The 288,358-nt window shown below is 46.4% G+C and overlaps 2 protein-coding genes across 4 annotated transcripts; one reads left to right on the top strand and one right to left on the bottom strand.

The window, feature by feature from the left end:
• Positions 1 to 10,703: 10,703 nt before the first annotated feature.
• On the top strand, positions 10,704 to 40,496 carry LOC138299252 (E3 ubiquitin-protein ligase TRIM39-like). 3 transcript variants are annotated; one of them, XM_069237383.1, is made up of 6 exons: positions 10,704 to 11,940; positions 13,201 to 13,536; positions 19,028 to 19,111; positions 25,907 to 26,101; positions 29,248 to 29,273; positions 39,160 to 40,496. In XM_069237383.1, exons 1-6 carry the CDS (start codon positions 11,539 to 11,541, stop codon positions 39,431 to 39,433), a joined length of 1,317 nt encoding a protein of 438 aa, XP_069093484.1. In that variant the 5' UTR covers positions 10,704 to 11,538; the 3' UTR covers positions 39,434 to 40,496. The 3 variants fall into 3 exon arrangements, with proteins under 3 accessions (XP_069093484.1, XP_069093486.1, XP_069093485.1); XM_069237385.1 differs by having other exon boundaries at positions 10,796 to 11,126; XM_069237384.1 differs by having other exon boundaries at positions 10,990 to 11,940; positions 29,251 to 29,273.
• Positions 40,497 to 94,319: 53,823 nt separating this feature from the next.
• Positions 94,320 to 251,295, bottom strand: LOC138299251 (butyrophilin subfamily 1 member A1-like). The gene is made up of 8 exons (XM_069237382.1): positions 251,100 to 251,295; positions 242,898 to 242,978; positions 238,497 to 238,844; positions 172,539 to 172,823; positions 115,001 to 115,117; positions 101,449 to 101,469; positions 101,300 to 101,326; positions 94,320 to 96,744 (listed from the first exon to the last, which is right to left on the bottom strand). Exons 1-8 carry the CDS (start codon positions 251,104 to 251,106, stop codon positions 96,233 to 96,235), a joined length of 1,398 nt encoding a protein of 465 aa, XP_069093483.1. The 5' UTR covers positions 251,107 to 251,295; the 3' UTR covers positions 94,320 to 96,232.
• Positions 251,296 to 288,358: the final 37,063 nt, after the last annotated feature.

Raw genomic sequence — 288,358 nt, 5'->3', positions numbered from 1 at the left:
CCAAACATGCCAATTTGTGCAATACATATATGTAGGCCACACATATGGCCATCTAGTGCATCAGCCAAGCGTGAGAATCCTGTTAAGGAAGTAGCGGATCATGGTGCACAGCAGTATGATGTCTCACATGTGACCATACACCGTCAACACCAAAGTGGGTGCAATCAGCCTATCTCAGTTGTGTCACAAATGTAACATTACATTAAAATGGCAAAATTACCCAAACCCAGTTACTGCCCTGAAATGTTGACACATACGTGTCAAAAAATGATGCACAAGCGTAAAAAAATGACACTCATGCCCGAAAAACGACGCATAATGCCCTTAAAATTGGTTAAGTATTAGACTATTTTCCAATATGAGGATGTAGCCTAATTTTTACTCCTGTGCGTCGAAAAAAATTACCCACATACTGTATGTGTCAAAAATTATGACGCATAACGATAAAAACGGTGGCCATTTCATGCAGGAAGTGATGTAATAGGATTTCCTGTTTACAGATTATGTACAGTGGGGGTACTTTCACTTTCACTTTGCAGTCTGTGATTCTTCTAGACTGTGTGGCTGTGTTCTGAGTTTTGTCCATTGAAATTGTGCTTTGGTCTCCTGTGTGGCCCATTACTTGTTAGTTTGTTATCTAAAATTGTTGTTGTATACTGTCTGAGTGTTTTTTGTGTACTATTGACCTGTATTGTATTGTCTTTGTTGTGGTGGGAGTCTGTTGTGGGTAGTGTTTGTTTGGGGATAGTTGGGCTCTTTTAGTTGTTAAGTTTACTTTATTCGTATTCTACTTTCCCCCTTTTCTCCTTTGTTCTTCTTTATCCCCTATTCCCCTTTTTCGGTGCTAAGATGTTGGGTAGGCCACGTCTTGGCAAGATGGGTGAGGAGGAGCTTGGGGGGTTTATATGGCTGGTGTGCCATTTCCTCCCACTTCCGATTGAGGCAGGGGGGCAGGTGATACAGAGGTATCACACCGAGGCACGTCGAATCCGGTGGGGAAAGGTCCTGCATCACTTGCAGCGCGTATATCGGAGCCAGAGGAACGACCACCAGCTGAAGCACCGTTGGGCTGACCTCATCTCCAGGGAGCAAGATCTGCTGGACCACCTGGGAATAGTGATTGGTGGCCCTGCTGGTGAGTACAAATCATGTAAATGCTCTGTAGTGACATCAGATGATTTGTACAACATCTGCCGGCTATGTTGTTGAGTGTGTGGAATGCTTTGGAAACATACAGGGTCATTGATGGACTATGTGAAGGACCACAATTGCTAGCTGTCAGGAAGCAAATGCTCTGCAAACTTACTGAATACTTTTGCTTAATGTAAGTTGGTGCCCCCCCTTGTGTCAGACAGCAACACAAATTAGGAGCCAATCATGTCTATATAGGTCTCATTTGCCAGTGAGGTATACATTTTCCAAAATATTACCGACCTTTGTTGACGCAATAGCTAGACTGACTTTAGAAACACTACATGATGCAGAAAATGAGTGCAGGCTTCAAGTAAATTGATGATAGCAATGTAGCCTAGACATATGTCTCATGTGTGTCTGGTGAGTGTGCAAGTAAAGCGTTCACGGAAGTTCTATGAATGTTAGGGATTATTGTGGTCCTAGATCATTTTGGATACATGTCAGATCTGGATTTGGAAACATAGTGAAAAAGTGCAGGGTGCCCTCAGCTAACATCTTACACTGGTATTTGGTGTTTGGTGTTCCACCTTTCATTTAGGGATGGCAGGCCAAAGGTATGCACATGGGTTCATATCTCTATGGTTGGTGCAACTCATCATAGCTGGGCCACTTCAAATGAAGAAACTGTAACAACATGAGGGAATACAAATGTCCTTGCCCCTCTGTACATTGTACCTATATGTCATACATTTGTCATGGCCACAATGGCTGTTGACTGGTAATGCACTCCTCAAGGAAAGTGGCTTTGGATGTCTCTCTTGGATGCACATGATGAGACGAATACACTCCATTATTATTTCTGCTTACTAATGAAGCAGCATGTTTGCCACCACATGATAGTTAGGGCCAGTGCATGTGTGCAGCTATGTGTGTTAATGTCAAAGGAGACCCATGCTATGTACATGTTAGCCGTGCTATATTGGATGAAGTATCATCATGTCTGAGTGGCTTTACTTACTTATGTAATCTTACACATAGTTTTTGTCTTTGGAATTGTTGGTCAGTGCACAGATTTTGAGCAGATTTCTTCCTTTCATGCCTTACAGGTGGACCCGCACCCTACACTGTGGGCGAGGTGGCTTCATTCGAGGACCCCGACAACTCCAGTAAGTGTTGATATGTCTGTTATGTGTTGTGCTTGCTGGTGATGTGTGTGGACTCCTGTGTGTTGAACAAATAGCAAGGTGTGATGCGCTGGCCCATCATTTGTCTTGTTCCTTGAGTGGGATTTCATTAACTCTGCATTATGGAGTTTGCCAATGCTTTTCCTATTATCTTATCTAGGGATTCTAGGTCCTTCCTGTAGGCCCTGCAATGTGAATTGGGTTGAGTTATGTGGATAACACTTGTATCAACAAGAGTCGCACTGGACCTAATCTCAGATTTAGTCTGCCTGTCAGACCCACATTCTCCCAGAATGGGGCTGCAAAATGCTTACCCACAGACTTCTGCTTCCCTATTCACTAATGTACTTATGAAACTGTAGGTTGAACTTCCTAGCAGCATGTAGCTCCACATGTAGTGCAACAAGTATGTGGCACTTGAGTGCAATGGCCTAGGTGTGCATGCAAATCATGGCCAGGGGTGTTCTTGCAACTCTGTATTAGTTGTAAGTCATGGCTTACTGGAATTATATGATGTGGACAAAGGTCTGCATTGCCAGACATGTGTGGCGCTGGGATTGGTCAAGGGTTTGCTGTCTCCTATTTGTAGATACACCTTATCTGTGGTGTGTGTGTTGAGCCAAACACATGTCCAGCTTTCGTAAGCTTCCTGGGTGTCCATATTGTTGGAAATTGTTAGTTGTTTCTCCACCCTCCACCCTTAAACACAGGCATGGGTTTGTGAATAGTGTACCTAGGACTGATGATACAAGTATGTTACACAGACATGTAAATCAGTGAATCTTTGGTCGAAACCTAGTATACACACTCAGATATAGCACATGAGTACTATACTACTATACTAGCAAGTCCATTTACAACCTGCAGATCATGTGGCCCTAGATTTCCATCCCGTACACTGACGTTTGTAGCCCTGGCATTGGCGGAGGATGTGCAGCATGATTGTTACCTGACAACTGGCAGAACATAGATGCCAAAATCATGCCAATTGTTACCCATCTTGTAGGGTTTGGATGTGCTATGTGTGATACGACCTTTGTAGGCTGGCCTGCCATGTACTTCCTCAGGGACATTCAATGATCTGCATGATGATAGGAGCTGTTACAAGTACAGTAGATGTCCTGTCTGATTTACTTCTTGTGCCATTTCACACAATGCAGTTCCTAATGTAATATTTTTTCCTTTGTCGTCACAGCTGCTAATATGACACCCATCCAGGTCCGTGATTTCCAGAGGGGAGCAATGCATTACCAGCATATCCTGCTGGTAGAGTCGGGTGCAGTAGGATGGCCCGAAAATACAGGACCGAACGTGCCTTCGGAGCCTGGAGGGCTTTCCCACAGGGTGACCCTACTTTGCCCACCACAGCCACCACCAGCACGACCACCACTACCACCCAGGTGGCACCACCCACAGCTGGGACCGTTGTCCCAACAACATCTGCAAGTGCTCCAGGCCCTAGCAGTGGACCACCTTCAGGGAAGCCCACAGGCATTGACAATACACGACCACACACGTCCTCAGCTGTACCCAGACCGCCCCAGCTGCAACAATTGACCCTGCTGCTTTTGCGGACATGCAGCGCAAAAGAGACTGTGTCCTCTGGAAAATGAATCACCTGCGGCGGGATGTTCGTCATATCAACAGGCGTGTGCCATCCATTAAGCGGACCCTCTGGAGGGCCAACCTCTAGACATTGTTGATGGACATGATTCCCTACCCTCCCTCCTCTTTCCTTATTCTTATACTTAGTGGGCTTAGGGGGCTTAGTGTTAGGTTAGTATAGCCTGTTAGTTTAGTTAGTGTTAGTGGGTGGGGGGTCCTGAATATTTCAATTTTTTCTTTTTGGGTGTGTAGGTGGGTGGGGGGCTATGTTGGGGTTCTTGTGTGTTTAGAAAAAAAAAAGAATACAAAAAAATATATATTTGTTTAGTATAGGATAGTATGTGTTTAGGTTAGTATCTGTTGTCCTCCATGTGTCCCGTCTCATAAGGGGGTTAGGGGGGTGATGTTTAAAACGTTTTGTTACATGTGATAAGTAAGTTTAGCTTAGGGTAGTTAGGGACAGTTGTGGGTAATGAGTAGTTAGGGTAGATTAGGGTAGGTAAGACTTTTCCCCGAGTTTCCTCTTCTGTTATTTCTTCTGTTATTACTGTTTAATAAATATGTAGTGAACCCTTTACAGTATGTGTAAAATGCTTGTTGATCAGGGCCTTGGCATAAGTGTACATCAATTCTGTTCTATTACATTTGTGTCCTATGCTACGAACAAATCCCAACTGAGCTGTAAGATTGGCAACTACCCCAAAGCTACCTTGCAAAGATTTGACCACTCATTGCAACCACCAATAACAGTTACTATGGATCCCAACGTCTTTTTTTCATTACATTTGTTTTCAAAGTCACAAACAGTGCTTCCAGATTTGGTATTGGGGACACTGTGTTATGTCTGACTGCAGTGTGATGTTCAAGGAAACCCTTATTAGCTGAGTGGTAGTAAGCACTCTTGTAGTATCATGTTCATGACTCACAGACATCATTTGTGACACTGTTCAGCATGATTACTTATTTGGATGTAAACTCAGACACCTTCATTCATGCAGTTTGTTGACTGTTTGCTTAGAATTGTGGGCACTGTTATATGTGTTAGTATTGCATGGTGGCAACATTTTGCTGCCACTATTTGATGGCTTAGATATCCCTTGAGGAAGCATTATTCTTTCCAACACAGCATGATGGTGTACGGTTTCTCTTTTCATCAGATATTACCCTCAGGAAGGGCAGAGTATGGTGCAATCCAGGCCACTGTTCATAGTTATCAGACTACATAATTTCAGGACAGTTGTATTGACAAGCTATGTAATTTGAAAGGAGGCAAATTTCAGTGATCTACTGCACGGTTGAGGTGTCACATTACACAGAGACAAAGTGGTCGTGGAAGTACTATTTATTAAAAAAGTGCTGTAGTGCTATATGTACATTGTCCATGATTGTGAGTCCATTATAGTGACATCTTCCATTGTGATCCTACAGAAGTGCTAAAGGAAAATGCATTTGACATGCTGAGGTGATGTGTCAGACAGTGCAGAGGGACAGGATTTGCCAATGAGTAAGTGAGAGACAATCACTGGGCAGGCTGACAAGATAAACAGTGGTTTGCAGAACAGCCATTGAGTACAGTTGTTGTAAGACTGGCAAGTTACAAAGCGCTGGACCTTGGTAATAGTTGGCCATGTGGCAGGGACTAGTGCTTCCAGGTACTTTTCCGTGTGAAGGTGATCTGTTCCACGTCTTCATCTTCTGATGTGTGTGTTGCCTCCTCTGTCCTTGGTGGTGGTGGTTGTGAAGGGGCAACACACACCTCAGTGTTAGAAGACGTGGAGTCAGACATCCCGGTCGCTGCTACCTGTGAAGATCTTAAGGGCAGTACTACTGCAAGAAGGATCTGCTGGTTCTTAAGAATAGCAGCCACATCACGATGGTAGGCAGCCAGGTCGGCCCTGAGGGGGTCATGATTGCATTCGTGCATGCAGTGGAAGGTTTGGGGTGCGAGGTGTTGTGGCAACTCCCTTACTGCAGTGGTGAATTCCTTTACAGTTTGTTGTAGTCCTTGCCGGATAAATGTTAGTGCTTGCATGGCTGCTGCCTGATCTGCAGATGACATCATGCACGAACGCACCCCCTCTAGGCTGGCTGCCATAGTTTGCATCCCCACCCGCACCTCCGTGGCCAGCTCCCGGGGTTGTGGGTGGGTCCTCTGTGATGGCTGCTTGTTCTGAGCTCCTCCTTGTGACAGAAGGTGGGGTCTGGAGGGTTCCAAGGACATCTTGGAGGGTCTGGTGGCTGATGTTTATCAGCTTGTCATCCATGTTATCAGGGTAGTCCTGGACAGGCATATCTACAGGAGATCCATCGTCCTCTGCAATGAAATAGGGTACAATTAGTGTGTCTGTTTTGTGGCATTAGTGATGTGACATGCCTGCCTTCTGATGAATTCACATTGTGATCTTGTTTCCTGTTCATTGCTCCCGTCTTTCAGATGGGAATTCTACCAGGCCTGTGGCCCACCAGCATGTCACATGTATTGTGGTAAGTTCTTTGACTTGTTGGCATCATCTCCTCTAGGTGCTGGTTTAGGCCAAATATTGATTTGCCACCTTCTTGTCCTACTCAACCCTCTGTCTACTTCCATTCTAATGGTGAGGCCTTTCACTGGCTGTGGGTGCTCTGATGGCACTAGCAGCACACTTAACAATCTGGACCTGCCCCAGTCTCTGATCTTTCACATCCACTTTTATGTAGTTGAAATGTAGCGTATCCTATGCATAGCGATGTAATGGCACGATATGGATGTTAGCATTGGTAATGTGTACTGCTGATGTTGGGGAATGTGTGGAGATTGGATTGCCCTGATAGTCATAGCAGTGTCCTATTTCCTCCTCTGACTGTGCAGATGAATGTAGGTGACCAGTTACATGTCCCCCCCCCCCAATGCTGTTGCCTGAGCAGTATGACATTTGGGATGTTGCATTGCGACCCAGGCACAGGATGGACCATGGCATATGCTGCATGGGTGTGACCTTAGTGCTGTGCAGCTCCTAATGTTGATGACATTGGTTGATGTTTGCAGCAACTATGGGCATTCACAATTGACAGGACTGGAACATTTGTCTTGTTTCAGGGGATTGTTAAAGTTGTCATCCTCAACACACTAATTTAGGTGTGTATGATCCATGGGGACGGTACTGCCATTGGCTACTTGAGCTGCACACAGAGCGGAGGTGGTAGTGGCAACTGTTGTCACTGTTACATTCCAGTTGTCGGTATGGCTAGAGGTTGTTAATTGGGCCCTAGTTAATGTAGGGGGTATAGTGGCTGACGTGTGACGGGATGTCAGTTGGACATTGAGCCCTTCCCTCCTGGCGTGGCTTTACCTTTGCTACATCATTGGCATGGCAGCATACCCCCATGGGACTGTTGTTGGTGTTGTGTTATGGTGTGCCCCAGCTTCTCTCTGTACGGTTCATGCCCCCATGCCATACCCCTTTCCCCATGCCACTCCATGTATATCATGGCTTCCATGCATTTTGTGGTCAGTATCCCCCCCTGCTTACAGTTGACATTAGTGCATTTTAATTCACCATGCGACTTACCCTGCATGTGCGTTGTCTCCTGGTAGTCTGCGCTGTCCTGTCCTTGAATCCCTGTGACGATCTCCTCAGGGATGATGGCTGCGACCATCTCCTCCATGTGGTCCAGGGCCTCCTGGTGTGCTGGACTCCCACCTCCAGTCCGCAGTGCTGCCTTCCTGTTCCTGGCCATCTTTTCCTTGGTCCTGCGCTTGCAGTCATGCCAGCGTTTCTTGCACTCGATGACTGTTCTGCGTACTTCTGCCACACTGTTAATCTTGTCAACAATTTGTTGCCATATTGCCTCTCTCCTAATGATTGGAAACTTTGAGGTGACAAACAGTTGGTGCTGGTGTTCCGTCACCTCTTTAACCAGAATTTCCTGTTCCTCTGCACTGAAGCAACACTTTCTTTTCTTCTTCAAACTGTCCTGGTTCTTGTGTGGGTCCTCCTGGCTGGTTCCTGGTCTGTTGTCATCTTCCTGGGGTCTGTACAGGCATCTGGGATCCATTTTGGCTCTCCTCTGCTAAAATGGCTGTGTTTGCGGGGAATTGTGACGCTATTGCGTCAAAAAATGCCACATATCCGGTGTGCGGGGTCGTAAGTCGACCCACAGTTTCAGCCGCGTTAACGTCGTTTTGCTTTATGACTTGACGCTGCGGTGTGCGTAATAAAAATGACTCACACCTGTGGTTTGTGCCGCCGTGCGTCAAAGAATAAATTTGACGCCCGCACGGTACACCGAAATGGCGTTAGCCGGCGGTAATATTTTTGACGCAAAACTGTGGCGGCGCAGTTTTGCGTCAAAAAGTATAAATATGGGCCGGGGTGACCTGATCTGCTGAACACAAAGGAGGTTTCAGGTCTTGAGGTCTTGGGGTTGGAGACACACTGTTGGCCTATGGCAGCTTGAGCTGGGGGCATGTGCAGTGGTGCTTTGTCCACAGGGGTCATGTTGTGAAGATTCCTCCATGTTCTTGGTTCATGCGTAAAAGAGGCTGCATGTGGCATATGAAGGGTCTCAGACCTTGATGGCGACATTGGCCGACTTTGATTCAGGCTGGGGGGGCTCGGACGGAATGCTGCTTTTTGATGTTGGGTTTTGCACTGTTTGGGGCTCTCACAGTTGTTCTTGGATGCCTGCAGGGCGCAGAGGAGTAGCTCTGCTACTCCACAGGAGATGCTGGTGGTTCCAAGAAGTGCTGACAGTCCTCCCAAGCTTTTGAGGCAAAGCAACTGCAGAGCGAGTCGACTTTGGCACAATTGTCGAGGACAGCAGGCAGGCCAGCAGGTTTGGGCCAAGTCAGTTGCTGCGCCTCAGTGTTTGGCTTTTCATGGCTCTTTGCTGTCCTTCTTCGTCTTTGGTCAAACAAATCTTAGTGTGAGGGCGGCACCTAAGTACTAAATTTCGGGGCATTAAGGGGATTGAAGGGTAGTAGCCAGTGGGCTACTTACCCTTAGAGGTCAATAAACACCCTATATGACCACTTTCTGTGGGAAGTGGGCATAACCCTGTCCCAGAGTGCCTAATTCCACCATACACAAAATGGTGGAATTCTTATTTTTGTGTTCACTTCAGGTAGCCCACCCTAGCTGCCAAGTATATTGGATAGGAGTAGGGGGGGTGAGGGGAAAATGGCTGATAATGACTAGCCTGGAAGTGCAACATGCCTCCTAATTAGTTAATTTCCTGCCTGTCCTGGTGTCAAATGGGCCTAGGGGGGTGCCTCTCCCAGGTCTAGGGAGGCTGGGATCTCATATCAAAGGTGGCAGGGACTTTGAAGTCCCTAGCCTTGGTAAGCAGATTTACTAGCCATCCTGCTGGGGGAGGTGATAGCACGTCCTGCCAGAGCAGGCATTGTTTCTGGCCTCTGAGAGTGGGGCACCCACTTCCAGGGGGTCAGAATATCGTCTGTGGTGGCAGGCTGGTCATTACCAGTTAGCCAACATACTAGAGGACTAGTAGGTCCCAGGGGGCACCTCCAAGGTGCCATCTGGTTGCCTGTCCTAATAAATGCAATACTGGCATCAGTATTGATTTATTAAGGCAAGGTGTTTGATACTAAACACCATTATTTTTCGTAGAGCCATCATGTAGTTCGGTCACTCATGATGACTAGTGTCCAGTACATGCTCTAAGATGGCTGCCCGGTCATTTGTAATAACTAGTAGTAGAACTAGACATCACAGCCGCATATCTGCTCATGCGGGTATGCCTTCTCATGTATAATAATGCACCCTGCCTTACGGCTCTTAAGGCCTGCTACAGTGGTGACATATATAGTACATGCAGTGAGTGACTTTGGCATGGCACACAATGAGCATGCCATGTCATGTTTTCACTCAGGCTTTGCACCCTGACACGCAGTCTGCAATGGCAGACTGTGTGCAATTTGTGTGTGGATCCCTTAGGACGGCATGATAGGCTGCAGCCCTTAGGGACACCCTTTTGTACCCATGCCAAGGTACCAGGGTTACCATTTACTAGGGACTTACAAGGGAGTTAAAATCTGGTGCCAATTGTAAAACTATTAGACATTCCTTGTTTTGAAATAAAGAGCATTGGCACTGAGGTCTGATTAGCAGGCCTCAGCACAATGTCAGAGTTGAAAACCAGCATCTAGTAGTTCTGAAAGGGGCAAAAAGTGGGTGGACATCTGCAAAGAAGCCCCTTTTCCTTCACTGGGATCCAATGGAATTCCCCTCATTACCTGCATGTTATTGACGCTAGAAACGTCAGCGATAGTATTTATAAGTAGATCCTGCCTTGGCTTGGGCAGTTTGTTTCTACTACTGGTGTAGGGGTCTCCTTGTCAGTTAGCTCTGTGAGTCACAGACCAATAATATTCACAATACACAGACTCTGTCTATTTATTTCTCACTGTGGGTCTGACACTCGGGGTCTGTTTATATTTGAGGTCACCTCTTCTCAATCGAAACTACCCCCCTCCCAAAAGAAAAACAAAATGCCTTCATGAACATCCACATGGTCACCCTGTTTTCAAACTTTTGTCATCCTGCTAAAAGGTCCATTCACTTCAATGAGAGCAGCTTCTGAAATAGACGATTTATTCCTTATTGGTAGGTACTTTTGTGTCTGCCTGTCTGTTTTCGGTTTGCCTGTGCCTGTTTGCTTCTCTCAGACTTAGTGGTCAGACTTTTGGGCTGGAATCCACCACCGCCAGCCCTGTTACCCTGACACCAGCAGAATATTATTTCTTTCTCGCGCCTGCAGTCTGGAATCGAAACTTAGGTGATGAAACTTAAAGGCTCTGTAAATAGAGCCACGGGTTCGGGCACCGGTGCCAGGAGGCGCTGCCTGTACAACCTGTATGCACACATTCTCTCCTCCCAGCTCCCTCCCCCAGCCACTTCGGTTTCCACCACCCTCCCAGGCTATGAGTTTGCACCCTGGAGAGCCAGCATGTCTCCCTCCTCCTCTGCACCCGGCACTGCCAGGAAACGCCTCGTCGCACAACAGAGGGAACAGGAACTGCGATCAGCGTTGCATAAAGGGAGTCGGAGAGACACACCAGGAGCTGGTGTCCGAAGGCTGTTCCGGGCCCCAGGACTGTCCTTTGCTCGGCCCTCACCTCAGCAAGGTCGGCCAGCGGCAGTTGAGTGTCAGCGGATCTGGAGGCTCTGTGGTGACCCCCCGAAGCTGCCCCTCCCTCCTCAGGTAAGCAGAGGGCACTGCCGTGATCTGCCACTTCCTGCCCAGGCCAGCAGAGGGCTCTTCCAGAATCGTCCACTTCCTGCTCAGGCCAGCAGAGGGCACTACCAGAATCGTCCACTTCCTGCCCAGGCCAGCAGGGGGCGCTACCAGAATCTGCCACTTCCAGAATCGTCCACTTCCTGCCCAGGCCAGCAGAGGGCGTTACCAGATTCTGACACTGCCTGCCTAGACCAGCAGAGGGCTCTTCCATAATCTGCCACTTCCTGCCCAAGCCAGCAGAGGGCGCTCCCAGAATCTGCCACTTCCTGCCCAGGTCAGCAGAGGGCTCTTCCAGAATCGTCCACTTCCTGCCCAGGCTAGCAGAGGGCCTACCAGATTCTGACACTCCCTGCCTAGGCCGGCAGAGGGCGCTACCATGGACCCAGCAGACCAGCTGAAGAAGGAGGTCAGCTGCCCCATCTGCTTGGATTACTTCCGGGACCCAGTATTGATTGGTTGCGGACATAACTTCTGTCGCCAGTGTATCTCTCGGACCTGGGGAAATCTAGGCATGGGTCCCTGCCCACAGTGTCGGGCTGTAAGCCAGAGCACTCCTATGCGGCCTAACTGCTTGCTCCAGACAATTGTTGGCCTGGTCAGGCAACTACACCAGAACCGGGAGAAGCGGGCTGCTCCGGGCAAGTGCCCGGCCCACGAGGAGCAGCTGAGCCTCTTCTGCATGGAGGACCAGAGGGCACTGTGCGTCCTGTGCACCATGAACTTTGATCACCTGAACCACTGCATACAGCCCCTGGAGGCGGCCAGGAGTGAAACATGGGTAAGAACTTCTCCCAGGGCATACCTAGAACTGCCTTCTGGAGACAGGTACGAAAAACCTAGAGCCACCTACTTCCAACCTACACCAACCTGTGACTCCTAGCCCTGTCACTGGTATGGAAGTTGACACAGATAAGGACTCCAATCTAGGTATATCTGCCACTGCCTTCTGGAGACACACAGATAAGTCTCAAACACTCTTGGAGTACATATGAATAGAGGCACAGATAAGGCTCAAACTTAGGGACACCTATCACTGTCCTCTAACCCTGCAGTAGGCATGGATAGAGATACAGGTAAGGCTCAGAAACCTAGGGACACCTATCACTGCCCCCAAACCCTGAAGTAGGCATGGATAGAGGTAAAGGTTAGGCTCATACCTAGGGACACCTATCACTGCCCCCAAACCCTGTAGTAGGCATGGATAGAGGTAAAGGTTAGGCTCAAACCTAGGGACACCTATCACTGCCCCCAAACCCTGGAGTAGGTATGTAGAGATACACAGGTAAGACTGAAACCTGTGGACACCTACCACTGCCTCCTGCCCCTGGAGTCGGTATGAAAAGAAACATATATAAGTCTCAAACCTATGGACACCTACCACTGCCTCCTGCCCCTGGAATAGGTATGTGTTGGATATTTGTCCTTTCTGCAAGGTTACCCCAGTTGTTCCCCCCTTTTTGCAGAACCCTATTTTTGCTGGCTTTAGAACTCTGTGCACCTTAACCCTGTTACCCATGGTAAAGGGTTTATGCTCCTCCTTACAATACAGTAAAACTGGTATACTCCTGACTGGCATATTTAACTTACCTATAAATCCCTACTTTATGGCACCGATAGTGTGTACAGTATACATATGTATAGATCTATCTATACAGATCTATATAGCATTCACACATGTATAATCCCCTTTTTAAAAACTCGTATTATTTTAAAAATATATATATTTTTTAAAATGTAATTTTATTATATGTATAACTTTATTTTTTAAATACCTGTACTCTATTATATTATATACATTTGTAATCATTGTAAAGTTTTAAAGTAACTTTTTTAAATTGTATCATAATTTGAATGTACCTAACTGTTGACTTTTCTGCATATAAATTACTTACCTGCAAAGTAGAAGACTTTTGATATAGGAGTAGCAGAACCTATCCAATAGTGTGTCTTTTCTTACCTCTTCATGAACCCCTAGCCTCGAATTAAAATGCTTTTTTTGTCCTTCGGGGTGGGATCTACAATCCATGCCACCTTACAGGTATCAGAATGCTCACTGTTCAGTGGAAGTTCTTCACAGACCCTTAAGGAGGTGAGCTGCGAGAGCTGTCTCTGCCCAGTGGCTGACCCCATCACTCCTGCCTGTAACCACTCCTTCTGTCGGGTCTGTGTGGCCCGCTCCTGGTCTTGCCCCACCTGCAAACCCGTGCCCAAGGCCACACTGTGGTCACCAGCTGTGGTTTTTGGTGAACTGCGAGAGCTCTGTGACATCACTAAAGCCGAACCCGATCCTGAGGAGCTGGAACCTCATTGTACAATACATGGATCCGCAAGTCCTGACAGTTGTCATGACGAGGCCAGATGTACATGTATCCACGTAAGTTTGTTGAAGCTAATCCATGTTTTGAGTTTGTGAGCATCCATGACCTAGGCCACTGGTTCTTAACGTGTGGTCCGGGGACCACTGAGGGTTCACAAAGCCTTCTCATGGGGTCCGCGACTGCTTAAAAAAATATATATTAACAGATGAATAAAGTACATATATAATTAAAGAAGCAAAATGTACAGTTGCCATTTTTAAAAGTTCTGTAAATGTTAAGGAATGTTAAGGAATTTGATATTGGAGGATAAAAAATAAGTTAATATTCTCAGATTGACTTGTGGGTGCAGTGCAAGAGCAGGATGAGCTGCCTCAATACAATTTGGAAAAGCTCTAATCTCCCGATTACTTTTAGATTTTTTAGTATTTGTTTCCAAATTAATGTGTGTTTGTTTGAAGAACTCTTGTTTCTGTATTTTTTGGTGCATTTTTTTGTCGTTCAAATAATTACAATTCCTTAGGCTGGGGCCCTCTGCTTCCAGTAGTGACTCAGTACGGGTCCCCGCTTTCCAAACATGATTCAGTGGGGGGTCCACGATTCCATTAATGATTAAGTGGGGGTTCACAGATGTCAAAATGTTAAGAACCACTGGCCTATGCTAAGGTGACATCGATATACTTAATCTAATGACTAGTGCTACAAGAAGCTGATCTGTGCTGCTTTGAGTTTCAAAGTGTTTCAGACCCTGTGGGATGAGTAGTGGCTGGAAATGTTTATGCTGTTTTCAATTTTTTTTCTTGTAATTGAAGAAAAATCTGCCCTAGCTTATGCTGCTGCCGGATTTTCTGCACTGTGGTAATTGTTTTAGGGCTCCAGTGTACAGACCATGTTGTTTTCGAACCTTTCATATGTGGCCTCGCGACAACAACACATATTTCTCAGATAGGATGGTTGTGGTTTCGTCTCAGCCAATAGTGGCCAGAGCTGGTAACTTGTTAACTTGAGCACAGACGTGTAGGGGTGTGTGAAGATAAATTCTCTGACTTCCCTACCTGCTATGCTGGGAGGGGCCGACACGGGATGAGGTATGAACAGCTTATTAAAGGCATCTTTGGTTGTTATCGTTAGTACTTGGGTTTTATTATTTTTCAGGAAAATTAAGTTTGCATGGTCTGTAAACTGCTAGGCTACAGGGAGAGCACACCACCCGCCTGCCTCACGTGGCCTGTCAGAGACGAGCCTGTATCAGACAAACAGCTGGCATGTCATAGGCGCAGGGCTGTAGGACCCCGGCTGCAACCCACCATGCACTTTACACTACACGTTCACACCTTAGGTCGGATGAAGGCAAGACCCATCCCTTTATGCAGCGCCTCCCTAAGATAAACACTGCCCCCTCCAAACCACACACCCACATCAAAAGTAGCTTTGGAATTCATTCTCCCCATGGAAAATATTAGTGGATTTATCACAACCGCAGAAAGCGCCCAGAAGCTAAGTAGTTGGTGAACTGTGCACTATACAAAGCCCCATAATATATCGAATGGGCTATTTCATCTTCTCCACAAGTAGAACATTTTACTCAATAAACTGCCGAAGTAGAGGAGGCGATTTCAATAAGAAAGTCGATTCTATGCACGCTCATGTGCTGGAGGACTAAGCACGGGGTCCTTGGGACAGGTGGCCTCGGAGACAGAACTGTGCACTTGTTGCGGCTGGAATTTGGTGTTCAGCAGATGCTCCATTTCAAAACTGTCGAGCATATGTACAGGATATATTAACTTGACAGCATCAGTACTTGTGTCTCTTGTAACATTTACAGTCCCTTGCTGTGGCTCAAGTAGCGCAAGAGCAGGTCAAAATAAGATTGCAAAGGCTTTCCGGGTTAAACTGTGTGTGTGACTCAATTTGCATTCCAAAGAAATACAATTGTCATGTGCAAAAAAGGCCTACTCACAGCACAAACGTGAACTAGCAAAAGAAGAGCAAACTATTTAAAGACGAACTTATGACTCAGTCATGACAATTTCACCACGTGCCCTCTGAGTCTTCACACAAGCTGAACCTCTTTAAGGAACTTGTTCAGTTGTGGCCACTCATACATGTGTGCAAGTCCAGCATCTCCAGGACGTATCTTCATCTATCTGGTTCCTTCGATGCTTCTGAGACTGGACCTGTTGTAATACTCCTGAGCGAGCTTGGTACATCCAAGCAGTTTGTATTAAAAACCAGTCCAGGACCCTGCTACCACACCCATGCGGATGGTTAAAGGTAGAACAATTGCCTACTGGCCGACTGTATCAAAGGTCATAGAGAGAGGGAGGACCAGCAAACAAGCATCCTGGCCATCCATCACACATGGTATCGTTCACGATTTGCCAAGTTATCTGTCTTGATGCTACAACAAGCATGGAACTAGACTCATAGGACAATAGGAAACTTTGCTCAGTGATCTCTGAGCAAAGTGCAGTACAACATGCAAGGACCACCATTGGGATCAAAGGAAGCCTTTTTCATCAGTGGCCATCCTTGGCCTGGGTTTAGGGACTCCAGAAACATTCTCTGTCCAAAGGAAGTATTTAAGATGGTGAGCAACGAATCTGTAGCGATTGTTAAGAATGTTCCTAGAACAACACAATCAGAAGAGGCTGTGGCCATACCAGATCATGAGTTTGTATGTATTATGTAATTTTAATGGCAGGAACTTAGCAGCAGAGGAACAGAGTGCTGCAAAGTGAGAATTTATAGAATAAGTGGAAAAAAGGAGCACAGTTTCACAGGGGAGGGAAGCCGAGGCATTATCTTTTTGCAAAGGTTGAGAGTACAGGTAAGAGGATATTGGGCATACCAGGGAAAGGCATAAGGAGTGGGGATTACAATAGCAGAGTGGAACACGTTATAGGAGGACGGCATCTCTTCTGGTGAACCTGTCAGTTGAATGAATATGCTGTGAAAATGTGCTGCTTGAAGAGGTGAGTCTTCAGCTCTTTCTAGAAATGAAAACATGATGGATCTTTACTGGACGGATTCCACACTTCAGGAAAAAAACAGGAGAAAGCCTTGCATCTTGTCTTATTCTTCCTGCATTTCTTGGTTTCCGGACTGGCAATGCCACTGCTGCACATTTTCATTACAGATTGTTTTCTTTGTAGCGAGTATTCATGGGGATCCATAGTTGACTTCATTGTAAACATGGCAGCTGGTGTTGAATGGGGTGGGCGGAACTTGCGGACTTTCACTCAGTGAATTTTGCAGAGTTACATTAAAACTCTGCAGGATTCCACAGACTTCGGCCAGCGGGTGGAAAATATGCACGTCGTGTTGCTCGCGCTGCAATTTAGAACAAGTAGAGCGTGCACTGATGCAAAATCAGCATAAACGGCACCATGCAGTGCGCAAGAACACACAGCCATTAAAGTTGATTTTGCTGCCGCTCAAGTAGAAATTCTACTCAAGCAACAACAAATCTACTCTAGAAATAGTCATCTGACCACAGCTGTCCACATTAGAAAATCATCTGGGGGTCACCAAATCTCGCTCGTACTTCCCTGCATCCCGCATGAGGCAATTGGCAGAATTTGGCTGGAATGCGGCGTTACTCAATTCCGCCAATTCCGCCGGTGGAATGAAACATTCCACCCACCCCTGATGTTGAATGTGATGCAAGCAGGCCATGAGAGTCATTGGAGATTCCTGAGAGTTAGTGTGATTCTATGGTATGTTTGAACATCTTTGATGAGGTAGGCTGCTGCATGTAGAATACTGTTCAGGGGTGCCCGATGGGTCTTGGGCGTACCTCCCAACACGGTACTGCCTCATGAATGATGGTAAAAGGCCAGCGCCTGGATTGTGATATTGAAGTCCACTTCTTTCAGAAAGGTTTCCACTTTGTAGATAAGGTTACATTGCACGGGGAAGTCTTGTTTTGTGTGCAATATGGGTCCTGAGGTTATGGTAAGTTAGGGTTTATGTCTATGTAGAAGCCCAAGCCCATGTTGCTTTTGACGAGTTGTGGCGTGGTTGACAGTTTTTCTGGAGAACTGAAAAGTATCATTGACCTTTTTGATGATATTGGTCAAGCGCTGGTTTACTGGTACCCCTGCTAGACTGCTAGATAGTGTTGTTTTTGATGCTTCTTTAGATCTGATTAGCTGTAATTTTCTCTGTAACCGGCCCCAAGAATTGGCAGGTCAGTGATCATCTGATAGTTTACATAGCCATCAGGGACCAGATTTTCAGATATTCTCTGTACTCTAAGCACTCTAAAGAATTGTATTAAATTAGCTGATCTGTTTAGGTACTCCCCTAACACAGTGAGTCTGAAAGTCCTTATATGAGTTTTAGTAACCAAACATGGCATTGGTGAAAAAGCAAGTAACCTCCCATACAGGCACTTTACCTCCGTACTAATTTTCTGAGCCCTGTGCAAATCTCACGAGAAGTCTATCTAGCCATAAAGGTGACAGGTTCTTCTTTCCCACACGAACCCAACTGAGTCATAGAGCCTTAAAAGCCATCCAGTCCTAGAAGTGAAAAGCTATATGGTCCAGTGACAATACTAGTGAACCATCCGCTCCTAGAAGTGGGAATGCTGTACACCTGAGACAGCTAACCTAAAGGCATTGGCAGGGCATGTAGGTATTTATCAATTCTCAGAGCTATCCTATGTTAGAGGCTAGAATATTTGAGTTACAGTGTTATTTCCCCTGTGCCATCTAGCCCTAGTAATTGCTGATTCTATATACATGTGCCAATCTGAAGTGTCAGCCATCCCTTGGTTCCAATGCTAATACACATCAGCCCACGCAAAGCGATTTCAGACTCATATTCCCTGTGCCAGTTCCCCAGAGTGATCTATCTCTGTAGGCAGAAGGTTCTATGCTCTTCTGCCTATTCCCCTAACCATCTAGTATGGAAAGTAGCAGGCTCTCTATGCAACTTCCCTCTGCCGTTCTCACAGAATCATCCCTCTCTAGAGGGATCAGGCTCTCTGAGATGTGTAAATCTCCAAGAATCATCCATTCCTAGATGTACTAGGCTGTGGTCCTTGTGGCAATCTCCCTGAGCCATCTGGCCCTAGATATACCGAGTTATTTGTCTCTGTGTCACTCCCAGGGATTCATCTGATCCCGAACATGACAGGCTGTATGTTTCTCAGCCATCCCACTGTCATCCAGTCCTGAAGGTGACTGGCTCTGTGTCCTTGTGTTCATCTTAGAGAGTCACAGAGGTGACAGGCTCTGTGTCCCTAAGCCAATCCTTCAAGTGTCATCTGATTCCGAAGGTAACAGGCTCAGTGTCCCTTATCCAAACCCACACCATCATCCATTTCTAGAGGTGAAAGCTATGTGTGTCTGTGCCATACAGTTGATCCCTCATTTTCTAGATCTGAGAAACATTTGTCCTGAGAGTGGTTTCCTATCTTGATAGTGAACTATTGGGAAGATGCCCTCACATGACCTTGACAGCTACCTCTTTATTTAAATTTGCTCTGTGCAGTGTTCTAAACCTTCGCCTATTAACCAAACTCTTGATTTGTTTCTGAAGGTGACCCATGCAGAAGAACTCTGGGATCCCATATGGGGCTTCAGTTACAGGACTAAACCCCCAACATCCTTCCAGAAAGTGAAGGTAGGTGATTTAATTATGTTATGTCAATAGGTGAGTGAGCTACCAAAGATTAATGCCTCGCTCTGGCTCAGCCCAAGGCCCTCTTGGACCTCATAGCCTTCATGTGGTCTCATTGTTTGAACTCCTATTGGCCAGCTGCTGGACTGTCATAACGGAAACATGGTGTCAACCGCGTCGGCAGGACAACAGCCTCTAATAAATGCTGGACCTCTTTACGTAAGGGGAACCCTCACAAGGAGGGACAGACCGAGAACTCAGAATTTGTTGGCATTGGCCTGCCTTTTATGCATCTACACCATATTTTCAGGGTTGATCATAGAGGGAAAAGAACAGCTTAGGAACCTATGAAAACTCTACACTTAGGACTTGATTTAGAGTTTGTCGGAGGGGGATACTCCATCACAAACGTGACAGATATCCCGTCCACCGTATTAGGATCCCGTTACTTCCTACGGAAATCGTAATATGGTAGATGGAATATCCGTCACGTTTGTGATAGAGTAACCTGTCCACCAAACTCTAAATCAGGCCTGTAGTTGTCAAAGGACTTGCCCATGACCTTTAGGGGGTACAGAAAGACAGGATGGTTACACATTGAAATGAGGCTTTGAACTGTAAGATCTTAGGGACACCACTCAATTTAATGCCCAAAGGTCAGTTTCAGTTGTCCTATGCCCAGCCACTTTTTCCTCATTAAAGTACAACCAAAGTCAACCCACTGCTTGTCCTGCAAGTCCTCCAGATGTGATAATTCTGCATAGAAATCTAGTTTGGTCCATTGTGCTGAAGGCGGTGGGCAGGCCTAGTTGTGTCAACAATGTAGCTCACTATTGCCTGTCTCCAAGATATTGGTGGTCATTTTGACCCTGGCAGTCTTTGGACCGCCAGGGTAAATGTGGCAAGCCCACCACCAACAGGCTGGTGATGCAGACCGCCACATTATGAGTGTGGCTGGTTGGTCTCTGCCAACCCACCACATCCCCGCTCAGACCGCCATGGCGGTCGGAACCGCCAGGCCGGAGATGATCATCTCTGACCCAGCAGTCCACGAAGACCGCCAGCAGTATTAGGAGACGGTTTTCCACCATAGTTTCCGCAGCGGTAGCACCACCACCTAAATCATGAGGGAAAGGCAACCGGTGACAGGGAATTTTTTCCCTGTCACCGGTAGACGGCTCCCCCGCCCCCCAGCAAGCACTAGACCCCCCTTCAGCCACATCACCCCCACACCCTTCAGCCACATCACCCCCGTCCCCTCACAACCCATCCTCCTTCAGCCACAGCACCCCCACCCCCGCATACATGCAGACAGACACGCACGCACCCATTCACCCACACTTACATACACGCATTCACTCACAGGCATATAAACATGCATTCACAACAACATTTATACATGCATTCAAGCATGCATACTCAAACGCATACACACATACATGCATACACGCACTCACTTCTACATTCAGACACACATATAAACACATATAACACACATTCATGCACACACTCCCCTGTTGGACGATCACCTTACCTGGTCCAGGGAGGAGATCTTCTGGCAGAGAAGGGGCGCGTCCACCGCCGGCAGCACCCCGCCATCAGGACAACGACAGGCCGTATTATGGGCGATAATATGGCAGGCGGTGTCCTACTACTTCCAAAGCTCAAAGTGTGGCGGAAATCCGGCAGTACCCGTGATATGGTGGGCGAAAGACCGCCATCACTGGCGCTCTCCTGCCACCTGCGGCATTGGCGGTCTTCCTGGAAGACCGCCAAAGTCGTAATGAGGGCCATAGCACTTTTTTTTCTGTGAAGCTATCATTGAGCCAGCCTCCCATAATCCGTTCTGTAGTTTCAGAGCTAGGACTGTAGTGTGAGAATTATTTCTCAGCATCAATTTCCTGAACATGCATTCACTGCTGCCAAGACACATTGCCATGCTTGGCCAGCCAGCTACCTAATTACTCACCATTCAGACCAAAAGATTATTTACAGTTTAGCATATCAAGCTTCTGCTCCCAAAGTTTTCCATATTTTTATTGATTGTTGAATATATATGATGTCGAGTTCTCAGTTAAAAACATTTATAACCAGTAAAACACCATGAAGTAATATTTGCTTTTCAGTAGAAACCAAGAAACTGTGGATTTTGCTGTATTTTTACTACTTTGAAGTCCTCTGCTATCAAAGTAGTATAAGTGTAGGCTCTACTTCTTAGTGCCACTTCCGCTATGATCCACTGGTAAGCCACTTGATATGCCCCTTGATCAAGGTTGAACCCCTAGACATTCAACTTCTGTTTTGGAAGCATGACTCACCTCATAAGGATTCTGCTCTCAGTACATTGCTGTGTAGTGCAGGTCCGCATCTGGACTATGAGCCTGATCTGAGACCAGGGCAAGAGGCGCCACGATGACGACCTCCTTCTTCACACAGGATAGAATGTTACTTAGATATGAAGAGTGTGCTAACAAACACTGATATGGTTACTGACAATTCTAGAATCAGTGTCCTCCCATAAAGCGCTGAACCTAATGCTCCTGTTTCTAAATTTACACTGGAATAGTCTGGAAAGTATGTGTGTAGGAGTTGCATCCCCTAATAGAGAAGTCCAAAGACTATATCATGAACATCTTCAGCACCACACAGGACCAGAAGGTGCTTGTGCATTGGATTTGCTAATAATGAACTGGGTATAGTGTAGACATCAACTGAGAAATCGTATAAGCTATTTTATGAACTGCAGACCCTGCAGCTCAGAAGCATAAAGCGGCTTGTTAGGTATTACCTAGTGTTTTACAATGTGAGCAAAAACAAGTGTATGGACTCATTCTTTGCTGCATAACAAAGTAGAATGTGTTCATGAAACAGCCCAAGAATCAACAAGTTGTACTTTAATTCCTACTTGCAGGACAGATGATCATGTTCTAGAGGTGAGCACCTGCCGAGCTTTATCCCCTGGGTCCTTCATATGTGCAAACGGTGCTGTTAACTGAAGGAAACAACAGAGGACCTCCATGGGCATCCTGGCGAGAATAACAGAAGAGTCGGGCCACGGAGGCTGAGTCGGTAGGACCACCCTGCACCGACAACTACTAACGAAAAAAGCAAGAGGGCATCTTGGACCTGCCCGCCTAGCTAGAGCAGCAAGGAGCACCAGCTTTGCGTGTAGACTCTACTCACTGTGGTGAGACGAGAGTTTGGTCGCGTGTGCATTGGACATCGGACCACGCCTATTGCACCCTAGACAAAAGAAGCATGATTGGCAAGGTTTCATCTGCCATCAGCCAAAGGTGGGTGAAGAAAAAGAACGTTCCATCACTAAACTAACACTTGAACTAACTAGGGAAAAGCCAGACCTAAAGAGAGTGAAACTGTATTGCTCCAGAGAGTCCCAGCTACATCATTTCCCAAGAAAGAGGGAATCCAGATTATTTTTCGGAGCATTGACAAAGAGCTCCTTGTGAAGACTTACCTCAATAGTACGTGCAAAAGCCACAAAGCGACAGAGCTCTTGATGGCAGCTCCTGGATGAGATCAAGAAGATTGGACTCTAAACCCCTGCACAGTGTGTTTGCTTCAGAGTGCTTGTGTCACATAGCAGATACAAATATACCCAAGCAAACAAAAACATGGAAACAAAACACTCCATGAGGAAACTAGATATTGAAAACTAAAGTGAACTGAGCCCTTGCTGGGAGGCAGGCACTGCACGGAAAAATACGAGAGAGGGCTAGCAAATTGAAAGAGAATCACAAGCTGATCACACAGTGGCAGCGAAGAAAGGTAAACAAGCACCCTTGACAAACTAACTTATATTAACGTGCCAGTCAGATGCTCAGGAGAAACTGAGCAGTATTATCACTGGCTCGCCACATTAGGAATGGAAATGACATCTAAAATGGCAGACATCTCCTGAGATATCCAAAGCAATGGAGAGCGAGTGGGTGCAAACAAAGACTCCCATACGGCAATGAGCTAAACCCTAGTAATAACATTGTTGAAAATGGAACATCTCCAGGCAAGGTAAGAGACCTCAGAGATAAATGTGACAACCTGGAAGACAAACCTCAATGAAATACCATGAGGTAAGGAACATGGAGGAGTTCTTTCAGTCACTGTCCCAACACATTCTGGAAGAGAAAGAGGACTACCTGATCCTCCTGGTGAGATGCCTCAGAGCAAGATGCACCAAGGGCGGCACCTGGAGCCAGCCCAAGAGACATACTATTAAATATGGTCCCATCAACAATCAAAGATCCTGAGAAAGGATCACCCAGCTGGAGAAGTGACATTGAAGGACTGCACTTACTATTTCAGGACCGGTCCCTGAGCAAGCTGAACAAAAGAACTCTACAGGAAATCACAGGCGAATTGAGGAACTGACAGATCAAATGTACATAGGCCTACCCTTTTGCACTATTTCAATATGATTCTAAAACGCTCATGATTAAAGCACTGGAGGAGAGAAGAGAGATTCCCCAGTAGTTTCATATGCTCCTCATCACAACCAAGATAAGTTTCTCCTAACGCTCTAACAGGTCATCAGGGAAAAATGATGAAAGAAAAGTCCTGATAACAATATTCCAAGGCGGTATGTTTGCCTCAACCGAATGTATGATGTTTGGACATCAGTCCATGCCTGTGATAAGGGTTACTCCTTTTTCTCAACTGCCCATAGAATAGAATATGTTTTGGGCACTGGGAACTTGCTGGGCTCCATGGTGAAGATAAATATTGGCATTATTGCAATTTCTAACTATCCTTAGTGCGGGAATCCCCGCAACCTGTCCTGGTAGCTGCTGGGATAGACTAAAAATAGATATTGAACTTGATGAAAATGAAACTAGAAGCCGACTTAAAATCAGCGGAATAAAATATTTTAACATTGGGCTCCATCAACTCTCTGAGCAAAATAACAACAGTGAAGGGCCAATTATACATTGTTGGCAGAGAGGTCGGAAAGTGCTGTCCAGAGACTTAAACAACGCTTCATTAAAAAAAAAACTAAAGGTTGACAAAATATCAGCAACTTGATTGTGAATGACCAGAGAGAACACTATAATACCTAATGTTGTGAACTTCAATGGTATCATAATGAATTTGTAAGTAAAAAAGAAAAGATAATTTGTAAATTGTTTTGAAAAATTGTGCATAGAAGAAACTTGAGATTCAAGAAGCAACAGAGTCCCTTTTAGAAGATTTGGAGCTATTGGTATTGGGGACACAGGAGAGGGAAAACTTGGAGTCACCCATAACAGAAGTAGGGGGAGTCATCAGATGGGTACCAGTGAACCAAGCACTAGGTCCTGATGGGTTTACTGTACATTTTTATAAAAAGGTTCCCCCCTACTAGATACCCCATCTACTTAATCTGTACAACTCTTTTACAGAAACAGGATCAATCACCCCCTGCATGAGAGAAGACAACATCTCATCAATACCTAAAGAGGGTAAACTTAAAGACCTTTGCACAGCCTATAGACCAGTTGCACTTTTCAATTTAGATCGTAAGGTATTTACTAAGAGTTTAGCTAATAGACTAGAAAACATAATGTAATTTTGGGAAGAGCACAACTAATCCATCTTTATGCATTAATCACAGACTTTCAACAACTTAAGCCAAGTCTTGCATCAGAAAAATCCAATAAATGTAAGATACACATGCCATACCTGCCATGGATGCAGAAAAATAATTTAATCATGTAGCCTGGGCCTTTTTGTGGTTCATCCTGAGGAGACTTGTAATAGGACCCATGATGCAAAGCTACATATGGGGTTGCTCACAAATCCAGCCATCAAAGCGTTGCTAAATGGTGATAAGACACCACCATGGAACTTACATGGAGGTCCAAAGCAAGGTTTGCACCTCTCCCCACTCTTGAGTGCTTTGTCTATAGAGCCCTAGCGCAAAAGCTCAGAAAGACTGCTGGGGAGAAGGGGATGTCATTCAAAGAATGCATAAAATCCCCTTATTTCTAGATGACATCCTTCTAACGCTTGACAATCCAGTGCCAACCTCCAATACACCAGTGAAGTTTTCGTGATTGAGCAATATGATGGACTTGGTGCTACTCCATGTTCAAGCATGAAATTGAATGGTAGCTACCAAGACCTTGATGAGAAGGCTTGTACACCCTTGCTTTGGGCCATTACAGTACTCGGAAAACAAACTACTAGCCACTGAGAAAAGGGTAGAAAGGAAAACAGTTGTTCCGTCACAGGGAATCAAGTTGTGCACACGGTCGAGAAAACAGAACTATGTACACCAGAAAAATGTAAATTATTAGAAAGGCAAACAGGTACCAAGCTATCCCACCAACTCCCATATATAGGATGACTAAAATATGCCTTAAAAAAAAGAGCCTGCAAAGCAAGCCAGCAGTTGTCCAGGTGCTGTTGTTACAGTCTGTGGGATCAGTACAGAAGGCCCCACCAACATAAGCAATAACAACATAACAAACACAAACAACAAGAAATTGTGGGAAGACCAAAGTTTGAAGCATGTCACTATACCAAAGGCTCTTCTCAATCTACAGGACCATTGAAAAGCAATCAGCAGTATAAGGTAGTTATTAGTCCATGCTCTGAAGCTGGGCAAGATGGACAACAATAGTTGCTGGTCACCAAGCTCTTACTGTATAGAATCAGCTGTAAAACATATGGCTTTAATTCTGCAAGTAGTGTGCATGTGGACACAGGTTGTGAAGGCATCTTTGGAAGTGGGTGCAATTGATGCAGAGCAGGTACACAGCAGTGCTTACATCACCTTTCATGTGTTTTCCTTCTATGCTACAGGAAATAGTACGGACCGAGCGGGCAAAGATGCTGTCAGAATACCGCTCTCTTCGGATGCTTGTGCAGGAGCGTAAGTCCTTAAACATAAGTCGGTTGGATTCAATGCTCCACAGTATTGTCAGAAAGGAGAGAAAGGCCCTCCGTGATCAACATGATTCTTTTACCTCCATCTTCAGCTCCATCCGACTGAGCAAGGTGAGCACCAGAGGATATGTAACCTGCCAGAGATTTACACCAGTGACACAATATATATTGTGCAGCCCCTTAGGTCTTTTACCCACCTTTACACAAGCATTCACTTAAGTGCAAGTGCCAACGGCTGCTCACTCACAGTAACAAAACAACTTATAGTCACAACTAAAGTCCTCAACAAACCGATCCACTGACTCTATTAAGATGATTCGTCCAGAACCACTCGCTCCACCACTCATCCAAAGCCTATTAGCACAGGCCTTCTCAACACAGTGCACCCAAAAACACTTACACAACATTAGACCCTCTTGCTGAGCTAATTCACAGCCAAACAATGCAGTTACTGAACCTCACACCACAGTGAGCTTACATCCGTCCACCTCACATACTTCCTCCAAAAGTGTGGCACTTGAAAGCACCAACATCAAAACCTTCAAACATACAGCTGGCATCATCTTGAGGGTAAAGACATCATACATAGAAGCCCTGGTAGAAGAACATACCACTGAGCTCTAAATCAGACTCACACTCAATCGTCAAGGACCATACAGGCATCTTTCTGAAAACCAGATTAGTGGTGAGTAACAAAGGCAAAATCCACAACATTGTCACCAACCAGAATCCTCATGCACTTTCCTCAAGGAAAGAGAACTGCTGCACCTTGTAAAAGTATAGAACTCTTTGAGGAAGAGGAATACGGAGCTTAATCTACAGTTCACTCATGAACCTCCACAAGTTTGTCCTCCGCACAACACTGACCTTCATTTGCAGGCAACTAGCCATGACTGCAACCTCCAGCTCTTTAACAACCTCTTTTGGATTTAAACTCCATTTATATTGTGAACGACAATAGGATCCTCATATCCTGGTTTTAACAACCCATGGACCAGTATCTCCCAAGTCCATTGAAGTCTCCTCCTGCATCAAAAGCTAAGAGGCCTTTTGAGTTCACCAATGAGACAATGATCCTACACAAATCACTGGCCACATCCTATTTCTTGTTTCCAACACAACAAACTAACCCACTATCCACAGTAGCTCTTCGCTTAATCAACCACAGAGCCATGCCATTCAAAATGAGCTTAGCCACTCATTTGAGTACCATCACCTCTCATAATGATATATTGAACCAAATTACAAATGTCACTCACCACACTGCTACAAGAATCATAACCATCTCCTTTTCACACCACACCTCAGCTGAAGACCTGAATTTAAGTGCAGGATACTAGGAAACTCTGAATGGCATGAAGCATGATCCCTCGCTTACCCCATGGGACAGGTTTATACGCCACAGTCCTTTCGACGCCTGAAGGAATGTCAGCAAAATAAGTATTTAGGTGCAGAAGTATTTTTAGTGCACAAAGGACGTTAAGGGCCTCATTACGAGGCTGGCAGTCTTGAGACCGCCAGCCTCACGGTGGCGGTTAGGACCGCCGATGCCATGGTGGTCTGACTGCCACATTAAGACCCTGATGGATAGACGGCCAGGGTACCATCATCACCGCTGGGATCCATGATCCCGACAGGATGGCAGTGGCAGAGATCGCAGTCACCCAGGGCGGCACTGCATGCAGCGCTGCCCCGCTGAATATGACCTCGTTCTCCGCCAGCCTTTTCATGGTGGTTTTACCACCATGAAAAGGCTGGCAGAGAACAGGTGCAGGGGGCCACAGGGAGCTCCTGCACTGCCCATGCCCTTGGCCAGCACCATCGCAATGTTCACTATCTGCTCAGTGAGCATTGCGAAGGTGCTGGTGCACCCCGCGGCAGCAACATGCTGCCGCCTGTTTCCTGCTAGGCTGGTGGGCGGAAACCTTTGTTTACACCTTCCAGCCCAGCAGGAAACTCTTAATGGGTCTGGCGGAGAGTTAGCCAGTGTGGTGACAACTTCCCCATCTGAAGTTCGGCGGACGATTCAACCCATCCGCAGGACTCCTAATCAGGCCCTAAGAGTGTGAAGTCGAGGGTTAAAGACTCCTGCCATTATCCAGCAACAATGCAATAGTTCTATAATATAGCACTTGCAAGAACAGGCCTAAATTGCAAATTGAGATTTACACAAAATTCTGACACTGTATTATACGAAATGTCAATAATCTCAGAACAGCTGATTGTCCAACGCAGATAATCCACTTAAACCACATGAGATGAATATCTGTAAAGTATTACAAAGCAGACTTGAAACAAAAGTACTTGTCTGGCGGGAAAGACCGGCAGTGGCCTGAATTGTGCCCGACTGGGAAAAACGTTTAGTATTTGACCTTCCTTCCCCATGGATAAAGCCCGGACAAAAGCATCCCAGAGAACCGTGTCTAGGTTGAGCACGTCACCAGTGCAACCTGCAAGTCATGAGCATGTTCAGTCAAAACACACTCCCTCAGTGAGCGTGCTACTAAATACGGGAAACAATTGCAACAGCCTTGTTAATGGGGAGACCCTGCCAATGTTTGAGCTTTCTAAACTGTAACCTTCAAGCCACAGGTGAAGCAAAGCACGACCAGTCTGGTGAAAGTGCACAGCTGCAATCTTACAAAATAGTTTGCACACTCAGGGCCACTAACCAGAACCAGGGAAAGTTTTGGACAATGCTTTGGTATGTTCTTACGGAAATATCCTTCTGGGCAGAATGGTAATATGTTACTGAATCTTCTTGTAACAGAGCTCACCCTCCTTTTCCTTTTTGATAGTATTTCTTCAGGTGGAGAGCTGTTTATATAGCTGTTGGCTACTGCCACCTGCATCCGCCTTGACCATGCAATGAAAACTTCCCTCCTTCCATTGGCATGCTGCCCTCCGAACTGCAGAAGCCGGAAAAAGTTGCCTTCCCATACTACATGCACTTACCCGCCAAGTACATCTTTCATCGCTGTAGATCATATGACACAACTCCACTACCCCTTAAAAGAAAACGTAGCGTTGAACTACTCCCTCACTTTGAGCACCTCTTTATAACAACTCACAGCAGCATAGACTGGGGCCGTTCTTTTGTATATTCATGTTCTTGGGGAGGTTCGTGGAGAGCAGACTAGACTGTGTTGGCAGACATTGGGCCTACTCTGTCTGCAGATACTTTAAATGTGATGCTCTGCCTGTCACCAGTCTTTTACTTTTCATCTCATACTCATGATATTCTTTTTCATTCACAGCAGATTGAGCGATGCCTACATGGAAGGTGAGTTAGCTTTGAAATTTCTTGGTGCCTATGCAGTGTGAATTCTTGCAGAAGGTTTCTGTGCTTGGGCCTCCTACATCTCTTTGGGTTTGGGTATCTCTGTATGTGAATTTAATTTTCTAATCTTTCATCATGCCCAGAATCATCTTGTGATGATTTTCTGTTGTGTATAAAGTGTTCCCTAGTTCGGACTAGTTTATCAGATGCTTGCCAGGCAAGAGAACCAATATGTTACCCCAGATGAAGGTGTCTGTGACACGTGGAGCTCTCACCTTTGATATGTTTTCTGCCACCATGAACTCTATCCTTACCTATTCCATGGTTCAAGACTTCAGTCACACCCCACTTCCAGTTTAACCTTCAATTAAAACAAATGCAGTAAGCCAACCATAGAGTGGAGTAATGTTGTGGGAAACATAGCTAGCCTAAAGGTGGGACCTGAAGCTCTTCATGACAAGAAAGTATAACAAGCATTTGCAATGCAATGGGTCTTGTGATTGCTCGAGTTAGTGCTATTAGTGTTGTAAATTTCTAACTTGACTTTTCTTGCCACATAAATTGAAAATAAAAAGTAAAACAGTTGACATAAGCGGACTGATTCAAAGCACCACGACAGCCAGGAGAATGAGCACGAAGGAGAGACACAAAAGGAAAAAGAAGTGCGCTCGCAGTCAAACGTATCGGCAGACGTTCAGTTCAATTATCCATATAACAGGGTCGATGGCCAAGGCAGTAACAAAACTGCCCCAAGGAGGGACAAACATAAAGCCTTTACCAATCGTAACAAAGGATTTTGAAAGGCAAGCCCATGCACGAGTGATAGTGATGGGTATGCTATGGGAGTGGTTAAAAGCCCACAGATAGATTACAACACGTCAGAGCGCTTGCGCGCTCCACCTACACATTGCTCTTAAAGAAACACTACTTGGCAATGTTCTCAGCAGCTGAGGGTTGAGCTAGATGTTTTTAGAGTCATAGGTCTTTAAACTGATTACATCAGCCACGTCCCCCAATCAGTGCTAAGTGGGGACTCCCGCTGTATCAACTCTGTAAGGATTATAATGTCCTCGTGCATGTTAAGTTTAATAAGCAAGAGATGGCCACAACTGCCAAATGGCCTCACCCTCTCTTCTCCAAGCTGCTCTTCTAAGGCTCCTTCTCCAGAGGATGTACAACCCTTCCTAAGGTTACTCAAACCCACACTTACTCTCCGATCACAAACTAACATGTCTACTTAAGCTTATCACGTCCAACTTCCATCATCAATCATCCAGATCTCTTTCCATTAGGGGTATGTGATGGACCAGTTAAGAAAGGACTTGTTGAGAAAATATAATCTGGATCCCTCTAACGCGGCCATTTATAGACCCTTGCTAGTCTTATTGAAGATAGTTGTAGGACAGCTACAGAAACTATTGCCTCTCACCTTTACCTATTTGCAGTAGGGCTCTATGCCCAGAAACTGAAAAGAGTTCGCCCTACTTCGATTATACTTATACATTGACTCTCTCTAGTTTACTTAAAATGGTACAAGCTGTTTTTTGGTCAGCGTTCATTTATTTGTAGCATTGGTTTCTGTGGACCACTCCCTCTTGCTAAGAAGATTATCTGATGGGGTCCATGCTGATCAAAGGGTGCTTAGTTTGAGACATCAGTGAGTTTCTTTAGCCCCCTTTAACTCTGGGTAATCTCTGCTGTCATATGGGCTACAATAAGGCTATCCAGTGTCACCAAGGTCTCTGTAACATGTATCTCGCTCTACTGTTGTACATCTACTGGAGGTCAGGATTCAATAATTTGGTACCCAGATGCATATCATTAAAACAGCGCCACTTTGTCTCTCCTTCCAAAACTATCTAAAAAAGTAGACATTACATTCATTTTATTAGCTCGAAAACTGAGCTACTTACCTTTGGCACCAAAGGACACTTCAATCTTAGGTCTGTTTCTAAACCCCAAGCCTTGTGGCTATAATCTGAAGTTGGTGTCTGGGCTTTGAATAGCATGTTGTCATCAGAGGATAATGTGCCTACTGACCTGTTGGAGACAACGTACGCCAACGGTTGCTGTCAGCCAGTAAATTTAGGGGACTTAGAGATAATACTGAGGAAGAACACTGGCCAACAGGATTTGCTCAGAGACTGAGCACTGTTTGACATTTCCCAGAAGAACCTTTAACCAACCATCTGGAAGCAGGAGCATTAAGAGTTGCAACAACACATAACCAATTCCTACATACAACAATTTTTAGGCCTTATCTACAAAATGCATTTTTAGTCGCAAACAACGATTCAGACTGTTTGCGACCGAAGAAATGTTTTTTTAATATGTACAGTCCCTATTCGTTAAATCATTACTGTCTCCTAAAACGGGTTTGCAACTCCATTAGAAATCGCTATTTGGAATTTATGGGGGTCATTCTGACCCTGGCGGCCGGTGGCCGCCAGGGCCACCGACCACGGGAGCACCGCCAACAGGCTGGCGGTGCTCCCACGAGCATTCTGACCGCGGCGGTTCAGCCGCGGTCAGAAGCGGCAAGTCGGCGGGCTCCCGCCGACTTACCGCTGCTCGGGGGAATCCTTCATGGCGGCGGAGCGCGCTCCGCCGCCATGAGGATTCTGACCCCCCCTACCGCCATCCTGTTCATGGCGGGAAAGCCGCCATGAACAGGATGGCGGTAGGGGGGGTCGCGGGGCGGGTAAGAGGGCGGGTAAGAGGGCCCCGCAAAGTATTTCAGTGTCTGCCTTGCAGACACTGAAATACGCGACGGGTGCCACTGCACCCGTCGCACCTTCCCACTCCGCCGGCTCGATTACGAGCCGGCATCCTCGTGGGAAGGGAGTTTTTCCCTGGGCTGGCGGGCGGTCTTTTGGAGACCGCCCGCCAGCCCAGGGAAAAACTCATAATACCCTCTGCGGTCTTCTGACCGCGGAGCGGTATAATGGGGGCTTAATTCTGGCGGAAGGCCTCCGCCGCCCGCCAGAATCAGAATCACCCCCTATGTGCTGTAGGCATCCCTTCAAAATAGCAATTCTTTAGGAGGTGTATCAGTGTTTTGCAGCAACAATCCCGTCGCAAAATATTGAAAATTTATTGACTCCCGAGTTGGGGTCCAATAGGACCTACATAGTTCAGTTCACTAAATTCCACAGTGTTTGCAAAAATACCAGTTGTACTTTGCAACCAGTGTTTTTCACATCAGGCCCTTTGTTCCCAGAACTTCACAATTCACCCTGATGAATGTAGCACGGATGCAGCAATTCATAATATCCTTTTACTGCATCGTGCACCTCCTGGCTACATATGCAAGAACACAATCTTAATGCAGACTTGCACTACCCATCCTGAACCATGCTGGGATCTGTCATAAAAACACTCCATTGCTATCCAGCCATCTAAATAATCTGGCAGTGCTCACTAGAACATCATCTCTGGTATATCTTCAAGAGAGATCTGGCAGGATTGATCTTTTAGAGAAAAGCTAACAAAGGGTAAAAGTATAAATCATTAATAATCAATATAAAGTACCCAAAGTATTTCATATGTCAACTTGCCTAACTCAATGTCCCCTCGGGTTTTCTTTTGTTTCTTTTTTAGGGAAAAAACAAAAACAAAAGATAAGGCAGAGCAGGAATAAAAAGTACAACCCAGAAGCAAACAGATTAGATACAGAGACGTATGATTGCTTTTCTGCAGAAGATAGGTTTATGTGAAATCCAAATTTCTGAAGTCTACTGCTGCAGAGACATTTGATTTATCAGTAAGTGTGAATCCCAAGGGGTCCGGCTATACCCGTAAGTGTGAATCCCAAGGGGCCTGGTGTTATGCTCTGGTTCGGCGCGCGCTTCCGCGTGCCGAACCCATTCTGCCTCGATCGCGTCTTGCGGCTCGAGCGAGGCAGAGTGTCAGTTTAACGGAGACGAAGCGGAAGGAGAGACGCGTTTTCTGCGCTCATCGTGCTTGATTTATTATCGAATAAATAAGACACAAAACACTTACTTTAGTGTCATGCGAGTTGAGTACAACAACTTATTTGTGGCGACGAGCTGGTTTCTTACCACATGCTGATCGTGAGGAGATTAGGAATACATTCCTTGGCACTTTCTTCGTGGGAGGCATCCTACACATCGTTTTGCTGAAGAATACAGGTGAAGTCTGGGCATTTCCATCCGGAGGTTTGTGATTCAGCAAGTTGTGTTGAAGATATAGTACGTGTACTGATTTGTACTGGATATGGCCTTTTTAGGTGCCATATTGGAAGTACTTTTTGCTTAAATCTTTCCTATGATATTTCACCAAGAGAATTTTATTGTTACGTTGTTGAAAGCACATTGTATGTGAGTGTCACGCCTGGTTTTAAGTGATGCAATCAGTCAATCCACCACCACCGTTCTTGGAAACTCCTGGGGCTCCTCCTATTCCATGGAGACAGTGGTTTGATGGCTTTGAAACCTACCTGGGTGCCATAGGAGCATCTCGTTTTTGCCCTGAAAGAAAGAAATGTTTGCTTTTACATTCTTTGGGGTATGAAGGGAGAGAGATTTTTAAACACTTACCTGAGCCACCGCAATTTGATGAAGAGGAACTAGATGAATATTTGATGACTTCAAAAAAATTGTCCACAAGATTTGACATTTTACCTCGTCTAGTAGTTTTGCGGCACAAATTCTTCAAGCGTCAGCAATTTCAAAGTGAGGATGTTGATGCATATGTCAGTGCTCTAAGACAACTGGCTTCCAAGTGTGAATTTCGGGATTTTCAAGACCAACTCATAAGGGACCAGTTCATTGGTCATTGTACAAATAAACATATTCAGCAGAAATTACTCACCATGGGAAATCCAACGTTGGATGAAGCTATCAAAGTAGCCAAGAGTGTTGAACTTGCCCAGATCTCTTTGATGGAACTTTCTTCTAGCTCTACGGTGAAGGGTTCAGATCCTCTTCACGTCAGTGTTGTTACAAAAAGGGGTGCAGCGAAGAATACTGATATGAAGAAGAATGACAATCCTTTTTTTAGATCTGCGAACAATTGTTTTAGATGTGGAAACATGTCTCATTTCAAAGATGGCAGGTCTTGTCCTGCAAGGAACGTTATGTGTAGAAAATGTGGTAAAGTTGGTCACTTTGCTAGAGTCTGTCAATCCACTAGTAATAAGCAAGCTAATGTCACATGCATAGTGGAGGACGAGGAAGAAAACAGAGAAGAATCTTTTGTAAAAGCCTTCCAAGACATGATTGTTGTGGTCACAGATAAAGTATTAGGGGTCAAGGAACATAACCAATGCATAGATCCCATGGTGGATATTTGGGTTGGGGATAAAATGCTGCGTTTATTGGTGGATTCAGGTGCACGCATTACTATGATTTCATCAGACCTGTTCCGTAATACTTGGGGGGACAGAAAGTTGTTCCCTCCTGATAGGTCTCCGGTCTCGTATGAAGGCAGGAAAATAGAGTTAGAAGGTTACATAGAAGACTGTTTAGTGTTCAAGGGTCGGAGGATTTTTGGTAAAATATATGTGGCGTATAAGGGTTTGAATATTTTGGGGTGGTATCATCAGGGTTTGTTTGGCATGGTGCTGAAACCTGGAACTAAAGAGCAAGTACTGGTGGTGGAGTGTGCAGATTCAAAGACACCGTTTGAGGATGAGTTTCCAGGTGTTTTTGCCCAGGGTTTGGGGAAGATCACAGGATTTAAGCATAGAATAAAGGTTAAGGATAGGGCCATTCCTGTAAGACATAAAGGGCCTCATCCTGACCCTGGCGGACGGCCTCTGCCGTCCGCCAGGGTACCGCCGCTGAATGACCGCACCGCGGTCAAAAGACCGCGGCGGCCATTCAGACATTTCCTCTGGGCCGGCGGGTGCTCTCCAAAAGAGCGCCCGCCGGCCCAGAGGAAATGCCCCTGCAACGAGGATGCCGGCTCAGAATTGAGCCGGCGTAGTTGCAGGGGTGCGACGGGTGCAGTTGCACCCGTCGCGTATTTCAGTGTCTGCTAAGCAGACACTGAAATACTTTTCGGGGCCCTCTTACGGGGGCCCCGCGGCACCCCCTACCGCCATCCTGTTCATGGCGGGTTTCCCGCCATGAACAGGATGGCGGTAGGGGGTGTCAGAATCCCCATGGCGGTGGAGCGCGCTCCCCCGCCATGGAGGATTCCCCCGAGCAGCGGAAAGTCGGCGGGAGACCGCCGACTTTCCGCTTCTGACCGCGGCTGAACCGCCGCGGTCAGAATGCTCGTGGGAGCACCGCCAGCCTGTTGGCGGTGCTCCCGTGTGGCCGCCAGGGTCAGAATGACCCCCAAAGTCAGGTCAGTACCATTTAGTTTAAGAGAAGATCTTAAATCTGAATTGGACAAGCTTCAACAGAATGGTGTAATTGAGCCAATTGAGTCCAGTTTGTGGCTTTCTCCTTTGGTTGTAATGGAGATGTGCGTTTATGTGTGGATCTCAGGAGTCTCAATAAGGAAATATGGATAGACTCGTATCCCTTACCCAAGATCAGTGACCTACTTGAAGGGCTCAGGGGCTCAGGATGGTTTTCAAAGATTGATCTGGCGTCTGCTTATCACCAGGTTGAACTGGATGAGGATTCGCGCCATTACACCGCTTTCAATTCACCTTTTGGCACTTTCCAGTTTTGCAGGATGCCATTAGGGTTGGCTTCTGCAGCATCAGCGTTCCAACACATCATGCACAAAATTTTGGGGGAAGTCCAAGGTATTTTAATCTTTCAGGATGATGTGTTGATTCACACATGGGATTTAGAAGATCACAATGAGAAAATTAGATCAGTGTTTAAAAATTTTCAGTCCTTTGGCGTCTGCGTTAAGAAGCGAAAATGTGAATTTTATAAAAAAGAAATGGAATTTTTGGGCCATTGTGTGTCTGGGGAAGGTATTACACCTCGTCCTGGGTTAGTAAAGGTGATTGTAGATTCCCCTAACCCTAAAGATAAAGATGAGTTACGATCTTTTGTTGGCATGTGTGAATACTACTGGTAGACGCCAGACCACTGAAGTCTTACGACCCCAGTCAACTGTGTACTATTACGGTGGATGCTAGTAGGTATGGGCTGGGGGCTGTTTTGTCGCAAGGTCTAGGAAAAGAGGAGAAAGTTATTAGTTATGCTTCTAGAGTCTTACGTGATCCTGAACTCAATTATTCAGTGATTGAAAAAGAGTTGCTCGCATGCTATTGGGCTAGCGAAAAATTTAGGAGTTATGTTTGGGGCAGAAAATATGTAATTCAAACAGATCATAAACCATTGGTTTACATTTTAAATGGTGATAAGATTAACTATACGACTCCTCGTATCGCACGCCTCACCACAAAATTGTTGCAGTATGACTTTCAGGTCAAGTATATTCCGGGGAAAGACAATTTCACAGCAGATTTTCTTTCTCGTCTACCTATAAGTGAAGAAAGTAATCTTGATTTGGAGGATGATGTGGAAGATTGTTTCATAGCTGCAATTGATGCTGATGAATCCAAGGTGTGCACTGAGACTGTGTGGAGGGAGGCTGAAAGCAGTGATGAGGTGTTGTCCATTGTTAAGCAGCATATAATCAATGGTTGGCCAAAGGAAAGAAATGTGAATATTGAAGTTCAGCCATATGTCAAGGTGGGTGAAGAATTGTCAATTGAAAATGGGATCATTTTGAGGAATGATAAATGCGTTCCCCCGTGTGAAATTCGTACAAGGTTGGTGGACCATGCTCATGAGGGTCATCTTGGTGCCACTATGACTAAGAGACGTATTAGAGCACACTATTGGTGGCCTTCTATGGACAAAGATGTAGAAAGAGTGGTTGGTGGGTGTGTGGTGTGTAATGGTGCAGAAAAAGGGTTGAAGACTGCTAAACCACCATTACAACCCATATCGTTACCGGATAAGGCTTGGATCAAAGTTGGGGTCGATATGGTAGGACCTTTCAATTTTCTATCCAGCCAGATGCGTTATGCTTTTGTTTTAATGGATTATTACAGTAAGTGGCCAGAAGTGCGTTTTTTTGCAAAGCCTACTGCGGGTAGTGCGATTCAGTTTCTCAAAGAGATTTTTTGGAGGGAAGGCTTTCCGGAAACCTTGATTTCGGACAATGGTGTACAGTTTGTGGGCTATGACATGGAAATGTTTCTGAGAGAATCTGGTGTGAAACATTTGAAAAGTTCTCTATACCATCCTCAAACGAATGGTTTAGTGGAGAGAATGAAAAGGGTTGTTGTGGAGTGTATCAAATGGGCTAAAGCAAGTAAACTGGATGTGGAAGAGGCCGTGAATTCGATGTTGTGGTTCTATCGCACCACTCCACATTCTGTGACTAAAGTTTCTCCTTTTGAACTGCTTAAAGGAAGGCGAAGCACCTCAAGACTGTTTCCGGCGTGGTTAGCCAGAGTGGTTGTAGGTAAAATTCCTGATTCTGTGAACAAGGACGGGGTGTTGGGTGAAGTGAAAAAAAATCAAGAAAAGGTAAAAGCTAGGTATGACCTGAAGAACTCTACAAAAAAACTCTCATTTCAACCTGGAGATCTGGTGCGCGTCAAGTTTCAGACATTTGTGAGGAAAGGTGAAGCCTGCTATGGTGCTCCGGTGAGGGTAAAGAAAGTATGTGGTAATGCTATCATGGTTGAGGGTGGTCAATGGTGGAATATGGGGAAGGTTGTTAAGGTTAAGGATGTTGGGCACCGTGGAGTGGAAGGAAGTGACTCCTTGGTGTCAGAGGGCATTCATCAGGAACGCAAGGGGTTAGACAATCATTTGGTAGAACCCGACACCTTGAGGAGGTCTGTCCGTGAGAAATGTGTTCCGATCAAACTCAGAGAACATCATAGTATTTAGCAAGAATGTTTTAAGTTGTTTATCTCATGTACACACTGATGTGATTGTTAAATGTTATGTAATGCATAGGTTATCTAATGCTCTTAGGTTATTGTCCAATGCGCTTATGTTTTATGTTCTTATTTATGTAAGTTGTTTTTTTGTTAAAAAAAAAAAAAAGGAGATAATATGTTATGCTCTGGTTCGACGCGCGCTTCCGCGTGCCGAACCCATTCTGCCTCGATCGCGTCTTGCGGCTCGAGCGAGGCAGAGTGTCAGTTTAACGGAGACGAAGCGGAAGGAGAGACGCGTTTTCTGCGCTCATCGTGCTTGATTTATTATCGAATAAATAAGACACAAAACACTTACTTTAGTGTCATGCGAGTTGAGTACAACACCTGGCTTTACCTGCAAGTGTGAATCCCAAGGGGTCCGGCTTTACCTGTAAGTGTGAATCCCAAGGGGTCCGGCTTTACCTGCAAGTGTGAATCCCAAGGGGTCCGACTTTACCCGTAAGTGTGAATCCCAAGGGGTCCAGCTTTACCTGCAAGTGTGAATCCCCAGGGGTCCGGCTTTATCTGTAAGTGTGAATCCCCAGGGGTCCGGCTTTATCTGTAAGTGTGAATCCCAAGGGGTCCGACTTTACCTGTGTGAATCCCCAGGGGTCTGGCTTTATCTGTAAGTGTGAATCCCAAGGGGTCCGGCTTTATCTGTAAGTGTGAATCCCCAGGGGTCCGGCTTTATCTGTAAGTGTGAATCCCAAGGGGTCCGGCCTTACCTGCAAGTGTGAATCTCAAGGGGTCCGGCTTTATCTGTAAGTGTGAATCCAAAGGGGTCCGGCTTTATCTGTAAGTGTGGATCCCAAGGGGTCCGGCTTTACCTGTAAGTGTGAGTCCCAAGGGACCCAGCTCAGTATTTCATCCACCCGGTGTTGATATGCTTACCCAGTTGTATTAGAATGTGCCTTTATGATGTAGTAGAAGACCGTGCACAGTGTTTGAGGGGTATTTCAGACATTTCATGAAGCAGCTTCTTACTTCTAAGTGTCTTGTGTTGTCTCTCTCTAGAGCGGATGCCACTTACCACCAAGCAGACATTGGACCTACATTGTCTGCATCAACAAACAAGAAGGAACGCACATGTTTGAGAGTTGGGAAGAAGAAGATGTCCTCTTCCTCTTCTGACAGTGATCTGGGAGCTGAAGGACCGGTATACTATGGAGGTTCTATGAAAGGATCGACAACCCTTTGGAAAAAATCTACTTTATCAAACACGCCTTGGTTGCCTCATGAACCTGAATGGTCTTACGCCAGCGCCTTTCCTTCTGGGACTTCGATGTAAGGCTGATTTATCGCCTGTATAAGGTTTCTTCCCAGGAGTGGCCATCTGCGTTGCCAGAGGCACAGAACACATGCATGAGTTGGCTATGAGAAGATCTGCTCTAGGAATAAAACAGAAAGGATACAGTGTTGGATACAGAAGCGGGGTCCTAAATGTAGGTAAAATTGTGCAAGAGCTGCTTAGGAATCCACCCACCCTCACAGAACACATGCATGAGCTGGCTATGAGAAGATCTGCTCTAGGAATAAAACAGAAAGGACGGCAAACAAGGTGTTGGATACAGAAGCGGGGTCCTAAATGTAGGTAAAGTTGTGCAAAAGCTGCTTAGGAGTCCACCCACCCTCTCATGAGGGGTTTATCTGGGATAGATTAAGCTCAAAGTTCCCCTGCTGCCTCTGTCTCTGTCAGGTCTGCACTTGAACGAGAGTGGACACTCACTTAAGGCAAAACACGTGATACCCACCAATCACAAGCCAAAGTAGCAGAAAACGAATATAGAGATAAGAGTGGAGGAAATGGCAAACAGGGAAGTGTACAAATACAGACAGGCATTCACCATGGAAAGCTGGGTTCACATTTGGGTACCACACTGCACCACAGCAGCTATGGAGTCCTAGGGGCTACCATAAAACACAATTTTTTGATTTTGTTCTCACTTTGGTTTGGTCAGTGGTTAGGCTTCCTAGACCTTAGCTTTCTGGGATGTTTGGCCTCTGGTGGTTCTCCTCTGCGGGATACATCCTTCTCAGTGTTGCAGTGGTTCTCGAACTCCTTTCGGCTCCAGAGGAGGATCCCGGTACGCAGAGGAACTAATCACACTCCTCACCAGGTATGTTTTATGGAAGCTTTGAGAAGCAGGGGTGCAGTGGGAGCATGGTTCATCCTTACACTGGTCTAGTTTAACTCATATATACACCGCTAAATGGGGATGTAACTGTTTACATGTTTAAATGGGTTTGTAGGACACATGCATTGATATGGATATGTAAATAGGAATACCTCCATCCCAACATGTACATTAGCACATTTCTGAAATAAAATAATTATTATACTTTGGTAACAATTTGGACTTTTAGCTTTAGCATATTCTTTGTTAAAAAAAGGAGCCTTTCTTTTATTATATATTTGATATTTACAGCTTTTTGACTGGGCAAAAATAAAAATCAATCAGGGTGCAGCCATAAACAATCATTGTTAAAGCCAATAGGTCTGGCCTTGGCAAGCGTACAGTGTTTTTATGTATTTTCTTCTTTTGCAAGCACATGAAAGAGAAATTACAACAAAAAAGGAGAAAGGAGGAGGGAGAACGAAAAGGGGAACAAGAAGGATGAAAACGGAAGGAAGGAGAAATGTGGGAGAGGAGGAAGAAGTATGAAAAAAGAAATGGAAGGAGGAAGAAGAAGAAAAAGGAGACAAAAGGAAGAATAACGGAGGAGAAAGAAGTAGAAAATGGGAGGATGGAAGAAAAAGAAGACAAGTAAAAGGAGGAGTAGAGTAAAAAAAAAATCATGTTTTATGTAGTCCTTCATACATCTCTGCTGTTTCTCTGCGCTTTGCATGATGTGAAGTGTTTGATGAATGTCATTTACCCAGCTCGGAAGGATGAGTCGTAGCTTTGCTGGACTTCCAGCTGGGGGCATACGTCTCACCGCATATGTCAGCAGCAAGCACTGAACTCACTGAGCTATCTTATGGAATTGTGAAAAGGCCAAGGATCAGTCCTAAAAGCCACCCCCATCTCTGGTTAAGGATCAGTTTACTCCCCGACTGACACATTTTGTACTTCTGTGATCAAATTTTCCAGTAGGGGATGATGTATATGGAAATAAAATGGAGGGAAAAATAAGTGTTCCTTTGACTCACTACTAACAAGGTTAGTAGAATTAAAGGACATTCCGCCCCCCTCCCCCCCAAGTAACGTGATAACTGATCAGGCTGACCACAGCTTGCATCTGAATGGGGGCGACTTTTGTCTCTGTGGATCAGAGGGAGAAAGCAGAAGAAGCCTTGCGTTTGGGGCTTGGAAGACTTCATCCTCAGCTCATGGATGGACAAAGATACCTTGTTCTATTTGCAGAAAAATGTCACTAGCTCTAGTAATATGCAGTTATCTGGACGAAATAAAGATTAGGCAGCTGAACTTGAAGGTCTAGCTTTCTTTCATCAGCGAATCAGTTCTATTAATATCCTGAGTGCATTAAATGATGAAATAGTGATATTCACGTGTGCCATATTTTTGGAGCCGAGTGCTATAAATAAACATGTTTTATTCATTTTAACCACACCTCAATGACGTCCATAGAACATGCTTTTTTTGCTGGTATAACCAGCTGTTCAAACATCTGCTGAACCAAATATGAGATTACCTTCTTTCAGTTTAAGAAAAATATTCACAGAGGACATGGGTTCTTCTGGTAGTTTGAAAGTAAACCTCTTAAATGGTACCTTGAAGATTCGGACAATGGTACAAAAGGTGTAACAGTGAATCCATCACTCCGCATCCCCTCCAGCGGAGATGCGGATACACTACTACACCGGTAATGGCTACCCAAAATTTTCCATTTATTTAGAGAAGCTCCTCTAGAACAGTGGTTCCCAACTTGTGGTCTGGGGACCCTTGGGGGTCCGCGAAGCCTTCTCAGGTGGTCCATGAAAATTAAATAATATTAACAGCTTAGGTTCCCAGCTTTCGGCAATGACTTAGTGGGGTGTCCCCTGATTCCAATAATGACTCAGTGGGGGTCCCCGAGTTCCAGTAATGATAAAGTGGGGGTCCACAGACGTAAAAAGGTTGGGAACCACTGCTCTAGAAGATTGACTGGGTGTTACGGGTTTACGTCCCTAGGGATCCGGTATTGATCCTGCAGGGGGCTCACGCATAGATCCTTGCAGGGTAGACTACTCTGAAGCATTAATAAGGACTGCACATGCAATCTTGCTCCATTGGGGGAAAGTTAGAGGTATTCACAATCAAGCGGCATACATGTCCTGTGCAGAGGATATGTGGGGAAGTGGGATTATGAGACAGACCTAGGGTACATAACTAGATATGATTTGACACATTGGCCCAAATTTAAGGATGGCCTTGCGCCAATGTAATGCCACATTAGCGTCATTTTTCAGACGCTAATGTGGTGTAGGTTTGCCAAAAACGCAGCTGCATATCTTGCGCCACTTTACGACCTTTTGCACCACATTATGCATGCACCATGCATAATGTATGCAAAGGGGGCGTTCTGGCGCAAGGAGGCCCACAAGTATCTCGCAATGGTATCCACAAGATTTCATTCCCCCAGTTTTGGGGTCATTTTTAACGCCTCCTAAAAGGACGCACCCATTGGAATCAATCGGCCTACTTGCAATTTGCTCCACTAGCGTCAGAAATTTTGAGTGATAGACTAAGTATACATGTCAAGGGCAGAGTGAAGCACACAGAAAGGCACTTGAAAGTTAAGGTTGCTTTTAGTCAAATTTGCATGAGTAGGTTTGAGGAACCCAGAAACATGTTGCTGACATATAGCCGACACTGAGGTTAACCTCTGCAACAATGACTGTGGCATCCAGATCGTACACCTGGAGAGTAATGACCTCCCGGCAAGGGCCACATTCCCTCTGTTGTTCAAAATGAAGTAAAAACAAGCTGATGACTATTCTAAACTGGATCTCTATTTCTATTACTACCCAGAAGGCAGTGAGGCGAGGCACAGTCAAGGTTCAGGGCATGTTTAATTTAGGGAAGGAACTACCTGTTGAGAGCAGGAGTAACAGTTGATAAGTGCCCATGTTAAACTGAACACTGCACACCATGAGGGATGGTGGACTCAAGCTTGGGGGCTTCTGTTGCATTGGTAAGGGAAGTCCTCTCCAGGTAGGTTTGTTCTCCGAGGCAGCTTACATAAGATGTTCAATTAAAGCTTTGGTAATACAACCATACAAGGAGCTGGAGGCTGATAGCCCAGCTTTCAGACCTGCCAACAGTCACTGGCAGAATTCAGAAGCAGGGAACAATTTACACAGTGACACAACACACTCTATTCCACAGCACACTCAGTATTGTGTAGGGACACCTAGGATACCACAGCCTGTAGGGCTTTATCCCACATAGTTGCATTACAGAATCCCCCATTGGGATCATGACATGCTCCTTGCTCATCCCCTTGTCTCCAACTGCTCTTGTTGGCAGCTCAGGAAGCAACACACACAGCTCAGAAAGTGGCATAAAGATAGCAGAACACTAACTACATCACAGACTCCTCCTTCCAGCAGGGAAGCACAAGACGAGAGCATGGGTCATATTATACAACATGCCCTGTCAAAAACAATGAACGCACTTGTTTACACCCGGAGGCAAGAAGCTGAAGATGTTTGTGCAAACCCTTCTGTAATATGGATAACGCCAGAACAATAAGAAAAGTTTGCCGCTTTATATGGGGGTCAGACCCCCCTGCAAATGATGAATCGCTTTGCCTTTGTGTCTGTGCTGTTAGATGGCGCACCAACTGCACAACATATGAGATGGCTGAGGCAGGACGCTAGCCAGGCAGAACTCGCCACCCCCGTCAAGGGTGGGTGATTACACTTACTTTATAACCTGTGCTCACCCTTAGGTAGCTTTGCACAGAGCATTCAGGCTTATTATAGAACCAATGTGTAAAACAAACACAGCGGTCGGTGCTATAGTGGAGGTATTACCGCCATCAGGCTGGCGGTACCTATCTCCACTATTATGACATTGGCGGTTTGGCCAAAGCCAAACTGTCAAGTCAACACACCGACCGCCACAGCAGTAATGACCGCCGGGCTGGAGACTTCAGCACAGCGACCGTCACTAGGCAGCCCATGGCATTTTGACCCCACCCACCGCCATGGTTTCCGTGGTTTCTGTACTGCCACGGAAACCATGGCGGTAGGCACTATCAGTGCCAGGGAATTCCTTCCCTGGCACTAATAGGGGTCTCCCCTGCCCTCCTCCCCCTCCCCCTCCACCACCCTTCCCCTCCCCCTCTTGACCCTCCCCACATATACACACATACACGCACATACATATACACACGCATACACACATTCACCCATGCATGCATACATACATACATACACACTCACTGCAAAACTCTCAAAAATACTTCAAGGCACACACGCAAGCACATGATACAACATGCACGTACACACACACACTCATGCGCACACGCATTACACACGCATGCACGCATTAAAACACAGTCACACACCCCCCCACACACACACACAACACCCCCACCCCCTCTCCTTTCAGAGAACCCGACTGGGTCCTCCAGCAGGAGATTGGACGCAGCGCTGCTGCCAGCAGCAGCATCCACCAGCAAAACACCACCAGGCCGCATCATGGAACATGATACGGTAGGCAGTGTTTTTCTGGTGTGGCACTGGCGGAATTCCGGCTACGGTCATAATCGCATGAACGGTCGGTAGCCAAGGCGATGGTATGTTGGCGGCCGTCGCTGTGGCGGTAGGTGGCATTTGCCGCCAATCTCATAAAGAGGGCCAAGGACACAGCACTTCCCCACAACATGCTGCATGGCACAAAGGAGACTTCACACACAGTGTCTGTATAAAAAGATTGTATTCAACACACACCTGGTCAACACAGTCCAGGTATAATGTAACTTTGGGCCTCTGCCCCGATTTGCAATGGAAGCCACGACATGAGGCCCAGTTGTGTTAAACACTACTACTGTATGTACACATGAGGAAAGCAATACATTCCCTCCCCACACCCACATATGATGCCAAACGTTATCAGCACAAGACCCACCCTAGAATTCCCCACAATCAGTGTAACATATAAATTCAGGGTACACCTTGGTTCCCAATGTTAGCAGCAAAAGGTACATACAAGGTTTACAACACTTTCGCATTGCACTGCGGCTGCAGCCGCACTAGTAAGATGTAATGCCAACTGTACGAATGTCCTGACAGGGTAAACGTGACCAGCAGCACCACGGTACTGCCTTCACATTCACCCGCACTCACTCCCGCACAGCCACTCCGCACCACTGTGCGGTGCCATAGGTATCAGCTAGCTCATGCACTCACTCACAGCACCCTAATGCAGTGCCCTGATACCCAGATAGTGGATGCCACTGTGTTTGCGAGCACCCTGGGTCCCAAACTGCCCCTGACCCACCAACCATCTTCAGCTATACCATCCCTCCACGAACCAAAGACTGCATCAACCATTCCCTGATTACTGGGCCGCTCGCAGCTAGTCACCAGTCACAGGGTTCTAGGGTCAAAGCGGAGGAAAGGAAAGGCAATGGCCGGTAAGCAATTAAGGTAGAGACGTTCAGGCTTCCCACAGGAGGTTCAATCAGAGGACTCCAAAACACAGGTGGAGGGTCACGAAGGCCACCGTTAGACATTGAAGTGCCAAGCCCAGTCAGACAGTTAGCCTCCCATGATCAGACAGAGGGTTGGAGCTGCAGTGTTTGCTCCTGGGAGTTTGGGATAACGCCTCACGTTAGGCCCACCTGCGCCTCCCAGCAAGACCCTCGCATTGTCTTAATAAGCAGGGAACGCTGACGTGAGCCACTTGAAATGTGCCTCATCAACGCACACTCATCGATTAAGCATAGACGACACGTGAGTTCCTGGATTTAATGACGAATCTCGATTGGCACCTTAAGAACACGTCAGCCAAACACCAAGCCGGACACTTACTAGACGGTATATTCGCTCGCTACAACAGTTGCGCTTTTTTGCAAAACGTGGCGTTAGATTGGAGGGATCATCATCTTCTTACCTTTATGATGGTATGTAAAAAGGCTCCTGCCCACATTTTTCTACCCCCCAAGTTAACTAGACAATGGAGCAAAATTGAGCAGCAGCACTTTATCCCGGCCTTAAAGGCAGGCTGGGAGCAGGCCAGGGAACGGTTTAGCTTGGCCACTGAAAGATATGATTACGGGGTAAGGGTTGCCATCGAGCTACTCGCCCCTTTGAAGAAATCTAGACCCATGGCCTGGAAGAAAGTATCCGTTCCTTGGTATACAAAGGAACCCAAGGATCTACAAAGAGTATATAGACGGCAGGAATGCAGATGGAAACTGAATCAGAATTAGGCAGAAAAAGATAAGCTTAGGTCTTTGCTTAGGGACTACAAATTGGCGATTAATAAAGCCAAAACAGACTTACACGGGTAAAATCAAGGAAGCCGATAATGCCCCCAGGGCACTCTATAGCAGTGTTGTCCAACCTTTTTATCGCCGCGGACCGCTAAATGTTTGATAATTTTTCTGTGGCCCGCTTGTCCCATTGTGTGACAAGCGGGCCACGGAAAAATTATCAAACATTTACCGCCCGCCACAGTGGGGCGGCCCGGTGCCGATTGATCCACGGACCGGCACCGGTCCGCGGCCTGGGGGTTGGGGAACACTGCTCTATAGTACCATTAAGACGACAGTCACTCTAGCAGCATTTAAGAGTCGTCTTCATGAAATCAATTCCAAACTTAACAAGACCAAAGAATTCCTGACCCAACAGAAGATCACAAAATTACAGAAGGATATCAAGAAATTTGAGAGAGTGAAGGTCTATCCCTACATTAAAGAGGACTTTGAGACTGATGTCCAATCTCGGTCCTCAGATGACTACCTCCTCATATAAAAAAACTCAGAATTATAGTAGTAGCTCCTCATCTGATGGGTGGAGTACGGATGACAATTTGTCACATACCTATTTCAATCCCCTGCAATATCCTACCAATCAACCACTGTTTTGCAACCTCCATACCCCTTCTTCCAATCACGCCTAATGCTGCCTTATCCACCTTTTTTAGACCGCAGCCGGGGCAGAGGAAGAGGCAGAAGGAGAGGAAGGGGCAGAAGGGTTCACTGGGACAGAGAGGAACCTCAAATGATCACCCAGAGCCAGGGCAAGAATCCCTTGACCACCTAGTGGTCAATCTATCCAGCAGACAACTTACCTATTATGAATCAAAAGCCCTTAATAGAGGATTAGGTTTTGTTCCTACACCAACTGAGGATTTTTTTCAGTTAAACTGTGAGCTTTCCCAGTTCTTTAGGAAAGTCCGCTTACATTTCTTTTTCAGGACAAACCATCGGTCCACCACACCGAGGATTCTGGGTTAAGAAAACCATCCTCATTTGTCCCTCCATCTCAATCCTTACCTTGTGAGGTCCTCGCTTTTGAAAAAGCCGTTCTATCTGACCTCAACAAGATATGTCCAAAACACTCATTCATCAATATATCAACATCTGAAAGGAACGCCCTAAGAAATTTAGTGGCTGATCAATCAATAGTGATCAAACCTGCTGACAAGTGTGGGGCCATAGTCATCATGAACTCCGTTGACTACAAACAGGAATGCATTTGCCTCCTGAGCGATAACACCTACTACGCTCCCCTTTTCCGTGACCCCACTGAAAGTTTACAAACTCAGATTAGGAGCATGATCGAGGAAGCTCATAGTAATGCATGGATCTCACAGAGGGAAGCTGACTTTCTTGATACCACCCAACCTCGGATACCATACTTTTATTGTCTCCCCAAAATACATAAGGGCAAGTTACCCGCCCAGGATGCCCCATAGTGTCCGGCATCGGTTCTATTTTAGAACCTCTCTGTTTTTTGCGACCATTTTCTACAACCTTTTGTAAAAAACTTCAGCCCATTTCTGAGAGACACCAAAGATATCCTCAATTTGATCGAAACAATCAATTCTACAGTAGAGGCCCACGCTCTTATCACCTTGGACATAGAGGCCCTATATACCAATATTCCCCAGGAGGCTACTTTACGAGTAGTGGAGAATGCTCTTCTTCAATGCCCCTGGACCTCACCTACCCCAGTGCATTTTATTATGCAGTGTGCTACCCTAGCCATGACAAAAAATGTTTTTTTCAGTTTGAGGACTCTCTTTATCATCAAATTAGGGGCACTTCTATGGGTAGCACCTTTGCACCCAGTCTAGCCTGTCTTTATATGTACAAGTTTGAGCAAGGGTTCATTCTACCCTCTACTAACCCCTTTTATGAAAAGATTAAATTGTGGCAGAGATATATTGACAATATTCTGATTGTGTGGCAAGGTACCCTTGAAGATGTGGACGCCTTCACTGAATGGGTCAATACCCTTGACCCTTTCCTTAACTTCTCTGCCCATACCTCAGTGACCCAGGTCTCCTTTTTGGACCTTTTGATTAAGATTGACAATGGCAAATTAACCTCGGATACGTACCAGAAGACTACAGATCACAATAGCCTTCTACTTTATGTAAGTCACCACCCCAGGGCCTTGCGCGATAATCTACCATTTGGTCAGTTCCTTAGATTATGTCGCAATTGTAGCTCTATACAGTCTTTCGAAACTCAGGCGAGTGAGCTCAAGGCCAAACTGTACAAGAGACATTACCCTCAACATGTCATCAATTCTGCCTATAAGAGAGCTCGTAACAACCATAGAAACGCACTATTGTTACCTACTGCTAAAGAATCTGACACCCGCTTGACATGTCTCGACATATACTCCCCTGTCTAATACCGTGAAGAAATTGATCACCAAACGATGGACAATTTTACTAAGTGGCGGTACACAGATACAGAAGCCCTTGTTCGCATTCAAAAGAACTACCAACATTAGGGATTTGGTGGTACATACCCGCCCACGTTGAAAACAAGACCTGTCTCAACAGACCACCCTATGGAACCACCCCCAGTCACTGGTCACTACCCTTGTGGTACATGTAACGTCTGCCCTCTTACCAAACATCTAGATAAATTGGATCTTGACCCAATTGGTACATAGCACCTCAATAGGCACACTAATTGTAACACACGAAGCTGCATCTACATGATTACTTGCCCATGTGGTCTTCGGTACGTTGGTATGACCACCAGACCAGTGAAAAATAGGATCAACGAGCATCGAAGTAACATTAGATGTGCCCCCATAACTACCAAATTGAGTGCACATTTTCTTGAAGCACAACCTGGTCCTGATGACTTATGGTGGGTAGTGTTGCAAGCACCTAGGTGTGCAAATCTTGACTCTGGAGTTCTCTTTAGGACTGAACAATGATGGGTTTTAGATTTAAAACACACATTGTTGGTCTAAATGACGACATTCCTTGGTGCAATCTAACGCCTCGATTGCACCATTACATACCACTAGTCCATTACTACCTTACCCTGGGTTTTAAGCTAGTTTTCACCTTCTTTTTCCACACCCAGGACATTACTATCGAATTAGGAGACTCCGTCCTTATATTGATCCGCTTTTGTGGCCATTTCAACATGCCACATTCAACATTTGCTGGTAGCTTTCCCTGGCGCGGACAGTCCTATTTCTTTTTCCCTTGATTCTGGTCACATGATTACGTGTGACCGATTGACACCCTGGAACCATTTCCGGGTTCCGCGCACCCTGACAATTTCATTTCCTTTAAATATGCTGCGGCTGCACTCTACTACTATCTGCAAATCGTGGCCCCCAGGTAGGTGCCAGGCTTATTCCAAGATGTAGAACTCGTGAGTACCCAACTTCCGATATCAGTTCTATTGTGCGGAAGGTGCTGAAAAGCCTTTTTTTCAATACAGGACTTGACTCCGGTTCTTTAATCGTATTCTTACCTTCTCGGTGAGCGGCCACTTTTTCTTTTTGATCTTTGGTGATTTCATTTACTTTGCTTGATTTCATGGGGTTTTATATTGTAAACATTAGCATTAACGCTTTATATTGTGACTTTCTAACATTATCACATTTAATTCCACATGAATTTTGGACAGTTATACTGGACTTCATGATCAGCTGTGGGACTTGATTTACTAATATACTAGGTTTTTCTTTGGTTTTAATGTGTAACCAGAATACATATGATTTTCTTCCTTTGTATTGCTGTGTTTAGTACCACATGCTTGGTTTTTGGGCCTGTGTACTCCTATGAAGCTTGTACCTTAGGATGGGATGGTAAGCCAATTCATTCCTTGATTGCTTCTGCTGGGACCAATCACGAACACTGTAGTTTTCTTAGTGCTTGCCACATTGGTATTATCCTTCTGTGCACAAATTGTTCACAAAATATGTACAATTGTTTTTATACTTCACAGGGCGACTTGCTGACTAGACTGACCATGATGCGCAGCCTACATGAGTAAGTGACCAACCAGTACTTACTTTATTATATCCTATTGGGCTTTAGTATTATCATCAGGAGAAGTGATATTTGTGGCCCTGAAGAAGCGTCACTGGATCCTACGTGACCATCTAGACGCAAAACATGTTGACCTAGTACCATAGGACTTGAGGCATCTCCCATTTTCCTTTATTGATGTGGATTAGGAGTGCAGCTGAGCATTATCTCCATAAGCACTCCCCTTTTTTGTATTTTAATCTTGGCCTAAATCAACTTCTGAATTATTAAATATGATGGTTATGGTTTAGAGCCAAATTTTTATTTTTATTTTTCTTTCTCTCCTACATACACCTATAGTTCACGTTCATCATAGGTCTGACTACTGTTGGCAAAAGATCTTCGGCTAAGAACCACCACCTTTTAAAGGGGTTGCCCGCCGGATATTGCAGCACTGGTCTGGCGAGGAGGGTGCCCAGTGATGAAGCTTGACATCCTATTGGGTGTGTGAGGGCTCTCTAGCTCCTGGTTATTAGTTGCCTTGTGACCCTTTAATATTTTGTCTTTGGAACAGTGTACTTTATAATTATTACATACTCTATAGAGTGGTCTGCTCTCTCACTTCGCCGACGGTCCCCCCGGAATTGGAAAACTCTCAAGCCTTTTGTAATAAGGTTGCAGACCTTTTTAAAAACAAAGTCTTCCAAATCCATGCTAACTTTGTTCAGCATCCCGGGGATCTGGATCTCTACGAGCTGAGAAGTGATTTGGCAATTTATAACGGTCCTACTCTTACCAAGTTCCAGTCTCTGCTGATGAAGAGGATTAAAGAATTGTTGGCAAGAGTTAAGTCTGGATCCCTGAGCGATCCTTGTCCCCACAACATACTAAAGCTTGCTCCTGATTTGGTGTCCGCAGCACTAGAATCAGTCTATCAGGAGATATTGAATACCGATGTTCTTCATCCCTCTTGGAAAGAGGCAATTGTTATTCCACTTCAAAAGAAACCAGGAGGTGCCCCAAATGATCTTAAGAATTTTTGCCCCATAGCCTTGCTGCCTTCACAAGCAAAAATTATTGAAAAGCACCTCAAAATGGAACTGGCCCGCTTCTTACAGGATACGGGATGCTTAGACCCCTCACAGCACGGATCCATGAAAGCACATAGCACGGAGTCCGCCCTCATCACCACCTTGGACTCCATCCGTAGACTGGTTAATCAAGGGAATGGAGCTTTTCCAGTACTACTAGATCTGTCTGCTGCGTTCAATACCATCTCCCTGCAATTGATAGTACAGCGCCTTTACGAAGCAGGAGTTAGAGAGAAAGCCTTGGATTTCCTGAAGTCATTTCTCTGTCGGAGATCCACTCTAGTGAGCTAGGGAGTCTTTAGAGTCGCCCCGTTTCAACTTCCTTGCGGAGTTCCAAAGGGCTCCTCCCTTAGCCCCACCTTGTTTAACCTATATGTGGCATCACTGGCCAGACTGATCCGCTCCTTTGGCTTTATGGTTGCCTCCTATGCTGATGACACCCAGCTCATCATCCCCATCAATAAGAACTGGGAGGAGGTGCCCGACAGGTTTCACAACTGTATGAGTGAGATTATTACATGGATGGGTCATAATTGGCTCAAAATGAATGGAGACAAAACGGAAATCATATTCTTTGGCTCCAACAGCGATCCATGGAGTTCCTGTTGGTGGCCGCAATCCTGCGGTGACCTACCAATCCCTATCGTATCGACAAGAAACCTTGGGATCATGTTTGGCAATGCTTTATCTTTTGATCATCAGGTAAATCTTCCCATTAATACTTGTTATTGGACTTTAAAAACCCTTAAGAACATTTTTCCCTATCTACAGAAGGAATTCAGAATTTCGTGACCCTGGCTCCAGTGATCTCCAAACTGGACTTTTGCAATGTTTGATGTTGAACATCAACAAAGGGTCTCTTCATAAACTGTACTCAATTCAGAACACTGCTGCCCGCTTGGTATGGACTTTCTGCGCTCTGCTTCAGCCAGCGGCAGCTTGAGTCTTTTGCACTGGTTACCGGTTGAGAAGTGCATTATGTTCAAGGCCCTCTGCATTGCTCACAAGGCACTTCATTCCAAAGGCTCCAAATACCTCTGTTACTCTCTACAATGGCACGTGCCGTGCCGACAGCTTAGGTCATCTGGTCGCCATCTGTCTCCCGCACCCAGAAGGCAAAGTGAGGAGACAAAGTATTTACAGTGGCAGTAGCCAAACTCTGGAACACTCTCCCGCTCTCTTTTAGGAAAGATGACACCTATATGTCTTTCAGGGAGCAATTAAAGACTTGACTCTTTCCTAACTGTCTAATTTTCTAGGTAATTTGCTGTTTCTCTAGTTTTCGCCTCACTCATTTTCACTTCTTTCAGCTTGGGGCTTTGATGCCACAGCTGGAATGCGCTGTACAAAATACAAATACAATACAATACAGTTCAATGTTACTGTTAGACATGGCATCCTTGGCGCAGTCTCCCCTATCTTTTTTGCCTCTGCTTCCCATGTTTTGACTGTGTGCTGGACTCTGTGTTTGCTATTTTTGGTACTCTGGGCACTTTACTACTGCCAGCCAGTGTTAAGGTGCAAATGCTCCTGTGTAAATTGTATGTGTAATTGGCTTTTTCATGATTGGCATATTTGATTTACTAGTAAATCCCTAGTAAAGCACACTAGAGGTGCCCAGGGCCTGTAAATCAAATGCTACTAGTGGGCCTGCATCACTTGTTGTGCCACCCACACTAGTAGCCACGTAAACATGGCTTAGACCTGCCACTGCAGTGTCAGTGTGTGCAGTTTTAAACTGCCAGTTCGACCTGGCAAGTGTACCCACTTGCCAGGCTCAAATCTTCCCTTTTTACTCATGTAAGGCACCCCTGAGGTAGGCCCTAGGTAGCCCCATGGGCAGGGTGCAGTGTATGTTAAATGTGGGACAGGTACTGATGCGTTTTACATGTCCTAACAGTGAAATACTGCCAAATTCTGTTTTCACTGTTGCAAGGCCTATTTCTCTCATAGGTTAACATGGGGGCTGCCTTTAAATAATTTTTAAGTGCAGTTTCCCTTTGAGAGCAGATAGGTATGCGGAGTTTGGGGCCCCTGAAGTAAAAATTTAAAAATACACCTTTTGCTAATGTTGGTTTTTAAATTGTTTGTTTGAAAATGCTGCTTTTAGAAAGTGGGAATTTTCTTGCTTAAGCCATTCTGTGATCAGCCTGCTTGTGTATTCCCTGTCTGGGTCAAACTGACAGTTGGGCTGTTTGTAATTCTCCACTAGTCAGTGGCACACGGAGCTAGGATGTAGCCTGCATATCCTGATGGGCCATCTGGGCTAGAGTGGAAGGAGGAGTGGTCACTTACACCTGAATGGGCTGTGCCTGCCCTCACACAATGCAGTCTCCAACCCCCTGGAGTGAGTCTGGAGCCAGGCCTGGCCAAGGCAGGATCTTGTGAGCAACAGAGACCTTCATTTGAATTTGGCCTACTTCAAAGGCAGAAAGGGATATAAGTAATGGATACAAAACCCCAGATTTTCAGATGTACTTATGGAACCAAGAGGAACTTCTGCCAAGGAGAAGAGCTGAGGAGATGTGCTGCCCCTGCCTGTGACTGTGCTTTGTTGGGCTATCCTGCAGTTGCTGCTTCTGCCTGAGGAAGGGGACAAAGACTGGACTCTGTGGTATATCCTTTCTTGTGAAGAATTCCCAAGGGCTTGGACTGAGCTTGCCTACTGTTTTGATCAAAGACTTCCTCTGCCAGCACTGGACTCTCTGCTGAGAGTCAAGCCCTGCCAAGTGGTGCCCTATCCAGTGCCTGGTACCTTGATAGGTGTAGCTGGTAGAACAAGGACTGAAATACACGTACAGGAAGCCGTGCGGGGAAACTTTCAACGCACCACCTGCAATGCGCAACCACCACGTGGCACATTTCAACACATCACCTGCATTGCGACTGGAGAAACAATGCAACACCCACTTGCGGCTGCTAAAAACGGCACATACCCCATGCAGTGTGGTTTTCCATTACCTTGCGTCAGTCATCGTGAACCTGCGCGGATCCGAGGTGCCCTGTCTAGAAATCGATGCATCTTTCTTTCGCGGGGGAGAAAAAACGGCGCAGCGCCTACCCGGCCACAGAAAAAACAACGCACATCCTCACTTGTGAGTAAGGAATCGACGCATCGCTGACTTTTCTGACACACACTCGCTTGTGCGGCTTTATTTGTGACGCAAACCAGGTACTTTGTGTAACAACAAAGTTTTTATTGTTTTAGGTGGAGTAAGATTCTATTATGTTGAAAATTCATATTTTGAATTGTGTATTTTGGATTTTAGTCATTTTGGTCTTGTTTGATTTAGATAAATATCAGCTATTTTTCCAAAATGTTGTGGTGCCCATTTTGTAGTGTTTTTTCACAGTTTTAACGTGTGTTTTGGTGCAAATACTTTACACATAGCTTTTGGGATAAGCCTGACTGCTTGTGCCAAGCTACCAAGTGGGTGAGAAGGGGTTATCCTAAGTGTGTACCTCCCTTACCCTGACTACAGTGAGGGTCACTGCTTGGACAGAGTGCAAACTGACTGCCAACCAGAGACCCTATTTCTAAAACTACCAAATAGTTTATCATTTCAGCACCTCCGGAACGTAGAGGGCAGTCGGGCTTGTTAACATCAGTAACCACAACACATCCAGTTGCACACAATAAGTTACTAGGCCCGCACCTCTTGTACCAGGAGATGCCACATCTGGGGCACGATGACTCCAGCGACCCTAGACAGTTGTGATTCCACATGAAAAGTGCTCAATGCTGTATCCCTGCAAAAAGGAGGCACAACGTCAGGGGTCTGATCACCTGAGTCACACTGACTGTACGTTCACTCACAAGCCAATTCCCAATGTAGTACCTCCTCAGAAAGAGGCACTAACCTGGTGCATGATGACTTGAACCCCATTAAACAATCCCAGGCTCTCCCACGAAGGATGAACATCTCACAACCCTCTGGAAGGAACAATGTTTACCATGCAATAACTTGAGTCACATAAGTCCCTCCGGTCACACTCAAAACTTGGTTTCCATTCTTCTCTGAATGAGGCACACTATCTAGTGCGCAATGACTTTAGATGCACCATGCTCCCCGGTCACACACTTTGACACAAGTTTAACCGTGCCATACGAGGCCAAGTACAGTGCAACTCAGGATGCACCTTCACCTCCGAGGGTCACAGCCAATGAACAAGGCAGCGCACACAATGAGCATGCAGCAGAGGCTCAGACAAGAGAAATGCAACACACTCGACAATAGCCGGCCCCACAGGGTACCGCACAGGGGAATCCTGTTCACAACAACAATACGTTTCAGCGGTCGGTGGTCCCCCCGATGAAAGGCCACTCACCTGAAGAGCGGGCAGACCTTTGTAAGCTCCACACCAGGCAATTCTGGTCTCCAGACACAATACTTAGGCCACGCTAATGCCGCTGCAACCAGGTGAAGTCCGGCATACAATGTATGCACAGTAGAAGGCACCGCTCTCCAGATATAACGTTTTTTTACGTAAGTCCCTCTCATGAGGTCCTTGATGCCCCTGAGACCTCCTTCGAGAACAGGCGGCAAGCCAGCATGCCCTTGGAGAGTTATCCTTCGGGATTCTACACAGCAGCAGGCAATCAGCCCCAGGCCAGTCTCTAGGAAGGAAGGGAAGCACGGATGCCCTCCTTGGACAGTTATCCTCCTGGGCACAACAGATTCCTCTGGCAGTGTGCCCACATGACCCAGCTGCACTGGTCCCATGTTGCCATAAAGGTTACTCTGCCTTGCAGGCGTTGAGTATTCTAGATGTTTCCTTTGAAGTTAGGGGTGGTTCAAAGGATTCTCCTTTGAACCGCAGATGTATTCCCTATCCGCCCTGAGGCTCTGGAATGCAGATCTTTATCTTTAGTGGGGCCATGCCATGACATGTTGGTCAATGCCACCTCCCCTATAGGAAAGATATGCGCACGCACATGTCCCCCTGTGGTCCATGGGCACTGTCCCTACAGGGGGACAGTGCCCATGGACCACGGCCAATAGCAGAGGACCGACCCAGCCTTAGGTAGGTGTGAGAAAGTAGCCTCTTTCTAGCCTTGTTACCCCCACTTTTGGCCTGTTTGTGAGTGTATGTCAGGATGTTTGTCACTGTTTTCACTGTCTCACTGGGGTCCTGATGGCTAGGCTCCAGTGCTCAGAGTGAAAACACTATGTTTTCAGTATGTTTGTTATGTGTCACTGGGACCCTGCTAGTCAGGACCCCAGTGCTCATAAGGTTGTGGCCTATATGTACGTGTCACTGGGACCCTGTCACACAGGGCCCCAGTGCTCATAGGTGTGCATGTATGTGTTCCCTGTGTGGTGCCTAACTGTCTCACTGAGGCTCTGCTAACCAGAACCTCAGTGGTTATGCTCTCTCATTACTTTTAAATTGTCACTAACAGGCTAGTGACCAATTTTACCAATTTACATTGGCTTACTGGAACACCCTTATAATTCCCTAGTATATGGTACTAAGGTACCCAGGGTATTGGGGTTCCAGGAGATCCGTATGGGCTGCAGCATTTCTTTTGCCACCCATAGGGAGCTCTGACAATTCTTACACAGGCCTGCCACTGCAGCCTGAGTGAAATAACGTCCACGTTATTTCACAGCCATTTTACACTGCACTTAAGTAACTTATAAGTCACCTATATGTCTAACCTTTACCTGGTAAAGGTTAGGTGCAAAGTTACTTAGTGTGAGGGCACCCTGGCACTAGCCAAGGTGCCCCCACATTGTTCAGGGCCAATTCCCTGAACTTTGTGAGTGCGGGGACACCATTACACGCGTGCACTACATATAGGTCACTACCCATATGTAGCTTCACAATAGTAACTCCGAATATGGCCATGTAACATGTCTATGATCATGGAATTTCCCCCTCTATGCCACCCTGGCATAGTTGGCACAATCCCATGGTCCCAGTGGTCTGTAGCACAGACCCTGGTACTGCCAAACTGCCCTTCCTGGGGTTTCACTGCAGCTGCTGCTGCTGCCAACCCCTCAGACAGGCATCTGCCCTCCTGGGGTCCAGCCAGGCCTGGCCCAGGATGGCAGAACAAAGGACTTCCTCTGAGAGAGGGTGTGACACCCTCTCCCTTTGGAAAATGGTGTGAAGGCAGGGGAGGAGTAGCCTCCCCCAGCCTCTGGAAATGCTTTCTTGGGCACAGATGTGCCCAATTCTGCATAAGCCAGTCTACACCGGTTCAGGGACCCCTTAGCCCCTGCTCTGGCGCGAAACTGGACAAAGGAAAGGGGAGTGACCACTCCCCTGACCTGCACCTCCCCTGGGAGGTGTCCAGAGCTCCTCCAGTGTGCTCCAGACCTCTGCCATCTTGGAAATAGAGGTGCTGCTGGCACACTGGACTGCTCTGAGTGGCCAGTGCCACCAGGTGACGTCAGAGACTCCTGCTGATAGGCTCCTTCAGGTGTTAGTAGCCTATCCTCTCTCCTAAGTAGCCAAACCCTCTTTTCTGGCTATTTAGGGTCTCTGTCTCTGGGGAAACTTTAGATAACGAATGCAAGAGCTCATCCGAGTTCCTCTGCATCTCCCTCTTCACCTTCTGATAAGGAATCGACTGCTGACCGCGCTGGAAGCCTGCAAACCTGCAACATAGTAGCAAAGACAACTACTGCAACTCTGTAACGCTGATCCTGCCGCTTTCTCGACTGTTTTCCTGCTTGTGCATGCTGTGGGGGTAGCCTGCCTCCTCTCTGCACCAGAAGCTCCGAAGAAATCTCCCGTGGGTCGACGGAATCTTCCCCCTGCAACCGCAGGCACCAAAAAGCTGCATTACCGGTCCCTTGGGTCTCCTCTCAGCACGACGAGCGAGGTCCCTCGAATCCAGCGACTCTGTCCAAGTGACCCCTACAGTCCAGTGACTCTTCAGCCCAAGTTTGGTGGAGGTAAGTCCTTGCCTCACCTCGCTGGGCTGCATTGCTGGGAACCGCAACTTTGCAGCTACTCCGGCCCCTGTGCACTTCCGGCGGAAATCCTTTGTGCACAGCCAAGCCTGGGTCCACGGCACTCTAACCTGCATTGCACGACTTTCTAAGTTGGTCTCCGGCAACGTGGGACTCCTTTGTGCAACTTCGGCGAGCACCGTTTCACGCATCCTCGTAGTGCCTGTTTCTGGCACTTCTCCGGGTGCTACCTGCTTCAGTGAGGGCTCTTTTTCTTGCTCGACGTCCCCTCTCTCTTCAGGTCCAATTTGCGACCTCCTGGTCCCTCCTGGGCCCCAGCAGCGTCCAAAAACGCCAAACGCACGATTTGCGACTAGCAAGGCTTGTTGGCGTCCTTTCAGCGGGAAAACACTTCTGCACGACTCTCCAAGGTGAGAGGGATCCGTCCCCCAAAGGGGAAGTCTCTAGCCCTTTTCGTTCCTGCAGAAACCTCAGCTTCTTCTGTCCAGTCGAAGCTTCTTTGCACTCGCAGCTGGCATTTCCTGGGCATCTGCCCATCTCCGACTTGCTTGTGACTTTTGGACTTGGTCCCCTTGTTCCACAGGTACCCTAGATTGGAAATCCACAGTTGTTGCATTGCTGGTTTGTGTCTTTCCTGCATTATTCCTCTAACACGACTTCTTTGTCCTTAGGGGAACTTTAGTGCACTTTGCACTCACTTTTCAGGGTCTTGGGGAGGGTTATTTTTCTAACTCTCACTATTTTGTAATAGTCCCAGCGACCCTCTACAAGGTCACATAGGTTTGGGGTCCATTCGTGGTTCGCATTCCCCTTTTGGAGTATATGGTTTGTGTTGCCCCTATCCCTATGTTTCCCCATTGCATCCTATTGTAACTATACATTGTTTGCACTGTTTTCTAAGACTATACTGCATATTTTTGCTATTGTGTATATATATCTTGTGTATATTTCCTATCCTCTCACTGAGGGTACACTCTAAGATACTTTGGCATATTGTCATAAAAATAAAGTACCTTTATTTTTAGTATAACTGTGTATTGTGTTTTCTTATGATATTGTGCATATGACACTAAGTGGTACTGTAGTAGCTTCACCCGTCTCCTAGTTCAGCCTAAGCTGCTCTGCTAAGCTACCATTATCTATCAGCCTAAGCTGCTAGACACCCTATACACTAATAAGGGATAACTGGGCCTGGTGCAAGGTGCAAGTACCCCTTGGTACTCACTACAAGCCAGTCCAGCCTCCTACATTGGTTGTGCAGTGGTGGGATAAGTGCTTGAGACTACTTACCACTCTTGTCATTGTACTTTTCATAAGAGAAAAATATACAAAACAAGGTCAGTGTATATACACATAGCCAAAAAGTTTTGCATTTCCTCTTTTCACTCTTTTCTAAAGTGCTGAAAAGTACTTCTAAACTTTCAAAAAGTTCTTAAAAGTTTAAAAAGTTTTTTTCTGTCTTTCCAAAAAGTTCTGAAAACTTTTTTCTCTTTTTCTATCACTTTAATTCTCTCTAAAAAATGTCTGGCACAGGCCAAAGTGTTGATCTGTCCAAACTTGCATATGACAACCTTAGCTGGAAAAGAGCAAGGAGTCTCTTTATAGAGAGAGGTTTGAGTGTAGGGAAGAATCCTTCCTTGGAACTGTTACTTAACATGCTTAGAGAACAGGATAAGGCCATAGGTGCCGCATCTGTTGAAAAAGTACCTAATAGTTCCCAATCTGATTCAGGGACTCCCCCAGGAAAAGATTCAGGAAATAAACTTCCTAGCCTGCCCATTACTAGACAATCTAGCATAGATGGTAATGATGATGAGCCACACCAAATAAATAGTGTTGTCTCACATCATAGCAAAAGCATTTATTCTCACCATACTGGTAGTAATGTTTCTGTTAACCAAGCTGTTAGGGTGGCTTCTGTAAGGGACAGGTCTCCTTCTGTTCATTCCCATCATACCTCTGTATCTAGGAATGTCCCTCCCACCAACCCTGATGACAGAATGTTAGAGAGGGAACTCAATAAGTTGAGGGTGGAACAAACCAGACTGAAGCTTAAAAAGCAACAGCTGGATTTGGATAGACAGTCTTTTGAACTAGAGAAGGAAAGACAGAAGTTGGGTTTAGAAACCCATGGTGGCAGCAGCAGTATTCCCCATAGTCATCCTGCAGAAGAGCATGATTCCAGGAATCTGCACAAGATAGTTCCCCCTTATAAGGAGGGGGATGACATTAACAAGTGGTTTGCTGCACTTGAGAGGGCCTGTGTTGTACAGGATGTCCCTCAAAGGCAGTGGGTGCTATCCTATGGCTATCATTTAGTGGAAAAGGTAGGGATAGGCTCCTTACTGTAAAAGAAAATGATGCTAATAATTTCCAAGTTCTTAAGAATGCACTCCTGGATGGTTATGGCTTAACCACTGAACAGTACAGGATAAAGTTCAGAGAGACCAAAAAGGAGTCTTCACAAGACTGGGTTGATTTCATTGACCATTCAGTGAAGGCCTTGGAGGGGTGGTTACATGGCAGTAAAGTTACTGATTATGAAAGCCTGTATAACACAATCCTGAGAGAGCATATACTTAATAATTGTGTGTCTGATTTGTTGCACCAGTACCTGGTAGACTCTGATCTGACCTCTCCCCAAGAATTGGGAAAGAAGGCAGACAAATGGGTCAGAACAAGGGTGAACAGAAAAGTTCATACAGGGGGTGACAAAGATGGCAATAAGAAGAAAGATGGTGAAAAATCTCAAGATAAGCATGGGGATAAGGGTAAAACCAAAGATCCCACTTCAAATCTTAAACACTCTTCAGAGGGTGGGGATAAAACTAATTCTTCCTCTTCTTCTCAACCTGCACACATTAAAAAGCCTTGGTGCTTTGTGTGTAAAAACAGAGGCCATAGGCCAGGGGATAAGTCCTGTCCAGGTAAACCCCCTGAGCCTACCACCACTAATACATCAAGCTCTACTGCCCCTAGCAGTAGTGGTACTAGTGGTGGGACTGCTGGCAACAGTCAAGTTAAGGGTGTAGTTGGGTTCACTTTTGGGTCCATAGTAGAAACTGGGGTAGTCACTCCCAAGACAGTTTCTGTCACACCTAGTGGCATTGGCCTTGCCACACTGGCTGCTTGTCCCCTTACAATGGATAAGTACAGGCAGACAGTTTCAATAAATGGTGTTGAGGCCTTGGCCTACAGGGACACAGGTGCCAGTTTCACTTTGGTGACTGAAAACCTAGTGCACCCTGATCAACACATCATTGGACAACAGTATAAGATTATTGATGTCCATAACTCCACTAAGTTTCTTCCCTTAGCTATAATTCAGTTTAGTTGGGGTGGAGTTACTGGCCCTAAGCAGGTGGTGGTATCACCTAGCTTACCTGTAGACTGTCTCTTAGGTAATGACCTAGAGGCCTCAGGTTGGGCTGATGTAGAGTTTTATGCCCATGCAGCCATGCTGGGCATCCCTGAGGAATTGTTCCCTCTCATTTCTACTGAAATGAAAAAGCAAAGGAGAGAAGGCCTGAAAACTCAGGATCCCTCTCCATCAACAGGTAAAAAGGGTATCACAGTATCCCCTAACCACCCTACCATTCAGGATACCATTCCTGTGGTGGGAGAAACCTCTCCTGGGGTGGCACCTGTTCTAAGGGAATCATCAGCTGACATAGCTGGACTCCCTGAGGTAGAAGTACCTCTCTGTGGGATAACTAACATTGGTGACAAGAAGAGCACCATTTTAGTTAACATGGAGCATCCCTCCAACCCTCCCAGAGAAACTTTAGTGCAGAAACCCTGCACTGCCTCACAACACTTAGGACAGCATCCCTGCCCTAGTGTGGAGCTCATAGGACAGCATCCCTGCCCTGCTCCAACTCAAGAGAAACAGCATCCCTGTTCTCTCTTCCAGCCAAATGGACAAAGTTTTTGCCCAGCTATGGCTTTACTGAGACAGCATCCCTGTCTGGCATTTACATCATTACAAATAGGTTCAGTGGATAATTCCCACTGCTCTAAACTAAAACTTACTGATAGAAACTCTGAAAATACATCTTAACATTGTTGCTTAGCTAAAAAACTTCAAACAGGGTGGTTTACATCCCCACAGGGAAGTAACCATACAGTGGATGATAAAGGGAGTAACCAGTTTATTGCAGAGCTACTCTCTACTTATCACCACTTAGACAATAAAGTCTCAACTGGCCAAGGTTAGCCTTATTGTCCTTCGTTTGGGGGGGGGGTTGTGTGAGAAAGTAGCCTCTTTCTAGCCTTGTTACCCCCACTTTTGGCCTGTTTGTGAGTGTATGTTAGGATGTTTGTCACTGTTTTCACTGTCTCACTGGGGTCCTGATGGCTAGGCCCCAGTGCTCATAGTGAAAACACTATGTTTTCAGTATGTTTGTTATGTGTCACTGGGACCCTGCTAGTCAGGACCCCAGTGCTCATAAGGTTGTGGCCTATATGTATGTGTCACTGGGACCCTGTCACACAGGGCCCCAGTGCTCATAGGTGTGCATGTATGTGTTCCCTGTGTGGTGCCTAACTGTCTCACTGAGGCTCTGCTAACCAGAACCTCAGTGGTTATGCTCTCTCATTACTTTTAAATTGTCACTAACAGGCTAGTGACCAATTTTACCAATTTACATTGGCTTACTGGAACACCCTTATAATTCCCTAATATATGGTACTAAGGTACCTAGGGTATTGGGGTTCCAGGAGATCCGTATGGGCTGCAGCATTTCTTTTGCCACCCATAGGGAGCTCTGACAATTCTTACACAGGCCTGCCACTGCAGCCTGAGTGAAATAACGTCCACGTTATTTCACAGCCATTTTACACTGCACTTAAGTAACTTATAAGTCACCTATATGTCTAACCTTTACCTGGTAAAGGTTAGGTGCAAAGTTACTTAGTGTGAGGGCACCCTGGCACTAGCCAAGGTGCCCCCACATTGTTCAGGGCCAATTCCCTGAACTTTGTGAGTGCGGGGACACCATTACACGCGTGCACTACATATAGGTCACTACCTATATGTAGCTTCACAATGGTAACTCCGAATATGGCCATGTAACCTGTCTATGATCATGGAATTGCCCCCTCTATGCCACCCTGGCATAGTTGGCACAATCCCATGGTCCCAGTGGTCTGTAGCACAGACCCTGGTACTGCCAAACTGCCCTTCCTGGGGTTTCACTGCAGCTGCTGCTGCTGCCAACCCCTCAGACAGGCAGCTGCCCTCCTGGGGTCCAGCCAGGCCTGGCCCAGGATGGCAGAACAAAGGACTTCCTCTGAGAGAGGGTGTGACACCCTCTCCCTTTGGAAAATGGTGTGAAGGCAGGGGAGGAGTAGCCTCCCCCAGCCTCTGGAAATGCTTTCTTGGGCACAGATGTGCCCAATTCTGCATAAGCCAGTCTACACCGGTTCAGGGACCCCTTAGCCCCTGCTCTGGTGCGAAACTGGACAAAGGAAAGGGGAGTGACCACTCCCCTGACCTGCACCTCCCCTGGGAGGTGTCCAGAGCTCCTCCAGTGTGCTCCAGACCTCTGCCATCTTGGAAACAGAGGTGCTGCTGGCACACTGGACTGCTCTGAGTGGCCAGTGCCACCAGGTGACGTCAGAGACTCCTGCTGATAGGCTCCTTCAGGTGTTAGTAGCCTATCCTCTCTCCTAAGTAGCCAAACCCTCTTTTCTGGCTATTTAGGGTCTCTGGGGAAACTTTAGATAACGAATGCAAGAGCTCATCCGAGTTCCTCTGCATCTCCCTCTTCACCTTCTGATAAGGAATCGACTGCTGACCGCGCTGGAAGCCTGCAAACCTGCAACATAGTAGCAAAGACGACTACTTCAACTCTGTAACGCTGATCCTGCCGCCTTCTCGACTGTTTTCCTGCTTGTGCATGCTGTGGGGGTAGCCTGCCTCCTCTCTGCACCAGAAGCTCCGAAGAAATCTCCCGTGGGTCGACGGAATCTTCCCCCTGCAACCGCAGGCACCAAAAAGCTGCATTACCGGTCCCTTGGGTCTCCTCTCAGCACGACGAGCGAGGTCCCTCGAATCCAGCGTCTCTGTCCAAGTGACCCCCACAGTCCAGTGACTCTTCAGCCCAAGTTTGGTGGAGATAAGTCCTTGCCTCACCTCGCTGGGCTGCATTGCTGGGAACCGCGACTTTGCAGCTACCCCGGCCCCTGTGCACTTCCGGCGGAAATCCTTTGTGCACAGCCAAGCCTGGGTCCACGGCACTCTAACCTGCATTGCACGACTTTCTAAGTTGGTCTCCGGCGACGTGGGACTCCTTTGTGCAACTTCGGCGAGCACTGTTTCACGCATCCTCGTAGTGCCTGTTTCTGGCACTTCTCCGGGTGCTACCTGCTTCAGTGAGGGCTCTTTGTCTTGCTCGACGTCCCCTCTCTCTTCAGGTCCAATTTGCGACCTCCTGGTCCCTCCTGGGCCCCAGCAGCGTCCAAAAACGCCAAACGCACGATTTGCGACTAGCAAGGCTTGTTGGCGTCCTTTCAGCGGGAAAACACTTCTGCACGACTCTCCAAGGTGAGAGGGATCCGTCCACCAAAGGGGAAGTTTCTAGCCCTTTTCGTTCCTGCAGAAACCTCAGCTTCTTCTGTCCAGTCGAAGCTTCTTTGCACCCGCAGCTGGCATTTCCTGGGCATCTGCCCATCTCCGACTTGCTTGTGACTTTTGGACTTGGTCCCCTTGTTCCAGAGGTACCCTAGATTGGAAATCCACAGTTGTTGCATTGCTGGTTTGTGTCTTTCCTGCATTATTCCTCTAACACGACTTCTTTGTCCTTAGGGGAACTTTAGTGCACTTTGCACTCACTTTTCAGGGTCTTGGGGAGGGTTATTTTTCTAACTCTCACTATTTTGTAATAGTCCCAGCGACCCTCTACAAGGTCACATAGGTTTGGGGTCCATTCGTGGTTCGCATTCCACTTTTGGAGTATATGGTTTGTGTTGCCCCTATCCCTATGTTTCCCCATTGCATCCTATTGTAACTATACATTGTTTGCACTGTTTTCTAAGACTATACTGCATATTTTTGCTATTGTGTATATATATCTTGTGTATATTTCCTATCCTCTCACTGAGGGTACACTCTAAGATACTTTGGCATATTGTCATAAAAATAAAGTACCTTTATTTTTAGTATAACTGTGTATTGTGTTTTCTTATGATATTGTGCATATGACACTAAGTGGTACTGTGGTAGCTTCACACGTCTCCTAGTTCAGCCTAAGCTGCTCTGCTAAGCTACCATTATCTATCAGCCTAAGCTGCTAGACACCCTATACACTAATAAGGGATAACTGGGCCTGGTGCAAGGTGCAAGTACCCCTTGGTACTCACTACAAGCCAGTCCAGCCTCCTACATTGGTTGTGCAGTGGTGGGATAAGTGCTTGAGACTACTTACCACTCTTGTCATTGTACTTTTCATAAGAGAAAAATATACAAAACAAGGTCAGTGTATATACACATAGCCAAAAAGTTTTGCATTTCCTCTTTTCACTCTTTTCTAAAGTGCTGAAAAGTACTTCTAAACTTTCAAAAAGTTCTTAAAAGTTTAAAAAGTTTTTTTCTGTCTTTCCAAAAAGTTCTGAAAACTTTTTTCTCTTTTTCTATCACTTTAATTCTCTCTAAAAAATGTCTGGCACAGGCCAAAGTGTTGATCTGTCCAAACTTGCATATGACAACCTTAGCTGGAAAAGAGCAAGGAGTCTCTTTATAGAGAGAGGTTTGAGTGTAGGGAAGAATCCTTCCTTGGAACTGTTACTTAACATGCTTAGAGAACAGGATAAGGCCATAGGTGCCCCATCTGTTGAAAAAGTACCTAATAGTTCCCAATCTGATTCAGGGACTCCCCCAGGAAAAGATTCAGGAAAGAAACTTCCTAGCCTGCCCATTACTAGACAATCTAGCATAGATGGTAATGATGATGAGCCACACCAAATAAATAGTGTTGTCTCACATCATAGCAAAAGCATTTATTCTCACCATACTGGTAGTAATGTTTCTGTTAACCAAGCTGTTAGGGTGGCTTCTGTAAGGGACAGGTCTCCTTCTGTTCATTCCCATCATACCTCTGTATCTAGGAATGTCCCTCCCACCAACCCTGATGACAGAATGTTAGAGAGGGAACTCAATAAGTTGAGGGTGGAACAAACCAGACTGAAGCTTAAAAAGCAACAGCTGGATTTGGATAGACAGTCTTTTGAACTAGAGAAGGAAAGACAGAAGTTGGGTTTAGAAACCCATGGTGGCAGCAGCAGTATTCCCCATAGTCATCCTGCAAAAGAGCATGATTCCAGGAATCTGCACAAGATAGTTCCCCCTTATAAGGAGGGGGATGACATTAACAAGTGGTTTGCTGCACTTGAGAGGGCCTGTGTTGTACAGGATGTCCCTCAAAGGCAGTGGGCTGCTATCCTATGGCTATCATTTAGTGGAAAAGGTAGGGATAGGCTCCTTACTGTAAAAGAAAATGATGCTAATAATTTCCAAGTTCTTAAGAATGCACTCCTGGATGGTTATGGCTTAACCACTGAACAGTACAGGATAAAGTTCAGAGAGACCAAAAAGGAGTCTTCACAAGACTGGGTTGATTTCATTGACCATTCAGTGAAGGCCTTGGAGGGGTGGTTACATGGCAGTAAAGTTACTGATTATGAAAGCCTGTATAACACAATGCTGAGAGAGCATATACTTAATAATTGTGTGTCTGATTTGTTGCACCAGTACCTGGTAGACTCTGATCTGACCTCTCCCCAAGAATTGGGAAAGAAGGCAGACAAATGGGTCAGAACAAGGGTGAACAGAAAAGTTCATACAGGGGGTGACAAAGATGGCAATAAGAAGAAAGATGGTGAAAAATCTCAAGATAAGCATGGGGATAAGGGTAAAACCAAAGATCCCACTTCAAATCTTAAACACTCTTCAGAGGGTGGGGATAAAACTAATTCTTCCTCTTCTTCTCAACCTGCACACATTAAAAAGCCTTGGTGCTTTGTGTGTAAAAACAGAGGCCATAGGCCAGGGGATAAGTCCTGTCCAGGTAAACCCCCTGAGCCTACCACCACTAATACATCAAGCTCTACTGCCCCTAGCAGTAGTGGTACTAGTGGTGGGACTGCTGGCAACAGTCAAGTTAAGGGTGTAGTTGGGTTCACTTTTGGGTCCATAGTAGAAACTGGGGTAGTCACTCCCAAGACAGTTTCTGTCACACCTAGTGGCATTGGCCTTGCCACACTGGCTGCTTGTCCCCTTACAATGGATAAGTACAGGCAGACAGTTTCAATAAATGGTGTTGAGGCCTTGGCCTACAGGGACACAGGTGCCAGTTTCACTTTGGTGACTGAAAACCTAGTGCACCCTGATCAACACATCATTGGACAACAGTATAAGATTATTGATGTCCATAACTCCACTAAGTTTCTTCCCTTAGCTATAATTCAGTTTAGTTGGGGTGGAGTTACTGGCCCTAAGCAGGTGGTGGTATCACCTAGCTTACCTGTAGACTGTCTCTTAGGTAATGACCTAGAGGCCTCAGGTTGGGCTGATGTAGAGTTTTATGCCCATGCAGCCATGCTGGGCATCCCTGAGGAATTGTTCCCTCTCATTTCTACTGAAATGAAAAAGCAAAGGAGAGAAGGCCTGAAAACTCAGGATCCCTCTCCATCAACAGGTAAAAAGGGTATCACAGTATCCCCTAACCACCCTACCATTCAGGATACCATTCCTGTGGTGGGAGAAACCTCTCCTGGGGTGGCACCTGTTCTAAGGGAATCATCAGCTGACATAGCTGGACTCCCTGAGGTAGAAGTACCTCTCTGTGGGATAACTAACATTGGTGACAAGAAGAGCACCATTTTAGTTAACATGGAGCATCCCTCCAACCCTCCCAGAGAAACTTTAGTGCAGAAACCCTGCACTGCCTCACAACACTTAGGACAGCATCCCTGCCCTAGTGTGGAGCTCATAGGACAGCATCCCTGCCCTGCTCCAACTCAAGAGAAACAGCATCCCTGTTCTCTCTTCCAGCCAAATGGACAAAGTTTTTGCCCAGCTATGGCTTTACTGAGACAGCATCCCTGTCTGGCATTTCCATCATTACAAATAGGTTCAGTGGATAATTCCCACTGCTCTAAACTAAAACTTACTGATAGAAACTCTGAAAATACATCTTCACATTGTTGCTTAGCTAAAAAACTTCCAACAGGGTGGTTTACATCCCCACAGGGAAGTAACCATATAGTGGATGATAAAGGGAGTAACCAGTCTATTGCAGAGCTACTCTCTACTTATCACCACTTAGACAATAAAGTCTCAACTGGCCAAGGTTAGCCTTATTGTCCTTCGTTTGGGGGGGGGTTGTGTGAGAAAGTAGCCTCTTTCTAGCCTTGTTACCCCCACTTTTGGCCTGTTTGTGAGTGTATGTCAGGATGTTTGTCACTGTTTTCACTGTCTCACTGGGGTCCTGATGGCTAGGCCCCAGTGCTCATAGTGAAAACACTATGTTTTCAGTATGTTTGTTATGTGTCACTGGGACCCTGCTAGTCAGGACCCCAGTGCTCATAAGGTTGTGGCCTATATGTATGTGTCACTGGGACCCTGTCACACAGGGCCCCAGTGCTCATAGGTGTGCATGTATGTGTTCCCTGTGTGGTGCCTAACTGTCTCACTGAGGCTCTGCTAACCAGAACCTCAGTGGTTATGCTCTCTCATTACTTTTAAATTGTCACTAACAGGCTAGTGACCAATTTTACCAATTTACATTTGCTTACTGGAACACCCTTATAATTCCCTAGTATATGGTACTAAGGTACCCAGGGTATTGGGGTTCCAGGAGATCCGTATGGGCTGCAGCATTTCTTTTGCCACCCATAGGGAGCTCTGACAATTCTTACACAGGCCTGCCACTGCAGCCTGAGTGAAATAACGTCCATGTTATTTCACAGCCATTTTACACTGCACTTAAGTAACTTATAAGTCACCTATATGTCTAACCTTTACCTGGTAAAGGTTAGGTGCAAAGTTACTTAGTGTGAGGGCACCCTGGCACTAGCCAAGGTGCCCCCACATTGTTCAGGGCCAATTCCCTGAACTTTGTGAGTGCGGGGACACCATTACACGCGTGCACTACATATAGGTCACTACCTATATGTAGCTTCACAATGGTAACTCCAAATATGGCCATGTAACATGTCTATGATCATGGAATTGCCCCCTCTATGCCACCCTGGCATAGTTGGCACAATCCCATGGTCCCAGTGGTCTGTAGCACAGACCCTGGTACTGCCAAACTGCCCTTCCTGGGGTTTCACTGCAGCTGCTGCTGCTGCCAACCCCTCAGACAGGCAGCTGCCCTCCTGGGGTCCAGCCAGGCCTGGCCCAGGATGGCAGAACAAAGGACTTCCTCTGAGAGAGGGTGTGACACCCTCTCCCTTTGGAAAATGGTGTGAAGGCAGGGGAGGAGTAGCCTCCCCCAGCCTCTGGAAATGCTTTCTTGGGCACAGATGTGCCCAATTCTGCATAAGCCAGTCTACACCGGTTCAGGGACCCCTTAGCCCCTGCTCTGGTGCGAAACTGGACAAAGGAAAGGGGAGTGACCACTCCCCTGACCTGCACCTCCCCTGGGAGGTGTCCAGAGCTCCTCCAGTGTGCTCCAGACCTCTGCCATCTTGGAAACAGAGGTGCTGCTGGCACACTGGACTGCTCTGAGTGGCCAGTGCCACCAGGTGACGTCAGAGACTCCTGCTGATAGGCTCCTTCAGGTGTTAGTAGCCTATCCTCTCTCCTAAGTAGCCAAACCCTCTTTTCTGGCTATTTAGGGTCTCTGGGGAAACTTTAGATAACGAATGCAAGAGCTCATCCGAGTTCCTCTGCATCTCCCTCTTCACCTTCTGATAAGGAATCGACTGCTGACCGCGCTGGAAGCCTGCAAACCTGCAACATAGTAGCAAAGACGACTACTGCAACTCTGTAACGCTGATCCTGCCGCCTTCTCGACTGTTTTCCTGCTTGTGCATGCTGTGGGGGTAGCCTGCCTCCTCTCTGCACCAGAAGCTCCGACGAAATCTCCCGTGGGTCGACGGAATCTTCCCCCTGCAACCGCAGGCACCAAAAAGCTGCATTACCGGTCCCTTGGGTCTCCTCTCAGCACGACGAGCGAGGTCCCTCGAATCCAGTGACTCTGTCCAAGTGACCCCCACAGTCCAGTGACTCTTCAGCCCAAGTTTGGTGGAGGTAAGTCCTTGCCTCACCTCGCTGGGCTGCATTGCTGGGAACCGCGACTTTGCAGCTACTCCGGCCCCTGTGCACTTCCGGCGGAAATCCTTTGTGCACAGCCAAGCCTGGGTCCACGGCACTCTAACCTGCATTGCACGACTTTCTAAGTTGGTCTCCGGCGACGTGGGACTCCTTTGTGCAACTTCGGCGAGCACCGTTTCACGCATCCTCGTAGTGCCTGTTTCTGGCACTTCTCCGGGTGCTACCTGCTTCAGTTAGGGCTCTTTGTCTTGCTCGACGTCCCCTCTCTCTTCAGGTCCAATTTGCGACCTCCTGGTCCCTCCTGGGCCCCAGCAGCGTCCAAAAACGCCAAACGCACGATTTGCGACTAGCAAGGCTTGTTGGCGTCCTTTCAGCGGGAAAACACTTCTGCACGACTCTCCAAGGTGAGAGGGATCCGTCCACCAAAGGGGAAGTCTCTAGCCCTTTTCGTTCCTGCAGAAACCTCAGCTTCTTCTGTCCACTCGAAGCTTCTTTGCACCCGCAGCTGGCATTTCCTGGGCATCTGCCCATCTCCGACTTGCTTGTGACTTTTGGACTTGGTCCCCTTGTTCCACAGGTACCCTAGATTGGAAATCCACAGTTGTTGCATTGCTGGTTTGTGTCTTTCCTGCATTATTCCTCTAACACGACTTCTTTGTCCTTAGGGGAACTTTAGTGCACTTTGCACTCACTTTTCAGGGTCTTGGGGAGGGTTATTTTTCTAACTCTCACTATTTTGTAATAGTCCCAGCGACCCTCTACAAGGTCACATAGGTTTGGGGTCCATTCGTGGTTCGCATTCCACTTTTGGAGTATATGGTTTGTGTTGCCCCTATCCCTATGTTTCCCCATTGCATCCTATTGTAACTATACATTGTTTGCACTGTTTTCTAAGACTATACTGCATATTTTTGCTATTGTGTATATATATCTTGTGTATATTTCCTATCCTCTCACTGAGGGTACACTCTAAGATACTTTGGCATATTGTCATAAAAATAAAGTACCTTTATTTTTAGTATAACTGTGTATTGTGTTTTCTTATGATATTGTGCATATGACACTAAGTGGTACTGTGGTAGCTTCACACGTCTCCTAGTTCAGCCTAAGCTGCTCTGCTAAGCTACCATTATCTATCAGCCTAAGCTGCTAGACACCCTATACACTAATAAGGGATAACTGGGCCTGGTGCAAGGTGCAAGTACCCCTTGGTACTCACTACAAGCCAGTCCAGCCTCCTACAGTAGGGAACACCCAAATGTCGGTGCTCCCCACACCTAGACAGGGTACATCGTTGTATCCTCGCCCTTCCCTCCACCTACCACCATCCCCACCATTGGGGCCCTCTGGGGAAGGCGTAATGCAGCTCAGAGTTGGCCCCTGCATCAGGACTGCTACCCTGAGTCAAGGCACGCTTCCATTAACCTAGGACATGGCTAACAGGGTCTCCTAGGGGGTGGCACACCCAGTGCACACCCGCTAGTGGCCAGGGCCGTAACCGCGCTGGGTATGTCATTTACCTGTTTCACAGGGCCCTCCTGGGTAGGTACATCACTTCAACCATGTTTCACCCCACATTCCTACCATAGGGAGGAAGGGCATGCTCACTTTCACTCGGCCAGACAATGGGGAAGTGCCAGAGTCCTAAGGTCACACACAGAGAGTCAGCAAAGACTGGGAGAAAAAAGCAAAACGTTTCGAGAAAACTCCCTCAGCAGAACCATGTCCAACAGTGGATCAACCTGCTTCCGGATCCAGTGTTAAACAGATGTGCCTACCACTGTACTTAGGTCCAAATGTATCCTCCTTATCATTGACTTGTCTCTTAATTACTGGATTTGATTTAATCGCACCAAAAAAAAGAATTCCCCCATGTCAATTTTCCTAAATTTACCAGAGGAAAAATCCACTGTTCCACCTGTAATGAAGGCCTAAATGTTTACTATGTCATTGTACAGCAAACGCGGCAAGACTGCACATTTTATTCACCACTCTTCATCTCAGGCTCCTCTTGACTTATCTTAGTATATAGTGCATTAGAATAACAAAAGAAAATCAGCCCAAAATAATGAATTAATAATTTAAATTCCACCATTCTAGGTCCAGTCTTAACTTCTTCCAAAAGCTTTACCTCTGTTAACCACTTTCCCTGTTCCTCACCTTTATGTTTATTATGTTTTGTTAAACATTTAGTTCCACAGGTATCATCAGGTACAAGAGAAAAAAATGGATTGCTGTCATCATGTCCGGAAGGCATTATTAATTACATCTGTTGTTACTATAATAGGGTTCATGACCTCAATAAACAGGAATAAAGTGGGAAAGAAATCACGACGTCACAGTTGCGGATTGCAGAGCAGTACTGTCACAATGCTGCAGGGGTCTGGGGAGAAAATCGCACGTGTGGTGCGGCACTTGCAAGGGTGCATGTGATAGGTCCCAGATAGAGGACATCCCATCTACTCCCAAACGTTGGATGGCAGATGGTCTGCTCTTTAAGTCACCCCTGCAATGTTTACAGATTTTTATAGAGGTACGAAAGGGGGACCATATTTTCTCAAATTTCTGTTCTTTGTCACGTATTAGGGCATTCTGGTTTTCATTTGCTTAAACTGACCAGAACTTGTTCCACCAGATGGGTAGTGCAGATATTACATTTTGCTTCCAAAATTGCAGAAAAGTGAGGAGGTGAGTTACAAGTTTGCCCAGTGAGGTCATCAGCGGGTATCTGAGTGGTCTCTTAGGGTCCCCAGTCAGGGCAGTCTTTAGCACTGATGGCGCCCTGTTCGACAATGTTTGTTGGCGCCTTGTGACCACCTCTGCCATAGATTTCCTCACTACCACCCTTTAACAGTGCCCCTCAAGTCCCCATAACCACTCTCTCTCAGATGCATTTAATTAGTTTTATAGCGCCACTCATACCAGTGTAGGGTGTCCGAGCACTTTACATCATACACACACATTACATACAATCAATCATAAGTGTGTATGTAAATCAGTGTATAAGAAATGTTACATACGACAGAGGACTACAAGGTGTAGGAGTCACGTGTCATTGTAGTATATATGCCCAAGGCCGGCTTTGGGGCGGTGCGAGCGGTGTGGCCGCACCAGGTGCTGACCTCAGACGGGCACTGTGTTTAGCAATAACTTACGAAACTTGCAATTTAAAAGTACCTGCTGAAAAGTTTCTTGTGCATCCCTCCTTCAGGAAGCAATTAAAATGTCAAAATACCTCTTGTGATTAATGATCTTGCTAGAGAAAGCGATCCGAGGTTTGTCTAGCAGGAGTTTTGACTCACCATAGAGGGGTAATATGCCTGCTGCAAAGAACAGAATGATATTTTAAGTGGATAGCTGAGTGGTTTAGTAAAGCAAGCCTTTAAAAGCGCTTTAAAACAAATGAATGGATGTGAAAGGGGGCTATTGAGAGATGAGGGACCCATTTTCAGGTGGTAGTGAGGAAATCCAAGGAGGTGGTCATGGGGTGGCCCTGAATATGCCCATTGGTAATAACGTCCATGGACACGTCACAGACTTCTATTCATAAGGGTTTATTAGTAGAATAATTATATTCAAAGAAGAGCTCATCCCAAAGCATCCTCCCAGCTCCGTGTCTGGCAAGTAACTGTCCACAAGCACCGCAATCGGAACACAGAACATGAAACGACACTCATAAAATGCACACAACATCAGATTAGGAATACAGAATTTAGTATACAGAATACGGACTAACGAATACTACAGTCATCCATACTGGTAGGCTTTATAGTTTAAGAGTGCTTGGTCTCGGGAACCACTAACTCAAAATTTACAAGGTGATACCATAGTTGGGGTTTTTCTTTAATAATAATAATTGATTATAACCCAAATTAACCCTTTTTGGTACATGTTCTTTGAAGCAGGCATATTTACCCTCTCTGCTACCTTAAAACTTCTACTAGAGAAGTCTTCTATCCCTCTCAAGGCAGAACATTAGTCATCAGACATGTCTTGACATTTTTATTGTTTCCTAAAAATTGCTGGAGGCAAGGAACGCCGCAGCAGGTACTTTTTAAACCATAAGATACCTGGACACACGTCCCCCCACTCGAAGTCAGCGCCCGGTGCGATGGCACCGGTCGCACCGCCCTAGAGCCAGCCCTGTCCCCAGTAGGAGAAGAAGCGGAACGACTGGATATTTCACTCTCATTTCTTTCACAATTCGTATTCTCTCTTCCCAGTTGGAGAAAAACGTGGTATAAGTCCACCACGTGTGTGTATCATGTCCTACCTCTCCCAGCAAGCCCTCCAACACAGGTCAGACCCTTGTTCATGACTTTCATGGTGAGATACCATCTAGTGAGGATTTTGTAGGAGTTTTCATTGTGCTGAACACATATAGAGGCTGTAGCTGGCCTAGTCTGTAGGGCTTGCCAAGGGATCTCTCATTCTGTCTCTACCCAAAGCGGTTGTGTAGGAGGAGGCCTGGTCCGCATAGCACTGTTTATTGCTGAGTACTAAGGGACTGAGGGAAACCCCCCTTTTTTGTTCTTGTTTGGCCCAGAAGGAGGATCTCAAATGGTGTTTTCTCTCTGTTTGACTTTGTGTGGTTCTCTCTACTACCCCCTCAGTATAACAGTTGGGTTAGTCTATAGTCGCCCCATAACTGGAAGTGGAAATGGTCCCATATATGCATCTCTGTCCGTTAATGTCCCATCCAGGTATAAGTCAGCTAATCGTAGTGGTATCACATCATTCCCATCCTACATCGCTGGAAGTGGGGATTAGTCATGGCCACTGGAAAGTCAGTGTTGTGGGTGATCGGTGGCATCGGAGAAGCATTATGAGGGTGTCTGCCGGACACTGTGTCCTAGTGGGCCAATTGTAAGACAGTCGAGCGAAGGAAATATTTGTAATTCAGTGTATGTTTGCATGGGAGCCATGATAAGTATGAGAGAGTGTCCTGGGGGTAATGTTTCTGGTGGTGGAAGGGATTTGGTGCCAAACTAGTGCAGGCTGTATTTGGGCCTGTATTTGGGTCTGTGTTTGAGACCCCAGTCTGAGAGGATTTAGCAAGGTGTAACTTAAATCTTCTTGAACTGTTCGATTATCCGGACAAGAGCAAGCAGTGACATTTCTGGGTTTGTTACGAAACAAAGAAATATCATCCGCAAATAAAGCTAGACTATGGCCCTCATTACAACCCTGGCGGTCGGTGTTAAAGAGGCGGTAATACCACCAACAGACCAGCAGTAAAAAAAATGGGATTAGACCATGGCGGAAACCGCCAGCACAGACAGCCACTTTAACACTCCGACCTCCACGGCGGTACAAACAAACACCGCAGCGGTCACCGCCAACAGACAGGCGGAAGACAATGTACCGCCCACTGTATTTCAAGACACCAATCCGCAACATTTGCTAGGGGAGAACCAACGCAATCAAAAGCACGGCGGAAACAGTACACAGAAGGGAAACCACTCACCTCTCGACACCCAACGATAAACCAGGACGCCATGGAGCCCGAACTACAGATCCTGCCGATGCTGGTCTTCCTCCTCTTCTACCAGGAGTATGAACGGCGGTAGCGGCGACGACCACGGTGAGTACTGCACCTACAACACAGGGGAGGGGGGCCCAAAATGCATGGGTGAAGCCCACACATGATACCTGACTGGAAACGGAGAGAACACTCCTGGGGCATCAGATCGAAAATACACAGGCACCTCAGGGGGAGGGGGAGGGAGGGCACCTCAGCCTGATGAATGCACAACGCCACTGCTGCACAAGGGAGCTCCATGCCAACTGCTTTATCCTGGGGAGTGCAAAGCCACAGTCTCTCAAGTGGATAACAGTCTCCACTTTTTTCTGGAGGGGGCCTGGTGCCCAGAGTGCTTCATCCTGCCAAGGACTGAGGTAGTGGGTGTGATACTCCACTGGTTCTGGAGGTCGCCCGGTGCCCAGAGTTCTCCATCCTGCCAAGGGCTGAGGTAGTGGATGTGAAACTCCACTGGCTCTGGAGGGGGCCTGGTGCCCAGAGTGCTTCATCCTGCCAAGGACTGAGGTAGTGGATGTGATACTCCACTGGTTCTGGAGGGGGCCTGGTGCCCAGAGTGCTTCATCCTGCCAAGGACTGAGGTAGTGGATGTGATACTCCACTGGTTCTGGAGGGGGCATGGTGCCCAGAGTGCTCCACGTGCAGTGTGGCCGGTACAATTCCCTCACCTGGGTGTGCGTGCCACGAGATTGGCGAGGTTCAGGTAGCATGATACCCCATGGAGGCAGCACCATACCCCACACTGCTGTGGCTTCGCCTTCCATCTGCAGGTGCAAACAGTGATGGAAATCATGGCTCATGGAAGCTACCCAGGGCCAGGAACTCTCCTCCAGCCTCGGACGACTGACCACTGGGGATGGTAGCCTTGTCAGTGGTGGTGCCACTGTCCGAGGATGCAGCGGGGCCGGTGGCGGTGCTTGCGGCGGGGTCTGTGACGGCGGTGCTTGCGACGGTGTCTGTGGCGGAGGGGCATGGGTCAGCACCTGCTGAGGGACAAAGCAGGACGTCTTCTGCAGCCTCGGATGGCTGCCCACTGGGGAAGAGGCTGGGGACTGTCACTGAGGCTGTAGACGTGCCGGGGGCGCTGCAGGTGGCGGTGCAGGTAGTGGTTGTGGTTGCGGGGCAGCTAGCGGTGTTCGCCGCCATACAGGTTGGCATGGTCGTAGACAGAAGGTGTGACACTGGTCTCTCAGTCGGTGTCACCATGCCCTCTCCTGACCTGCTTTTCTGCTTTTGACCCTTCCCCACCTTCGATGGTGCCGCAGTTGTCTTACCACTATCCCCTTGAGTTTTATCTGAGCCCTTGGTGGCTGGTAGTTTTGGCTTCTCCCTCGGGGATGTGGGCACCTTTTTCACCTTGGCAGGTGGTGGATTGTTCTTGCCCTTGCTACGTGGCACACTGGCATCCCTGATGGGTGGCGCACTCGATGACCCCGTAGTTGCTGGCACCACTGTGCCTGGGGATGTGGTGGCTGAGGTGCTGGGCTGGGACCTAGAAAGCCTGGCCCTAGGGGAAGGACGGGGGGGGGGAGGTGTAGGGAAGAGGTGAAAGTTAGCGAGGAAAAGTTTTTAGCCACACTGGGACGGGAAGATGGAGGGGGTTTGGGAGTGGAGGAAGAGGTAGTGGGTGTAGGAGGTGTACGTCTGCTGAATTTGGGTGAAGGTGCATGGACCGGAGGCTGTTGTGAGGTGGATGGCTGTTGGGTGGGTGTGTGCCTGCGTTTGTGTACTTTGGGAGGAGGGCTCACAGACACACAGGGAGAGGACACTGGGGATGTGTGAATGGTAGTGGGGGTGGTGAGTGCACGTTAGCAGTGTGTGGTGATGGGCGTGCTGGTGATGGAGGTAGTGGCTGAGGATGTAGTGCATGTAGGTGTGAGTGGAGATGAGACAGGGAGGGAGGAGGGAGATGTGGAGGAGGGGGACACAGTGGATGAAGTGGATGTTGGTATGTGTGCATGGGTATGGTGCTTGTGTGAGTGCCTGTGGGATGTGTGGTGCTTATGTTTGCCTGAGTCATTTTTGTCTGTTGATGTGTATGCATGCTGGTCTGATGGTGTGCTTGGGATAGGCTGAGGTACAGGGGATTGGGTCTGGGTGGAGTAAGTTGGAGGGGGAAGGCTGGACCCAGGGACAATGGCTGCCATCAGTGCTGAGGCCAGAGCCTGAAATGCTCTCTGTTGGGCTGCCTGGCCAGAATGAATGCCCTCCAGGTATGCATTTGTTTGTTGCAAATGCCTCTCAACACCCTGGATGGCATTCACAATGGTAGATTGCCCAACAGTGAGGGATCTCAGGAGGTCAATAGCCTCCTCACTGAGGGCAGCAGGGCTGACTGGGGCAGGGCCTGAGGTGCCTGGGGCGAAGGAGATGCCCACCCTACTGGGTGAGCGGGCACGGGATACACGCTGAGGGGCTGCTGAGAGGGCGGTTCTGGTAGGGGGAGTGGCGGCTGTACCTGTTGTTGCGGTGGGCACAGAGGTGCCAGCCACAAGGGAGCTCCCATCAGAGGAGGAGTCGCTTTTACTGCTGTCTGCTCCTGTCCCCGCCGTGGAGCTCCCCTCACCCTCCGTCCCACTGGTGGCTTCAGACTCCGTTGCTTTGCCCTCCAGGGCCAAGTGGGTTGCAGCTCCCTCCTGCTCCGGTGCCAATGCTCCTCCGCCTGATGATACTATTGCACACAAGAACAGGGAGAGCACAAAAAGGGGTGGGGGGAGACAGAAGAAAGACATGTTCAGTGCATGCAACACCACTACCGTTTGCGGACACAACAGACATGGAGCAGCCCTCTGCACTATGCCATGCACTGACAGTTCCTAGAAATTTCAGCTGACCATGGGGTCCGAGGCCTAAGCCCAATTGCTGCACACCTGGAAGTCACAGGAGCCTGACTAGGTGGAGATGGCTCTTACCACTGGTGGGGTTGGGGAGCCACATGACCTGCCTCACAAGGGACCTTGCCTACCAAGTTCGCCCTGGCCTAGGGGAACCCACTGCCCACCTCCCCCACCCAGACACCTCGTAATGCGCTCAGAGTCATCTGAAGGAGTCTGTACTCACCCCCTTGTGGTTGCTGTGATGCCCTCAAGTGCCCTATCCAACTCCGGATAGGCCACCATCAGGATCCGGAACATCAGGGGGGTCATGGTGCAATGGGCACCCCTTCCACGTTGGGAGGCCATCCCCAGTTGGGCCTCCGCCATCTTCTTGCTCCAGCGGCGCATGTCCTCCCATCTTTTACTGCAGTGGGTGCTCCCTCTGTGGTAGACCCCCTGGGTCCGGACGTCCTTGGCGATGGCACGCCAAATTCCCTTCTTCTGGTGGGCGCTGACCTAGAGGAATGGTACAGGGGGAAAGGATATTACTCACCCGTCCGGACCATCATGCTCATTGCCCACCAGTACCCACCCATGCCCTGGCGCACATACACTCAGCATCCGCACATGCAGGCCTCAGCCCCCCGCCCATGTATCTTCCATCCACACCACTCAAAACAAGCATTGCCCATGCATCATGCTCACAGTGTACTCACCTGTTTGTCTGGAGGACCGTACAGTTGCGTGTACTGGGGGAGGACCCCATCCACTAGTTTTTCCAACTCCTTCGAATTGAAGGCAGGGGCCCTTTCCCCAGACACTCAAGCCATCGTCGCTTCCAGACACAGGTCACCGCAGCACTTCCAGTGTAGGTCTTCTCCTGTTGAAGGTCAGGTATCAAGTGAGGGAAGAGACAGAAAATGGCGATCACGTCCATGGCAGTGCATACCGTCACCGCCGGCGTACATCGTCATTGGCTCCTGGGACCCATAGGGCCCAATGTTAACCAATGCAGATTTGCGCAGCAGTCTTCCACCGCCCACCGCGACGGTGTACAACACCAGCGCAGTTACCTCATATCCCCTTGTCCCACCTTACAGGTCAGGCAGCCACCATTTCAGGGGGCCACATGGGATGGATGTTAACTGCGTCACACCTATCTAGGCCGGGAATACAGACAGATACCGGCACATTGCGGATTAATAACGTTTCTGCAAATAACAAATTGTGATACCTTAGTGTTGGCTGACTCTCTGCTCGATATTCTCCTCCATAGGGCATGTCTGCTGGGGCAAGTGATGAGATGGCGGCATGCTCCGGTGTACAGACTCCTGGTGGACCTGTCGACAATGGAAGAGAGACACATCATAGTCACCTACAGACTTGATCGTGCAACAATCTAGGAACTGTATGCCCAGTTGGAGCCAGACCTGATGTCAGCTATCCGCCATCCCACAGGAATCCCCCCTCTAGTGCAGGTACTGTCTGTACTCCATTTCCTGGCCAGTGGGTCTTTTCAAACAACAGTGGCCATGGCATCAGGGATGTCCCAGCCAATGTTCTCTAACGTGTTGTCCAGACTGTTGTCTGCCCTGCTGAAACACATGCGCAGCTACATCGTGTTCCCTCAGGTGGAGGATTTGCCCACAGTGAAAGGTGATTTCTATGCCCTGGGACATATCCCCAACATAATTGGTGCCATTGATGGTACACATGTGGCATTTGTACCACCCGCAGGAGTGAACAGGTGTACAGAAACCAGAAGGGCTACCATTCAATAAATGTGCAGATGGTGAGTTTGACAAACCAGTACATCTCCCATGTGAGTGCCAAGTTTCCTGGATCAGTGCATGACGCTTACATCATGAGGAATAGCAGCATCCCTTATGTGATGGGGCAACTCCAGAGGCACCGTGTGTGGCTAATAGGTGAGGCCAAGGTCCAACACAGTTGAAATAGGTGTCTGGGTATGGGGTTGTCCCTAAGGGTTAGTGTGTGGCTAACAGTTGTCCCTCGACATTTGCAGGTGACTCTGGTTACCCCAACCTGTCATGGCTACTGACTCCAGTGAGGAATCCCTGGACAAGGGCAGAGGAACGCTACAATGAAGCACATGGGCGAACTAGGAGGGTGATCGAACGCACCTTCGGCCTCCTGAAGGCCAGGTTCCGGTGCCTCCATCTGACAGGTGGCTCCTTATACTACTCACCAAAGAAGGTGTGCCAGATCATCGTGGCCTGCTGTATGCTGCACAACCTGGCTTTGCGATGACAGGTGCCTTTTCTGCAGGAGGATGGGCCAGATGGTGGTCTTGTGGCAGCTGTGGAGCCTGTGGACAGTGAAGAAGAGTCATTGGTATGTGAACAAGTAAATTGACATTGCTATATTCCATAGTTATTGCAATTACACATTTGTGAAAGCACAGACCGACTCCAGATTGTTTTGTGATTGAAGTGTGTTTATTCCTGTGCAAATAAGTGGAGGGGGTTGTAAAATGGGCTGGGGTAATGGTGGAGGAATGTCCATGGCAGAGTCCAATCTATTTGTTTCACAGGTGCATTGTCCAAGGGGCATAGGAAGTGGAGCAATGGCAGTTTAAGGATGGACAGGGTGACATAGTGGGACAGAAGGGTGACATTCAGGGGGGTCTCATTTCCTGGCGGGGGTCTTGGCAATGTTCTCTGTCTTGTTCCTGGATCTCAGAGACCGTTTGTGGGGTGGTTCTCCATCTGCAGGGGGTGGGGTGCTGATGTCCTGTTGTTCCTGTGGCAGTGCCACTTATCCACTAGCGCTGGCGGAGGTCTGTTCATCATCCAGGCTAGTGTCAGGGGCCCGTTGGTGTGCCACTGTGTCCCTCTTGGTGTTGAGAATGTCTGTCAGCACCCCTGCAGTGGTGACCAGGGTAGTGTTGATGGACTTCAAGTCCTCCCTGATCCCCAGGTAGTGTTTCTCCTGCAGCTGCTGGGTCTCCTGAAACTTGGCCCGTACCGTTGCCATGGTCTCCTGGGAATGATGGTAAGCTTCCATGATGTTGGAGAGGGCCTCGTGGAGTGTCGGTTCCCTGGGCCTGTCCTCCCCCTTTTGCACATCAGTCCTCCCAGTTTCCCTGTTATCCTGGGCCTCTGTCCCCTGAACCGTGTGCCCACTGCCACTGCCCCCAGGTCCCTGATTTTCTTGGGGTTTTGGGTTTGCCTGGCTTCCCTGTAGTGGTGGACACACTGCTGATTGACGTGTCCTGGAGACAGAGGGATGGGCCTGCTGGGTGGGTGCTGTGCTGGTGTTTCCTGAGGGGGGAGGCTCTGTGGTGGCTTGTGACAGTGGCAGGGGAACCGACTGTCCCGAGGTCCCTGATGGGCCGGGCTGGTCATCTTGATCCAGGTGTGCAGAGCTGCTGTTATCACTGTGGGTCTCTTTTGTGGGGGAATTGGATATGTCTGGCACCTCCTGTCCGGTGATGTTGGGTAGGTGGCCTGTTGAGGTGTAAATGCATATTTATTGTATCTGTGTATGCCATCTTGTGCAATGAGTGAGTGACCCTCTACTCCTGTGCTTGCATTACTGGCTTGGTCCTTGTGTGATTGGTGATTTTGGGGCATGAGTGAGTCTCTGTACTGGACATGCATTGGTGATGGGTGTCCATGCATTGATGTTACATGCAGGGCTTGTTTTTGGGATGTGTGGGTTGTGTTGGTGGGGTATCTGTGGGTTGTTGGGGTGATGGGTGTGAGGGTAGGGGTGGGAGTATGTGATGGCATGCGGGGGATAAGTTAGTAAAGATTTGACTTACCAGAGTCCAGTCCTCCTGCTACTCCTGCGAGGCCCTCAGGATGCAGTATTGCCAAGACTTGCTCCTCCCATGTTGTAAGTTCTGGGGGAGAAGATGGGGGGCCACCGCCATTCCTCTGTACAGCAATCTGGTGTCTGGAGACCACGGAACGCACCTTCCCCCGTAGGTCGCTCCACCTCTTCCTGATGTCATCCCGCGTTCTTCGATGCTGTCCCACTGCGTTAACCCTGTCGACTATTCTGCGCCATAGTTCCATCTTCCTAGCAATGGAGGTGTGCTGCACCTGTGAGGCGAATAGCTGTGGCTCTACACTGACGATTTCCTCCACCATGACCCTGAGCTCCTCGTCAGTGAATCTGGGGTGTCTTTGAGGTGTCATGATGTGGTGTGAGTGATGTGTGAGGTGATGGTTGATATGATGTGTGGGGTGATGTGTTGGGTTGTGGGTAATGTGGGTGTGTGTTTTATATTGGATGGGGTGTGTGGGTGTGGTGTGTGTATGTGTGTCAGGTGTGTGACTTTTTAATTGTCCTATGTGGTTGTGTTTTGTAAGTGTGTGAGTATTTTGAGCGCGGCGGTGTGTACCGCCAATGGTTTACCGCGTTTGAAAGACCGCTGCGTTGATTCATGGGTCGTGATAGTGTGGCGTATATCTGTTGGCGTAACGGTGTGGGTTTTGGTACTGCCAGTTTATCACTGACCTTTGGGCTGGCGGACTTATGTGGGTGTCTGTATAGTGGCGGATTCCGAGCTGTGGGTCGTAATACCTGTAGCAGAATTCCGCTGCCACAGTGGTGTGTTGGCGGTCTTCTGCACGGCGGTAGGCAGGATTTACCGCCAGGGTTGTAATGAGGGCCTATATTCTTTGGGCCAAGTTGGAGTCCTGGGATGTTGGGGTTTGCAGTTATTTTTTGATCTAGGGATTCCACTGTGAGGGAATATAGAAGATGGTATAGGATACAGCCAAAGTTGCCCATATTATATTTGAGTAGGTTAGGGCCAATGCCCCTCTAGTTAAGAAGATTCATGATAAACTCTACCCTATTGAAGACCTTTTCCGCATGTAGCGAGGAAGGACATTCAAGTATTTTGTTTTTCTGATCTTTGATCAGATTATACACCAATCTAGTGTTGTCAATTGAATGCCAGTATTTGACAAAGCCTGAATGTTCAGAGGAAACGATAATGGGCCACACGTCACGGTTGCGACAAACCAGGATAGACACAAAGATCATAGCGTCAAAGTACAATAAGGCGATCAGCCTGTATGAGCCACAGGATGTGGGGTCTTTCCCCGGTTTCAAGATCAAGGTGAGTTCTATCAGTTTGGAGAAAGTGATTATACATGGTTGCAAGGGGGTGGAGACAGAATTCCCAGATATACTTTGTAGAAGGATGTCCATAGCCCAGCTGGGCCTGCCAGTTTGAGGTCTGCAATTGCCATTCTGACTTTGGCAGGTGTTATTGGGCCGTCAAGCAATTGCAAAATCAGGCTTCCCTGTGTTAAAAAAGGCAAAAGGCTCTAAATAATGAGCATGAGCTGCCTCAACAGTACGTAGTTCCTGATATCCTCTCTGGGAGCCGCTTTGCTAATGACGGGATTCCTGGTCTTTGATTAGAGCCTAAAGTTCAGATTTTTTTAGGCAGATAATCGGGTCACAAGTGTTGTATGTGAGATTAGGTCGCCATGGATGACTGCCTTTGGGGCATCCCATATTTATGCCATTCAACTACCACGTTATCTTTCTCCTTACAATAATTCTCCATGGTTTCTCATATGGAATAGAGCAATGCCATGTCGCGGAATGCCATTTCATTAGTCGTCCATTTATTCGGCCCTGGTTGTGGCAGGAGGGATAAGTCCAATTGCATGATCGGACGGGACTTTGATGCCTATGTGTGTGTCTAGTACCTGGGGAGGCAGCCTGTTGTCAAGGAGAAAACAGACCAACCTGGAATATGATCTGTAGACATTAGAGTAAAAAGGTGTAGTCTTGATCGCCTTCGTGCTGTCGGCATCACATGTTAATTAATGAGAAGTCCACAGTACCACTCTGGTGGAAAGTGGGGTTGGATAGAGGGTCACATTCTTATCATGAAACGGTTCACCACGAAACGCCAGCACTCTGGCAAAGAGGTCGTCAAAGCAAGAATGGTTGTGGTAATTTGGACTGTATATTGAAGATACAGTAGGTAGTGTGCTGCCTATAGTACAGATGACGCCTGTGAATCTACCTTCCCTGTCCTCCAGTTTGTCGTGGAGCACGAAGGGCAGACCTCTTTTTAATAGAATGGCCTTTCGTCTTGGTGGAAATAGTGGTGTGAAACTGCATAGGGTACCAGTAGGAGAGTGCTGTCTGGGCAAATCCTGAGCTAAAAGGTGTTAGACCTGTCAGTCTTATGATGATCTTCCCCCAAACTTTTTTCCTGCTTTCCTTCGATTTTGCTGAATTAATTTTTGTTGTCCTTAGGACCCTGTGCACCTTACCACTGTTAAACAGGGCTAAAGGCTTGTGCTCTCTCTAAAACCTGGGGTTAGATTTAATAGAAAATTAAGGTGTACAGCGCTGCACCAAATTTGGCAGCGCCGCACACCATCATTTTCAAAACGCAGGGATGTGCCGTTTTTACTAGATTATGGCACACCCCTGTGTTTCCTCCTGCGCCGGTGCTAAATTTGCCTTTGTGCGTCACTGCAGCAACACTTGCACCATAGTGTACAGCAACACCCATTGCACGCCCCTTCCACGCAAAGTGCTGCAGGTGAAGGGGCCATATTTAGAAGGTGGCGTTGACGCCACCTTGTAAATATGGCGCAGGGCATTGCGCCACCGGAGAGTCACGAAAAGTGACGCTCCGGTGGCGCTAGGGGCTCTTAAATACACTCCATGGCAAATATTTAATTTATTTAGAAGTCCCTAGTAAAGGGCACTACATGTGCACAGGACCTGTAAATTAGATGCTACTACTGGGCCTGCAGCACTGATTGTGCCACCTACTTAGGTAGCTTTAAAACATGTCCCAGGACTGCCATTGCAGCCTGAATGCAGTGCCACACTGCTATGTTGACTTGGCATGTAAAACCCCTTGCCAAACCTTAAACTACCCTTTTATTACATATATTTCACCCCTATGGTAGACCCTAGGTAGCCTATAGGGCAGGGTACTGTGTTATTAAAAGGTAGGATATTGTCAACAATATTTTTGCTTTCTGATATTTAGGTATCACAACATTTGTTTCTGATATTTCTGTATCTCAATATTTAAAACTCAGTATTTTATCCAACTACCACATAATACCTATGGAATTATAATGATAAATCCTCTTTTATGATAAAGCTGACTTACACTTACACCTGAATAGAATTTGCCCTGTCCACAACTTTGCCTGGGCTAGAAGGACTGGACCCACATCACTTAAATTGAGAACCCAAAGTGACTACAAGGGTCACCTGACTGGACTCTGGTTTTCTGAAGTCTCAGGGACATAAAAGACTTCCAGCTTATCTGCTCCTGTACTAGGGCTCTGCCAGTTGTCAGTCTGCCTCACTAAGTGGTGCCCATTTAGTTCTCAATCCTTGGAAGTGGGCCTAAAGTGCATTGCTAGCAGGATCCAGGCATTGCCATCGACACAGAGCCCAGAACCGGTGCATCACTACTGACGCAGAGCCCAATACCAGCGATTCACCTACACTGCAGATGTATTGCCACCTTTGTGAGGCTCAACACTGGCGCATCACTTGTACTGTGTTCATCACCGTCGACGCATCACTGCTGTTGCACAGCTCAAACTCACCCATCGCCCTAGCAGTGTGGACTGCTGATGTCGCAGCACTTCTACACCCCACATCTAGTCTTCGATAATGACGCAACCCAGATACTTTTCAGTGGGCCATGTCTGAGACCTGAAGCCAGCCCATGGTCCACCACGGTCATCCTGAACTCTTGACTAGGCCCCGGTCTAGCGCGACCAGATAACCTCGATTGGCTCTTTTTGCCTCTAAGCACTTTTCTACAGTTTAATCTTTAAAAAAGTGTAACTCAAGTTATACTTATTGGATTTTTGTCATTCTGGTCTTGTTTTAGTTATTAAGTTTTATTTTCATAACTAGGTGTGATATCTTTTTGTGTGGTGCCTTTCACTGTTTTAATGTTTGAAGGATTGCACAAATACTTCATACATTGCCTCTTAAGTTAAGTCTGGATGTTCTAAGTTTAAGTTAGAGTGTGTTTATGACTTACCCTGACTAGGATTGTGGTTCTTGCTTGTACTGGGTGCATACCGCTGCCAAGCAGAAAACTAGATTCTAGCAAAAGATGTGTCTCTTGTAACAGCAGTACATCTGCATCTTTATGTTGCAATCTTTTGTTGAATACCCCTCTTTTCAAGGGTGAGTTTGTGATACGGTTCCTATTCTGGTGATAGGACTGCTTGGTTTAGGGCTGCAGCACCACCGATTGTGGGCGACTGAGTCAGTCCCACACCATCTGGAAGATGTTGGCCTGACTTTTGTCTAGCTCGCAATGCCTCACACACTGCCTGGGGGCCGAACAAGCCTGTAGTCACACTGACTTCAAGGTCTCGCTCAGGCTGATTCACCTATTTAGTTCCACTGGAGTCCGTTCACCCACCAGGCAGATCCATGGGGCAAAACATGCCCATTTTCCATGTTTAATATGCTTCCTACCAATAAGGTAAGGGAACTATTTCTGTGTCACCAATAGGGTGAGATATACTATCACTATACCTTGGTACGATTGTACAGTGGTGATTACTACATGTTTAAGAATGATGGGGTCCCTAGGTCCCGATGACAGCCACAGGGAACAGTGGCCAGAAAACATGTCGACCCATAGAAATGAGGGCCATTGTAACCACTAGTTTCTATCAAAATCTTCCCCCTTTTTTAACCATATCGCCTGGGAGCATAAATAACACAAGAAGGGGGTTATTCTAACTTTGGAGGAGTGTTAATCCGTCCCAAAAGTGACGGTAAAGTGACGGATATACCACCAGCCGTATTACGAGTTCCATAGGATATAATGGACTCGTAATACGGCTGGTGGTAAATCCGTCACTTTTCCGTCACTTTTGGGACGGATTAACACCTCCTCCAAAGTTAGAATAACCCCCGAAGAGTCTTACCAGACAGATATCTATAAACCTTAAAAAACCTCCTCCTGCTTTAGGATTATTCTCAATCTAATTATCATAGTAATAAACAGTGCTCCCTTGCTTTCCGCTGGTAGCAGCACGCCGGTTCTGGAAGGGAAAGTGAAGAAACCCTATGATGAAGCGTGCCACCAAGGGTAAGCCTGGCGGGTGAGGGTTTTATTACAAAAAAAAACAAATAGCTTTTTCACTTGTAGATTTTATATAGTTTGATCATGGACACTGGACAGCAGGGCTCTTTTTGCATGAATAATTTTCAATTAACCCACCTACCATAGGCTGAGATAAGCATACACACCTGCTCAGCATCAGGATACCCTTGCAGGTGATAGTGCGCATTACAAGCACACATAACATAATATAATATAACATAACACAGACGAAACGTGCCTTGATGCTAAAAGGGCATACATATTTTTTTGTTATTGAAATAAATGGTTGGTAACCTGGCCAGTTTTGCCAGGGACCACATTGTACTGAAAAACCTTTGTAATTTAGCAACAGCTGAAATATTTCTAACCCTGGTGGCAGTTTATTCTTTCAACATCTTGGTAGTTATATTTTGCTGGCAATTTTCCTGATGTTGTTGCTGCAACACCAATTAAGGATAGGAAGCTGACCATGCTACGAGACTTTACCCTGTGGGTTAATCATCAAGCCCAACATTTTATTGATATGATGATGATGTTTCAAATGTATCAACCTGTCCCAGAGAAAATTCACCAGTAGATCATGTTTTATACCTAGTTTTAATTTACTAAACTGAACTCCTGATAGACCTAAGTCGTGCTGGCGGTCAGCGATCCAGAGGCAGTTCCACAGCCGTCACCGCCATGCCAAAGGGACTCCGCCCTCCGTATTACGAGCAGTAATACGGCGTGGCGGTGTCCTGATGGCGGGGCTCTGCCGGCGGTGTAAGCGCTGGGTCCCATTCCCTAGTGGACCACCTCCTCGCCAGACAAGGTAAGTCGATCGTCTGGCAGGGGAGCGGGTGGGGGGTGTTGTGTGTGTGAGTGGGTGTATGTCTGCGTGTGTGAATGTAAGTGTGTATGCATGTGTGAATGTAAGTGTGACTGTGTGTTTGATTGTTGAAGTGAGTGTGTTGGTATGTTTGTGTGAATGCGTGTCTGTTGGTGCGAGTGAATGCATGTAGGTATGCGTGTTGGTGAATGCGTGTATGCGGTATGCGTGTCTGTGTATGCGGAGAGTTGGTGCTGTCTTGGGGAGGGGGCTTGGGGAGAGGGGTGCTGTCTTGGAAGGGGGGTGGGGTAAGTCATCTGCTGGTGACAGGAAAGGAATTTCCTATCGCTGGCAGCCTTTCCTCCAAGGTTTTCGTGGAGGTGCTACCGCCGCGAAAACCCTTGTGGCAGGCATCTCCTAATACCACCAGTGGTCTTCAGTGAACAGCCGGCCCGGAGATACTGTCCTCCAGGCCAGCAGTCCTACCGCCCTGACGGTACCAGCAGGTATGTGGTGGTTGGGCAGTGGCCAAACTGCCACACTCGTTATGTGGCGGTCTTTACCGCTGGCCCGTTAGCAGTGAGACTGCCACCGTGGCCCTGGCGGTCTTCGAATTAGTAGGGTCAAAATGAGCAATACCATTAATTAGGCATACTAACATGACATGAATTATTGACAATAAACACTGTGGGCCTAATTTCAACCTTGGTGGTCGTGCCACGGTCTGATCGCCAGCACCATCAGTTTCCCTCCACAGGAGGTCCTAATCTGCCAGGGCAGCGCTGCCCTGGGGTTTACGACCCCCCTCTCCTCCAACTTTCACATGGCAGTAGCATCGCCATGTAAAGGCTGGCGGGGACAGGGTGCAGGCTGCCCCAGGGGGGCCCCTGCACTGCCCATCCACGTGGCATGGGCACTGCAGGGGCCCCCCTGGCCAGCCCCATCGTGATGTTCACTGCTTTTCAGACAGTGAACATCGCGACAGGTGCCAGTGCACCCTGTGCGCTAGAGCACTGCCACCGGCTCTATTATGAGCCAGTGTCAATGTTGTAGGCCATTCCTAGCTAGGCCAGCGGGTGGAAACACCGTTTCGGCGGCTGACCCAGCGGGGAACTCTTAATGGGGCCCGCAGGAAGGGGGCCACACTGGCGGCAATCTGCTGCAGTATTTCGGCGGGCGGTGAAAACCGTCCACCGAAGTCATATGACCCTCTGAATGTCTTAAAGGATTTGTCAGAATAATCCTGAGCAATACAAAGGGGCTATTTCCTTTCACAATGCCTTCAATTTTTTTACCCAAACCTACAGGCTTTAACACAATTGAAACCTTAACATAAGGCCATGCCTAAAGAGATCTTAAATAACATTCATGTAGTTGTAAAGTATTCAAACATTAACATCAAGTCATTTGCCTGAGAGAAACAAAAAAGTGGTGATTGAAACTTTTGTTTGCATTAGTTGTTTTACTTTCTTGACCCCACAAACATATAAGGTCAGACACTCCCTAGGCACCTACATCCTCCCTCCTGGTGACTGACTCCTGCCACATGTACCACCTTCCCGAGGTACTTTGACCCCATGCTTGGTTGAGATCAGTTCTTTGTTCATCCTGCACAGCTATCATGTGTTTCTAGATGGTGTCCTCCTGTGGGGCAAACGCCCAGTATTCTTCTAAGAGTGAGTTGGTCGCTTCCCTCAAGGCAGATGCAGACTCGTAAACAAAGTTAGGATAGGGATGCCTTTCCAATCTACTAGTACACAAACTGTCAAAGGGACCCCTCTGAGGAAGAACGAAGCAGGAGTGGTGGAGGCAGTCTCTACTCTTAAAAGAGACATAAATCCTTTCGCTGGAGCATGGTCCACTTCAAAAGCTCTCAGGAATGTGCCTACAACCCTGTCTGGTAAGTTCTTTGCATTCCCCATCTTGTGCTCCATTCAAACACAGGATACCAATATTGGATCCATGTTCCTATATAGTAAAGCATTACTAACACCCTACAAGCTCAACGTGTACAGTGCACACAAAATCTTCATACTTGTTTCCCGAAGCCTACCGAGAGCCCCTTGCCCTGGCAGTCCAGGGGAAGCTGGCCTTATAATAAAAAACAGTCACTATAGGTTGAAAACATATAGGCCCTCATTCTGACCTTGGCGGGCGGCGGAGGCCGCCCGCCAAAGTCCCGCCGTCAGATTACCGTTCCGGTCATTCTGACTTTCCCGCTGGGCTGGCGGGCGGTCGCCTTCAGACCGCCCGCCAGCCCAGCGGGAAAGAGGCTTCCACGATGAAGCCGGCTCGGAATCGAGCCGGCGGAGTGGAAGCTGTGCGACGGGTGCAGTTGCACCCGTCGCGTATTTCACTGTCTGCGCAGCAGACAGTGAAATACATGTAGGGGCCCTCTTACGGGGGCCCCTGCAATGCCCATGCCAGTGGCATGGGCACTGCAGGGGCCCCCAGGGGCCCCGCGACCCCCCCTACCGCCATCCGGATCCCGGCGGTCCGACCGCCGGGATCTGGATGGCGGTAGGGGGGGTCGGAATCCCCGCGGCGGTGCAGCAAGCTGCGCCGCCGTGGAGGATTCAATGGGGCGGCGGTACACTGGCGGGAGCCCGCCAGTGGTGCCGGTCCGACCGCGGCTTTACCGCCGCGGTCGGAATCCCCATTGGAGCACCGCCGGCCTGTCGGCGGTGCTCCCGCGGTCCTCCGCCCTGGCGGTCAAAGACCGCCAGGGTCAGAATGACCACCATAGTTCAGTTTTCACCAGTGAGTGTGATTCCAGCAGTGTGAATCACACAGCTATAGAGGTTAAAATACCTGAGGTTAAAAGTTAAAAACTGGGAGTTTTGTGTGCTGGAACCCATTTTCCCACCATGTGGTGGTTTCCCAAAGTGCAGCTCTTCAGAACTCTTCATATTAGCCTACCATTACACAAAAGATTCAGGTGCAGATTTAAGAGCCCCTTGTGACACTTTAGCTCCACCTTGGGTCAATTTGTTTACGCTAAGGTGGCCTTTTCCCTGCGCCATCTTTACACAGTGGTGCAATGCATGCATTGCACCACTTTGTAACCCTTTGTGCCATATTATGCATGCACCATGCATACTGTATGCAAAGGGGGCGCTCCTGGCGTTAGGAGGCCTGCAAAAATGGTGCAATTAAATCTACAAGATCTAATTGTGCAATTTTTGGCGTCATTTTTAACGTCTGCTGAAAGCAGGCGTTAAAAGGACGCACCCATTGTAATCAATGAACCTCCTTGCACTTTGCTTCACTAGCGTCAAAATCTTTGACGCTAATGCAGCAAAGCGCCACAATAGCATCCAAAATGTAGACACTATTGTTCCTAATACCGCCATGGTGCGCTGTATCATAAATACAGTGCACGCATGGTGGCGTTAGAGGGGTGCAAGAAAAGTGGCACTGCATTGGATGCAGTGGCACTTTTCTTACGCTGGGCCTTCAGTTTTTTATTATGATCTTACCTCATTCTGTAATAGAGAGTGACAGCTTTATCATAAATTGATCTTTGGATGACAAAAAAACATGTATAGCTTAATCCAGTAAGAGAGGGATTATTATTACAATTATGCAAATCGTGATTTCATGCAGGGTTAGATGGCAGCCAGTGTTTGTGAGACTTCTCTTTGGCAGAGGGATTCCTATTGGATAACCAAGTCATTCCCTTTGTACACTCCACCTTCCCAGGGCAGACAAGGCAGAGTCAAGCAATTCTCTAGGAGTTGGAGGACAGCAGAAGCCCAAATATTGTAAGACACGAGTAATTCATGATTCTATCTTTTAACTCTTCTACGTGCTACCATTCCTTTCTCTGGCAAACTAGTTGCCATGTTTCTTGAGTCCTTCGTAACACAGATCAACTGGTTCCCAACTAACCTGGCCGCTCTTGACCTAGGACGGTTTCTACCCCTGTGTCCTTTATTCCACCCACCCATTTTATCAACTTCTAACCAGCTGTTAACTATCACTCCCATTTTTGTTCACATGTGATTTTTTTTATTTCAACAGAAAAATTAAATGTTTGTCTCCTCACCCCACACTCTCATCTCAGGTGCTGCTGCCCCATGTCCTCTTCCTAAGCATCCACTTCCTGACCACGAGTACAAAAACACTACACCCAACACCCTACCAATGCAGCGGACAGTGCTGAATTACGCCCGCACATACTCTGACCCAGCCTTTGCTACCAAAAACTTCTCCATCAGCTCAACCTCTCAAAACATTCCACAGTGTCCTGATAGGACCCCTGGTTGCATGATCTAAAGCACCAGCATCTAAACCACACCATCCACAAACCTGACAATGCCATGATGCTAATCACTTCAACATCCTAACTCCTAACTTGAGTACAGAACTTTCCCTAATGCCGTTCTTCTACTTCCCATCTACTTGCTCAAGCTTCATACTTTGCTTCCTGCTCCCCCATCATTCCCTTCCACTTGGACCATTCATGCCAGAATGTACATGGGTATCTAGTACACAGTCCTCAATAATGCCCAGCTTACACCTTCGTCAGCCCTCACTATCTTTGTTGATGGTACACAACCCCTTATAGCAGGAGTCCAAAAATATCAGGAAGAATGTTAGCCATGTGTCTGCTGCCAATGGATGCTAGGGTGCCATACACTGTAACCACAATTAATTTTCCACTTACCCCCACATCACAGACATCTCCTTACTCTAGGAGCGTAATACTGGTTCTTGCAGCCCCCTGGCACAGAGGGCCCCCCAACCCTACTGGGGGTCCCTTAGTCACCTCAAGGTCAATGAATATCTGTAAGATATAGAAGACCTCGGGAGTCCTCAATCAATTCTGCAGACGGGGTATCATTTTGCATTATGCCACTGCCTCACCAATTCTGAAAGTGAACTCCTCATCACAGAGCCACTTTCCCCAAGCTGCCATGGTTTTGTTACTTACAAATAATTGAACAGTGAAATGTGCTGCTCACAGTAAACCATGACGTAGTGCTCTTGTTTTCTGCATTTATATTTCGTGAAATACAGCAGGTATTTTCAGGTGTTTTTAGAAATTCTGAAAATCAGTGTTTATCAGTGTTTATAAATTTAGGTGCCACAATTATTTCCTGGAAATACTGTTTTCCAGTTTTAAAAAAATACATTTACAGATAAAACATTATTGTAGCAGGCTCATCTCTAACACATAAATATTTACACATGAGTGTTCACTTTTATTAAGGCATTTGGATATGTAGCAAAATACACAGGTAAATGCAAAGGTTTTCACATTTTAAGGTACTTGAATGGTTGCCGAAAATGGCAAAGCATTGATGCTGGTATGAGGAGGTGACACCCAGGCTAAATATAAAGGTTCACCTTTTAAGCTTCTCTTCTGTTCTTGGGAGGGGAGCAGCTAGACATATATGTGTGTGAAAGAGCTTGCCATATATCTGCTTATAGCTTTCAGATGCCCCTTTTTAGCAAGAGAGTCCTAACCTAGGGTGGTCATCTTTTCACCATTACTTCACAAGCCACTCTACAAACCATTTTGCTTGAAACAAGAACCCTGCATTTCAGTCTTGACTCAACTGCTTCACCAAACTGCTTGATCTTGAGCAGACCAGGTTTTTATATGGCACTGCCCCATTTGCTTTAGTTGCCATTAAATGTGTTCTTCACACCAGACTCAATACAGCAAATGATCACCAAAGACAAATTCCACAGCATGGTGTACATATGACCAATGAACAGGATGTTTCTACCTTCATGAGTATAGCTGAAGAGGAAACAACACAAACCACGATCTCAAAATTAGTCTTTGCTCTTATAATTATAATGGAGATATGAAAAATATCAAACCCCAAAACATACGTGGTAGAAATAGATTCAAGAGTTTACTTAATTGAAAAAGTTTATTATTTTACAAAGATGGAAATGGGTTAATATTGGGCCTCAGGCTATTTCTATCTACAGGATTGCCTGACCAATAACTCAATACTGCTTTAGGGTTGTCCTTCTGGTTCATGTTACTTCACTGTAGATTACATGTTCACATTTGTCCTTGCTAGCCCTATCTATAGATGAAAGGGTTCCTAAAGAGAACACCTTCTATCCTCTCTCCACCTGCCAGTTACCTTGTTAACAAGCACTGGTCCTTCACAAGCACCTCTGCATAGGTCATGTACATGAGTAGGGCAATAAGATGAACATTAAACCTTCCTCAGGGTGGAGATCTCCCTAAGGTAAAATTTGAGGAAAATAAAAAAAAGTTATTATATTTGAAAAAATAGTGTAAATATTTTATGTTAAATCAATATTAATGTAAACCAGTGATATATATTTATTTGAAATGTAGAAGATAGTTATTTGAAATGTAGAAGAAATGCTATAACACTATTAACCTAATTTAGTTTTCAAATATATTATTAAATTAAATTAACAATATTTTAAAATATTTAAAAAAGACCAACTGAGGTAAAATATTTATATGTATTTAATATATATTAAAAATAACAAAAAGGTATGTATAGAATTAATTTAAAATAATTGAATTATTTTGTTGAAAATGAAAGTTACAATAATTTCTAAGTTTACTTATGCTTTCATTTTTTAACATTAAAGTTATCTTTGCGAATAGCCACATTAATGTTATAATCACCTCCAGGATGTTGTCAAGTTTTAGGTTATGTAGTTCTCTGACCCAAGTCAACTAACATAAGGTTAGAGATGCAGACTTACAAAGCGTACGTATGATAGTCAAAGGAACCACAAAACCATCTGACTAATCAACAGCCAGAGTGCCCGAGAGTGAAGGAGTCAGGTTTAGCAATGAGTACGTCAAGAATTAACTTTTGATATGAGTAGGTTTAGAGACAAACTGGCGAAGACTGTGAGTTTCAAGTAAAGACTTAACATGTTCAGTTGCTATATCATTCGAAGAGCCCCTCTGGATGTTGAAATCTCCCAGAAACACATCATCAATTTTTAGTCAAGAACTGACTCCTACCAGCTTGGGTAACGATGCCACTCCCATCTTGAGGTGCTATTGATAAGTCTTCTTATATTACATTTAGGGTGTTTTTTTCCAAGCCTTCCTTAGCTAAAATAGGCTGTAAATATCTGTGCATCAATGACAAATTTTAATTTCAACCCCGGACCCGACCCAGAAGAAGGGCAAGATCGTCTCAGTGAAGTGGACCCGGAATGAATAGATATGGTCCATCCCCTCATCTACGTTGTAGAAGGACAGGCGCCCCCTCTCAAGCTCCAGGTACACGCCCACTTTTTGGGGAGTCTTGTTAAAGAACAGTTCAGGACGGGGGTTGGCAAGTACCTGGTACTGGCCGCCAGTGACGCCAGCAGACCAGATGCCATCGTCAGGGGTCAGAGTAATCAGCCCCTTCCTGGTTACAGATTCCCTGGTGCAGCCCACAGCCCAGTCACCGGCGTCCTCCACCAGAACCTCCCAGTAGTGGTTCCCCGAGGTAAAAGTGTTGGACCCCAAAATGCAGCGGGCAGAGCTAAATCGTTTGGGACCATCAGGAAGATCCTGCCTCACGTCACTGCGGGTGACACTCTTCAGATCAGGAGACACAATCAGCTCAGGGTTTCCTGTTTCTGGATCAAGATTCACAGTCTCTGGAAGGAGAAAGGAAGGAATGAGTGGAATCAGAACTAAAGGCAAAGCGGGAAAAGTGGAGGAAATCTGGGAACGGAACAGGAAATTTAGCAATGTTGAAAGGCAGAGCACAAACAAGAGGGATCACAACATCAACAATTAATGTATTACGTGCTATTAGGTAACACTTTTGCATTTCATAAAATATTAAATAAATCATCTTGATATGTGGGTTTTTCTGGAATGGTAAGCTAACCAACCTCTAAATCGAATACCTTGGAAGTTCACTCAGAGGCAGGGGCATCCACTAAAAGGCTAACACACCACACAACTCTACCTGAAAGTCTCCACCACTCACAACATTAAATACACAAAACCTGTAAAATCAAAGTAATGGCTAGCATATACCTACATCTCAAACCAAGCAAGGCAGAACTCCTCTTGATCGCCAACAGCAGTAAACAGTTTCTAGTCTCTCTGTCTGAAATGAACGTGTAGGAATACTTCCTTATAGGGTTACTTCCTTATAACAACCAACATAAATCACTTGGAACATCCGTAGACAATGACCTCTCATTCGAATAACAGATTGCCAAGAAACTCAAGACAACATGGTACCACTTATCCCTCCTAAAGAAAGTCAAAACCTTTCTCTTAGAAATTGACTTCTGAACATAAGCTCCTCGCTCCTGGGCAGTAGGAACGACTTGGCCTACAGTCTCACTGACACCGAACAATGGCCTCCTTCAAAGCTGCACCACAAACCATCGAAGACATGAAGACATTCGACCAATACAACCCAGTCCTTAAGGAACTATGCTGACTCCTCCTTCCAGTCCGTATCATTTTCAAGACCGGTTGCATTACATATAAGACCTTGAAGATTGGTACCTCTGCGTACCTCACTATGTATTATCCACCTCAGGAAGACAGGGGTAAACCAAAATCCATGACATTGCTACACTGATTTAAAAAACTACAAAAAAAGGTGAATCCAGAAGATGGGCCTTCTCCACCTACAGTCCTGGTACCTGGAATCACATCCCATCAATATCAGAACTGCTCTGACTGTCCTGCAATTCATCAAGTACGACCTACCTCTTCATGGACATTCTGCTTATTGTAATTGAGCACGACTCATATCTCATATCTTATTCAGCAATTCACTGCTCTCTAGCTAAGTTTAAATCCCTACACATTAGCATACATACATACATATGTGACTGTTTTGTTATTTCTAAGGAGCACTATACCTAAGGTTCTTCTACTTGCTTCTGGAGTTCCGCAGGAAGCTGAAGACCTGGTTCTTCAACTAAGTCCTTGCAAACAATCTACACACCTGCCCCAGTGCCTTGATACCCCTTGACGGATTAACATGGGCAATCAGTTTTATTAATACACCCTGTTTTTGTTTTTATGCATTTTTCTTTTATTGAATGTCTGGCTAGAGCTTGTTTTATTTCTTCATATATATTGCTTATTTAACTGTGCCTCCTTTGTCTTATACAGAATTGTTTTATGCTTGGCCTGCTCCCCAAAGGTGAGCATCGAGACAAGAACATTAAAGGGTTGCTAGTGAGAGAAATAATGCAGAACACACAGGAACAGGAAGTAGGTTGGTGGAAGCAGGATACTGATAGAGAATGCAGGGTCAGCAGAGAGTGCAGCAATGATATACAGTTGACTGTCCTACCAGGACTAATTGAGCTAAGAGAAGGGAAACACTAAGGGCTGACAAGGCACAGGACATGTAGGTGTCAATAAAAAGTACGAAAAAAGGAAGGGGGAAAATCTGGGAAATGTATACATACCAGTGCACTGTCTCCTAGGGTTGTACTAATCTGTAAACCAAGGTACACTGTTCTGAAATAAAGGGTTCCTCACTACCAATTAGGGTGGGAGTCTGGGGTCCCCACAAACACTTTATCTTTAGGAACAATAACCCTCACTCCCCATTAGGTGGCATGCTTCATCATTAGGTCATGCTCCTCGTCAGGCCAGGACTGCAGTGCCTGAAGGGCCCTTCAAGAGGGCTCTTTGCCGGAGATCTTTTAGAAATTATTGCCGTGACTGGATGGGTGTGTGAGGAACTGGGAAAATGTGTGTCAAAAAAGAAAAATGTTTCTACAACCTGACACCGATGTGAAGATTAATAACAAGAGCAAGGGAAATCAATTGATTATAATGATCTAGTTTTCTAAAATATGAAACTATGTATATCATCTTGGCTTTAGATATATGTACAGAAAAGACTGTGTGTGAGCACTACCTACACTACAGAGCAAATGTTCAACCTGTTTCTCGCCCGTCTAGTCAGTAAGGATTGTGGGCCTCATTACAACGTTGGCGGGCGGCGTTTAACCGCCGTGCGGCCGCCAATGCAGCTGCACTCATGCGGTGCCCATTTTGACATCCCCGCTGGGCGGAAACCTGTTTTCCGCCCGCTGGCCCAGCGGGGATGTGGGCCGCAACACAGGAGCCGGCTCCAAATGGAGCCAGCGGTGTTGCGGCCGTGCGACGGGTGCAGTTGCACCCGTTGCACGTTTCACTGTCTGCATAGCAGACAGTGAAAATCCGCATGGGGCCTTGTCAGGGGGCCCCTGCACTGCCCATGCCAGTGGCATGGGCAGTGCAGGGGCCCCCAGGGGCCCCACGACTCCCCGTACCGCCAGCCTTTTCCTGGCAGTTCAAACCGCCAGAAAAAGGCTGGCGGTCGGGGACTTGTAATCCCCTGGGCAGCGCTTCCGTTGCGGTCGTAATGAGCCAGGAAGCACCGCCAGCCTGTTGGCGGTGCTTCCGTCATTTTAGCCCTGGCGGTCATGTACCGCCAGGGTCAAAATGACCCCCCTACTGGCTATTCATTAGGACCTGCAATAATGTACCTAGTTCTAACTAGGAGAGTAAGAATATGCCTTGTCAGCTAGATAGATTAAAACAATTATCTCCGAGTAGGATGTCACTCAAGAGTGTGGGGACCTGAATAAAAAGAAACAAGAGAACTGTAAATAATAATATACAAAAAGTTGTGAAAGTTTTCTCCACCATTCAGAAAAGTGAATCATGTGAATGTGAACAGACACTCAGATTAACTCATATTTCCCTATTCTAATCCCCCATAAATAAGTTTGTGTTCCGGAGTAGTGTGCTACCCGCCAAAAGCACTTCATCGCCTCATCAGGCATATTTCAGAACAGTCTACCTTGGTCAATAAAAGGTAGGCCTGGTCTTTGTACCCCTGTCTCGGACCCTGGTTCCACTAATCTAAAGTGTCATGAAGGTAGTGGCAGAAACAGAAAGGACCTTCTTTTCTTTGTGCAGTTTCCACCCTTTGCAATTGTAACTGTAATTGTATTTATATAGTTCTTACTACGCCTGTCAAGGTGTTGAAGTGATTTTCGGCGAGTAGCATACTACAAGAGAAACCCTAGCCCTAGGAACCAGGGGGGGTGCTCTTCAGGTGAGAATTTCCTAGGATACAGACAGGCTCAATCCACTCTTTTCTGGTCCTAGTCAACCATGAAGGTAAGGCCCAAATCTAAAGCCACTACAAATACTGCTTTTCTTGCACTTAAACAAAACACTTTTTCTAGCCAAATATGAGTGCTTCCAAACACAGTTTACACCATAAAGCAAACTAAGCAGTTTCTTACACAGCTTAAACTATAAAGCAGCAGCCTCTGAAATTTAGTTTGCCTTTTTACCTTTTAAAAATGCATACCTAGGCACAGTACAGGGGAAAACTAGAACAGACTTAAACAGTCAGAGGGAGGAAAAACAGCAGTTTTAAAAGTACGAATTGTACAGAAACAAAGAGTTCAATTTAAACAGTCACGGGTAGAGAAAAAAACAGTTTTAAAGTTTCAGAAACACACAGCTCAAGTCTGTTCTTAACACCTTCTTTGTCTTTTTGCTCGCTGGGCTGTTTAGGGCACAGAGAAGCTAGGGCTGCAAGCAGCAAACAGGGGGCCCTTGAGGGAAGGTGCTCTGTTTAATTTGAGCTGGTGGTTTCCAATGGGGGCTACTGGTATTCATTTTTGGGGACTGGAACTTACTTTTCCTCATCAGACATTTCCAGAGAGTGAGAGCATTAAAAATAGGAACGTAGGAGGACGAGAACAATAGCAAAACCTTCAGCAAGCGAGAAAGCAGAGACCATCAAGAGTGAGATAAAGGGGCAGGGATTGACTGACAGTGGATTTAAGAGGCCCGAGGTAGATTCAGGACTATGCATCCTTGGTATTTGGCCATGGCATTTAATAGCGCTGGCCGCTGGCTTTTGAGTATTGGGCACTGGCACTTATTATTTCACAAATTAAGCACTGGGAAGGTGAATCCATCCTGGGAAGTCATCCATGGACAATGGGTCCCTTCCGCTGCCACAAAATGATGGTGAATTGATGTCTATTGTTGGAAAGTATTGGGTTAGCAGTTAGTTGGGGGAGCAAAGGGAGGAGGGAGAGTGCAGGGTAGACAAAGGAAGCAGAGGACAGGTAGACAAGGGTTGCGAGACAGTGATCATTAGCGGGACAGTTGAATATCGACAATGAGGTATTAACTCCTACTTGAGTGGGTTACCTGGCTTCATGACAGCTCTTCTGAAATCTAAATGCAGAGAAAAAGAAGCATAAGTGTTGCAAACAATAATCAGTAAATGCCCATACAATAAAGTAAAATAAAAATATATTGCGTACTACATCCCCTCTGCTCACACACACAAGACTCACCGACTTCTCTGGAGAGGAAAACTAGAAAAAAGAGGAAAAACGGGTTTAGATGGGCATGGGTGCAGTACAGGAGGTAAAACATCCTAGCCACCTCCCACCCCTACCTCCGTACCTTTCTAGGATCCAGGGGGCATCTTATAGATTCCTAAACTCTCCCCCTTTCCCTTTTAATCTCCTTCACTTTTGCATCGTCCTCGACTTCCTCTTGTTCCTTCCACCCCCATCCTCCCTTATCCGCTTCCCCTTTCAGTCCTCTACCGAGGGCAAAGCCTGGAGAACGCTCATTGTGTCAAATTGAAATCTCACCCTGTGATTGGTCAGAATGTTGGGCGAGGTTGGGACTTGGATATGTTTTTGGACAGATGCGCAGGAGGCAGCTTATTCCATCTGCCCGTTCCTGCGCATCACAGGATCTGTCTTGTTCTCTCCCTCACCCTTGGCCCAGTTTCTTATGGCATGGCTTGTAGGTATCTATATAGTGATAGACACTGTAATGTCCTGACTAAAAGGGAAGTTTTGGGCCAATCTGATGGACAGTTTGGGCAAAGTTTTCTGTGTTTTTTGTTTTTTTAGGGTCGAGCCTGTGAGAGCATACACAAGTGCATGCATCTCGATTGCGAGACTCTGTTGTGTTCAGTAAAGGGCTTGGAACCCGCCTGTCACTCACCATTTGTTTGACTGCATGGCACTCTTCTTTACAGCCTCATAATTTGTCAAAGTACACCTGTCATCATTTCCGTTTCTCTGTGTGGAGCAGTGATCAAGTACTAATTGATTCAACAAAATTAGTGCCTGTCCGCTGCTCCCGATGTGATTGAGGTACTATTTTTTCTTTTTAACTTCTAGTGCCCCACAAACAGAAGGCTTGTGTCTGGCGAAAACATGCCAGGCAGGACAAACACAATTGCAAAGTTTTATTTTTTAAATCTAACTTTTTTGTTTTGCCAAGTCACCTTTTCTCAGTTTCCATGCATGTTTTCTATTGTTTTTGCTCGTGGGCACTGTTGTAAAAAGATGACAATTAACTTGTTCTAAATGTGAGAGACCTATTGCATTGCAAATGCTTGATTCCACATATGATAGGTTCGCAGGGGACGATGTTAATTTAGCCCTTAAAGTTGCTGCCAGCTACAAGGGGAGGAAAAGAGAGTGCGATGTGTGGTTGAGAGAATATATCTTGGAGTCGGCTTAAGGGCGGTGCGACCAGTGCCACGTACCAGCCGCTGAGTTCACGGGGTGCTGTATTTTGGAATGTCTTATGGGGTTAAAAGCCACTGCTGCAGAGTTCCTTGCTGCACCCAGAAGTTGTCAGGCAACAATAAAACGACAAGATAACACTGGTGATTAATGTACCCGCTGAAGAGAGGCAACAATAAAACAACAAGATAACGCTGGTGATTAATGTACCTGCTGAAGAGAGGTCGTCTAGTCTAGTCTCAGATTTGACTCTCCAGAAAGTAGTGCAGCGGGTTAATGCTGCACAGCACATATATTGTGCATGTCACTGGGTGGTATTTTATGTGAATAGCTCAGTGGGTTTCTACTTTTATCACAGAGATCATTTTGTTACGTGTGGTTCGTAGGTTACAATCCTAATGTAGCACAGTGAGCTATGAGCTAGCATCAAAGAGATGCATGCAAACTGCATGCATGACAAGTGTCTCCTACACCCTGTAGTATGTACTTTATGCAGGGCATCAGTTAGGGGCACACAGCATCCACCCACTACTTTCACAGGGCGGACATTGTCCACGCTGCAAGAAGTGGGCCCCACTGAAATATGCTGAACTTGTCCCGGTGTAATTTTCAGACACCGGGACACATTCAGCAGCGCCTGCACCTTGTCTGCTTATGTTTTCCAGCAGCAACGTGCAGGCGACGAGGGGAGCTTTCATGTTTCAGACTCTAACTGAGCCCATAACAAAGGTCGAATTTGAGGGACCATCTGGCCTCCTTTTGTTCCACTTATTGTGAATGGGAGCTATCTGAGCCTCACACTTAGATGCAACTACAGGGTAGAGGAAACAAAGGCACACAGCTTGTTTTTATCACTTCACAAATACTTAAGAGAGGCATGTTTTTTACATTGTTCAATCCCTGTTTGTAAGAGATTTTCATGCACTGTAAGAATGTCAGATTTGGTGGTCTGTTCCAGTATTTGCACAACTAACAATTTAAATACCACTAATTTGTTTTATTTCTTTTATAGTGGTACTCAGCCTACTGCAGGGTGTCAGAGCACTTTACATCACACATACACATTATACATTGTAATATGTAAATCAATGTACAAAAAGTGTTAGATACGACAGTGAGGGTTGCAAGGTGTAGGAGTCACATGTCCTTCATAGCTTGATATATTAGAAAAATTACCATTTATGAACTGCAAGTAACAAAAGTATCTCTGTGTTAAAATCAGTAACTCACCTAGAGACATATAATAAAAACCTGTCATTTGCAGTTAGATGATGTGCTTTTAAGCAGGCACATTACCCCTCTATGCTACCTTGATTCAAAACTGGGACTAGAGAAATACAGGTTTCTCTAGCAAATGCATTACCCTCCAAAGTTATCTTACTATTATTATTATTCCCTGAGATTTACGGGGCACACAAATATCTCTGTAGCAGGTGCCCCATAAGATATTTTAAAATATAGACTTTGCAACTAATTAAACAGAACAGATTTATTGCCATGTTTCTCTTTGTTTCCAATTTCTTTGTAGCAGGGTTTTAAAAATAAATAAATGTGTAAGTTGAGGCCCAGATTTTGCATCAAGTTGTGTCACTTTTTTGGCACAAGCCAGACGTAAATTCTAATTTGTTAAATATTGCAATGAGCTCAAATGTAATCATGGTAGACCTGCTAACCCTATGTGAGGTGTTAAGATCTGATGTCATTTCATATGATGTCACTTTTTGTGAGGTGATGGGTTGTGATGCCACTTACTATGATTCTACATGCAATGTCACACACTGTGATGTCACGTGCCATGATGTCACTTGCATACTGCCTAACTTGGTTAGTCCTCCCACTTATTTTTTTAGGACCTGTGCCCTGACTTTATGTAAATGATTTACATACTTATATGATTAATTGTCACTTTTTAGTGTGTCTGTGCGTGTATGAGGGGGGTTAGGGGTGTGTGTGATGTAAAGTGCTCTGAAACCCTACATTGGGATGAGGTGCACTAGCAAAGAAATGAAACAGATGTGCGAGCAGGGCTATGGAGAGAGCACATAGTGAGGGAATACCTGGAGTCAGTGGTCACTTGGGGGGCGCCCACAAAGATGGTCGCGCCGAGCACCACCAGCGCTAAAGCCAGCCCTGATATACTCAGAAGGACAGGTACTTAGACTGTAGTCCTGTCTGTAGGAGTGCACAAACAGGACAGATATTACTTAGTACCAGGAGGAGGTCAACAATGGCTAGATCAACAGCTTCTAGGTAAGCTGAACTTAAGTCTTGAATCCCCCACACCTCACCCACCATGGGATGTGCTATGAGCAAGCAGTCGGAAGTGACCATGAGCCAGAGCCGCGGGCATGTTTATGCCACTGGTGGGAAGGACGGAGGAAGGAGGCTGCTTACAGGAGGGGATGAGGGTTATGCCGGTAGAGTGTGGACAGATGAGCTGTAAGCATAAAGGCTGCAGGAGGTTGTGGCCTTGAAAGCAAGGTGACCAGATTCTGGAAACTAAAACCAGGGACATCTCATAAAAAATAAAAGAGGGACTACAATTTTACACCATCTAAAGGGGAGAGAATGACATGGGTCATCATCAAAGAAACAGACAAACAAGGCATTAAGGGAGTAGATTAATTGCAAGTTTTATATCCAAAATCTTATCTGGTAATTACACTGCTTTCAGATAAACTGCGAGGTAGTCCTTGGGGCCCATAATAAACCTGCCTCATTCTCTTTGCAGTCACCCTCGCTGAAAACTGGGACATGAGTGAAATTTGCCAAAATCCGCCAGGACAGCTGGTGAAAAACCGGGACTGTGCCGGCGAATCCGGGATGCCTGGTCACCCTACTTGAAAGTAAAGAGGGGTCCTGCAGTGGTAAGAGGGCCAGGAGGATGGAACTGTGACGAAGGTTAGAAGTACATGGGGGGCAGGGCAGAAAATGGTAGAATGGCCAGAAGAGCATGAGAAGAAGAGCTGAGAGTGATGTCAGGTGGCCAAGGTGGACAGCAGCAGGAGCCACCACCAGGGGACATGAGTAAGAGAAAATGTGCTTAACAGAGCAGGAGAATTTGGTGTTCTACAGAGGGGAAAGGAGAAACTAGAGCGTGCACGAAGTAGGGAGAATGGTTGAGACATCAGAGAATAGTGACCGAGAGGAAGAACCGCAGGAGGAAAGGGCAGCTCACTGAGGAAAGGAAAATGATGGGGTTCACGGGAGGGTGAAGTGGGGTGCAGTGGTGGGAAGTGGTGTAGACACCGCGTTAGTGTTGGTTGACAGAAGGGTGGGACGCTGTGGAGGGAAGAAGCTCAAGAATGAAGCTGGGGTAGCCGTGGCTGAGGAGGGCATGCGTGAGCTGCTCCCAATGAAGATCAGAATGTGTGATGGGGCTGTACAAGAAGAGGATGCGCATGTGACTCTGCGACCACTCATGTGTCACACAGGTGTTGGAGCAAGCAGAGAAATGAAAGTCAGATAAGAGAGTAGGTTTATACTTGTGAACTCATGTAGAGTGCTGGGGTATAGGTGGGATCCGTGTGGTCATGTAAGGTTCATGCTCACAGAACTGCAGAACAGTAGGGACTGTTTAGAAGAACGTTTGGTGCATTTAGTGCATTGTTGGCTGGCTTTGTTAAAAGAAAGGGAGAGAACGAGAGCATGTGTGTGCTTAGATCGGAGACTGAAAGACGGCAGGAACTGGTCAAGCTTGGCAAAGAGCTAAAAAGGAGATGTAGGGGCAAATTTAAGAGCCCCTTGCGGCATAATATCGCCACATTAGTGTCATTTTTTGATGTGGCAATATTATGGCTAAAACGCTGCGCCGCATTTACAAAGTGGCGCAATGCATGCATTGAACCACTTTGTAACCCCTTGCGCCACATTATGCCTGCACCAGGCATAATGTATGCAAGGGGACGGGCGAAAAAATGTAGCAAAGAAATCTAAAGGTTTCTTCGCGTCATTTTTTTCTGCATTTTTATCGCCTGCTCAGAGCAGGTGTTAAAAGCGGGCACACCATTGGCTACAATGGACCTCTATGTACTGATCAGGGTTAGCTCCAGAATGTTGATGCTAACCCTCAACAGTACATCAATAGCGTCAGAAATTGTGACGCTATTGGACAATACCCTGCCCTGTATTTTAAAAACTGCGCACACATGGTGGTGGTAGTGGGGCACTGAGGGGCGCGAGAAAAGTAGCACTGCACTGGGTGCAGCGCCACTTTTGTTAAATCTGCCCTGTAGGCTTTTGTCAACTTGAAGGGACGGAGAGGAACAATGAAAATGTCACTTACCCAGTGTACATCTGTTCGTGGCATTAGTCGCTGCAGATTCACATGTTTGGCACAGTCCGCTGCCTGGTGTTGGGCTCGGAGTATTACAAGTTGTTTTTCTTCGAAGAAGTCTTTTTTGGTCACGGGACCGAAGGACTCCTCCCTCTTCGGCTCCATTGCGCATGGGCGTCGACTCCATCTTAGATTGTTTTCCCCGCAGAGGGTGAGGATGGAGTTGTTTGCTATAAATAGTGCCCATGCAATGGAGTGAATATGTATGTACGTTAAGAGTTTATAATAATTATTTACAAATGTACAAATGTTTAAGATTTAGGATCTACTTCTAAACGGCTACAGGCTTCCCGGGGAGGCGGGAGGGTACATGTGAATCTGCAGCGACTAATGCCACGAACAGATGTACACTGGGTAAGTGACATTTTCAGTTCGATGGCATATGTTGCTGCAGATACACATGTTTGGCATAGACTATAAAGCAGTTACCTCCCCTAAAAGCGGTGGTTTAGCCTGTAGGAGTTGAAGTAGTTTGGAATAATGTTCTTAGTACAGCTTGGCCCACTGTAGCTTGTTGTGCATTTAGTACGTCTACACAGTAGTGTTTAGTAAACGTATGAGGCGTAGACCAGGTTGCTGCCTTACATATTTCGCTCATAGGAATGTTTCCTAGAAAGGCCATTGTAGCACCTTTCTTTCTGGTTGAGTGTGCCTTTGGTGTAATAGGCAATTCTCTTTTGGCTTTAAGATAGCATGTTTGAATACATCTGACTATCCATCTAGCAATGCCTTGTTTAGAGATTGGATTTCCTATGTGTGGTTTTTGAAAAGCTATGAACAGTTGTTTTGTTTTCCTGATTAGCTTTGTTCTGTCAATGTAGTACATTAGTGCTCTTTTGATGTCTAATGTATGTAGTGCCCTTTCAGCCACGGTATTTGGTTGTGGGAAGAACACTGGCAATTCTACTGTTTGATTTCAATGGAATGGTGAGATTACTTTTGGCAGAAATTTTGGATTTGTTCTTAGAACTATTTTATTTTTGTGTATTTGAATAAATGGTTCTTGTATGGTAAATGCCTGTATTTCACTTACTCTTCTGAGGGATGTGATTGCAATGAGAAATGCGACTTTCCAGGTTAGATATTGCATTTCACAGGAATGCATGGGTTCGAAAGGTGGACCCATGAGTCTTGTTAAGACGATGTTAAGGTTCCATGAAGGAACTGGTGGTGTTCTTGGTGGTATAATTCTTTTTAGCCCTTCCATGAATGCTTTAATAACTGGTATTCTAAATAGAGACGATGAATGAGTAGTTTGTAGGTAAGCAGATATTGCTGCGAGGTGTATTTTTATAGATGAAAAAGCGAGATTCGCTTTTTGCAAATGTAGTAAGTATCCTACTATGTCCTTTGTAGAGGCATGTAATGGTTGTATTTGATTGGTATGGCAGTAGTAAACAAATATTTTCCACTTAGATGCATAGCAGTGTCTAGTGGAAGATTTTCTCGCTTGTTTTATGACCTCCATGCATTCTTGTGTGAGGTCTAAGTGTCCGAATTCTAGGATTTCAGGAGCCAAATTGCCAGATTCAATGATGCTGGGTTTGGATGCCTGATCTGTTGTTTGTGTTGTGTTAACAGATCTGGTCTGTTGGGTAGTTTGACATGCGGTACTAGTGAAAGGTCTAGTAGAGTTGTATACCAAGGTTGTCTTGCCCATGTGGGGGCTATCAGTATGAGTTTGAGTTGGTTTTGACTCAACTTGTTTACTAGATATGGAAGGAGAGGGAGAGGGGGAAAAGCGTATGCAAATATCCCTGACCAACTCATCCATAGAGCATTGCCTTGTGATTCGCGGTGTGGGTACCTGGATGCGAAGTTTTGGCATTTTGAGTTTTCTTTTGTTGCGAACAAATCTATCTGGGGTGTTCCCCAAATTTGAAAGTACTTGTTCAGAACTTGGGGGTGAATTTCCCATTCGTGGACTTGTTGGTGGTCTCGCGAAAGGTTGTCTGCTAGTTGGTTTTGTATTCCTGGAATAAATTGTGCTATTAGGCGAATGTTGTTGTGAATCGCCCACTGCCATATTTTTTGTGTTAGGAGGCACAATTGTGTTGAGTGTGTTCCTCCTTGTTTGTTTAAATAATACATTGTTGTCATGTTGTCTGTTTTGACAAGAATGTATTTGTGTGTTATTATGGGTTGAAAGGCTTTTAACGCTAGAAATACTGCTAACAGTTCTAGGTAATTGATATGAAATTTTGTTTGGTGTATATCCCATTGTCCTTGAATGCTGTGGTGATTGAGGTGTGCTCCCCACCCTGTCATGGAAGCATCTGTTGTTATAACGTATTGAGGCACTGGGTCCTGAAATGTCTGCCCTTTGTTTAAATTTTTGCTGTTCCACCATAGAAGCGAGAGGTATGTTTGGCGGTCTACCAACACCAGATCTTGAAGTTGACCCTGTGCCTGTGACCATTGTGATGCTAGGCACTTTTGTAAGGGTCGCATGTGTAGTCTTGCGTTTGGGACAATGGCTATGCATGATGACATCATGCCTAGAAGTTTTAGCACAAATTTTGCTTGTATCTTTTGGTTTGGAAGCATAGCACTCATTACCTTGTGGAATGCCTGCACTCTTTGTGGACTTGGAGTGGCAATTCCCTTTGATGTGTTGATGGTTGCTCCTAGATATTGTTGTGTCTGACACGGTTCTAGGTGTGATTTTGTATAGTTGATGGAAAACCCCAGTTTGTGAAGGGTTTGTATGACATATGTGGTGTTGTTTGCGCATTTTTTTACTGTGTTGGTCTTGATTAGCCAATCGTCTAGGTAAGGGAACACATGTATCTGTTGTCTCCTGATGTGTGCTGCTACTACTGCTAGACATTTTGTGAACACTCTTGGTGCAGTTGTTATTCCGAATGGCAACACTTTGAATTGGTAATGTATTCCTTTGAATACGAACCTTAGGTACTTTCTGTGAGAAGGGTGTATTGGTATATGAAAGTACGCATCCTTTAGGTCTAATGTGGTCATGTAATCTTGCTGTTTGAGCAGTGGAATGATGTCTTGTAGTGTGACCATGTGAAAATGGTCCGATATGATGTAGGTATTTAGTGTCCTGAGATCTAATATTGGTCTTAATGTTTTGTCTTTTTTTGGAATTAGAAAGTACAGGGAGTAAACTCCTGTGTTTTTTTGTTGTACTGGTACTAACTCTATTGCATCCTTTTGCAGTAGTGCTTGAACTTCTAGTCCTAAAAGTTCTAAATGTTGTGGTGACATTTTGCGTGTTTTGGGAGGGATGTTTGGTGGGAATTTGTGGAATTCTATGCAATAGCCATGTTGGATTATTGCTAATACCCAATTGTCTGTTGTAATGTGTTGCCAAGATTGGTAGAATTGGCTTAGTCTTCCCCCCACTGGTGTTGAGTGAAGGGGTTGCGTGACTTGAAAGTCACTGTTTAGGTGGAGGTGTTTTTGGAGTCTGGAATCTTCCCCTACTCCTTGGGAATTGACCTCCCCTATATCCCCTGAAACCTCCCCTTTGGAATGAACCCTGATATGGTGTGGTTCTTGTTTGTTGGCTGGTTGTGTCTGTGGGTTGGCCACGAAACCCCCCTCTAAATGGAGTTTTTCTAAAAGAGCCTCTGCTCTGCGGGGAGTAGAGTGCGCCTATGGCTTTGGCCGTGTCTGTGTCCTTTTTAAGTTTTTCAATGGCTGTGTCCACTTCAGGGCCAAAAAGTTGTTTTTCGTTGAAGGGCATATTAAGGACAGCCTGCTGGATTTCAGGTTTGAAGCCTGAAGTGCGGAGCCAAGCGTGTCTCCTTATGGTGACAGCAGTGTTGACTGTTCTGGCTGCAGTATCGGATGCGTCCAGTGAAGAGCGGATTTGATTGTTTGAGATCGTTTGTCCCTCTTCAACTATTTGCTGCGCCCTTTTTTGGTATTCTTGGGGAAGATGGTCTACGAGAAGTTGCATCTCATCCCAGTGTTCGCGGTCATATCTGGCCAGCAGCGCTTGAGAATTTGCGATGCGCCACTGGTTGGCTGCCTGTGATGCTACTCTTTTTCCTGCCGCATCAAATTTTCTGCTTTCTTTGTCCGGAGGTGGGGCGTCGCCAGATGTATGGGAATTTGCTCTTTTGCGAGCTGCCCCTACTACTACGGAGTCAGGTGGTAACTGCGAAGTAATAAACACTGGGTCTGTGGGTGGTGGTTTGTATTTTTTATCCACCCTTGGGGTGATGGCTCTTGATTTTACGGGCTCTTCAAAAATTTGTTTTGCGTGCCGTAACATCCCTGGTAGCATTGGGAGACATTGATATTGGCTATGTGTAGCCGAGAGGGTGTTAAATAAAAAATCATCCTCTATAGGATTGGAATGCAGTTGGACATTGTGGAATTCTGCAGCCCTAGCCACCAGTTGCGAGTATGAGGTACTGTCCTCTGGCGGTGACGGCTTTGTGGGGTATGAATCTGGATCATTGTCCGGCACTGGGGTGTCGTATAGGTCCCAAGCGTCTTGATCCTGATTATCTTGACTTATGGTAGTTTGCGCTGGTGAGTGCATTTGTGGCGGTGTTTGTGCCGGCGATGCCTGTTGTGGTGGAGAGGGCGGAGGCGTGACTTTTTTAACCACTTTGGCTTGTGGTTGTGCGTCATCCTTGAGGAGACCGATCCTTCTTTTCCTCATTATTGGGGGAAGGGTTGATATCTTCCCTGTGTCTTGCTGGATGTACAGTCTCTTTTGTGTGTAGTCTGATTCTACACTTTGGAGCTCTTGTCCAAATTTGTGCATCTGGCCACTTATTCCTTGTTCCTCTGTGTAGGATGAAGGTGTGGAAATTTTCGGCGCCGAGAGAGAATCTTTTTTTCGGCTTCGGCACCGACAGAATTTTTGTTCCTTTCGGCATGGAGTCTCGGTGCCGATGTTTTTCGGTGCCGGTATCTTGTTTTTGTCTCTCGGAGCCGCTATCTCGGCTCCGAGGTTGCTCCATGGCGGTCCCTCGACCGGAGTCGGGTGTCTTCGCTATGGGCGTGCCCTTTTTCGGCGCCTTCGACGGGTCGCCTGTTTTATGGGTCGAGCCATGGCCTGTTGGCAGTGGCGTCCCCTGGGCTTTCGTTTTCTCGATGGTTTTACTTTTCGACGTCTTACTCACAGTTTGTTGCTGTTGTTCGACGTCGGAGTCTCCGGATTCTGAGTCCGGAACCGAGAATGTTTCCTCTTCGTCGTCGAAACGTTGTTTTGTCGGCGTGGACGCCATTTGTAGACGCCTGGCTCTTCGGTCCCGGAGTGTTTTTCTGGACCGGAAGGCTCGACAGGCCTCACAGGTATCCTCCTTGTGCTCGGGGGACAAGCACAAGTTACAGACCAAGTGCTGATCTGTATAAGGATACTTACTGTGACATTTTGGGCAGAAACGGAACGGGGTCCGTTCCATCGGCTTCGATGTCGCACGCGGTCGGGCGGACCAGGCCCCGATGGGGGAATCGAAGCTACCCCAAAGTCTTCCGATGATCGGTGTCGATGTACCTAACTATCCCGATACCGAACGGAACAATACCGACGCTTTCTTCCGAGATTCTGACTAACTTTCCCAACCGAAACACGGAGCGAAAAGGAATACGTCCGAACCCGACAGCGGAAAAAAACAATCTAAGATGGAGTCGACGCCCATGCGCAATGGAGCCGAAGAGGGAGGAGTCCTTCGGTCCCGTGACCAAAAAAGACTTCTTCGAAGAAAAACAACTTGTAATACTCCGAGCCCAACACCAGGCAGCGGACTGTGCCAAACATGTGTATCTGCAGCAACATATGCCATCGAACCCATGGTTACATTTGGCTGGAGGACTATGAGTCTTTTAGGATAATGCGGTCCATCTATGGCTTCTGGGTAGTGAGTACTAAACGTGGGAAACAGTGACGAGATTCGAAGGGGGAGAATTGTGAGCAGGGAGAATCATGGGCAAGTGCGTAGATTTTTCAGCAGGATTGGGGGGTGAGCTTCAGATTTCCCAAAAATCATGCTGACATTTAATGTTAAAATACATTATAAGAAAAGTAGGGCGCATGAGGGGGACTTAAGCGGTAGTGGAAAGGGAGCGGAATGGCGATTGTTAGCAGTACCAAGTGAGAGAAACACAATGTTTTCTAGAATAGCCAACATTTTGAGAACTGAGATGGGAGAGTGTGTGTGTGTGTGTGTGTTTTTTATCAGTGTGTGCATGCAAACATCCCAGGTGAAATCCGACAGACACCTCACCATGCCCGACTGAAAGCACATGTACCCAACTATACACCAGAAAACACAATTATTAGAGGGTGAAACACCCCAAACACCGGCCCCCGAAGCTACGACCATGATTGTGGGGTCATGTGTAGGTTGGAAAAAGGGCTATGTTGGCGAAATAGGGAGTATGCTGCAAGGAAGGGGTGTTGTCATCCCTTGGCATAAGAACACAAAATGGCTGCCATGATATGTCACCCGGATTCTGTCAACCACTGCCATTTTACCTCTGGCTTTACCTGCGGGGTTCGGGATGAACTGTTCCATGAGGGGCAGGGCAGTGCTGATTCTCATAAGGCAGGTTTCTCTCTAGAGTGGCACAGTGGGGAAAAATGATGAGTTGCAGTGCTACCCAGACCGACTGCCAGTGGTTTAGTCTAGTTTCAAGCCTGCCTCCCATCACTTTTTGTGTGTTTGATTTAACTGTCATTGCACAAAGGGAACTTGAACTTAGTTACAGTGACATGTCTCCCCGAGTCCAATGTTCAAGAGTAGGCAGAAGTATCTTAAAACGAAGAGATGACAGGCATCGCAACCAGTGAGGCTAAGAGGTATCCCGATGTCAACCCTTACTAAATGCTAGCGCCATCTGCTAGGCTGCAAGTGCGCTGAGAGCACCTAAGTGCAACAGCGCCCTCTGCTGGTGGAATGGTGGAAATCAAAATCTAAACAGAGAGGACGGGAAGGACAAATAGGCGGTCACTCTGACCGCGGCGGGCGGCGGTCGCCGCCCGCCATGCGGTCACCGCCGAATGACCGCACCGCGGTCAAAAGACCGCGGCGGCCATTCTGGCTTTCCCGCTGGGCCGGCGGGCGACCGCCAAAAGGCCGCCCGCCGGCCCAGCGGGAAAGACCCTGCAACGAGGAAGCCGGCTCCGAATGGAACCGGCGGAGTTGCAGGGGTGCGACGGGTGCAGTGGCACCCGTCGCGATTTTCTGTGTCTGCAAAGCAGACACTGAAAATCTTTGTGGGGCCCTGTTAGGGGGCCCCTGCACTGCCCATGCCAGTGGCATGGGCAGTGCAGGGGCCCCCAGGGGCCCCACGACACCCGTTCCCGCCAGCCTCATTCTGGCGGTGAAAACCGCCAGAAACAGGCTGGGGGGAAGGGGGTCGGAATCCCCATGGCGGCGCTGCAAGCAGCGCCGCCATGGAGGATTCCCTGGGCCAGGGGTAAACCGGCGGGAAACCGCCGGTTCCCCTTTTCTGACCGCGGCTTTACCGCCGCGGTCAGAATAGCCCAGGAAGCACCGCCAGCCTGTTGGCGGTGCTTCCGTGGTCGCCGGCCCTGGCGGTCATGGACCGCCAGGGTCGGAATGACCCCCAAAATGTACTCACTAGTTTGACGTTGTTACATTTGGGCATCCTCTCCGCCATCATCCCCTTACTCTTCCACTAACCTCATTCCCTTCCATTTTTTGCTCAACCGTTCCCGCTCTTTCTTCTCACCCTTTCCCATCTCCTCTCTCCTTCTCTTTCCCCGACCTCGTTTCTTTCTCCCACTTCTCTATTCTTTTGTCCGCCCTCTCTCCTCTCATTTCCTTCTCGATCCCTCTTTCCAGTTCTCTCGACTTTCCAACCCCTTTCCTACCCACAATCCCTTCGCCCATTACAACCCTTATCCGTCTTTTCTCCCCCTCTTCTTTGCCTTCTCGTTCTGTCTTTTCTCTCCTGATCTCTCTCTGCCCCGTCATCTCTCCCTTCCCCAACTCTTGTAGCCTCTCTCTCCCTTTCCCATCCCCTATCTTTACCCTAAATGCCCCACGCCCCATCCACGACCCCTCATACCTTTCTCTTTGCGCTCTTTAACCATGAAACACACCAGCAGTGGGGAAAGGACCAATAATGTCGCCACAGTAATTGCGAGTCCCAAGGTCCAGGGGGAGATTTTTCTGAAGAAAGGCTCTGCATAGAAAATAAAACACAAACATAGAGGTGAGTTCTAGCAGCATAACAGTAAAGACATGGAGGTGAATCCTAGAAGTATAAGAGCACAGACATGGAGGTGAACCCCTGCGGTGTAAGAGCACAGGCATGGAGGTGAACCCCTGAGGTGTAAGAGCACAGACATGGAGGTGAACCCCTGCTTTGTAAGAGCACAGGCATGGAGGTGAACCCCTGCGGTGTAAGAGCACAGACATGGAGGCGAACCCCTGCGGTGTAAGAGCACAGACATGGAGGTGAACCCCTGCGGTGTAAGAGCACAGACATGGAGGTGAACCCCTGCACAGACATGGAGGTGAACCCCTGCGGTGTAAGAGCACAGGCATGGAGGTGAACCCCTGCGGTGTAAGAGCAGACAGGAGGTGAACCTGTAAGATGTAAGAGCACAGACAGGAGGTGAACCCCTGTGGTGCAAGAGCACAGACAGGAGGTGAACGCCTGCGGTGTAAGAGCAGACAGGAGGTGAACCCCTGCGGTGTAAGAGCACAGACATGGAGGCGAACCCCTGTGGTGCAAGAGCACAGACAGGAGGTGACGCCCTGCAATGTAAGAGCACAGACATGAGGTGACGCCCTGCGGTTTAAGTGCACAGACATTGGGGTGAACCGCTGTGGGGTAAGAGCACAGACAGGAGGTGACGCCCTGTGGTGTAAGGGCACAGACATGGAGGTGAACCCCTGCGGTGCAAGAGCACAGACAGGAGGTGAACCCCTGCAGTGTAAGAGCACAGACAGGAGGTGAACCCCTGCGGTGTAAGAGCACAGACTGGAGGTGAACCCCTGAGGTGTAAGAGCACAGACAGGAGGTGAACCCCTGCAGTGTAAGAGCACAGACATGGAGGTGAACCCCTGCGGTGTAAGAGCGCAGACAGGAGGTGAACCCCTGCGGTGTAAGAGCACAGAGAGGAGGTGAACCCCTGTGGTGTAAGAGCACAGAGAGGAGGTGAACCCCTCCGGTGTAAGAGCACAGACATTGGGGTGAACCCCTGTGGTGCAAGAGCACAGACAGGAGGTGAACCCCTCCGGTGCAAGAGCACAGACAGGAGGTGAACCCCTGCGGTGTAAGTGTAGTCTAGAACCTGCATTGAGAGCCTGCATTGAGAATAAGTGCACAGAGAGCAAATTAAAGGCCTGCACTCGGCTCTACGGAGAGAATAAGAACACAGACACGGAGGTAAAACCAAAGGCCCATGCAAGATTTTGTGTAGAGAATAGGAGCGCAGTGGGTAAACCTCAGGCTTGCACTAGCCCTTTGTACAGAATAACAGTACTGTGCAAAAACCTTAGGCTTGCACTAGCCCTCTGTAGAGAATAAGAGCACAGTGTGTAAGCTTTAGGCTTGCGCTAGGTGCTGCACAGAGAATAGGAGCACAGACTCTAGGGTGAAACCAAAGGCCTGCTATGGGCTCTGCATAGAGCATAAGAGCGAAGACCAGGAGGTAAAATCAAATACCAATGCTAGACAGTGCCTAGAGTATAAGAGCAGACAGGGAAACGCCAAGCCCCGGGCTAGGCTCTGCATAGAGAATAACAGCAGAAACGTGGAGGAAACCAACAACCAACCCTAGGATCTGAACACAGATTAAAAGCAGTCAGAGGTGAAAACCATGGTTTGCTATGCTCTTCATAGAGAATACCTGCATACCTTACGCTTACATATGGAACAGCTCTAGTCTCTGCAAAGAGAATACAAGCGCAGGTAAGGAGGTGTAACTAAAGGTCCACTCTAGTCAGTGCGCCAGGGAATAAGTGTATAGCCAGGGCAACTGGAATTATGCAGCAGGAGAGGGCCAAATTATGAGGCAGGGTTGAGTAAATTATGCATTAAGAAAAAGCAAATTATGCAGCATAATGCAGCACTTTTTGTAATAGTGTTGCTTCATTATTTTATCAGTTTTAAACTGCGCTAACACTGTATGGGCATTGGTTGCACCTCATCAGTACCAGTGTAACACCCAAATATAGCAATGAGCAACAGCCCTGGAGGGCCTTTGCAAAAGGCCCTCCAGGGCTCGGCAGCACGTGAAGCTGCATATTTAGTAACTTTTGAACCATTTGAGCTACAAACAAACTTTATTTTTGTTAAAATCTTTGGATTATGTAGCAGATGATGGACTATGTGACAAATGCAGCAAATCTATAATTATGCAAAAATCTCTGCACAATCACATAATTCCAGTGGCCCTGGGTATAGCGGTAAAGACCAAAGAACAGTGTTAGGTTTTGCGTAGGGAGTAATGGCGCAGACATGGAGCTGCAATTATACAGCAATGATCTGCAAAGAGAACAGAATAAGATCACAGGCTTGGAGGTAAAATCAAAGGTTGCTCTTGGTCTCCTAAGGGAACAGGAGCACAAAGTGGTAACACGACAGGCTAACTATAGGCTCTGCAAAGAGATTAAGAGCACAGACACGACGGTAACTAAACAGCCTATCCTTCCCTTTCCATGCAGAACAGCAGCACAAGTATTGAAGTGAAACCAGAGCCCTGTGCTAGGGTCAGCAGTAGACCATAGACATTAGAAGAAACCAAGAGCCTGAGCTCATCTCTGCAGCGTGAATAAGGGCACAGACATGGGACAAACCATACACCCTCCTCTAGGCTGTCCATGTAGAACAGGTCCAAAGATGGAGGCGAAACCAATGACCCGCGCTAGGCTCTTCACAAAGAACATTAGCAGAGACCCGGAGATGAAACCAATGGCCTGTACTACCTTCTAAACAGAGAAGAAAATCATACACATAGAAATTAAATCCTAACACCTACACTAGACTCTGCATATAGAACAAATTCACAGACCTGTAGATGAACCCAAATGTCCATGATATTCAATGCACAAAGAACAGATTCCCTGACATGGCGATGAAATATAACACCTATGCTAGGCTCTGCACAAAGAACACATTCAGACACGGAGATGAAAACAAATGCCCATGATAGGCACTGCACAAAGAACAGATTCACAGACATGGAGATTAAACCAAATGCTGATGCTATGCCCTGCATAAACAACAAATTCACAGAAATGGAGATGAAACTGCTGGAGCATTTTCATCCTTTGAAAGGACTCAGTGCTCACGGAGGTCAACAGACCTTTTTGTCCAGCAATGGCGTGTGGCAGAACCAATTACCAAAAAACAAATTTCTTGCAATAATTTTAGACAGTATGACCCATTTGGCCTTACAAGGAAAACTCCAGTCAGAATTAATTTATTACAAACCCAGGATTAAGATCATATAGGTTATTCTTAATATGAATTTATAGATACACATTATCACCAGGGGTTGCCCAAGGCGACAAAAGAAGTTTAGTTGAACTAGCGTTAACAGAACTGAACATTCAATTTCCAAGACAAAAAACGTTAACAGAATCAATTGTAACAAAGATAATAAATGTTGCTCAGTCTGGGCAGACATCAATCAATATTTAACAAAGAGGTCAGTTAATTTTTAAAGGTAAGTGATAAACCTACCAAGGCCAATTCAGGGACTAGCATGTGTGGGGATGAACACATGCGGGCAAAAGCATAATCAAAAAGGGGAAAAAAGAATTTCGAATAAGGAGCAAACTCGGAACAATCAGATTTTAACGAAGGGGAATAAAAATTACAAAAAGGGGAAAAGCGTCAGCATGTCAGGAACTCAATTAAGAGTCACCTGAAGGGGCCTGGGAAAGTTCTAAATCTCAGTGGGACATTTCAAAGGACAAGGGTAAGATAGAGAGGAATACCTCTCCGGCGGTCAACTTACAAAGATTCTTCTTCAGCAAAAGTTCAGGTTGGAAAGGCACCTAGGGTATCTTCTCTCCTTGAGACCCAAATTAATCGGTTTGAGTCCGAATCTGAATCAGAATCTGACCAAAGTCTAAATGATAATGCAATATCAAAGTTTCAGCATGATTTGATTCATCAAGGGAATCAATCCACGTTACGTTAGAGGGACATCAGCCAATAATAATTGATTACACAACTCCAAACTGTAACTTGTGCACTTATTCCCAGGATCATTCCGAGAACATCTTCCATCCGTGTGAATCAATGCAGATTTGAAACAGTTGTATACAATGTACCTCCATGTTCTGCACTAAGGCTAAATTAATACATATTTCCACGTTTAGCAATAGGGTCTATTACCAAAAGGCCAAGCTTCTCATGGGAACAAAATCTGAATGAAGACTTCACATTATAAAAAAACTCAACATTTCTAACACAACTTCAAAATGCATACTCTGTAGACCTAACTTATGCTAACACAAAATCATGACATTACATTCAATACGCTATAGTAAAACACATATAATATACAAAATTAAAACTTCAACATTATTAATATATGAATAAAATGCGTACCATATTTAATTTAAATGGGGTCGAAGTCTGTTGACGCATGTCAATAGATATGGCAGAGAAGTATATTTTCCTATATTTTGCACACATATGTAAATCAACAATCACTTGAAATTCAATATTGTTTCAATATATTATGTTAGTCTAAAGTCTATTTTACATTGTTATACTACTTTAATCCGGTTAACATTCAAATTAATTTAAATACCACCTAAATCGATCTCTACATTATAAAAAGGCACATTTATAAATATGTCAATGCAACTTTTTATGACTTACATTGTTAGTGCTCCGAGCCTAATAAGGCGTATACTGTCACATTCTGATGACTTTTGTGACACAAGGAACACCACTAAATTTCATGCTCTATTTGTCCCTCCTCTGATGTTGAACTGCTCCATCATAAATGGCCAAATTCTCATTTCAATGTGATAGCTCATAATTTTAAAGAATGATTCTGGTAAGGTCTACTGTAATCCTCTAACTTCTTGAGGTTACAATAATAAATACTTCTTTTAGTCTCCATTTCTATCTCTTCCTTCCACTGTCTAGTTTTTTCTCTTCTCTCCGTCCACTTCCTGAATAATTTAGAAAGTTGAATGCAACTAAAGCACACTAAGCCATAATCAACAGGGGTCTTAAGATGGTTCCCGATAGTCCTCTTTGTATGTTTCCAAACCATTTATCATTGGTCAAAAAAACACCACCTATAGCTTCCCATGCACAAGTTGCTGTCAGACTGGTCAGATCATTTCTCAGATTGATTATGTTAGAGATATACTTTCTTATCTCCTTACTATTATCAGGTAGGTATGTGCAACAATGTCATGCATGCAATGTTTTACAGACTCCACCTTCTTTTGCTAGAAGAATATCTAATGCAAGGTGATTTTTGCAAAACCATCGATCTCACAGCAAACATCTCTGTGCCCATTAACAACATGGCACCTGTAGTGTCAGTAGACAACTTATTTAGTTGATAGCTTTCTAACCTTGAGATCATTCAAGATTACACCCACTGATGTAATTATGGCACCAAAAATACATCCCACTATCTCTGAAGCACTTGCTCCTCTTTTAACTCTGTTGTTTAGGTTCTCATCCCAGGCTGGATTAATAAAATTGTCCACAAGATACATTTTCGGAAATACTACTCCCAGATAAAATATACCATACCAGCCTTTCGGCAGCTTGTAATAGTCATTTTTCCTACCCTGGGTATGGCGGGATCCTGTCCATTAAACGTAAAAGTCCAAACACTTTTAAATACAAAAGCATGCTTACAATCACTAGTACCTACAAAATGTGTGTCTGTTTTCGATTCTGGTCTTCATACAACTTCCCTACATTTTGCCAATTCATGGCCAAGAAACCTTGATTTACTTCTACTGTATGTATGGGACCCTTTTCCCAGCTTTGCAAAACTATTCCCTTTTCTATTTTGACTCAATCTCCCTCCTTCTTTCCTCCACTTGTCCAATGAACTCCTTTTCTATGGGACTAAAAATACAGGTCAAATTGTTCTTGTGTGCATATACTGTTCCAAAGCTCAGGGTGGGTTCAAAGAATCCTCCCACTGTGTCAGTGTTTGGCAATGCTACGCAGGTGCTTCATAGCAGGCACAAAGGAAAACACTAGATCATAATTTCAATAGAAATACTGTAAACACTCCTGCTGATCAACAGCGTTAGTAACAGACTACAAGAAATTCCATAGGTGATTCCTTCCTGCACCAATGAAGGGATTTGTATACAGATATAACAATTTCATACCTCCATGGTGTCCACATACTCATAGTGCAGTTCAAAGTACACACTGGACGACAAATCTTTCTCAGAACTATCAGTATGAATGAGTCTTTCATTTTTACACAGGGGGTCCTGATCTATGATAGGGTCTTATGAATTCAGGGCATTTGTGATCGCAATTTTCTCTGACTCATTCTCAATGGGCAAACTCAATCCAATGAATAACATATGTACTTACACTTATTCTTATATCAATTGGGTTTCATGACTTGTCTAGACTCAGACATCATAATTAAAATCCAAGAATAATATAAAAAACATCAAAAATGCAAAGTGGCTTTTAATATTTCACTGTCTCCTTTCAGTCTTTTCCTATTTTGAGCAAAGCAAAAGTCAAAATAGTCACCCAAAAAACAACATTAAATGCAATTATTCACAAAGTTCCTTGATCTTCTAGAAAATTCATCATGAGTTGAGGTGTGGCTTGGAGATTGACGAAGATGGCAGCTCGTCTCTGATCTCCAAAGAGCCTCCAGTGTGTTCTGGGGTAAAATACCTCAATTAAATAATTAAACAACCTCAAACATTCCGGCAATCCATTTCTGACTGAGAGTACACCCGATGATTGTGAGATGATGACTTTCCGACTCTCAATTCACTCATTTCTCGACAATGCAAGGGGCGACACAAAAATGGTGCTCTCAACAGCGAACGGCATCGAGACCTTCTGAGGGTAAGTGGACCCTCTGATGTGCTACCCTGTACTCCGATCACCATGCGCTCCAGCCTATGCTGCTACATGCACCATGGTTACCACCATAGCCTCCTGTGAAACTGATTGCTGAAACCATTCGCTGCAACTGCAAGCTGGAGTGGCACAGAGCTGTGCGCGCTTCCCATAGGCGGTGCGTAGATCGACAGACTTGAGGCATGCAGGAGCTGTAGACCCATGTCAAACGCAGAGTGCGACTCGCTGCCACTCACTCGCACCTCTGATCCCTGATACCAGGCTCCCATAAAAAAAGCCAGCTGCTCCTAAGCGGCTATGAGCTCAACTCCCTGCAGGAAATACTAAACCAAACGACCCAGCTTAGTGAATGATTAATATCTACTCTTGCTATACTGCTCCAGTTGCTTTCTGAGCGCTCTACTTCGCTCAGCCAGGAAAATAATAATCAGAACCAGAAAAGAAGAATAAGACCAAGAAATCACAATGCTGTGAAAGTGAGACATTGACAAAGTGAGTTCCAGGAAATAACAAAGGCCTACTCTTCCTATCCTTTGGAAAGTGAGGTTAATCTGTCGCCAATTGTGAATAGTGTAACACTGAGAAGTTAGACACTGAAAAAGGAATAGCGTAAGACTGAGAAAGTGAGACACTGAAAAAGTGAAGCCATGTGAAATAACCAAGACCTATGCCACTAATCCTTTGGCCTCTGACACTACTTATAACTGTGTCATTGATCCTCTAAACTATCTAGCCTCTACAACCTACACCTAGGCGAGCAGCTGATCTGCTTTAGTGACCCAAAATGCAGCTTAGATAAGCATATTCGGCTCCAAACTACAGCTGAGACAACTAAAATCTGGCGCTATCTGTTGTAGTATACCCGTTGCCCACTGCTATAATACACTGAGCTTAGTGTGCCTGAAAGTGGACCTCCACAAGAATAAAAGCATCTCTTCACACTTACCTAGTTCAAGTCTGCCTACATAGACAAGGTCACCAATGTTGCCTGGCACATCCCAGATACTAGGGCACATCTCAGAGAACACTCAGTGAAGGAATGGGACAACAAATTGGGCCTTACACGCTGGAAACATTCTGCCCCTCCCAGGTGCCTGAGTCTCCTGTGAAACAGAAATCAGACTCTTCCTCCACACTAGAAGCCATAATTCAGAAACTGAATACGGTGCATTATATTGCCCAAAGGACCAAAACCAATATTGACATGCTTCAAGTAGGATTGGCAGGAATTTGTAAAGACTTAAAAGACCTTACAGTAAAAATCTCAAATGCTGAAACAAGAATCCCGTCCATTGAAGATTACAACATGACTCAATCCAAGCAGGTACAATACTTGGCGTGGTCTGTGGCCTCTCTTGAACGTGAAATCACAGAACTTGAAAACAGAAATTGCTGCAGTAACCTGCACGTCTTTGGATTACTGGAAGGAATAAAAAATGCAGATAACTCAACAATGGACTTCTTATCAAATGGATCTCCGAAGTGCTCCAAATCTCATTCATTAAGGACTTGAGATTGAAAGAGCCCACAGGGTTCCCACATTTAAACCCAAGAAGATGTCTGCTCCACGACCCCTGATTTTCAAACCTCTTCGCCATCAATACTCGGAGCGAATATTGGTGCACATGAGGAAAACAAAACTGATTACCTGGCAAGGCCACAGAATTGCCATGTCCCAAGACTACGCGAAAGAAACTGTCAAAAGGCGGAAAGGCTTTTTAGCCTTATGGAAAAAGCAGTTGGAAATGGAGATTCCTTTTGCTTTTGCTAGCCTTCTGTTGGATCTGGGCCTTTTACAGGGTCATTCCCCAGACTTTTTGCCTTTTGCCTCCTTATTTTTCTGACTTTGTTGGCTGACGTTATGACTCTGAGCTCTTTTTCACTGCTAACCAGTGCTAAAGTGCATGTGCTCTCCCTTGTAAAATTGGTATGATGGCCTTCTACCTAATTGGCATATTTAATTTACCTATAAGTCCATTGTAAAGTGGTATCTCTATACCCAGGGCCTGTAAATTAAATGCTACTAGTTGGCCTGCAGCACTACTTGCGCCACCTACTGAAGTAGCCTTTCACACCTGTCTCAGGCCTGCTAGCGCAAGGCCTGTGTGCGCAGTTTTCTGCCACAGGGACCTGGCATCTAAAGTTACTTGCCAGGCCCGGAACTCCCCTTTTACTACATGTAAATCACCCGTAAGATACGCCTTAGTTAGCCCTATGGGCAGGGTGCCATGTATGTAGATGGCAGGACCTGTGCCAGGTTGCGTGGCCTGTCCTGGTAGTGACAAACAGCCTAACTTGGTATCTCACTGCTGTGAGTGCTGCCTTCTCATAGGATTACATTAGAAATGCCCTGCCTTAAGTGTAAGGGGTATTGTCTGATTTAAGAGGGGTAGCGTAGGCATGTTTGGTATGGTTGTGATAGTATAAGAAAAGCTGCTTACTGGTGTATAAGTGCGCATTTATCTGTGCTTATGACTCTGCTGTTTTTTACAGCTTGACTCCAATCCACGTCTGGGCAGACTGACAGTTGGGGATTTGTGCATACTTTTCAGACAGCCTGTACACAGGGAGGGTGGAGGTGTCACGGAGGTGCATCTACATACTGTAAAGCCTTCCTGGGCTGAGAGAAGGGAGAGGCGGGGCACACCTGCATTTGTAAAGGCTGTGCCCTGGTCTCGCACAATAGGTTCGTTTACCCCCCCCACTGATGTTTGGAGCCTGTGCTGGAGGAGAGAAGGGGCACTCCCAGAACCAGTTGTAACTGGTTGGAACCCCCTCTCCTCATTGTAAGAGACACTGCAAACTTTGTATAAGTACAGGGGAAATTTCCCCACAATTGGGACATTCTTTGAACATTCTTGGAACTGGACAGAAGGCTGCTAAGAGGACTCACCAGGGACCGCCCTGGACTGCTGCTGTTGTGCTGACCAGTGACCCACAGGAGGAACTGCCACTGCTTGCATCCACTTTTGTGCTGGACTGTAGCTGGGTTCGCCAGCCCTGTGCTCCTTCTTAATTTCTGTCCCAAGGGGCAGGGTGCCGTGGCCCCTGACCCCTGCCATGAGGAGTGCTGCTGGTAACAGGAAAGCGTCTAGAGGAGCGCTTCCTTGGGCACTCTCGCGCATCCTGCGCACTTGCTGGGGAAAAAAAGGAATCACCGCCGCAGCCCCGGATCCAAGGGTTGCCGCATGCGCTTTTTAAAGTGCTTCTCATGCTGCCTATATCACCGCTGCAGCCCGGGACCCACGTGGTGCCTCTCATGCTTTGTGAAGCTCGTTGTGGTTTTTAAACGATCACCGCTGCAACCTGGGGTTTCCTAGAATGCCCCCACGCCCGTAAGCGATGTACCTCTGTGAATTATCACTGCCGCGACCTGGCTGTTGGGGATTCCAGCACGTTGGAGTCGCACTGTCCTCGGTGCCCCAGTGGCACCCAAAGCAGAAAAACGAGGAGCGAGGGCAATCCAGCCGTGCCCCCGCAGCGAAGCGCACTTACAGGTGCGCCCCCAGGGCACCTGCAGGCACCATCCTTGGTGCCTGCTCACCATAAATTCCGAGGAAGCCGGGAGAGCGGCTCGCGCACCGTCCCGGGTGCAGCCGCCCTCCAGAGCAGAAGGAGAGCCTTATCGGAGGCCCCTGCTTCACCTTACCTTCGTGTTTGACAGCCATCCCAAGGACGCGGGCGGCTGTCTAGCTGACAGGGGGTTGAAAGGGAATTCCTTTCCCCCCGCCACTGCCTTAGGGACGCGATCGCCCCAGTAATTAACATTTGGCATTCTTTGGTGCCCCCCTGGTAGAAGGGCCAGTGGAGGCCCGGGGGAGCCCCCCCAGTGATCGTGGGCCCCAGGAGGGGCCTGTCAGGTGACACAGAGAGGGTGCTGACTGCCCCTCTCCCCCAGGAGCTGAACATGGCCCCTGTTTAGCACACAGGAGCGCCGGGGGCCCTACCTTGCTCTTTCAAGCACTTAGAGTGCCTTTTTCCCAAATATCAGGTACTCTTTTTGCGACATAGATATTTGTTACATGTTCCTCTTATGGGCATTGCAGAGTATTAGTAACTTGTGTTAGAGGCATGACATGCGGTTATGTACTTTATGACTTGCCATATGTTCTCTAATGTTCCTCTTATGGATATTTATGATGTGTTTATGACAAGTACATATATTGCGATTCCTGACTACTACTTACGTTGCAGAATCCTGAGTACTTACGTGTTATAATGCAACAACTGCTTATTCTTGCAGAGTATTAGTAACTTGTGTAACATTCTGACAACTGCTAAGGTTGCAGGGTATTACTGACGTGTAATGTTTGGTCTAATTATGTTTTGTGCAATACAGTTTATTTTCACATAGCTCAATGTTGTGTTTTTTGTGGTGTACATCTTGCATCACATGTGTTGTGTGTGTTGTGCAAACGCTTTACACATTGCCTCCGGGTTAGGCCTGACTGCTCGTGCCAAGCTACCAAGGGGGTGAGCAGGGTGGATGGGTAACTCCCTTGCCCTGACTAGAGTAGGTGGGTTCTGCCTTGCTTATGTGCATACTGTAGCCAACCAGAAACCCCATTTCTAACACCTTCCAAGTTCTGAATTACTTTCAAAGGACAACCCATGGTTTTTACAGAATCAATGGAACTATCAGTCTTCCTGGACAATAAATCTGAAACACTCATGGAGGCCAAGAATAGCCAGGGTAACTGGATAAACCACACACACTGATTGAGCTTTAGAATAGAACTTCACTTTGTCCAACTTTTGAGGTAGTCTCATACACCCGTTTATGTTAACCTATACATATGACCTTAAGATGGTTTCACCCAATTATAGGCTATGTTCACATACCACAAGGAAAGAACGCATGTATGCTGCCGCTCACCAAGACACCTACCTTCTAGAACTAATTGCATCTGATAAAAGGGTACAATTACCTATAAATAAAAGTCTTATAAATTGAAACCACTTATATCTGGCACACACATTTTTATATGTTATGCAATAAATGTTTGACTATCTGCTATAATGTGTATTACTACTCCTTTCTAGTATGTTTTTACAAAACTCACAATGTGGCAAATTGTTTATCTGATACCCACATAGTCATGGTTTGTTTGATACATCGCGTCTCGACACATCCTCTATTGACACACGTTTGCATGTATGATTGACCAACTGGCCCCACATGCTGGACTCTCCATCCCCGGTCGATCTCCAACACGTATTCCACTATGCAAATGGTCTCCGAAAGACAGTCTTTGGTGGGAAGGGATTGAGGAACACCCTTCTGCGATCCTAACTTCCACTAAAGTTCACATAGTTGTTTGTTATTACTCTCGTTGGTTAACCCCTCACACAACCCCCACTCCACAAATCTAGTGAGACTTCACTTTTATCAAGTTCGGCACCAAATTTGACAATGACCTCATTGAGGTCCCCTCTATCTGATCCTTTAACCACTCAACCTAACACTAAATGTCGTAACCCTAAACGTCAGGGAACTTAATCAGCCTGTTAAAAGGACCAAAATACAAGACTACTGTAAGGACTCTCTGGGGATATAATACTCCTACAAGAAACTAAAATCGGCTACAAAGAGGCCTTGTCAATGAGAAAAGGATGAGTTGCAGAGGTAACCTGTGTGGAAGCTCAGAAGAGGAAAAAAAGGGCAGTTACTCTTCTCTCTAAACAATGGGACCTGTCAGTGATGTCCTCTGATGATGACATTAATGGTAGGTGGTTACTCACAAGACTAAACAATGGAGAACACGACTTATATGTAATAAACATCTATGCACCTAATGTCGATGATCCCTTATTCTGGCGCACACTAAACAAGAAACTAGCAGATATACCTCAAAACTCAAAATGATTTTGGGGGGCGATTTCAGTTTACCAATGGACCCTATACTGGATCGACACACCACATTTAAATTTAGGCCATCGAAATCACCCAAACAATATTTTTCAAGGAAACTTAACTATCAGTTACCTCACCGGTAATCCTTTGGGATGTCTTTAAACGCACTATAAGAGGACACCTACTGAAACGCAAGTCAAAAAGAAATAAAGATATTAAGGAAGCATTACAAAAACTAGATGTCGACATTAAAAAGAAGGAAGCTTTGTTCATACATTCTAAGAATGACAACCTATTAAAAGACTTTAACATATTAAAATGTGAAAACTACTCCATTGTGAGTGAAAGGGCATACATGTGGGTTTACGTGTAAAAAAGTAAGAAATTACTATACCTGAACAGAGCTGGGAAAACCTTGGCAGTCGCGCTTAAATATAAGAATCTCAATAACCAAAACACTCACATTAAAGCTCAAGATGGCTCCGCCAAATTTAGAAATTATGTAATTCTAAAGGCCTTTACAGTCTTCTATGCACATTTATGCTGCCCACAAATAACAAGTACTAAAGAAGAATGTCAGACTTTCCTCTGAGCCCTCCCAATCAAACCGATCGCTGAGACAGATCTAAACCGTCTAAACGAACCAACAGACATTGACGAAATTGCTTATGCAATTAAATCAATACAATCTGGGAAGGCACCAGGTCCTGACAGATTCCCGTTATCTTGCATAAAAAAATTCCTGAATTCTGTGATCAAAAACACCATGACCGCTTTGCCCAAGAATATCTGCTGAATCCACAATTGTAGTTATTCCCAAAGAAGGCAAAGATTATTCAGACCCAAATATTTTAGGCCGATCTCGCTTCGAAATATGGAAGCCAGAATCTTTGCTAAAATTGTTGCCAGAAGAGTAGAACTCTGTTTTCCTAAGCTCATCCATAACTCTCAATCTGGTTTTGTTTAAAGGAAACTAGCAACAGACAATATCCGCATCTTTGGCCACATAATAAAAAAGGCTCAACTTTCCAACCGTCCTGCAGCAGCAATTGCCTTTGTCGCAGAAAAAGCCTTTTATAAAGTCCCGCTATCTCCTTTATTGTTCCTTCTATCCATTGACCCCCACTACTCCAAATGATCAACCTTTCCTCTAACATTTCCAGCTTCCAATTCGGCACTAAATCGTTCAAAATGGCTGCCTATGCTGATAAGATACTTATCTTTTCTGACTATATTGGTAAGGCAATCCTGGCAATTACAAACATTGTACAAAAATTCTCCAGGGTATCTGGTTACACCTTAGATAAAGAAAAAACCGAGGTATTACCACTTAACCCACATTGCCTATCTACACACTTGGGTGACTCAGGCCTGAAATGGCAACCCTGCTTAAATACCTAGAGGTTTGGTTCACCATCGGAAACAGTAAAATATACCTAATCACAAACCATCTCTAAAATACAAAATCCACTTGACTCCTGGTCCCCCAAAACATATATGATGGGGCAGACTCCAAACTCTCAAAATGATGATCACTCCAGTTGTAAACTTCATCTCCTCCATGCTCCCAATAAAACTCTCCCAAAACGTTTTCAAATTTTTAGATAAAATAACATCAAATTTCCTCTGGAGTGGCAAGAGGGTGAAACACATGTTGAAAAGCCTCAGATTAAGCTTTGAGAATGGGGCCTGCAACTTACTAAATTGGGATTTATATCAAACAGCTTTCCTAGCAACACAAAGGAGGTCTTTGGCTGCTGCCTGACACATGTAACTAACTTTGCTGGAGAGAAATGGGACTATCACTGCTCTTACCTTACAATACCACATCCATCATGTCCATGCCAAAACTCAAGTAGGCTCACTCTCAACAAATATTCACAGACACCGTTAGGGCATTTAACTCAATAGATAGGAATTTGGCAAACTCAATTCACAAATCTATGCGGACATCTCTATGGCATATCCCCAAGATCAAGTCCAAGACCACTGACCTCCTCAGCTGTTTGTGGGCATCTAACGGCATTACCCAGATTAAAGACCTATATGATACAAACAACAGCCCTCGATTTTGCCAAACTCCATAGCTTCCGGCAGGGGGGGTCTTCCGGCAGGAGACGGGATGGGGCGCTACTACTGCCAGTAGCGCCCGCCAGCAGAACACCACCAGGCCGTATTATTTCTCCTTGAACCACGCGGATTCTATCACACCTGAGACTGTGCAAATTGCATAACCAGCTCTCAGATTTCCATTGTTATCTCTTAAACAGGAGCCATGAATAAATATGACATACTCATTTCCGTCCAAGGCGACATCTTGAATGTCAGGTCTAGGTTTGATGCACAATTCAATCACATCAAACCAGTCCTGCTCAACCTCATCCTCACGGCCATCCACATTTTTAACTGGATTTGGCAAAAGGGTAGCTACATGCAATACATTGCAATGCTTTATATTGATGTTAGGTGTCAGGATACTTCAATTCGATTTCCTCAGAAGCAGAAGATAACTCCTCAGTCCCGACCCGAGCTACTCACAACGAATATTAATCCTTCGTGCTGAGTACCCCGGAGGGGGAAAGGGGAATGGGATGGTAGAGAGACTGCCACAGAGATGATGAACGCCAGTACTCAGTCTGCCTCTTCACATCTAAGATTGGATACAGCACCTGCATGAGTCACAGTCGCAATCACTAGGGACATACAACATCAGTTTTTCACTTTCTACTCTCAACACTTAATTCTCTTTAATTCTATTATTTCTTCACTCACCCTGAGTTCTCTGTAGCCTTGCTTCTCTCTATAAATGATAGCTCTTCTTAAAAACAATGCTTATTACTGATTCTGGAAGAACTTCTCAACCTTTGTTAGAGATTGGTTTTATGTTGCTATATATATATATATATATAGTTGGTGATAATGCGTTCTTCAAATCAGCTGATGTTATTTAATTTCTCCTGTCTTATTGTGACTTCTGTCAATACTTGTATTTGTAAATGCTTGTTTATTAAAGTTCGTTTCTCCTTTCTCACTTCGACATTTGTTGATAACTTGTATTTGTAAATGCTTGTTTATTACAGTTAGTTTCTCCTTCCTTACTTCGACATCTGTTGATAACTTGTAGTTGTAAATGCTTGTTTATTTAAGTTAGTTTCTCTTTTAAACTCTATTTTGGTTTATTACCATTGAATTTGTAAATGCTTATTTGTTAACAGTTCTTTTCTCCTTTAAACTTGGCCTTCGTTTATCACCTTGACATTTGTAAATACTTGCTCTTTTAAAGTTTGTTTTTTCTTTGACTTTAATTTCTTAAACAAGAACCTTGTAAACATAAGGTTAATTCATACATTAACTCTGTAGCCTTGCCGACTCCCACGGGAACGGTCTACTATCAAACTCTTCGAATAAACCTTGACAATATTTATCTGTTTTCTGTAATATAATCTTCAAATGTAATTTTACCTCACAGGAGTTTCTGTTCTGAAACGCGCTCTCTCTCCACACAGCTGATTCCTGTCAGACCTCAGTTGAAGTGCAAGGCTTCCAGCTGGAGAGCTCGTAACCTAGCAACCAACCGATTGCAAGACTAGAACTGTAACTAACCTTCAGGACTCACAGTGGCCATCTTGGATCTTCTCTTCTTGATTCTTCCTTTGAAATAAGCGCAAGATTACTCTGCAAACCTTCTTCCAGTTTGGGCTTTGCTGTCTCCACTGAGGATATCTCTTTGCTTTTCTCATGCACTTCTTTGATTTGACTTGGCAAGTTTGTGTGGTCATGACATTAGGAGAACAAAGAATGACTTGTTCATAGCGGTACAGACGTGCATTTTTCAAGTACTGGGTCTTGATGCGGGTTAAAAATATCTCCACTGAGTGGGGAATAAAAACATTCAGGGGTCAGCCCATAACAATGCCTTCACATTGTTCGATGCTGGCACTGAACGCTGCAACAGCTTTTAAACAACCATGCAGTACAGATGCTACACGATCAAGTGTAGCAGAAAAATAAGCCACAGGCTTGTTTGCATTTCTATGCAACTGTGTCAAAACCGAGAGAGCACAGCCATCCCTTTCATAACAAAACACAGAAAAACATTTGTTATAGTTGAGCATTCCCAGAGCAGGGGTTCGGCACAGGCTTCCTCTCACCTCTGTGAAGGCATGCATGCAGTTGTCGTCAAATGGTACCGGATCAGACACAACCTTGTGTGTCAGCCTCTGTAAAGGCTTGGACAAAAGGGAAAAGTTTGGAATCCATTGGCAGCAGTAGCCGACTATTCCCAAAAGCATTCTGACTTCCTTCTCTATGATGGTGGAGTTCATCTGCATGACTGCTAATATTCTCTCTTGGGGCACCTTCCTTGCACCCTTTTCAATGTGATGACCTAAACACGGAACTTTCTTCTTGCAATATTGTAACAATGCTGTGGAAACCTTATGTCCGTTTTCTCCTAAATGATTCACGAGAGCTATGGCATCTCTCCTACATGCTTCACGGGTATCTGAGACAGTTAAAAGGTCATCAATATATTGGACCAGAACTGAGTGATAGGGCATTTTAAGAGATTCCAGGTTCTTTTTCAAAATCGGATTAAAGATTGATGGTGATTCTGTATGCCCCTGAGGAGTTCGGCACCATACCAAAACACAACTGCCAAATTTAAAAGGAAAAATAAATTGACTATCCTCATGATCGGGAACGGAAAGGAAAGCCTGAAACAAGTCAGCTATAATAAACGACTCCGTCTCACAAGGGATCTGAAACAAAATCATTGCAGCATTCAGTACCACTGGACAACATGGAACGACAATCTTGTTCACTTTTCTCAGCTACTGAACTATGCAGTACTTTCCATTGGGCTTCTGCAATCCTAGAATACGAGAATTACGAGGGCTTCTTAACATTTCCTTCAGAACACCTTGCTTAATGAGGCTACCAAGGGAGTTATTTCTGCAATTGTCTCTGGGATCATATTGTGGGGCGGTATCTTTAGATACACTGCATTTGGCTTCACTATTATTTTAATAGACTCAACTCCTTTTTAAGTCCTATATGCTTTCCTGTAAAATCCCAACCCTTAGGTATAACTGTCTCTAGTAACTCTTCGGGCAGATCACCCCATGTCATCACTGGGTACAGTGAGACATGGGTGCTGTTGTACAATTTTGCAGGATACATCTACCTCATTTGTGTGGATTTCTATTCCTCGTGGTGTGCAGCTAATGGAACAGTTTAGCTTACACAACAGGCCACGTCCTAGCAAGTTTACTGGAATTGAATCTCAAACCACAAATTGGTGATCATCTTCAAATGAGCCTAATTTTACAGGGACATGTTCTGTTACTGGATTTGTTAGCTGCTTATTTGCTACTCCTATATCCTGAATTCTTCTTCCTGATCTGGGCAAGTTTGGCACTGCAGTTCTGACAGTGGAACGTGTAGTTCCAGTGTCAACCAGGAATGACACATCGTGTCCCATAATATTAGCATTTACACAGCGTCCACACTGATCTATTTTTAAGGATGCAGCCAACATGCAATCCTCATCATCAGAGCTAACCTGCTGGAGGAAGTCTGAAAGCTCATCTTCACCTTATATCTGTCAAGGGGAATTGTGATGCTACCTGATTCATGTTTGCGTTTGCGACCTGATTCAACTGTTGCTGAGGAACAATCATCTGCTGTTGCTGTGCCATTGGGGCTTGTGGCACCTGCATGTGCTGTCCTTAGGACAGAACCACATTTTGTACTCAGGGTCTTTGAACTCTCTGCACTTGAACTTGATTACTGCCTTGAGTATGAGCAACAACAACATTCTGTACCAAATTATTCACATTAGTATAGGGACATTCCCTCCGTCAATGTCTACAATTTCTGCATGCAAGACAATGATTCATTTTCTCCAATGCCTGAATGTCAACAATATTTTCACTCTGATCTGTCTGAACTCCATGTCCTCTTCCTCTAGGCTGAACCACATTACTCACCTGCTGCACACCTTGCATTCCACTTGTATTCACCATCATCTGTGGACTCTGATTCACTTTATGTGCAGCCATCAACTGCATCACCATCTCCTTTTCCTTCACCTTTTTCTGTTTCAATTCAATTTCATCACTGCAGTATCTCACATACTGCAGAATCTCGTCAATGGGATTGTTCTTCTAACAGATCAAGTGCTGCTGAATCATTTCACTAATGTCTTGTTTCAATCCTTGCACATTACTTCTTTGTTACAGCTAAAGATGACACACTGATAACTGGATCTCTCCGAGGTTCGCAATCAGGCCAATCAATACTCCTTTGATATTCGGTCCACAAATCAGCTAGAACCACAACATCTATCAAGGTATTCAGATCTTATCACAGGTATTTTGAAAGTTTCATGAATCTTTCTGTCTGCTGGTACCACTCCACTGGCTTCTTTCTGAATCTTGGGTAATCATTTGTAAATTACAATATCTCACCAATACTCCAAGGAACATGTACATAACCTCCACCTGGTATTTCTCTAATAGCATCATTTTCACATTGTTTTCACCTTGAATTGCTCCTGCTGGAGACTGATTCTGCTTAGCTTTTTTCTGATCTCTTTTCTTTGCCCAGCTGCCCTCCCACATACCTGAATATCAGTAATCAATTCTTTAATGTGCAACTTCATTCCTAGTGGTCTCATGTTAATAATGTATGTGGTGATGAACTCTAATCTATAACTTCTCTTTAGGGTTTTTGATTTTTCTAAATCAACGTCATATTTCGCTGTCATTTCAGCTAATTTCTCATAAACCTGTCCGGCACGTTGGGTGATATCTTTACATATGAACCGTAATTCGTCTTCTGTTTAAGTTTCCAATTAAGCTGTGTCCAATATTCCTAAAATCATTTCATTTAACATCCATTTAAATCTGAGCATAGTTACTGTTCTATCTCTCTTTGGCCTCTTTTTCGATCTAGCATTGCCATTTGTCGCACCTGCTGCACCTTGCAGACTCAGATTGTTTAACCAATCCGTCAACTGTTGTGTGGTAAAACCTTGCAAACTGATATTATTTCTCTAGGGCACTTCTGTTTGTGGGGTAATGCAATGTACATTTGTGATCTGATCAGGTCTGGATATGTAAAGAAGAGCGGTTCCCTGTGTAAAGCTCAGGAGAAAATCCTGCTTGATTTAACTTCTGACTAGGTTCTGCAACTCGTGTAGATGTTAATGGTGGAACAAAAGAAGCTGTTCTTTCCATCTCTGAATTATTTGAATAAACTGATCTCTGCATACCAATTGGGGATATCCTAGCGGATGTAACTGGTATTTCAGGAATGGGCATTCATTCCAGTATTACTTGAAGCATATAAAGGAACAACTGGGCCTATAGTCACAAGGACTGCCAACACATAGGTACCCATAAGGTTTGTCTGATTTTGGGGAATTGTCATTCCAGCACTTTGTCCTGTTAAAACAGTACTGAAACTATGTCTTGTTTGACTCACATCTGACCTTGACTGAACTGGCGTAAACACAGGCATAGGCTGATTTTGAGTAAACATTTGCACAGGCGTATTCGCATTATGGGCTGCAGTGTCTGATACACAATAGGACTTGGCACAACTTGTTTCACAAGCGGGCTTGGTACAATTTGATTCACAACTGGACTAAGTTCAGGCTGGACTTTATTCAAGGTTGGGAGTGGTGGGTAAATCACAGACATTTGAGTCACTGAATTTACAGGTGTACCTGGAACTATCTGATTCAGGGTCTGGAGCAGTTGGCACACTTGGGGCTACACTTTGTCAGTGGCGGCCGGCAGCTTTAGGAGGGAGGGGGGCAGGGGGGATACACACACACACACACACACACAAACTCATTCTTGCACACACCACGCACATCCATTAACAACACTCATACCATTCAAACATGCACGCACGCACCAAACATTCATTTCAAAAGATTGCACACACTTTCTTTCACACACGCACGCACATCCATAACAACCCTCATAACACTCAAACATGCACGCGCGCACCAAACATTCAATTTAAAACAACACACACACACACACTTACCTTCAGTCTCCAGTGAAACTGCTGACCGCACCCCACTCTGTGACGAAGTGTCACTGATTGACACTCGCACTGGGCACTTCAGGGCTTAAACCTGAAGCGCCCAGGGAGAGTGTCAATTGGTGACGCTTTCCTTGTCACCCAGGAGAGGGCCTCGAGGCACTTTTGCTGAGCCGAGGATGTCATGCCCAGAGGAGCTGTGACCTCCTCAGCCCAGCAAAGTTCAGCTCAGGCAGCCAGGAGTGTGCGCAAATCGCGCACGTCTGCTCCTGGCTGCCCAAACTGAACATAGAGAGTGTCTGTCAGGCTGACTTTTCTTCAGCCTGACAGACACTCTTCATGAGGGGCAAAAGGTGGGGGGAGTGTGGCCCCTCCGCCCTAAAGGACGGGCCGCCACTGCACTTTGTACTACTTCACTTCTCTTTCCTGTTTCTACTGTATGATGAGGAGGTTGATGATTCATCAAATGTTGACTTATGAACTCATCTTCCGAATTACTCTGATATGTAATTGTCTTTTTGCTCCCATCTTCTGCTGTCTGTTCTGCCTTTGCTATCTGTTTCTTTCTTGTCTTAGGTTTAGTGCTTTCACCTTCTTCATTTGAAATAGCTGAAAACATTCTTACTCCATCTAATATCTCTGTTCTCCACATTTTTTGTTCTTCATCCCATCTAGCTTCCGCTAATTTCTTAATTGCTTTCTGCATTTTATTCTGGAATTTGGTAGTCATTTTATTTCTCACAATAAGTTCCCAAATACTAAGGGCTTTGAATACTGCAGGTCTTGGGAGGCGTTTAGATTCAAACATCACTTTTCTCAATAAATCAATCAATCAATCAGAGTTCTTGTAGAGTGCGGCTAATCACCCGTTCATGTCTCAAGGTGTGGGGGAGTGGGAGGTTCGGCAGCTTAGTCGAAGCACTCAAGGATGGTTCAGTCGAAGAGCCAGGTCTTGAGGTCCTTCCTGAATTGATGTAGAGAGGAAGATTGCAGGAGATGAAGAAGAAGAGAGTTCCAGCTTATAGCGGAGAGGTAGGAAAAGGATGTAGTATTGAGGATCCATAGGAGGGTGGCCAAGGCCAGGTGAGCGGAGCAGAGTTGTCTGGTGGGCGTGTGGAAGGCCAGGCGGTGGTTGAGGTAAGCAGGTCTTGTGGAGGGCACTGTAGGCGTGTGTAAGGTGTTTGAAGGTGATTTGTTTGTTGATTGGGAGGCAATGTAGGTCTCTCAGGGGTTTGGAGATGTGGCTGTGGCGAGGGATGTCCAGGATAAGTCTTGGTGGCGGCGTTCTGGATTCTTTGCATATTCTTTGAGAGCTTATGGGTTGAACTTGCTGCTGACAAGCGCCTGGGTGACTATTCTTCTGGATTCAATGGGGATCCACTTGGAGAACTTTCTAAGCAAGCAGAGCGTGAGGAAGCAGGAGGACGAGATGGTGTTGACTTGGTGGTTCATAGAGAGCGAGGAGTCGAGGATGATGATGAGGTTACATGTGTGGTCGGTCGGTGTGGGGGTGGGGGCACTGAGCGCTTTGGGCCACCAGGAGTCGTCCCAGACAGAGGGGGTGTTGCCCAGGATGAGGACTTCTGCCCTGTTGGAGTTGAGCTTGAGGCAGCTGTCTTTCATCCAGGTGGTGACTGCCTTCAATCCGTTGTGGAAGTTGGTCTTGTAGGTGCGTCAGTAAGGGAGAGGATCAGCTGAGTGCCATCAGCATATGAGACGATGTTGAGTCCGTGGTTTCTGACGATGTCTGCTAGCGGGCCTTGTAGTTGTTGAAGAGGGAGAGGCTCATGGAGGAGCCTTGGGGGATGCCGCATCTGATCTGAATGAAAATGGTGGGAGCCTGACTCTCAGGGTTCTGGCGTGGAGGAAGGAGAGAATCCATTCCAGGGCTTTGCTGCAGAAGCCAGCGTTACAGAGTCTTGAGGAGAGGGTGTGGTGGGAGACGGTGTCGAAGGTGGCTGAGAGGCCCTGGAGTATAAGGGCTGCGGTTTCACCTCAGTCCAGGAGATTGCAGATTCCGTCTGTTGCAGCGACAAAAGCAGTTTCAGTCTGAAGGCTGATTGGGAGGGGTTGAGGATATGATTGGTCTCAATTAATTCGTGATTTGGGCGTTGATGGCTTTCTCAATGACTTTGGCCGGGAAGGGGAGCAGGGAGATGGGACTGTAGTTTTTTAGGTCCGTCGGGTCTGCAGAGGGTTTCTTTAGCAGGGGGTTGTTGATCTCTGCATGTTTCCAGTCTTCAGGGAAGGTGGCGGTCTTGCTGGAGCAGTTGATGGTGCGGCAGAACTCGGGGCGATGGTGTAGTTGGCTCTGCTGAAGATGTGGTGAGGCAGGCGTCAGAAGGGGCTGGAGAGTGGAGGGTCGTCATGATCCGTAGGGTGTCGTCAGTGGTGAGGGTGGTCCTGTTGATCACAGTTGGCTGGGATCCGGAACCTTTGGGTGCGGCGGTTGCAGGTGGGGTTGGTGGGTCATGTGTGAAAAGCTGTCGTAGATGTCATTATCTAAGTTATCTGAAATCTTCAAATTAAAAGTTCCATAATGGGGAAAAGCTAGTGCACCTTCTTTCTCAGTCAATTTACACCACTAGTCTAGCCATACACATGCGGAAACTCCTTTTAACGGCGTCAAATGATAAGCTGGGGTTCCTTCAGGTCGGGCTTCTACACCCTCTCTAAGTGAAATAAATACATCTCCTCTTAGCTCACTTCTAAATGCCTTGAAAACAATATTTTTTTTGCTCAAATTCAGTTGATCACGATAACTTTCTTTTATAAAAAATATTTTATTGGATTTTTAAACAGATAACAATCATTTGCATGAAGTTGACAATCCTCATGAATTACATTTAATCCTATAGTGCAGCCTATTATCCTCTCAGGCAGGTTACTTTCCTCCAAATACATTGTTTCATATCCAGAGATACACTGGGACTTAAAGTAGTCATTCCGGCGTGGACATTTCATTTTTATCAGACACATCTAAATCATAGTATTTATGCCAGTGGCCTCAGATCTTATCATATTTCTTTGAATAACAGCCTTTAGTTATGTAACTTGTTTTGCTGCCATGTATAAATCCATCCCTCTCCTCTATTTGTCCAGGTTTAGTGGCTCAGGTGCACCCCATCTTCAGGCAATATCCCTCTTTGCCACTACTAGATCCAAATTGCATAAAAGCAGCTGCGCTCTCGGGATATCCATTTCTGTGGGGATATCTAGAAGCACATACTTGGGGTCTGCCTGCAGGGGTTCATTGAGGATTTTGCCCTGCTCATTTAATATTTGGTCCCAATATTGGCGGATACTGAAGCAGTCCCTGAGTATGTGCAGGAATGTACATTCATGTTCTCTACATCTCAGGCAATTTGATGAATCAGCTCTCCCACATTTATGTAGTCTAACTCGATCATAATAAATTCTATGTAGAGTTTTGAATCGTATGAGTCTCAGACGCGTTTTAATCACTGCCTCTTTTGGATGCATCAGAGCCTCCTCCCAGTCAGTGTTGTCTAGGTCTCCCAGCTCCCTTTCTCATGTCTCTATTAGATTCTGCAGATTATCTGGTATATTATTACTTATGGTCTTAATACGTATGTGAGACAGCTTTTTCCATTATTTCCCCCTGGAGCAGCCTGCGCTCCAAGGGGGCATAGTCTGGAACGTTGGTCATGTCTATTTCCTCGGCTCGCCATGCGTGGCTCAACTGCAAATACTTATAATACTGCTTTGGATGAAGGTGGTAGTCTCACTGGAGGAAGGTAAAAGGGATTAATTCTCCAAAAGGTCTAATAAGTTAGAAATTCCTATAAGATCCCAGGACTTGAACCCCTTTAGTTTTCCAAGTTCCTTGAATCTCTGTCCTATCCACAATGGGGTCTCCCTGGTATTTCTTGTCGCCCAGCCTAAGTGTTTACTGGTTCTGATCCAGGCTCCAATTGCCACTTGTGTTGCTGGCAATAACTTCTTCCAGCCTCCATACAGGTAGTGTAGATCTGCAATTGAAGATGTTTGACTTGGTAAGTGGGGTGGTCCTCAGGTGCAAATCCCCATCCATTAATGAGTATCAAATTGGCTGCCCAGTAGTATGCCCTGATGTCTGGGAGGGCTAGTACACCAATGTACTGATTTCTTCTTAGGGACTGCAGAGCTATTCTGGGATGTTCCCCAGCATAACAACTGGCAGATTTCCCCATTAATCTTGATGAAATATTCATCTGGGATACGATAGTAGTTATTTTAGAGTATATAGAGGAATTTAGGCAGGGTGATCATCCTGAACATCACCGCTCAACCCGTTAGTGGCAGTTTCCCCCACCCGTTCATGTCTCCTTGGAACTCTGTTATTACTTGACGGAGATTGCAGTCTACATCCTGCTCTCTCACTAAAGTGACAAAGATGCCAAGGTACTTAAACCCATCTCTTGTTATACATAGATGTTGGGTAGATCATTTAGTTCTATTTCCACTCCAGTTGGGTATAAACTTGACTTATTCCAATTTATAGTCTATCAAGAGTCGGCCCTGTATTCATCAAACAATTGTAATATTGCCAGGATGGTCTCTTTGGGATGGGTGAGATAGAGGAGGATATCATCTGCATACACTGAAATCCTCTCATCTCCTTCCAAAGTCTCCTCTACTCAGAAGCCTCTAATTATCAGGTGGGTTTGAACTAGACATGCTAGTGGCTCTAAGACCAGGGCGAACAGGGTGGGGGGGGTAAGAGGGCATTCTTGCCTGGTGCCCCATTCTGTCACAAATTCAGACGACTGGACAATATTTACCTTAACTGCGGCCACGGGGTTCCTATATAGCAGTTTAATCCAGTCTTGTAATTTGGAGTCTAATCCATACTTAGTCAGCACCTGCATTGAGAGGCCAGTGGACAGCAGTGAATGGTTTTTCAGCATTGATCATGGGTAAAACAAGACATGTGAATCTTTTTGATTTGGAACTGTGTCCAGCCAGTTGTGCGATCTACACAGATTAAGTCTGGTCGATCGTTGTAGCATACAAGTCGGATTGGTTTTTGTGAATGAAGGGGCCAATAACCTTTACCAATCTCGTTTAGGAGCGAGATTTGGTGATAGGAACCGCAGTTTGTGGTCAGTTTCCCTGATTTGTGTATAACTTATATTATCGCCTTCTGTAGGTCCAGGGGTAAACTCCCTTCTTGTTTGGCCACTTCATAAAGTTGCAGCAGATGCAGAGCAAGGATTTGAGAGTTACTTTTGAGAACTTTAGTCGGTGTCCCGTTTGGACCAGGGGCCTTTCCTGCCTTTAGTTGGGCAACAGCTGCTTGAAACTCTGAGAGGGAAATGTCTTCCTCTGGGTCTTTGTGGTCGTCTGGCAAGAGACTCAGCATGTGGATTGCTGTCAGGTAGGACTCTATTTGCGAAGCTTCAGGCAGCAATCGCGTTTCATAGAAGGCCCCATAGTAACTAGTGAATGCCTGGGCTATCCCTGCAACTGTGTAGTGAAGAGTACCTACAATGTCTACAATGCTATGAACTATGTACCTATGGTGCTACAATGCATCTCTCAATGTCCCAGCCAGGCTAGTATCCTACCAGCATTATCTCCTGCATCATAAAGTTTGTGTTGTGTCACCAGGATTTGGGTTCTCACTTTCCTGTCAACTAGGGAATGGTACTCTTCCTGTAGGATTGCCGTGGTACGTAGAATCTGTGGTTCCATGTCAGGAACTACACTCTTTTCAAGAGCCAATAGTTGGTTCTCTATATCCTCCATTTCTCGTTTTTTCTTTTTCTCCTTTTGTAAGCAATAATATTTTGCACCCTGTCTCTTAGCGCAGTTTTGTACGCTTCCCACAGCACAACTGCAGAGCTTACTGAGGCCTTTTTTTGTTTAACGTATAGCTCTGTGTCGACTCTCAGTTCTTTCAGGATCTGCGGGTCTTGGAGTTCCCAGGCATTTAACCTCCACTACGTGCCGTGCCGTCAGGGATTGTTTTCTACCCTAATTATGAGTGGTGAGTAATCTAATATCCCTCTAGCCATGTACTCGTCAGAGTCTATTACCGTTTTCTCTCCCGCTGGGTCAAATATATAATCTAGCCTAGAGAAGACTCTATGAGAGCCTGAGAAGTAGGAGTATGTGCGGCTATCAGGATTATGTCTGTGCAAGAGGTCTGATTGTCCCAGTGTATTGGCGAAGCAGGATAACAATATTTCTCGTGTGGGGTGCATTATATCTATCAAGGCTTGGGAGCATGACCGATGAATTCTCCTCCCACTACACTAATAAGAGTCACAACTCTTCTACCCCTACATACCCTGCATTGCCACATATTTCCCATCCTGATGTATCTACTGCTTGTGGATATGGAGGGGGTTTCCTAATTAAGATTGCTACTCCTTGAGAGCCTGGGGTAAAACTGGCCTGCGCTACGGCAGTGTAAGCTCCCATGTTAAGCAAGCGACTACGGGATCCCATCAGGTGTGTCTCTTGCGACAGTACTACCCCTGGCTTTATCTTCCTGATATAGGTGGCAACCAACCCTCTTTTAGCTTTATTACCTAGACTATTTACATACCAAGACAGGACAGAGGTCCCTTCCCATTCTAGCTCCTAACTTCCTGCCACCTCTGTAATTTATGCAAAAAAGAAGAAACCCGATAACCCGAACCTGACCTGGGTTAAATAACAATAAAGAGACATAGGCTTGACCTAAGCGGAATATCAGCCACCCTGCCTGGCGAGATATATTAATTCGGATGCTGTCCGTCAGCTGCACAAGCCACATGAATAAATTAACCCTCCCTGGCTACAAGCGCCGCGCAGGCATACCCGTTTCATATAATTAGTCACGGAGTGGTTCCAGTACCTCTAGTGGCACACACCACAATTAGATAAGACGTGGTGCTTCCTGGCGTAGAATATTGACACTACCGTTTACAGTGGCGACGTTGCCCATCGAAAGTCCTGATGAGGCCCTGATTGAAGAGGCCGAAACGCGTTGACACATATACCGGCGAGATTGTGTTCTCTAATTGGAGTCAGCTTTACAAAAAATCACCTAATACGCACTGCACGATCCCATAAAAACATATAGGTATTTGACAATTGCTTGTCCGTGAACCATCAATCATCGCAACAGAGTGGATTACAATTATAATTTTGAAACTGTGACCACTAGTACTTTATAAAGAAAGGTTGTTGAACACAACCCTCTACTGACGGTATGGCCAGCCTCAAGACTGTGAGAAGCTAGATTCTGGCCTTGGTTGAATCAAGAAGAACATGTGAATTGAATTTTATGTGTGTGATGTTTTGTTTTGTAAATATTTTGTATTCTGTATAATTTACTAATGAGCCATTTTGTGCCTCGCACATAATCAGTTGCAATACATTTTGGAAAGTGATTAATCCATAAAGACAGTATTGAGCACTGTTTTTCTAAAATAATTATTTAATCTATCCCTACCGTTAGACCATTTCTTTGTTTACATACCTCTGTAATTTAGGCACGTCTGCTCCCCCACTTTGGAATCTACATGGGCAATCTACATAGGCACACCATTTGTACGATTTTCACCACTCGTGCAACTGAGTAACAAGGGTCCAAAAAACAATTTGGCGAACTTTGAACACAACTCTTCCCATCCCCATTCCTCCCATGCTTATCCGACAACTATGTCACAGGATCAACCAGTGAGGTCTGTAGCCGTCCCACCCAAACACCCCAACTAAGCATTTAACAACTTACATTTTACCAAGTGGGCACTCTAACTACTCCCTTCCCATCACACGACCCCTCCACCGTTAGAACCAAAAACGTAGCCGTAATGGGTTCTTGCGATACAGATTTAAAAAGACTATGGAAACACCTAGTGCGGTGATAATGCTCTTTTATTGTGATAGGGGTTGAGTGAGTTTTTATACGTGGTTCGGGGTCCTTCATGGCCCGTGTCTCTATTATTGTCTTCTTCTCAGTTAGTCAGGAAGATGAAATTTCTCTTTCTCTTTTTCCTAGGGATTCCAGGTGTTCGTCTTGATCCCACTCTCAAAAAAGGAGGCGATGTTCCCCAAAAGAAAGATGAAAAGAAAAAGCAGGTAAGTGTAGAAGTTTGGGGTTTGAGATATATTTTCTATGTAGGTTAGTAGGAAGGTGAGGATAGGGTGTGGATAGGTGTGGGGGTAGCTGTTTATTTAGTCATCTCGTGGTTCACCTGCCCCATGACTACTTATTCTCTCTCTCTCTCTGTTTCTCCTTTATACTACAGGAGGGTGGTTTACTTCACCCACTCCTGGCGTGCGGTTAGGTTATTTAGAATCCTCTCAATTTAGTTCCTCCTCTGCCCGTCCCCTTCTCGGTTCCTCGTTTTATTTCCCTTCCCCTTTATCTACCCGCATCCAGTCGGGTAGGACTTTTACAACTCGGTACGCTCGTACCTGTGAGAGCCACGCCCCTCCTGGGATGTGGCGGCGTTGCAAGTTCTCCTTGGGGTTCCCGGTGTCTTCCTCTTCGGTCTCCAGTTCTGCCTCCGAATCGCCTCCTCGCTCTCCAGGCTCCGCTCCTCGTCCCGTCACTCCTGTGGGTGCCGTCCTTCGTCTCTCTCCGTCTCCTTTTCCCTCTTGTTCCCGGATATCCGGATCGGACGTCGCTTCCGGGTCAGTGCTCCTCGCAGTCGTACCCCAGGGCTATGTGCTATCAGGTTCAGCGTTCCGATGCGTAACCGTGGTGACAGACACCCGGTTACATGTCCCCTCCCATGCTTGGGGCTTGTTGCCAACGGATAACGGGATAGGTAATCGGCCTGGCCCATTAATTTCCCCGGAAGGTGGCACACCTGAAAGGAGAAAGGTTGGAGTTCCATAAACCATCTAAGTATGCGGTCGTTGGTGTTTTTATGGCGGGAAAGCCATGTCAGAGGAGCGTGATCAGTATATAGCAGAAATTGTCGACCCAACAGATAATACTGGAGACTCTCTATGGCCCATTTGATGGCAAGACATTCCCGTTCTATAATCGGGTAGCGCTGTTCCCGGGGTAGGAGTTTACGACTGATAAATACAATGGGGTGACTGGTGTCGTTCTCACCTTTTTGAAATAAAACCGCCCCTAGGCCTACATCTGAGGCATCTGTTTGTAGATGGAAGGGTTGATTAAAATCGGGACAGCGCAAAATGGGTGTGGTTGTGAGACAGTGTTGCAGGGTTCTACAGCTATGGTGCTGGGCTGGACTCAGTCTGAGAGAGAGAGAGCGTACCTCTTTCTTGGTAGTAGGGCATTTTATATGCGTAATGGCTTCTACCTGGTTTAATTGGGGTTTTATTGTTCCTCCTCCTATGTAATAACCTAAGTACACAATATCTGTGTAAGCTAGGCGACTTTTCTGGGGATTAGCAGTGAGACCTGCTCGCTGTAGAACCGAAAATATGTTGTGGAGATGGTTTAAATGTTCTTCTCAAGTCTCGCTATATATTACAATATCATCCAGATATGCTGCTGCATATCTGCTATATGGTCGCAAGAGGGAGTCTATAAGCCGCTGGAAAGTGGCGGGCGCCATGTAATCCAAAGGGAAGGACATTAAAGTGATACAGCCCCGAGGCTGTGGAGAAGGCTGTTTTTTCTTTGTCTGTGTTCGCTAATGGAATCTGCCAATAGCCCATGGTTAAATCCAGGGTGGACATGTATTTGGCCCTCCCGAGCTTTTCTAGGAGATCATCTACCCTAGGAAGGGGACAAGTGTCAAACTGGGATATCGTGTTCACTTGTCGAAAGTCAATGCAGAATCGTATTGATCCATCAGGTTTGGGGACCAATACGACCGGGGAGCACCAGGGGCTTTTGGAGGGTTCTATAACTCCCATGGAAAGCATTTTCTCTATCTCCTCTTCTACTAAGACTTTTCTGGCTTCGGGTATGCGATAGGGTCGTAGTCGTATTATCTTTCCAGGTAGGGTTCTAATATGGTGTTGTATTAACAAGGCTTTTCCTGGTTGGGTAAAAAATAGTTTATCGTGGCGGGAAAGTAGTAGTGTTAACTAGTCTTGTTGTTTTGGTAAAAGCTCTACATTCTTTTGTGGTTCTTCTGCAGTGATACCTATAGAAGTAGGATACCAGCCAATATCAAGTTCTCGTACTGTATTCACCAAGTAACCGGCTGACGGAGTCCTTAGTGGCTCCGGCGGTTCTTCCCATTTTTTTAACAAGTTTATATGAAATATTTGGGTTCTTTTAGGGTTTTCTGTTATTTCAATGATATAGGTAACAGGGGTTACTGATCCTAGGACCTTATAGGGTCCTTGCCATCTAGCCAGTAGTTTATTGTCTGAACTAGGTAGAAGGATAAGTACTTTGTCTCCCTTACTCAAGGTTCTCATTTGTATGTTACGGTCGTAATAATGTTTCTGTTTATTTTGGGCTTTCTCTAGATTTTCCCTGAAGTCTTCCCATACCGTTTGTATTTGGGATTTCAGGTCATTAGTGTACTCTAAGAGGGATCTCTCACTATCTTCTTCTTCTTCCCACAATTCTGCTGCCATATCTAGTAGTGTGCGAGGTTGCCTCGCAAAGACCAATTCGAATGGGCTATGACCCGTAGACGCTTGTTCATGCGTCCTAATGGCATAGAGAACTAAGGGTAGTTTCCTATCCCAGTCCTTGCCAGACGCGTAAACAGATTTTTTTAATAGGGTTTTTAATGTACGGTTGTATCTTTCTACTAAACCGTCGGTTTGGAGATGATAAACTGCGGTTCTCAGGTGTTTAATCCCTATTAGTTGACATATCTGAGACATTAAGGGGGTCATTCTGACCCTGGCGGTAATTACCGCCATGGCGGAGGTCGGCGGTAGCACCGCCAACAGGCTAGCGGTGCACCGCTGGGCATTCTGACCGCGGCGGTTCAGCCGCGGCCAGAAACGGAAAGTCGGCGGTGTCCCGCCGACTTTCCGCTGCCCTTGAGAATCCTCCATGGCGGCGGAGTGCGCTCCGCCGCCATGGGGATTCTGACACCCCCTACCGCCATCCAGTTCCTGGCGGTTCTCCCGCCGGGAACAGGATGGCGGTAGGGGGTGCCGCGGGGCCCCTGGGGGCCCCTGCAGTGCCCATGCCAATGGCATGGGCACTGCAGGGGCCCCCGTAAGAGGGCCCCAAAAAGAATTTCAGTGTCTGCCTAGCAGACACTGAAATTCGCGACGGGTGCAACTGCACCCGTCGCACCTTCCCACACCGCCGGCTCAATTCTGAGCCGGCGTCCTCGTGGGAAGGGTGTTTCCCGCTGGGCTGGCGGGCGGACTTTCGGCGGTCGCCCGCCAGCCCAGTGGGAAAGCCAGAATGACCGCCGCAGTCTTTTGACCGCGGAGCGGTCTTTCGGCGGGAACCGCGTGGCAGGCGGCGACCGCCGTCCGCCGCGGTCAGAATGACCCCCTAAGTTTGACAGGAACTGTGTTCCTTGGTCGCTCAAAATTTCTTTAGGAAAACCTACACGGGTAAAAAACCCGATCTTGGCATTGGCTACGCTTTTTGTATTAATAATGGACAGGGGAATGGCCTTGGGGTATCTGGTGGCGTAGTCCACTAATATCAGTGCATACCTATACCCTTTTGAGGACGGTATGAGGGGTCCTATAATGTCCATGCCGACTCGGGAAAAGGGTACCTCAATAATGGGTAAGGGTTGTAGGGGAACCTTTCTCTTGGGTCCGGGATCTGCGATTTGACATTTAGGGCATTGTTGGCAAAACCTACTAATCTGGGAAAACACTCCGGGCCAATAAAACCTTCTTAACAGGTATTCTTCAGTTTTCTCTCTTCCGTAGTGACCACCTCCTGGTTGACTATGGGCTAGATGTAATATCTGGAGTCTATAAGGTTCGGGAACAAGCAATTGTTTATTTTCTAGGGTATCAGAGTTTGTGATCCTATATAATACATTTTTAATTATGGCAAAAGAGGGCCCTTTATCTCTCGGATTCTGTGGTCGTACATTTCTCCAGGCGTTAAGGAGGGTGGGATCTTCCCTCTGGCATGAACGGAACGGGGGTAAGTTATTGAAGTTAATGGTTCGAGTAATTACCCCGATAGATTCCCTATCCTTGAGTCCATATAGTCTTTTGGTTTCTCTTTTTTCTCTTCTACTCAGTTTAGGCCGTGTTACTGTGGACTGGATTGGCTCGTTAGAAAAAGGAGCTTCTTTTCACCAGGTATGATCTTCCTCGCTGTTCCTTATACCATCTAAAAGGATCGCAAAGTCAGGGAAGTCGGTCCCGATTATACCTTCCTCCAAAAGACGATCCACTACTCCCATTCTGATTTGGGTTTCTCTTCCTTCCCATCGTAGAGAGACCCAAGCCATGGGATATTCTCGAGAGTCTCCATGAATGCAAAAAATCGTCACTGTGACCCCCGGAGTAAGGGTCCTCCCGGCCATTAAATTTGCTCGGATGACGGACTGGCTAAAGCCCGAGTCGATAAGGGTTATAGTCTTGCGTCCGTTGAGAACCAACTCCTTTTTGTAATGTGAATTTTGAATTCCGGTATAATAGACCCTACCAATGGTGATACCTACTTCCATCGGTTCTCCTTTGTCGGACTTGAGGGGACACACTCGGGCTATATGGCCCTACTCCCCACAACTATAACACTGGGGTTGTTGGGGAAAAGGTCTCTCCATTACACAGGATTTTACTGTATCGTCAAGGGTTCTTCTTCCTGGTATGTTCATCTGTCCCAGGGTTTGACGAGAGGGGGTTGTATTCACTCTGGGCAGTGGGTTTTTAAATTCCAAAGAGCGATGGTAGGCACATGCCAACTCAATGGTGGTATTGGTATCGGGGTTAGGGTGCTGTTTAATCCAGTTACGTGTGGAGCTCGGGAGAGCTTCGAGGTATTGTTCCAGCAGTATGGCCTCGATAACGCCCTCGCGGTTGATTCCTATGGGTCCCAACCATTTGAGACCCAGGTCTTTTATTCGGAAATATAAGGCTCTCGGGTTTTCCGCTGATCCCCATTTAGCCTTCCTGAATCGTAGCCTATAATGTACGGTGTCAAACCCCACTCGTTCCAGTATGCTTTTGTTAATGTCCTGGTAGGGTGTGTTGCCACCAGGGTTCACTGCTTGACAGGCTGCTTGGAGAGTTCCCGTCAAGAGAGGGGCTATGTACTGCCCCCACCTATCTTGGGGCCAGGTAGCGGATGTAGCAACTCTTTCGAAGTTGGTAAAAAAGGCGTCTGGATCCTCGCCTTCCTGATATCTTTGTAACACCGAGCTAGGTACATTGGGGTGGACTCGAGTGACTGCGATGGTATCTGTCACGGATTTTAAGGCGTTCTCATGCACCAACTGGTTGTTGGCCATGATTGTAGCTTGGCTTTTAAGAGCGTTTTGTAGGGCTTCGCGTTCAACTTTAGCCTCCTTCTGCTGCTCCTCCCACACAATCTAGAGATGTTGTTGGCCTTCCGCCAATTGCTGCATCATGTCGGCAATGGTTGGGGTACCATCCATTTTGGTTAATGTCTAGTAACGGTAGGTGTTTCCAAAAATCCCACTTCTGACACCACTGTAATGGGTTCTTGTGATACAGATTCAAAAAGACTATGGAAACACCTAGTACGGTGATAATGCTCTTTTATTGTGATAGGGGTTGAGTGAGTTTTTATACGTGGTTCGGGGTCCTTCGTGACCGTGTCTCTGTTATTTTCTTCTTCTCAGTTAGTCAGGAAGATGAAATTTCTCTTTCTCTTTTTCCTAGGGATTCCAGGTGTTCGTCTTGATCCCACTCTCAAAAAGGGAGGCGATGTTCCCCAAAAGAAAGATGAAAAGAAAAAGCAGGTAAGTGTAGACGTTTGGGGTTTGAGATATATTTTCTATATAGTTTAGTAGGAAGGTGAGGATAGGGTGTGGATAGGTGTGGGGGTAGCTGTTTATTTAGTCATCTCGTGGTTCACCTGCCCCATGACTACTTATTCTCTCTCTCTCTCTCTGTTTCTCCTTTATACTACAGGAGGGTGGTTTACTTCACCCCCTCCTGACGTGCGGTTAGGTTATTTAGAATCCTCTCAATTTAGATCCTCCTCCGCCCGTCCCCTTCCTGGTTCCTCGTTTCTTTTCCCTTCCCCTTTATCTACCCGCATCCAGTCGGGTAGGAATTTTACAACTAGGTACACTCGTACCTGTGAGAGCCACGCCCCTCCTGGGACGTGGCGGCGTTGCAAGTTCTCCGTGGGTTTCCCGGTGTCTTCCTCTTCGGTCTCCAGTTCTGCCTCCAAATCGCCTCCTCGCTCTCCAGGCTCCGCTCCTCGTCCCGTCACTCCTGTGGGTGCCGTCCTTCGTCTCTCTCCGTCTCCTTTTCCCTCTTGTTCCCGGATATCCGGATCGGACGTCGCTTCAGGGTCAGTGCTCCTCGCAGTCGTACCCCCGGGGTATATGCTATCGGGTTCGGCGTTCCGATGCGTAACCGTGGCGACAGACGCCCGGTTACAGTGGCTCTCTAACTTCCTACTCAATACTCGGTCATCTAAATATGAACATGAAATAGGAAAGAATAAACAATGCAGGGGGAGGAAAAAGGAGAAGAAGAAGAAGCAGGAAGTGGGGGGCAAAGAAAAGAAAATGTTCTCCCAGCAACGAGGAGCTTAATGGACACTGTCTGCTCTCAAGCGTCCAATACACAGTCTCCTTGGACTCCACAATGGGGCCCAGGTCTTTCTCCTGATGTCCATCTATCCACATGAAGAGTTTTCTCTTTCTCTCAGCAGACTTCGCTAAGTTCTGGATCTTCTCGGTCTAGGAGTTTCTGGCTGATAGGGCCTGTCATCTCGTCTGAGTCTTGAGTCCTGTGCTCTCTCTCCTCCATGGAAGGAGGGCCCTCTTCTCCACCTGTTCTGGACTTTTGACTAACTGATAGCCAGTGGTCATCGTCTAAGTCTGTTGAGCATCTTTCCTGTTGTCCTGTAAGTGACTGAGAGACTGACCTTTCCCCTTTCTGGGGTCTATTTCTCTTTCTTTGTTGACTAACCAAAGCTTGGGACGGGCTCCCAGACATTTTGGGTCTGTGCGATCTGTTCCTCAACTTTGAGATAGAGATATGCGCAGTCTTTCCTCCAGCAAGTTCCAGGCTTCTTCCTGGAAAAGTAAAGAAGTGGGACTTGCCTTCGTAAATCACTTCCAACTAGGCTGGGAAGAGTAACATATATTGCATGTGCAGCTGTCTGAGTTTAGCTTTGACAGAGTCGAATGTCTCTCTTTGCGTCTGAACTTCTCTAGAATAGTACAGAAATATCATAATTCGCGAGGAGACATATTTAAGGTCACCCATTTGTCTTGCTTCCTGGAGTATCATGTCATGAGCCTGGAGACTGAGGAGACGGACAATTAATTTTTGTAGGGGTGCCCCTTGTGGTGGGCGCACCATCAAAACTCAATGTGCTCACTCAAGGACAAAAAAGTTGGAGAAATGTTCTTCTCTGAAGGTTGTTTTGAGCACTTCCCCACCAAAGCTCACTGCGTCAGTTCCCTCCACTTCTTCCGGGAAGCCAATGATTTGCAGGTTATTGCCTCTTGTGCGGTTTTCAGCATCGTCAACTCTCCATAGGAGATCTTTTGTGACTGCCTGCAGTTCTTTGACGTCTGTTTTCATTTCTTTTCTGTTGTCTTTCAGTTCCATCACTCGCCCCTTCAACCTCTGTCACTTGGTCTTCTACATTTTGGAGGTCTTGTCTGAGGAGCGACACTTCCGAACGTACCTCTCCTATTTTAACTTTCAGGGTCATTCTGGACTACAGAATCGTGGCCAGGAGGTCCGCTTTATCAGGTGGTCTCAAGGAGGTTCCTGATCTGGGTTAGGGTCAATCACTTTAGCATACCTATCGATTTTCCCTTGGCTGGGAGGAGGCTGCTCCTTGTCCTTCCCCATTTTACATACAATGTCTCCGCTTATGATTTGTACAAGGATAATATTGCAGCACTAAGCAGGGAAAGAGGGAGGGGCAGATGTCTCAGTGCACTGTTTTCCTCCACCTCATTCCCTCTGGACCACGAAGGCAGAGAGGACCAAACGGCTCCTTTGTAGTTTGGTCGAGATGTTCGCTACTATTGCTGAAGGTGCGATCGGCAACGTCTGTTTGCGAGGCCCTAGGCAAGGTCAGCTGCTAACTGACCACTTGTTAGGTTTCCTCATGCGACATTTAGATCTCATTTGCTCCTGCCCATCAGGAGCCTCTCGCCGACCTCATCAATGCAGTATCCTTGTCTACCTGCTGTTTCAGAAGTGGGTTATGGCCACCGCCATCTTGTGTACACGGCCCGTTATTTTGCACATCTTTTTCGTGGGATGAAAAGGCAGTGTTGCTTGTTTGGACAACTTAGGTCCATGGGTTGTAGTGTTTGAAGCAGTCAGGCCACTGTAAGCGAGTATGATGGAGTGTCAGGAAACCGGATAATTGCAGCATTCTTTTAGGCCCCAACGGAGCACTGTCTCAGAGCGTCTATTCCTCCATCTTGCTGGCCATGCCCCAATCATAATGACTTTCAACGGAATCAAGAAGTAACTTCAATCCCACAATCCTTTTCAAAAGCTGTTCTCAACCAATCACAAAGCGATACTATCCGCCAATACCAGTGCAGCTTCACACCAACCGACCAATACCAGCACGGCACAAAATGACGTCACACTCACTTCTCTCAGCAGCTGCAGTCACTTCACAATTGTTTTTCACACAACTGCTCACACATATCCTAAATGCAAAAGATTGCAAGCAAAAACCAACAACCTATCTGCGCACTATGAGAAGGACTTCAATCACTTCAAAGCTGTATGGGCTTACACTTTGCTACTGTTGCTTCACAATTACAGATCGAGTGAAACTTGACCAGTAATTCTCATTCCCGTTGATACAGATCCTCCTTAGGCCTTCAGGATTCTCTTAATACCGACCACAACCCACATTCACTCAAGGAAACTATTGGCATTGTCAACAACCTCTCATAACAAGTACCTCAAAGCAGAAAATATTTTAACATGTATCTTCTACACTTGTGTGTTATCCCTTAGGCCACGACGGACCCATCAACAACAACCGCAGACATTTTTTGCAATAAGCGACACAATCTCTTTAAGTATGACGACTCCGCAAAACACTTCATAACATCACACTTCACTGCAATTTTCAAGCCAAAAGCAATGCAAGCGCAAAACCCTGTTTATACTCATGCATCCATCACTTGCAGGCACAACACTGGAACTTCATCAATCTCTGGAACGGACCATGGGGAAAAGTATGGGTGGGCAATATTTGGACTGGGCAATAGCATGGGTCTATCCTAATTCCCTACACTACAAAACAAAATGTTCTCCCCTCTGGGGGGACAAAACCATAAGTCTGCTACCAAATTTGCTGGATCATTTTCATCCTTCACAGGAATCAATGCTCATGGAGGTCGACTGGCCTTCTGACAGAGCAATGAAGTGTGGTAGAACCAATTAACAAAAAACTAATTTAATGCAATAGTTTTAGACAGTATGACACATTTGGTCATACAAAGAAAACTTCAGTCAGAATTAAGGTTAGGCGATTTATTACAAACTCAGGATTAAAGTCATAGACATTATTCTCAATACAGAGTTATAGATATACATGATCACCAGGAGTTGCCCAAGGCGACAAAAGAAGTTTAGTCAAACTAACATTAACAGAACTGAACATTGAATTGCCAAGATACAAAACGTTAACAGAATCAGTTGTAACAAAGATAATAAATGTTGCTCAGTCTGGGCATATTTAACAAACAGCTCAGTTAATTTTCAAAGGTAAGAGACAAACGTACCAAGGCCGAATCAGGGGCCAGCATGTGTGGGGATGAACACATGCGGGCAAAAGCATAATCAAAAAGGATACAAAAGAATTTAGAAAAAGGGGGAAACTCGTGATAATCAGATTCTAATTTAGGAATACAAATTCCAAAAAGGGAAAATGTGTCAGCATGCCAAGAACTCAATTAAGAGTCACCTGATGGGGCCTGGGAAAGTTCTTAATCTCAATGAGATATTTCAAAGGACAAGAGAACAGTAGAGAGCAATACCTCTCCAGGGGTTCAGCTTACAAAGATTCTTCTTCAGCAAAAGTTCAAGTTGGAAAGGCACCTAGAGCATCTTCTCCTCTTGGGACCCAAATGAGTCGGTTTGAGTCATAATCTGAATCAGTAACCGAATCTGACCAAAGTCCAAATTACAATCCAATATCAAAGTTCCAGAATGATTTGATATGTCAGGGGAATCAGTCCACATTATGTTAGAGGGGCATCATCCAATAATAACTGACACACAGCTCCAAACTGCAACTTCTGCATTTATTCCCAGGACCGTTCTGAGAACATCTTCCATCCATGTGGATCCATGCAGATATGAAACAATTGTATACAATGGCAGTCCATATTACGCACTGTTCTAACCACAAGGTTAAAAGAATACATATTTCCACATTAAACAATGGGGTCTATTACCAGAAGCCTAAGCTTCTCATTGGAACGAAATCTGAAAGAAGACTTCACTTTATTAAAAAACAATTCAACATATCTAACATGACTGCAAAATGCAAACTATGCAGGCTTTACTTATGCTAACATAAAATCATGACACTATTACTACATTTTAATACAACACATATAATATACAAAATGATAACTTCAACATTATTAACATATGAATAATATGTGTACCATATTCAATTTAAATGTGCACTAAGTTGGCTAAAGCATGTCAATAGATTTGGCAGAGTGCTACATTTTTCTCTATTTTGCACGTCTTTAAATCAATAATCACTTGAAATGTAATATTCTGTCAGTATATTATGTTAGTCTAGAGTCTACATTACGTTTTTATACCGCTGTAATCCTGTTAACATTCAATTTAATTCAAATACCACCAGTGGTGGCTGCCACTGAACGGGGGTGGCAGGGAGGGACGGTGGAGAGGGGTTAAAATTTTTATTTTTTCTTAAAACACTTACCTTCGAGGGGAGATGCATTCATCTCCCCTCCGTCCTTTTCCTGTTCCTGGGTGCACACAGGCTCCCAGCCAATCAGGATGCAGCTGTCACCAGCATGACAGCAGTGTTGTGACTGGTCTGAGCGGCCTGCTTCACCCCTCAGACTTGGAGTGGGAGCCTGTGCGTGTTCTCCATTTGGCTGTTCAATACAGCCGTGTAGAGAACATGCAAAGTGCACATGTCTGTTTGGCCGGCCCAACACAGCCACCCAAACAGACATGCGCACATTGTGGTGCAAAGCCCTCCTCCAGCTGCCTCTCTCCAGCCCAGCCGCGTCTGCCCCTTACTCCAAGGAAAAATAAAATGATAATAACGTTCTGTACTTTATTATCATTTTATTTTTCCTTTTTACAAAACCCAGTGAGGTGACGCTCCTCCACCTTAACCGAGGAGCCGCCCCTGAATACCACCTAAGTTGAACTCTACATTATGAAAAGGGCACATTTATAAACGTGTCAATGCAACTTTTTATGACTTACAATATTAGTGCTCTGAGCCTAATATGGCATATACTGTCACATTCTGGTGCTTTATATGACACAAAGGACACCACTACATTTCAAGCTCTATCAAAATGAAATGTGTTAGACCTGACATGCCTTAGGGTGGTCACCCCTAACTTTTTTGCATGCCTCCCTCCACTTTTTGGACTCTGTTTTGCTGGCTTTATGACTCTGCACACTTTACCACTGCTAACCAGTGCTAAAGTGCATATGCTGTCTCCCTTTTAAACATGGTAACCTTGGATCATACCTGATTGGACTATTTAAATTACTTATAAGTCCCTAGTAATGTGCACTATATGTGCCTAGGGCCTGTAGATTAAATGCTACTAGTGGGCCTGCAGCACTGGTTGTGCCACTCACTTAAGTAGCCCCTTTACCTTGTCCCAGGCCTGCCATTGCAAGGCCTGTATGTGCAGTTTCACTGTCACCTCGACTTGGCATTTACTTGCCAAACCTAAACCTCCCCTTTCTCCACATGTAAGTCACCTCTAATGTGTGCCCTAGGTAACCCCTAGAGCAGGGTGCTGTGTGGGTAAAAGGCAGGACATGTACCTGTGTAGTTTACATGTCCTGGTAGTGTAAAACTACTAAATTCGTTTTTGCACTACTGTGAGGCCTGCTCCCTTCATAGGCTAACATTGGGGCTGCCCTCATACAGTATTGAAGTGGTAGCTGCTGATCTGAAAGGAGTAGGAAGGTCATATTTAGTATGGCCAGAATGGTAATACCAAGTCCTGCTGACTGGTGAAGTTGGATTTGATATTAGTATTCTAGAAATGCCACTCTTAGAAAGTGAGCATTTCTTTGCACTTAAATCTTTCTGTGCCTTACAATCCAGGTCTGGCTGGGCTTGGTTGACAGCTCCTTGTGCATTCACTCAAACACACTCCAAACATAGGGTACTCAGCCTCACTTGCATACATCTGCATTTTGAATGGGACTTCCTGGGCAGGGAGGGTGGAGGGCCTGCTCTCACACAAAGGACTGCCACACCCACTACTGGGACCCTGGCAGACAGGATTGAACTGAAAGGGGACCTGGTGCACTTCTTAGCCACTCTTTGAAGTCTCCCCCACTTCAAAGGCACATTTGGGTATAAAACAGGGCCTCTGCCCTACCTCATCAGACACTTGCTGGAGAAGAAACCTGAACCAGAAGCTGCATCCTGCCATGAAGAACTGTCTGGCTGCTCAAAGGACTCACCTGACTGCTTTCTACAAAGGACTGCTGCCTTGCAGTTGGCCTGCTGCCTTGCTGAACTCTTGTCTGGCTGCAAAAGTGCTCTCCAAGGGCTTGGATAGAGCTTGCCTCCTGTTCCCTGAAGTCTCAGGACCAAAAAGACTTCTCTTTTTCATTTGGACTCTTCGTGAGCCGACAATTTTGACGCACAGCTTGCTCTGCGGCGAGAAAAACACCGCACACCGACGCTGATCAACCAACGCTTTTGGGACGACCGGAACTTCGACGCACGGCCTCGCAAGGACAACGCCGCCCGACTTCCAGAGGGGAAATTGACGCAACGCCTGCCGTGAGAGCGAAACTTCAACTCACAGCCCCGCGGAACGACGAGCAGCTGGAAAACAAGCAGGAGAATCCACGCACAGACCCTGGGACATCTGGTAATCCTGTGAACCTCAGAAAGAGACTGTCCGCGTGCCGGAAAACGACGCCCGACTTCCCCGCGTGAAAAATAACAACGCGAGTCCGTGTGTGCTGGGGAGAAATCGACGCACACACTATTTTTCCAGGTATCTCTTCTTCTGCGGCCCCTTTGCGGAGACTTTCCACTCCAAACCAGGTACTTTGTGCTCTAGGACAGCTCAATCAGCGGTGTGTCTGCCACTACAGGGCACCCAGGCTAACCCAACACCCCAACAACAACAGGGACCTGGGGGCAGTGGTAGCGGGCACACCGTCCAGGGGACAGAGGCCGGGGGAAACCGGGCAGCTCGGAGGGCTGCTGTGCGACAGGGGGGGGAGGAGAGGCCCAGGGAACCCACTCTCCAAGAGGCCCTCACCACCCTCATGGGGGCCTACCACCACTCCCAAGAAACGATGGCGACGGTACTGGCCAGGTTCACTGAGATCCAGGCACAGCAGGAGGAACGCTACATGGGGTTCAGGGAGGAGCTGAGAATCATCGGGACCGCAATGGGGACCATCGTCCTGGCCCTCAACAGGATAGAGGACGCGTTGCGGGACCATGGTGCACCACACAGGGCCCCTGTCACTAGCCCGGACCAGGAACAGCCTACCACCTCCGCCGGCGCTAGTGGACAGGAGGTCCCAACACCTCGACAGCCCCCCAGAACCCCACCTCCTGCTGAAGAACAACCACCCCGTAAGAGGAGCCTGAGACCAAAAAAAAAGACAGAGTAGGATGTCAAGACCCCCGCCAGCAGGACATACCCCCTCAAGTCTTCCCACTGTCCCACATTGCCACCCTGTCCAACCATGAACTGCCTATGCTCCATCCTTCCACAGGCAAAAGGACAATGCACCTGTGAGACTGAGAACTGGACTCTGCCATGGATATTCCTCCACCCCCACCCATCACCCTTAGAATCACATGTACCGATATCTAGCACTGTAAATAAATCACATTTTGCACACAAATCTGTTTTGAGTCATGCTGTATTATTAACAAATGTATTACATATTACTGTTCAATTTCTGTTCTGTCAATTAGTCATGACAACATACCAATGTCAATACGCTGTATTTCATGGGCGAACCAAGCAGAAGTCAGGTACTGAGTCAGACAGCACTGAGAAGGGAAGGGAAAGGCAAAAATTAATGAAAAACATCTGTGGGGAACTACAGAAAGTACAGATGCAGGAGGCTATAAGCAATTGTGAAATGTCGTGGGTGATTCTTACCTGTGTGTTACTGGAAATACTGTTGTATCACTCTGTCCCTATTGTCTGTGTCGTCCTCAGAGTCTTCCTCCTCTTCACTCTCCACAGGCTCCACGGCTTCTACAACACCACCATCTGGACCATCCTCCTGCAGGAAAGGCACCTGGCGTCGCAAAGCCAGGTTGTGAAGCATACAGCACGCCACGATGATATGGCACACCTTCTTTGGTGAGTACATTAGGGATCCACCTGTCATATGCAGGCACCTAAATCTGGCCTTCAGGAGCCCAAAGGTTCGCTCAATCACCCTCCTAGTACGCCCATGGGCCTCATTGTACCGTTCCTCTGCCCTGGTCCTGGGATTCCTCACTGGGGTCAATAGCCACGGCAGGTTGGGGTAACCAGAGTCACCTATTAGCCACACACGCTGTCTCTGTAGCTGGTCCATCACATAGGGAATGCTGCTATTTCGCATAACATACGCGTCATGCACTGACCCTGGGAACTTGGCATTTACATGGGAGATGTACTGGTCAGCCAAACAGACCACCTGGATATTCATTGAATGGTAATTCTTCCTGTTCCTGTACACCTGTTCATCGTCATTTGGGGGGACTAAAGCCACATGGGTCCCATCAATTGCACCAATGATGTTGGGGATGTGTCCAAGGGCATAGAAATCAGCTTTCACTGTAGGCAAATCACCCTCCTCTGGGAAAATGATGTAGCTCCGCATGAGTTTCATCAGGGCAGACAACACTCTGGATAAGATCTTGGAAAACATAGGCTGAGACATCCCAGATGACATGGCCACTGTTGTCTGGAATGAGCCAGTTGCAAAGAAATGGAGGACAGACAGAACCTGCACTAGAGGGGGAATTCCTGTGGGTTGGCGGATGGGGGACATCAGGGCTGGCTCCAGCTGGGCACACAGTTCATGGATGGAGGCTCGGTCAAGTCGGTATCGTAGTATTATATGGCGTTCTTCCATTGTCGACAGGTCCACCAGCGGCCGGTACACGCGAGGATTCCTCCTTCTCATCGCTAGTCCCAGCAGACGGTGCCTAGGAAGGAGAATATGGAGTACAGAGTCAATCCACTCACAGGTACGTACAACACAGCTTGCACAGTACAGGTAAATGTATGGTTTGATATGTTTGTATGTGTGCCATTGCAAGGCCTAGGCCTGTGTGACGCATTAGAAATTAAGCCATGTGGGCCCTTGAAATGGCCGATGCCTGACCTGTGAAGTGGGACAATGGGATGTGAGGTCACTGCGCTGGCGGGGCACACCGTGGCGGTAGGCGGTCGAAGACCGCTGTGCGAAGACGCATTGGTTAACATTGAAGCCTATGGGTTTCAGGAGCCAATGACGATGTGCGCCGGCGGTCGCGGTACGCACCGCCGCGGTACGCACCGCCGCGGGCGTGACCGCCATTTTCTATCTGCTCAATCATTCGAGACCTGATCATCCACAGGAGAGGACCTATACTGCAAGTGCTGCTGTGAACTCGGTCTGGAAGTGACAATGGCTGCTGCTACTGGTGAAAGGGCCCCCGCCTTCAGTTCAGAAGAGTTGGAGAAGCTCGTGGACGGGGTCCTCCCCCAGTATGCGCTACTCTACGGTCCTCCAGACCAACAGGTGAGTACACTCAGTGCACATTGAATGGGTTATGCCTGTGTGGAGTGGGGGGGATGTAAGTTGGTGGGGTGTGGAGGGAATGAGGAGTGCAACGCACGACAGATGAGAGAATGGGAACCATGGCAAGGTTGGGGAGGGGGGGGGCATGTACTCCAAACATGCAGATATGTGACGGTTTCTCTTTCCCACCCTGTACATGTCAAACAGGTGAGCACCCATCAGAAAATCGATATTTGGCATGCCATCGCCAAGGAAGTCCGGAACTTGGGGGTCTACAACAGACGGGGCACCCACTGCCGCAAGAGGTGGGAGGACATCCGCCGCGGAACGAGGAAGACCGCAGAAACACTGCTGGGGATGGCCTCCCGACCTAGGAGGGGTGCCAGTCGCACCATGACCCCCCTGATGTCCCGGATCCTGGTGGTGGCCTACCCTAATTTGGATGGGCGCTTGAGGACAGCACAGCAGACACAAGGGGGTGAGTATCTGCACATTCTCCTATCTGTATGCGCAGTGGAGGCGTCTGGGTGGGGGAGGAGGGCTGTGGGTGACATTAGGCCAGGGCGCTCTCTGTAGTGTAGTCCTCTCCCTTAGGCATGGCCCTGTGCCCCCGCCCCCCACCTCTGTAGGGTGCCAGGTGCAGCTACCCATGCTCCAGCATCACACATGTGCGCGTCTGTTGTCCCTAGACCTGTTTGCCTAGTCAGAAGTACTGAGTAGTGTACCCCAAGTTCGCGACTTAGTGCACGAGGCACCTGTGTCTGTCCTCTCCGCAAAGGGTATTGCTAAGGCATGCACTCAACTTTGTTTAATTTCTCCCCCCACCCTAAATCTTTGTCTTCTTGTGTTTTAGCATCATCAGGCGGAGGAGATTTGGCGTCGGAGCAGGAGGGAGCTGCAGGTCACCAGGCCCCGGTGGGCACTGACACAGACACCGAGGGCACCAGTGATCCGGAGGGCGAGGGGAGCACCACAACGGGGGCCGGTGGAGACACCAGCGACACGGACACGTCCTCGTTTGGGAGCTCCCTAGCGGTGGCGGCACCATCTGTGCCCCCCGCAACAACAGGTACAGCCGCCACCCAGCGCACCAGCACCGCCCTCCCAGCAGCCCCTCAGTCTTCGCTCCGTGGCCGCTCGGCCAGGAAGGCGCGCATCTCCTTCGCCCCAGGCACCTCAGCCCCTGCCTCTGTTACCCCTGCTGCCCTCAGTGCGGAGCTCATTGACCTGGTGAGGACGGTCATTGTTGGGCAGACTACCCTTCTGAATGCCATCCAGGGGGTGGAAAGGGAGGTGCATCGGAGCAATGCCTACCTGGAGGGCATTCATTCGGGTCAGGCTGCCCATCAACGAGCGTTCACTGCTCTGGCCTCAGCACTGACGGCAGCCATTGTCCCTGTCTCCAGTCTCCCTCTTCTATCTGCCTCCACCCTTTCTCTGTCTCCTGTACCTCAACCTATCCCATCCACACCATCAGACCAGCCTGCACACACCTCAACACCCAAGGCCAGCTCATCCAAACATAAGCACCACAGAAAACACAAGCATTCACCCAAGCAACACACAGATGCAGACATATCAACAGTCACTACCACCTCTGTGTCCCCGTCCTCCTCGTCTCCCTCCTCCCTCCCTGTGACGTCTACACTCACACCTGCATGCACCCCAACATCAGCCAGTTCTTCCACCACCAGCAAACCCTCCACTACAGTCCGCACACCTGCAGTCACCTCCCCCACTGGCATTTACACGTCCCCTGTGTCCTCTCCCACTGTGTCTGTCACCCCCTCTTCCAAGACACATAAACGCAGGCAGACACCCAAACAACAGCCAACCACCTCACCACAGCCTACGTCCCAGTCACCTGCACCCAAGGACAGCACACCTGGCTCTCATACAACCACATCCTCTTCCTCCACTTCTCTCACCACTACTCCTACCCCTTACCTTGGTCCCAAGAAATATTACCTCTCCAATTTTGACCTCTTTCCCTCCCCCGACCCACCCCGTCCAACTGGGAAAAGTCCCAAGGGCACCTCAGCCACCACCAGCCCAACTTCTACAGTGCAAGTGGTGCATGGCATGTGGAGTCCACCCTTTGGCGGCAGTAACACTTCGGTGAGCAGCAAGGGGACAGCCAGCCCCCCCCCAGGCAAGAGGACCCGGAAATTGAAGGGCCGCCGTGAGCGGACAGAGACGGCTGCCCCCAAGGAGGTGACTCCGGCCACTTCACCGGCCACAGCAGCCAGGGGAGGCAAGGGGCCGAGAGCCCCATCTAAGGAGCGGAAGGACAGCAGGGCGGAGAGGACAACCACCAGGAGCGCGGAGCAGGAGGGCCCCACAAGCCCCATCCCGGCTTCAAGGGACGACACCAAAGGGCCCAGGACTCACTCCCCGAAGGGGCCTGACACAGCACGGTCGGAGGGCGAGTGAGCAGGGTGTCCAGGCCAGGTCTGACTCCCTTGACATACTGCAAGAGCACCGCTGAACAGGGCCCCGCCGTGAAGACAGGTACCGCTGAACAGGGCCCCGCCGTGCAAAAGAGCACCGCTGAACAGGGCCCCGCCGTCTCAAGCACCGCTCCGCTGGGCCCTTCCTCTCAAGCACCGCTCCGCTGGGCCCTTCATCTCAAGCACCGCTCCGCTGGGCCCTTCATCTCAAGCACCGCTCCGCTGGGCCCTTCCTCTCAGGCACCGCTCCGCTGGGCCCTTCCTGTCAAGCACCGCTCCGCTGGGCCCTTCCTCTCAAGCACCGCTCCGCTGGGCCCTTCATCTCAAGCACCGCTCCGCTGGGCCCTTCATCTCAAGCACCGCTCCGCTGGGCCCTTCATCTCAAGCACCGCTCCGCTGGGCCCTTCCTGTCAAGCACCGCTCCGCTGGGCCCTTCCTCTCAAGCACCGCTCCGCTGGGCCCTTCATCTCAAGCACCGCTCCGCTGGGCCCTTCATCTCAAGCACCGCTCCGCTGGGCCCTTCCTCTCAGGCACCGCTCCGCTGGGCCCTTCCTGTCAAGCACCGCTCTGCTGGGCCCTTCATCTCAAGCACCGCTCCGCTGGGCCCTTCCTCTCAGGCACCGCTCCGCTGGACATCGCCATGTCATGCACCGCTGCGCTGGGTCCCGCCGTCTCAGGCACTGTTTATGGTTCACTGTGCCCACCATGCCTCCTCCTTGACCAGTGGAGACTGTCATCCACCGGATGGACTGTGGCTTTGCACTCCCCAGGATGGTGCAGTGGGCAGCCCACCCACTGTAGAGACATTGAGAGACTGTGGCTTTGCACTCCCCAGGATGGTGCAGTGGGCAGCCCAACCAATGTAGAGACATTGAGAGACTGTGGCTTTGCACTCCCCAGGATGGTACAGTGGGCAAACAACCCACTGGAGAGACTTAAGAGACTGTGGCTTTGCACTCCCCAGGATGGTGCAGTGGGCAGCCCACCCACTGTAGAGACATTGAGAGACTGTGGCTTTGCACTCCCCAGGATGGTGCAATGGGCAGCCCACCCACTGTAGAGACATTGAGAGACTATGGCTTTGCACTCCCCAGGATGGTGCAGTGGGCATGGTGGCTCCTCGTGGATCTGGCGTCGTGGACTCATGTGGCTGTGGTGGCCCCCCCTTCCCTTCCCCCTGAGGTGCCTGTAGTTTTAACATCAGATGCCCCTGCAGTGTTCTCTCCAAAGGACTCAGGTCTCGTGTGTGGGCTTTGCCCTTGTTTCGCAGAACATTGGCCCACGGACATGTTAGATTCGTAGGATGTGCAGGACTTGTTACTTCAGTGATACACTGATGTGTATATATTTTTGGTTTTTGTAAATATTTTTCACGGTTGCTCAATTATTTCCAGGTGCTTTTTTTGTACATAAATATTTATTCCAAATTTGGTTGTGTCATTGTATTTTTAAAGGGTGTTTGTGTGGTGTCACTGTGACTTCCTGCTCTGCATTGGTGTGTACATATTGGGGGTGTGGGGGGGTCGCATATGTGTATGCCCGTAACCTTTCGTCCTCCCCCCTCCCGTGTGTCGTAGGTGCAGTACTCACCGTTGACCTCTGCGCCGGAGTTCGTACTCGTGGTAGATGAGCAGGTAGACGAGAGCAGGTATGATGTTCAATTCGGGTTCCATGCTGTCCGGATTCGGCGTGGAGTGTCTCGAGGTGAGCGTTTTCCATTGAAAATGTCTGTTTCCGCCGTGTTTTTATCGGCGGGGCTCCCGCCCCGGAAAAGGTGGCGGATTGGTGGGTCGTGATAGGGTGGGCGGTACATTGTCTGCCGCCTGGCTGTTGGCGGTGACCGCCGCGCTGTTTGTTTGTTCCGCCGTGGCGGTCGGAGTGTTAATGCGGCGGGCTGTGTTGGCGGTTCCCGCCAGGGTCAGAATTGCATTTTTTTGACCGCCGGACTGTTGGCGGGTTGGCCGCCGCTTTATCACCGACCGCCAGGGTTAGAATCACCCCCTATATATTTTTCTAAACACTGTGTGGTGTATTTTCGTGGTGCTATATTGTGGTATTGTATGATATATTGCACAAATGCTTTACACATTGCCTTCTAAGTTAAGCCTGACTGCTCGTGCCAAGCTACCAGAGGGTGGCCACAGGCTAATTTTGGATTGTGTGTGACCTACCCTGACAGGAGTGAGGGTTCGTGCTTGGACAGATGGTAACCTGACTGCCAACCAAAAACCCCATTTCTAAAATTGGTGATCAGCGGTGAGGATAGGACTTGTATTTGTGCAGTGACATACAGTAGCTAAGTATTTTACTACCTACCCACAGTTGAAGATCAACTTGATTTTTATCTCTTTTTTTGCAAATTCGTTTTTCCTGGCAATTTTCAAAAACTAAATCCTCATTCAACATGTCTCTGGCGGGGTCTCAAGTAGGAGACTTTGACCTAGTCCTGTTGGATACATATACGGTCAAACAGCTAAGAGGGTTCTGCAGGGCAATGAGGGTACCCACCCAAGGGGCCTCCAAAAAGGAGGACTTTCAAGTGGCGCTGGGGGCATGGGCAGAAGCCCATTTAGAGGAGGATGATGAAGAAGAGGAGCCAGAAAATGGCCCCTCAGAGGTTTTGTTGCTATCAGTGGATGATGTTACCACTGCAATTGTGCCCCCTTCCAGACCAGGGAGCAGTGTCTCTGTGCAAAGCCTGACCGCAGAGGAAAGGAGAGAGGAAATGGAGTTCCAATTGCAAATGGCAAAACTGAAAATTGAGGCTCAACAGGAGGAAAGAAGGGCAGAGAGAGACGCCAAGCAAGCTGAGGCTGAAAGAGCAGCCAAACAGATTGAATCTGAAAGAGCTGAAGCTGCAGCTTATAGAGACTTGGCTGAAAAGAAACTGTTATTGGCTCATGAACTGAGTCTCAAGGAGCTGGAGATCAAGGCGAGACAGTCTGAATCCAGCAATAATGGTGGCAGCATACAGACAGGACCTGCTGGAGAAAAGAAGGTTCGTATACCCAAAAATGTGGTGCCCAGTTTTGTGGTGGGAGATGACATAGATAAATAGTTAGCTGCTTATGAAGTTGCACTAAGGGCTCATGAGGTTCCTGAAGGGCAATGGGGGGTAGCTATGTGGGGTTATGTGCCGCCATTGGGGAGGGACACACTTCTCACATTGGATCAACCTGATCAAAACACATACCCACTTCAGAAAGCCACTTTACTTGCCAAGTTTGGGCTGACCCCTGAGGGATACCGTCAGAGGTTCAGGGACAGCACCAAACAAACCACACAAACATGGGTAGATTTCTTTGACTTTTCCAGTAAGGCACTGAATGGATGGGTGCGGGGCAACAAAGTAGATAATTATAAAGGGTTATATGACTTGATTCTGAGAGAGCATATGCTCAATGTTACCTATACAGAGTTGCGCCAGCACTTGGTAGATAGTAAGCTGACTGATCCCAGGAAGCTTGCTGAGGAGGCGGACCTCTGGGTTAGCACCAGAGTGCCCAAAAAGGTACCTGTGGGGGACACCCACAAAGGTGGTCAGGGTTCCCAACAGAAGAAAGAGGGGGTAGATAAACTTACAGATAAGGAACTCTCAAAAGGCCCCCAAAAGAATTCCCAGGGAGGGGGTGGCAACCATTCCTTTTCCAGATTTGGGAAAAAGCCAGGGACATATGATAAGTGAGGGAAATCCAACCCCAAATGCATAGAGTGTTACCAGTATGGTCACTATAAAGGCGACCCCCAGTGCTCCAAGAGGGCACCGTCCACTACCGGACAGACACCTGGGTTGACTAGTGGAGCGCTCGGGGGAGATGGAACCAGATAGCTTTGGGGAGCAGGTAGAGATTTCCCTAGTGTCCCTGGGAGAAAGAGAAATGGTGCCCAAAGCCCACATGCCCCGAAATACTTCCAATTACAGGCAGTGGGTCACCATTGATGGGCAGAAGGTAGAGGCTCTGCGTGACACAGGAGCCAGTATGACTACTATCAAGAGTCAGCTGGTGTCAACAGAGCAGATAGTCCCTAATACATTCCACCAGGTCATAGTCGCTGACAATCGTGAGAGTCACCTACCGGTGGCTCTGGTTCCCTTTGAGTGGGGGGGGGGGTCTCTGGTACACTGAAAGTAGCTGTGAGTCCTGCCCTTCTCTGTTAGGCAATGATCTTGAGCATACTGCTTGGAAAGAAGTAGAGCTCAGATCTCACCTGGAGATGTCAGGGTTACCTGAGTGGGTCTGCACGACCACACGGTCCATGGCTGCCCAGGAAGGGAGTCAAGGGCGTCTGGAGCCTTGAAAGATGGCCCAGACAGCTGCCAAAAGGGAGGGCAAGAGGCGCGGGAAACCCGCCTCCAATGTTCCCACGGTGGTGGATGAGGCCCCTGAGGAGGAGGAGGCCCCTGAGCCAACTGGGGAGGACATAGCTGACCTGGGTAACCTACCTGAACTTGCTGGCTGGCAAGTAGAGGGGGGGGGCAACCGGGGCAGCATTCTGCAAGGCGCAGAAGGAATGCCCCACCCTTGAGGGTCTGAGGAAACAGGCCACAGCCCACGCAGCAGGTGACGCCTCTGGCGCTCACCATATTTACTGGGAGAATGATCTCCTTTACAGTGAGCGTAGGATTCCAGGTCCTGAGGCACCCCGTGTGCTGGTGGTCCCCCAGTGTTACCGGAAATTCCTACTAGGCCTGGCTCACGACATTCCCCTGGCAGGACACCTGGGCCAAGACAAGACCTTTGACAGGCTTGACAACCACTTTCATTGGCCCAGAATGAGGACAGCCTCAGATAACTTCTGCAGAGCTTGCCACACCTGCCAGGCTAGTGGGAAGACAGGGAAACGGCTTAAAGCTCCCCTAATCCCACTCCCAGTCGTTGGCACCCCCTTTGAAAGGGTGGGCATTGACATTGTTGGTCCCTTGGACCCCAAAACTGCCTTGGGCAACAGGTTTATCCTGGTTTTGGTGGACCATCCCACCCGCAATCTAGAAGCAATCCCTCTGAGAACAGTGACTGCACCGGTGGTGACCAGAGCCCTGTTGGGAATATTTACCCGTGTGGGATTCCCTAAGGAGGTCGTGTCTGACAGGGGCACAAACCTCATGTCTGCATACATGAAGGCTGTGTGGGATGAGTGTGGGGTGACCTACCGGTTTACCACACCTTATCATTCTCAATTCAATGGGCTTGTTGAGAGATTCAACCAGACCCTGAAAGGCATGATTGGTGGCCTGACTGAGGCCATGAGGCGTAAGTGGGATGTCCTCCTACCCTGCCTGTTGTTTGTTTATAGAGAGGTGCCCCAGAAAGGGGTGGGGTTCAGCCCCTTTGAGATTCTTCTCTATGGTCACCCTATCAGGGGACCCCTAAGCATTGTTAAGGAGGGCTGGGAGAAAGCTCCCCAGTCACATCCCCAGGATGTTGTCAGCTACATGCTGGCCCTGCGCAAACAAACCCAACGCTTCTGGAAGCAGGCCCAGAGTAACCTCGAGGCCAGTGAAGAGGTGATGAAGGAGTGGTATGACCAGAAGGCCACTCTAGTTGAGTTCTCACTTGGAGACAAAGTTTGGGTGATGGAGCCAGTAGAGCCCAGGGCTCTCCAGGACCGCTGGACTGGCCCCTTTGAGATCAAGGAGCGTAAAGGGGAGGCCACTTACCTAGTGGACCTCAAGACCCCTAGGCACCCCCTGAGGGTCCTCCATCACAAGCGGCTCAAACCTCACTTTGAGAGGTCTGAGGTCAGTATGCTCCTGGTCACAGATGAGGGCATGGAAGAGGAGAGTGAACCTCTCTCCGACCTCCTCGCTGTCAAAGAAGGGGATGGGTCAGTGGGGGGTGTCATTCTTTCTGACTCCCTGACTCTAATCCAGAGAGGGGACTGCTATGAGCTGTTACAGCAGTTCTCCCCCCTGTTCTCCCTTACTCCTGGACTAACCCACCTCTGTGTGCATGACATTGACACAGGTGACAGTCACCCTGTAAAGAACACAATTTACAGGTTGTCGGATAAGGTGAAGGCCAGCATCAAGGAGGAGGTCTCCAAGATGTTGACTTTGGGGGTTATTGAGAAATCCAGTAGGCCATGGGCCAGCCCTGTGGTATTGGTTCCTAAGGCTACTGCCCCAGGTGCGGAGCCAGAACTCCGGTTCTGTGTGAACTACCGGGGTCTCAATTCAGTCACCCAGACTGATGCTCACCCCATCCCCCGAATTGATGAGCTCGTTGACAGGCTAGGCGCTGTCAAGTTCCTGAGTACGTTCGAGCTTACTTCAGGGTACTGGCAGATTGGCATGACTGAGGGGTCTAAAGAAAGATCAGCTTTTTCCACCCCTGATGGCCATTACCAATTCCGGGTGATGCCATTTAGGCTGAAAAATGCCCCCGCTACCTTCCAACGGTTGGTTAACGGGGTCCTAGCTGGTAAAGATGCCTTCTGTGCAGCTTACCTGGACGACAAGCTGTCTACAGTTCCAGCTGGGAGGAACACCTGCTCCACCTCAAGGAGGTGCTTCAGGCTCTGCAACAGGCAGGCCTGACTATCAAGGCTAGTAAGTGCCAGATTAGGCAGGGTTCCGTGGTGTACTTGGGACACCTAGTAAGTGGTGGCTAGGTGCAGCCACTCCAGGCCAAGATTGAAACTATCAAGGCCTGGCAACCACCTAGAACACAGACTGAGGTGAGAGCCTTTTTGGGCCTCACTGGATACTACTGCAGATTCGTCAGGGGCTATAGTACCATTGTGTCCCCCTTGACAGAACTCACTTCCAAGAAACAACCTAGGTTGGTGAATTGGAAAGAGGCCTATCAGAAAGCCTTTGATTCTCTGAAGGAAGCCATGTGCACGGCCCCTGTGCTCAAGGCCCCTGACTACTCCCAGGAATTTATTGTGCAGACAGACGCTTCAGAGCATGGCATAGGGGCTGTTTTAGCACAGCTAAATGAGGAGGGCTCAGACCAACCAGTAGTCTTCATTAGCAGAAGACTATTACCACAGGAACAAAGGTGGAGTGCTATTGAGAGAGAAGCATTTGCTGTGGTCTGGGCACTGAAGAAGCTGAGACCCTACCTGTTTGGGACTCACTTCCGGGTTCAGACAGACCACAGGCCCCTCAGATGGCTCATGCAGATGAGGGGTGAGAATCCAAAACTCTTGAGGTGGTCCATTTCCCTACAGGGGATGGACTTTACAGTGGAGCATCGCCCAGGGGTTGACCACGCCAATGCTGATGGTCTCTCCAGATACTTCCGCCTTAGCGTTGAGAGCTCCCAGGAGGTCAGGTAGCTCTCCCCACTTTCAGCTGCGGGGGACACATGTTATACCTGGTCACCCCTAACTTTTTGCCTGCCTCCCTCCACTTTTTGGACTCTGTTTTGCTGGCTTTTAGACTCTGTGCACTTTACCACTGCTAACCAGTGCTAAAGTGCATATGCTCTCTCCCTTTTAAACATGGTAACCTTGGATCATACCTGATTGGACTATTTAATTTACTTATAAGTCCCTAGCAATGTGCACTGTATGTGCCTAGGCCTGTAGATTAAATGCTACTAGTGGGCCTGCAGCACTGGTTGTGCCACCCACTTAAGTAGCCCCTTTACCTTGTCCCAGGCCTGCCATTGCAAGGCCTGTATGTGCAGTTTCACTGTCACCTCGACTTGGCATTTAAAAGTACTTGCCAAGCCTAAACCTCCCCTTTCTCCACATGTAAGTCACCTCAAATGTGTGCCCCAGGTAACCCCTAGAGCAGGGTGCTGTGTGGGTAAAAGGAAGGACATGTACCTGTGTAGTTTACATGTCCTGGTAGTGTAAAACTCCTAAATTCGTTTTTACGCTACTGTGAGGCCTGCTTCCTTCATAGGCTAACATTGGGGCTGCCCTCATACAGTATTGAAGTGGTAGCTGCTGATCTGAAAGGAGTAGGAAGGTCATATTTAGTATGGCCAGAATGGTAATACCAAGTCATGCTGACTGGTGAAGTTGGATTTGATATTAGTATTCTAGAAATGCCACTCTTAGAAAGTGAGCATTTCTTTACACTTAAATCTTTCTGTGCCTTACAATCCACGTCTGGCTGGGCTTGGTTGACAGCTCCTTGTGCATTCACTCAGACACACCCCAAACACAGGGTACTCAGCCTCACTTGCATACATCTGCATTTTGAATGGGCCATCCTGGGCTGGGAGAGTGGAGGGCCTGCTCTCACACAAAAGACTGCCACACCCCCTACTGGAACCCTGGCAGACAGGATTGAACTGAAATGGGACCTGGTGCACTTCTTAGCCACTCTTTGAAGTCTCCCCCACTTCAAAGGCACATTTGAGTATAAAACAGGGCCTCTGCCCTACCTCATCAGACACTTGCTGGAGACGAAACCTGAACCAGAAGCTGCATCCTGCCAAGAAGAACTGCCTGGCTGCTCAAAGGACTCACCTGACTGCTTTCTACAAAGGACTGCTGCCTAGCTGTTGGCCTGCTGCCTTGCTGAACTCTTGTATGGCTGCAAAAGTGCTCTCCAAGGCCTTGGATAGAGCTTGCCTCCTGTTCCCTGAAGTCTCAGGACCAAAAAGACTTCTCTTTTTCATTTGGACTCTTCGTGCGTCGAAAATTTCGACTCACAGCTTGCTCCGCAGCGAGAAAAACGCCGCACACCGACGCTGATTGATGCGACGCTTTCGGGACGACCGGAACTTCGACACACGGCCTCGCAAGGACAACGCCGCCGACTTCCAGAGGGGAAATCGACGCGACGCCTGCCGTGAGATCGAAACTTCGACGCACAGCCCCGCGGAACAACGCGCAGCTGGAAAACAAGCAGGAGAATCCACGCACAGACCCCGGGACATCTGGTAATCCCGCGACCCACAGAAAGAGACTGTCCACGCGCCGGAAAATGACGCCCGACTTCCCTGCGTGAAAAATAACGGCGCAAGTCCGTGTGTGCTGGGGAGAAATCGACGCACACACTATTTTTCCACGTATCTCTTCTTCTGCGGCCCCTTTGCGGAGACTTTCCACTCCAAACCAGGTACTTTGTGCTTGAATAATACTTTGTTCGCTTTTTAAATACCTAACACACTTTATATCACTTTCCAGTGAGATCTCTACAATTTCACATTGCTTCTTTATTCGTTTGGACCTACAATTATCCTGATAAATATTATATATTTTTCTAAACACTGTGTGGTGTATTTTTGTGGTGCTATATTGTGGTATTGCATGGTTTATTGCACACATACTTTACACATTGCCTTCTAAGTTAAGCCTGACTGCTCGTGCCAAGCTACCAGAGGGTCGGCACAGGCTAATTTTGAATTGCGTGTGACTTACCCTGACTAGAGTGTGGTTTCTTGCTTGGACAGAGGGTAACCTGACTGCCAACCAAAAACCCCATTTCTAACAAAATGCCTATGCTAGGCTCTGCATAGAGAACAAATTTACAGACATGGAGGTGAAACCAAGTGCCAGTACTAGTCTCTGCATAAAGAACAAATTCACAGACATGGCGATTAAACCAAATGCAGATGCCAAGCTCTGCAAAAGTTCACAGACTTGGCGATGAAGCCAAATGCCCATGATAGGCACTGCATATAGAAAGAAATCACAGACTTGTAGATGAAACCAAAGGCCCACACTAGGCTCTGCATAAAGAACAAATCTGCAGGCATGGATATGAAACCACATGCCCATTCTAAGCTCTGCATAAAGAATACATTCACATAAATAGAAATGAAAACAAAGTCTCATGGTAGTCAATGAAAGCACAGAGATCGAGATGAAATCAAACACTGGTGTGATCCTCTGCATAGGGAATAAAAGTACAGACATGGAAATGCCACATTTATCAGTGAAAAGCTCCAAGTATGGAATATTAGCACTGCTATGGAGATGAAACCAAATATCTGCACTAGACTTTTTATAGGCAATAAATCACAGTGTTGAAGATATAGTCAAATGCCCTCATCAGGCTCTGCATATGGCAGAGAAGCACAGAATGGCAATGGAACAGAATGTCAGGGCCAGGCTCCACATAGAGAATACAAACACAGACATTGATATGAAAACAAACACCTGCACTAGGCTCTGCTCCTAGAGGAGCTGTTGTAGTCAGAGAAACCTGCCCAGAGCATTGTAACCCAGATCTGAACTCACTCACCAGCAATGGATATTACTGCTTCCTTCGATTGGTTTGTGAACCGGTTGCGAACAACACAGGACAGGTCCTTGCTGGATTCTCTAGTTATCAGTAAAGGGCTGTCCACCTGGAAAAGACCATCCTGCAGGGGAGCGTTGAGGTGATCAGCGGTTAGAGGAAAGCTCTCCCCACCATGTCTTTGCCACATTACCTCTGGTTCTGGGTACCAACCCTCTGATTTACATACAAGCCGTATCTCACCAGACTGATAACTCTCCACATGGATGTTTGGATTAGAGCCGATTCCTGGAGAATGGAAGAAAACAGTCAGAACCTATCTCATTCTCAGTTTCTAAAACATAATATCAAGGGTAAAAATACTGTGATATATAAAAAGTACTCCTGCAAAAGAAAATGAGGACAAAAATATCAACTTTATACTCGGTAGGAGTATATAACATTTAAATGCATTTTAGAAATTACATAAAATTCAAAACTACGTTTAAACATACATATATACTACAAAAAAGTAAACATACATTTAGTAACCTAAAAAATAAAAGAAATGTGTAACTTCAAATAAATTGTAAATAAAAATATATACTAAAATTAATAGATAAATAATTTAAATAAATATAGTAACAATTAAAACATAACTCTTACAAGCTTAGAGTGCCCTGTAAATTATCCAAAATAGAGATAAGATCTCGGGGTAGTTCCCAAGATTAGATGGAGAGCCTCTCTTTCTGCGCGTCCACAACATCAGCAACACTCTAAATCTGCCCATCTTAAATGTCTTTTTTTCTCAGTTGCATGGGCTGGGTCTGGTGCATGATGCAAGCTGTGTGTCCTGTGCTGTGTCCACTGCTGACTCTTTGTATTTAGCATTGAAATGCCCTAGTGTTGAGCATTTCCAGTCTGACGTCTGCTATGCGCCCGTTCAGTTGCCGCGGTTAGCACTGCTTGGCTTTATAAAGGATGTTCCCCTTAAAATGCATAAACTCACAATGACCTTGCTGCTGCTGGCAAAGTGTAGGATGGCCATTCACTAGGGCATGCACCCTGTGCCCCGGATGTCCCGTTGGCTCCAGGATGCTACTTACTGCCACAAGCAACTGGATGCTTACTGGGACCTGATTCCGGTCCGCTCCAGTCCAAAGGACATTTGGTCCCCATTTGTGACCTATTAAGCAGCACAGGGGAACACAGCTGGCTGTGTGGATGATGTTGCTTCTCAGGATGTTAGATCCTGATTCTCCTTGATTACGTCTGAGTGGGGGGGGTAACGCTCCCCCCACCTCCACATAGGCTTTTCATTTTACTGAGCAGGTTATGTCCTGACTGGGTACTTTGGATTGGTGCTGAGCACGACCTACAATAGGCACAGGAAGTGTGGGTTTATTCCCCCCCCCTAGATTTCAGAGGTGGGGGACGCAAGGGATAAAGGTGGGGGGGAGACGAGGGGGACAAACGATCCAGGATTAAAAGGAGATTGTGATGCTGTCCCTGTTTAAATTCATTCGTTTTAAACATTAAACACATTAGAAACATGGGGACTGAAAAACAAATGAAGTTTACAGGGGCTGCTGACTTAAATTCAGCATGTCTCTTTCTCAGAAACCAAACGCACAACGCTCATTACACTAAAAGGGCCCCAGCTCCCCTGTCCCAACCTCCTCTTGTGCTATAACCGAGGCTGCTGCAGCTTCAGTGACACAGAGGATTCTAATCTAAGGTATGTTTGGGACTCAAGTACTTCACAGGCCATTTAAAGGCCCTTCAAAAGTAGAGAACGCATTGTGTTTTAATTGTTTCTTGTATCCCCTGTGGTGTCACAATCTCTTCAGCCCACTTGCAAGGTGTCAGTTAAAGACTTCCTGGGTCAGGATAAATAGGGATGAATGGCTCCATTCGCATACCTCTCCCCATTGACAAATACACTGCAATAGTACCTTGTCACACTCTTACTACTACAAAGGAGAGGTTACACAAGTTTCCTCTAAAACATAAATGAACAGGACAGTTACATTGTATTATAATATTGGCACTTCTACAGCACTTTCCTAACCTTTGTGAACCCCAAGGAGCTGTAAAGTGCATGTCACATTTTTCTACTACAGAAGGTACTTTGCAGGTGATTGAGTAAACTTACAGGCCTTTTAACTGCATGATGCACTGGGTTTGTACCTCTGAAGTTTGGTAGCCTTCATCTCATGCCAAAATAGGACACACATAAGCCACAAGGCACCGACACACTCCTCTCCATCCATATATTAGAATCAGTCAAAAGCAAACTATCCTTCTCTCCTTTTCACCTCAAATGTATGCATAAGAGCAGCGAACACACATGGTAAGGGCACAACTCTAATCGCCCCATACAACAAATATGCAACCTTTGGGCATTAAACGGTACTAATCAATCAATCAATCATAGCATTTGTATAGCGCACCACTCACCCGTGAGGGTCTCAAGGCGGTGAAACCTTTGTCCATACAGTGTTAGGACTGTAAAAAAGCCAATGTAATGAACTAATGCCATCACAAAAGGTGTTACACTATGCAGCACAATTTGCGTTTTACTGCTGAGTAATTTAGTCAAGGCTTTCACATATTTTGGTGCTCCCTGATCTGCTGAAAATCCATTCTTCTGAGAGTAAAGCTCAGTTGGTTAAAATAGAGGTGGGTGAGCCAAAAATTAACAGGGCAACCATACTCCGAGCCAAAGGTCTGGCTTTGCTTTTAGAGTCAGTGCACGAGCTGAGCCCTGAAAATGTTTGTCATGAAAATCATACACCAAACATCACTTAAAATATGATAAAGTCTCTTCAAAATTCAAAATTTTGCATTGTGTTAACATGTGGAAGTTTTGAAATTATTATGTCCCATTATAGCACTACATTGAGAGTTATTAAGGTATACTTTTTAAACAGGAACTTAAAACTATTCCTGCCCTAAATGTTATCATGTGAATCCTTTATGACATTCTTACAAAATAGAGCACCATCATAGTCTATTAAATAAAACACAATAGGTTTTGTACAGCGGATACTCTGAACTCCTGAATATGAAGGTGCCTTCATATGCAATAGTGGAGAAAAAGGAAGATAGGTTAAAATCTAAGGTCTAACAATTTGTTTATAATAATCCAGATTTTCTGTTTCACTTTGTACAAATCAGCCACTAAACTGGCATGTATTTTCTTTCCTATTTACTTCAAATGTCAATGTTGTGTTTTTACCTTTTTGTGCATGCAGGGAGAGTGAGGGTGACAGGCAGAAGTCACATGAAAGTTCAGCTTGTTATGTACTCGAAGTTCCAACGTGACTCCGATCTCAACCAGGGACAGTCTTCAGGCTCGATTTTGTTTGAGCTTTCAGTGGCTCACCCACCTCTAGGTTAATATAATTACTTTTGTATATTTGTATCTATAACTGATTAGTGCACTGTGGACTACTGCAGAAAGGCTATTTGTGTAGTGTACCAATGGAGAGGTACACCATGCAGATAGTCCAGACGACCCTTATTGGCTTACAGGGCTTAAATTAATAATCCCAAATGCTCTCTTTGGGGTAGTGTGACGGAGCAGTTTAGGTTTACTAGAGCAGTGTTCCCCAACCCCCGGGCCGTGGACCGGTGCCGGTCCGTGGATCAATCGGCACCGGGCCGCCCCACTGTGGCGGGCGGTAAATGTTTGATCATTTTTCCGTGGCCCGCTTGTCACACAATGGGACAAGCGGGCCACGGAAAAATTATCAAACATTTACCGGTCCGCGGCCATAAAAAGGTTGGACAACACTGTACTAGAGGGTAGTGTTAAGCATTTGTTGAACACACAGAGTCAATAAGTGAGGCACACACTCAAGAAGAAATTTGAGACCAATTTAGAAAAATAACTGATTTTATATTAATTTAGACAGATCTTCGAGATCAGGTAAATACTTTTTGAATTAGTGATATTTAGAAATACAGAAATCACAGTTGTCAGATTTGAGTCATGAGCCTCGAATGCTGTAATGTTATCCTATAAGAGTACTATACACTCCATAGGGTCACTTGCAATCGACTTACAGGACTGTTCCTCTGGACTTAAGAAAAGTAGGGGCCAAGATCCAAGAAAGCACCAACAGATCAAGTTTACCTGCCCTGGTGTGTCTGGGTGCGGAGGTGCTTCCAGTGGTGGCAGCCTCAAACAGTACATGCTAAAGTCAATTGGGAAAAGTACCTGTAAGAAAAGGGCTGCAAGTGCGGTCTGGGGGGCCAGTCTGGCAAAAACCAAAGAAGGGCTCAGGAGTGGAGGGTCAGGACCAGAGACACTGTCACTTTCAATGGACTCAAGCTGGGGGGCTCGGGTGCCTAGGTGTTTTTTTCTGGCAGGTCGGCAAGTTTAAGGCTCTCACAGTTCTTGGGGCACCTGCAGAAGAGGGGAATAGAAACATAGAAAGATAACTTCTGGCATGGAGCTGGCCTCTCTCAAAGTTACTCAATGTGCAGGTAAGTTTTGGTGGCGGTGGTGGTGTTAGGATTGAACAGAAAAAAGCCTTGGTGCTTGCAACTGACTATGATATCTGAGTATTGGTGCAGGGAGGCTTTGGGCAGGCTCAGTGCCTCAAAGACTGGATGGGTCAAGGGGGCTGGCCTACTCAATCAATCAATCAATCAGTGTTTCTTAAGTGCAACTACTCACCCGTGAGGGTCTCTAGGCGCTGAGTTTGGGGGGGGGTCGTGGAGCGTCCATCAGTGCGGCGGTTCTTCAAATAGCCATGTCTTCAGCTCTTTCGTGAAGTTGAGGAGGAGTGTAGTCTGTCTGAGGTGGGGTGGTAGGGCGTTCCAGGTTGTGGTGGCGAGGTAGGAGAATGAGCGTCCCCCTGTTCTTGTTTTTCTGATGGGGAGTACTTCGGAGACAGAGAGCTGGGCTGACCGCAGGATCATGTGGGGTATGTGGAAATTGATTCGCCTGTTGAGGTAGGCTGGTCCGGTGTCGTGGAGGGCTTTGTTTGCGTGGGTGAGGATCTTGAAGCTGATTCTTTTCTCTATGGCGACCCAGTGTAGTTTGCGCAGGTGCTGGGAGATGTGACAGTGTTGAGGTAGGTCAAGGACCAGTCTGGCGGCGGCGTTCTGGATGTTCTGTAGTTTGCTGGTGAGTTTCTTGTTGATTCTGGCGTAGAGCACGTTGCCGTAGTCCAGTCTGTTAGTAACAAGGGTGTGTGTGACAGTCTTTCTGTGGTCGAGGGGGATCCATTTGAATGTCTTGCGTAGGAGGCGGAGGGTGCGGAAGCAGGTGGATGCGACTGAGTTGATTTGGTGGTCCATGTTGAGTTTTGAGTCCAAGATGATTCCGAGGTTGTGGGCTTGGTTCGTGGGGGTGGGCGGGCTTCCGAGGGTGGGGGGCCACCAGGAGTCATTCCACGTGTCGGGTTGAGGGGCTATGATGAGTACTTCAGTTTTGTCTGCGTTGAGTTGTAGGCAGCTGCTTTTCATCCAGTTGGTGACTGCTCCCATGCCTTCGCAGAAGTTGTGTCTGGCTGTTTTGGGTTCGTTGGATAGGGAAAGGATGAGTTGGGTGTCTTCAGCGTAGGAGACGATGTTGAGTCCGTAGTTGTCGACGATGGCAGCCAGCCGGACTACGTAGATGTTAAACAGTGTGAGACTGTGGGAGGATCCCTGGGAAACTCCGCAGGTGGTAGGTGTGGAGTCCGAGAGGAAGGGGGGAAGTCCTACTCGTTGAGTTCTGCCAGAGAGGAAAGATTAGATCCCGTCGGGGGCCTTGTCTTTGATGCAGGCCTCATAAAGTCTGCGTATCAGGGTGTGGTGGGAGAATGTGTCGAAGGCCGACGAGAGGTCTAGCAGGATGAGGGCTGCAGGCTATGCCTTGTCCAGCAGGGAGCGGATGTTGTCTGTTGCGGGTAGGAGGGCTGTTTCGGTGCTGTGTTTTTTTCTGAAGCCAGACTGAGAGGCGTTGAGGATGTTGTGGTCTTCGATGAAAGTGGCGAGTTGACTGTTGATGGCTTTCTGGATGACTGATCTTCAGTGGTGAGGGGGGTCCAGTTGGTGATCGTTGGTTTTTTGGTGTCGGGTTCCGGTGGAGGGGGTTCTGCAAGTAGGTTGTCCTAGCTGAAGTTGTTGTAGATGGTCTTGATTTTGTGGTGGAAGTATGTATTTAATTTGTTGCTGAGATCTTGTGAGGGTGGGATGTCTGTTGCTTCGCTGTTGGGTTGGGCGAACTCCTTGATGATACCGAAGAGTTCCTTGCTGTTGTGTGCGTGTGAGGAGATTCTTTCTTGTATTGCTTTCTTTCTGGTGCTTTTGATGAGATGGTTGTGTACTGTGCCTACTGGACACATGATCCTCTTCCTGGTGAGTTGTTCCCTGAGAGGATCCGATGGTCAGCCAAATGGAGGAACAGGCATTTGCAGTTGGTGCCTGATGGTACAGGAAAATGTCTCCTCCGCTCCAAGGGAGATGCTGACTGGTTGGCAAAGTGCTGGCAGGCATCCAAGACTTTGGGAGGATGCACAGCTGCAGGACAAGTCAGGCCTTTGCAGTTGTCAGGACAGGAGCAGGATAGCAGGGTTTGGCACCAAGGTATATAGTTATTCCACAGTTCTAGCGCTGGTCTGGTCTTCTTTGTCCTTCCTCTTCTTGTAGTCAGGCGAATCTAAGTTCCTGGTGTCAGGGGGCCATCTAAATACTGAATTTAGGGGTGTTCAGGGGAGTGTAGGGTAGTAGCCTACGGGCTACTTACCCCTGGGGTGACTACACCCCCATATGGCCACTTCCTGTGGGAAGTTGGCATAATCCTGTGCCTGAGTTCCTACTTCCACCAAAAACAAGATGGTGGAACCCTTCTTTCGTGGAGCACATCAGGTAACCCACCTTAGGGGTGTGTCTAACCTGGTGGTGCAACATGCCTACTGCATAGCTAATAGCCCACCTGCCCTGGTGCAAAATGTGCACCATTGCAGGGAGAGACAAAACAGTGTCATACCTTGCTAGATATCATGCTGTTCTACTCTCTCCTATTGATGCAGGAAAGCAACTTTGGTTACTTTCCTACTTTGTATCAAAAGCTACAAATTTGCCCCTCAATGTTTAAATGCTTACAGCGCTTTCAAAAATATTTATTGTAGCACAACACATTCGGACTGTACCTAGTGCAAATCTTTCCAGGACTAATAACAACCTTAGAGTGCCTTTCAAAAAAGAATAAATCTGACACCAGGAAAGCTTCAAATGATTCAATTAATTAAAGCTTGTACTGGCTCCAAGAAGACCTTATATTTGCTTATTAACTGTAAGTGTAGGAAAATGGCTCCCTGTTGCAGATACCCCCCACTTTTTGCCTGATTCTGATGCTGAATTGACTGGGAGGTGTGCTGGGACCCTGCTAACCAGGCCCCAGCACCAGTGTTCTTTCACGAAAAATGTACCATTGTTTCCACAATTGGCACACCCCTGGCACACAGATAAGTCCCTTGTAAAAGGTACCAGTGGTACCAAGGGCCCTGTGACCAGGGAAGGTCCCTAAGGGCTGGGCTGCAGCATGTGTTGTACCACCCTAAGGGACCCCTCACGTAAGACATGCACACTGTCATTGCAGATTGTTTGTGTTAGTGGGGAGAAAAAGGCAAAGTCGACATGGCATCCCCCTCAGGATGCCATGCACCCAAATTACTGCCTGTGGCATAGGTAAGTCACCCCTCTAGCAGGCCTTAAAGCCCTAAAGGGAGGGTGCCCTATACCACAGGTGAGGGCATAGCTGCATGAGCAATATGCCCCTACAGTGTCTAAGTCCATTCTTAGACATTGTAAGTACAGTGTGAGCATAGTAAGTATATGGTCTGGGTGCTTGTCAAAACGAACTCCACAGCTCCATAATGGCTACACTGAATACTGGGAAGTGTGGTATCAAACTTCTCATAATAATAAACCCACACTGATGCCAGTGCTGGATTTATTAAAAAACTGCACACAGAGGGCATCTTAGAGATGCCCCTTGTATTTTATCCAATCCTTCAGTGCAGGACTGACTGGTCTGTGCCAGACTGCAACTGAGATGAGTTTCTGACCCCATGGGGTGAGAGCCTTTGTGCTCCCTGAGGCCAGAAACAAAGCCTGCACTGGGTGGAGGTGCTTCACACCTCCCCCTGCAGGAACTGTAACACCTAGCAGGGAGCCTCATAGGCTCAGGCTTCATGTTACAATGCCACAGGGCACTCCAGTTAGTGGAGATGCCCGCCCCCTGGACACATCCCCCACTTTTGGCGGCAAGTCCAGAGGAGATAATGAGAAAAACAAGGAGGAGTCACCTAACAGTCAGGACAGCCCCTAAGGTGTCCTGAGCTGAGGTGACCCCTGCCTTTAGATTTCCTCCATCTTGGTTTTGGAGGATTCCCCCAATAGGAATAGGGATGTGCTCCCCTCCCCTCAGGGAGGAGGCACAAGGAGGGTGTAGCCACCCTCAAGGAAAGTAGCCATTGGCTACTGTCCTCCAGACCTAAACACACCCCTAAATTCAGTATTTAGGGGCGACCCTGAACCCGGGAAATCAGATTCCTGCAACCTGAAGAAAGAAGACAAAGGATTGCTGACCTGAAAGCCCCGCACAGACGACGGAGACACCAATTGACTTGGCACCCGCCATACTGGTCTGTCTCCAGACTCAAAGAATCTGCACACCGACGCATCCGACAGGGACCAGCGACCTCTAAGGACTCAGAGGACTTCCCTGAACCTAAAGGAACAAGAAACTCCAGAGAACAGAGGCACTGTTCAGAACCTGCAATGACTTTGCAACAAATAAGAAACTTTTAAAGAGACTCTCTGCGGGAAGCGTGAGACTTCACACTCTGCACCTGAAGCCCCCGGCTCAAGTTCAGGAGAACCAGCACTGCAGAGAGGACTCCCAGGCGACTCCAACGATGTGGACACCCTGAGTTGACCACCCTGCACTCCCACAGTGACGCCTGCATAGAGGATCCAGAGGCACCCCTGACCGAGGCTGCCTGGTAACAAAGGAACCTGACGCCTGGACCAAGCACTGCACCCGCAGCCCCCAGGACCGAGAGGAACCACCTACCAGTGCAGGAGTGACCAGCAGGCAGCCCTTACCCTAGTCCAGTCGGTGGCTGGCCCGAGAAGCCCCCCTGTGCCCTGCCTGCATCGCCTAAGTGACCCCCGGGACCCTCTATTGTTTTCTATAGCAAACCTGACGCCTACTTTGCCTACTGCACCTGGCCGCCCTTTGCCACTGAGGGTGTGTTTTGTGGGCTTGTGTCCCCCCCCCCCAAGTGCTCTACAAAAGCCCCCTGGTCTGCTCCCCGAGGACGCAGGTACTTACCTGTAAGCAGATTAGCACCGGAGCACCCCTGTTCTTCATAGGCACCTATGTGTTTTGGGCCCTCCTTTGACCTCTGCACCTGACTGGCCCTGTGTTGCTGTGGCTTTGGGGTTGCCTTGAACCCCCAACGGTGGGCTGCCTGTGCCTAGGAGACTGATTGTGTAAGAGCTTTACCTACCTGAGAAACCTAAGCAAATGCCACTGCTGGAAGACTGTGCAGATTTGAATTCAGTGCTTATTATACCATATTCTTATTAAAGAAAGGAGAAGCTGGGATTAGAAATCTTATAGTTCTTTGACTAAAACACACAGGACTACAGTTAGTGGTGTGTTTTTGTCTGCTAATGTCAGTGAATTGCCAACTGAAGAACTAGTTAAGGGTTAGTTAAGATTCCTCCAGAGGCCTGGAATAGTAGGTGGTTACTGAGTAGTAGGTGGTTACTGAATGACAGATACTGAAAAAAATTGGAGTTTTGATCGAGTGAGATGAAAACAATTCTCAAGCAACAATCACAATCCTGGTCACGGCGAGCCTCAAAAGTCACAAATGTAATTTGTGCTTAACCCTCTGGTAGCTTGACCCAAAATCAGTCAGGCTTAACGTAGAGTTACTGTGTTAAGTATTTATGGAGCACACACATGGTAAAGAAGTAACAACACAAGAAAAAACCCACACCAATTTAGAATATAAAGTAACATTTAATAAATAAAATGAGACCAAAATGACAAAAATCCAATCAGTAGAATCGAAGATATGCAATTTTAAAGGTTTAAATAAAAATAGCAGAAAGCTCTAACTATGGGTTTGTGGTCGATAGACCAGGACAAAGTAATAAGTTCAGGCTGACCACAATGGAGAGCAGGTTGGATACAGGGACCAAGTTAGACCCACTGAAAAAGGTTACCTTCTCAAAGTCATGCATGCAGAGTTCAAAACCTTAGGATTTGACAAGAGGAGCTAAACTAATGCCAAGGGTCCAGCACCTAGGGAGGCATCTCTTGGGGGTCAGGAACTCACTCCAGCAAAGACAAGCTCAGGCACGTCCAATTGCAGGTCCTGTCAGAGCCAGTTACAACAGGTAAGCTGGGCAGTTGCAGGGAGGCTCCTGGAGTTTGTATCTCCGAACAAGAGGTCAACACCCTGACCCTTAGTCACTCTGGTAGTTCTCTGGTAGAGGAGATGGTCCTCTCTATTTCAAGCAACAGGGTAGGCCTCAAGAAGCAAGGCAGTCCACTGAGTAACAAGGCAGGCCTCTAGCAACAGAATAGTCCTCAGCAGAACAAGGCTCGCCTCAAGCAGCAGGGCAGTCATCTGGTAGCAGCAGGGCAGCTCTCTGAGAAACAATGCAGGCCTCAAGTAGCAGGCCAGTCTCCTGGAGTTCAAGTCAGTTCTTATGTAGTCTTCCACAGGTCCAGGAGAGTACTGAAGAGTTGATCAGAGAATCCAATATTTTTACCTGGTGCCAGCATTTGAAGTGGGAGAAACATCAAGACTTCCTTCACATCTGGTTCTGGAATTTCCTTCCTTCCCTGCCCAGGCTCCATGGGGCCTGGGATGACAATAGACTGGTTTCAAGTTCTATGTGAGTGTGCTGAGGAGGCAGCTTTGAAATGTAATCGGGCCAGGGAACAACTGCGCTGCAACCATCCTGCCAAAACCGAATCCCTTTTGTCTTACTATCTGGGAGGAATATACAAAGGCCATTTGCCAACTACACCCAGTGATGTGATCCAAGACACAGGCTGCAGGCACCAAGTGGTAAGGTCAAGTAAATGCCAACTTTCTAAAAGTGGAATTTTCAGAATTGTGACTTAAAATCCAACTTTACCATCAAAGAGGGTTTTAAATTAGAATTCTTTAGACACTAAACCCAACCTTCCTACCTGTCTGAATTCCAAATTGAAAATGATCACTTATTAAATGTAATGGATTATCCCAAAGTTATCCTATGAGAGAGACAGACCTTGCAGTAGTGAAAAATGAATTTAAGAGTTTTTCACTTTCAGGACATGCAAAACGTAAAAGCACATGGCCAAATCTTTAAATACACAGCACCCTGCTTCCTGGGTGTTTTATGGCCTACCATAGAGGGGATTTATATGAATTAAAAAGTAAGGTTTAGGCCTGGCAAAAGGTAATTTCGCCAGGTAAAAGTCACAGTTTAAAACTGAACTGCAGGCTATAGTGGCACGTGTGAGACATATTTAAAAAATGCTACTTAAATGGGTGGCACAATAAGTTCTGCAGGCCTACTAGTAGCATTTAATTTACAGGCCATGGGGACATGTAGTACCATTTTACTATGGACCTGTTAGTAAATTAAATGAGATAATTGGATGTAAGCCTATTTTACCATGTTTAAAGGGGAGAGCACAAGCACTTTACCACTGGATAGCATTTGTAAAGTACACAGAGTCCTAAAAGCCAACTAAAACGGGTTCGGAAAACAGGATAGGAGAAGACAAAACATTTAGGGCTGACACCATGATACTCTTAAATTCCAAATCAAGAAGACTTTACACAACCAACTCTCCAAAAGTAGCAACAGTGGGTGGTCAAGATTTAGTCATTGTAATAAAGGGGTGCTGACTTCTTTCCGGTACAATACATTAATCACACCCATCAAAATGTAATGTCATTTTATCTTTCAAAATTAATGAGGGCTTACTGTAGAGTTGACGGTATGGACTGAAACCTCAAAAATGGACACAGACACACACACACACAAGACACCATTGCTCAGTAGCAACAAATTGACTCTTTGCTACCCTTGCCTCAGTTAAATGTATTATCACGTATGTTTAAGTACTCTTCAAGGCCAGAACTTGCAGTCATACTTTTAAAGAATGATTCCAACAGAGAGGGAATTATTTACATAAATTGAAAAGCTACAACAGGTTATTTTAGTTATTCCAATATCTTCTTTGAGGCTGAGAGAAAATTAATTGGTCTCCACCAACTGAAAACTTGGTTTAGGTCAATTATGACCAAGAAAAAAACGGAATCATGCCATACAAAACGTATATAAGGAGAGGATTAATTGTTTGACGTACAGGCAATAGCAAAAGAATTTGTCCTCCACACTGAACATTGAAAGAAAATATATGTTTTTTCAAACAAAACTTTGGGTTTCTATTATAATTGCCTGCTGCAAAAGAAATGGTTTTTGATTAGTTCAGTTGTGTTTGAAGTTTTACAAATGTTGCTAAGATTGCTTATTCTTCCTTTCTTCTCTTCCACCCTTGTTTGCTTCGTGCATGAAGATCAGGTGATCATGTTTTTTCACATATTTTCTGAGTAGTTTCCAGATGTAAGTAACAATAAAGCATAAACACAGACTGTGACAACATGCTCCCCTTTCTTGCTATTTCATTTCAGAACTATGCAACAGCATACATTTATGGCAGTTTCAGATGGTGGGCACTTTCTTTAGAGTCAATAAAAAGTCCCCAAGGCTGTCCTTGTCCCCCCAGAAATTTAGTGTGTTCTACGCCCCTGCGACCTACCTACAAGTGATGCGGAGCGTGATGCTGTTTTGGCCTGATATAATCAATAGCATTGCTGTAATTGTTATTGTTGCCTGTATATGACCTATAACACACTTTCCTTTCTCCTCCATTTTTGCTGCAAAGTCTTTAAGCATAGGATTAGTTAGTGACATCCACATCAAGCTTGAAAACAACAAACATCCTTTACCACTCCAGTCACAGAATACCAGCAGTTTAGCAGCTTTGAATTAGTCAAATACTGTCAGGAAATGGGGTGCAGTATATGGTGTGGCTGTGCGACTTCACCATGTAATACACTTACCAACCACTTTAGGACCACTAAATTTCCTTTGTCAAACCTTCAGCTGAACCCTGGGTAGCTGTAGACCTGAGCCACAAGGCTTACACAAAGGAACAAACGTAAAGCATTTAAAAGGTACCAAAAAAATTGACGGCGAAATCAACTAGAAACGTAAGAAATCCAATATCAATTTCTAAAAGTAGATGTATTTTTATGTATTTTTAGGCACCACTAAGAAAAAGATTCACCAGAGGGCTCTGGAGATATAGAATTTACAAGGCGTAGTAAATCAAAGCATTTTTACTAACAAGTCAACAAATTTAACATCTAGAAACGTTTTCACGAAAAAAGTTGAGTTTGTTGTATTGCAGTCACTTGGAGTCACTTTAGGAGACCAACTCCATTAGGGAACCAGTCAGGGAGATCAGCAAGATCCCAGAATCACTTGCCTCCACAGATTAAGCAGTCTGCAGGCAGATCCAGGCATCTTATCACCTTTGTAATGGATTCCTATGGATATGGTCCTGTTGCAAGGGATGACGGATGCTGGAGATGCTCAAGGATGCTGCGGATGTGATGTAGTCGAAAGGGGTCTTCCTGCAGCTGCCCCTCAATCCATGAAGGTAGAAAGGCAGTCCTGGTCACAGGGTCGATGTCTCTCAAAATCGTCTCAGTCACAGCCAAATCCTTCCCTGGGCAATAACTCGGCTTCTGGGTGACCAAGCTGCCCTCCGACGACTCTCTACGGTTCCACGAACACCAGTGCATCTTTGAGCATCAGGTCCTTTGTCTAAGGTGCTGCAGGGCAGGGGTTGATAGGGATCTGAATGTTTTTGGCTACCAATGTGCAGGCTTTTAAGCTGTTATGGCCCTGTGCTGTGAAAAGGACATCAGCCAACTGACCCTTGGAATATCTTTGCTTTGGCTGGGCACTAGAGATGACTTCTCTATGAGCAGGACACAGCAGGCACAGTCGAGATCTGAGTTGTGGGTGCCATATTTACACCAATGAGATACCAGGTTATCTCCTTCCTGATGACCACTTCCTGGGAAGTGTGGCATCTGGCTATCTCAAGATGCACCATTCCGCTCACTCTCAAAATGGAAGAACCCCTCTCCCAGTGCTCCCTAACTCAACCCAGAGGTGTGGCTACAAAGTGGGCTACATGTCCCTGAAAAAACGGTTTGAAAACAAGTTTCCCCTCTCTTTCCTAGGTGCCAGCAAGTCTACCTATACAGTGGGGCTGCCCCTCTCCCAGGTGTTCCCCAGTTGCTCTTCAAAGGCAGCTTTGGTTCTGAAGCTAGCCTTTTGGGCCAACACCTGAGTGGCTTTTTGTAGGCGGGAGATAAAACCTCTCTCCAGTGTAGGCCCCTATTGTCTCCTTTCCTGGGAGTCGTTAGCACTTCTAAGTCTCACGATCCTTGTGTAACTGTTAAAAGCACAGGGGATTGAAGGCAACAGAGTGGCAACTTTGTAAATGTTGACCACAGTCACTTGTTACATTAATTGTAACTTGAGAATCAAGTTGGGCTTAATGTAACCAGTTGTTTGATACCTTGGCGTATCAACCTTGGCAGCACCATTCACAAGATAACACAGCTGAGGGGTCAGTGTGTAACCCTGTACTCGCCAATGGGGCAATCAAATCTTTCCACAGTAAAAACATCAGTTTTGCATTTTTAGGGCCAAAACATGTGGAATATATGCTCTGCCTATGAAATTTATTGCACCCTGCCTTAGGGCTTGGTAGGCCTGCCATAGGGTGGACAACACATATTGCAGAGGGATGTTTGGATTTACCATTGCTTTAAATGGCAAAGTTGGGCTAGCAGTTTAAAAACTGCTCTACCAGTCTGCAACGGCAGACTGTGAGACTTATTTTAACTGTGTCACACCCAGGGTGGCACAACCAGTGATTCCATGCGGTGACTCTCTAACAGAAATGCCTTGGGTACCACATATTAGGGGCTTAAAGGTAAATTAGCCTATGTCAATTGGGTATAGCCAATATAACATACATGTTTTAGGGTCAGGACACTGGCAATGAGATCTGGTTAGGAGACCTATGTACATTCTCAGAGTCGAAAAACCAGCAGCATCAATCCAAAAACCTGTGGGTGACCATACAAGATGAGGCATTTCTTACATAGCCCCCCTGCAGACGAATGATGATAAGCAATTAGCCTTTATCCTTGTAGTTCTCATCCTCCACCTTCACATGAAGTGACATCACTGAATTTCCCATCACTCATCTGGCAACGAAGTGACATTACTAGCATTCCTGCCAAAGCCATCTTTAATAGAAGCAGCCAAGCAAAAGGACTTAATTTCCCATCATCCTTTTTTCCAGGACGTGATGTCACTGGATCTCCCATCATCCGCTTACACAGGAATTGACATCACTGAATTTTCCATCATCAATCTGGACAGTAAGTGACATTACTGGTTTACTCACCAAAACCATCTATAAAAGAAGAAGTGTTGTGAGGACCTCTAGGACCCGTTTGATCACCCCTGTTTCAGTTTACTTTTACAGTTCATGTTTTATTCATTTTAGTAAGGCTGCTCTTTAGCGATGACTTTTACACATTTTATCAGTTTGGTTTTATTCTAGTAAAGAAAGGAACCACCTGCTCGTTTAGTTAGCCTTTGCACAACATATCATCAGTACTTTCAGTCCAAGGCTATGGAGCGAGGTACACAATATGCTACCTTGTGTTGCCCTTCAGGAAACAGCTTCTATCAGGTAGACACAGCATTGCATCAAAACTACATTTCAAATGTGGTCTGGTTTATTATATAAATGTCGCACTGACCTAAGGAGGGTAGAGGGTATTCTGGCCTCGACGGTCCTGGGATGCACGCTGTGTGAAATGCAGCTTGGTTGGCGCTGGTCTGCCAGGTTCCTGAGAGGATTGCCATCTACACCAAAGGCTGATTCCTAACACCAATTCCAGGTATGGGGCTAGGTCTAATCCCTTAGATCGGGCCAGGCAGAGAGTTACAACCACTATTCACTCAGAATAGACATAGGGTTAGGTAGGAACCTCTAGCACGTCCAGAAGCCAGTGCATTATTGTTGGATTGTTCATCTTCCTTACCATGTTTGTAATGCTAATTACGCTGCTTTCTTTCACCCGTCTAATTATCGCAGCTCACGTGTTATATACTAGATGACAATTGTTTCAATAAATGTATTGAAAATGTATCTTGCATCTTTTTGTCTCGCCTTGGTATGCATGAGTAATAATATGAAAGGGGTGCAATCTGTTTCCACTACTTTCCTTGAGAGTCGGACTGTCAGGTTCAGAATGTCATAATCATCTTTTACCCCAGTGAGTTTGGAGGTTTGGGTGAGGCACTGTGAGCTAGCTAGGAGATAGGCTGGCAGTTACTAACTGCATAGATAGACTCAGTCTCCCACACTGTATTGCTCTGCCGTCCTAAACACACAATCCTATTACCAAAGTAGGGACAGAATAATATGGCCCCACCAATGTATCAAGTTCATGTACTCCTTTAATGGATCTCCTGAGTAGCTTTCTCTTGTATGGCTAAGGTGCCCTATTCACCTTTATATGGAGACGTCTCTGGTATTAAGGGAATATCCTCCTCAGCTGTATAGATAACACCTATATTTGCCTGTGGATTGTTCAAGCTTGAACATTTAAAAGGACAACCCACTTGGCGTTTCTAACTCTGAAATCTGTGTTCTAAACAATGGTGAATCCAGTAGTTATTCCAGTAAATTGTAGACAAGCTGTCATACATTTACTTCTTAATTGGCTACCTAATGGGTGTGGAGATGTTACGTCCATGGTTGAGGGACATGAAGCGTACAAAACTGAAACATTTTATTCATGAGCCAAATTTCCTGCAGTTGATGCCAACTCAAATACAGTTCACACTTGAACGGTGGCTAATGCACCAGCATTATATAGAGCATACCACTTTTTAGATATACTTCTAATTTATCAAAGCATCAAAATTGGTTCCAGGGCACCCTACCACATGTTATTGCACATGTAAGATTTGGTCCCCTCAGTAATGAAGGGGCCAGGCAGCAGATCTACACACATTATATAATATAGTATGTCTATACAGACAGTTCACACAATTTGCAATGCAAACATCAAATACTGCCCCCGCAAGGGCTGCTCCAGCTGTCCACCAACAATTGGTTGCACTGGGGATTAACCCAATGACTATTAATGCTATTGATGTAGTAGAAAATGTAATATTGTCTCTCATGTCATAGTAATCATCTATATGTGACAGTTTATGCATTATCTTAATCAAAGTACTAATAGTTTGATTGTAAAGTAATGCACTGAGAAGCCATATTAATGTGCATTCACTGAAGACTAGATGTGAAAATCCATGTGGTATAGAGATTACATTTCATATTTGGAGAATTATTCTGTGATTATATTATATTTTAGAGTGTAACACTCGAGCAGCATGCAGAAGAGACACAATTGCTCTGTTGAATCATTTTGGAGAGAATGGAGATGAGTTTTCCCCAGCAAAACCGCTGGCGGCCAGGATGGTGGCCCTGCCTTTTCCCTATACAGGCGCTGAAGGCCTGCGGAGGGGCGAGCACCAGCAGTGGGGACCTTTGCTCCCCTCCACCCCAGAGTTGATTGCAGGCCGAGAGGAGTGAGCGGAGGCAGCCCCTTTGTGGAGGAGAGAGGGCGGTGTGCCTGGAGAACAGAGAGCAGGCGGTGGCTTCCGCGGCTGGGACTGCGCTGGCCTGGAGAGAGACGGCTGCGGTAGTGACCCCATAACTTGGCAGCCAGCGGTTGCCGGCCCTGGATATGAGGCAGGCCCGGCCTTGGTAGATGCTGGGAGGGGACCGGGGCGGGGTGAGTGTCCCCCGCCCCAGTCTGGCAGAGGGAATCACAATGACAGAACAAGAAATGGTGGACATCAAACCAGTACTATCAGCGGCAGGGGACTGGCTGACTGCCTTGGAACAACAGGTGAAGGCCCTCGCGGTCCATGCTGAGGACACTGAAAATAGATCACGCTGAAATAATATCTGAATAGTGGACTGCCCGAAAAGGTTGAGCACAATGATATGACCTCCTACTTGGAGAACTGGATCCGCACGGGCCTGTCACAGTTCTATGGATTTGAGAGGGCACACAGAGTACCGACTAGGCTGCCTCCTCCCGGGACCCGGCCGCAGCCGGTGGTGGCCCACCTGCTGCATTACAAAGACCATGACCCTATCCTTGGACAAGGCCTGAAATCAGAAGTGATAAGAGTGGAGAACAGTGTGGTCCACATTTTTCCTGATTTCTCCCGCGCAGTGCAAAAACAGCGGGCCACATTCCTAGAGTTCAAGAATCAAATGAGGACATTAAACATTCCGTATGCTATGCTCTTCCCTGCCAAGCTAAGGGTGGAGGAGGGGAGGGGAGCGAGATTCTTCCGAACTCCGCAAGAGGCACGAGATTGACTGGATGGCCGAGCAGGAGCAGTTGACACCTGAACACACCAGAGAAACCGACCCAGGAGCTGGCAACGGCAGTCTGGGGGACCCCAGTGCAGCGAAGCAGCATTCCCACTGGAGGAGGCACGAAGGGAAAGACTGCACGCCAATGCAGCCATGGCATCGTTTTGGGGGGGGGGTGGGGGGTGGGGAGGAGTCCAGCCCCCGATCGGTGGCGACAGGAGGAGATGTGCGGCAATCGGAGTCGGTTGGGGAATTCGAAGGCTCAACAGCACCAAGCGTGGAATAACCGATACTGACACCAGGGACCTCTGAAGACATCATATGACACTCTCGCGAGAGACTGGGGCACACATTGAGAAACCCGCTACAGGGAGCCTAAGAATAGACAGATTACTCCGGGACCAGACAAGACTGGACGGTGTGCGACCTGGAGCCAAGGGCCCTGCACCGCCACGGCTTTGACCACACGCACCTCATAAGAGCATTTCTTGATCACAACTAGTTTGGATGGGGGGTTGCTTTTTTACCTGTCCTGGGGTAGGGGAGTTGGGAAGTTTGTTGGTTGTTGTTTTAAGGGAACCCGCCCGCTGTGCCTCCCGACAAGTAGTCCTGAAGAAGCATACTGTGTCAACACGACCTAGCTATGGAAAGGGGACACATAATAACAGTCACATAACAAGTGAACCTAATGGGGGACTCACAACACTATAAGGTGGTGTTCTGGAATATCAGGGGTATGCACAATATGACTAAATGGTACAAGGTATTCTCTTATCTGAAAAGAAGAGGGATCCATGTAGCAATGCTGCAGGAAACGCACCTGATGGTGGCAGAGGGGGTAGTGCTGCAGAAGAGTTGGAGGGGCCAGATGTACTATACAACCTACTCAGCGTACGCGCGGTGTACTCTAATATGGATCAGGGCAGGAGTCCCTTTTCCAAAAACAGAAACACTCATTGACACAAATGGTCGCTATGTAGTGGTCACTGGCCACCTAGAGGGGCAGGATATTGCACTTATCAGCATATATGCACCGAACACAGAGTACATTTTTGGAGCATCTTTTGGGCACGTTGACCCCTCACCTACTACTTGCAGTATTGATCGGGGGATTTTAACTGTGTGGCCAACCCTGAGTTAGACAGATCACACCCCCCACTAAGGGAATTACCGGTGGGCAAAACTGCTCAAATATTCCGCGGAAGGCAATCCAAGTGGCAGCTGATAGACTCCTGGAGACACCTTTACCCAAACATCCGAGATTATTACTTCTTTTCTACTATGCATGACTTACACATATGCCTAGATACTTTTCTCTGCAAGCCCAAAGTACATAATCAGGTCCAGGAAGTGGAATATTCAGGGAGAAACAATTTCTGACCACAATTCTGTCTTTCTCCAATTGGCCTGGGAGAGGATCAAGCCACGAATACCAACCTGGCGCCTCAAGCCAGAATTGCTAGAAGACACAGCCTTTCGGGAGCAGGTGGGGGGACACATCAGAAGCTATTTTGAGGAAAATGAGGGTACTGCCCCATCCATACAGATAATGTGGGATGCATTTAAAGTAGTGATTAGAGGGAACTGCATAGCTGCATCGATGGGAATTCGGAAGTCACTACTAGGGGAGGTTAGGACAGCAGAAGATGAGTTACGCATGCTAGAAAAACAAGCCCAGAACAACCTGAGTTGCAAAGGGAGGTGGGCAAGGCCAGACAGAAGGTAGCAGAGTACACAAAGAGACTCCGCTGCTTCGACTATAAAAATTACATGGTAAGAGCCCATGCTGAAAGGGACAAAACGTGCACGCTACTAGAGTGGCTGGCCAACCCTTCAAAGAGAAGAACACCCATCATAGAGGTCACTACCCCCACATGGCACAGATTATTCCAACGGGAAGAGATCAACTACCATTTCCTAGAATACTACACCACTCTTTACACAAGCGTCACGCAGGGGGAGGAGGGAGACATAAGAGCTTTCCTGGAACCTCTCCAACGCCTCACTGAGGAAGAGAAAGAAGCTATAGAAGGAAATATAGAGGAGACAGAAATCAGAGAAGCCATCAAGGGCCTAGCACGAGGAAAAACACCAGGCACAGATGGACTCCCCATAGAATTTTACACCAGGAACATTAACAATCTGGCCCCTAAACTTGCGCAGTTATATGGCGCGGTAAGAGAACAGAATTGCCTCCCAGATTCGACTAGGGAGGCACTAATAATCCCACCACTGAATCCAGGTAAACCGGAAAACAACAGCAGAGCCTACAGGCCACTATCCATGCTTAACACGGACTACAAAATTCTTAGCCGCATACTAGTGACAAGGTTACTGCTATTCATGACTCGCCTGGTCCATACTGACAAAGCAGGATTCATCCCCACCAGAAACACAGCCCAGAATATCCACCGGGTTATCCACCTATTAGATGCTGGCATACCAAACAAAAGAGCTGCAACGGTCTTTGCAGTAGATATAAAGAAGGCATTAGATAGCGTGGAATGGAAATACCTATATGCAGTTCTAGAGCATATTGGGCTGGGTGAGGGATTCATTAGATGGATGAAGTTGCTATACACAGGTCCCAGAGCCCGAGTTAGAACCGGGGCTACCATATCCAAGCAATATAGGGGAGAGAGGGGCACAAGGCAGGGGTGCCCCCTCTGGCCCTTGCTATTTGTGATGGAAATGGAGCCATTGGATGTCCAAGCACAGACTGCTACGTGTTACCAGGGGCTACTGTACAAAGGCAACCATCACTGAATAGCACTTTATGCAGATGATCTGCTCATTTTCTTATGGGATACGGGACCGGATCTTGAGGGAGCCCAGGCACTTTTAGCACAATTTGGCAGACTAACAGGGCTAAGAGCAAACTGGCAGAAATCCCTCCTCTACCCACTTTCAACAGACTATGACCCACCCAGGGAACTGGGACATATCTCTTGGGAACCTCGGTGCATGGCCTACCTGGGAGTCAGGGTTTATCACACCAGAGCTGATATTCTAGAGGGCAGCAAAGGTAGCGCCATTAGGGCGCTGAAAACCAGTCTGGGCTTTTGGAAGGCACTTCCATTGTCAGTAGCTGGGAGGATAGCACTCCTTAAGATGGTGGCGCTACCAAGACTCATACTATTTTGTGATCTTGCCGCTCTTGATCCCTGCTGCATTTTTCAGGGAGCTGGACTCCTTAATAACTGCATTCATATGGGGGACCGGGAGATGCCGGGTGGCTCTCACAACAGTGAAAAGACCGCAAGTGGAGGGGGGCCTGCCGGTTTTGGACTATGAATCATACTATCTGGTGGCCCAACTACAATGGCTGACCCAGTCAATGGTGGCACGCCGGCTCCAAGCAGCCCGGGTGACCTCAACGATTCCACCTCTCCTTAAATTAGTGCGGCTGCTCTTTCAATTCAATGGGACCAATCCATCGGATACCCCAGAGGTCCGTGTCCTTCGTAAATGTTGGAAGAGATGTCTCCAAAAGACTGACACAGGCACGCCTAACACAACTGACATCCCAATGACTTGGCTAATATGGATACCCCACAGAGGCAATTGGGGAGGACTGGTAAATTGGGAGGAAGATAGAGCCACATGGGTTGGAGATTTGTATAGGGATGGGAGCTTGTTTCATTTTGAGGACTTCAGACAGAAATATGATCTTCCACAAGGACAATGCCTGCTACACCGAGCGGTCACCCACGCCATCTAAACACATTGGCACCTGGGAGGTGTAGAAACCGACCCCATGAGATCAGCAGCTATGTAATAACTTTGGAAGGTACATACAAGGCTATAACTGGCTTGTATGGGGCAATTCGTAGGGGAGCTATGCGCCCCCTAAAAGGCCTGCATGGGAAACGGAACTGGGGATCCTGATACTGGGGAAATCATGGGGGCAGATACTAGAGAGGGCACCAAAGGTGTCTTGAACGGCCTGGTTCCAACTAGTACACTTGTATGTAATACGCAGAGCATTACCCTGAGGCGACTTCGGGACCACATTCGAGTAGCAGACGCATGGTGTCCACGCTGCGGAGAAACAGCTATAGACTTCATACACATGATGTGGGCTTGTGCGAACTTAACTGGGACTGGAGGGAGGTGACGACACATGTAGCGGAGATCACAGACCGTGACGTATCTTGCACACCGGGCTATTATCGCCTCCAATGGTTCCCACATACCCCCAATATATCCACTAGTAAACCTCAGGACCTCGCATATATCCTGGACCAAAAGAGGGATAAGAAGGAACTGGAAAAGACCGCTAGGCCCCAGGCTCCATTGCTGGAAGAGGGAATTTGAGCGAGGGGCAGAATACAAAAGCTCAGTGTTACAACGAGAAGTCAGATAGGGTAGGGGGTCACCAGAGCTAACGCATGCCTGGGAACAGTTGGTTACAGCCCTAAAAGATGCGACCAGGATATCCCTTACCGAATCCAGAATACCGGCATTATCAGCCACCAACTAAGACTGAACATCTCGTAGAATAGGGTGAGAATTTGCCCCTAGGCGAATTCGCCCAACAAGACTATTGACAATGAAACCCTAAGCAGCATAGTGGAACTACGCACGAGCTTGCACGCATGGCATACAACAGGATAGTCAGGCTTAGGGGGGCGGTATGGGAACGGGAGGAGGGGGCTGGGACATCAGGAAACTGATACTATATATGGTAAGGTCATTGAATAAGACGCCAAAGCAAGAATCTAGTTTCAGTATCATCTGAGCAAGCAATGGATTTAGGGCCACTTTAGGGGAAGCGGGATTGGAATGCTACCCGACAGTAGTATCACATAGACTTGCAAGAAACACATAAGGAGGTAGACAGAGTACACCTAATTACCTTGGAACAATGTCTGTAACCCACACAGTCACCACAATCAATAATTGTAGATGAAATAAAATGGCTATAGTTGAGACATATGCAGTTGTTGCGAAATGGCACAGTTATGAAGATGAATGTATGTGTACTAAAACTTCAATAAAATCTGTTAAGAAAAAAAATAAGTTCTGCAGCTAGGTCACCACACTGAGAAAGGTGTGCGGAAGGTGTCGCAAGAAAGAATCTCTGCAATTTTGAAAAGGAATCCCCCTGCCACTCAGAAAGAAGTCAGAATATTCCTGGGAATGGTTGGCTACTTTTGGCCAAGCCTGTACAGAGGCTGACGCACAACGGTGTGCCTGATCGGTACAATTAAATGACAACTGCTTACATGCCTTCAGGGAGCTGAGACATGTGTCATATACCCTCGCTCTAGGAATGCCTTTGTTATAAATGTTTTTCTTTATTTTGTTGTGAGAAGGATGTGTTCTTTCAGTTTTGACTCAGTTACGTGGAAATGCAAACAAGCATGTTGCCTATTTTTCTGCCACAGTTGATCCTGTGGCTTCTGCACTGCCTGTTTGTTTGAAAGTGGTTGCAGCTTTGAGCATTAGCATTGAACACTGGGAAGGCCTTGTTATGAGTCACCTTTTGAATGTTTTCATTCCCCCCTCCGTGGAGATATTGTTAACCCGAGCCAAGACACAATATCTCACCAATGCACGTTTGACCTATTAGGAGCAGGTCATCCTTGCTGAGTCTAAAGTAAATATCAACAGATGTACTGTTCTGAATCCTGCTACTTTGTTACCTATCCCTGTTGAAAATGCCAATGAATGTATGAATGAGGATGAGCATGACTGTCGTGATGTAACTGAATTGTGCAACAAATCGAGATCTTACATTCAAGAAATTCCCCTAACTGAAAATGATTATGTCATGTTTGTTGATGGCTCCTGTTTAAGAGACAAAGATGATACACGGAGAGCTGGTTTTGCAGCTTGCACAGTCTCAGGTTGGATTGAAGCTTCCTGGCTTCAAGGAGTCTTTTCTGCCCAAGTAGCTGAATTAGTTACTCTTACTACAGCATGCTGTGTTTCTCAACTGTTGAAAGTGACAATCTTCACTGATAGTCAGTCTGGGTTTGATGTAATAATTTGTTGAATGCATTACAGTAGCCTGTCAAAATTGCTGCCGTTAAATGTGCTACTCATACAAAATATACTGATTATATAACTTTGGGAAATACGTACGCAGACAAAGTGGCAAGATATTGTTCTCTAAGCTGCACCTCCTTCAATGCAGAGTGGAACAATGATGCAAATGATGAGAGAAGTCAAAATTGCCTGTTAATTGTTGTTCATACCTGGGAAGAAGTTAAAAGATTGCAGGACGAAATGACAGAAGAGGAACAGCAGAGTTGGATTAGAGCAGAATGTGTCAAGAGAAATGAGGATATTTGGGTTTCAAGTGATGGAAGAGTTGTGTTGCCAAATAGTCCAAATAGTTTGTTGTCACCCAATGGCTAGGCATTATCCTGGACAGGCACATTTAGGTCGAGACGCAATGATCAGAACCTTTAGAAAGACATGGTATAACCCCAGATTCAGAGTGATAGCAGAAGCTGTGTGTCACAGGGGCATCACATGACAGCAGATGAACGTAGGAAAATGCACTGTAGTTACACTGAGACACATAGGCAGATCAGGAGGATCATTCAGCAGGATGCAGCTGGACTTTATAGAGCTACCTGTATGCAATGGGCTAAGATATATTTTAGTCATTGTGTGCATTTTCTCTCATTGGATAGAAGCCTACCAAACTAGGAGAAAGCAAAGCTGTTACTTAGGGATTTGATTCTTAGATTGGTTTCCCAACTTTTCTAGAGTCAGACCTAGGCACACACTTCAATAGTGAGGTTCTAAAATTATTATGTGCAGCATTACAAGTTGAGCAAAGACTACACTGCAGTTACAGACCTGAGGTTTCTGAATTGGTAATGAAAGTCAATGGTACTCTGAAGTCTAGACTGGCAAAGTATGTGCATCCACAACTTTGAAATGGCCAAACACATTGCCTCTTATCTTGATGAGTATGCGCAGTACGTCTGGCGGAAAAACTGGTTTGTACCTGCATGAGATTTTCATGTGGACAGCCATGAAACTGCCAGCTGTGCTTGCGAATGTGCTTGTGAACAATACCGATGACTTGGTTCTGGATTAATGCAAAGGACTGGATGAGGTGGTTCATTAAGTGTCCCATTAGATTACAGAAGCTACAATACAGCAGCCGCAGGAGCTCTGCCATGACCTATGTTCAGGTGATTATGTCATGGTGAAAAAAGCATATAAGGACATCATGCTTGGAGCTGCATTGGAAAGGCCCGTACCAGGTAGTGCTTATCACTCCTACTGCTGTGAAGTGCTCTGGTCTCCCTAACTGGGTATGCACGAGCCATACTCGCAAAGTTCCAGCTTCCCTAGATGATACAACACCTGTCCCTGAAGGGTCGGTTAAAGTGAGTGAGAGAGATCAGGTTAGTCAAGCTATTGGGGTTGGACAAGTGGCTGCTACAGCACTAGTACTGTCTGAGGGGGGTCTGCGCGAGTCAACATCAGTGGTTGGTACAGAAGGGTCGAGACAGTATCAGGTGACTCATATGAGCACGGATACAGGTGAATGACCAGAAGCTGTAGAAAAAAGAGCTGTGCCAGGAGACAATTTACCAAGTGAACAAATGGTGCCACCAGTATAAGCGCCTCAAACGATTGCTGAAGATACTGAAAACACATGCTGAAGTGACAGTGATGCTGAGGGCCGAAAAAATCGAAGATCAAAGAGAAAATGAGAACTGAAAATACTCAGCACCTGAATGGACATAGTTTGCTGCCAATGCCTGGGCGATGGAGTTTGCAACCTTTAGCTTAATAATTCAAATCCAGTTCAACATTTTTGAATTAGACCTGTATTCTTACCCCAGCAGAAAAGGAGTTTATTGGACAAGTTAAAGAAAGGAGAAGAGCTATGAAGGCTAAAATAAAAAAGAATAGTTTTACAAAACTGGGGAAAGGATGAGACACATTCATTAGCCGAAAGTCAAGGATCCCTTGCTTTAGATTGGCAACATGTAGAGAAGTTATGTGTATACAGACAAGATCAAAGACTGACACACATTTTGTAGGGACTAGCAAATGTAGACGTGTTTTTGTTTAAAGGTGTTCGGACTTTTAGGTTAGGTAGACAAGACCCTGCCATACCAGATGTTTATTTCATATGTGGAAAGCTGCAGAAAGGCTGGTATGGTACATGTTACCCGGCAGTAGTTTTCTCAAGGATTTATCATGTGTGCCATTTTAATGACCCAGTCTGGGATGAGGAACTAAATACCGGAGTCTAGAGCGGTGCTAGTGCTTCAGAGATTGTAGGAGATATCTTTGGTGCCATAATTCCAACAATGGGTGTGATCTTGAATGATGTCAAGATAAGAAAGGTGTCAACATTAGTAGACAAATGCTGCAAGCCCAACAGTGCTGCAGGTATATCCCTTATAATAGTAAGGAGATAAGAAAGTGCACTGCAAATATGACAAACATAAGACAATACCTGAAGGAGTTAACAGTGACAGGTGCCTGGAAAGCAATAAGTAATGTTTTTTTATCAATTGGAAACTGGGTTGGAAGAACCATTTTGATACCCCTATCGATAATGGTTTTGTGTGCCCTAGTTGCAATTGCTCTTTACAAGTTGCTCAAGAAGATAAAAGAGAGAAGAGCAAAAGTAAAAGGAGACAGGAAGAGATTGAGATGGAGACTAGAACCAGCATATACTACAGTTATATCAAACGGTTAGAGTAGTTTATAAGACCTTATATGGAACGACCTCTGAAATTTTGGTGGCTTGATCCCCATAAGAGGGGGACCAATGTAATAGAAAATGTAGTATTGTCTCTCATGTCACAGGGATCGTCTGTATGTGACAGTTTATTCTTTATGTTAATCAAAGTACTAATAGCTTGATTGTAAGGTGATGCACTGAAAAGCCATTTTAACGTGCATTTACTGTAGACTAGATGTCAAAATCAATGTGGTATAGAGATTACATTTCGTGGTTGGTGAATTAATCTGTAATCATATTATTATATTTTAGAGTATAGACTGCATTAAAACAATATTAGATTTCTAATAATAAAGTGTTTTAAATTTGTATGGAAAAGTAGAGAAATGTAGTTCTTTGCCATATTCATAGAAATATTTTAACGGAGTTATTTTCTATTTAAAGTTACTGCAACATGAATGCTAATAGATTTTTTGTAATGTTGACATTATTATTTGAGAGCTAAATGTTTTATTTGCATGATTGATTTGTTGTTTAATTTACTTGCATTAGCCATCTTGCTAATGTGAACCTTTCTTTCAGATTTCATTCTCATGAGAAAGCTAGTGTGGTAATAGATGTTTATTGGCTTATACGTAGAGAATTTATGAATTTGGCCTTGAGTAAAAAACATTTAGGACTGTGAACTGTCAAATTATACAATTGTTGCAATCCTGCATTGAAGAGTACAGAAGAACCTCGCTGTCATGAAAAAACTGAGAATCTTAGTCAGTGTTTCTGTTTGAGTCTCATGACTGATTTCTATTGGGTGTTACACCTTCAGTCAATTTGTCCGATGGACTGACGAATCATCTTGCCCAGTGAACTTTAATATACTGTTCCCCAGCTGGACCTCTGTGAGAACTGAGAAGAAGAATCTGCATTCCCCTTTGAGCACCTTTTTTGCAGAACTCCTTGGACTTTGAGAGATATAATCCTCTTCACCCTTGCCTCTTTGAAATGCTTTGCTGAGGCTTAGAGATGTTTTCCTTGACTCCAAGAAGAAGAAGACTCTTGCCCGAGCTTTTGAAATGCTGACGCTTTCCCTACTTACTTATTTCTTGCCCACTTTAGTTAGTGATCTGTTGCCCAAGATTTCCTTTTCCAAATAATTTTTGCCCTTTTTGTTCTGCCCTGCCCCTGTTAACACCTGATTGGCTTATCAGTAGGGTTTTTCCTGCCAAACTTATCTGTATTCAGATTATTCAAATTGCCTAAGTAATTATTAGAACTGACCAGTGCTTGTTTTCTGTACATCAAGTACTTTTGATGACGTTTGGTATGTTATTTGTGGAGTACCTAGTCCTCCTAATGTTAGTTCACCAAAATCTGTTTGATCGCCTTGATCAACCCTTGTTGATATGGTGTTTTTATAGCTTTGTCTTGAGAATTGCCTGCATGACTTTGAGCTTGAGTTTGTAGTAAAACCCTTTAACTTTACTTCTGACTGGAGATTTTCTTGTACGGCCACATTAGTCATACTTCGTAATTTATTTGGTATGTCTTGTTCTCTACACACTGATGCTGGGTCCAAAGATTAATTTACCTAGTCTAGCATTGATTCCTGCAAAGGAAGAAATTCATTAACACCTTCATGGGTAAAATACCCACCAAACGGGAGGTAATTCAGTTTTGAATTGCTCAAAAAACGAATTTGCTGGAAGTAGTGTTTCTCCATATGGGACCCATAATAAACATAGAATTCTCACAATGTGCTTGCCACTTGGGATTGTACCCTCAATAGATGATTGTGCTATTTGGGCCACTGTTTTTGCTGCACTATATACTATAACACATGGTACAGCATCTCTTGCGGGTTTACCAAAGGTGTTAAAACAAATTTAAAATGAATATGGGGATGCCTTTGCCCTGGACTTGGGGATAAAATTAATTGGCAGTTTTGCCACAGTATCCTAAATTATTTTAGGAACTATAAAAGGGGAAACAGCAGCATTGGCAGTACTCCAGCGGACTGCACATGTTCCTTTAGATCAGGAGCGCAAGCTACAAAAAATAATTGCAGAAAGTTATACATGTGTAGGTCGGGATAATTTGGAGGCCAGACCAAATAAGCCATAGCTTAAAGGTAATTCTGAAAAAGAGAATACCAAGCAAGCACATGAGTCTTCTAAAAAACACTGAGACAAACAAATATTTAATTAAAAAAAAAAAATCAGGGGGAGAATCTCTGCAGCTGGAGAGCTCTGAAAAGCGCTGCAACTTGCGTAACTGTGATAATTTAAAACAGCCTGATACTGATACATGCCCTTCTCATTCTTTTCAGGACTCATCAGACAAATGGTCAGAGAGATCGGGGTGGTCAAAGCGCATACAAGAAAAGTATGTGAAACCAAAAAAGGATTCACAACGCTCATCTGACATTATAATAATAAGAAAGATAAACTTGATCAACAGAAATCCCAATTCAAAAAGAAGGTGGTTGCAGGAATTTAAGCAGAAAATATGTCATACATAATGAGAACATTGCTGTGCAACAGGACATGGGCAATGACTCTGCTATGCTAGACAGTGCAGCAAAGGTGATAGTGCCCCAGAATCTTCAAAGGTTTCTGGATGTGAAAGCAACTAACAACTATCTAGAATAGTGGTTTCCAACCTGTGGGCCAGGGACCCCTGGGGATCTGCGAAACCTCCTCAGGGAGTCCGCGACTGCTTAGAAAATGTAATAATATTGGGTTCCAACTATCAGCAATGACTCAGTGGGGGTCCCCGGATTCCAATAATGATTCAGTGGGGGTCCCCGGGCTCCAGTATTGATAAAATGGGGGTCCACAGAAGTCAAAAGGTTGGGAACCACTGATCTAGAAGTTGAACCTCAGACAGGCAAGTGGCCCCTCCAGACCAAGTGTATAAATGTAACATTCACATTGAGGGGGACATAATGTGCACAATGAAGGTATTTTTCTGGGAAAGATTAGCACTAGGTTTTGACATTCTCTTAGCTGAAAAGTATTGGCCATCGAAGGTTGTTAGAACTCATCCACAAGGGGAAGATGTTATTAGCCTGTCTTTCTCAGTCCTCATTCCAGACCAAGCAAAGTAAGCTTATGCAGCAGACTGGGTTCTTGCACAAGCCCCATCTCTATCCCACAACCACGTTTGCTGGGATACAGATGCACTCTGTCATGTAATACCCATAAAGTCCAGCCTGCGAGTGCAAAAACAATACTCTATAAAACCTGAAGCAAAAGCTCTTGTGAGGGAGACTCTCTCACAGCTTGAGTATCAGGGAGTTATTGAACCCTGCTTTCTCCAATGAACAACTGCTTGCTCCCCATAGCTAAACCAGGTCATTCCTATGGAACAGTCTTAGATTACAGACATTTAAATAGTGATACACACACTTTTGCGATACAAACGTCTGATAGTAAAGCATTAATGAACAACATTGTAAGCAAAAATACAAAATAACCTAAGATATTTCCAATGTTTTTTTCTGCCAAATTATAGCGCCTGAAAGCAGGGATCTGACCGCTTTCACTGTGCTCAGCTACCAGCGCCAGTTTTGCCAACTTCTGTAAGTGTATAAGAACAGTCCAAGGCTGTCTGCGGCCAGTGTGACATCAATATTGCATAATATTGATCCAGAGGAACTTTCCTACATAGATGACATATATCAGATGGATGATGACTTAAACACACACTTAGCCAGGGTAGATCACACTGTATTGGGATTTGCTGAACATGGCTACAAATCAACTATAAAAAAAAACTAAACTTGCTTTTCCCAGTGTCCTGCTTCTGGGATACTAGCTTTTAAATGAGGGGAAGGATCTGACGAGCACACCTGCAACCACCAAATACCATGAAAAAACTACAATCCTTTGCAGGATTCTTCAATTTTGGCAGAACATATATACCTTATAATGCACAGCGCATATAACCACTTTATTACTTAATTCGTCCAGATTTTTCCAGAAAACACTGCAGACTCACAAATTCTCAGAGCACTACAGACTGACATGCTTAAAGCAAAAACACTTACACACATGAAAACAAAACAAACTTGGTCATCCGAGTCATTCCGGTTGCCGTTGCCTTTACCTATGTCACATTCAATGAAAGTTGATAGAGTGCCAATTGCATATAAATCACATTTATATTCTAATGCTGAAATGTGTTGTCAATTCACCGAGAAAATACTGACTGCAGTTCATATGGCTGTCAATAAGGAAAAATGACTAATTGGAAGGGCATCATTGTTGTAAACCCAGTACCTGCTTTAGAGGCAGTTACAAAGGCTAGTGTTCCAAATGCAAAAGCCTTACATCCTAGATAGATACAATGGGACACTTCCATGACTGGCACTGATGTAGACTATGTTTTTGACCCAAAATTGCAAACTTAAGGGTTTCTCCAATATGAACTGGAGTACCCTGTGCCCACTAACATTATGCCTCGTGATCAGTATAAATATATTATTTACATTGATGGTTCAGCTCAACCTGCTGTAGGCACCAAACATCAATACTCAGCAGCTTGCACGGCTGTTTATGCAGTTATGAGGGATGGAGAATTCTACCCTCAACAGACTGTTATGCAGTCCCTAGGGGATTGCACTACACAACTAGCTGACCAAAAAGCGTTGATTTTAGCACTGGAGCATATGAATCCTGAATTCCCAACACTTATAGTGTGTGATTTGTATTATTGTCCAGTCTTTCAATGAAAACTTCCATTACCGGTGCCTTAATGGTTTTAGAGACTGTAAAGCAAACATTGTCAAGTATAAAATGCTCTGGGGTAAGGTAGCAGAATTAAAAAATAAGTTGCCACTTGCTCATGTAATACACACACTGGGCCATCAAAGTGTTGGAATACTAGTTGTACGGAATTCACTGGCTGGTGGAGCAGCCAAATCTGCAGTGGTTACTGAAACAGTAGCTCATTCCTATAAGAGGGTGGATGATGAAATAGGATGATGAAAAGGAATTTGGCCCATCATACTGTGCACCGGTGCCAATTCTTGGAATCCAAGGCACCAGAACTGTGATTTTACCACCACTTTCTGGCTGACAACAAATGTCTTGTCTCCATTGATCAAGTCAAATTGCATCATGTGGCTGATCCTACACTGTAGACCTTGAGGATTCCTAAGAAGTTCACTATCCTCTCTCACTATCTTACCGGAAATACCTCTTCAAGCATTAAACAATGCTGAAATTGTTTCCCCAAAGCTGGGGGGGGGTCAGAGAATGAACTGCTGTTGATTCCAATTACTGCTACAAGCACCAGAAATGTACCAGACATAAGTCTACAACCCTCTAATACATCTCAGAGCAACACAGTTGTTTATGATGAACCACCTTTAGAGGCATCAACCAGTTCTCCTTCACCTGCAGCGGCTCCTGTCTTCACACAGACTGCTTCTGGATACTTTGTTGACATAGACAACTTCTCTTCAACAGCACAATAGCTTCATGGCACACATAAGCTTCTTCACTGGCTTAAACACACATATCTGGTCCGTTCATGGTACAATATGTGGATTATACTTGCACTGCTTGCTTTCTTCTTGTGAAATTTATTTTTAATTGTTTTCTTTTCACTTATAAATGGGCATAATCTTCCTCAGTGCTCTATTGTTCAACTGGTATATGAGGTACGGAAACCTCACTTGTCTTCCCACAAAGTATGAAAAGTCTTGTCCCTTGTGAACATTTCCTTTCTGCTGTTCATATTCCTGATGGGATTGTTTGGGACAAAGTTCCATATGATGTATTTGGCCCTACAGAGACTATTCAAATTCTGTACGTTTTAAAAATGTCTCGGATTTATATAATTTCACCTGGTGTTGTGTCTGATGACTGGGACATTACAGCGGTTGATTTAATGCTCTCCGAGCTCGAATATTTTACTGTATTTCAAAGAAAAGATATATATATATATATATATATATATATATATATATATATATATATATATCTAACAAAAACAAAAAATAAACAAGTAATACTTGCACACTCAGGACTCCAGGGAAAACAAAAATAAGTTTGACACAGCAGCCTTGGTCATGTGACAATTTTTAATTACATGCAATGGGAACTGTGGCAAATGGCCCTTTTTGCAGGGTTATCCCGAAGCTTTTTGCCTTCTCCCTACTATTTTTTCAGATCTGTTTTTGCTGGTTTATTGTCTCTGTGCACTCAAACACTGCTAATCAGTGCTAAACTGCAAGTACTCCCCATATAAATTGTACTGTTGATTGGTTTATCCATGATTGGCATATTTGATTTACTGGTAAGTACCTAGTAAAGTGCACTAGAGCTGCCCAGGGCCTGTAAATCAAATGCTACTAGTGGGCCTGCAGCACTGATTTTGCCACCCACATGAGTAGCCCTGTGAATATGTCTCAGACACGCCACTGCAGTGTCTGCAGTTTTAAACTGCCAATTCAACTTCGCAAGTGTACCCACTTGCCAGGCCCAAACCTTCCCTTTTTGTACATGTAAGGCACCCCTAAGGTAGGCCCTAGGTAGCCCCATGGGCAGGGTGCAGTTTATTTAGAAGGTAGGACATGTACTGATGTGTTTTACATGTCCTAACAGTAAAATACCGCTAAGTTAGTTTTTCACTGTTGCAAGGCCTATCTCTCTCATAGGTTAACATGGAGGCTGCCCTTAAATATCCTTAAAGTGCAGTTTCCAATTGAGAGCAGACAGAAATATGGAATTTGGGGTATCTGAAGTCACAATTTAAAAATACATCTTTTGGTAAAGTTGTTTTTTAGATTGTGAGTTTGAAAATACCACTTTTAGAAAGTGAGCATTTTATTGCTTAACCATTCTGTGCCTCTGCCTGCTTGTGTATTCCACGTCTGGGTCAGACTGACAGTTGGGCTTTTTGTAAATTCCCTCTAGGCAGTGACACAAAGGGAGCTGGGGTGTTGTCTGCATATCCTGGTGGGCCATCTGGGCTAGAGTGGAGGGAGGAGTGGTCACTTACACCTGAAAGGGCTGTGCCTGCCCTCACACAATACAGTCTCCGACCCCCTGGTGTGCATCTGGGGCCAGGCCTGGGCAAGGCAGGATCTTGTCAACAACAGAGACTTTCCTTTGAAGTTTACCTATTTCAAAGGCAGAACTGGATATAAGTAGTGGACCCAAAACCCCAGACTTTTAGAATCTTTCTGGATCAAGAGGACCCTCTGTCAAGAGGAAGAGCTGGAGAGCTGAAAGAGGAGTACTGCCCCTTTGCTGTGAGTTCTTGCTGGGTTGGCCTGCAGTTGCTGTTTCTACCTTTAGAGAGAGCAAAAGCGGAAATTTGCTATGTATCCTGCTTGAAAAAGTTCTCAAAGGGCTTAGAGTAGATCTTACCTCCTGTTGGAAGTCTCAGGAATATCAAAGACTTCAGTTTCATCTGCCTACAGAACTGGGAACTGTGTGTTTTGTGCTGTTCAAGAAGAAAAGGCATCACGCCAACGACACAGTTGCCTGCACCGTGACCTGCCGACGTCGCAGGGAGCTGCATTGACTCGTTTCGCACCGCAACACTGGTCTCACCGACACTTCCTACAGATCCTGTTTTATCAGTTTGACTTTATTCTAGAAAAGCAAGGAACACGCTGCTCGTTTATTTAGCCTTTGTATGACATATTATCAGTGCTTCTGTCTGGAACACAATATGCAAGCTTGCCTTGCCCGTTCAGGAGACAGCTTCTATCACCTAGACACGGCATTGCATTGGAACTACATGTCCAATGTGGTTTTGTTTATTATATAAATGGTACACTGACCCTAGGAGGGTAGAGGGCATTTCGGCCACGATGATCCTGGGACGCACGCTGTGTGACATGCAGCTCGGTTGGCGCTGATTTGCCAGCTTCCTCAGAGGATTGCCATCTACAACATACGCTGATCCCTGACACTCTTTCTAGGTATGGGGCTAGGGCTAATTCCTTAGATCGGGCCAGACAAGAGATTACAACCACTATGCTCTCAGACTAGACAAAGGATTAGGTAGGAACCTCTAGGTCATCATGGTTGGGTTGCCCCTCTTCTTTACCATGTTCATAATGCTGATTAGCTTGCTTTGTTTCATCTGCCTAATTATCGCAGCTCACTCTTTATATGCTAGATAGTGATTTTTTCAATAAACATATTGGAAACATATCTCACATCTTTTTGTATTGTCTTGGTATGCATGAGTAATAACACAAAAGGGGTACAATCCATTTCCACGACTTCCCTAGGGAGTTGGAGTGTTATGTTATGCCATAATCATTTTTTACCCTGGTGGGTTTGGAGGTCTGAGTAAGGCACTCTGAACTAGCCAGGAGTTAGGCTGGCATGTAACTGCGTGTATAGACTCAGAGCATCATTACAAGGCTGGCGGGTGGACTGCCAGCCTGCCAGCCTAGTGGAGACTCGGTCTCTCCCCAGCCCCATTATGATGTTTCCACTGGTCTGACCAGTGGAAATCTCCATATCTGGAGGTTTCCTCCTGTCAGCCGAGTGGAAACAGTGTGGCGGCATTGGCCTCAGCTCCACATGGAGCCGAGGCTAATGTTGTCAAAAAGAGGGGGCATCCAGCACCGTCGGAATGAGCACTGTCTGCACAGCAGACATCAGTACAGGGCACATTTGTTGTGTGCTGGGCAGGGGGCCCCTGTAGTCTTCAGCACAGCCTTTCTGTCAACCTTTCTATCGCGTTTGAGCCACCATTTAAAGACTGGCAGAAAGAGTACTCATGTTCACCATGAATCTGACTGCCGGCAGCCCGCCGGGAACCATGTTCCTGATGGTGGTGGTGTCGATCCCCTGGCGGGCCGACATCCATTGTCGTTATGTGGCAGTCAGACCGCCAGGAGTGTGGTGGTCTGACCACCACTGCAAGTCTGGCGATCCTTAGACCGCCAGACTTGTTATGAGGCCCTCAGTCTCCAACACTGTATCGTTCTGCCGTACTAAACACGAAGTCCTATTACCAAAGCGTGAACCGCATAAAAGAAGCCAAGCAAGAGGACTTCATTTCTCATGACCCATCAGCACAGGAAGTTACATCACTGGATCTCCCATCATCCCCCTGCACAGGAAGTGACATCAATGAATTTTCCATCATCCCTCTGGAGAAGAAATTACATTATTTTTTCCCTGCCAAAACCGTCTTTAAAACAAGAAGCCAAGCAAGAGGCCTTCATGTTCCATCACCCATCAGCACAGGAAGTAACATCACTGGATCACCCATCATCCACCTGCACAGGAAGTGACATCAATGAATTTCCTACCATCTATCTGGACAAGAAGTGGTAATACTGGTTTTATGCCATAACCTTCTTTAAAAGAAGAAGCCAAGCAAGAGGACTTCATTTTGCATGAACCATCGCATCACCCATCAGCATAGGACATTGCATCATGACACCCTGCATTCCTCCCCCTCCCAGGACCTACTTAATGGCAGCTGCAACACTGACATGCAGCAGACGCACAGTAGTGTTCTCCTAGTCTGCCAAAGGCTAGCCTGCTTGTACTCATCCACACCTGAAGTGCACCCAGACCCAGGAAACCTGGTCCGATCACCACCAAGCAATAGTCTGCAGCACTCCTTATGTCTCTGGACCCCAGACATTGTTTCCCCAACTGCTGCAGTGCTGCAACTCACACCATGGTAGGAGCTTTTACCTGCACCCACTGCCGGTTCTCAAAGCCAAACCGATCCACACCTCCTATTCAGATACTAACAACACCCTCAACACTCCCTCCGATCACATGCCACAGAAGCACCAAAAATGCCTATATCCCCAGCAAACCTGCACATCAACACCCACTCTCATGCATGCTTCTCAACACACAATCACTCAGCAAACACTCAACCAAAATATGGAATCTCCTGAACAGTGACACACCCGGCATCCTCTTCATCACAGAGACCTGGCTCGACCTTTCGTCGGCTCCTGACATAGCCACGGCATTCCAAGTGCACTACAAAATCATTTGCCAGGACCGCCTTCTCATAGTAAGAGAAGGACTCATTAACATCTACGAGGAATCCATCAAATGGACAACATCCATAGAGAATGCAACCATTTTCACCTCCACTTTAAGCTGCGAAACTCCCAAACATTCACCCTGAACGAAACCCTCGCCTACCAACCACACAGGGCACAAGACACCTTAACCAATCTCATCACAACTTTGTCACTCCACTCATTATTGACTCCAGAGCCTACATTTTCCTCAGTGACCTCAACTTTCACCTGGAACAATGAAACAATCTCTGCTATCCAGGGCTCTTCAAAAGCTTGAGCAACATCATACTCACTCAACTCGTCTAAGAACCAGTGAGCACAGCAGGACATACACTGGACCCCATCTTCACTACAAGCATCAGCATCAAATATAACTCCACCACACTGCTGGCATGGACTTCCAAATCCATCATCCACTTCCAAATCAACACACATCAAGTCAACACTCTGAACAGGTTCAGCATCCAAAGCCGCAGCTAGGGCAATATCACAGAAGCAGTCTGGTTCAGTGCCCTCAGCACGGATCAACCAAGCCCCACAGACAACCTTGACAAGAACATCAACAACTTCAAAATATGGATAAAGAACTGGATGGACGTCCTCACACCTATCAAACCCAAGTAGCATATTAGATCAAACAAGCAGACCAGCTGGTACACAAAAGACCTCCAAGACACCAAACAACACAGTAAACAGCAAGAAAGCATACGGAGAGCCACCCACAACACAACCGACAGAATTAACTACAAAGTTACACTCAGATACTATCACCAAAAATTAAGAGATACCAAGAAAAAAGCACTGGTGGACTGCATCGAAGGAAGCTCCAACAGCTCCAAGGAGATCCTCTTGATCATTATGGATTTCATCTCATCGTCAATCACTGTGAACATCATAGCTGCCTCCCGACAACTCTGTGACAATCTATCCAACTTCTTCCACAGCAATACTGCAAACATCTACATCAACTTTGCACACCAACCCCAGAAAAATCACACCAGAAATGACACAGCAGCAATAATGCAGACCATCTACACAGGAGCCCCAACAGACTAATGCCCTCACCACATCTACAACCTGAGAACACCACCAATCAGCACCACCTTAAACCAAATCATCAACACCTCCCTCACTTTCCTGAAAGAATGGAAACTTGGAGAAATCAACGCCTTCCTCAAGAAGCCCACAGCCAACCCGAATCAACTGAGCAACTTACAACCAAATAGTCTGCTCCCCTATCCAGCCAAAGTGATTAAGATGACCATGAACAAGCAGTTCACAACCCACCTCCAACTTCACCATCTTCTAGACAACATTCAATCAGGATTCAGAAAGAACAACAGCACCAAAACAGCAATAAGCACCACTACTGTCAACTTTTGAGTCATCCTGGACTGAGAAGAAACAGCGATCCTCATCCTACTCGACCTCTCCACTGCCTTTGACCCATAAAATCCTCATCACAAGATTCCCATACAAAGATCCGCCCTCAAAGGATATTTTCCTTCCTCACAGGAAGAATCCAAAAGGTAAGGCTGCCCACCCTTCACATCAGAGACCAAGAAACTGATATGTGGAATCCCACAGGGATCATACCTCATTCCCACACTTTTCAACGTATACATGACGCTGCTCATCCGATCACAAGACTTCACTGTTACCTCCTATGCCAATGACACCCAACTCATCCTCTCCCTGACTGACAAGACAACCACCACCAGAACCAACTTTATCAACTGTATGACCATAGTAGCAGACTGGCTGCAAACCAACCGCCTGTAGCTCAACTCCAACTAGACGGAAGTACCGGTCTTCAAGCAATAAGACTTAAGACCTCCTCATGGGACTCAACCTGGTGGCTGTCGGAGTTAGAACCAACACCGACATTCACAGACCACACTAGAAATCTAGGGATCATCCTAGACAACAAGCTCAACATGGTGGTTCAAGTCATGCAATGTATACCTCCTGCTTCCACATCCTACGAATGCAACAAAAGATCTTCAAATGGTTGCCTCAGAACACCAGACAGACCATCCCTCAAGCACCCATCCCCAGCAGGCTGAACTATGGCAACATTCTCTACACTGGAATCTCCAAACAACTCCTTCACAGACTCTAGACCATCCAGAATACTGCTGCAAGACTCATACTCAACCTCCCACGCCATACCCACAACACATTGCACGTCAGGAAGCATCACTGACACCCCATTCACAAGTGCAGTTAATTCAAACTTCTCCTGCACAAAAACAAAGAGTTAGACAATATAGGACCAGAATACCTGAACAACCGCATACACTTTCATCAACCCACCAGACACTTACGCTCTACCACACTCTCAATCGCTCAGATTCCTCTCATTCGTGCAAAAGCAAACCTGGAGGTTGCTCATTCTCCTACATTGCACTCAACACATGGAACAACTTCCCTCAACAAATCAGAGCCTCCTCCTTGCTTCTTGAGGTCCGCAAGAAGCTGAAGACCTAGCTCTTCATATAAGCACCTTGGGTACCACACACCTACACACCTGCCCAAGTGCTTGGATACCCTCTTGGGTGATTACTGAGCTATACAAATCAACATTAGATAAATAACATAACATCATGTAAGTGGAAGAACCTGGAAAGTCCTGTATTGGGACGGTCAGTGCCAAGTCTGTGTTCCACTATAAAGTCCATACCCTGTAGGGAAATGGACCAACTCAACAACTAAGGGTTCTCTCCTCTCATCTTCATCAACCATCTAAGAGGTCTATGGTCAGTTTGAACCCTGAAATTAGTCCTAAACAGGTAGGGTCTCAGTTTCTTCAGGAACCAAGCCCCAGCAAAGGCTTCCCTCTCAATGACACTCCAATGCTGCTCTCTCTGGAGAAGTTGCCTGCTAATGAAGGCAACTGGCTGATTCTGGCCCACATTATTTACCTCTGACAACACTGCCCTTATCCTATGTTCAGAGGTATCTGTCGAAATAATTAATTATTTACTGTGGCCAGGTGCCTTCAAGATAGGTGCTCCCCCTCCCCTCCTCAGCGCCTTGAGACCCTCACGGGTGAGTGGTGCACTTTACAAATCCCCTGATTGATTGATTGATTGAGAACAAAGCTTCCTTGAGAACGTCAAAAGCCTTTTGGCACTCCAGATGACTTTTCTGGATTGCTTCTTTGAGGTAAGTTCAGTTAGTGGTGCCACTATGGTACCATAACCTTTCATACATCTCCTGTAGTACCTAGTCAGACCCAGAAGGGCTCTGACTTGGGTCTGAGTTTTAAGAGTGTTCTAAGCAAGCCAGAGTTGTCCGGCACTTGTACACTACAGAGCCACCCTATCTGGCAATTGATACTCAGGCCTGCCGGCTGCAGGGCCCGACACACTTCCTCGAGGTTGGACAGGTGATGCTCCAGGTGGAGCTAAATACAGATATATCATCATAATAAGTTATACTGAAACTTCCAGACCTAATAGAACTTGATTCACCACCCTCTGAAAAGTGGCAGATGCATTTTTCAACCGAAAATGGTCTTCCTTCATGAGTGGTAAAGGCGGATCTCTCCTTAGGTCCTCGGGTGAGGTCCATCTGCCTATAACTGAAGTCAGGTCAAAGGTGGTCAGATAGTTTGCTGCCCCCCAACCTATCAATGAGCTCATCAGCTCTTAGAATGGGGTGGGCATCAGTAAAGGTGACCGCATTGAAGCCTCAGTAGAGCCCACAGAACGTCATCTTGTCAGGTTCCTCAGTGGACAGACTTCTATTTGCAGCCTTGGAGCGATGGGAAAATCTGCAAGACCAGGTTTTAACTGTCCTTGTCTGCCAAAGGTTGGGGCGACCCCTTCTGGTAACCACAATACCACTGACAATGGAACATCTAAGCAGATAATGCCCTCTAGAAGGAGCCCCCCAAGAGGAATATACCTGAAGGAAAAAAAAACTCTGATGGCGATCGGAGACTCCCAGAAGGCTGATGAGGATTGGTACTGATGGTAGAAGACCAGGACTGCAGCAAGGCTCAGAAGATGCAATAAGGCTAGTGGAAATGCCAGAACCAGAAAATAGAAAGGTTTAGAAGAGAAGCAACAGGAGCAAGAATCACCAGAAGGAGCAAGGAGACACCAGCAGGAGCAATGATACATTAGCAAAAGCGAGGAGACACCAGCAGGAGCAAGGACACACCAGCAGGAACGAGGGGTGATGCAACACAAAGGAGAAAGACAGTTCTGCTCCTTCTATACCCAAAAACAGGAAGTGACGTAGAAGAAGAAGCGAGGCAGCCATGGTGGATTGGGAAATGCTAGCAAGAATATATGATAGAGCCTCTATGATGAACTAGTTAAGTAAAACCCTTTCTCAGGAAGCCCGCCAAGAGAAAACTACAGAGAGCAAGAATATAGCCCCCAAGGAGAGGAATGCCTCCAGCCCAGCTGACAAGCAAGGCAAAGAATGGCCCTCCGTGGCCCGTTGCAGGACTCCCCAGGCTGCAGGTAAGTGTTTAGGGCATCAGGGAGGAAGTGGAGTGAGCTGGGAGTCTTCCTGTGGCATGACACATCTCAGGCTTCCCCCCTTTAAGATTGGGCTCTGGAGCCAGTACCACAGGGCTATCTTATGGACTACTGGAGGGCTCAATCACCCCCAACTTCAACATCTTGGCAACCTCAGCTTTGATGCTGGCCTTGACCTGGTCAGACAACCTGTATAACTTGCTCTTGACAGGCAAGCTGTCACCGGTGTCTACATCATGGGTATACCATGTTGTCAGATCTGGGATCAGAGAAAACAGACCAGAAAACTACATCAATAACTGATAGCAGTCCCTTTGTTGCTGTTCTGTCCAGGTGGGAGGACAGAACTAGTCCTTCCACACTTCCATCTTGGGCATTAGAGGCCTGGAAGTGACTCACTCTCTTCCGCCTCTCCTCCAATAGTGATGTGTGCCATGTCATGTAGCAACTTGAGCCTATTCACATGGATGACCCTGTAAGGGCCCCTGAAGGTACCTAAGTGTACAAGGTATGGCTGAAGGTGTTGTGACTTTCTACAAGAATAAAGATAACTTGGAAAAAGGAAGAAGTTGTCTGTGGAGTGGAACTTAACATTGGCGACGAGGCCCTGTGCAGGAGACAGGTTGAGGAACACCTTCACTCCTGGATTGTATGAACAGTTATGAATACTGATCTTCGAGGAAACTTCGACAGAAGGTACTCAAAACAATAATATTTAGTATTATCTGCCTTCATTACAATTACTTTTCACCTTTCAACTATGGACTTTTAAAACTATAAACTTCAAATTACTCAAATCCTTTTCGAATCGTTTATTACCGTTATGAATGTGCGCGCGTTGACACGCGCCGATTAATTTCTTGGCATTTAGCTCCCTCGCGCTCAACGGACTATCTGGTGTGCCGCGCGCTAAGTAAACACGAAGAAGTGCTAATCCATTCAAATGTTCAAAAGACCGTGCGCGCGTTGACACGCGCTGATTGATTTTAGTTCCATCACGCTTCAATAGCGTTAATTCAAAGAAAAATAAACACGAAGAAGGTGCGCGCGTTAACACGTGCTGTAGGATTTTAAAGGAAATAAACAAAATACCGGCACACACTGCTTGTAGTACATTTAGGAACATTATCAACAACTGTCTGTGTGTGCCGCGCGCGTGCTACTTCGAAGAAAAGTAAAAAGGAGGATAAACAAATAACGACGCACACTTCGCTTGCAGCACATTTAGGAACATTTTAAGTGCGCTATGTTTCTTTAAAAGAAAATGAGAAAACTGGAATAGTTTTAAACTTAGTAATCTTACCTAGATTTCGATGAGGATCAAAGAATGGAGTTGAAGAGGGACTGAGAGGAAAAAAAAAAAAAAAAAAGAGAAACTTAAGAGAGACTATTTCATTTGTGCAGTGAATAAGGATTAAAGGGAGAAAGTGAAGATATACTATTCATATTTCTTCATTATCAACTACACTTATGAGAATAAATGTATAACTACTATAATGAAAATGTCACTTACCCAGTGTACATCTGTTCGTGGCATTAGTCGCTGCAGATTCACATGTTGTGCACAGTCCGCCATCTGGTGTTGGGTCGGAGTGTTACAAGTTGTTTTTCTTCGAAGAAGTCTTTCGAGTCACGAGACCGAGGGACTCCTCCTCTTTGTTTCCATTGCGCATGGGCGTCGGCTCCATCTTAGATTGTTTTCCCCGCAGAGGGTGAGGTAGGAGTTGTGTGTATTAGTAATAGTGCCCATGCAATGGAATAAATAAGTATGTACAATTTAAGGTTTAAGTATTATATATACAAAATGTACAAATGTAGAAGATAACTTCCAACGGCTACAGGCTCCCGGGGAGGCGGGTGGGCACATGTGAATCTGCAGCGACTAATGCCACGAACAGATGTACACTGGGTAAGTGACATTTTCAGTTCAATGGCATCTGTTGCTGCAGATACACATGTTGTGCATAGACTAGTAAGCAGTTATCTCCCCAAAAGCGGTGGCTCAGCCTGTAGGAGTGGAAGTAGTCTGAAACAAAGTTCTTAGTACGGCTTGACCTACTGTGGCTTGTTGTGCGGATAGCACGTCTACACAGTAGTGCTTAGTAAATGTGTGAGGCGTAGACCATGTGGCTGCCTTACATATTTCGTGCATTGGAATATTTCCTAGGAAGGCCATGGTAGCGCCTTTCTTTCTGGTTGAGTGTGCCCTTGGTGTAATGGGCAGTTGTGTCTTTGCTTTAATGTAGCAAGTTTGGATGCACTTAACTATCCATCTGGCTATACCCTGTTTTGATATTGGGTTTCCTGTATGAGGTTTTTGAAATGCAATAAACAGTTGTTTTGTTTTTCTAACTTCCTTTGTTCTGTCAATGTAGTACATTAGTGCTCTTTTGACGTCTAATGTATGTAGTGCTCTTTCAGCTACTGAGTTTGGCTGTGGGAAGAACACTGGTAGCTCTACCGTTTGATTTAAGTGGAACGGTGAAATAACCTTTGGTAGGAATTTAGGATTGGTTCTTAGTACTACCTTATTTTTGTGTATTTGGATAAAAGGTTCTTGTATTGTAAATGCTTGAATTTCACTCACTCTTCTTAGAGATGTGATGGCAATGAGAAATGCAACCTTCCAGGTTAAGAATTGTATTTCGCAAGAATGCATGGGTTCAAAAGGTGGTCCCATGAGTCTTGTTAAGACTATGTTAAGGTTCCATGAAGGAACAGGTGGTGTTCTTGGTGGTATTATTCTTCTTAGGCCTTCCATAAACGCTTTAATGACGGGTATCCTAAATAGTGACGTTGAATGGGTAATCTGCAGGTATGCAGATATTGCTGCGAGGTGTATTTTTATGGAAGAGAAGGCCAGATTTGACTTTTGTAAGTGTAGTAAATATCCCACTACATCCCTTGGGGATGCGTGTAATGGTTGAATTTGATTATTATGGCAGTAGCAAACGAATCTTTTCCATTTGCTTGCATAACAGTGTCTAGTGGATGGTCTTCTAGCTTGTTTTATGACTTCCATACATTCTTGGGTGAGATTTAAATGTCCGAATTCTAGGATTTCAGGAGCCAGATTGCAAGATTGAGCGATGCTGGGTTTGGATGCCTGATCTGTTGTTTGTGTTGCGTTAACAGATCTGGCTTGCTGGGTAATTTGACGTGGGGTACTACTGACAAGTCTAGTAGTGTTGTGTACCAGGGTTGTCTTGCCCATGTTGGTGCTATTAATATGAGTTTGAGTTTGTTTTGACTCAATTTGTTTACTAGATATGGAAGGAGAGGGAGAGGGGGAAAAGCGTATGCAAATATCCCTGACCAGTTCATCCATAGGGCATTGCCTTGAGATTGCCTGTGTGGGTACCTGGATGCGAAGTTTTGGCATTTTGCATTCTCCTTTGTTGCAAATAGGTCTATTTGCGGTGTACCCCAAAGTTTGAAGTAAGTGTCGAGGATTTGGGGGTGAATCTCCCATTCGTGGACCTGTTGGTGATCTCGAGAGAGATTGTCTGCTAGTTGATTCTGGATCCCTGGAATAAACTGTGCTATTAGGCGAATGTGGTTGTGAATTGCCCATTGCCATATCCTTTGTGCTAGGAGACACAGCTGTGTCGAGTGTGTTCCCCCTTGTTTGTTTAGATAATACATTGTTGTCATGTTGTCTGTTTTGACAAGAATGTATTTGTGGGTTATGATGGGTTGAAATGCTTTCAGCGCTAGGAATACTGCTAGTAATTCGAGGTGATTTATATGCAGTTTTGTTTGATGTACGTCCCATTGTCCTTGGATGCTGTGGTGATTGAGGTGTGCTCCCCATCCTGTCATGGAAGCATCTGTTGTTATTACGTATTGTGGCACTGGGTCTTGGAAAGGCCGCCCTTTGTTTAAATTTGTGCTGTTCCACCATAGAAGCGAGATGTATGTTTAGCGGTCCATCAACACCAGATCTAGAAGGTGACCCAGTGCATGTGACCATTGTGATGCTAGGCACTGTTGTAAGGGTCTCATGTGCAGTCTTGCGTTTGGGACAATGGCTATGCATGAGGACATCATGCCTAGGAGTTTTAGGACTACTTTTGCCTGTATTTTTTGTGTTGGATACATGGCTTGTATAACTTTGTGAACATTTTGGACCCTTTGTGGACTTGGAGTGGCTAATCCTTTTGTTGTGTTGATTACCGCTCCTAAGTATTGCTGTATTTTGCACGGCAGAATGTGTGATTTTGTGTAGTTGAGGGAGAACCCGAGTTTGTAGAGGGTTTGTATGACGTACTCTGTGTGCTGTGAACACTTTGTTAGAGAGTTGGTCTTGATTAGCCAATCGTCTAGATACGGGAATACGTGTATGTGCTGCCTTCTGATGTGTGCGGCTACAACTGCTAGGCATTTGGTAAATACCCTTGGTGCGGTTGTTATACCGAACGGTAAGACTTTGAATTGGTAATGTATTCCCTTGAATACGAACCTTAGGTATTTCCTGTGTGGAGGATGTATCGGTATGTGGAAATACGCGTCTTTGAGATCTAAGGTTGTCATGTAATCTTGTTGCTTTAGCAGTGGTAACACTTCTTGTAGCGTGACCATGTGGAAGTGGTCTGATTTGATGTAGGTGTTTAGTACTCTGAGATCTAGGATTGGTCTCAGTGTTTTGTCCTTTTTTGGTGTTAGAAACTACAGTGAGTAGACTCCTGTGTTTATTTGTGTACATGTTACCAGTTCTATTGCTTCTTTTTGCAGTAATGCTTGAACTTCTATTTCTAGAAGGTCTAAATGCTGCTTTGACATTTTTTGTGTTTTTGGTGGGACATTTGGGGGGATTTGTAGAAATTCTATGCAATAGCCATGTTGGATAATTGCTAAGACCCAAGTGTCCGTTGTTATGTCCTCCCACGATTGATAAAACTGACTTAGTCTTCCCCCCACTGGTGTTATGTGGAGGAGTTGAGTGACTTGTGAGTCACTGTTTGGTTGTTGTGGTGTTTGGGCTTTGAAATTTTCCCCGGTTTCTAGGGAATTGACCTCCTCTGTACTGGCCCCGAAAGCCTCCCCTTTGGTACTGTCCCTGATAGGTAGACGGTGTTGATTGTGAGGTGCTGGCTTGTGTGGCCTGACCCCGAAACCCCCCTCTGAAGGTTGTTTTACGGAAGGTGCCGAAAGTGCCTCTGCCCTGCGGGGAATAGAGCGCGCCCATGGCCTTTGCTGTGTCAGTGTCCTTTTTTAGCTTCTCAATTGCAGTGTCCACCTCTGGTCCGAACAATTGGTGTTCATTGAACGGCATATTGAGTACTGCTTGCTGTATTTCCGGTTTAAAGCCAGATGTGCGTAACCATGCATGCCTTCTGATGGTTACTGCAGTGTTTATTGTTCTTGCAGCTGTGTCCGCTGCATCCATAGAGGAGCGAATTTGGTTATTGGAGATGTTTTGTCCCTCCTCAACCACTTGTTTTGCCCGTTTTTGAAATTCTTTGGGTAGATGCTCGATGAGGTGCTGCATCTCGTCCCAATGGGCTCTGTCATAACGCGCTAGGAGCGCCTGAGAATTTGCGATGCGCCACTGGCTTGCGGCTTGTACAGCGACCCTTTTCCCCGCTGCATCGAACTTTCGGCTTTCTTTATCCGGGGGTGGTGCATCGCCCGATGTGTGTGAATTGGCTCTTTTGCGAGCCGCCCCTACCACAACTGAGTCTGGTGGTAATTGTGAGGTGATAAAAGCAGGGTCTGTGGGCGGTGCTTTATATTTCTTCTCAACCCTCGGGGTTATCGCTCTACTCTTGACAGGGTCTTTGAAGATTTGCGTGCCTTAGCATTCCTGGGAGCATAGGCAGGCTTTGGTAGGTGCTATGGGTGGAGGAGAGGGTGTTGAAGAGGAAGTCATCCTCGACAGGTTCCGTGTGTAACGACACGTTATGGAATTCTGCTGCCCTAGCCACCACCTGTGCATACGCTGTGCTGTCCTCGGGTGGTGAGGGCTTGGTAGGGTATGATTCCGGGCTATTGTCTGATACTGGGGCGTCATATAGGTCCCAAGCATCTTGGTCATCTTGGCTTATGGTGGTGTGAGCCGGTGAATGTGACGGAGTCTGTGCCGGTGAGATATGAGTTACAGGTGGAGGAGAGGGTGGCGGAGTTGCCTTCTTTGCCACCTTTGCTTGTGGTGTTAGTTGTTCTGTTTGGAACTCAAGTCTCCTTTTCCTCTTGATTGGTGGAAGAGTGCTGATCTTCCCTGTTCCACTGTGAATGAAGATCCTTTTTTGTGTATGGTCTACCTCAGTGGTTTGTAGCTGTTCTTCAAACCTGTGTTTGCGCATTTGAGAGGACAGTGATTGTTCCTCTGAATATGAGCCGGTAGTGGGTTCGGTTGCTGGTTGTTTTGGCACCGAAACAGTGTCTTTTTTTGTTTTCGGCTCCGAGGCAAATTTTTTCTTTTTTGGAGTCGAGCCTTCTCGGCGTCGATCTTCCTCGGTGCCGCTGTCTCTGCGTCGAGCAGCTTCGGTTCCGCTGTCTCGGCGTCGATCTTTTTCGGCAACGCTTTCTCGGTCCTGAGAATGTTGCGTGCCTGTGTCTCGACCCGAGTCGGACGATTTCGGCACCAGATCTGCCTTTCTCGGTGCCGATGGACGGTCACCTTTATGGGTTGAGCCATGGCCTGTTGGCAGTGGCGTCCCCTGGGCCTTTTCTGTTTTCTTGTGCTGTGTGATTTTCGACGTCTTACTCACAGTTTCCTCGACGTCGAATTCCTCCGAGTCCGATTCATGGATGGAGAAGGCTCCTTCTTCTTCTCCTTGTTCCTCGAACTCTCGGTGCCGTGTCGGCGTGGACGCCATCTGTAATCTTCTGGCTCGCTGGTCGCGGAGCGTCTTTCGGGACCGGAACGCACAACAGGCTTCACAAGTTTCCTCCTTGTGCTCGGGTGACAGGCACAAGTTACAGACCAAATGTTGGTCTGTGTATGGGTATTTATTGTGGCATTTAGGACAGAATCGGAACGGGGTCCGTTCCATCAGTGTCGATGTTACACGCGGTCGGGCCGACCAGGCCCCGACGGGGGATCGAAGTTACCCCGAAGGGCTCCCGAAGATCTTACCGATTCGGTGTCGATTCTATGTATCCCGATCCCGAGCTAAACAATACCGACGTAGTTTTCCGAAGTTTTGACTATCTTTCCGTCCCGAAACACGGAGCGAAAAGGAACACGTCCGAACCCGAGGGCGGAAAAAAAACAATCTAAGATGGAGCCGACGCCCATGCGCAATGGAAACAAAGAGGAGGAGTCCCTCGGTCTCGTGACTCGAAAGACTTCTTCGAAGAAAAACAACTTGTAACACTCCGACCCAACACCAGATGGCGGACTGTGCACAACATGTGTATCTGCAGCAACAGATGCCATCGAACATAAAGTTACATGTTATTGGAGAAGATAACGAATATTTAATGCTCAAAGAAAAAGAAAAAAAAAGAAGAGAAAAATGAGTGATCAAAGTATACTAGCGCCACTTCCATTTCTAGCGACTCCAGGTGATCCACCCATACCTTGGAAACAATGGAAGAACATTTTCAACACTTATATGTTAGCTATTGGCAGTGATCGATATGTTCCTCCTAGGCGCCAAGCTATATTATTGCATCACCTTGGTATTGAAGGTAGAAGGATATATGAAAATCTACCAGACGTATCGTTAGGAATGGGAGACGGTCAGCCTTCTAACATCTTTGACATGTCTATGCAGATGTTAGATATACAATTCATCCCAAAAACAAATTTGGTATTACAACATCATAAGTTTTTTTCAAGGATACAGCAGAAAGACGAAGACATTGCATCTTATGTGGCGAGTTTAAGGGGCCTAGGTCTATCTTGTGAATTTGATCATTTACTTGATTCTCTAATAAGGGATCAACTTGTGAGGTGTGCAAGTGATAAAAGAATACACGAAAAATTATTAATAAGGGATCCGAACTTGTAAGAAGCAATAAATGTTGCTAAAAGAATGGAGCATGCAGCTGTATGGCTGCAAGAAATGGATGTAAAATCTGCACAAGCCGAACAAGGGATTGTAGCAGAAATCAAGAAGAAAGAAGAACCTTGCGGTGCAGTACAATGGAATAAGTCTGATAAGGATGATGATGGTGTTAGAGTGAATAAAATTGAGAAACAGAAAGTACAGGAATGGAGAGTAATAAAATGTTATCGATGTGATGCTCCGGGTCATATAGCTTCCAGTAAAATGTGCGCTGCCAGGAATGCTATTTGTCGCAATTGTGGAAAGAGAGGGCATTTTGCCAAAGTTTGCAAATCCAAATTGGGTACTGATAACAAGATGGTTCAGGAGGTACAAGATATATGCGAAACTATGGAAGATATAATCTTGAAGGTCCATGGAGAATTGATTTCCCACAATTGTGAAGAGATTTCACTTCAAAGAATCAAAAAGGAGAGCACTGAGGCACTTGATAAACCGCATATCCAAGCTATGTTAGATGATGTTCCACTTAGGTTATTAGTGGATTCAGGAAGCTTATTCACTCTTATTTCAAAAGAAGTGTTCGAGTCTGGATGGGCTAATTCTTTGTGCAAAAATCTATCAACGCCTGATATAAAAGCAGTGGAATATGCAGGAAGGAGAATAGAGATTATAGGAATGTGCTGCATGACGATTTCCTTCAAAGAAAGGATCATTCAGGGGAAGGTGTATATCACAGATTCTGGTACAAATCTTCTTGGTTGGCGCCATCAGAAAGATCTTGGTATAATTTTGAATCCTAACACAAAGGAACCTGTGTCACTCACTGAGGAGGTTAATATTGGTGCTGTGACGGAATCTATGGAACATGGTTTAGTTGCGAAATATCCTGAGGTTTTCTCTTCTAAATTAGGACTTTTAAAGGGGTTTGTGCATAAAATTGTACTGAAAAGGAATGCTACACCTATTGTGCATAAAGTAAGAAATGTCCCAAACTTAATGAGGGAGCCATTGAAACAAGAATTAGAGAAACTATTGAAGGAAGATATTATCGAACCAATTGAATCTTCTGAATGGTTGGCTCCGGTCGTCGTCGCGCCGAAGGAAGATGGGAAAATTTGCTTATGTATTCACCTTAGAGATCTCAACAAGTGCATATGGGTTGACCGACAACCCCTTCCAAATATTACAGAGATGCTATCAGTGAAGGCGAAGGGCAATACATTTAGTGTTTTGGACATGTCTTCTGCGTATCACCAAATAAACTTGCACGAGGATTCGCGGCATTTAACATCCTTCGTGACACCGCTAGGAGCCTTCAGATATAAGAGGATGCCTTTCGGACTTGCCTCTGCGTCTGCGGTGTTCCAAAGGATAATGGAGCGAATTTTTGGGGACATGGGTCGTGTGTTATGCTTCCAAGATGACATATTAATCATAGGAGAAGATGAGTCTGATCATGATCTTTTATTCCATGAAGTAATACATAGGTTGGAAAAGAATGGCTTGACGATTAAGATGGAGAAGTGTCAGATTCGTAAACGGGAGGTGACATATTTGGGACATACAGTAAATGAGCATGGGATTAGGCCAAAGAAGAGCATTGTCTCTGCAATCAGGCATGCCCCTGAACCCGGCTCAAAAGAAGAGTTAAGGTCATTTCTCGGACTTGCAGAGTATTGCTCCAAGTTTGTTAAGAACTTTTCTGAGATTGTTGAACCATTAAGAAAACTGATGAAGAAGGGAGTAGCGTATGAGTGGGATGAAAGTTGTAGGTACTCTTTTCGGGAACTAAAGGATCATATTTCAAAGGTTCCCACGTTGGGGATATTTGATTCATGTGCCAAAACCTTTTTGACAACTGATGCTAGTAATGTAGGTGTTGGTGCTGTGTTAACTCAGGTTAAGGAAGGTGAGGAACGTGTGATTGGATTTGCGTCTAGAAGACTGCAAGGCGCTAAAGTTTCATACTCCGTAATAGAGAGAGAGGCCCTAGCTTGTTGTTGGGGAATAAACCATTTTAAATTTTATTTATGGGGATTACCCTTTAAATTGAAGACCGATCACAAGCCACTTACCTACATTTTTAAAGGGGGACGTGGGCTGGAAGGAGGTATTACCCCGCGAATTTCTAAATGGTTGTTATCAGTTTTGAGCTACAACTTTACGGTGGAGTATGTGAAGAATGTTATGGCGGACTATTTGTCTAGAGCGCCTGTGAGTGAAGGAGAGTTTCTAGAAGAGGAGTCAAAAGATGTACTGAGCACTATTTTAGGAGACGTGGCTATAATGGCGCAAGAATGGGAACAGGCAGAGGTAAGTGACCCCACTATGCAGGTTGTGAAGGAAAGAGTAGTTAATGGTTGGAGGAATGGTGATGAGCAGGATTGTGACTTAGTAAAGTATTTAGAATTAGGGATCAACTAAGTATAGTCAGTGGGAGGTTATTAAGAAGGGACCAACTAGTTCCACCTGTTAGTGTACGTAAACACATTTTTGAGATTACCCATCAAGGACATCTGGGCAGGGGAACAATGAAAAGGAAGATGAGGCAAACATTTTGGTGGCCTGAGATGGACAAACAAGTGGAAGAGGCTGTGAGAAATTGTGTGGCATGTACCAACAGTGACAAGACCAAGGTAGTAAGGCATGTACCTCTGGCTCCTATAAAATTCCCTAATGGTCCATGGGAGAAACTGGCTGTGGATTTTATTGGGCCTATATCTTGGTTGGGTATGGGGTGTAAATATATTCTGGTGTTAGTGGATTATCACTCTAAGTGGTTCATTACTAAGGTGGTTGGGGATGTGAGAACTTCCGTAGCAACAGAGTTCTTTGAGGAGGTATTCATGGAAGAGGGCATACCAAAATACATTGTGTCCGATAACGGGGTGCAATTTATATCATCAGAAATGACTGATTATTTACGAAGAGTTGGAATCACACATGAGAGGGTAGCACTTTTCCATCCGCAAGCCAATGGTCTAGTGGAGAGGGTAAATCGATTGATTATGGAGAACATACAGCTATCTTTGGCGAATCAACTTCCATGGAAAAAAGAGTTGAGAAAAATGATGTGGACCTATCGAACGACTCCCCATTCTATAACGGGAGTGTCACCTTTTGTATCGTTAAAAGGAAGAGAACCTGGTGTGCTAGAGTGTCCTGTGTAGTTGAAGACAAATAAGAAGGTGGTGGTTGATAGAGAGTCAATAAGGGCAAAGGTTGAAAAAATGCAGGAAAAGGGGGCCAAATACTACAACAGGAGGATGTGTGTGAAATCTAGCATTATACGAAGGGGAGATTGGGTGGCAGTAAAGAAGAAAGGTATTGTTCTTAAAGGAGAAAGCAAATTGTATCCTCCTCAACGTGTGTTGAATGTAAGGAAAAATGTGGTGGTTTTAGAAAATGGATCTACATGGAACTTGGGGAATGTTTGCAAACTTGATCGTTAAAATTTCTTAGGTGCTCTACATTGTTGTACATAGTTTATCATATTATTTTATTATTCTCTTTTTGATTTATTTGTTCCTATAGCGAAAGGGGGGAGGTGTGTGGGGATCTCACCATTCATTGTAGTATCTCCTTTATGGAACTTAGAATGTGATGAGGTAGTAGGATGAGGTGTGGGATAGAATGATGGGGAGAGAAAAGGATCCGAAGGAGGAGAAAGAGGAGCTGTCTCTGTATCTGCTGAAGGTGTTGTGACTTTCTACAAGAATAAAGATAACTTGGAAAAAGGAAGAAGTTGTCTGTGGAGTGGAACTTAACACTCTCTCCTCCAGGTCTAGTTCTGACACACTCTCTTGCAGGGACCTCTGGCTAGTGATGGAGTCTGATCTGGAAGCCACCCTTGGCCTGTTGTAGGTGGCCAGGCTCCCACCTGCTCTGTCTACACTAAAGAAATCATACACCAATTTGGAACACAAAATGTATATATTTTTATGTATTTTTAGACACCGCAATGAAAAAGATCCACCGAAGGGTACTGGCGATATAGAATTGACAAGTTATATTAAGCATTTCACTCAACCACAAACAAATATTTGCAAATTCAATGAATTTCACACTTTGAAACCTTTTTTACCAAAAAGTTGGACTAGTTGCATTGTGGTCACTTAGAGTCATTTAAGGTGACCAACTCCTTTGGGGAGACAGTCAAGGAGACCAGTAAGGTCCTCAGAATCAGTTACCTCTGCAGAGGAAGCAGCCTCTAGCCAGTTCCCCGCACTTTTTTCCCCTTTGTAATGGATTCCAATTGAAGTGGTCCTGATGCAAGGAATGAAAATTGCTGAAGATACTCAGGGATGCTGTTGATGTGATGTGGTTGATGTGGCTACTCCTCATTCCACAAAAGGGGTGTGGTGTTCCGGGTCACAAGGCCGACGCTCCTCGAAGTGTTCTTGAGCTGGTGGAAGTCCAGTCACCCGGTATCACGGTCACAGCCAGATCTTTTCCTGGGCGATAACTCAGCTTCTGGGTGACCAAGCTGCACTCCAACTCTCCTGGGCTCAGTGAAGTCAGGTGCAACATTTAGCGATGCACACTGGTCTCTGGTGCTGCACGGCAGCAGTTGGCAGAGATCTGAAGGTATTGGGCAACTAACTTGTCCCAGCAGGCTTCTCAGCTGTTGTGCCCCTGTTCTTTGAACAGGAGGTCAGTCAACTGACCTTTGGAGTCACTTCTTTGGCTGGGCCCAGGAGATGATTTCTCCATAAGGTAACTTTAACATAGGACCCCACCAACTTGTTTAAAAAGGACCTTAAACAATTGACTCATTTTCATGAAACGATCTCTGACCCTCCTGAAGCCATTAGGTAACTATAAAGCAATTTTTAGGTTTATTTTCAAACCCTATCCGGTAGCCTCGACTTTGGAAATAACAATAAGACAAATAATTATGTATATATAATATTTTCTCTAGATGGTAAAGGAAAACAGTGGTATTATTGACACACCAGGGCTACATAAAATGGAATTCCAATTGGCAAAGTGTTATCGTTAACACGATTAGGGTGTGTCTGAGTGCTATCAAATATGGGTGAGTACGTCTTCAAATCGGTATATTTTCTAAATTAATTAGGTAAATTTTGTTTCTATCTTTTAAGAAGTTGACTGACTATCACATAAAGAAGTAGTGACCTCATGTAAAACATGGATTTGATAATATAACCATATAGGGGGTCATTATGACCCTGGCGGTCGGTGCATACCGCCACATTATGACATTCAACCCGCCAATATACCACACCGACCGCCATGGCAGGAGCAGCTGCCGGGACGGAGATAAGAATCTCAAGCCCGGCAGCCGCTAAACCGAGACGGCATTTTGACCCTGCCTATCGCCATGGTTTTTGTGGCATTGGCCATACCACTGAATTCCTTCCCTGTCACTGGTAGGAGGCCCATCCCCCCTAACACTCCACAGACGCACTCCTCCATCCACGCTCCTCCCTTCTAATCTCCCACCCCTCATACACGCACACTCGCAGACACGCACCATGCATACACACACTCACTCAAACAGGCATACACGCATTCATACACGCATGCATCCATTCATTCTTGCACACATCCGTACCACATTCACACTGACACGCAGACACGCATTCACATATCCATTCATACATGCATTCTCACACATGCACACACACACGCAAACAACACTACACACAGATTCGCATTCAGGCACACACTCACATTCATGCACACACTCACACATTCATGCACACACCCCCACACACACAAAACACCCCCCGCCCACCTCCCCTGTCGGAAACTCAACTTCCAGGGGGTCTTCCGGCAGGGGAGGGGACAGGGCGCTGTTACCATCAGCAGCGCCAGCCAGCATTTGTCATAATACAGCTGGCGGCAGTCTACTGGCGTGGAGCTGATGGTGGTAGCAGTGCCACCTTAACACCATCCGCCAGTATGGCCACACCCGGATTTACGCCCTTCTTGTGGCGGAAATCCGGCTGTGGTCATAATTTGTCAGACGGATATTAGCCGCGGCAACGGTCTTTGGCGGCCATCGCCGTGGTGGCAGGCACACTTACCGCCAATGTCTTAATGTGCCCCTTAATATGTTGTACTGTTGAATTATCAGATGCTGACCGGATGGAAGGCAAAGTACTGATACATGCTTTCTGTATTGTATTTTAGGAGCTTCCTATTTTAATATTCTTTCCTGATGATGATTAATTTCTTTTTTTGGGGTCAAAACATCGACAATGTATTTGAAAATGTGGATTGGCTTTTGAAAATTCAGCAGGCTCACAGTACTTATTGATATAGGTGCTTATCTGAGACCTCATGCTTTTAATCACAGTTTGGTTTTAGTTTTCATGTAAATGGCACTACAAAACTTATACTAACACATAACTCACTCACACTGCGCCGTTATACAGGAGTACCTTGATTACTTTACTTTAAATTGTGGAATTTGTGGAATTTAAGTTTCTAATAAATGTGATATAATACTCACAAACTTCATCAGTACAGAAAGTTCTTTATTGTACAACCACTGTCGTGGAAGTTAATTCATATCCTTCCCCCTGAGGGACCAAAACATTTTTTTGTTACATTACTCCCTTCCAGTGAGGCAGCCATCACCATCGACCCCCACTTTGAGCCTACACTTGGGCCTACTCCTTGCACTGATGCATCAAGTACATTAAGTACTGCATCTGCATCTGCACCAGCTATACAAAACCTAATTCACCTCAAATTCTTCCATCACGGCAGAGAACTATACAAGCCTTTATCAACCCCTAGTCAACAAGAGGAAAAAATGGGGGGCTTGCTAAAGGCACAGACCGACTTCCTGCTATATTGACCAGGCCAGCCAGACTCTGGCCACCACTCAAGCTCCCCTGGCCTTGTACTCTATTCCATTTAAGTTGTGTTCCCTCTTCTTCTATGGCAGGTCTTCTAGGGGATTTAAGTTCTAGCCAATCCTGCACTGAGCATCTTTTGGAGGACTATTGTACGAAGTTCAAGACACTCTTATTGGACAATCTTTCGTTCTTGATGGACATATTTAAATCTATTGAATCACAAATAGCCACTCTTCTACAGCTGTCACTCCAACTTCCCACATTCACATTGGCACCATGGGCAGTGGAAGTGTAGCAGATGGAAAGACCAGTGATGTATCATCGGAGGTGAAGCAGGGGGACATAGTTGTGCTACGGAATCGGTGAGAAGTAACAAAAACAGGAGAGGCTTGCTGTCCTCTTCTGATCTCCCCCTGCTTCCTCTACTCCCTTTACCCCCTTTACCCATGCTGTTCCCGCTATTTCTCTACACCTGAGGCATGTCCATATGTGATGGTCTTAGCTGATGTCCCCAGCTGGTGGAGGAGAATAAGGTTGAATCATTTGAGGGTTTGCGCAGCAAAGTTACCCACTGGCTTCATGACAATATTGACCCGCATGCTTGTTTTTATGATGATATATTAATGGCTCGGAGAGTGAGCTGGGTTGGCCCCTCCAAGAAAAGTAGAGAGGGCGATTGTATTGTCAATTTTAGATCTCCTGTCCTTGTTGCTAGAGCCTTTAGTGCTCATAAAGGTAGGGTGGCATTGCTTCCACTGGGTTACTTTTATCAGCCACTAGGATGGCTGTTTCTCTCATGTGTGGCCAAGCCTACACTGACAGTGTGTTCCTTTACCATGCCAACCAGTAATCGCTGTGCCCCCCTCTTCGACATCCAGGAAATTGATTGACTCCCTGAGGTACTGGTGGATCCATCTGAGGCTGTAGTTATGTCCACAGTCGGGATGAAGGCGATGTTTAGGTCATGGCCATGTCCTGCAGTTGCAGATGAGCAGCCTCCCAAAGCTCTAGAATATTTAAACAGGAACTATTGAGGACCTCTTCTTCTGGCCTTGCTATAGATCCCATTATTGAGACCACAGACAGAAATGTAACCACAGAGTGTAATGGAAGGTTTTCCCTAGTCTCCTGGCATACAGCAGGTCTGTTCACCAACATGGCAGACCCAGAATGGGATGCTTTTATTGACAGGTTTGATTGTGTGCTTTCCAGGAGACATGGGCCATAGCATACGTGCATAGGGATGGATTCCAAAGCTTCAGCAAATTAGCAACCTGCTCAGCATCCGGACATCCTTCCGGTGGCCGGTTAATATGGGTTAAAGTTACCTTGAGGGGGCAAATTAGAGAGATCCCAGTACAGTCCCTGGATATAGTAGGGTTAGAGGTTGTCGAGCCTGGTGGGAAGTGCTGACTACTTTTTTTCAGAGCACCCTCTCCAACTTTAGAGATTTTAAATGGTTTTATAAGTTAGTATGCCAAGTCACACATTGTCACTGTAACACCACAGTTGAACCCAGTGCATGTTTTTCAGAACTGATAGCAGAAGAGGATTCTCTCTAGGACATCCCTGCCATTGAGGCACCACCTATTGCTCGATTATCTGCTGCAGCCCTGCAAATTGCTAGCATTTATCTGTTATATGGGCTGACAGCTTGCAATGCATGATCTAAATCAGATGCCTCTGTCCGCCACTTTCTACAGAGTTAGCTATAGAAGCAGAATCAAGTATATCCTCCTTGATCTTACAGCATGGGAGTTATTGATTGATATGGTAATTCCCCACAGATCTGAAAGTGACCACGTCCCTCTAGTCTTGGATTTGGGTCATAGGGAAGTTAGGGAAGAGGCGCAGAGAAATGCTCTAGATTATGTGGTGCCTGAAGTCGCTAATTCTAGGAGGGCTTTAAATTGGAATGCCCTTACTACTTCTGAAGGTGCCATATCAAAAAATGATGACATCTTATTTTCTTCTCTAAATCCAGTAGCAGATAAGCTAGATAACAGTGAGCTCCTTTTAGCTAACCATAATATTTGCTTTACTAAACGTAACAAGATGTTTTTTGAAGGATTTTAAATCTGCTAATAAACCAGCTAAAACCAACTTGTGGTTTAATTCTGCTTCTAAGGAAGCTAAACATGTTTTATTGAAAGTTATCAAAGGAGGGGATAGAATTGTGATCCCGTTAGCTAGAGTGCAATACAAAGTTGCACTCAGGTCAGCCCAAGCAAACTGGAATGATACATTGTGGGCTGAATGCTTAAGTGCAACAGAAAGTAAAGATACCATTACATTTAGTTATTGTTAAACGTGGCTCCTCTGATCATGCAATGCGCCCAGAAACTTTTGTCCAGTGTGCAGCGTGGGAGTACCATTTGAAATCTCTGTATGGAATTAGTACCCCCTTGACTTCCAACTCATGTGCAGTTGTTGTCACCACTCCCATTCCTCCTGAAACGTGTAGTGACTGCCATCATGTGCAATACTTTCACCTTTCACCTTTCCTTACTTAATACTGAAAGGACTGCCAGCCTACATAAGATCACTGTGGACCTTTCTTGATCTAATTTGGATGTCTGGGCCCCTTATATCAAAACAATCTCGAAACCATCTCAGCATGAGAACCCATGTTTCAAACCTTGAAGGGTGCTGAGATTGGCCCTACATACAAAAAAATGACAGAGTGGTTTGCCGCAGAACTACCATCCCATTAGTCTGATAGATTCAATTGAAAAAAAATCTTCTGCAGACAAATTCTTGAGAAACTTAATGGGTGGCTGGCCGACAGTGAAGTGATAACCCACTTTCAAGCTGACTTTCAAGATACGGTGGGCACTGTTGACAAAACCTTTAGGTTCTTGGTCACCAAGTGGAAGGCGATGTACATTAGCAGCTGCAACTTGTTTGTCACGTTTGTAAACCTTTGGTGCACATTTGTCTCAAGAGAGAAACTGTGGGGCGTACTGATGGAGCAGGGGATGCCCCATGCAATTCTAGATATTTTAATTAGACTGCATGAGGGCACTCTTGCCCATGTTAGGTAAAGGCCATAATGGGGAATTGACGAGACACATTCCTGTAGAAAGACAATTATGCCAGGGTTGTGTTTTGGCCCCCACTGTGTTTTTATTATTTATCAATGGATGTGTGCGCTACTTGATTGCCAGATGACTTTCTCATTTTAGCTGGCAGCAAGATCCCTGCCTTATTGTTCTCTGATGACACCATCTTGCTGTCCAAGGCTGCCAGGGGTTGTCAATTTTTTTGCAGCCATTTTCCCTCTTCTGTGACCAACGTGGTCTTGAGGTGAACACAACTAAGACCGAGTGTATGGTCTTCAACCCATGCAAAAACTTTAGGGGGAGTTTAAAGCTGTATGGTGTCCACTTGATAGAGTGAGAGATTTCGACAACCTTTTACATTTAGATATGACTCCAACTCATGGGAGGCCCAGATACAAAAGAGTGTTGGTATATTAAAATATAGGACAGGGGCCATACCTGCAAAACCTGCCAAGTCGTATCCTATTAACCCTCCCCTTCAAATATACAGGGCTTAGGCTTTAACTGCACCACTATACGGAAGTGAGTTATGGGCCCACTCTGATTTGGCTAAACTGTGTTGGGAGGAAAATCAGTTTGTGTAGTCACTATTAATACTTGCCCAGGGTTGTCCCTTTCCATCAGCCCAACTGGACCATGGGGTAAGGCCATTGGGCCTAGAGGACAAATTTCACCTACTACCTTACTGGGAACGTATATAGAAGCTGGATGCTCTGAAGACCTACAGGGAGGGTCTCAATGACATTCTTGGCAGGCCTGGAGTTCTAGATAAGATCTCCTGGTTAAGATCCATGAATGCGAACCTTAGGGAACTTGGCTTGGAAGCTCTCTGGAATTTGCCTGAACTCACTGGCCAGGGTACCCTGGACCTGAAAAATCCAGATTTGAGAAAAGACACTATGCTAAACCTACAGCCCCTGAATCTGTAGGCGTGCTGACTGAATCCTTTTTAACTTTCACAGTATCTTTTTATTATGAATATTTTCTAGATACTATTTGCCCAGCTTTTCAGAGATCCCTTTACCTAAAACTTCACTATGGCATTCTTCCCCTCATAGCATTTTCAAGTACTTGGTCAGGTAACATTGGGAGCTCTGCAATATGCAGGGTTTGCTCTTCTCATAATGAGACTCAGGAGCATTTTCTCTTGTTTTTTGCCCAGCATATTCAGCAAGCCACTCTAAATGGACTGTTCCAGCTTGTCATAAAATCGACCTTTTACATTGCTCATCCACACTATTGTTTTTTATGAAAGGAGAAGACCCATTTGCTGTATATGCTGTAGTGAAGTATCTCCAAAGCTCATGGTATAAATAAACGAGTTTTTTTAATGAAACATTTTTAAAATTATATCGCATTGCACTTTTTTTGTATTTTGCACATGCATATGCACTGTACTCCTTAGATGCTGCTGTATTGTTATTTGTCCTGTGTGACAACCTACTATTCTGCTCTTCTTACCAATAATGTTTTAGCTTTCCACTGTATTTTTATTATGCTTCATCCAGAGGAATTACATTCATTTTATCGTATTTGTGTATTATGCTCTTTGTAATAACAAATAAACTTAATAATAAATGAGTTGTTTGATACCTTGGATTATCAACCTTGGAGAATTAACACAGCTGAAGGGTCAGCCTGTAACCCTGTACTCACCAATGAGGCAACCAAGTCTTTCCATAGTAAAAATGACAATTTCGCGTTTTTATGGCCAGAACTCATGAAATACATGTAATGTCCAAGAAATATGTTGCACCCTGCCTTAGGACTAGGTAGGCCTGCCACAGGGGTGACCTGCACATATTGAAGAGAGAGGTTTGTCTTTCCCAGTGCTTTAATGGCAAAGTCAGACTCGCCGTTTACAAACTACTCTGCCAGTCTACAATGACGGACTGGGAGACTCGTTTTACCTGTGGCACAACCAGGACAGCACAACCAGTGCTGCAGTCCCTGGAGTGACTTCCTAACTTTCATGCCCTAGGTACTATATACTATGGACTTGCCAATTAGGTATAGTTAATGTAACATACATGTTTTCGAGTCAGGGCACTTGCACTGAGGTCTAGTTAGCAGGTCTCAGTGCACTCTTAGAGAAAAAACAAACAGCAGCATCAGTCTAAACACCTGGGGGTGACCATACAAAAAGAGGCATTTCCGTACATATTTCATCTAAGCCAACCTAGGGTAAGATGTCAATATTAATATGTTTTAATTGACACATACTAATATACATATACATTATATATAATGTATGTTAGTATGTTTTAATTGACACCTTATTCTAGGTTGGCAGGGGCTGAAATAAAATAAGATAAATAAATAAAATAAGATAGGGGTTCCGTTGCAGACCATCGGTCCTGGGGGCCGCCACCTCCTCAGGGCTAACTTGAATGTTGGAGGGGGGCTGCGCAGCCCCCCCACATGAAGCCAATAATGGCCCGCCCTGGTGACAGCTACCACCCAGGGTTGGCTCCCGCAATGTCCCAGGGTTCCCACCCCCGGGACCCAGCTGTTTGTTCTGACTTAGTGGGAGCTTTGACAGCTCTTGCCAAGTAGGGCAAACACAATTCTGCTCCCAGCAAGCGAGAGCTGTTTCCTCTGTATTCCTGCATGCACAGATGTGGGCAGGAAAACAGAGGAAATGATTGTTCTCACAGACAGGGAGCTGCATGTTTAGCAGCTCCCTGTCTGTGACAGCAATGCAGGCTCCCGCAGGAGGCAGGGAGCCAGCTGGGACCGCGGGGCATTTAGGTCCCCCCCCTCCCCGATCCCCAACGGTGAGCAAAAGAACGGTGGATTAAACCCAGATCTGTGACTGGGGGTGAGTGTTTGCATTGTTCAGCACTTCGTCCATTATCCTTTTGTGTTGCTAAAGTTGCCCTAAGTGGGAAGGGTATGCCCAGACGTGGGTCCCTTGCTTACTGTGCCACTGGATTCAAGCTAGCCTGGCTGATGAAGGGTGAAACCCTGAAACCAGTCCCAGGCTGCTTGTTTCCGGTCCAGTGAGGACCTGGCTTGGCAGTTCGGGCTGGACTGTTCCCCTGAGGAACAGGGTCAAGACTGATTTGCATATGGCTGGGTCCAAACTGGGGTGGCATGGTGAGCAAAAGAACAATGGATTAAACCCAGATCGGTGATTGGGGGTGAGTGTTTGCATTGTTCAGCACTCCGTCCATCATCCTTTTGTGTTGCCACAATTTTAGGGTGACCAGGCGTCCCGGATTTGCCAGGACAGTCCTGGTTTTTCACCAGCTGTCCCGACAGTTTTCGGGAAATTTAGCTCATCTCCCAGTTTTTTGAGAGGGTCTCCTGAAAACTGTGGGAGGTAATTTATTTTGTTTTCAAAGAAAAGATAGTTAGCAGGTGTTATCAGAAAGCAATTTAATTAACAGGCATTATACTGGCTTTTTATTTATGTACTTAGTGCCTCTTCTGTGATTCTGTGCTGATAAGCACTGTCATTCTGTGCGCTCGTTTGAAGTAAAATTGTAGTCCTTCTTCTATCTTTTGTGAAATGTCCCAGTTTTTGCCCTTAAAATTCTGGTCACCCTACACAATTTGGAAAGTGGGGGAGCTGGAAATTATCCCAGGTTATCTCTTTCACATTGTGCAATTCAATCACTAGAAGTATATGCTCCACTTCTCCCACAACCACTTTACCGGCGCTGCCTGCCGGAAACCTCCCCTCATGACCCCCACCCTGCTGGCATCAATGTGGCCCTCAGTCACATCAAAGACACACTTTTTTTGCCCATAGGAAAATGTTTGTGGGTACTCATGTACTAGAGTGCCACACTGGCCCTGAGGCCTGGGTAAAGAAGTGCCTTATACAGAGCCAAGGCCAAAGGCGCTTTGTACTCCCAGCCAGCCAGAGAGGAGCTTTGCAAAGAGAATCCTGTAATTAATATTATGCACCAGAAGTGGAAAAAGCATTGAGAAGCATAAAGAAACACAAAGCACCAGGTCCTGATGTAGTCCCTACTATTATCTATCAGGAAGATCCATATCTGAGTTCTCGCTAAAGTATTCAACTCCTCCCTAGCCACTAATATTGTTCCATCATCTTGGCATTCAGCCATTCTAATACCCACTTTTAAGAAGGGCGATCGAGGCAGTCCCTCCAACTATTGCCCAATTTTTCCCTCCTAGACGGGGCAGGTAAGATTCTTTGGAAAGCCCTTCTAAATAGGCTACAAGGCTGGGTGTATAGCCAGAATATTTTAACAGAAACCCAAGCTGGCTTTTACGCACATGTGGGTACTACCGATCAAGCAGCATGACTATATCTGATTATGTACAAGTAGATAATAAAAAAAAAATCTTCATTATAGGTATTTTTATGGATTTGAAGGCGGCCTTTGATCTAGTTGATCTGGAGAAGCTGCGGAGATCACCGGTTGATGAAGGGGTTGATACCTTCCTTATCCAGGCAATAAGGGCTCTGCACACAGGTAACACTGCTAGGGTTAGGTATGGACTGGGAGGGGAGTGCACCAAACCCTTCTCTGTATAAATAATTGTGTGGCAAGGATGTGTTTTAGCGCCTTTACTTTTTAGCCGCTTCTCAAACTACATGGTAGAACTCCTACTAGAAGAACCTTTAGATGTCCCCAATATAGCAGGAAAAAGGTACCAATCTTATTATTTGCCAACAATGCAGTATTGCTGGCACAGACAGACAGCGCAAGCACACATTATAAATGCGTTTTGTAGATTACCGTCATGGGAAGGCTCTGACCATCAATTTGTACCATAACAAAGGGCATGATCCTGAGCCCTAGCTTTAAGCGGAAGCTAAAGCTAGATGGCACGCCCACTGAGACCGTCAAGCAAGACGACTATCTCAGGATAAGGTTCTCTGAGAAATTGCAATGGAAAAACCACATATAGAAGGCAGCTACAGCCTTAAGCCAGACTTCTGGGGAACTTTTAAGGTTTAGATATAAGGCCGGTACTCATAGTATCAGCATCATCCTCCAAATCTATAAACAAAAGGCAGTAGCAGCAGCACTTTATGGGACCGAGTTCTGTGGTTATGGGAACTCAGACTCACTGCAAATAGCCGAAAACATCTTCCTTAGAGCTCTGTTAAGACTGTGCCTGGGCACCCCCTTGCCAGCACTTTATACAGAACTGACTTGCCCGCCAGTAGCGGACGCAGCAGCACTTAAGCCAGTGTTACTTTGAGTCAGGCTGGTGAGAACCCCAATGGCAGCCGTCACCTAAAGTCCTTGGAAGACGCCGGTCATGATTGTGGCCACGGTAGGAAGACTTGGCTGGCTTATGTAAAAGATAAGCTACATAAACTGCAGCTGGGGTTTCTATGGTCTGACCTGGATCTATACTATGAAATTACTTTAGTAGTGACCATGGCCCTCCCAGTGTGTTTTACCTGAACAAAAACGTATATTATCTGTTAGACTGGGTATTTTGCTGACCAGGGAACACCTAGTCAGATGTTTCAGGCTTACAGCAGGAAATGAATATTGCGACTGTAAGTTCGGGGGGAAGGATAGCCTAGGGTGCTTTTTGCTGGTTTGCACACAAAAAACAACCTAGCGTGTAGGAAATGGTTCATGCCGCTTTTTAGATTACATGTGGTGACGTGTTAAATCAATCCCATGCACATCTTTTTAATCAGGTTTTGCAACTTTGATTATACAAGTGTCAGTCTTTTATATCGACGTATTAATTAAATGTTTTTTATCTTTTGCATGGCTGAAAGCTGTAACAATAAACAATGATGAGTGGAAAAAGTATTACAAAAATACAAAAACAGATTATATGCACTGATATGACATAAAGCAGGATTAATTACTTTATTATTTTAACAGAGTAAAAACTTGGTACGCTTACCTGCAATATTAAGTCTCACAATATGATTGTCCTCAAAATATTGTTGTAATGATATTTGTGTACTGAAATATTTAGATCGAACAAACATAATCAAGGGTTATATGGTACAATAAGGATACAATCAGCGTTGAGAAGAAATGTAATAAAAAAATCTCTCATTAGGAAAAATGCACAGAATCATGCACTGGAAGCAATGCTTACCCTACCCATAGCAACAATGTGTATAAAAACCCACCGTAAGCCTTGCTTACAATGCCCCACAGAAAACAATGCATATAAAAGCCATTCAATAGAATGGATAACTCACCAAATGGTTATCAAGGAAACAATTAATGCAAATAGTCAAACATGCATAGACCCACTGACTGGAAGCAAAGACACAACTATTGATAGCAATACATAGATTCACCTACTGTAGCTGCCTACATTTTCTGCCTCCTAGTGTGATACACAATTATCGTGGATACTGTCGGTTTTTACTCACCTATAACCTTCAGTTCCAGGGTGGCTTGGTCATAGAAGGTCGCAGACTGGACGAAGCAGCGGTACTCGCCTTCATCAGAGAGTCGAGTACTACGGATAAGGAGCCCAATGCTGCCGTCTTCTAGGCCATCCCTCACTAGCTGTGTCCGTCCCTGGTACTCCGGGATCTGACGCACGTCCAGTTCCCTGCCGCCACGATACAGACTCAGAATGGAGTTGTGGCGGCTACTGACCCATCTCACCTCCAGATCCTGCACACTGGTTACCGGGTAAAGGCGACAGGTCAAGATGGTGTCCATCCCAACGGCAGCAATAACTGGAACCTGGGGCCCAAGGACCGAGAACGTGGCTGCAAAAGGAAACAGAGAAGTTGTCATAAACACTATCAACACATACCAGCATTTCTGCATTCTGGAGTGGACAGTAGATGACTTGCAGGTGACCTAATAGGACAAGAAAACGGTCAGCCAGTTGTCCAACAGAATCAAAACCTCCACGGCCAGTCACCTGCTGGTTTAGGACTGCATCAACACAAGTGATCACCAACCTTTCAAAGCCAAGGGGCACCTCCATTAGAAACACGCCATACTAGCATGTCTACAAGTATAAGTAGTTCTTGAACTATCAGATTGCCTCCCTCCTTCATCTACTCAAGTGAACAAAATAGTTGCCTCACAGCACCCTTTTTGGTGGTGGGTATTTCCAGATAACTACACGGTGGTACAGTAGGGTCAGGTTCAAACCCAAGCTAAATTCTCCCTGAATCGTTCTTCTAATTGGAAAACTGAGCACAGGATCGCCCAACCACCTCACCTGGTGGGTTCCGCTCTGGGTGCCAGTGGTGTAACAAAGGCCCCCACAGCCCCTGTGGTGCTGGTGGGGCCTGAGCTTCAGGGGGGACCTCAGCACAGTACCCTGGCCTGAGAGCTCCTGAGTGAGTTCAGAGGGGGCCCCCTCAGGTTTCATGACGCCACTGCTGAGTGCAGGAACAATCTACTGGGTGCATGGAGGTGCTTCTGGCCAAAATAAATTGCCTCTTTAGGGGCGAGGACAACCACACTCCTGCTACCCTCAAGAGTTATCCTAATCAGGGTCTACCCTCATCCTGCACCCTTTCTCTTCATACACCCACTAAGGAAGTCTGAGGACCCCAGTAGGTCACTCTTACTATGAGCAGAACTGAGTCGAACAGTGCATAAAAAAACGCTACTGGGCTAATCCATGAAAATTGGGAAAAATGTCTGCATTAAGGGCATGATTACAAATGCCCAATAGCGGGCTTCGGAAGGGGCGGGGAGGCGCGGGCGGGGGGAAGGAGGGAATAAACATTTAATACATAATTTTTTTTAATCACTTACCTCCTCCGCCGCTCCTCTGTCCCTGGACGCTCTTCGATGCAGGCAAAGGCTCCCAGCCTCCCCTGCGCCAATCCTGACGCTGCTCAGAGCAGCCTACAACGCATGTGTGTTTGGCCGTCCCGAGACGGTTGGCCAAATACACAGGTGCTGTGAAGGGGGAGTGGGGAGTGCTGGGCACTCCCCCTCGGTGCACCTCACCCCGATGGCCCCGCCCCTTTCATAGAAAACGATAATAAAACATAGTTCATTATCGTTTTCTTTAAAAGTTTTTGCAGCTGCCACTGCTGGCAGGGGGCGACGCTCCTCCGCCCAAACGGAGGAGCCGCCACCGCAAGTGCCTCGTCAGTTTCAAGCCCTGCACAGTTGCCTTTTTGCACAGGGCTCAGAATTAAGAGTTGTGCAGTATTTAGGTTATCTCACAGGTGTGACAAAGCTGGAATCTCCCAATAAATGGATGCAGGTCAAACCTTCTGGATATTGCTAGCAAAATAGATCTCAGTGAATGAGCAGATTTTGATCCCGCAAGTACATAAATGCAGATATTACGGCTTATTTTCAGGAGCTATATTTATGATGAGTGGAATTTAATCACTCCATATACTTCCCAGATCCAGGGGTATTGAATATTATTAAGCAGTAAATACCACACCATTTAGTGGCCCACTCGTAATGACATCAAAGTAGGGAACAAATCTGAGTTGTCGCCACCTTCCCGTTTCCGGACGGAAAAAGCAAGTTATCTTGAAACAATCTAACTACAACAAAACACACGAGTAAATGTAAGCTCCCACCTCGTGGTCATTAGGAGACAGTGACGAGACCGAAACAATGAACAGCTGGGAAAGAGTTTGCCCTCACAATAAAAGGTAAATAGTAGTGAATAAAAGTAAATAAAATGGGAACATACATCTTAGTGCTGGTTTCTTTCAACTTCTTAAAGGCACAAGGGCATTCATAGTGCTGTGTACAAACTAAAATAAAAGTCAACTTAAAAACATATTTTACATTTTGACATGGGTTCACATAAAGAGAACCTAATTTAATATGAAACATAACTCACTTCTGTAATTTCTACCCACTCTAAACAACAGATGTTATTATCCAATCTCAAAATGATCGAAATAAATCAGGTAAGGTGCTTTACAAAACACTTCATAGCGCTATGAAGAACACTAACACTAAAGGAATGCCCCTTGAGGGAAGTATCTCAGTACTTTTGAAAAACCTGTCTTAAAGTACTGTAGTCAGATCCCAGTGTACCTTCAAGTCCCATTGAAATTGTTGTACTACATGAATGATATTGAATAAAAATTTAGGGTTGTGTAGCACAAAGCACATAGTTGTTCACAGTGCTTAATTTGAGCCTGTAGTTTCCAGTACGCGGCACCAGCATTTAATTATCAACACCAGCACTCATGACAGTCTGCCACATGGTGGTGCTGTATGTTTAATTTCGAAATGAGCCCAACAACGGTTGTTTTATAATTCAGTATATCAATGGTGCCCAACTGTGGTTTGGGGACCCCTGGGGCAGTGCTTAATTTGTAAATAAAAAGGTGCCGGTGCCCAAAGCCCTCATCTTAAACACGCGGCTGCTGCAATTAAATGTGCGAACACGGAATTCTGAGGCAGCGTAATCCTGATGCCATCTCGGGCCTCGTCAATCCATTTAAAGCCACGGCCTGCTCCTTCAGCTCACCCCTGTAGCTTTCTACTTTCTATCACTGTGATGCTTTTTCGTTTTCCTCTTCCCCCGTCTTTCCCAAATGTGTCTTTTGCTCGCAGCAAATGTTTGAGGCAGAAGACTAAGCCCCGGCCCTCAAAAATAAATGCCGGTGCTCAGCACCGGAAGCAACAAGCACAAATTTACGCACTGCCCTGGTGGTCCACGAAGCCTCCTCAGGGGGGTCCGCGATTGCTTAGAAAATTAAATATTATTACCAGATTTGGTCCCCAGCTTTCAATATTGACTCAGTGTGGAGTCCCCGGATGCTAGAAATGATTCAGTGGGGGTCCCTGGGTTCCAGTAATAGTAAAGTGGGGGTCCACGGAATTCAAAAGGTTGGGAACCACTGCAGTATACAATAAAATAACTCACACATGCCACCCAAGCCATTGTTTAGGCTTTGGTGGCCTGAAATAGTCTGAATTGTCATACTTGTGGGAGTCCGATGGTTAGTACATGTATTGGTAATACCAATTGGCAGTGTTGGCAGGGGCAATGGGTGGTGCAGGCTGCAGTGGCCTCCTCAGAAGGGCTATGGCTATTAATGTTTTTTCCAAATTAAGCACAGGTTGTTTAGCATGACTATGCATTATTTCCAAGTGGGCAGCAGTGTGTGATGTAATGTTGCATGTTTCTTGAATGAATGGGGGTTATTTCATGGTCCTTTGCACAGTCAGCTACATCTTTCAGTGTACTTGTGGCAGTACAAAGACACAGTAGAAATACTCACTACTTCATGTAAAGGTATATTCTGTATTCTGGGGGTGGTGGTCCCTGTGAAAACATGATCAAAGCACAATAAAGCAGCTGGAAGTGGGACGGGGCACACCTGTTTTTTCATGCTTTTACACAACTACGCAAGTATCTGGAGCTGGACGTTGTGCAGAAACCAAGAGAATCTCTCCCATGCAGAGAAATCCTTGGCACACACTGATGTCCTCAGAACTCACATATACACCTACTGTGTACGTAGTGCTTAGATGCTTCTACCTTCTACGGGTGGTTCGCATCTCCTTCCCATCATTGAACCCAGAGTCCACACTGTTGTCCAGCGTTATCCATAAGACTCTCTTTACTAAAGATTCCTCCTAGCTCCAAGGCAACTGTCACGGAGTCATGAAGTACAAAGGCATGAACATACAAGAACAAGGAACTGAACACTCTCTATCAGTGCTCCAAGCCTATGGAAGACGCTTCATAGCTCACAGCAAAATGAAAATCTACTGCAGTCCACCCTCACCCCCACCCAAAGGCAAAGCTCCTCTGGTGCTTCCTAAGTGTTGCTCCTCTTCCTGCTGGCAGGAGGCAGAGTTCCTACCTGAAGCGGAGGCCAAAAGGTCAAGGACCATCAACCAGAAGAGATGAGGAGACCAGATCCTCCCGTCCATCACAGAAATCCCTGTAAGAAAAACAGGGAATATTAAGAACTCCATAAATAGATGGTTGAGACCACATGTGCACATGACAAACTGTAATGCACTTAGAGAACAAGAGAAAGAAGGATCACAAGTGAGGAAGACCCCTCACAAATGAAATGTGTCGACTGTTGTGTTGTAGGTGCGTTAGGCATAAAAGACAACTCAGACAGGTATTATTACTAATCTAGTCTTTATTGTTGGGTCCCTATGTTCAGCATTTTCCTTCTACTTCTGAAGAACTGTATCCCCCACCAGGCTTCCACTAAGCTGTCTCACATGCAATGTCCTTTCTTTCCCCTCACTTAGGGCCCAATTCACTTTGGCAGCTTGCAAACTAGCTGGTGCATGTTGCAGAATGGTTTGCAAACAGCCTTTCATTTGCGGTGCATCTGATGTACTAATCAGTCACATCACAAAATAGATAGAGACAGATCAGAAAACTTTCTGTCTCAATTATAACACGTTTGCGATCTCTACAAATTGCTACAAACACAGGGATGGAGGCCTCTGAGGGACAGCAGACCTCCATTAACATTCCATATATATCAATATTTCTTGTTTAAAGCGGCCTATTTGGCTTAATATTGACATGCAGGCAAGACAATGGGGTGAGAACACAGTGGTCAACTGTATGGAACCCGCACAATCCCACCCTGAGGAGGCCGCCATTCCTCAATTCTCAACGGGGAACTGTCCCGGCGGCCACCCCAATTCGGAATTAGTTATCACCTCAACTAGGGTGGCAAAAACTGATCAATGGTTCGTAACCTTAATTTCGGTCACAAAGAATTGATATTTGCTTTCTTAATCGTAAATACTAGGGAAGCATCCCTTTCACACCCACCCCATTATTTTGTGATCTCGAATGGATTACACAAGCAAGACTTCTGACTCACAAAATGGCATTTACGTATCGCAATAAATTCTTCTGTGGCTGTGAATCCTATTATTTTGTCAATCCCAGGCTTTGTGACTGCAAACAAAAATCGCACCAGGCAGAAAGTAGTGTCGCAACTGTGGCCAGAGGTGAATTCTGTGATGCTAAGCACTAGTGTTTCACAAGAAACTACATGAGCTGCCCGAAGATCCCAAGAGATGATCAATCCCTGCATCTCTGCACCCAGTCACATAATGCAAATCTTCTCTCCACTAAAGACACAAACTCCGAATACAAAACACTAAATACAAAGTCTCAAACACAACTCGGGTCATTGAGACCCTGCTGGGTACTTGGCAGCCCGACAAATCAGCAGAAGTGATGGGTGGGGCCTCCATTCACCTGGTGTACTGAATGCCAGATTTAGAGATTTACGCCAGGAGGTAATCTGTGTGCCTTCAGAAGAGAGACCGTTGCAGCGGCTCCACTGAAGAGAGTGAACCTTTCTGAGTGGACATTGTTTGTTGTGCCAAGTCTGCAAAGTAGTATTGACACTGTTGGTCGCTCCCCTCATATTCACCCTATCCAGGCTTGGTAACAAATCCTAAATAAAATGGGTTTGCCAGCTGCCTGGTTGCTCAACGTCTTGGAGATGCTAAGTGTGGCCTATGAAATTCCCCAGGAGATAAGACTGACAATGCACGGGGAATAACCCTTAAAGAGTTTCAGGACTTGATACATGGCACACAAAACCCCTGAATCTTACTACAATGGCTGCAGCAGAATTGGGAGGCTGAAAGATGTACGTAGGCCTCAAAAAAGACTGTGGCTTGCTATATAACAAGCAAGGTGCATGTAGCTGACCAGACTCGTGTACCTAAGAGAATACTGAACCGCTCCCCTTGACAAGAGGCCCATCAGCCATTTTGCTTATTGGAAAGCTTCAGGCTGGCACAATCCTCTGTCATTATGAAGCCCACTTCACCATCTTCATAAAGAGGATGAGAGGAAAAGACCAAGGAATGTTGAAAAGTGACTCAACAAGAGGTGCTTGCTAACCTGACGTATGGGTGGGAGTGCAGCATCTCAGATAAACGTTCAGAATGATACCAGGAGTGACAGCATTTGTGGTAGCAGATTAGAAGACTAGCTGGTTAAATGCTGACAGATGCAAGTTTGAGTTAAGATGAATAGGAAACAAATGACCTGATGCTGCACCTACTTGAGAAAGAGATACTGCTGAGGGAGGCGGCAGAAGGACACAGGACCATGAAAAATAATACAGAGGTTTCAGTGGAAACCGCTAACAGTGGAAGCGAGGAAAGCTGGTCCTGAGAAGACATGTGGAACCAGTTTTTTTAATTTTCTTTGATATAATGTTGCATTCTGGAAATCATTTCTGGAAGATAGGATATTTTATATCAAGGGGATCAGCTCCCACACTTGGGGTGCCACCGGGCTCCTTTTTATCACCACTACTATTTAATATCAATGTTCTTCCTCCATATCAATTGATTCAGTCCTACAGTTGCACTGTTCTTGCTCCTCGTTCTCTAAACAGGATGCATAGCTGTCTTCGAGCTGATCAGCCTTGGGCGCGCAAACCTTTTAAAGCTCAATAGAGATAAGTGGCAGCTGATAGAGGGAAGGGATAGCGTGATGTGGCCTGCTTGTTTTGGTGCTCCCCGGATCCTATATAAAGGCAAAATCACTGGGTGTTCTTCTGCTTAATGATGAGCTATTGAAATACTCTAAAATCAATGCTGTGTGCAGTGAACATTATTATTGTCTACTCTGACGATCTGCCAATCTTACCCACCAAATTGTCTTCCAATATGTTATGGGCATATGTCTCTCCAAAGTTAGACTATTGCAAGTGTCGTTATCTAGGATTTCCAGCTTCTATATTATTTAGGCTGTAGAGCGAGTCCGCAATAAGCCTATTAGACTGGTCAGCTTGTTGAAGAATTTTTATCATGTTTCAGGACCTCTCAGAAAACTGCTCTGACTAGCAGGGGAAACAGAATATTTTTTTTCACAAAGTTGTTTACCATCCAAAGCAGTTCTGGTGATCTCAGTCAGACACCATGACAAACTGGCACATACACTCCAATTGGAGGGGAAACTCTTACTGAAATTCCATTCTAGAAAAAACTAAATCAGCAGGTGGTCTCTATTTAGCCATCTAGGAGTGAAAGTGTTGATCCAGTTCCCATTCACTGCTAGACAATCTCTCATTTCTTCTCCTTCCATAAAACCTTGAAGTCTCTTCTGTCTGTTAGCCTCCTTGAGAAGCTCTGGCCTGCATTTCCCAAAGAAGACCTCTAGGGCCATGAAACCAGGAGGAGATACAGCACTTTACAGCAACCTAATACTAGATCAAGTGACAGTTTTGGTGCATTTAAAATGAAAAAAGTAGACCATGAAACCGGAAAACAGTGATCTGGGAAATAACTGCCCAGAACTGGAAAGTATGTGCCTCAGTAAAATGGAGAAATTGTATACTCCTAGCAAAGGCCTCATGTCCAAACAGTGACTACTACTGAGCAACTATCTGATATATTCTCCTGGTGGACTGTACCTTGATTCACTCAATGGCCTGATATTCATGGTCTTTACGTGCTTAGGAGGGACACGACCAGATCTGAACTTTGTGGGGGAGAGACTAACAATTAACCAATGGGGTCGCCGTTAACAATTCAATCAATGCGGCGGAGCTATCTTCAAAGCCATTTCAAGAAAATAGAGAGATAAATTGTTCATTTTAAATATATTAGTGATAAAAACAAACATGCTTTTGTGGATTTTACAATGTTTATAGGCTACTGAAAGAGCTCTTTAAAAGGGGGAATGAGTGAGCCTACCAAAAAGCAGTTTGAACAGATTTCAAACCAAAGGACTTTAAAACACGTTTTTACAAAGATTATTTCATTCCAACGGCAGCGGCCGCCGGATATGTCAAGTTTTGGAATCGGACGTCGGGGGAAACATTAAAAAAAAAAAAAAAAAAAAAAAGAAACTACTTACCTTTCGCTGCCTGTCTCCCACTACTGTCTCCTGCTTCCTCGCTCCTTTGCTCCTGATGGTGTCCCAGCATTTGCTTCCCAGCAGCCTTGACGCTGCTTAGAAGCATTACATAGCATGTAAGCAGCACCAGGATTGGTCTGAGCGGTAGTCACTGCCGCTCAGACGCACGCCTGGGGTCTGTACAGTTTCTCCAGCCCAGCTGTATATATTGGGTTGCATCACAAAAGTGACGCAAAGCAGTGCAAACAGTTTGTTTGGGATTTACTTTCAAGTGCACAACTTTATTAGGGCTGGAAAGTAGCTGTAAAGTAACGCAATGTGGCGCTGGCACTGCTTTGTGTCAAGGTGGCTTACCATGGGTGGTACATGGACGTTCCCATACAACCACCCACTGTTTTTAATGCAAAGATCTATCTACTAGCATTTGTAGACCAGGCTTTGCGTAGAAAAATAATGCCTCTTTGAGGCTGGCTTTGACTTGGAGAAATATATTTTTTTTCTAGCAAACTTGCAAACTGGGAAAAGTGGTACACTACATCTGAGCATAGCATTTTGTACTGGATGTATACCCATGATGTGCACAATCTATGCTTGCCAGAACACACACACCCTTGCAGCTTTGCACTGGTGTGTGTGCGGAGGCACATCAGCCTAAAGTTCTAGTCACCATATTTGAGCAAATGTCAAACTATTCTGCTCTCTCCTTTCCATACAACGCAGCACAACTTTAGTAGTTGTGCTGCAGTGCGTGAAACGTTAGTAAATCACCCCCTTTATCTCTTTGCAATTTGGTAGCAGCCTTTCTTATACTGTGTGCAAAGCAATTGTAAAATAATGTCTTGCATATTCACAATGTTTTCAGTCACAGGCTGGGAGCTCATAGCAGAATAAATACACGTCACCGCTCTACTGGTGCTGAACCTGGACTCAGTTGTGTGACTGTCTGCTTATACACACAGATACCTGTCCTGTACTTAGTTGTGTTGTCTGCTTACACACACAGATACCTGGACTCCCTTGTGTGACTGTCTGCTTACACACACAGATACCTGTCCTGTACTCAGTTGTGTGACTGTCTGCTTATACACACAGATACCTGGACTCAGTTATGTGACTTTCTGCTTACACAAACACATACCTGTCCTGGACTCAGTTGCTTTACTGTCTGCTTATACACACACATACCTGGACTCAGTTGTGTGACTGTCTGCTTACACACACAGATACCTGTCCTGTACTTAGTTGTGTGACTATCTGCTTACACACACAGATACCTGGACTCCATTGTGTGACTGTCTGCTCACACAAACACATACCTGTCCTGGACTCAGTTGTGTTACTGTCTGCTTATACACACACACATACCTGGACTCCGTTGTGTGACTGTCTGCTTATACACACTGATACTTGTCCTGGACTCAGTTGTGTGACTGTCTGCTTACACACACAGATACCTGGACTCCGTTGTGTGCCTTTCTGCTTATACACACAGATAACTAGACTCAGTTGTATGACTTTCTGCTTACACACACAGAAACAGGACTCAGTTGTGTGACTGTTGCTTACACACACACAGATATCAGCTGTGACCCCATTAACCAATGAAGCTTTCAAATGATAAAATAATGCATTCCCCACTGACTATTTTGACATAGATTTTTAATTAAAGGTGTGTGCTTAATATTTTATATGTGCATGCCTGAAGGTGAAAGGTCGACAAAATAGTTGCAGAATACTTGTTGTGGCCCTGCCCAGGATCAGCCTCCACTGTGTATTGTATGCACTTAAAATACAAAGCAAAACGGCTAAACATCTGTGTGTCCTGGAGGCTGCAGCAGCCCGGGCTGACACACAAGATGGTTTGGGGGGCGTTGGGAGCCCTTTTACTCCAACTGGTGTTTAGGGTGTTGTGTTCTATTGAGAACTTCACGAATGGTCCCATTGAAGAAGCGACACAGGTACTGCTACCATGCACCTGTGCTGGAGGACTCTGCTTAATTTGAGACGGTGGTTTCCGGTGCGGGGCACCGGCACTTATTTTTCTGCCTCAAGCATTTACTGCGAGCAAAAGACACACATGGGAAAGACGGAATAAGAGAACACCGAAAAAGAGTCACAAAAGGAGAAAGCGGAAAGCTACAAGAGTGACCTGAAGGGACAGGGAGTGGCTGTAAGCAGATCAAAGGGGCCCGAGATGGCTTCAGGGTTACGCTGCCTCAGTATTCCGTGCTGCACACTTAATTTAAAAAGTCGCGTGTTTCAGAGGCGAGCTTTGGGCACCGGCACATTTTTGTTTACAAATTAAGCACTGCCCACAGCACCTCACAGTGATGATGCTGTGCCACATTTCAATGTGATCACACTAAGCAGTAATCAAAACAGCAAATCATCACTCGCCTTGATACCTGGACCAATGAGGGTCAAATACTCAGGCCCAGCTCCAAGCAAAGACCGAAAATCCAATCCCGGTTTGTGAAGAGACGAGGGCTGTTCTGGGATCCCAAAGCATCCATGGAAATTATTCACATCAGCCCTGCTCGCTCCCCTCTTCCACTTGTATCTCAACCTCTGTCGTTCTTTCCTAAGGCACCCCGATGCTTGTTGTAAGTGATCGCCTTCTCCAGGGGGTCCAACTGCACCCCTCTTCTCTCCGTAGCCCTTCTCGCACATCTAGTCCATTTCTTTTATAGCGCTGCTCATCTCGTTGTAGGGCGTCAGAGCACTTTAAATCACACACTATACAGAGACAATGAATCGCATAAGTGTAGTGTAAGTCAATGTTACATAAGAAATGTTAAGGCAATCAGGACCACAGGGTCATATATGCAGTTTGTGCGCAGCTCTGAGGGGACAGTTCATAGCTCGCTGTGTTCTGTCAGGATTGTAACTTATGAACCACACATAACAAAAGGACCTCCATGACAAAAGCAGTAACCCACTGAGCGATCTACATAAAATACAACTCAGTGATATGCGGTTATGCGCGCTTTGAAGCAGGCATAACTCCTTTTCGTTCTACTTCATGGACGGTCAAAACTGTGACTTGACCTCTCTTCAGCATGTAGATTAATCGCCAGAGAGATCTTAACGTGTGTATTGTTGCCTGAAAAACTCTGGGGTGCAAGGCACCCTGCAGCAGGTGCTTTTAACGCCATAAAAGGCATTTCCAAATACAGCGCCTCCTGAGCTCTGCGCCCACCGCCCAGTGGCGTAACAAAACTTGAGGTGGCCCCCCTGCAAAGTACATTGAGGGGGCCCCGTTCAGGTCTTATTCAGGAGCTCTCAGGCCCAATGCTGAAGGGGACCCTTGGAGCTTGGGGGGTCACTGCACGAAGGGTGCTGCGGGGGGCGTTGTTACGCCACTGGCATCGCCCTGAAGCCGGCTCTGGATTCCACTCGGTGCTTGAATTGCAAATGCACAAGCGCAGATACTCCTTGTCACAGAGTACCTGTTTGCTGCTGAGAAGTGCCTGTCCCCCATCACTAAAAGTACTCGAGTACTGCCAGTGCTATCCCTTCCAAATGAAAGAAATGCAGGTACGGAGTACCTGATAACACCTTCCCATTTAAAGCATTGATTTCACTCAGTGACCTGTGCTTTAAATAGAAATGTCAAGTGCAGATACTCTTCCGAGTACCTGTTTCCACTTGAGAAGTGCCGGTACTCTCCCATTAAATGAGTTGCAGCAGTGCTGAGAAGTGCCGGTACTCTCCCATTAAATGAGTTGCAGCAGTGCTTAGAAGTGCCGGTACTCTCCCATTAAATGAGTTGCAGCAGTGCTGAGAAGTGCCGGTACTCTCCCATTAAATGAGTTGCAGCAGTGCTGAGTAGTGCAGGTACTCGCACTCAGTACCGGACAGTACCCGTCCATTTAAAGCACTTCCAGTGACACACCTGGTGCCCATGATTTATACCCGACGAACCTACACCTGGTTACCCTGGCAACAGAGAGGCCTCCTTCCAAACTCCGTCTCTCCGCCTCCTCTTTTCCCTAGTCAGTTTTTTCATCCCCTCCACCCTTTGCCCGCGTCCTACCTTGCCTCTCTCTCATGCTCCATCCCCTCTTCCCTCTACTTTTTAATTTCTGCCCCCCAAATCTGCAGAACTTTCCCACTGTTTTCCTAGCGTACTCGCGCTTCATGTGCCGCTCCCACGTTTTCCTCTCCCTCTCTCCCTCCTTGAATCATGCTCACTTGCCTGGCATGAGCTGGGCAGCCCCTCGCCTTCAGTAAAGAGACGTCGGTCGTCGGTGCTTGGACCTTGCCAGTATCTCCTACGGTCTTTGGAACAAGTGCACCAGCAGGGAGTGGAGCCTTGTGTCTTGTGGGAACAGGTAGCCTAGGTTTCCGACTTTCCCATCACGACCGAAAGTGAAAGTGAAAGCGCCCCACCAGCCTGTTTCAGCCCCAGCTGCCAAGATTACGTAACACTAGTTATGTGTACATCCATTGCGTACATGATCTGATCTAGAATGTTCTCGGGATCGGGCTGGGAAAGAAAATAGGCTCAGGCAGCAAAACAAACAAGCATTGACAAAGGCAATTAGCCTCGCCTATTCGAGAGCTAATGGCTTTGGCGATGTATTCTTTTCAGGAATATTATGTAGCTGCGCTACTACTGTGCAGCGTGGCTGAGACTAAAAGGAAGCAAGCAGTGGCATAGCCAATAAGTCCCGCCTTTTGGAACTTATACGTGTTTAGACATACAGCATACTATCCAGGACACAGCAGTTATTTTTATTTTTTGGTGTATTGACGGTGTCTTTTTCTTTAGGCGTGTCATGGCCAAATGCTAACTGGCACTGGAGCTTAACCTAAAAATATATTGATCTAGGCAACACCTACACCACACAACAAGACCTGGGAAACAAAATATGGATAGTGAGTGGTGTCAGTGCTGTCACACATCCATGTAGGTAGCGAGGAAAGGCACCGATATATAAGCCAAGTGCCCTGAAGCCTGCCTGTTAAACAATGGCAGCACGTCAAAGCAGACCCTAACCATTTAAGACAGTCAGGTGTAGTGTGCAAGTGGGTGGGTAGCAGAAAAGATGCAGAAAAGCAGAAGGGCCAGAATGTATTCTGAAAAGAAAGACGCAATATTTTAATGATGCATGTTGTAAGCTTTTGTCCTCAGCAACTTAAGTAATTGTTGCTATAAAAGTGACAAAGGCAAACTTCCAACAAAGGTTCTCTCACTTTAAGTTCGCTTTTATAATGTAAAGCTGAGTAAAGTGAACAGAGACCGCAAGTTTACAAACACCAAGGTGCATATTTATGCTTGGCTTGTGCCGTATTAGCATAAAAAATGTTGACGATAAAATGGTGCATAGCTAGCTCCTTATTTATATTTTGATGCTAGACCCGTCTAGCATCAAAATATTGGAGTTAGCGCCATGTTTAGGATGCACGAAAGCACCTTGCGCCAATGAATTGCCAGGTAGACGTTCTCACCCTAAACACAACGCTAACCCCTTAGTGCCATATTTATCCCTCGATGCAAAAATGGCGCTAACGAGGGAAGCGGACTGAAAAAATTGAGCTAAGTCCGAATAGCGCAAAACATTAACGCCTGATCAGACCCAGGCGTTAAAAAGAGGCTCACACACCACCACTCATAGAAAAAACCCAGACGGAGCCTTGGAAACTGCCAGGACAACATGGAAGTTCTACTACTCCAGCTTGGCACATGCTGCAGACGTCTGCAAAGACAGCAGATCCAACCACCACCACTGTGGCAACCTCAAACCCCACCACAACAGCCACAGAGACAGTGCAGAAGGAAGGAGAGAATTGTTAGACAGCGAATCACCATTTTAGGAATGAGGGAACAAGATCTGGTCTGGGTGTACAGACTCAACCGGGAGTCCATTGTATGCCTGCTGCACCTGATAGCACCACACATCACGGCAAGGCTGCAAACTCCCCATAACATCCCACCCATTACAGAATTCCTCGTTGTCCTCCACATGATGGTGTCTGGATCATTCCAGACAACGGGTGCGTTAGTGGCTGGTATCTCCCAGTCATCCTTTTCCGTCTGCCTACCAAAGGTCCTGGACGCAATCCTACACCTCACGTCACAACACATCTGCTTCTCAAACACCCAGCAGCTGCAGTATGGGACCAATCAAGGTTTCTATCAGATAGCTGGCTTTCCACATGTGCTGGGTGCAATGAACTGTACCGAAGTCCAACTGGTGTCACCTGCAGCAGCGGAACACCTCTACAGGAACCGCAAACACACACATTCCAGAAAATGTGCAGGCTATCATTGACCACTGTGAGCTCTTCACAAACATCCTGGGGAAATATCCCGACAGCATCCATGACGCATATATCTTTTGCCATTGCACCATCAACCAGCGGTTCCAGGATGGCGAATATAGCAATGGGCTACTCATAGGTAAGTCACCATACCAATCATACCACACAACACACTACCCAGAAAGGACAAGCCAGACAAACTCAACAAGAAATACACATGGGCAGGGCCACAGAGATGTACAGGCAACAACACATAAGCCACATGCCACACCACACTGCACACATTGCATGTCACATTCGTATGCACCCAAATCTTCATATCACAGCAACACCCTGACTGGCAAACCACGTGTGGACAGGTGGAGCCAAGTCTCCTTTGCATGGCGAAGCTGCTCACAAATCACTACAAGTGTCCACAGGTTGACAACTAAATACAGATCACACACACACATTACCCCAAACAAAGACGTGCACAGGTATGTCAATGGCATAGGCTATGGTCATGTTGAGGAAGTCACACATAGGCACAGTCCCACGTAACTCATGGTGTGTCAGCCTCTGGAAGAACCTAAATCTAATGCCACCCAAGTGGTGCCCTAACCAAGTATACATCAGATACACATGTCTGACATTCCTGTTGTGTTCACATACACCTGTCTGCTGCATTGAGTCCCACACAAACGTATACAAAAATATTTCACTTTGAAGACCGTGGGGTTTAATCATGAGAAATGGGGCAGCACCTACTCCAGTGTCACCTCACATGCGCCCCCTAGTGCCAACTAAGAACACCATGTCTGTTCCAATTACCAGAAATGCTCCACCATGGTCTTGTGTCTGTGGAAAAATCACTAAAATTCATGGATGACATAGTCGGATGTGGTAGGTGTATAGTGGAGATGCATGACCTTATATTCTCCGTACTAAGGGACCCATTTGAAATATAGCTGTGCCATCTCCCAAAGCCTGCACCATGCATGTGTTGAAAGTGTCAGTCAGAAATCATGTAATAGAAGGCAGGCAAAACTTCAGCAAAAAATTACTTCTTCCTACCAATGTGGAACACACACTCCCATACACGTCATGGCTGGTACAACCAGCATCTGCCACAAAGGGTCACTAGGGCACATACATTTACGGGAAATGACAGAGTGCAACACTGTGCCAAAATAGGCCACGCAGCCTACCTTCATTTACATGATGCAGGGATGCTCCTAATTTAATAGTATACAGCACACCCCTGTGTTGTGGCCAGTGCTTGTGCAAAAATTAGCTACCAGCACCAACCCAGGCATCTTTGCACCATCGTGCAAGGATGTCTGCGTTGAGGGCTGTGATTGTTCATGTGTGAGAAGGGACACCTTCCTGCACATTTTGTTCCTACTATGCATGCAGCAATATGCAGCACACATCAAATTTGCTAAAACACGAGGAGGAATAAAAGTATCCCACTAGTTGTGCCTTGCTAATGCCACCCCTGGGGTGGGGTGAGGTATTGGTGCTGCCTCAGATCTACAAAAATCAGAGACAGCTAGAAAATGCTATGGGTATTGCTGTGGCACACCCACAGCAACACCCATTGCTCGCCCCTTCCGTGCAAAGGGTTGTGTGTGAAGGGGCCGTAGTCACAAGGTGGCATCAAGCAACAAAAAATGGTATAACACCACCTTTAAATATGGGGCAGGGCATAGCACCACCGGAGCTTCTATAAAAGTGATGCTCTGGTGGCGCTAGGTGCTCAAAATTAGGCTCCTAAGTGTCACACTGCTTGCATAGTGCAATATTTCAAAAAGGACAGCGCTATCTTGCTTTGTAGGGCAACAATGATCTATCAACATCTGACACCATTGTGCTGCTAGGAAGTGGTATGTGCCATGTAAGACTAGTACACTGATCCAAATATAGACTACACAACACATAGGCCCAAATCATGACCGTCACTTCTGGGAACAACATAAAAACTTCCCAGGCCTTTGAGCCACTACCCAAGTTTGCCATGTCCATCAACACAGTTCAAAGAAACCATTTCACAAGAACAGGAATAGACGGTACACCACAAGCAAGATTGTGTCACATCTCCAATGAAAAAGTACAACTGCCATGGGGCGTACCAAGCCAGTATCAACACTTAACAGCATATCTCCTCTGTATTCATTGCAGCTAATCAAGGTTATGGCATCCAGCCGTGGGTGATGACCCCTTTTGCTAATCCCACATCGGTGGAGCAGTGGGTCTACAACGAGAGGCACAGGAAAACCCACAATTTGGTGGAGAGGACATCTGGCATCCTGAAATCCAGGTTCAGGTGTCTGGCCCTGACAGAAGGAAGCCTCTTATATGCTCAACCACTTGTTTGTAAGATCCTCTTGGCATGTGCAATCCTGCACAACATTTGTGTACGGACAAATATCCCCTGGGATGAAAAGGATGATGTTCGCAGCAAGGATGAGGATGATGATGGAGCAGATCATGTGGAGGGGGAACAAATTAACACTGCAGCCGGAGTTCGCAGGAGATGCCATATTGTGGATAACTTCTACACATGACCACAGTACTTCAAACATCACCTTCTAAATAGCACTAATTAATCACTTTGCACCTGAATCTTCTTGGTCTACTCATTCTTGAATACATACTCCATTGGAATGTGACTCTAACCACAGTGAGCAGGTAGGTAACACAAAGGTGACCAGTATGGTAGCAGCAGCCTTTGTGACATTAGTGGGTCTACTGCCACCATATCAAATATCAGTGACACGTAATTTGCGGGCAGTGGATCCTGAAGGTCTGGATCCATGCACCACCACATATATTGTCCCGTCAAGTGGGAAAGGTGTCCATACCTAGCCAATCCACCACAACAACACCATCCATAACAGGATGAATGCAAGGGGGCATACATGAGGTAGGGGCTGTCACCAAATACATAACAAGTCATGTAGTAACAATACACTGTCACAATTCATGGTGACAGTAGCATTGCCTGCATGGTACATGTGTGACAAGGATGGTACATCACTGTGAACTGTGGTCCCTCAGTTAAAGCCCAGGGATTGTAACCAATGACCCATGCTGAGCATGCACAGTGTAACCATGGAAATGTGTCCCAGCACTGCCAATGTGCACAACCAGGGCACATGGTGTGCTGGACCTCACGTATGGCACACATACATTGGCTGTAGAGTGCACAATGGCTTGCCTTAACTACATAAGCAGCTATGGGTACAGAATCACTATCCAAACATATGGCCATTGTCACCACCCAGGGATATTTTGGGACAATTTATCACCACATACTCAACTGGGTTGAATGTAGTTACAGTAGCAAATGATCATAATGTACATAAGGTGCAAACATTTCACACAAATCTCCTGTCCTGACACATGGCTAGCGTAAATCTAGGCAAACATGTGCATACTGATGTATGGGAGTATGTTCTAGGTAACAACGGTTTTGCCAGGATCAACTATGGTTGATGTGACAGCATGTATATCTAGTATGCTGTGTACAACTACATCACACAGCACAAAACACCACACATCACCCATTGTCACTCACATGACAGGGCAAGTGCATGATGGCAATATAGACAATTAGTCCCATACATGTCGTGGCCTCCAACATCGCAGACAGGTGTGGGTGTGCTACTCTTTCCAGCATTGTTGAAATTTGTCTGAGACACAATGCCAAACAGAGTGGGAGTAGACCTACTCATATATGTTGCAATTGGCTAATAAACTCTCCAGCACTGAGATGATGGGGCACCTCAATATCAGTCAGTCATGGTAAGAGTTACCTAGGCTGTGCCATGCTGGGGGAAATGCTAACACACGTCCAATGGACATATTGGATGGACTGCTTCCAGACACCCACACATACTTATACATACAACATGGGATGTCAAATGGAGACAAACAAAGTGGTGTGGCAGGAGTGATGTCATGTGTGTGGGTAACACATGATAACTCACAAATACACACAATGGAACTGTACCTATCAAGTTGGCAGGAGAAGGAGATGTAAACATCTTCCATAAACACAAGTCACATGTTGCATTGTCATGTAGGCTCTCATTATTCTAACAAGACTACTGGATTTGAGCGGCAGAATCGCCTGTGGTGTGGAAGACTGAGTCTAACCTACTACAGGTGACACCTGTCCCCCCAATCTGGGGTTTGCTTCAGACAACTAGCAATGCCTCATCTCTTCCCAAGAGCAGGGATGATTGGGCATCCGAGGGCATAACACAATTGACTCTTCAGGGAAATCGTGGTCACTCAGATCTCATCTGTTTCTCTCAGTTACATTAGTCTCACATATACAAGGACATACAGAGGCAGTATATGTTTTAATAAGGTTTTAATGAAGTAACTGCGTCTTAGATACTAATGCATATACTGCAATAACCAGGACGATAAAGCATGACAGCTTTAAAATTGTGACAAGGAGAGTGAAGCATAGAAATAATGCTACCATATTGTCACTAGAGTCAATAGACTAATCCCTACCTAGGCTATATTAGAGCACAGCATGTTAAGCTCTAGTTCTGCCCTTGAGGTTCCCCTGGGAAGACATCATCCCCCACACCTGAGCAAAGGCCTGAAGTCTGCATAAGCAGCTGTAGGGAGGTGTTCAGCAATCAGCATACAGTCGTGGTTATCTGGCTGGAATCTCCCTCTAACTTGCATGGGACAGGGAAGTGTTTTTATAATAAAACATCTGAGGTTCTGAGAAAACGTCCATATGTAAGGATGTGTAAGTTTCTATAAATACCAGAGACAAAACCTTACCACGTGTTACTGGCAACCTATTTCACTGCAGCTTTGAGAGAAGCAGAGTGCTTGTTTAAGAACACAGTGCCGACCTAAGCAAAGAACAGCTAGATAGAGAGAAATAAAACAAGACTGTAAATGTGACTATTGTTAAAATAATAAACAAAGCTGAATAAAATATATCTAGGTTAAAGTGTACAGCGGCAGGGCTAGTGTGCTAAAATAACATGCATGGAGCTATAACTAAAATGGCTACACAACAGCATCATGTCCATGTATATGTAGACAATTTTTCAGTATGAGATGTGCACAAAGTGCTAACAGACTGAAGAATGGGAGCAATGTAGGTGACAATACATGCCTCACCAATAGTGCAGGAATGCAAGGAGAATGGATACACATAGACTATAGAACACATCAATGTCTACATGTCAATATTTCACATATGGACAGAGAGGGCAACTGGGTCAGTACATCACCCAGTCATGTTGCCCACTTGCATATCATAGTATTTTGCCCATCGCATGCCCCCATGACAGGAGGCTGCGACAGGTAACACCATCTGTACCCTGGAATGTTTCCAATGTTGAAGTCACAACAGAGACACTAGGCCAAAAAATATGCCCAAGGGAATGCTAAGGACATCAAAACATGTCACCTGTACAAAATGTCCAACATCAGAGTGATGTACGTGAGAGGGGAAAGGTGACATCAAGTACGGCAATGGTAAATGTGAGATACAGGGCTCTATGACAACAATTGTGCATGTGTCTGCTGGGGAGTGTGCAAAGTACTGCTGAGTGGCAAACATGAAGAGGCTAGGTCCTTGCTCAATGAATCCACACACCACTGCTCTAGCTACATGAACATATGACATTGTCAGGGGCCTGATGCATGTGCACAGGGATGTGATTAAACTGGGGTTCCTTTGACTTACCTCTTCACATGCAACCATGGTTTTGTGTTGCTATAGGTACTCACACTGTTGTGATATGAGAAGGCTGGCAGCTATGCCAGGACTCAACACTGTGACACAGTGGTTTGCCATTGTTTGTGACTGTCATTACTAACCCGATGCCACATATGTCAGCACACATGGACCACTGTATTGGCTCAGCCATGGAAATGTGTATGGATTGAGAGCAAAAGGCAACCTAACAAAAAAGTAGGGCATTGGTTTCACAAGATCAGTGGCTGACAGAAATGAGTTACACATGTGTTCTGACATACGGAAACATGGATGGCACTGATGTGACAACACATGCATTTGTGAAATGGCAACATGTGTTTATGCAGGAAGAATGTAATGTGAGGTTTCACATCCCATGAACACACCACTATTGTCACATGTGACAGCAATCACAAAACATATGTCCATACACACACACGGCAGATGCCAGTCTTACACAACACATGTATACATGACATGTCCAACAAGTACAGTGCATGGGGGCAGAAATGGCACATGTGTAGCAGAGCAACATGAAGGGAAATCCAATGACACAGCACAGAGTGAACACACATACACAGGCAAATTGGCTGGGTTGACGTGATGTTAATGCAGTCTAAGTCCACTGAGTACTGTGTGTAAAAGTTTACATGGTTGTCACATATATTCCCATGTGTTGAACATAGGCCACCAAACATGTTTGGTGTCGTAGGTATGTGTACATCTGTATCTCAAACATAACAATGTGGTCCACACCAAAATTAGCTGACGAACACATGTATACACACATAGCACACATGTGCCAACATGTTTGTGGACACAGTGTAGCTACACATGCATATGTGCATGAGGTATTCAGTAATCGCATTCAGCACACTCACAAACAAACCCATTGGTCCAACATCCCATTGTCACCGTAATGACAGTGCTGGACATACACCCACATGTTGCCATTACATATATACACCATAGTTGTACACCATATGTAGCACCTCAAGTCACTCAGGGTACACTCAAAGGACACAATGCAAAAATCCACGTAATACCGTCATGCGTGAAAAATGTTCACGCATTTGCCATACAATACCCCTAGGCTAATAGACGCAAAGGCCCTATGTGTCTATCTCACATCCATAGGCTTTTTTCACACTAATGGTGTGAAAATACGATGCAAAACCGCCATGCATAAAAAAAAAGACGCATGACTGAAAAACTTGACACACGCGCCCAGGAAGTGATGTACCAGGACATCCTGTCTGCAAACATGCTACAGTGAGCGTAGTTTCATTTTCACTTACAGTCTGTTTCCCTGTGACTGTGTGAGGATATTTTTGGTGCTGCTGAATTTGTGAAGTGTTTGCTGTGTGCGTTGTGTACATTGCTCTGTGTCCTGAGTTTATTTTATTTTATTATTGTGTCAATACTTGTATTTTGTCTATTGAGTGTACTGTAATTGTCTCTGTATTGTCGGGAGTTTGTCTTGGGTAATTAAGTAGTTGGGGTAATTTGGGTAGTTGGGGTATGAGTAGGGGTTACGTTTAATTTCTTTATTATTTGGGTGAAATCCATTCACCACTGGTAATGTCTGGGAAAGGGAGGATAAGCCGGATGTCTGCTGATGAGCTGGGGGTTCATCTGGCTTGTGGCACACTACCTCCACATGATGCTGCAACTGGGTGGCCAGGTGATCCAAGGTTACCCCATGAAAGCAAGGTGCTCCATCATCTTACCCGGATATTAAAAACAGGAAGAAACGACCACCAAATCAAGCACTGTTGGGCAAATCTGGTGTTGAGGGAGCAGGATCTGCTTGACCATTGGGTAGTAGAGATTGGTGGAACAGTTGGTAAGTCTCCCATTGCCTTACAACCTTATTTTATTAGCATATGCATAACAGTTGCTGTTAAGTCTGAGTGCTGCATGCAGTGGCTGTGGACATGTCATATGCGACCTGCATGAAGAGTTTATGCCTCACGTTAGGGCTGCATTTTAATTGTACAACAAGAAAGCAAATGCAGGACAGATGTATAATTTACCATGCACAACCATCTCCAAGTGTTGTGATACATTCATATTGTAACTAGGTAAAGAGCAGCTACAAATGAGGCCTGCGCCATGCAACATGCATGAAAGGGGACCTCAAAACATTGTTTTTATCACAAATTGTCATCCGCTGAGTCAGAAGATAATTCCCTAGGTATTATTTTCCAGCACCCAGAACAGCTGCTGTGAGAAGCTGTGAATTGTGGGCATACAAATGTGTGAGAAGGGCCCCCATTTACTCAGCAGTAGTTTTTGTGATCTGTTGCATCTCCTGCTGAGTGCATCATTGACCTTCACATGAATAGATGATGTTGAACGACACATGCATCATGCTGTGACATGTTTCTGACTACGCATACACATGGCGGTGAGTAAAGGGTGCAATGAGAGCCACAAGGAAGGTACAGATGCAATTGGTAATGCATCACTGTTGGTCTATTGGGTCCTTTGTGTAAATAGCCAAGGCCATGTAAGGGTGCTTGAACATGCAATGGTCCAGACTACTGGCAGTTTCATGTTCCAGTTCATTGTGTATCACAGACAGCCTATAAGATGTCAATAACCAGACACATATGCAGAGTCAGTCCCACAGGCCGCTTCTCACTGACAGTATGGGCTGCCCTGCATCAGCTCTATCACTGGCATACGACTCACTAACCTACACCCCCAGATGCATCCTTTAGCCACTGAGCAAGTGTGTCCATGTTGAGTCATATATCTATGCCCAGGCACTAATTCCTCTCTAGACTAACAATGGTATACAATGGCAGCAATGGCAGGCCACACACTATTGGCACTACATCCATGATTACATCCAGTCAATGTGCAAGTAGGTATCTCAACATTACATGTGTACACTCCCATAGCTATTTTGAAAGTATGTGTACCTTGAGATGGCACACACAGATACCTTACTTGACTGAAGGATGTATGATGGCATTCCTCAACACCTTGGAATACCCACACAACCCCAGGGTAGTAGTTTGTCAGTTAGCTGTGACAATGATGTAGATGTTTACAGCATCAGATGCAGGCAGAAATGCTATGGGTGCTACAATGGGCCAGGCACTGCGACAACCACTGCATGCCCCTCAGATGGAATAAACATTATCAAGCAGTCCTATATGGTAATGGAGGTGTCATGCTACCAGACAGCTGCATGACAATGTCATGTATAAATGGTGCAGTGAGAAGCACCACAGGAGTTTCAGGGACAGTGATGGTTTGTAAGTGCGTGGGTCTACCTTATTTGAGAGTATGTGTGATAGAGTGATCATAGAAGTTGGCAAGTTACTGTGATCTACCACTAGGACAACTACCTCTTTCAGCCTAACAAGTTTACACTGTACAATGTTGTCCATGTACTGCAACTTGCCTTTTACACTAAGCAATGTTTTCCATTAATGTCTTGCAGGTGGACCAGCCCGCTACACCATTGGAGAGGTGCTGTGTATACAAGACCCCAAAGCATCCAGTAAGTGTCATATTGTGCGTCCTGTGCGCCAATCCAGGGAATGCTGTGAGTCAGTCAGAGGTGTGGAATGCAATGACAGAAGTATTTGGTTCTGACCAATGATCTGTTATCATAGGAGGATGGATAATGACATCATGTATGTTGGAATGTTATGCAAATAGAATGGCTTGCATGTAGTTCACAGGCCAACGTGTGTAATAGGAATAGTTATGGCTGACCACATATTCATAGCTGTCTACCATTATGGGTCACAAGGCAGCTGTACATGTACATAGCATGCCTGTTGACAACCACTTTGTCACAGCACCATTGTCAGCACCGTGTGCCACACATAACATACACTTATTGACATGATGGTACAGATGTGTGTTCTGTCTGCAGAAGTAACTATGGGGTTTATGTAGGAGACACACATACCACATGTGCCTCAGTAACCTTCAGATCTAATTTGTTGTAGGACAGCAGGAGCCATTATGTGCTGCACAACAGTCAGTAGTGTTCACAATTTGTGGACAACTCCACTCCAGATGGTTGTTGGAAAGGTCCATGATTCTTCCACACCAGGGGCCATATGTAAGAGCCCCTATCGCCACTGGAGCATCACTTAACTTGACGCTCCAGTAGCGCTAATCTCAGCTTATTATTTACAAGAAGGTGTAACACAATTTTTGTGGCGTTACGCCTCCTTGTAATTATGGGCCTCTCTGACGCAGTTTTCAGCGTCAGAGCAGCGTGCAATGGGTGTTGCTGTGGGCATGCCACAGCAACATCCATTGCATTTTGATGCTGCCTCAGATCCAAGAGATTCCGTAAACCTGAGGCAGCGCCATAATCAAATGCCACCCCAGGGGTGGCATTAGCAAGGCACTGCGAGGAGGAATACTTTTATCCTCCTCATTTTCCCCTTTTTCTATGCATGCTCCATTCTGCAGCCCGCATAGAAAGAGCAAAATTGCCAGAAATGTTTTTTTATGTGCAGGAAGGGACACCTTCCTGCACATGAACAATAGCACCCCTCAACGCAGACATCCATGCACAATGGTGCAAGGATGCCTGCATTGGTGCAGTCAGCTAAATTTAGGGCCAATGCAGGGGACAACACAGGTGTACGCCTTATCCAATTAAATACGGCGCATCCCTGTGTTGTGAAATTGACGGGAGCGCGGCGCTGCAAATTTTGGCTCTGCATCGCGCCTTGTCATTTTCCCATGAATATGGGCCCAGATGTCCACAGTTTTCACAACATTGTCCTGCCACCATGATAATTTTGACGGTTGTAGGTCACATCACATATGCAAATGATGTGAATTGTGTGTGTGTAGCTGGTATCTTGATGATGTATGACATGCATGTGCTAATGATATAACACATTTCAGGATACAGCTGCAGCACTCAATGCTGTGCTAATATCACTGTGGACCATCCATACAGCCACCTTGTGTGTGCAGTTTTACACAAGTAGGACTACATAGCACAGCGTAGGGAGTTTTAGTTCTGTAATGTGTTGACAACTGTGATGTGCAGCTCAGACTTTGCCCAACCATTCTTCTGCCAACATTGCATCAGTTGCACATGTGGACACATAATGGGATATGGGGTGGCTCCTTGTCACATATACTCAGGGCAGGTCTTACACCAGGACACATGAATGTAGATTTACCTGACCTCAGAATAGCAGGTTTGTAGTTAGCAGCCCCACAATGATATGGGCCCCACCTTAACTCCATAATGTGTGGTCAGGCCGTGATGTATCACCAGGGGTGTTGAGGAAATGGATAGCATGCCCAGGCCCCCTAATGGCCAGAGAGGCAGTTAATTCAGACCTGTAGAGGCACATGATCCTCACAAGTTACATGACACAAATGTTGATGAAGGTTGTATTTGTTCCTATCAGTCCTGGGCCCTTTTGATTTACTATGGATTGCCGTCATCTCACTTACATGTACGTGATACTGGTGATGTCTAGTTGGTTTTAGACATAGATGAGGATCACGTCATTGTTGTGGAATGTGTGTGGTACTGTGTCAGTTACTGTTGCAGTGTAAGTTTAAACTCTGTACAAACTCCATCCAATGCTGATACTGATGCTTGCTTGTCCTCATATTTCAGCTGCCAACATGACCCTTGAGCAGAGGACAGACCGTTACCCTCACATCCTAGAAGTGGAACCGGGATACTGTAGGATACTCAGCCATTATATGCATGAGAAAGCTTCCGGGGAATGGCATGCCTTTCCACACGGTGGTCCCACGATGCAGGCACCAAGGGACACAGGAGCCAGCACCTCAGGGTTGCAAGGGGTCCCAGCTCCACCTACGCCCGAAACATCAGCACCACCTGTCAGCAGACAGCCATAGGTAATGCCACCAGCAGCTGGTTTACTGACTCAGTTTGAGCTGGACCTCAGGAGGTACCTGAATGCTATCCTCTAGCGACTGGACAAACTGGAGGAGGAATCGGCTGACAACCGGAGAATGTTAAAGTTCATCAAGAAGAATATCATAAAACAGAAAAAATGAACTTTAGGACTGTTAGACCTGAGAACCTTAGGGTGGCCATTCCCCAACTTTTTGCCTGCCGCACTTCACTTTTCTGACACAGTTTTTGCTGGTTTTAGGACTCTGCGCACTTTACCAAAGCCAACCAGTGCTAAAGTGCATATGCTGTCTCCCATAAACATGGTAATATTGGTTCATTCCCAATTGGCATATTTAATTTACTTATAAGTCCCTAGTAAAGTGCACTACATGTGCCCAGGGCCTGTAAATTAAATGCTACTAGTGGGTCTGCAGCACTGGTTGAGCCACCCACATAAGTAGCCCTTTAACCATGTCTCAGGCCTGGCATTGCAAGGCCTGTGTGTGCAGTTTTACTTCTACTTCGACTTGGCATTTAAAAGTACTTGACACCTTTCTCTACATATAAGTCACCTCTAAGGTAGGCCCTAGGTAACCCATGGGGCAGGGTGCTATGTAGGTAAAAGGCAGGACATGAACATGTGTGTTTTATTTGTCCTGGTAGTTGGAAATTCCTAAATACATTTTCCACTACTGTGAGGCCTGCTCCTTTCATAGCTTAGCATTAGGGCTACCGTCACATACTGTTTGAGTGGTAGATTCTGGTCAGAAAGGAGTAACCAGGTCATATTTAGTATGGTCAGAATGGTAATAGAAAACCCTGCTTATTGGTGAGGTTGGATTTTATATTACTATTTTAGAAATGCCACTTTTAGAAATTGAGCATTTCTCTGCACTTAAAATCCATCTGTGCCTTACAGCTCGTCTCCAATCAATGTCTGGGCTGGGCTGGTTGACAACTTCCTTGTGCATTTCACCCAGAAAACCACAAACACAGGATACTCAGTCACATCTGCACTCATCTGCGTACTGAATGGGTCTTACTGGGCTGAAAGGGTGGAGGGTCTGACACTTACATTTCAAAGGCTAGTGGCCTGCCCTCACACAGTGGACTGCCAAACCCCCTACTAGGACCATGGCAGACAGACCCGTACTGAAAGGGGTACTTGTGTACTTCAAAACCACTCCTTGAAGTCTCCCCCACTTCAAAGACATTTTTGGGTATATAAACCTGGTCTCTGACCCCACCATAGTACACACTTCTGGACCTGAACCTGCAACCTGTCAAGAGGAATTGCTTGGCTGCCCAAAGGACTCATCTGAACTGCTTTGCTGAAAAGGACTGCTGCCCTGCTGTTGCCCTGCTGCCCTGCTGCCCTCCTGTTTTCTGAAGTCTCAGGGCCAAGACTTATCTCTTGGGGAAACTCCTTGTGCGCCGAAAATCGACACACAGCTTGCCGGAAAGGATGCATAGCCATTTTGCGACCGAGAAATCGTCGCACAGCTGAGCCGGAACGACGGGGCACAACTTCCCGAGTAAACAATTGAAACAGCGCCTGCCTTGCGGCCGGAACTTTGACATACAGCCTACCGGATCAACACACAGCCAAACCGGAACGACACAGCCATACTTCCCGAGTGAAGAATCGATGCAGCGCCTGCAGTGCGACAGAAAATTCAGCGTATCGCCTGCCAGAACAACACAACGCCTGTAACTTTTTCCTGCACACCCAGGATTTCCCTGCATCGTCCCTGGGTGTCAAAAAGATCCCTGCATCGAAGTGAGGAACCAAGACTGCGCGTCGGAAATCAACGCAAAGCCCCTTGCAGTGTGGAAAGAAACAACACAATGTCTGTGGGCCCTGTAATATCTGACGCACGCCCTATTTTCCCACGCATCTCCTCCTTTGCGGTCTCCATGCATGTTATTTTTGATGCAAACCAGGTACTTTATGAAACCAAGAGACAACTGTTGATTTCTAAGATTTAAGACTCTTTTTAATCTTGCAAAATTAAAATCGCAACTTGTGCTTATTGAATCTTTATCGTTTTGACCTTAATTTAATCAGATACATATCATATATTTTTCTAAACCTGTGTGGTGTATTTTGTGGTATTTTCACTGTGTTACTGTATGATTTATTGCACAAATACTTTACACATTGCCTTCTAAGCTAAGCCTGACTGCTCCGTGCCAAGCTACCAGAGGGTGGGCACAGGATAATTTGGATTGTGTGTGACTTACCCTGACTAGAATTGTGGTGTATACCTCTGCCAACTAGAGACCCCATTTCTAACAAGGACTATTTGGACTACCTCTCAGTTCCTTCCCCTCCCTATTGCGGTTGTTAGTTGTGGGTTGGGTTTTAGATAGTTAGTATTAGGTTAGTATAGGGTAGGCATTAGTTAGGTTAAGTATGTTGGGGGGTTTAATTATAAAGTTTTTTTGGGTGGAGAGTTGGGTGGGGATAATGTTTGGGTATGTGTATTTATGTAATAAAATAAAAAAATAAAAAAAATAAACATTTTAGAAAAGTCTAAAAATATATATATTTGTATAGGAAATAGGATGTTAGTACATGTGTAGTTTAGTAATTGTTGTCCTACTTGTATCTTGTTTCTTAAGGGGAGGGGGCAATGTTTAGAGTGTGGTGTTCCATGTGTAAGATAAGTTTAGATTATGTTAGATATATGTAGTTGTTTGATGAGCATAGTCAGTATAGGTTAGCTTAGGGTAGCGAAGGTTTTAGTTACTAGATAGGTTGATGTTTTCATAATAAATCCTCTTTGTTTTAGCAATCATTTTGTGTCAGTTGCCTGAGTATCTTGGCCTTCTTATGAGTGCACTGGGCAAATTAGGGGAATGGAAAATGGAAACATTACTGTCTTGTAATCCCTATATGCTTCCCCTATAGACAAAGGAGCTTTCACTTTCTCTGCAACCTCACGTCTACTGGTCCATGCATTCGCCATCCAGTGTACCCGCCGTTCACAATGTTCATGTGTACTTTGTCTTGGACAGGTAAGTCTGGTTCTTCAGCTGTCATTGGTGGGGTCATGTAGTTTCAATATTGAGACCTGTGACACATCTGACAACAGGCACAATTGGAAATGTATCCTGTAACACTGACAGATGCCCATCACTGATGATGTTAGCTACCTCTGTACCACACAAATGATTTGTTCTGGGACACCCAGCTGCCTTTATTGGCATTGACTTGGTTCTCAGCCATACCTGCTGTATATCAGAAGTAAATGATGAATGCAAACATTTTAGTTTTTATACTCAGTTAATTGGTTGTATCAGACAACACCATCATACACCTGTAGGAATCTGGCTCTGTATATACTATATCAAAATGAGATATAGGCCCTCATTTCAACATTGGCGGTAAAAAACGCCTACCCCTGCAGCAACGGCCGCCAAAAGACCGTCGCCATGGCTACTAGCCGCCGCAATATTATGACCACAGCCGGATTTCTGCCATAAGAATAGTGGAAATCCGGCTGTGGCCATACCTGCGGATGGCAGTAAGGTGGAGCTGCTACCACCAGCAGCGCCACGCCAGTAGACCGCCGCCAGCCGTATTATGACAAATAATACTGCATGGCGGGCGCTGCTGGCGGTAGCAGAGCCCCGTCGTGTCTCCTGCTGGAGGACCCCCTGGATCCAGGTAAGTCGGGTCTTCGACAGAGGAGGGGGGTGTTGTGTGTCTGTGTGTGTGTGGGGGGGTGTTTTTGTGTGTCCAGTGCTGAATGCGTGTGTGCATGTACGGACCTGTGAGTGCATGTATGTTGTGAAATGTGAATGCGTGTCTGCGTGTATGTTTGGAAGTGTGTGCGGATGTGTCGTGATTGGCTGTATGCATGCGTGTATGTATGTGTGTGTGTGTATGTGTGTGTATGTTAGTGAAGGGGGGGTGTGGATGTTGGGGGGGTATGTAGAGGTAGGGGAGGTAGGGGAGGTGAGGAGACCCCTATTAGTGACAGGGAAGGAATTCCCTGTCACTGACATGGCCTACCGCCATGGATTTTGTGGCGTTACGAATGCCACAAAAACCATGGCGGTAGGCGGGGTCATAATCCCTCAGGCCGCACAATGGCAGCAGCCGGGCTGGAGATGTATATCTCCAGCCCGGCGGCTGTTACCGCCGTGGCGGTCAGAGTGGTACATTGGGGGGTTGGCTTCTGCCAACCCGCCAATGTCATAATGTGGCGGTAATTACCGGCAGCCTGTTGGCTGTACTTACCGCCACATTATCGCCGACCGCCGGGGTCGTAACGACCCCCATAGTGTGCACAGAGTCCAGGGATTCCCCAAGAGGCTTGACAGAGGCAATAATAAGTAATACTAATGTTCTATTTGTGGTAGTGTGGTCGAGCAGTTAGGCTTATCAGAGAGTAGTGTTAAGCATTTGTTGTACATACACAAGCACTAAGTTAAAACACACACTCAATGACTTAACTCCAGGCCAATAGGTTTTTATATAGAAAAATATTCTTTTGTTAGTTTATTTTTAGAACCACAAGATTCATTTAGCAGGTAAGTACATTAATAGAAAGGTACTTTGCATAGTAATAGTTGAGACTTTGAATAGATTCAATACTGTACACAGTTTTCATTAAAATGGCAAAAAGCTATTTTAAAAGTGGACACTGCAAATTTCAACAGTTCCTGGGGGAGGTGAGTACAGTACAGTATCAGAGGTAAGTACCACACTTGCCGCTTCAATCTCTGGAGTATAGGTAGCCCATCGTTGGGGATTCAAGGCAACCCCAAACACCCAGCACTAGCAACACAGGGCCGGTCAGGTGCAGAGGTCAAACAGGAGCCAAAATAACGTGGGCGTCTATGGAGATAAGGGGTACTCCGGTTCCAGTCTGTTGGCAGGTAAGTACCCGTGTTCTCGGAGAGCAGACCAGGAGGGTTTGGAGAAGTACTGGAGGGGCTCCAAGTAGGCACAAAAACCACACCCTCAGCGGCACGGGGGCGGCCAGGTGCAGTGTGCCAACAGGGTGTCAGATTCTCAATAGAACTGTATGGAGTGGCCTGGGGGTCACTTAGGTGCTGCAGGCAGGGCACAGGGGGGCCTCTCAGGCAAGTCACTGACTGGGCAAGGGCCGCCTGCTGGTCATTGCTGCACCGGTGGTCGGTTTCTCACGGGCCTGGGGGTTGCGGGTGCAGTGCTTCTTCCAGGTGTCGAATATCTTCGTCCCAGGCAGTTGCGGTCAGGGGGGTCCTCGGGATTCCCTCTGCAGGCGTCATTGTGGGGGTGCAGGGAGGTCAGCCTAGAGTGGACACGTCGTCGGAGTCACCTGGGGGACCTGTCTGGATAGTTGATTTCTCTGGACACAGGCCGGGGGCGTCAGGTGCAGAGTGTTGGGGACTCACGCTTCTGGCATGAGGTGGGAGTCCCTTTAAAGATGGTTTCTTCTTTCTTGGTTGGACAGGTCCGCTATCCACAGGAGTTCTTGAACTTGGGTGCAGGGCAGTCCTCTGAGTCAGCAGAGGTCGCTGGGCCCGTAGGATGCATTGCTGTTCGTTGTGCAGGTTCTCTGAAGCAGGAGACAGGCCGGTAGGGCTGGGGCCAAAGCACTTGTCGTCTTCCTTCTTCTCTGCAGGGTTTTCCAGGTCAGCAGTCCTTCTTCTTTGTAGGTCTTCAGGAATCTGAAGTTCTGGGATCACGGACGCCCCTAAATACTGAATTTAGGGGTGTGTTAGGATCACAGGGCAGTAGCCAATGGCTACTATCCTTGAGGGTGGCTACACCCTCCTTGTGTTCCCTCCCTTTGGGGAGGGGCGCACATCCCTATCCCTATTGGGCTAAATACTCCCAAACAAGATGGAGGATTTTCCAAGGAGGGGGTCACTTCAGCTCTGATCACCTTAGGGGTGGACCTGGCTGAGGGGGTGGCTCCTCCTTGTTTTTCTCATTACTTCCACTGACTTGCCGCCAAATGTGGGAGCTGCGTCCCAGGGGCGGGTATCTTCACTAGCTGGAGTGCCCTGGGGCATTGTAACACCAGGCTTGAGCCTTTGAGGCTCACCGCCAGGTGTTACAGTTCCTGCAGGGGGAGGTGTGAAGCATCTCCACCCAGGACAGGCTTTGTTTCTGACCACAGAGTGCAAAAAGGCACTCAACCCATGAAGTCAGAAACTCGTCTGGAAGTGGCAGGCTGGCACAGACTGGTCAGTCACACACTAACAGTAGGGCTAACAAATAGGGGGCATGTCTAAGATGCCGTCTGTGTGCATTTCTCAATAAATCCCACGCTGGCATCAGTATGGGATAATTGTGCTGAGAAGTTTGATACCAAACTTCCCAGTATTCTGTGTAGCCATTATGGTGCTGTGGAGTTTGTTATGACAAACTCCCAAACCATATACTCAGTATGGCTACCCTGCACTTACAATGTCTAAGAATGGATTTAGACACTGTAGGGGCATAGTGCTCATGCAGCTATGCCCTCACCTGTGGTATAGTGCACCCTTCCTTAGGGCTGTAAGGCCTGCTAGAGGGGTGACTTACCTATGCCACAGACAGTGGTTTGTGGGCATGGCACTCTGAGGGGAGTGGCATGTCGACTTTGTCTTTTCTCCTCACCAGCACACACAAGCTGCAAAGCAGTGTGCATGCACTGAGTGAGGGGTCTCTGAGGGTGGCATAGTACATGCTACAGCCCTTAGGGACTTTCCCTGGCCACAGGGCCCTTGGTACCAGGGGTACTTTTACAAGAGTCTTAACTGTGTGCCAGGGCTGTGCCAATTGTGGAAATAAAGGTACAGTTTTAGGGAAAGAACACAGGTGCTGGGACCTGGTTAGCAGGGTCCTATAACACTTCCAATCAAAGCTGGCATCAAAACTAGGCAAAAAGTGAGGGTGATCATGCCAACAGTGGGATTTTCCTACAGAACCCACCCCCCAAATGAAAGAGGATGAGACTAACCTTTCCCAAGAGAGTCTTCATTGTCTAAGTGGAAGAACTTGGAAAGGCCATCTGCATTGGCATGGGTAGTCCTAGGTCTGTGTTCCACTACAAAGTCCATTCCCTGTAGGGGTATAGGCCACCTCAAAAGTTTAGGGTTCTCTCCTTTTATTTGCATGAGCCATCTGAGATGTCTGTGGTCAGTTTGAACTATAAAGTGAGTACCAAACAATTATGCTCTCAACTTTTTAAATGACCAAACCACCGCAAGGACCTCCCTCTCAATGGCACTCCAACGCTGCTCCCTGGGGAGTACCCTCCTGCTAATGAAAGGAACAGGCTGGTCAAGGACATCATCATTGGTTTAGGACAGGACTGCTCCTATCCCATGTTCAGAGGCATCTGTCTGCACATTGAATTTCTCAAAATAATCTGGATCTTTTAGAAATGGTGCTGAGCACATAGCTTCTTTTAGGGTGCCAAAGGCCTTTTGACAGTCTAGGTCCAGTTTACTTTCTTGGGCATTTTCTTGGAGGTACGTTCTGTGAGGGGAGTCGCTATGAATCCATATCCCTTCATAAACCGCCTGTAGTACCCAGTCAAGCCAAGGAATGCCCTGACTTGAGTCTGGGTTTTTAGAGCTTCCCAGTCCAGAATTGTCAGGATCTTGGGTTATAAGGGTTGCACTTGGCCTCCACTTACAAGGTGGTGGCCCAAGTGGAGGCCCAAGTGCACAACTGTTCCCTGCCCTATCTGGCATTTGGATGTCTTGATAGAGAGGCCTGCTGCTTGCAGGGCCTGCAAAACCTTCTTCAGGTGGACCAGGTGATCCTGCCAGTTGGAACTAAAGACATCAATATCATCTAGATATGCTGCACTAAAGGACTCCAAGCCAGCAAGGACTTGATTCACCAACCTTTGGAAGGTGGCAGGGGCATTCTTTAAGCCAAAGGGCATAACAGTAAACTGATAATGCCCATCAGGTGTTAAGAATGCTGTTTTCTCTTTTGCTCCAGGTGCCATCCTAATTTGCCAGTACCCTGCAGTTAAGTCAAAGGTATTCAGAAATGTGGTTGCACCTGACTTGTCAATCAGTTCATCTGCTCTGGGTATGGGGTGAGCATCTGTCTTGGTGACAGAATTGAGTCCTCTGTAGTCCACACAAAACCTAATTTTTCTCTTTCCATCTTAGGTATGAGGTTTGGGGACCAAGACCACTGGGCTAGCCCAGGGACTGTCAGAGTGCTCTATTACCATTGGTTTGTGGATGATAAGGTGTGGTGAACTTATAAGTCATGCCACATGTGTTTGAGGTAAGCTGACATGAAGTTGGTACCTCTGTCTGAAACCACCTCCTTAGTGAAACCCACTCTATTAAAGAGACCATTTAGGGCCTTGGCTATTGCAGGGACAGTAGTCACCTAAGGGGAATTGCTTCAGGGTATCTGGTAGCATGATCCACTACTACCAGTATGTATTGATTCCCTGAGGCCTTGGGACGTTCAAGTGGACCCACAATGTCCACACCAACCCTTTCAAAGGGGACCCCCTGCACTGGAAGTGGAATGAGGGGGGGCTTTGGATGGCCACCTGTCTGCCACTTGCTTGACAGGTGACACAGGAGCTACAAAGCTCCCTTACTTTATGGGACATAATAGTTCACTAACAATAGAAATGGTTCACTAATCTGCCCGATGTCTTAGTTTGTCCCAAATGCCCAGCTAGAGGCCAAAGTGAGGATAATCTGTCCGATGTCTTGGTTTGTCCCAAATGTCCAGCTAGGGGCCAAAGTGAGGATAAACTTTCTAAATGCCTGAGGCACTACCACTCTCCCAGTGGCACCAGGTTTGGGATCTCTTGCCTCAGTTTAAAGGAGTCCATCCTCCCAATAGACCCTGTGGGATCCACTGACTTTTCCTTTTTCCTGTTCAGCAGCTTGCTGTCTCAGGCCTTCAAAAGTGGGACAAGTATTTTGTCCTTGGCACAGCTGTTCCCTTGAGGGCCACCCTGGGCCCAAGAGCTCTACCTGGTAAGGCTCCAGCTCCATGGACTCAGTTCCATCAGGGGATAGGATATCTTCCTGGGAAGAGAGGTCCTCTTTCTTTTGCTGTACATAGGCTGGTCCCCAAGCCCTCTTACCTTTTCTCTTGGAAGGTTGGGTCATTATTCCAGGCATTTCTTTTTCACCCTGTGCTCTGTGCTCTTGTTGTTACACACACCAGTTCAGGGATACCCAGCATGGCCGCATGGGTTTTGAGTTCCACCTCAGCCCATGCTGAGGACTCCAAATCATTCCCTAGCAAACATTCTACTGGGATTCCAGAAGAGACCACTACCTGTTTCAGGCCAGTAACCCCTCCCCATTCTAAAGTCACCATTGCCATGGGATGAACCTTAGTTTCATTGTCAGCATTGGGTACTCGATATGTTTGTCCAGCCAAATACTGTCCTGGGGAAACCAGTTTGTCTGTCACCATGGTGACACTGGCACCTGTATCCCTCAGGGCTTCTACCTTTGTCTCATTTATCAAGAGCCGCTTCCTGTATTTTTGCATGTTAGGTGGCCAGGCAGCTAGTGTGGCTATATCCACCCTGCCCTCAGAGACTAGAATAGCTTCAGTGTGAACTCTGATTTGCTCTGGGCACACTGTTGATCCCACCTGGAGACTGGCTATTCCAGTGCTAACAGGAGTAGAAGTTGTGGGACTTTTCTTGGGACAGGCCTGTTCTCCAATTTGGTGTCCATGTTATCTACAGGTGTGGTACCAGGCCTTCTTGGGATCAAAGGTTTACCCTTTTACCCATTTGTGGACCGTGAAGAGGCTCGGGCCCACCCTCCTGAGAAGGTTTTTGGAGCCCTTGAGAAGACTCTTTAGTTTTGTCCTTGGACATCTCACCACCCTTCCCCTGGGGAGGCTTTGTGACCCTTTTCCTTTGGTCACACCCTGTGGAAGTCTTGGTCACCCTTGTCTTGACCCAGTGGTCTGCCTTCTTTCCCAATTCTTTGGGAGAAATTGGACCTAGGTCTACCAGGTGCTGATGCAGTTTCTCATTGAAGCAATTACTGAACAGATGTTCTTTCATAAATAAATTATACAGCCCATCATAGTACTGCCAGTTATCCAACCATCTAGTGTTTTGACTGAGAAGTCAACAAAATCAACTGAGGACTGGCTCGAGGTTTTGTGAGCCCCCTGAACCTAATTCTATACTCCTCAGTTGAGAATCCAAAGCCCTCAATCAGGGTAGCCTTCATGAGATCATAGGATTCTGCATCTTTACCAGAGAGTGTGAGGAGTCTATCCCTACACTTACCAGTGAATATTTCCAACAGGAGAGCTCCCCGGTGAGATCTGCTTACTTTTCTGGTTGCGCAAGCCCTATCAAAAGCTGTGAACCATTTGGTGATATCATCACCTTCTTCATATTTTGAAACAATCCCTTTTGGGATTTTTAGGATGTCAGTATTCTCTCTGACCCTATTTATATTGCTGCCACCATTTATGGATGCTAAGCCCATTTCTTGTCTCTTCCTTTCCATAGCTAGGAGCTGTTTCTCCAAAGCTAATCTTTCGGCCATCCTTGCTAAAAGGATGTCCTCCTCATTGAGGCTATCCTCAATGTTCCCAGAGAGACTGGACTCCCCTGTGGAATAACCAGAATCTCTGACTCTGATTTGTGGAGACAGGGGTCTTGGAACCCTGGTCTCCCTAGTTGGGTTAGGAGGGGGGAGTTCTACCTCCAGATCCCCAACTTCTTACCCATCTGAGGGGAGGTCTTCCCTTTCAGTAGGGTGGTCCCTAGTGTACTCTGCCAAGAGCTCCTGGAGCTTGACCTTGGTAGGTTTGGACCCAGTTTTAATTTTTCTTAACCTACACAGGGGCCTTAGCTCTGCCTTCCCTAGATGCAGGTAAGGGGTGACGCTGAGTTCCATCACCATATCCTCTGTTACTCATTATGGCCCTCATTATGACCCTGATGGTGAGTGATAAAAGTGGCGGTAATACCGCCAACAGCCTGGCGGTAAGTACCGCCAAATTATGACCATGGCGGTGATAACTCCCATAGACAGCCAATGTACCACACCAACCGCCAGGACGGAAACAACAGTCACCGCAGCAGTAGCCAACAACAGCCAGGCGGAAGACAAACTACCGCTGTAAGGAAATGCCTTCTTGGCATGGTTACCCCCTAACTTTTTGCCTTTGCTGATGCTAAGTTATGATTTGAAAGTGTGCTGGGACCCTGCTAACCAGGCCCCAGCACCAGTGTTCTTTCCCTAAACTGTACCTTTGTCTCCACAATTGGCACAACCCTGGCACTCAGGTAAGTCCCTTGTAACTGGTACCAAGGGCCCTGATGCCAGGGAAGGTCTCTAAGGGCTGCAGCATGTCTTATGCCACCCTGGGGACCCCTCACTCAGCACATGCACACTGCCTTACAGCTTGTGTGTGCTGGTGGGGAGAAAATGACTAAGTTGACATGGCACTCCCTTCAGAGTGCCATGCCAACTTCACACTGCCTGTGGCATAGGTAAGTCACCCCTCTAGCAGGCCTTAAAGCCCTAAGGCAGGGTGTACTATACCACAGGTGAGGGCATCGGTGCATGAGCACTATGCCCCTACAGTGTCTAAGCAAAACCTTAGACATTGTAAGTGCAGTGTAGCCATAAGAGTATATGGTCTGGGAGTTGGTCAAACACGAACTCCACAGTTCCATAATGGGTACACTGAAAACTGGGAAGTTTGGTATCAAACTTCTCAGAATAATAAATGCACACTGATGCCAGTGTGCAATTTATTGTAACATACACCCAGAGAGCATCTTAGAGATGCCCCCTGAATACCTACCCGACTTCTAGTGTAGGCTGACCAGTTTCTGCCAGCCTGCCACACACCAGACATGTTGCTGGCCACATGGGGAGAGTGCCTTTGTCACTCTGTGGCCAGGAACAAAGCCTGTACTGGGTGGAGGTGCTTCACACCTCCACCTGCAGAAACTGTAACACGTGGCGGTGAGCCTCAAAGGCTCACACCTTTTGTTACAGCACCACAGGGCATCCCAGCCAGTGGAGATGCCCGCCCCCTCCAGCCACTGCCCCCACTTTTGGCGGCAAGGCTGGAGGAGATAATGAGAAAAACAAGTAGGAGTCACCCACCAGTCAGGACAGCCCCTAGGGTGTCCTGAGCTGAGGTGACCCCTGCCTTTAGAAATCCTCCGTCTTAAGTTTGGAGGAGTCCCCCAATAGGATTAGGGATGTGCCCCCCTCCCCACAGGGAGGAGGCACAAAGAGGGTATAGTCACCCTCCATGACAGTAGTCATTGGCTACTGACCTCCCAGACCTAAACACACCCCTAAATTTAGTATTTAGGGGCACCCCAGAACCCAGGAAATCAGATTCCTGCAACCTGAAGAAACAAGAAGGACTGCTGACCTACAAGCCTGCAGAGAAGGAGGAAGACAACAACTTCCTCCGGGCCTGTCTCCAACTTCGAAAACCTGCAACCAGCGACGCATCCGACAGGGACCAGCGACCTCTGAAGCCTCAGAGGACTGCCCTGGACTAAAGGACCAAGAAACTCCTGTGAGCAGCGGCCCTGCTCAAAACCAGCAACTTATTTGCAACAAAGAAGCAACTTTCAAAGACTGCACGTTTCCCGCCAGAAGCATGAGACTTCACACTCTGCACCCGACGCCCCCGGCTCGAGATCCAGAGAACAAACAACTCAGGGAGGACTCCCTGGTGACTGTGAGCCCGTGAGTAACCAGAGACAACCCTCCTGAGCCCCCACAGCGACGCCTGCAGAGAGAATCCAGAGGCTCCCCCTGACTGCGACTGCCTGTAACAAGGGACCAGACGCCTGAAACCAGCACTGCACCCGCAGCCCCCAGGACCTGAAGGAACCAACCCTCAGTGTAGGAGTGACACCCAGGTGACCCTCTGCCTTGCCCAGGTGGTGGCTGTCCCGAGAAGCCCCCCCTGTGCCTGCCTGCACCGCTAGAGTGACCCCCGGGTCTCTCCATTGTTTTCCACCTGAAACCCGATGCCTGCTTTGCAAACTGCATCCGGCCGCCCCTGTGCCAATGAGGGTGTGTTTTGTGTGCCTACTTGTGTCCCCCCCAGGGCTCTACAAAACCCCCCTGGTCTGCCCTCTGAGGAGGGGGGGTACTTATCTGCTGGCAGACTGGAACCAGAGCACCCCTTTTCTCCATAGGCGCCTACGTGTTTTGGGCACCTCTTTGACCTCTGCACCTGACCGGCCCTGAGCTGCTGGTGTGGTAACTTTGGGGTTGCCTTGAACCCCCAACGGTGGGCTACCTATGTCCCAGAACTGAGACTTGTAAGTGTTTTACTTATCTCCAAATCTAACCTTTACTTACCTCCCCCAGGAAATGTTAATTTTTGCAGTGTCCACTTTGAAAATAGCTTATTGCCATTTTTACAAAGACTGTATATGATATTGCTTTTATTCAAAGTTCCTAAAGTATCTAAGTGAAGTACCTTACATTTAAAGGGTTTACTGTAAATCTTGAACCTGTGGTTCTTAAAATAAACTAAGAAAATATATTTTTCAATATAAAAACCTATTGACCTGGAGTAAGTCTTTGAGTGTGTGTTCCTCATTTATTGCCTCTGTGTGTACAACAAATGCTTAACACTACCCTCTGATAAGCCTACTGCTCGACCACACTACCACAAAATAGAGCATTAGAATTATCTAATCTTGCCACTATCTTACCTCTAAGGGGAACCCTTGGATTCTGTGCACACTATTTCTTACTTTGAAATAGTATATACAGAGTCAACTTCCTAAAACTGCCCACCATATTAAGACACTGCAATCCGCCACCTTTTCCGGGGCGGTACCAACGCCATCCAAACCCTGGCGGAAACGCATCACAGAAGAGAAAGGACTTACCATCGGAGACATAGGGAAGAACAACGCCGCCACGGAACCCGAATTGGAAGTTTTCCTGATGATCTTCTATGTTATGCTCCACCTGGAACATCAACGCAGTCGAAGACGACGACGGTTAGTACAGCCGCCTAGCACACAAGGGAAGGAAGCAGGAAAACGAGAGTGACACACACACACTCACTACACACACCATCCTCACACACACCATACACTCAACCAGCTTCACACGAAAAACAATTTGCCCCCGAAACACAGCAGAATAATGCAAGAACAACAGGAATGGACGAAAGTGATTGTAATCAAATCACCATCTAAAAAACGCAATAGATTTGTCAATGAAACAGATATGTACACAAAGGGACACTGCCCGGTCCAATGTTTAAAGGGCCCACATGGACACAGGGCACAATCTAAGGATAAACTTGAATCCTGACCTCATCCGGATAGTAGTCTGCAGGGGCATCAGTATGAAAATGGGCAGGCACTGCAGGGGAGTTGGGGGGGGCACCTCAGCCGGATGAGGGAACAAGCACACTATTTCTGGATGGGGCTCCATGCCCATTGCTCTGTCCTGGGTAGTGCAAGGCCACAGTCTCTCAGGTGGGTGTCTTTCCCATTGGTTCTGGAGGGGGCAACTTGCCCATTGCTTTGTCCTGGGGAGTGCAAGGCCACAGTCTCTCAGGTGGGTGACTTTCGCACGGGTTCTGGAGGGGGCAACTTGCCCATTGCTCTGTCCTGGGGAGGGCAAGGTCACAGTCTCTCAGGTGGGTGACTTTCCCACTGGTTCTGGAGGGGGCAACTCATACAGCAGCCCCTGGAGGGTGGGCTACATGGCGTCCGGCTGCAGTGTGTTGGAGGATGGCGGTGCCTCCTGGGCAGACTCTGCAGGTGGTGATGGCTGCAGAGTGGTGGTGGATGGAGGTGCCTCCTGAGCAGCCTCTGCAGTTGCTGATGGCTGCAGTGTCGTGGTGGATGGAGGCGCCTCCTGGGCAGCCTCTGCAGTTGCTGATGGCTACAATTCATCAGCTGGCGGTGGGGGCCCGTGACAGCTGTTGGTGGTGGAGGTGTCAGCCTCTGCTGGAGTAGAGGGCTTCTTCTCCTCCATTACATGGGGCATGGATCCCTTACCCTTCCTGGCAGGGGTGGATGGCCCCTTCCCCTTCCTTGATGGAGGTGCAGGCTCCTTTCTCTTCTTGCCTGGTCGTGCAGGGTCCTTCCCCTTCTTGCCTGTATGTTCAGCCTCCTTCCCCTTCTTTGATGGAGGTGTGGTATCCTTCCCACCATGAGTAGGTGGTGCTAGCACTGTCCCGTGAACTGTTTGGCTGAGGTGCTGGGCTGGGTCTTTGGTACCCCGCTCCTATGGGCAGGACAAGGGGAGCCGGAGGGAAGAAGTCAAGTTGGGAAAGGAAAAGCTTTTTAGGGACGTTGGGGTGGGAGGAGGGAAGAGTGATGGGAGTGGAGGTTGAGGGAGTGGTTGTAGGAGGTGTAAGTCTGCTGGATTTGGGTGCAGGTGCATGGGCTGTAGGCTGATGTGGGGTGGATGGCTGTTGGGTGTGTGAGTGCTTGCGTTTGTGTCCTCTAGAAGGGGGTAGAGACAGGGTGGGAGAGGACAGAGGGGACACGTGCAGGTGTGTGTTCTGCTTGGTGTGGTGATGCTGGTGGTGGATGTTGATGTAGTGCATGCAGGTGTGAGTGTGGATGTGGATGTGACTGGGAGGGAGGTGGAGGAGGAGGAGGAGGGGTGACAGTGGGGACAGTGGATGTTGTCATGTCTGCAACTGTATGGTGTTTGCGTGAGGGCTTGTGGGATGAAGTGTGGTGCTTGTGTTTGCCTGTGACACTCTTGGGTGTGGTCTTGTGTGCATGCTCGTCTGTATGTGTGCCTGGGATGGGTTGGGGTTTAGGAGAATGGAACTGGGTAGTGGAAGTTGGAGGGGGGACGGTAGAAACAGGGACAGAGCCTGAATTGATCTCTGTTGGGCCGCCAAGCCTCTGTGAATGCTCTCCAGGAATGCATTGAATTCCTGAATCTGGGATGCCAGCCCCTGGATGGCATTCACAATGGTTGATTGCCCAACAGAGATGGATCTCCGGAGGTCAATAGCCTCCTCACTCAGCGCAGCAGAGCTCACTGGGGCAGGGCCTGAGGTGCCTGGGGCAGTGCTTGTACGTGGGATGGTGGCTATACCTGCAGCTGGGGTGGTCACAGAGGTGTCCATCACCACCAGGGAGATCCCATCAGAGGAGGTATCTGATTCTGTGGTGTCTCCTTCAGTCTCCGCCGTGGTGCTCCCCTCGCCCTCCGTCCCACTGGTTCCCTCGGCGTCGGTGGACTCTGCCTCCTGGGTCCTGTGGGATGCTGCTCCCTCTGTCACTGATGCCCCTGCTCCTCCACCAGATAATGCTAATGCACACAAGTACAGAATGACAAAACAAGAAAGTGGGGGAGAGTGACAAAGGATACACTGGGTCAATGTCTCCACCAACACCACATACACCAGCATACACATCACCGTCACACATAGGGAACAGGCTTAAGCACTATGCATTGCACTACCAGTTATATGGCTAGTCACTAAGGCAAGATGAGGAGCACACACCGCCAACTGCAGCACTCCTGGGACCCACGATACCCTGGCTGAAATGGACTGCTAACAAGCTAGGTTACCTGCATTTGCCATACACCCATTACTCTTCAGATAACCCGCGCTGCAATGTCTGGCCTGACCTTAGGGGCACCCACTAACACACTTTCACCACCCGGATACCACCCCACCAGCCAACATATGTATTGATACCCACTGTACTCACCCCCGTGTGGCTGCTGTGATTCCCTCAAGCACCCATCTAGCTCCGGGTAGGCCACCGCCAGTACGCGGGCCATCAGGGGGGGTCAGGGTCCGACGGGCACCCCTTCCTCGTTGGGAGGACATGCCCAGCTGGGCCTTCGTGGTCTTCCGTGCCCAGCGTCTCAGGTCCTCCCACCGTTTCCGACAGTGGTTGCTCCGCCTACCAAAGACCCCCAGGATCCGCACGTCTTTGGCGATGGCACACCATATTCCCTTCTTTTGTTGGGCGCTGACCTGCAGAGGCAATAAAGACAGGAGAACACACACATTCCAGCCTGTCACAGAAATGTCCCACCATAACCGTTTCCATCACCATTGGCACACACATAGTCCAGCGCACACCATGTACACCGCCACAAGACATTCCCCCCATTTCCCCACCCCCCTTACAGGATGCTTGCACACACATCTCCATGCATCCTTCCCACATGCATCCTGCCCAAAGTGTACTCACCTGTTGGTCTGGAGGCCCATACAGCTGTCCGTACTGGGGTAGGACCCCATCCACCAGTCGCTCCATCTCCTCCGAAGTGAAGGCTGGAGCCCTTTCCCCGGTCACACGGGCCATGGTAGGTTCCAGACACAGGTCACAGCAGCACACTCAGTGTAGGTGTTCTCCTGTTGAAGGTCAGGAAACAAGTGAGGAATCAGATAGAAAATGGCGGTCATATCCGCAGCGGTGTACGACAGTCACCGCCGGCGTAGATCCCCACTGGCCACTGTACTCCATAGAGCCTAATATTATCCAATGAGGAATGGCATGGCGGTGCAAGTTCGCCTTCCACCACAACGGCCCACGTCGGCGGAATTACCTTACTTTCAACCGGTCCCTACATACAGGACAGGCGGTCACCATTTCAAGGGGGGGTAAACAGGCATATCGACAATTACTGCGTCACAGATTAGATGCCACATACTTCGCCATTAACACTGTCCCAATACATAAGTGCATCAAGTGGACTGCAGTTGTGGTTTTGTTGTTCCAATTGTGACAGCCTACTCACTCTTGTATCACTTAGATACCTACCGCTGCGGGTGAATAGGAGGTGGAGTCATACCCCCTTGTACACACCCCTGGTGGACTTAACTACACTGGAGGACAGGCACATTATACTCACCTATATACTGGACAGGGCCACAATCACAGAGTTGTGTGCCCAGTTGGAGCCTGACCTGATCTCATCTATCCATCATCCGACTGGGATCCCCCTCTTGTGTAAGTGCTATCAGTGCTCCATTTCCTGGAAACAGGTTCTTTCCAAGTGATAGTGGGCTTGGCAGCAGGAATGTCACAGCCAATGTTCTCAATTGTGCTAGGAAGAGTGTTGTCTGCCCTGATAAAACACAGGTGCATCTACTTTGCTTTCCCCCAGATGGAAGATTTGGCCACAATGAAGGCTGGATTCTATGCAATGGGACATATCCCCAATATTATTGGGGCGATTGACGGGACACATATTGTGTTTGTCTCCCCCCGCCAGAATGAACAGATGTACAGGAATTGTAAGAGTTTCCACTCACTGACTATGCAGATGGTGTGCCTAGTGGACCAGTACATCTCCCACATCAATGCTAAGTATCCTGGGTCAGTGCATGATGCCTTTGTCCTGAGGAATATCAGCATCCTAAATGTGATGGCCCAACTACAGAGGCACAGGGTGTGGCTAATAGGTGAGCCTTGGTCCCCACCCACTGTATGTTAGTGTATGCCTCTGGTGTTGACACCATAGGATTGTGTGTGGCTAAATGTTGTCCCTCAATACCTGCAGGTGACTCTGGCTACCCAAACCTATTGTGACTGCTGACCCTGTGAGGAATGCCAGGACAAGAGCTGATGAACGGTATAATGAGGCACATGGGCGAACCAGACGGATCATCGAGAGGACCTTCGGTCTCCTGAAGGCCAGGTTCAGGTGCCTCCATCTGACAGGTGGATCCCTGTGCCACTCACCCAAGAAGGTCTGCCAAATAGTAGTGGCATGCTGCACGTTCCACAACCTGGCCCTCAGACGCCATGTACCCTTTCTGCAGGAGGAGGAGACAGGAGATGTCCCTGTGGCAGCAGTAGACACTGATGACAGTGAGGCTGAAGAGGCTGGGGATGAGGAAGAGAACAAAAGAACATCAGTTATCCGTCAGTACTTCCAATGACACACAGGTGAGACAGTGCAACTACACATTTCTATGACTATTTGTGTATTCTGTGTGGCTGTGGCATGATGGCATTAACTTCCTTTTACCTCTACTTACTGTCACTTATGGTTTGTCATTTTACAGATGTTGGTGATATAACAACTGTGTGCTGATGTGCTGACTACAGCCAGCTACAGGTCATTATTTCTATGCTCTCACAATGTACAGTTAATTTGTAATGGATGTTACTGTTTCCATGAATACACATTTTAAACACATGACATACAAGTAGTTGAGTTGTGTTCAAGGGTGTTTATTGTAGTGCAAAGAAATGTAGGGAAAGGTGCAATAGAATGGGGTGATGACGGAGGAAAGTCCAGGGTATTGTTCCAGTCTGTTTGTAGCACAGGTCCTGTGTTCAAGGGGCCATACGAAGGGGAGCAACAGCAGTTCAAGGTGGACAAGGTGACTGAGTGAGACACAAGAGGGACAATCAGGAGAGTCTCATTTCCTTGCGGTGGTCTTGGCAAGTGTCTCTGGCTTCTGTCTGGGTCACAGGGAACATTTGCGGAGTGGTTCACCTTCTGCAGGGGGAGGGATGTTGGTGGCCTGTGGGTCCTGTGGCAGGGTCTCCTGCCCACTAGCTGCAGCAGAAGTGGAGAGCTGGTCAATGGTCTGGCTAGTGGTAGGGGCTCACTGGTGTACTGTTGCCTCCCTCATGATGCTGGCCATGTCTGCCAGCACCTCTGCTATGGAGATCAGGGCGGTGTTAATGGCCTGCAAGTCCTCCCTGATCCCCTGATACTGTCTCTCCTGCAGCCACCTGTTCACCTGCATGTTATCAAGAATCTGGCCTATTGTGTCCTGGGAATGTTGGTAGGTTCCCAGGATCTTGAAGAGTGCCTCCTGGAGAGTCGGTTGCCTGTTCCTGTCCTCCCCCGTCGCACAGCAGTCCTCCCAATGTCCCTATGGCCTGTGCCTCTGTCCCCTGAATGGTGTGCCCACTGCCACTGACCCCAGGTCCCTGATTGTCCTGGGAGCAAGGTGTGGCCTGGGTCCCTGTACAGGTGGGTACACTGCTGATTAACATGTCCTCGGGACAGAGGTGTGGGTACGCTGGGTGGGTGCTGTGGTGTTGGATCCTGATGGGGGAGGCTCTGTGGTGGTCTGTGAGTGGGCTGGGGTGACCGACTGTCCAGTGGTCCCTGATGGGCCAGGTTGTTGATCCAGATCCTGAAGTCCAGAGTTACTGTCATCACTGGAGGCATCTTCTGTTGGGGGACTGGATGGCCGTGGCACCTCCTTTCCACTGAGATTGGCTGGGGCACCTGTGGGTATGTAAGAGATGTATTATGCTTCATACCTGTGACATATTGTACATCCCTATCCTCCCCTCTATGGTTGCTTTTGCCCTGCCACCTTTGACTGCGTATGGTGATGTATTGTGGGATTGTTAGTTCCCCTATGCTGTGCATGCTTTGGTGATGGGTGTCCATGCAGGGCTGGGAGGGCTGTCCATGCATTGGTATGGCATGCAGGGCTTGGCATTGGGGTAGTCATCTGCGTTGGTGCAGTGTGTGGGATGGAGTGATGTGATGGGAGTGAGGGTGAGGGTGTGAGATGGCATACAGGTATGGGGGTGATAAGTGGTAATTATTGACCTACCAGTATCCAGTCCTCCGGCTACTCCAGCGAGTCCCTCAGGATGGAGTATTGCCAAGACTTGCTCCTCCCATGCTGTGGGCTGTAGGGGAGGAGCCGGAGGTCCACTGCCAGTCCTTTGTATGGCGAGCTGGTGCCTTGCTGCTATGAAACGTACCTTCCCCCGTAGATCGTTCCACCTCTTCCTGATGTCGTCCCTTGTTCTTGGGTGCTGTCCCACGTCATCCACCCTGTTCACGATTCTCCGCCATAACTCCATCTTCCTTCCAATGGATATTTGCTGTACCTGTGCTCCAAACAGCTGTGGCTCTACCCCGACAATTTCCTCCACCATGACCCTTATCTCCTCCTCAGTGAAACGGGGGTGCCTTTGAGGGGACATGGGTGTTGTGTGGTGTGTGTTGGTGAGAGTGTGTTGAGTAATGTGGTGGGGTGTGTAATGTGGGGTGCATGAGGGATGTATGGGTGTAAGTGGTGTGTGTCTAGTTGTCTAACTGGTCTTGGTGTCAGTCTGGTGGCAATGATTTGTAATCGTAAAGGGTTGTGGGTAATGTGAGTGTGTGTTTTATAGTATTGTGGGTGGGTGTGTGTGGTGTGTGTATGAGTGTCAGGTGTGTGTTTTTCGTATGGCCAATGTAGTGTTGTTTTGTATGTGGGTTTCCATTCTGAGCGCGGCGGTATGTACCGCCAATAGTTTACCGCCGTTGAATGTCCGCTGTAGTGATTCGTGGGTCATAATGTGGTGGGCGTTGTTCTGTTGATGTGACTGTATGGGTTTTGGGACTGCCACTTTTGACTGACCTTTGGGCTGGCGGATTTGTGTATGTGGCTATATTCTGACGGATTAGTGTGTGTATGTCATAATATGGCGAACGGATATTCGCCATTGTGGCGGTATGTTGGCGGCCATCAGCGTGGCAGTAAGCGGCATTTACCGTCAATGTCAAAATGAGGACCTATGTCTCTAAAAGCTGGGATTACTTTTTAAGAAACTAAAAACTACTTCTAGTACTTAAATCCTAACTTTTGCAAAACTTTTAAACTTAAAAAAGAGATGCTAACAGGGACTTACACAAGGCCCTAGCAGGACTTTTAAAAAATTTGAAAAATATTCAAAATTCAAAAATCAATTTTCTAATGACAATTTTGGAATTTAGTTGTGTGATCAGGTATTGGCTGAGTAGTCCAGCAAATGCAAAGTCTTAGACTCCACCCATTTGTTTCAATGTAGGAAGCTGGGTCTGTATATACAAAATCAAAATGAGATATAAGGGTCATTACGACCCCGGCGGTCGGTGTAATAGTGACGGTACATACCACCACTATTATGACATTGGCGGTTTGGCCAAAGCCAAACCACCAAGTTAACACACCGACTGCCACGGCGGTAACGACCGCCGGGCTAGAGATTACAGTCTCCAGCCCGGTGGCCATCACTAGGCCACCCATGGCATTTTGACTCCGCCCACTGCCATGGTTTCTGTGGTTTCTGTACTGCCACAGAAACCATGGCGGTAGGCAGTATTACTGTCAGGGAATTCCTTCCCTGGCACTGATAGGGGTCTCCTCCGCCCGTCCCCCTCCCCAGAGATCTCCCCCACCCTCCCACTCCCCCTCCCGACCCCCCCACATATACACACATACACTCTCATACATACACACCCATACGCACATGCATTCCTACATTCACCCACGCATGCATACATTCATACACACTCACAGCAACACTCACTAACATACATCCAGGCACACATGCAATCACACGACACAACATGCACGTACACACACACCCATTCATGCACACATGCATAACACACGCATGCACGAATACAAACACAGTCACATCCCCCCAGACATGCACACAACACCCACCCACCCCCCTCTCCTTTCGGAGGACCCGACTGACCTGCTTGCAGGGGGGCCTCCGGCAGGAGACGGGACACGGCGCTGCTGCCAGCAGCAGCATCTGCCAGCAAAACACTGTCAGGCCGTATCATGGCTGACAGCCGCACCACCTTACCGCCGTCCGCCGCCATGACCGTAAATGGAGTTCCGCCAGCCTTCTGGCAGAATTCCGCTTACGATCATAAATATGTGGACGGTCGGTAGCCACAGCGACGGTATGTTGGCGGCTGTCGCCGTGGAGGTAGGTGGCATTTGCCGCCAATTTCATAATGAGGGCAAATGTGTGCACAGAGTCCAGGGGTTCCCCAAGAGGCTTGACAGAGGCAATAATAGATAATACTAATGCTCTATTTGTGGTAGTGTGGTTGAGCAGTTAGGCTTATCAGAGGGTAGTGTTAAGCATTTGTTGTACACACACAGACAATAAGAGAAACACACACTCAATAACTTAACTCCAGACCAATAGTATTTTTATATAGAAAAATATTATTTTATTTTTAGAACCACAAGATTAATTTAGCAGGTAAGTACATTACATGAAAAGGTACTTTGCACAATAATAGTTGAGACTTTGAATAGATTCAATATTGTACACAGTTTTCATTAAAATGTCAAAAAGATATTTTAAAAGTGGACATTGCAAAATTCAACAGTTCCTGGGGAGGTAAGTACAGTACAGTTTCAGATGTACCACACTTAAGGGTTCAATCCATGGGTATAGGTAGTCCACCGTTGGGGGTTCAAGGCAAACACCACACATCCAGCACCAGCAACACATTGCCGGTCAGGTGCAGAGATCAAACAGGAGCCAAAATAACGTGGGCGCCCATGGAGATGGGGGGTACTCCGGTTCCAGTCTGCTGGCAGGTAAGTACCCTCGTTCTCGGAGGGCAGGCCAAGGGGGTTTGGAGGAGTACTGGAGGGACCCCAAGTAGGCACAAAAACCACACCCTCAGCGGCACGGGGGTGGCCGGGTGCAGTGTGCCAACGGGGCGTCTGGTTCTCAATAGAATTCTATGGATGGACCCGGGGGTCACTTAGGTGCTGCAGGCAGGGCACAGGTGGGCCTCACGGGCAAGCCACTAACTGGGCAAGGGTGAGGGCCACCTGCTGGTCATTGCTGCACTGGTGGTCGGATTCTCACGGACCTGGGAGCTGCAGGTGCAGTGCTTCTTCCAGGCGTCAGATATATGCGTC

This window comes from Pleurodeles waltl, chromosome 6 (assembly GCF_031143425.1).
Source record: "Pleurodeles waltl isolate 20211129_DDA chromosome 6, aPleWal1.hap1.20221129, whole genome shotgun sequence".
Lineage (NCBI taxonomy): Eukaryota > Metazoa > Chordata > Amphibia > Caudata > Salamandridae > Pleurodeles > Pleurodeles waltl.
This window is presented reverse-complemented; position numbering and strand designations above follow the sequence as displayed.

Bases quoted from the DNA above. Each gene is read 5' to 3' on its own strand.
- LOC138299252 (XM_069237383.1), top strand. From the start codon at position 11,539: ATGGACCCAGCAGACCAGCTGAAGAAGGAGGTCAGCTGCCCCATCTGC. The intron at 13,537-19,027 runs GTAAGTTTGTTG...TTGTTTCTGAAG, and splicing joins CCAGATGTACATGTATCCAC to GTGACCCATGCAGAAGAACT. The intron at 19,112-25,906 runs GTAGGTGATTTA...TCTATGCTACAG, and splicing joins CATCCTTCCAGAAAGTGAAG to GAAATAGTACGGACCGAGCG.
- LOC138299251 (XM_069237382.1), bottom strand. The intron at 115,118-172,538 runs GTGAGTGAGTTC...TTTTCTATGCAG, and splicing joins AGCAGTAATATCCATTGCTG to AGCCTTTCTTCAGAAAAATC. The intron at 101,470-115,000 runs GTATGAGGGGTC...TCTTTTTTCTAG, and splicing joins TAAAGAGCGCAAAGAGAAAG to TTTTCCTCTCCAGAGAAGTC.